Here is a 288,358-nt window from a genome sequence, read left to right as displayed (position 1 = left end):
ATAAGCGCGTATAAAGGATCCAATTTATGTTACAATTTTTGAAAACACTCGCGGTTAAATATGCGGATTTGTCAAAATCCACCGTTTTAGTGGAGGGATTCATACGCGGATGAACTCATTAGATCCGTCGCGTAAAAAACTTAATTCACGTGGGGTTCAAATGAAATTGAATAACACGCAAGAAATAGGGTTTTTAAGAAAATTCACGCATCAAGTTTTGGCCTTTAGACTCCAATTACTAGGAGTTCTATAATCCTATTATGAGTTTTGAATATTATCTTATTGCTCGTCCGGATTATTAAAAAAATCAAAAAACTCCGAAATTCCGGTTTCAAAATGTCAACATCAATTTTAGGTGGATACAGTGGTTATTTCGACAAATCATACACTAGTATCATGTTGCACATGGAGTATTCTTTGAGTGTTTCCTTGGGCATAGGTCTATAAAATGTAAGGTTAAGACAGAAATCGGAAGGGAACATACAAAACTTTTATCCATTAATTTTAATGGTTGACATTATGGGATAGCTCCTAAAACATTTCATTTTAAAGAATTTCGGTCATACTATATGAAATATATTAAAAGTTCGCGAATTCTGAAAGGGTGAAAATCGGATTCATCGATTGTCAATGGGAAACCGTTATCTGGAATCAAATGATTATATGTTATAAATAGGTACATCCATATTTCAAATATATGCATGTATATGATAAATGTATTAATATTATTACCAATAACACTGTGATACAAAAGTTAACAAAACATTTTTGCAGGGGTTCTGATGCATTAATTCGGTTTTGTGGAAGTCCATGGAAGACGAAAATACCTTTGGACTCTTTGGGTCACTTCGTTTTTTGATTTTATAACGGAAAATGTAGTGAAAAACGGGATTTCTTGGATTTTTAAAGTAAATATCTGGTCAATGCACAGCGGATCCACCCATTGGCCAAAAATTAAAAAATGAATGTCAAAATTTTGGTACAACATCTGGCAACTCTGACAGCTACGACATGGACTTTTTAAAAATATATTAGTTCTTGTTTCATTCGAAAGCGATCTTCTTAAGAATAGCTTCAAAATTCGGAACATTTGACTAATATTTTTTGTTGTGAGTATATATATATATAATTGTTCCACAAACATCCCAGAAGGGACAAGGGAGACTTCTCTCATATCAATGAGTGCACCCCGATTCATATTAGCTCAATGATATGGGACCTACAGTTTATCGCCGAGTCCGAACGGCGTGTCCTAAGACACCACTTGTAGAGAAGTTTTACATGGCTGAAATACTCAGGAAATGTCGCCAACATTACTGAGGGGTATTTTGCCAACGTTGAAAATTTTGATGTTTTGACTGGCCGGGGAATCGAACCCACGACCTTCAGCGTGCAAGGCGGGTGTGCATACCATTGCACCACGTTGGCACCCTTTTGTTGTGAGTATAGCAAAATGTTATAGTGTATTTTGAAGCTTAATTTAATAGCTTAATTTTTATTAAAAAACTAGCGGACCCGGCGAACTTCGTCTCGCTATTAAGGAATAAAATTTCATACAAAAACTCAATTTTCGATTTTTCCAATTTTCCGACTTTTCCAGAGAGATTTTCCAAAATTTTCTTCCGTAAAGACCTTCTCCTCGAAAATACGAATAACTGACAAAAAATTTTACAGAAATCGTCCTAGCCGTTCTCATTTTATGAATTACTATACATTTTTTACACCATTTTTATATATATAGATAGTATTTTAGCGTGTTGTGGAATTCTAGTTAGCTGCATATTTTCTTAGTGTATTTTGTAATGCCAATTCGATCATATACTTAAATTTGACCTAAGGTTTTAGTCATTATGCCCACCAGTGCCCAACTCGGGAATAATTTTCCAGAGTAGGTCATGGGTTTAAGATTATTCAGTATTAAAATCAGCTGCCATCTAGTGTCAGACTATAAATGGTGGGTCGCTGACTAAAGGTGTCCTAGAATAGGGTTTCTATGAATATATTAGCGTATAACTCTGTTATCAGACCACGTACATTAACATAATTGGCATCAGTTACAAGATGAAGAAATCTTCTTCCAAATTAGTCTTACGTTGGCGGTACGTGCCTTCCAGGAAAAACGCTATAGGATCTATATTACAAATTTTACCAATTTTTTTTACCAATTGGTTGGATTTTATGTTGTTTTAGATATTGTTTTGTTTCCCCAAGCCTATTTTTGCATCACAAGATAATCGTGTCACTTTGTATTAACATCATAAAACAATTCTTACCGTATACCCCCTTCAGAGGGGAAAGGGGTGAGAATGTCACACTCGTGGTTTCTTAAAACACTCTTCGCAGCAGTCTTGATTTTTACACTCTAAATATTTTTGGCCACTTTCTCCATACAAGTGGATCCACTGTGCAATGGTAAATTTTCCGATCTAAAGCCACACTTATAGAGTCCAATACACAATATGCCTGATACTTATCTTATATGCAATTGGGAGCATACTTATGCCCCTGTAATTGGAGCACACAGTCTTATCTCCCTTCTTGTGGACTGGGCATAGGATGCTCACGTTCCAATCCTCGGGTATGCGTTCTTCCTGTCAGATTGTGCTAATTAGCTGATGCATACACCTTATCAGCGCATCGCCTTCGGTTTTGAACAGCTCGGCTTTTCAGCCAGCGACTCCTGCTGCCTCATTATTGTTAGGCCGTTTTATTGCTGTCTTTACCTCATCTTGGCAACGCGGTATACATTCAATACCATCTTCTGGGATTGGATACAAACAGTTTGGAAAAATGTTCTTTCCGTATTCAGAGCACACTACCTGTATCAGTTTCATATTATCTTGCTGGTCTATACAGAAAGATGTGCCTGTAGCAAAGCCATCAGTTTGATGTTTCACTCTTTGGTTGAACTTTCGGACTTCATTCTGGCTCCTGTACACCTCGATTTTTTCACACTCCTGCCTTTCCATTTCTCTCTTTTTCCTGCAGAAAAAAACGTTTCTCTTCTCTCCCGATACCACTCTCGTGCGCTACGCGTTGCTACTGATTGTAGAGTAGGCCTATATGCCTCATTTTTGTCTTCGGTAGCATGGCTTCGGTTGCGGCTGTTTGCATGGAGTGGGCAATATTTTGCCATTGTGCTGATATGTTATCGGGACAATGAGTGCTTTCATTATGAAATTGGGCTAGTTGAGTGGAATATGCTGTGGCTATCTGTTGTGTTTGCAGCTTACCAATGTTCAACTTCCGCATTGTATCTGTTCCTGCTTTATTTGCAACATTTAGACGGCTACGTACCTATGTTGCAACAAGGTGGTGGTCCGAGTCTATGTTTGCTCCTCGGAACAATCAACGTCCAACACGCTCGATGAATGTCTTCCATCTGTCACAACATGATCAATTTGATTACTTGTTCTTTGATCTGGAGGCAGCCAGATGCCCTTATGAAAATCGAGATGCTTAAATCTGGTACTGCTAACTACCATGTTTTTTGCCGCTTCGAAGTCTATCAGTCTCATTGTGGAGACTGAATTTCCCGACTGTTGGGCCAGAGATATTTTTCTTTCCAATGTGGCATTAAAATCGCCTAGAATAATTTTAGTATCATGAGAAGGACAACGGTCATATTTTTCATCTAAGCACTCGTAAAATATATCTTTGGCCTTTTTCGTCAATTTTTTACTGGGAGTTTTTGTTTTAACCTCCTACCAAGTACAAATTCGCAACCAAGTTCATGCTTTATGTCATGGCAGCTATAATGCAGTGCATCACCTTTAGGTGTTGTTGTGACGCCTTACCCAATCCATCGTATTTCCTGTATGGTAATAATGCCGGTCTTGTATTTTTTAAATACATCTGCCTATGCGTAAACAGCACCTTCTCTATAAAGTTTACGAACATTCCAGGTGCAGATTCGCGGTCCTTAAAACCTTTGCAGGGGTCGTCAACTTTAGAGGGGTTTATTTTTCATAAGGGTAAAAAAATATGCCTCATCGAAATAATGGTTTTAGAACCCAAGTATGTTTGGACGAAATCCGTTTCAGACAATTTGGAGTTGATTTAGCAATGTCCGTCCGTCTGTCTGTCTGCATGGCTGGAGCGCACGATAACTCTCGAATGGATCAACCGATTCGGTCCAAATTTGGTTTTCGTAATATTTTGCCCAAACTTAGTTTAAGTTCGAAATTGGGCTATATCGGTCCACTCCTTCCGGTACCTCCCCCACAAAAGTTCGGAAAATTTGTGTGCACGATAACTCTTGAAGGAAGTGACCGATTTGATCCATACTTTGCACATCGTGAAATTTCTACCAAACTTAGATGAGGTTCCAATACGGACCCAATCGATCCACTCCTTCGGGTACCTCCCACACAAAATTTCGGATAAGTTCAGATTAGAACCAGAACCATTAGCAATAACATGTATTCACTGCCCCCATACGACGGTACAAGTTCCATCAGGGGCAAGTCCATACTTCCTGAGAAAATAGCCTGAAAGATGCAAAAAAAACCCTATGACACCGTGTGTAGTGGTTGGAGCGCAAGATAACTACCGAACGGATTTGCCGATTCGGTCCAAAATTTAGCCCTCGTAATATTTTGTCCAAACATAGTTTAAATTCGAAGATAAGCCATATCGATCCACTCCTTCAGGTACCTCCCCCACAAAAATTCAAAACTCTCGAACTATTCAACCGATTTGGTCCAACATTTGGTCTTCGTCATATTATATCCAAACTTAGTTTCATGGGGTAATACCGGTCCACAACTTCCGGTACTTTTCCAAAATATTTAAAAAAAATGTCACTAAAATGCCAGGACGAGATCATTGAATGGGGCAACCAAACTTTAGACCTCCTTATATTTTGTCAAAATTTAGTTTAACTTCTAAAATGACCCATATCGGCCCTCCATCAGGGTACCTCCCCCATAAAAGTTCAACATTTGTGTCTAAGTGCAGTTAATTCCTAATCCACATTTTTTCGACAAGTTCAAATGTCTAAAAAGGCCACAAAATTCTGAAGAGACCTTAATTACATTCGATCTGTCCCTAGGTGAACGTTTCACTTCACATTGGCTGAGGGTATATATCTGTCGGCAAACCCGACTGACACTTTTTTACTTGTTTTCTTTGTTTTTTCTTCATAGCACGATGTTTTTTGAGTAGTGGGTTACTAGTCCAACAAATGTTTTGAACGATCTTATGGTTGAACGTGCAACACATATTAGCTCACTACCTTTAACGGGTGTTAAAAGCAGCTCCCCAGGTAATACCATGGAGTGGTCAGTGTCCACTTGAGATGAAAGGGGGACCACGATAAGCACTGCACTTTGACCTGTTAAAGCCGGTCAGTGCCGTTTCTTGGTATCTTTCATCCCCTACGTCACACAGTGCGAAATTTGGGAAGTTTAGTGGAACTTTAAGGGATTTTCAAAGAAATGAAATTAATTAAACTTTTATTGAATTCATTAGCTAAGTACTCCACTGCAAATGGTCTATACTCAGTTTGCCGATTTACTCCACGAAACGACTAAAAAATGCACTTAAAGTTGCACTTTTGTTTAATATTTTTTTTTTTTTTTTTTTTGTAAGAAATGTATTTTTGATTCATTAACAAAATGGAGTGGCGCGGACAAATGGTAAGTCAGTATGCCATGATTTATTTTTCTTAATATTTTACTAAATAATTATGATATTGTAAATTTTGAAAAAATGCAAAAAACCCTTATTGTTTTCGTGCAATTTTAGTCGGAAAGAAGTGATTTTTTGAAGTTTTCAAAAATTGTAATTTTTTACTTTCCGTGGTCATTTCAAAAGTGAATTACGTACATTCACGTGTTAAGATATATATAATCTGAAAGATTGGATTCTCCTCTGTTCGCAAAGCTATAAAACTGGTGCGGTATCGCGCGGTCTTTGGAGATATTCAAGATTTTCTAAAAAGACTTCGGGAATTTCATTCAGTTGCATTTTCCAAATGTGGAAGGTAAACGCGACAGGAATGGACTCACTAATTCAAACAGTGATAATATCTGTAAAATTAAGAAACCTCTCGCAATTTTTCATAGTTTTGACATCTAAATGTTGGTGATTTACATATAGTGCAATATTTTTAGATGCTGCGGTACAAATACCAAATACAAATACGTTAAAAATTGTAATGCAGTGCAGACCTGAACTTGATCTGAAAGACATTATTAACAAAATTAATGGTACAGACCTGCTGAATGGACCAATAAACATTATAGATACAAATGAAAACAAAAAATATTGACATTTTACTCCTTAATAGATGTGTAGGGTTTCGGGGCTTCACCCAGAAGTGGACCTATGTTGACAGCTTTTGTGTGAGGAGGTTTTTTATTCGCTAACATCTTAAAATTTACATTTGCATCAAAATCGGCTGCTATTTTTTCTTTAACCTTTAAAATACCCAATATGATGGAACCCGGCATGTGGGGCTATTCCAAAACGCGAACCTATATTGAAAATATTTTTTTTACATAAGTTTTCTATCCGCTGAAAACCCAATATACCAATTTGCATCAAAATCGATTGAAAAATAAATGTAAAACGTTAAAACGGCAGCCACCGTTACATGAGCGCTACAGGAAACCGCGGGTCTATCACACTGTCCACTAATATAAGAAACATTTGTGCAAAATGTTAGGAATCTACACCTTTTCCTTTAAAAGTTATTAGTAAAGTTTCGCTAAAGTGCTCATATTTTGCACTGTGTGTTGGGCCAAAAATATTCTCCTTTTCAATTTTGGCATTTTAATCGCCAAAAATAATTTTAATATCATGGGCAGGACAACGGTCATATGTTTCTTCTAAGTGCTCATAAAATATATCTTTGATCAGTTCGTCCTTGTCTTCAGTGGGAGCATGAGCGCAAATAAAGCTGAAGTTGAAGAATTTTGTTTTTATCCGTATTGTAGCAAGTCTCTCATTCATTAACCTCCGACCAACTACAAATCAGCAACTAATCTCATGCTTTTTGTCATGGCAGCTATAATGCAGTGTATCACCTTTAGATGTTGTTGTGACGCCTTACCCAATCCATCGCATTTCCTGTATGGCAATAATGTCGACCTTGTATTTTTCAAGTGCATCTGCCACTGCGTAAACAGCACCTTCTCTATAAAGTTTGCGAACATTCCAGGTATAGATTCGTGGTCATTAAAACGGGGTTTGTTTTTCTTTTTCTTAGTTTTTTTTTTTGTTTTTGTCATAGTACCATGTTTTTGGAGAAGTGGGTTAGAAGCCCAACCCATGTTTTGAACGATCTTATGGTTGAACGTGCAACACATGTTTACTCACTACTTTTCACGGGTATTAAAGGCAGCTCCCCAGGTAACACCATACCATGGAGTGGTCAGTGTCCACTTGAGATGAAAGAAGGACCACGATAAGCCCTGGACTTTGTCATGTTAAAGCCGGTCAGGGTCGTAGTTTGGTATCTTTCATCCCCCACGTCACTCTCATATTCTTAACACTGTCATTAAATTTCTTTGGAGAACTATGTTGTTTACAAATATTTCCGCGCTAACGGATTAATTTTTCATTATTTTAAAATCTTTTTACACATCAGTTTTTTTTTGCATTATCATCAATCTTATTAAAGGCCAACAGCAGAATCTTAAATCATATCCATCTACTGATGAGTCCATTAAGTAATAAAACCACCATACAAAATGTCCGCAATAAAAAATGCCCTGTCGAAGTTCGCTGAAGTAATCCTTAACATTAAGTCGAAGACACGTTTGTTTGGTTTAATCTTCTTCTTCGCAGTTTACTTTAACTTCTTAAAAATCAATTAATAATGAACGCCCGTGGGTCAAGAAAATATTTTAATACGGAAGAAAATATTAAAAATATGACATTATTCCGCTTTGCACTTAATACTACATGCAGAGAATTCAGTTGTGAAGCGTCTGCAGAATGTTATTTTAAAGGATTGAGTGAGTTATACAAACAAACATGCATATGAATATATTATTTACATACATACGTATGTAAATAATAACATTTTATTCTTAATCTGTACATAATTTAAGTATAACGATGGAATTTATTAATGTCCAGCAATGTCATTGAAAATTTAATTTGAAAAAAATCTTAACTTTTTATCATTGAGCGTTTATTGCTCTTAAAACTGAAGAAACTGCCAGCTAAAGTGGAAGAAATTAATAAAATATATTTCATGTTATATTTTATCGCACATCTACTTCGGGCTATAACGACGTAACTTATCGCAACTTACCTGTAAAAAATATCTATCTAACCTAGGCAATTGACAATCTAATAATTTAAATTGTTTTCGTTTTTTCGTCTTCTTCTTCGGAGGGTAATAAAATTATATTCACATAAATGACAACATCAGCAGTGTTTTGAGTATTGCAAAATTTGCTGGGATGGAAATTGAAGGAGGTGCTAACATTAGATACTCATAGGAGTTTTTTTCTTTATGCTATTTCGACAGCATATAGAGGTTGCCTAAGGACGTTTAAAGTGAATTATGTGAATACAGGCAGGTGTGGGAAGTAATAATGAGGCGGACTACTTTAATGGAAGGGGAGAGACATACATTTTTACAATGGGAAAAATTTCTTTAGTTAGCTATAGACTGGTTGGGTGAAAAATAATTAATAAAGAACCGTTTTTAAGAAACTTTCAATTCTATTTATTTAACTTGTAATTCAAAGTCAAGCGGCCCATCAGTGTAAATTACAAAATGCATAAGAATTGCTTAACCAAATGAGAGGAAAAAGTACTGGAACATTTTTAGAAGTATCATGTTTCCGTTCCACATTGCTGATGAGCCATAAAACAATTTCAATTCTTATACCCTACACCAATATATGGGGAGGGTATTATAAGTTAGTTTTGGCTGAATAGTTTGTAACACATCGGAATTATGACCACAGACCCCCATTATATATACCGAAATAAATGTCACGGCGAGCAAGCTGGCTATGTGTGTCCATCTATCCATCTAAAAGTTCTACGCTTCTGGTCGCAATTTTAATGAAATCGTCACAAAATTTTTGGTGGAAAATCTTCAATGAAAATCTTATGCCTAGGTGTAGTGGTGTAAGATATCACATAGTCGGACCCGTCCCGATTATAGCCTTTGCTTACTTGTTTTTCATAGTAAGGGTGTCGTGGGCGAACAATGATACCAAACAACGGTCCTGATCAGCTTTAACATGACAAATCCCAGGATTTTTCATGGTCCCTTTTTCATCTCAAGTGGACACTGACCTCCCCATATGACAGGAAGAACCTGAGCATCCTGTGTCCCGTCCACAAGAAGGGAGATACGACTGTGTGCTCTAACTACAGGGGCATAAGCCTGCTCCCTATTGCTTATAAGATATTGTGCGAACTACTAAAGCCTATGGTCAACGAAATAATTGGACCATACCAATGCGGCTTTAGACATTGCAAATCCACAATTGACCAGATATTTACCCTGCGACAAATCCTAGAGAAGACCCTAGACATGCAAATAGACAACTATCATCTTTTTGACGATTATAAAACAGCCTTCGACAGCCCAATATGGTCAAAGGTATTCCAAGCCAAGTCTGAATTTGATATCCCCGCAAAGCTCAAAGGACATCTGTTATGTTCAACGGCGTGGCTGTGACAGATCCGAAGAGATACGCAGGCTATTTCTGCCGACAATTTATCCAGCACCCCGATGGTGACCGGGCGAAGGGAAGTGTTTTACGTCGTTTGCAATCTCTTCCAGCCGAAGAAGAACCGCCACAATTTACGATGGATGATGTTGCAAATGTTATCCGAGGCGCAAAGTCATCCAAAGCGCTTGGACCTGACGGAATTTCAATGGTGATGCTGAAACAAATGGATGACCCGGGAGTCGAGAATTTAAGTAAGATCCTCAACTTATCGGAAGTTTCCTATGCCTGGAAGATGGGCAAGGTGGCCCCGCTGCTGAAACCTGACAAAGACGCCAGCAAGGTGAGTCATACAGACCGATCTCACTTCTATCGCCAGTAGTAAAGATACTCGAGGCGTTACTCCACCCCAGTACCAGAACGTGTTACCCAGTTGCGGATCATCAACACGGGTTCCGGAAGCAGCATAGTACCACAACAGCGCTGCACGCGAATTCCTCATATATTGGACGAGGACTCAACCAGGACAAACCATGCCACAGAACAGTGATGGTATCATTGGATCTGACCAAAGCGTTTGATACGGTCAGCCATGCTAGGCTGTTCGAGGATATCGAGAATACTACCATCCGGCCTTGTCTGAAACGCTGGGTCATCAACTATTTGTGTGGTCGCCAGTCATACGTGGAATTCAGAGACATGAAATCCAAACCCCGTAGAGTGAAGCAGGGAGTTCCCCAAGGAGAGGTGATATCTCCGGAACTATTTAACCTCTACCTTTCTGCAATTCCACGCACTCCCGACGGCACTGAGTTAATTACGTACGCGAATGATTGTACACTCATGGCGTCAGGCTCCACCATCGGTAACGTTTGTGACAGGCTAAACGCCTATCTCATTGACCTTGTAGAGTCTTTCCACGCGAGGAATATAAAAAAAAACTCCACCACTAAGTCAACTGCCACACTGTTCACCACATGTACGGCGCAAATGGAGCTCCCACTGAATGTACAGGTCGACCACAAACTACCCCAAAGTCCTAGGGGTCACATTCGATAGCATGTATAAGTCGTCCGAGCATGCCACAGTTATCTGCGATAAGCTGAAAAACAGGAACAATGTCCTCATGTCCCTAGCCGGCAGCACTTGGGGTGCGGATAAAGAAACCTTGTTAACCACATACAACGCGATAGGTCGGTCTGTGGTAAGTTATGCGGCGCCAGCGTGGTTTGCTAACATAAGTGATGCGCAATTGTATAACTTACAAATCTGCCAGAATGCTGCTCTGAGAACAGCTACAGGGTGTCACCTCATGTCTGCAGTGGACCATTTACGTGAGGAGACCAAGATCCTTCCGGTGCGTCGACACAATAGGTTGTTGACTATAGGCAAGACCACCCAAATCACCATCTAGTGGATATACCTGAACCGCCCAGGCGAGTCAGGAGGATTATCGTGATCTGGAAAGGGAGGTCCAGAGATATAAAAGAGAACCTCTAGATCAACGTTTTTATCAGGCAGGTTTGAGTGATATTCACACTGATGCGGTCGCCGAGGTTCTGGCAGCCTATAGTGCGAATATCGTCCTCGATGATCACCCACAACCCGTGGCAGCGGAAGAGCAACAGCTGGCAAGGCAAACGAGGGTCGTGTTGGCACTACTAAGATCTGGTGAAGATATACATGTTCTTGTCGAAGCTGCTACAACAACAACAACTAAAAATTGTTCATGTAGGTCCATGTTTTTTGGTAGAGATCCCATAGAACGGTACCTCCCGAAATTCGGAATTTTGAAGGTTTTAGCTACAATTTTGAACCAAACTGGCTGTAATTTGACAGTTGAGGTTCTTAGTGGTCACACTACTTCTCCACCAAAAATTGTCTATATAAGTCCATGTTTTGTTATAGCTCCCATATAACGGTACCTCCTGATTTTCGGTATTTTGAGGATTCTAGCTACAATGTTGAACTAAACTGGCTGTAATTTGACAGTTAAGGTTCTTAGTGGTCATAACACTTCTCCAAAATTGTCAATATACGTCTATGTTCTGGTATAGACCTCATATGACGTTACCTCCTGATTTTCGGTATTTTGAGGAGTTTAGCTACAATGTTGAACCAAACTGACTGTTATCTGACAGTTAAGGTTCTTAGTGGTCAGAATACTTCTCTACCAAAAATTGTCTATCTAAATCCCTGTTTGGTATAGATATCATAGAAACGGTACCTTCCGATTTTCGGTAGTTGGAGGCTTTTAGCTACAATTTTAAACCAAACTGGCTGTAATTTGGCAGTTAAGGTTCTCAGTGGTCATAACACTTCTTCACCAAAAATTGTCTACATAGGTCTATGTTTTGGTATAGACCCCATATGACGTTACCTCCCAATTTTCGGTATTTTGAGGAGTTTAGCTACAATTTTGAACCAATCTGGCTCTAATTTGAGAGTAATTTAAAATTTAAGCATTTTGGATATCCGTGGTCATAAAATATCTCCACCTAAAATTGTGGACAGGAAAGAAAAATAATTATTTCATTTTAGTTCAGAATATTTTATGCTGAAGGGTATAAAAAGGTTTCGCTTTGGTACGATTCTTTCTTGTTAATTTGGGTTACTAAAACCTAAGGCTTCTGCCGTTTTTCGTTTTTATGGTGAACGTTTCGCGAGACAGCCCATTACAATTAGCAGGAGTTAAAGGTGTCTCAAGAATCCACGGTATAGATCTGAAACACTTACCAATGTAATTCAGAAATCCACCATTATAACATTTTTTATTTCTCACCTAACCCATTGTGCAGTACCCCCACCACCCGCTTATCATTTTGCATTTCGCGGCAATAATCATTTTTATTGCCTATTAAAAGGCGCGTCAAATGACATCTAAACTTGATCTATGACATTTTTCCTGTTATCTTCTCCTTTCTCCATCTCCCATGGCAAATCATTCGCGGTTCATTGGCTGTTTCATCCCAAGCAGAGGCCGTAAAACATTTTATGTTAAAATAATCATAATCGTCATTATGGCCTACAAAACGGAGCATCAAAATATGAAAAAACATCCATTCAGAAATTGTTAACAATTTTTGTTTATTACCTTTTTACAGCCATATGAACAATAGGGCAACAACAATAACAATAGCAATAACAAAAACATAACAAAGTTAAAGCCAAACCAACCACTGATGCAGCCGAGCCGATATCCTTTGCCAAGCCAAGCCACCAGAAAACAATTTCACAGGAAGTTTCTGGTAAAAGGCAATAAAATTGACAAATTACATTGTTTGAGTGAGAGCATATGGGATGCGTGCATGAGCATGTGTAAGCGTTTATGTGTATGTGTGTGTTCGTTTATACTTTTTTGTGCAGGAGGAGTATTAGCCCAACACACAAAGTAAAGTAGTAAAGCAATATTTTTTAAGTATACTTTTAGGAGCAACATGTGTTGTAAGCTTTTCGGCGTATTTCAGTAAATTCGTAAAATATTACCGGAACTTTTTTTTACTTTTGGGGTTTCTGTTACGTTTTTTGTTTCGTTTTCTTCTTCTTTAGATGGTGGTGAATGATACTAAAGACTGATGATAATGGTGGGTGATGGGGTGAGGTGGGGGCTACAGTAAATAAAGAAGTGTTAGAAGTTGGTTTACTTTGGTGTTTTACACAAAGACGCTGTACACACACCGACACACTCCCACACATCGTGTACACTGAAGACCACAACAAAGTGAGAATAAATGGAGTGGGCGTAAAGTGTTGAATAAAAGGGGTAAGCTCTGCTCGGTATATAATTTTTATGTTACTTTACTTTGTTGCCATTGCTTTTAACGTGAATCTTTGTGTGTGGGATAAATTTGTAACCTTCATTTTTTCTGCCTTGTCCTGCCCTGCACAGCTACTCTCAACACAGTGTGTCACATTATAAGGCCTTTGACAAATATGTATTTTATTTAATACTGTTACCGGTTTATTATAATTTTGTTGTTGCTGATTTTATAAGCGCTTACAAATTTATATTGGCTTCCGTAAGCGAATGAAAGCGAATATGGGACAATGGGTTCAGTGTTTAAGCCGCATGAAGTTGTTACATACAAATGGGATCAATGGGCCATTATTATAAATTTCCTTTTGTTGTTGGAAGGATATGAGGAATAAATTTCAGATTTTCTTAAAATTAAAAAAAAACAGGTAAAACAGTATCAGCCAATGGCTGTATAAACCATAGCAGAGTGGTAGCATGAATAGATCAATACTATTACAAATAAATAGCTTTTTCGTAAGTTACAAAATTAGTTGTGGAAGTTTCCAACATATATTTTTAGGTGTTGTAAGGTAGGAATCATAAACAGTAGACCTATATATCACGATATATCACACGATCAGGGAAGTGCCTTAAACTGTATTAAAACACAGAAGTGTTGAAACTAGTCCATTTTGAAACTCTAACTAATTTTGGGTGTCATTCTTTTTGATTGTTATCGTGACAACTAGTCATTTTGGCTTGTTACTGAAGGATCGTCGACGTAGTAAAAACATGGTCCCATACTGTGGAAATATTTTAATCCCCCAATTAAGACTAAATACCAACCTTTGGTTGTGATAATGAGACCTGGGCCTATACCAAACGAGTGTCGTGCTGATACAGAAGAGAAGATAATGTGACATATACGACTACCCTGCATTGAGATAAAATAAGAAAGGAGAAACTTGATTTCCACAGGAAAAGCGGGAGTGTGAAAAAATCGAGATCTACGACGACAGAATGAAATTCAAAAATTAAACCAAAGTTTTAAACATCTAAACGATGTCTAATCTGGTAAATCTGATAGTAATCTGTTTAAATATACAGATAGTGAGCTCAGGCAATGAAAAAAGCATTTTTCTAAATTGTTGGTATCCAATACTGGCGAAGACGACGAATATTGTAATGAAGTTACTTACTTACTTACTTAACTGACCCATTACAGAACATTTGTTCCATAGACCGAACTAAGAAAATACCTCCAATTCTCTCTGTTTAGTGCTTCGCTTTCTGTAATACCGCGTCTTGTCATCTCTTCATCCACTTGTTTGCGCCATCTATTCTTTGGCCTGCCAATTCTGCGTGCACCGCCATGTGGCTTTTTAGCGGGTTCATCATCGCTCATGCTTAGTATATGGCCTAGCCAACGCAATCGCTGCATCTCGATACGTTTAACTATATTGATGTCGTTGTATAGCAGATACAGCTCGTGGTTCATACGACGTCGATATTCACCGTCAACGCTGATTGGTACGTAGATCTTTCGAAGAATTTTTCTCTCAAACACGCCAAGCACTGCCTTATCTGCTTGCGTAAGTACCTAGGCTTCGGAACCATACATCAGCACGGGTAGTATCAGTTTTGTAAAGCGTTATTTTTGTTTGACGAGTTGTGGCTTTGTTTATGAAGTGCTTACTTAAGCCAAAGTAGCAGCTGTTGGCCAATACAATTCTTCTTTTTATTTCACAACTGATGTCGTTTATTGTGTTTACGGCGGTGCCGAGGTATACGAAGTCCGTTTCTACCTCAAAATTATAGGAACCAACTTCAACAGTTGGTCCAATCTCAATGGACGCATTGCGCGTCGACACCATCAGCTTGGTATTCTCGCCGTTTACCGCCACACCCACTTTAGCAGATTCTCCTTCGAACTTCATATAGGTATCGATTACTTCTTTTACTGATCGTCCCATGATGTCTATATCATCAGCATAAGCAAGTAACATGTGGCTATTGGTTTAGAATGTGCCACTTCTTTTGACGTTTGCCTCTCGTATAACCTTTTCTAGCAGGATGTTGAAAAGATCACACGAAGGGCTGTCTCCTTGCCTGAAACCTCTTTTGGTACAAAACTCTTCGGAGAGGTTCTTTCCTATTTTAACTGAAGATTTTGTGTCAGGTAGAGCCATTTTACAAAGCCGAATGAGCTTTGCGGGGATACCAAATTCAGACATGGCTTGGAATATCTTTGAACGTAGCAGGCTGTCGAAGGCTGCTTTATAATCGACAAAAAGGTGATAGGTGTCGATCTGCATCTCTTGTGTCTGCTCCAGGATTTGCCTTATTGTAAATATCTGGTCAATGGTGGACTTGCCAGGTCTAAAGCCACATTGGTATGGTCCAATTATTTCGTTGACCATGGGCTTTAGTCGTTCGCACAATATTCCTGACACTATCATGTAGGCGATAGGGAGAAGACTTATGCCCCTATAGTTGGAGCATAAAGTCTTATCTCCTTTCTTATGGACGGGACACAGGATGCTCAGGTTCCAATCGTCGGGTACGCGTTCTTCCTGCCAGATGGAGCTAACTAGCTGATGCCTTTTCAGCGTGTCGCCTCCGGTTTTAAACAGCTCGGCTGGTAGGCCATCAGCTCCTGCTGCCTTATTATTTTTCAGCCTGTTTATTGCTGCCTTTACCTCATCTTGGCCGGGTGGTATACAATCAATACCATCTTCTGGGATTGGATCTGTGGTATCTTCGTCGACTTCGCTACTACTGGATACCAACAGTTTTAAAAAATGCTCTTTCCATATCCTTAGCGCACTATCTGTATCAGTTACCAAATTACCTACATGAGGATGTGCCAGTTCCAAAGCCATCAGTTTGATGTTTCACTCTTTGGTAGAATTTTCGGACTTCATTCTGTCTCCTGTACATCTCGATTTGTTCACACTCCCGCTTTTCCATCTCTCTCTTTTTCCTGCGGAAAATACGTCCTCACTCCTTTTCTCCCGATACATCTCTTGTGCGTTGCTACTGATTGTAAAGTAGCCCTATATGCCGCATTTTTCTCTTCGGTAGCAGCACGACACTCCTGGTCATACCATGGATTCCTTGGTGGAGGTCTCTGGTATCCAAGTACTGATTTTGCGGCTGTTTACATGGAGTGGGCAATGTTTTGCCATTGTCCTGATATGTTATCGGGACCAGGAGTGCTTTGATTAAGCAGTTGGGCCAGTTGAGTGGAATATGCTGTGGCTATCTGTTGTGATTGCAGCATACCGATGTCCAACTTCCGTGTTGTCTCTGTTCGCACTTTGTTTGCTACGTTTAATCTGGTACGTACATTTGCTGCAACAGGTAGTGGTCCGAATCAATGTTTGCGCATCGGAATGATCGTTCATCCAACACGCTTGATGCATGTCTTCCATATATCACAACGTGATTAATTTGATTATTTGTTCTTTGATCTGGAGACAGCCAGGTGCCCTTATGAATATCGAGATGATTAAATCTGGTACTGCTAACTACCATGTTTTTACCGCTGCAAAGTCTATCAGCCTCATACCATTGTCAGATGTTTCACTGTGGAGACTGAATTTCCCGACTGTTGGGCCAAAGATATCTTCTTTCCAATTTTGGCATTAAAATCGCCTAGAATGATTTTAATGTCATGGGCAGGCAACGGTCATATGTTTCTTCTAAGCGCTCGTAAAATATATCTTTGGTCTGTTCGTCCTTTTCTTCAGTGGGAGCATGAGCGCAAATAAAGCTGATGTTGAAGAATTTAGCTTTTATTCGAATTGCAGCAAGTCTTTCATTCACTGGGGTGAAGCTGGATACCAGATGTTTTAGTCTCCGACTAACTACGAATCCACAACCAAACTCATGCTTTACGTCTTTGCCATGTTAAAACCGGTCAGGACCGTTCCTTGGTATCTTCCATCCCTTACGTCACCTTGTACTTGATAATTTTTACTAAATGTTGCTGAAACACTTCTTTTAGCAACTTTTCCGTTACACAACTGTCAAAATTCGAAACATTTGTAATAATTATTACAAATTATCGAGTACACGGGCAGGCATAATAATAGACAACAAAATATGTTATATTATGTAATATTTTTGTTTTTGACTAACTTCCCATAAACTTTTAACTGCGGAAGTTTGCAGATGAATAACCAACACACTAATTTGAGACTAACTCGTTTTCGAATACCACAATATATTAAAAGTTTACCACGTTTATTACTTTTATACATGATATGATATGCCGGTTTGAACGGATTTTATGGAGTCCTCCAGATCATCTTTGAGGATAATGTTGGGAATATATTGTTACGGAAATAGGGTTTGACTAATCTCCGTGTAGACGTTGTTTTATTCCCCAGTACGATTTGTACCAAATAAAACAGGGTTCGTTTTGGATTACGATTCTACGATGCTTTATTGACGTTATTCACTTCAGTTATTCACGCAAGACTTTATTTCTCTACTTGCACACAGCAAACTCTCCAGTAAGCACAAAGCTTTACTCTGTTCAGGTTACTTCTGTACTTACACTTACGGTTTAAAGATCACGTTCAGATCACAACTCACCCCCAGCTTTTCCTTTCCCGTATTTATATGTGCCCGCTGCTACAATGACTGTTCTAGTCTCCTTGATCTAGGAGCTTCTACAATGTTCAGGCGAACTGCTAACAAATTGGCAAATACACACATGTACGCACATACAAAGAGACCGGTGAGTGTTTCCAACTAGTGATAGGGCTGTTCAAGTAAATAAGGGAGAGGAGAAGGGGTTACAATGCAGAAGCATAATCCATAATTGCAATAATATTTGTTGTTGCAGAAATAAATAAGAGAGAGAACTGAATGCTTACAACAATAATAAGATCAAAGCAACACAGAAAAGTGGTGATCGAAATTCTTATAGAGCAATTGTTGTTGTAAATTTGATTTAAATGAACTAAATGCCTTATGAAAATTTACGTTACAGTTCAAATTCTTAAATTAACAGAAATTCGTCTAAATTAACTTAAATCTACCAGTTACATTCGTAACAATATTTTCGTTATTATCTGTAACACAAAAATACTAACTAATTTCCATATTCCTTCTATGATTATGCATTCTTTCCTTTTCTTTGGAAAGGTCTCTTGCTCCCACTCTTTAGATATCAAAAGGAGAAATTCTGAAAACTGGAAGGTACCGTTCTATGGGGTCTGTACCCAAGAGTTTTCTGGCACCAGGGAAGATAAAATACCAAATTTCTGCAATTTGGTTGGGATAAAATGGGTAAAACCTAAACTAAACAAGTAAGAAAGTATCAGTCAGCTGTGCAGACAGAGATTACCCTCAGCCTCGAATCTAAAGAAGCCAACACAATATTTCTAACGTCTATAGACCAATTTCACAGGAAGTATGGAATTCCCCCTGAACATTGAAGTGCCTTAACTAGAGCCGCATAAACAACATGTTGACAAAAAACGATCCCAGACGAGTCCTTAATCTACACTCTATCCAAACTTTGTATGGGAGGTATCCGAAAGAGTGATCCGATGTAGTTAACATTCGGACATAATTCGAGGCTGAAAGAAATAATACGATGTAAACGGTTTGGTTCAAACCGATTTCACCTAAGAGGATTATCTGAAGTACTAACCAGTTTAGATGGTGCCGGCAGTGTTTTTTTGTTTTTTTTTTAGGTCATTATTTCAGGGAGAATGAATTTGCCCCCGGAAAAATTGCGCCGTCGTAACAGGGTCCGCAAGAAGAACTTTTCGAAAAAAAGATCAAAACGATCCGAGGCGAGCTGTTAAACTGCAGCTTCCCAAATTTTGTGTGGCAGGTACCCAAAGGACGGGACAGATAAAGTCCTGATAAACGACTAGATGATATTAATACGATGTGCAAAGTTTGGACCAATCAGAGACTCCGTGCGAGCATGACTTGCCCCGAAAACAAAAAGTACCGTCGAAAAGGGGGCCGCAAGGACAACATGCTGAAGAAAATTTAACAACGATCCGAGAGGTGCTCTTAAAGTTTACTTTTTCCGAATTTTGTGTGGGAGAAACCCGAAGTAGTGGACCAACTATAGACTATATTCGAACCCGATCTATGCCTAAAAGTAATATTACCATTTGCAAAGTTATGACCAATTCGGTTACTCCCTTCGAGAGTTATCATGCGCACAATTTTAGCGAAAAAATTTTGAACTTTTGTGGGGGAGGTACCCGGAGGAGTAGACCGATATGACCCATCATCGAACTTAAACTAATTTTGGACAAGATATTATGAATGCCAAATGTTGGATGCGATCCCGATTCGTTCCAAAATTTGGCATTCTTATATTTTGTCCAAACTTAGTTTAAGTTCGAAGATGGGTTATATCGGTCCACCTCTTCCCACAAAAGTTCGAAAATGTTCGGAAAAATTGTATGCACGATAACTGTTGAGGGAAGTAGCCGATTTGGTCCATACTTTGCACATCGTATAATTTCTACCAGACTTAAATAAGGCACCAATATGGACTCAATCGGTCCACTTCTTCGGGTACTTCCCACACAAAATTTCGGAAAAGTTCAGTATAGGACCTGCTCTCGAATCGCTTTGACTTTTGTTGCAATAACTTGTATTCACTGTCCTCTATACGACGGTACTAGTTTTATCAGGCGCAAGTTCATACTTCCTGAGAAAATAGCCTGAAAGGTGCAAAAAAACCCCTATGACACTGGTTGGAGCGCAAGATAACCCTTGAATGGATCTGCCGATTCGGTCCAAAATTTGGCCTTCGTAATATTTTGTCCAATCTTAGTTCAAGTTCGAAGATAAGCCATATCGGTCCACTCCTCCACGTACCTCCCACCAAAATTGAAAAATGTTCGGAAAAAATGTGCGCACGGTAACTCTTGAAGGGAGTGACCGATTTGGTTCACACTTTACACATCCTAATATATCTACCAGATATAGATCAGGTTCGAATATGGACTATATTTGTCCACTCCTTCGGGTACCTTCCACACATAGTTTTGGATAAGTTCACTTTAAGACCTGCTCTCGAATCACTTTGATTTTTGTTGAGGCAACTTTCATTCGCGGCCTCAATTACGACGATACAATTTTTTTAGGAGGCAAAATTTCTTGAGAAATCTGCCCAAAAGGTGTAAAAAAACCCTATGGCACCATATGAGTGGCTGGAGAGCACGATAACTCTCGAACTGATCAACCGATTTGGTCTAAAATTTGGCCTTTGTCATATTTTGTCCAATCCTAGTTTCAGTTCGAAGATGGGCAATACCGGTCCACAACTTTCGGTACCTTCCCCCAATATTTAACAAAATTCCAATAAAATGGTATGCACGATATCTCTTGAACGGGGCATCCAATTTGGTCCAAAATTTGGATCTCCTAATATTTTGTCCAAATTTAGTTTAACTTCTAAAATGACTCATATGGGTCCTCTCCTTAGGGTACCTCCCTCACAAAAATTCAACATTTGTGGTCCTGTTAAATACGATATTATGTTATCCGTGGACAAATCTATGTTTCCTGGCATACTCATCCAGAAGTTATACGATGACCCACTGAAATGACTAGTGGTCGCGATATCTATCGAAAATATATGACTCCCAAAATAAGATTCACTTCCATAATGGACCAAGTCGGTCCATTCCTTTAAGTAGTTCCTCCACAACACTTTTGAACTTTAATCCTTTAAGGGCCACAAAATTGTGAAAAGACCCTAAATACATTCGATCTGTCCGTAGATGAAAGTTTCAATTCACATAGGCTGAGGGTATATCTCGGAAAGCTGACCGATACTTTTTTACTTGTTACAACTAGAATTTAAAGTGTTCCTTATCTACCTGCCTACCTGCCGTTCATCCTTAGTCCATTTAAATGTCATTTTACAATTATAAATCGATTAAATTAATACTTTCCAGGTGAGCAGGATGCAATAGTGAAATGAAGTTTAATCGCATCCCTCCTTTTTGTAATTTCTTCGTTACATACACGCATACATACATACGTATGTAAAAATGATTGTAAAAAATGATTAAAGTAACAACCATACAATGACAAGAGAATAAAACCAACAAACATATACACCCACAAAATAACACTCCTGATACCATAAGCTGTCCTCCAGGCTTTCTCAACACTTTCCCCTCGCATCAATTCAACTGGCGGGAGCAGCTTCAACATGAAAAAAGATAGAAGCGTTTGTGGATAAACTCAAACGAGTTTTTAAGTAGAAAAATGGAACGTAAACATGTGTCGGTCGTATCATGAAGATGGTTTTTATTATTTTTTTCCTGCTTCTATACTTTAGGCTTCCTTCCACTGTTCATCTGTGTGCTGAGGACTAAATGGAAATGACAAAATAAAAATTTGATTGAAGTTAACTACATCCATATGTATCATCATGTATGTATGTCTGTATAAATGTAATTGTGTGAACGTTTGAGAGTGATATGCGTTTATGTGGGAGTTGTTAAAGCTAAGAGGGTGGCCTCCGTAAAAGGCAACCATTAAATATGAATCCAATCAAGTAATACCACATAGTAAAGTGTATTATCCCTACACACGAAGGAGGCCATACTAATTGATTATTGTTGTTGTTGTAAAACGCCAATTGAAAAATAATTATCCATGTAGTTGAAACGTTCATACATATATGCATCAGTTGGTTAGCATCATTTGGCTGGAGTAACACATATTCCATGGTTGGTATCTAAGCAATCTGTGTCCCATATACGAAAGAAGAAAATGCGGTGTTTTGCAAGTGCAGGGGAATACATTTTTTCCACATCAATTCCGGTATGCTCAGTTTTAACACAAAAGTTCAAACGTTGTAGTCAATCAGGTGCGTAAAAAGTTCCAAGTGATCGATGCAACTAACGGGTATTAACAGCAAATTTAAAACCGAATAATTGTTGGAAGAATCCAGGATAAAAATTCCATATTTTCAGATTTTTTTGTCCAACACTTTCATACAAAAATTTGTTGGACCTAATGATTTTTTACCCACCCTGCACACTGCCTTGTTTCTGGAATAACCTCCTCCTTCCTTTTTAGGAGACTCAGGTGCCACTCAAGGTTTCAAAATTTTCTGTGGATTGTTATTAAAATAATTGCTTAAAAAGTGGATTTTTTAAAATAATATTTTAAAACATGGAATTTTTAAAATAATTGTTTAAAACATGGATTTTTTAAAATAATTTTTTAAAACATGGATTTTTTAAAACAAATTTTTTAAAACATGGATTTTTTAAAATAATTTTTTAAAACACGGATTTTTTAAAATAATTTTTTAAAACGTGGATTTAAAAAATTAAAACGTAGATTTTTTTAAAATAATTTTTTTAAACGTGGTTTAAAAAAATAAAACGTTGATTTTTTAAAAATATTTTTTAAAACGTGGATTTTTTAAAAATAATTTTTAAAACGTGGATTATTTAAAAATAATTTTTTAAAACGTGATTTTTTTAATTTCTAGTTGGAGTCGAGCTTAATGACCGATGATTTTATGATTTCGTTGTTGGTAGCAGCTCGTCACACATATCGGCTGTTGAGTGGCTTCTCTGTCATCGAAGTTTTCATTTCTCAAATGCAAGTTTGTTTTTACAGTGATGAACTTTTTTCTCATTCAACCTGTATGACTTTCAACGATAAACAATTCGGAAGTTATCAGTTTGGCTCTGAACGCTAACACGCCAAGATAACGCTGTTCATATCTTTTTAAAAACGTGTGTTCAAACCCCAGCCTGGCTCAAGCTGATTTTTATTTATTTGAAAAATTTGCCCATTATGACAAAGATCATTTTAATATTAATTTAAATTCATTTCTGGTTGGATTCGAGCTTAATGACCCATGATTTTTGCATGTAAAAAAGTAAAGCCGATGATTCGAACCTTATGTGACCGGTTTCGCTGTTAGTCGCCGAAGATTCGAACCATTATGTGACCGGTTCCGCTGTCGGTCGAAGCTCATCAGACACATTAAAAGTAAATTTTTAAAACGTGGATTTTTTAAATATAAATTTTTAAACGTGGAAAATAATTTTTAAAACGTGAATTTTTTACAATAATTTTTAAAAACGTGATTTTAAAAAAAAAAATCAAAACGTGAATTGTTTTAAATTATTTTTAAAAACGTGAATTTTTTAAAAATAATTTTTAAAACGTGAATTTTTTTACAATTATTTTTAAAAACGTGACTTTTTAAAAAAAAATTAATACGTGGAATTTTTTTTTAAATCCTTTTTTAAAAACGTGGATTTTTTTTTTTTTTGTAACGTGGATTTTTTAAAAATAATTTTCATATGTTCATATGTGTTCAAAGACGTGTGTTCAAACCCCAGCCTGGCTCAAGCTGATTTTTATTTGTTTGAAAAATTAGCTCATTATGGCAAAGATTATTTTAATATTAATTTTAATTTATTTCTGGTTGGAGTCGAGCTTAATGATCCATGATTTTTTGCAAGTGGTCGCCGAAGATTCTAACCATTATGTGACCGGTTTCGCTGTTGGTCTCAGCTCATCAGAAACATTAAAAATAAATTTTTAAAACGTGAATTTTTTGAAAATAATTTTGTTAACGTGGATTTTTTAAAAATATTTTTGTTGACGTGGATTCTTTAAAAATAATTTTGTTAACGTGGATTCTTTAAAAATAAATTTTTAAACGTGGTTTCCTTAAAAATAATTTTTGAAAACGTGCATTTTTTACAATAATTTTTAAAAACGTGAATTTTTTAAAAATAATTTTTAAAACCTGAATGTTTACAATTATTTTTAAAAACGTGAATTTTTTAAAGATAATTTTTTAAAACGTGAAGTATTTAAAAATATTTTTTAAAGCGTGAATTTTTTTACAATTATTTTTAAAATCGTGATTTTTCAAATAATTTTTTAAAACGTGAATTTTTTAAAAATATTTTTTAAAACATGAATTTTTTTTAAAAATGCTCTTTAAAACGTGGATTTTTTTAAAAATTTTTAAATGCTGCTTTAGAATGTGGAGCCTGTTAGATACCATTTTAGAATGTGGAGTTTTTAAAAATAAAAATTTTGAAACATGGATTTTTCCAAAATAGTTTTTGAAACGTGGATCTTTTCGGAATATTTCTTGAAAATAATGTTTTAAAATGTGGATTTCTTCAAAATGGTAATACAAACTTTTAAAGAAATAAAACTTGGATTTCTTCGATATAACAATATACATTTTTAAAATATTTTTAAAAACGTGAATTTTTTAAAAACAATTTTTTAAAGGTACATGTTTTAAAAATATCTTTCATACAAAATCTTATTGGACCTAATGAATTTTTTTAACCCACCCTGTGCACTGCTTTTTGTTTCTGCAATAACCTCCTCCTTTCTTTTTTGGGAGATCCAGGTGCAACTTAAGCATTCAACATTTTCTGTGGATATTTAAAATAATTGTTTAAAACGTGGATTTTTAAAATAATTTTTTAACGTGGATCTAAAAAAATTAAAACGTGGATTTAAAAAAAAAACTAAAACGTGGATTTAAAAAATTAAAACGTGGATTTAAAAAAAATTTAAACGTGGATTTAAAAAAAATTTAAACGTAGATTTTTTTAAATAATTTTTTGAAACGTGGTTTAAAAAAATGCTATGGTTAGCACGTCCGCCTTGCACTCAGAAGGTCTGCAATTCGAATCCCAGGCCAAGCAACATCAAATTTACATTTCCAGACTATTTCAGCCATGAAAAACTTCTCTACAAGTGGTGTCGTAAGACACGCCGTTCGGACTCGGCGATAAAAAGTAGGTCCCATATCATTGAGCTAGTATGAATCGGCGTGCACTCATTGATATGAGAGAAGTCTCCCTTGTCCCTTCGAGGATGTTGTGGGAACATACATACATACGTTGTTGGTAGCAGCTCATCACACATATCGGCTGTGGAGTGGCTTCCCTGTCATTGAACTTTTCATTTTTCAAATGCAAGTTTGTTTTTCCTGTTCAACCTGTATGACCTTCAATGATAAACAATTCGATTTCCGCTTCGATCCGATTTCGCTGTTGTTTAAAACCTGGATTTCATAAAAATAATTTTTTAACGTGATTTTTTTGAATAAATTTTAAAACTAGGATTTCTTAAAAATAGTATTTAAAATATGCTTTTTTACAGTTATTTTTAAAAACCTGATTTTTTTTAATAGAAAAGAAAAACGAACCCCTCTTAAGTTGACGAACGCCGCAAACGTTTTAAACACCATGATCTGCGAATCTGCACCTAGAATGTTCGCACTCTTTATAGAGAAGGTGCAGTCTTCGCATTGGCAGACGTACTTGAAAAGTACAAGGCCGATATTACTGCCATACAGGAAATACGATGGATTGGGAAACGCGTCACAATAACACCTAAAGGTGACGCACTGTATTAAAGCTGCCATGACGTAAAGCATGTGTTTGGTTTTGGATTCGTAGTTAGTCGGAGACTAAAACATCTGGTATCCAACTTCACCCCAGCGAATGAAAGACTTGCTGCAATTCGAATAAAAGCTAAATTCTTCAACATCAGCTTTATTTGCGCTCATGCTCCCACTAAAGAAAAGGAACGAACAGACCAAATATATATTTTACGAGCGCTTAGAAGAAGCTTATGACCGTTGCTCTGCCCATGACATTAAAATTATTCTAGGCGATTTTAATGCCAAAATTGGAAAGGAGAATATTTTTGGCACAACAGTCGGGAATTTCAGTCCCTACAGTGAAACATCTGACAATGGTATGAGGCTGATAGACTTTGCAGCTGCAAGAAACATGGTAGTTAGCAGTACCAGATTTAAGCATCTCGATATTCATAAGGGCACCTGGCTGTCTCCGGATCAAAGAACAAGAAATCAAATTGATCATGTTGTGATAGATGGAAGACATTCATCGAGCGTGTTGGATGTACGATCGTTCCAAGGCGCAAACATTGATTCGGACCACCACCTTGTTGCAGCAAAGATACGTACCCGTCCAAACGTTGCAAATAAAGCACTGAAGTTGGACATCGATAGGCTGCAAACACAACAGATAGCCACAGCATATTCCACTCAACTAGCCCAATTGCTTAACGCGAGCACTCCTTGTCCCGATAACATAACAACACAATGGCAAAATTTTGCCCACTCCATGCAAACAGCTGCAAAATCCATACTTGGATACCAGAGATCTCCACAAAGGAATTCATGCTATGACCAGGAAGGAGTGTCTTGCTGCTACCGAAGAGAAAAATGCGGCATATAGAGCTACTTTACAATCAGTAGCAACGCGTTGCGCACGATAGAGATATCGGGAGAAAAGAAGAGAAACGTCTTTTCCGCAAAAAAAAGAGAGTAATGGAAAAGCGAGAGTGTGAAAAAATCGAGATGTACAGGAGCCAGAATGAAGTCTACCAAAGAGTAAAACATCAAACAGATGGCTTTGGTACAGGCACATCCTCTTGTAGAGACCAGCAAGGTAATCTGGTAACATATACATATAGGAAGGAATGGAAGGATATGGAAGGAACATTTCTCCAATCTGCTGGTATCCAATAGTAGCGAAGACGATGATACCACAGATCCAATCCCAGAAGATGGTATAGAATGTATACATCCCGGCCAATATGAGGTAAAAACAACAATCAACCGGCTGAAGAATAATAAAGCAGCAGGAGACGATGGCTTACCAGCCGAGCTGTTTAAAACCGGAGGCGACGCGCTGATAAGGTGTATGCATGAGCTAGTTAGCACCATCTGGCAGGAAGAACGCGTACCCGATGATTGGAACCTGAGCATCCTGTGTCCCGTCCACAAGAAAAGAGATAAGACTGTATGCTCCAACTATAGGGGCATAGGTCTTCTCCGTATTGCTTATAAGATAGTGTCAGGAATATTGTGCGGACGACTTAAGCCAATGGTCAACGGAATAATTGGACCATACCAATGTGGCTTTAGACCTGGCAAGTCCACCATTCACCAGATATTTACCCTGCGGCAAATCCTGGAGAAGACCCAAGAGAAGCAGATCGACACATATCACCTTTTTGTCGATTATAAAGCAGCATTCGACAGTCCCCTCCGAACAAAGGTATTCCATGCAATGTCTGAATTTGGTATCCCCGCAAAGCTCATCCGGGTTTGTAAGATGACTTTAACTGATACTAGGTCCTCATTTAAAATTTGAAAGGACCTCTCCGAACAGTGCAATACCAAAAAAGGTTTCAACATTTGCCTGGAAAAGGTAATACGATATGCAAATGTCAAAAGAAATGGCACAATTTACACCAATAGCCACATGTTACTTGCTTATGCTGATGACATAGACATCATGGGACGATCAGTAAATGATGTAAGTGATACCTTTAGGAAGGTCGAAGCAGAATCTGCGAAAGTGGGTCTGGCGAAAAGACCAAATTGATGGTGTCGACGCGCAAAGCGTCCATAGAGCTCGGACCAACTGTGGAAGTTGGTATCTATAATTTTGAGGTAGTTAAAGACTTCGTCTACATCGGCACTGTCATAAACACAACAAACAACATCAGTTGTGAAATAAGAAGAAGAATTGTATTGGCCAACAGATGCTACTATGGTTTAAGTAAGCAATTTAAAAACAAAGCCACATCTCGTCAAACAAAAATAACACTATACAAAACGCTGATACTACCCGTGCTAATGTATGGCTCCGAAGCATGGGTACTTTCGCAAGCAGATAAGGCAGTGCTTGGTGTGTTTGAGAGGAAAATTCTTCGAAAGATCTACGGGCCGATTTGAATACATGCCACATGGCAGTGCACGCAGAATCGGCAGGCCTAAGCTTCGATGGAGCATACAAGTGGATGAAGAAATGAAAAGGCGCGGTATTCCAAAAAGCGAAGCGAAAAACAGAGAGGAATGGAGATCTTTTCTTAGTTCGGTCTATAGAACAAATGTTTTGTTATGGGCCAGCTAAGTAAGTAAGGATTTTTTCAAAATGTTTTTTGAAACGTGGATCTTTTCGAAATATTTTTTTGAAAATAATTTTTTAAAATGCGAATTTCTTCAAAATGGTAATAGAAATTTCAAAAAAAAAAAAAAAATAAAACGTGTATTTCTTCGAAATAACAATAGAAATTTTTAAAATGTTAATTTTGTTACAATTATTTTTAAAAACGTGATTTTTTTAAAAAATGTTTAAAACGTAGATTTTTTTAAAAGCTCTCTTTAAAACGTGGAATTTTTTTACGCGGATTTTTTAAAAATAATTTTTTAAAATTTGGATTTTTTATTACCTTTTTAAAATGTGAATTTTTATATGCTGTTTAAGAATGTGGGGCTATTTAGATACTGTTTTAGAATGTGGAGTTTTTTAAAATAATTTTTTGAAACATGGATTTTTCAAAATATTTTTTGAAACGTGGATATCCATTCGAAATATTTTTTGAAAATAATTTTTAAAAATGTGGATTTCTTCGAAATAACAATAGAATTTTTAAAAATATAATTTTTTTTACAATTATTATTAAAACGTAAATTTTTTAAAATGCTGTTTTAGAATGTGGAGTTTTTTAAATATTTTTTTGAAAAATGGATTTTTCAGAATATTTCTTGAAATGTGGATCTTTTCGGAATATTTTTTGAAAATAATTTTTTAAAATGTGGATTTCTTCAAAATGGTAATAGAAATTTAAAAAAAATAAAATGTGGATTTCTTCAAAATAACAATAAAAAAATTTAAAATATTAAATCGCTGATTTTTTTAATGGTGGTTTTTAAAAATAATTTTTTTCAAACAATTATGTCAAACGTGGATTTTTTTAATATATTTAAAATCCACGATTTAATATGGGGGCTATATCTAACTTTGAACCGATTTTAGTGAAAATTGGTGGAGCTACTCAGGGGCATAAGAAAATATTACATACTAAATTTAAAGGCTATTCGATCAAAATTAACCGAGTTATAGCAAAATCGGGGAACGATATACAGTATAGTCTCGATAATCCGGACACTCGTCAATCCGGACAACGCGGTGATCCGGACACTAGAATTTTTTACATTGTAGACTCTATAATCCGGACATCTCATATTTTTCGTACCTCGATAATCCGGACATCAGTATTTTTTCCTATATTGAGCATTATATTCTTATTTATTTCATTGTCGTTCTCGTTCTTAGCAATAGCAATTGGTGTACAAATAAGAAAAATTATGTTTTTAAAAGTTTTCGGTCCACATCTCGCCTTTTTGGCGAGCCACTGTTGCATCAGTTATACAGTCAAAATGGGACTAACTATCTGAATCTGTTGAATGATTTTTCTACCGTTCAACCATTGATGGATGACTATGATAAGCAACAATATTTTAAATCTATTGTTGGGTAGCCTATTTCCCTTAAAAATCTATGTTGGATGTGCGCTTCCTCTAAAGGAATTAGTTCATTAGCCTTCTGATTAGTGAGAAAGTCCCTTGGGAGCATGTAATGTATTCCAAGGATATTTTACCTAGAAATATTTAAAACATTTAAAGCGTTAGGATTAATAGCTTAGTTTTAAGATTTAGATTTGTTAGATTCTCTAACTCATTTTTTTGACTTACTGACAAAAATCGTTAACGGACGGGGCCGACCATGTGGTACCCTACACCACTACCCCTGTGCATAAGCTTTTCACTGGCAAACATTTCTTTTAGGGAATATAATCCGACTACCACCAAACATAATATGCCTCTTTCTCTCTGGGACCCCCATAAGCAACCAAAATTTCGTGACCATCCGATCAAAATTATGACCTGTAGCGTGATTGTAAAAAATGGAAGTAGTGGATGCATTACCGACTATTGTGGTACCTCCCTTGTTTGACCACCTTCGCCAACCTACTTTACACCAATGTAAATGTTATATTTTCATCTTCCATTGACAGGCTTTGCCGTTGGAATACCCCTACTAGAAGCGGATATATTCACAAAGAATAAAAATTTGAATTTGTCTCCACATGAGTTTTTCCCCATTCCGACCCCTAAATGTTATCCGACTATCACCGAAATCAATAGACTTCTCCCTCTGTGGGGCCTCCAAAATTTCGTGACTATCCGATCAAAATTTCAACCTGTAGCGTGATTACAAAAAAATGGAAAAATTGGATATAGTACTGACTTTTGCGATATCTCGGTTGTTTGCCCACTTACGCCATCATACTTTGCATCAATATAAAGGAGATCTTTCCTTCTTCCATTGACGGGCTTTTCTTTTGGAATACTCCTACCAGAAGCGGAGATATTCGCATAAGAAAAAAACGTTGACTTTTCTCGAAATAAGCTTTTTACTTATTCCGACTCCTGAAAATTATTCGACTATCCCCAAACTAATAATAGGCTTCTTCCTCTGACGGACCCGCATTAACTCCCAACAAATTCGTGACGATCCGATCACGGAAAATTGGATGCATTACCGACTATTGCGATATCTCTGTTGTTTGACCACCTACGACAACCTACTTTACATCGTTGTAAAGGTGATATTTTCTACTTTCCTTGTCAGGTTTTGCTTTTGATATACCTCTTAAAGAAACAGAGATATTGGCTTTGAACAAAAACGTAGGCTTCTTCCTCTGTGGGACCCCCATTAACCCCTAAAATTTCGTGACGATCCGATCAAAATTGCGACCTGTGGCGTGGTTACAAAAAAATCGGAAAATGGGATGCATTATCGACTATCTCTGCTATTTGACCACCTACGACAACCTACTTTACATCGTTGTAGAGGTGATATTTTCTACTTTCCTTGCCAGGTTTTGCTTTTGATATACCTCTTAAAGGAACAGAGATATTGGCTTTGAAAAAAATGTTGACTTTTCTCCAAATAAGTGTTTGCCCATTCCGACCCCTACATATTATCCGACCATCACCAAAATCAATAGGCTTCTTCATCTGTGAGACCCCCATTAACCCTCAAATTTACGTGACGATCCGATCAAAATTGCGACCTGTAGCGTGATTTCCAAAAAAAATAGAAAAATGGGATGTATTACCGAGTATTGCGATATCTCCGTTATTTGGTTACCTACGCCGACCTAGTTTGTATCATTGTAAAGACGGGATCTTCTACTTTCATAGTCAGGCTTTGCTTTTGGAAAATTTTCAACCAAAGCTGTGACATTCGTCAATATAATTAAAATCGCAAAAATGATATTTGGGGTTTAATTTGCGAATATTGTGATATCTTCGTTGTTTGATCACCTACGAGCACCTACTTTACATCATTAGAAAGGTGATATTTTCTACTTTGGTATACCCCATACAGAAGCTGAGATATTCGCTTTGGAAAAAAACGTTGTCTTTTTATCCACCTAAGTTTTTTGCCCTTTCCGACCTCTAAATATTATCCGACCATCACCAAAATCAATAGGCTTCTTCCCCTCCGGGAACATCCAAAATTTCGTGACAATCCGATCAAAATTGCGACCTGTAGCGTGATTACAAGGTTTAGATGGACAGACGGACGGACACACATATCCAGATAGACTCAGCTCGTCGAGACATTCATTTTGGTATATATAAGTATGGGTCTACGACCATTATTTCGATGCGTTACAAACTTTTTGGCCAAAACCAACTTTTAATACCCTCCCCACATAGTGGTGTAGGGTATAATTATGAATGACAAGTTTAAATAAAAGTTGACAGTACTCTTGCAATAAGCAGATCTTAACGATTACTTTTTTGGTCGCCATATTACTGTAAACTATCGTTAATTACCGAAATTTTAAGAATTTTAATTTTACCGATATTTTCAGTAACGCAAAAAATGAGTTAGAGATAGAAAATTCAATAAATTATTAAAAAAGTAAGAGTCCTTTTATTTTCATACAAAATTACCGGCAACTACGAATTGTTGTTGCATTCTTAAAATTATGCATCTAATAGATTTAAATTCTATATAGTCCTATCCGAAGTCTATAACATTAATATAAAACTATACCTTTTTGGTTTCACCGACGAGATTAAGTCAGTGGCTGATGTTCTTAGAAATGGCCAAAATATATTCCAAATAATAAGATAAGTGCATTCGAATTCTGAAGTTATATCTCAAGACGTTAGAGTCTCATGTTACCTGAAAATCAATATCCGTACATGGACTACGAAGTTTATATCCTCGAAAAAATATGAATAAATATAAACCAACAGTAGAGACTTTTTAGACTTCAAAACTACACGGGAAATTTCACATAAATTACGATGGAGGAGTAAAAGATAAAGTAAATTTGATAGCCAGGATAGCTGCTCCCAGTCTAAAAATGGTCGCAACCCGTGATATTTGCTTAACATGAATTCGTTTTTATTTATTATTGCCTTTTTAGGACGAAGGACATTATTTATGAAAGTTTTCGTTTTGATTAGATGTCAGGTTATTATCTAGTAAATGTCCATAATTTTAACTTACAAAATTATATGTTTTTGTAACTACTCGGTAATCCGGACAATTCGATAATCCGGACATCGCCGGAACATGTGGTGTCCGGATTATCGAGACTATACTATATAAATTCTGAACCGATATATCTCAGAAGATTGCAGGGATGGGCAGAATGTTTTTACACATATCGCTTAGAATAAGATGTCCAATTAACGAAAATCAAGAGCCAAGGTGGCAATAGGTGGCAATCAAAAGATATACTCTACGAATTATTAAGAATTTATATTTTTTATCAAATTTAAATTTTTAGTTCTTGGTAACGGTACTTTGCCCATGTAAAACTGATGTCAACTTTTTGTACTAAAATTTTATATTTATAGCCCACCCATCAAATCCCCATCCAAAACTTTTAATATTATCAACAAACTTTTCACAAAATGTAATTTTTAATGTCGTTTAATTTTCATATGATTATCGCTTTAGATTACCTGGGAAATATTTTTCATAATTAAAGACCTATAACTTCATTAGGGATGCACAAAATTCTTTCAGATTCGTTGTATCGGATGTGTTTACTGTAAGAAAAAAATATAAACATATGTAAAAGTTAACATCACATTTTTTGATTTCTGTCCACGCGGCAACACTGTGCGTCGGTATTTTAAAAATAATTTTTTCAAACATGGATTTTGTAAAAAGAATTTTCAAATGTGGATTTTTTAACAATACTTTTTTTCTCCATGTTACGTTCTCCTTTCTTCATACTATTTCGCATCATACAAGTGAAAAACCGTCATCTTGCCAACAAACCTCATATTAAAAATGCATGCTAACCTGCAACCCACCATTTGAAGTTCCGCGCCATAAAGAAAAGCTCTCCAAAAATGCACTCCCGAAACTTAAATCACTGCCTTGAATATTCAAATAGCAAGAAAAGCAATAAAAAAAACTTACTACCTCGCCTGGCATTGCACAAAAAGCTTTAAAAATACTCGGCTAATGATTTAAGACTTTTATGGTGGGATGGAGCAGGAGTAACAAAACAAACGAAAATGGTTACCCACCAAAATACATAGTTTAGCATCATAAAGCCATAGCATATCCAGTCAGTAAGGTTTATGCTTACTTGACTAAAAGCTTCTGAGGCAACAATAAAGCTGTGCGATTTTTTCGGTTGTCTGGACTGCAACGGCTGTTGCATATTTCAACAAAAGATGAATTATAGCATCAACACTCGTTGCTTTACGTTAACGCTACCATGTCAGAGCAAGCAAAAAAAAACTCAACCCCAAAAACCAACAAAATTTTGTGAAGTGGAAAAACGCTGTTGTGGTTTTTAACGCAATAAAAATAAATATTGAATCTGAGGTGGCACATTGACTACTAAAACGAGTAAAAGGCAGAAAGTTCGGCCAGGAACATTCCTGCTTGAGTACCAAAGACCTACACAAGGCACAGAATAGACCCCACAGGAAGTCCTTGAGGCCTTAAGAAATAATTACAATAAAGCTCTATAATATACCTGGGAGACATATCTCATATCGATGAGTGCGTCCTAGCGTGGTTTTAAAAAGTCGATGTCGGAAAGTTTGTGTACAATTGGAAGATATTAACATGTGTCATAGGGGCCTCTAATTTTGAAAATCTCGTTTTTTGGCTATTTGGCGACTCAGGTGACCAATATCTCTATAACGGCTAAAACTATTTCCCCAGAACTTATCCGAAATTTCACGATGTGAAAAGTAAGGACAAAATCAGTTACTCCTTTCAAGAGTTATATTGGGCACAATTTTTCCAAACATTTTTGAACTTTTGTGGCCCATCTTCGAACTTAAACAAAATATTACGAAAGCCAAATTTTTGACGAAATAGGTTAATACGTTCGAGAGTTATAGTGCTCTCCAACCACTACGCATGGTGCCATTGAGTTTTTAACACATTTTGGACTATTTTCTCAGGAAGTATGAACTTGTCCCTGAAAAACTTGTACCGTCGTAATGGGGGCAACGACTACAAGTTGCTACAACAAAAATCAAAGCGATTCGAGAGGAGATCTTAAACTGAACTTATCCGAAATTTTGTGTGGGAGGTACCCGAAGGAGTGAATCGATTAAGTCCATATTGGAACCTTATCTATATCTGGTAGAAATTTCACGATGTGTAAAGTAAGGACAAAATCAGTTACTCCTTTCAAGAGTTATATTGCGCACAATTTTTCCGAACATTTTTGAACTTTTGTGGGGGAGGTATGGCCCGATATGGCCCATCTTCGAACTTAAACTAAGTTTGAACAAAATATTACGATAGCAAAATTTTGGACCAAATCGGTTAATCCGTTCGAGAATTATAGTGCGCTCCAACCACTACGCATGGTGTCATTGGGTTTTAACACATTTTGGGCTATTTTCTGAGGAAATATGAACTTGCCCCTGTAAAATTTTGTACATTCGTAATGGGGGCAACAAATACAAGTTGCTACAACAAAAAGCAAAGCGATTCGAAAGGAGTTCATAAACTGAACTTGTCCGAAATTTTGTGTGGAGGTACCCGAAGGAGTGAACCGATAAAGTCCGTATTGGAACCTCATCTATGTCTGGTAGAAATTTCACGATGTGCAATGTATGGACCAAATCGGCTTCTCCTTTCAAGAGTTATCGTGCGCACAATTTTTCCGAACATTTTTGAACTTTTGTGGGGGAGGTACCCGAGGGAGTGGACCGATATAACCCATCTTCGAACATAAACTAAGTATGCACAAAATATTACGAAATTCAAATTTTGGACCAAATAGGTTAATCCGTTCGAGAGTTATGGTGCACTCCAGCCAGCCAGACAGATAGACAGACGGACGGACATTGCTCAATCGACTCCAAATTGTCTGAAACACATTTCGTCCAAACATACTTGGGGTCTTAAACCATTATTTCGATGAGGCACATTTTGCCCGTATGAAAGTGTATATACCTTCGTTAGCATAAATGCTGAGGGTATAAAAACGGTGAGACTTACTAAAGTGACTAAAGCAAAAGACGAAGACCGTAGAATTCTCTACAAGATTTAGGAACGCGATATCTCACATAAAAATGATATGCACATATAAAGCACCTGTAGTATAACAATGTAGCGTAAATACAATGTCACACAATGCCAACAAGAATATTTAATAAATAAAAGAATATTTCCATAACAAACCACCAACGACGAATTATGCTCACGCTGCACTTTATTCCATATGAACGCCAAGCCATTCATAATGTAAGCGTGCTGTTGTTGTTGTTGTTATTCTCGGGCTAATGCACTGTTTTGGTTTTCGATTGTTGTGACACATATTTCTCCCCTCTTTTCGTTTCTCTCTTAGTTTGTAAGACTTAGCATGTAAGAAGTTTTCTACATGTCAAATAGAGTAAGAGTAAATGTCAACCATATGTTTAAGCGGGAATTCCTCGATCTTGCTGACTATGAAGAAATTGTGTATAAAATCGATGGAATTCCCAATATTCAATGAGTTATTGAACAACCAACAATAAACAAACAACAGGCTCACCCATAGCCGTAAAATATAAATTGTTGTTTTAGTAATTGTGTTTACACACCTATAACATATTTGACCCGAAAGTCAGGATACAAAAACCGGGTTAGACCTGGTTTTACTGGACCGATTACTAATTGTTTTCGCAGACACTTTCGTCGGAGTTGTGTGAGGTTGCCAAAAAACTTCTCATTGAACTTTTTCTTTGCTTACCTTTATACTTCGAGCTGACGATTGATGTTTGGGTATAAAAATTTTCTTGTTGAAGAAGTTATTGAAAAATAACTTCGGTGGAGAATATCCACAAACAAGAAACAAGGGAACTGATGAGATCCAGTGGCGTGGATCGAAACTATAGTATTCCCTGCCTACTAATAAACTAGTTGTTTTAAAATATTAAAACAACAATCTGATTAAGCCAATCTGATTAAGCTCTACGGGACTTGAACTTCATGTTCCCGAATTCCACGTACGACTGGCTTCCACACATATAATTGATAATCCAACGTTTCAAACTAGGCCGGAGGGTTGTCTGTTCGATGTCCTCACACTGGATAGCTATTTCTGACGCTAGAGAGTACTAAAGTCTCAAGAGTCTTTGCTACGATATCGATCTGTGAGATTTAACTTTCCTGCATTACCATGGAGATTCCATCAGGGTCTAGCGGGGACACATGTACCCCAAGTTGTTGTTCAGCTCCCCGACAATGCAAAAATTCTGCAATTGCCACGGTCTCTGCATTAAAGTCAGTAAATCTTAGATTTTATGAGTCGGAGGAATATCATGTTTTAGCGATCCAGGAAACAAACTTGACCTGTTGCTTGCAACAACGTTACAACGTTTTGCGGAAGGATCGTAGTAGAAGCGGAGGAGGAGCATTTACCAATGCAGACCTATCCCGCTTGAGCTTCACTCTAGTGGCCCATAAATGGAATGTATGGGAGTAGCAACAAAGTGTGAGACATTAGAGCGGTCCAACAAACGACACACTTTTTTTTTTGAAACGCCTACGCCCTAAATTTTTTCCATTTTACCCAAAAACCTTATATATAAGGATCTTTGTTTCCATAGTTATACGCAGTGACCACAGGGATACAGAGTTGGCCGAGCAAATTCATAGCTCCACATTTTGCACGGTGAACTAGGAGGATAAGAGGAGAAACCACCGTTGTGACACCCGGTCTGACAAATGAAGTGTCATGGCAACCGCTATCTCCCTTGGCTCAGACCATCCTCCGATCATCGTCTCCGTTAACAGACCCTCCGACATCATAACTTCCTAATATTTCTGAACCATGGAAAAGTTTATTGGCAAGGGTTCAGAAAATTCACCTATCAGAGAATTTTCCGGTACATCATCACAGCTGCAACATCTTGCTACACACCTGCTGGTCGAATAACCGAAATCAGACAAAATTTCCTAGAAGAGGTGACAGGACTAGCAAATTAAAGTTTTTGTTTTGTAGCAGCATAGAAACCTACGTAGAAGTATAGACAGAAACCTTGAAAGTTGGAAATCATCCCAGCAGAGGTGAATCGTTCATGCCAATCTCCCTCTAGTCGCCAGTAGCAATGTTTCTAGAGGCACTTCTCTCTATATAAGATGAAGTTTCACAATTGCTTAAGATCAGCATGGATTCCGGAAAATTCACAGTACCACAGCAGCATTACATAACATAACCACACAAATCCGTCGAAGACCGAACCACAATACGCCGTGCGGCCGAACAGTTATTATGTCTCTTGACCTATACAAGGCATATGATACTTGTAATGTATGCCGACGATTGTACGATCTTGGTTTCGGGTCCTATCGTCGATGATGTACATATGTGATAGGTTAAATATATAGCTGACTTTGTGCAGTTCATCTATCTAAGGAAACCTATTAGGAAAAGAAAAAAGTTGGGAAAGGAAAAACGCCGTTTGCACTTATAGGGATCGATTACTAACATGGCGACCAATCCAAGTTTATATCGTCTAATGACAGAAGGCGCAGTTCTCTGTATGACAGGGACCAAAATAAATGTTAGACTTTTAAGTTCGAAGATGGTCTATATCGGTCACGTTCTTCTTGTAATTCCTCCACAATCTGGCAAGCTCATACTGTGAGAATGGATGAGATACAGCAAAAACAAGTAAAAAAGTATCAGTCGGCTTTGCCGACAGAGATATACCCTCAGCCTGTGTGGATTGAAATACATTATTTCCAAAAAAAAAACATACGTATTTTTGGGTGTTTTCAAAATTATGGGCATATGAACCGGCAAAAATATGGATAGGATTAAAGTTCAAAAATTGCGAAGTCATCGATAGATGTGGCTTTTTACTATACTAGGCTACGAAAAACATAATATCGCTGTAAACAGGGCCACTAGGAAAACCTTCGGTAAAAATGTCCGAAGGATCCTCGAACATACCGTTAACCAGACAAAAATGTTAAACATTTATGTGGGTGGTACACCAAGGATTGGACAGATAGGGCCCAAATTTAAACATAAACTAAGTTCCGACAATATTTAGAGATCCAAAGTTTGGACCAAATCGGTTGCTACGTCTATGAGATATCTCGGGTACCATTCTAGCGAATATTTTCGAACTTTTGTGGAAAAGGTACCAGAAGGAGTTGACCTATAAGCACAACCTTCGAATTTCATCTAATATTCGAAGAAATATTGCGATATCCAAAGTGTGAACGAACGAAGTATTCGGTTCGAGTTCTCCAGCCAGCACATATGGTGCCATAGGGTTTTTTGTATGGACTTGCCCCTGAAAAAACTTTTACTGTCGTAATAGGCAGCGAATGCAAGTCGCCTCAACAAAAATCAAAATGATTTGAGAGCAGGTCTTAAAGTAAACTTATCCGAAATTTTGTATGGGAGGTACCCGAAGGAGTGGACAAATATAGTCCATATTCGAACCTGATCTATATCTGGTAGATATATTAGGATATGTAAAGTATGGACCAAATCGGTCACTCCCTTCAAGAGTTATGGTGCGCACAATTTTTAACTTTTGTGTGGGGGTACCTGACGGTGTCGATCGATACGACTTATCTTCGAACTTAAACTATGTTTACGAAGGCCAAAATATGGACCGAATCGGCAGATCCTTTCGAAATTTATCTTGCACTCTAACCATGACACACGGTGTCATAGGTGTTTTTTGCCACTGTCAGGCTATTTTCTCAGGAAGTATAGACTTGCCCCTGAAGAAGCTTGTACCGTTGAATGGGGCGCAGTGAATACAAATTGTTACAACAAAAATCAAAGCGATTCGAGAACAGATCCTAAACAGAACTTTTCGTAAATTGTGTGGAAGGCACCCGATTGAGTCCATATTGGAACCTCATCTTAGTCTGATTGAAATTTCACTATGTGCAAAGTATTGAACAAAAAATCGGTTACTCCCCTCAAGAATTGTCGTGCGCACAAATTTTCCGAACATTTTCGAAGTTTTGTGGGGGAGGTACCGGAAGGAGTGGGTCGATATAACTCATATTCGAACTTAAACTATGTTTGGACAAAATATTACGAAATTTTGGGCCGAATCGGTTGATCCTTTCGAGAGTTATCGTGCGCTCCAGCCAGACAGACGGACGGGTATGGCCAAATCAACTCCAAATTGTCTGAAACGAATTTCGTCCAAACATACTTGGGGTCTAAAACCATTATTTCGATGAGGCACATTTTGCCCGTATGAAAGTGTTTATACCCTCGTTAACATAAATGCTGAGGGTATAATAAATCTGATGATGGTATGTGAGAAGGCCAAAAACTTCGATGGAAATCGTAAATCTTGGTGAAAGCAAGTAAACTTTAGATTCGTTTCAAAGTCTATTCTATTCTATTCGCCACTGTCAAATAAGTTCCATCGTGGCGACAATAATATTTGAATGTTGAACCAGATATTTTGTCACTAATCCTAAGAAACAAATCCTTACACAGTTATATTCAAACCACTGAGTGTTGTTGTCTGTTCAGGTTATGTGTGTTCGTTCGTATGTGGTTTTGATGCTTCTTCTTTTTGTCGACCATGAGAATTTGTTGTTGTACCAATATTAACATTGCCCTCTGTCCCAAGAGCCAAAGGGTGAAATCTTAAGTTAGGATTCTGGAGCTTTTTGGAGAAACATTGTCGATTTGTTGTTTCGTTTGTGCAAATTTTTAAGAAGCTAAAACGAATGGATGCTTTTATCGAATGCAACACTATGAGGCGTATGATGTACGTACTCAGTATTCATACGCAGGGTATACAAACGATAAGCGTATCAATTTCTGAACGGATTATGAAATGAATAATGAACATGACTAGGTTACCTAATAGTACTTTTACATTCTACTGGATTTAGGACATCCAGTGGATGTAAATTGCTAATTCCAATGAATATACGTCAAATAAATTCTCATAATGTATGTAATCCCGGCAAAAAGCTCTAATGTAAACATAACATAACTTTTTTAGTAATTTCAATAATTTTTATTTAAGTGCGCATTCTTATCGATTGTTTCAATAACAACTAAGTAGAGTTAGTAATAATCGACCAGACCGCTACAAACCTTTATATTCCCCTTCTTTTGATTTTATTTGTTCTGCTCCTTCCTCCATTTTTTGTTCACAATTGGTTTGGGCATATTGTGTAATACAATAAAGAAGATGTTTTTGGCCCCCAAACTCAATGAGTGTCATAATCATGAGCGTGAGTTATGCGGCATACAGCAATTATGCGAAGAAACTCCACCATCAACAGAAGTCCTTCATCACCAATAACAACAACAAAACAAAAATAAAGTGCCTTCCAAAAAAAAACAACTCTCAAGAAGTTCGTTGTCATCAAGAAAAGAGGAAAAAAAGACACAACACTCGAAGGAAGTGTATGATAGCGTCAAACCCTTTTTTCGCAATATTTCAGATGCTTGGAATTAAAATTACCAGTCCTGTTCCACCCCCACCCCTTCTCCACTCCATACACACTGTCGCTACACATCTCTATTGCAAAACCTCTCCGCAGGCAACAATTGTCATTTAAGTGTCCTCCTTATGCTGTTATGTTTATTTTGTTAGCCAGCGATTTCTTGGGGGGCTTCATTTCGTTCGCTGTGTTTTTTGTTTTGTTTTTTTGGGTAAACATGGCATTTTTGGAGGGAGATTTTCTTGTTGTAAATTACCGAAACATACGAAGATGAAGGAGATTATAGAGGGAGAAACAAGAAATCGTTACAAGGCCACAATGCTACCCTTTTTTTGTCTTAGCGTGTTACCCTTTTCTTTTTTTCGTCTTCAAATTGCTTTTGTTCTTTTCATTGTTGAAGTTTTGAAAACCCCGAGAGTGTTTGAGTTAATTTTGGTTGTTATTTTTTTTTTTCTTCCCTAAATTTTGGTTGTTGAAAGATTTTTACAGCAAGATACAATTTTAGATTGAACAACAAAAAAGGTCCGGGCGAACTTACAGTCATGCGACGAACTTAAAACCTTAACATATTTCATATCGCAACGCCTACATGAAAATGTCACTAAATATTTCAGATATTCATGGTGATAACACCCAAGCAGGTACTGCATCGATGCAACAGTAAAATCTTCGTTTCTTCATGAAGATTGATTGGTGCCATGATGAGGTGCCCTGTTATAGTACTCAGAGCGGCATTTTGGCAGGTTTGAATATTCTGCCACTGCGCACCGCTAACATTTACATACCACAATGGTGCCAAATAGCTTACCACAGACCGTCATATTGATTTCTAAGAGGTCAACATGGTTTTTTGTGAGCACACCAAGAGCTACCGACCAGCGACTTGAGAACCTGAACTTACTTCTAATCATGTCGCAAATAGATGTGGCTTGCCCGGATGATTTAAACATTACTGTATCGAAGGACTTCTATAGGTCAAGAGCTATCTTGACTGTTCGGTTGTGCCGCCTGTTCCGGTTCAGTCATCGACTGGTATGTGGATATGGCGTAAAATGCTATTGTACTGTTGCTCCTCATTGTGGGGAGGAGTAGTGCCCCTAGAATCTTTGTTATTGGCAACAGAAGAGAAATTGTCCTCTACGATTTGCCTCTGCTGGCATACTTACTTGGGGTCAGTAGCCGCACCAACCTACCAAGTTCCTAGGCTTGTGGTACATTGTGAGGGGCGAACGACAAATTGAGGACACCTGTCAAATACTCAACTCCGGGTACCTGCAGATGCTTAAGCATTACCATTCAGTGTGGGTCCAACGGTTTGGACCCATCGTATAACGTATATATAACGTCACTCATAGTTAGTTGTGGTGATACCTCCTCGACTGGAAGCTCTCTTCTTATATGGCGTATCACATTCCTCTTCGACCTATCACTCTCGAGTGCGCTATAAACAGTCGGTTAAAATAACACACATCTCTTCGGATCTGCCACTGCCACGCCGTTGATTCTTTTCCGGATTCGACAGTGAATTAATCGTTGCTCGCAATTTACTTAAGTATATACCAATGTTGTATCGATTCAGGTACTCTAGCCAATTAGTCCGATTATACTCTTCTTCAAGAGTTGTTGAAGTTGTCTAACTCTTGGATCTTCAGGGTTCGTAGAACAACGCTCATTACGTTCGTTTCCTAGTCCCGTCTCCTATGCTGCGAAATTTGGTATAATTGCTGGTATTTTACCAGCGGGTAGGTAGGGTGCGGGTTCAGCTGTAATGTCGTCCCAAAAAATTATCTCAGCTACCCGAAAATTTGAGAGAATGAACAGCTCTGTGAAGCGGTGACTGATAAATTGTATGCCAATCAACTTTTCTATTCAGGCTCAGAAAGGTACAAGGGTCTGAGGTTATTATTATGTCGGGGAGTCTTTCAATGGATACCATGATAGGAAAGTGAGCGAATCATATGGGATGCCAATCGTTATCAGATCAAGTGTCACAATGGTGATGACTGGCGAGCTGGGGCAATCTCTCTCGTTCTCATGGGAGCGTCTTCGTTCACCGTGCAAAATGTGGAGCTATCATTTTGCTCGACCAGCGAGCCAAGTACAGAATACCAAAGTTCATGATGAGCATTGACGTCCCCACCAGACGGTTATTGTCCTTCGAAAACGAAACAATGTAAATGCGGTATGTACACATTGAGGGCCTCTGTTTGGCAGTTCCACACTTTACTGCTACTCCTATAATTTCCATGTTTGGCTCAATAAAGTTAAACTCAAGGTGTACTGGTGTATAATGTACATAGGTAAGATCTCATCCTCCTCTTTTTGTACGTTATTTCCGACTTTGTTGCGGAACCGTTGTTGTTGGGAGACTTCGGGTTGTCTCGTCGAAGTTGGAGACACGCTGGGATATGTTCCGGAGCAGCAAGTAGCAATATAACGTCTATCGTCGTAGTAGTCCTGTAGTCAACTATGACCTGAGCAGTCTCGAAAGTACACCCATTCCCTACACCCATTACATCTCACCGATGTTGATATATGGTGGGTGCGTATCTGGCTAACGGAACAGATCAATGGCCTAGGGTTTTTCTCTATCCAGGATATATTGCCGCTCCCTTGGTGGAAAAATACTCGAACACAACGAGATAATTGTGGAGGTGACGGCCACTGGTCAAATATGTATCCTTGCCCATCCGTGGAACTGGTTGATGAGGTCGTATAATAAAACGTATTTTTTTGTTAATAGAAAAGATTAAAAAAAAGTTTATTTTAACACGTCTTGTTGCTTGGAAAGCTGAGCACAGAAGGGAAGAATAGTTTGATAAATGGGATGCACAAAATATGTAGGTAGGATGAGTTGCATAAAAGTGCATTTTAACGAGTTGCCAGATTTTCATATACCAACACTGGTGCTCATCAGTTGTTTTTGTTGCTCACCGTGCATCCATTTCACATTACACATGCACTTCACCTGTGAAAACAATTTCGTTTCTGTGTTTCACGTGAAAAGAGCTTCCATATTTCATGAAAGAACTTTGGAAAGCTTTATTACAACTTTCAAACTTTATCATTAACAATGAAAAAATATCAGTCTGTTGTAGAGATGGTATTTACCGGGTATTTACCCGGTAAATACCCACACGCTGGGTAAATACCGGGTAAATACCGGGTAAATACCCATTTGTGGGTATTTATTTGGGTATTTACTATATTGAATGGCAAATACAACATTTTACACCCTATTCCTGGGTTTAGATTGTAAATTCGTTTCAAAATTGATAGTTTTACAACACTTTAAACTAGTGGGTAAATACTTGGGTAAATACCCGAGTATTTACCCAAGTGTTGGGTAAAAACTCATTAACTGCCGAACCACTTGACGTAGGCTGACAAAATTTGGCTTACATCTTTCTTATGTCAGCAGAACTTCTGGTACTGAACATAGGGTCTCTGGGTCCATGTTTTGATATAGCCCCAATATAGACGTACCTCCCGATTTAAGGTATTTTTCATCTATTAGCCACATTTTACAACCAAATTCGTTGTACTTTGAGTCCTCAAGGAATAGAAAATATCCTTGCAAAAATTTGTCAATATAGGTCCACGTTTTCTAATAGCCCCCATATAAGGGTACCCCGATTTCGAGTATTTACCCACATTTTGGGTAAAAACTCTTTAACTGCCGAACCACTTGACGTAGGCTGACGAAATTTGGCTCACATCTTACTTATATCAAGAGAATATCTAGTATTGGAAATGAGGTCTCTAGGTCCATGTTTTAATATAGCCCCCATATAGCCGTACCTCCCGATTTAAGGTATTTTTTACCTATTAGCCTCATTGTACAATCATATTGGCTGAAATTTGGCATAGTGAGTTCTCAATATGTAGAAAATACCCTTGCAAAAACTTGTCAACATAGGTCCACGTTTTCTAATAGCCCTCATATAAGGGTACCCCGATTTCGAGTATTTACCCAAATTTTGGGTAAAAACTCTTTAACGACCGAACTACTTGACGTAGGCTGACAAAACTTGGCATAAATCTTTCTTATGTCAAAAGAACTTCTGGTACTGAACATGGGGTCTCTGGGTCCATGTTTTGGTATAGCCCCCATATAGCCATACCTCCCGATTTAAGGTTTTTTTCATCTATTAGCCACATTTTACAACCAAATTGGCTGTAATTTGGCACAGTGAGTCCTCAAGGAGTATAATATATCCTTGCACATATTTGTCAACGTAGGTCCACTTTTTCCTGTAGCCCCCATATAAGGGTACCCCGATTTCGAGTATTTACCCAAAAGTGGGTAAAAACTCATTAACTGTCGAACCTATTGACGTTGGCTGACAAAATTTGACTCAAAATTTTCTTATATCAATAGTAATAAAGGTATTGAAAATGGAGTCCCTGGGTCCATGTTTTGATATAGCCCCCATATAGCCGTACCTTCCGATTTAAGGTATTTTAAACTATTAGCCACATTTTACAATCATACTGACTGTAATTTGGTACAGTGAATTCTCAATATGTATAAAATATCCTTGCAAAAATTGTCGACGTAGGTCCACGTTTTCGTGTAGCCCCAATATGGGTTTCTGAAATCGGGAGGCTATATCAAAAAGTGGACCCAGGGACTCCATTTTCAATACCCTTATATGGCGGGTGCAAGAAAGCGTGGACCTACGTTGACAAATATGTGCAAGGATATATTATACTCCTTGAGGAGTCACTGTGCCACATTACAGCCAATTTGGTTGCAAAATGTGGCTAAAAGATGAAAAAAACTTAAATCGGGAGGTACGGCTATATGGGAGCTATACCAAAACATGGACCCAGGGACTCCATTTTCAATACGTTTTATATTATTGGTATAAGAAAGTTTTGAGCCAAATTTTGTCAGCCAGCGTCAAGTGGTTCGGCAGATAAGGAGTTTTTATCCAATATTTGGGTAAATACTCGAAATCGGGGTAGCCATATAAGAAAGCGTGGACCTACGTTGACAAATGTTTGCAAAGATATTTTATACTCTTTGAGGACTCACTGTGCCAAATTATAGCCAATTTGGTTGTAAAATGTGGCTAATAGGTGAAAAATACCTTAAATCGGGAGGTACGGCTATATGGGGGCTATATCAAAACAGGGACCCAGAGGCCCCATGTTCAGTACCAGAAGTTCTTTTGACATAAGAAAGATTTATGCCAAGTTTTGTTAGCCTACGTCAAGTAGTTCGGCAGTTAAAGAGTTTTTACCCAAAATTTGGGTAAATACTCGAAATCGGGGTACCCTTATATGGGGGCTATTAGAAAACGTGAACCTATGTTGACAAGTTTTTGCAAGGGTATTTTCTACATATTGAGAACTCACTGTGCCAAATTTCAGCCAATATGATTGTACAATGAGGCTAATAGGTAAAAAATACTTTAAATCGAGAGGTACGGATATATGGGGGCTATATCAAAACATGGACCCAGAGACCCCATGTTCAGTACCAAAAGTTCTTTTGACATAAGTAATATTTATGCCATGTTTTGTCAGCCTACGTCAAGTGGTTCGGCAGTTAAAGAGTTTTTAACCAACATTTGGGTAAATACTCGAAATAGGGGTATCCTTATATGGGGGCTATTAGAAAACGTGGACCTATGATGAAAAATTTTTGCAAGGATATTTTCTACATATTGAGAACTCATTGTGCCAAATTTCAGCCACTATGATTGTACAATGAGGCAAATAGACAAAAAATACCTTAAATCGGGAGGTACGGTTATATGGGGGCTATATCAAAACATGGACCCAGAGACCCCATTTTCAATGCTAGATATTCTCTTGACATAAGTAAGATTTGATCCAAATTTTGTTAGCCTACGTCAAGTGGTTCGGCAGTTAATGAGTTTTTACCCAAAACTTGGGTAAATACTCGGGTATTTACCCAAGTATTTACCCACTTGTTTAAAGCATTGTAAAAATATCCATTTTTTGAAAACAATTTCAAAACGATCCGTGGGGAGCTCTTAAACTTCACTTTATCCGAATTTGCTGTGGGAGGTACTTGAAGGAGTGGACCGATACAATCCATATTCCTACCTGATACATGATTGGATGAAATAATACGATGTGCAAAGCCTGCAACAATCAGAAATTCCCTGCGGGGATTATCTTGCAGATTTGCCATTTTGGTTGGTGCCGTCAGGGTTTCATGGAGCTTTTAGGCCAATCTCTCAGGAAGGATGGACTTCTGCAAGAAAAAAATTGTACCGCCATAACGGGAGCCGCAAGCAAAACTTACTGAAAAAAAAATGCAAAACCATCAGAGAGGAGCCATTAAACTTCACTTTATCCGAATTTTGTGTGGGAGGTAGCCGAAGGAGTGGACAGATATAGTTCACATTCGAACCAGATCTATATCTGGAAGGAATAATACGATGCGCAAAGTTTTGACCAAATCGATTGCTTCCTTCGAGAGTTATCGTTCAGACCATTTTACAGAAAATTTTTGAACTTTTGTGGGGGAGGTACCAGAAGGAGTGGACCGATAGGGCCCATCTTCGAACTTTAACTAAGTTTGGACAAAATATTACGATACCCAAAATTTGGTTCGAATCGGTTGAACTGTTCGAGAGTTATCGTGCGCACAAGTCAGACAGACATTTTTCGTATGTAAGTGTATATACCCTTCTAACCTAAATGCTGAGGGTATAATAAGGATTCACTCAGCTCTCGCCATCAAAATTACAGTGTGAGGAATACACCCCAACTAGATGTAAAGTGTGTTACAGAACAGCTTTAGGTGTGTTCGATACACGTGAGGTGCAGAGGTGAATGCCAGAACATGCCAGTATATGTTTGTATGTACGTCTTTGTGCTTAACTTGGCTCTGGGTCTAATCCAGTTCTAGGAATGTTGCTGTTTCCGTGGGATGTGAAGTTAATTGAGTAGGTTTGACAGGACAGTTGAAAAGATGCAGTGTGTCATGCAATCCGTTGCCGCATGCTGGTCAGATGTTTTGCTGTATAGAAATGCAGACAGCTGCACCATCCCAAGCGCAGTTGAGCCAAAACTATAGACCCATAGTTCCTTCTAGGGATATGCATAGAATCACTTTCTGAGTCGATTTATGCATGTCCGTCCGTCCGTCCGTTCGCAACGTAGAGGTCGCATTTATTGTTCGATTTGGCTGAAAATTGGGGAAGATCATTTTTTTAGTCTAATGAAGAACGCTATTGCTTTTGGTTCAAATTGGTTCAGATTTGGATACAGCTCCCATATTTATTTTCGGCCGATTTGAAGTATTTGATGCACCAAAAACGCGGTATCTGTCCAATTTTTATGACATTTGGAATGTGTTACGGAATTAGGTCTATAGATAAATGTGCCAAATTATATCAAAATCAGTTCAGATTTGGATATAGCTCCCATATATATTTTCGGCCGATTTGAAGTATTTGATGCACCAAACACGCTGTATCTGTCCAATTTTGATGAAATTTGGAATGTGTTACGGAATTAGGTCTATAGATAAATGTGCCAATATCCCATATAAATTTTCGGCCGATTTTTGGTATTTGGTGCACGAAAGACGTTATACATGTCCGATCTCAATGAAATACGGAATGTGGTCTAGAAATAAGTGTGCCAAATTATATCGAAATCGGTTCGGATTTGGATATAGCTTCCATATATATTTTCGTCCGATTTAAGGTATTTGATGCAGCGAAGACGCTATGTATGTCGAATCTTGATGAAATTTGGAATGTGTGAAGGTGTTTGGTCTAGAAATATATGTGCCAAATTATATCGTAATCTGTTCACATTTGGAGTTGGCTCCCATATATATTTTACCTATTCACAGTGGTGTAGGGTATCATATAGTCGGCCGCGCCCGACTTTGATCCTTTCCTTACTGGTTTTTATCCTAGTGAAATTCCTTTACGGTTCTTTATTCGGGTATGTTTTGAGACACACTTGACCTCTCTCTTCACGCCTCAAGCATTTTGTTCACCCCAATTACTCTATTATTTTTTGCGAAATTCTTGGGGCTAAGATTCGTTATTATTATTATTAATATCCAGGTTCCTAGGTGGAACATAGGGCCACCCGTGCTAAGATTCGTTAGGGTATTTAAAAAGAATCGTACACCCTAGTCTGTCCACTCGAAAAATAAGCATAAATGGGGGAACAAAATGCTTGATGCGTGAAGTGTGTCTCAGAACATACCCGATTATCTTACATCACATCCAATAAAATAATACACTTTTTTGTTGGTGATTCACAGAGGCTTTTCGTTTTATTGAAGTTTGTACAATTTAAATTAAGCTTTTGTTTTACTTGACTTATTTTTTTTTCTTTTGGTCCATCAATATTTTTAAACATTATCACCACATTTAATTTTAATCAATCGTACTGTAAAAATATTTATTTTTTAAACTTAAATTTTAATACAAAAACGTTTTAACTGATACGCTAATTTGTTCTTAATTTTTGATTATTTCTTTAATTATAACAATTTATTTTTTTCTTCATTGTTTAGATCTTTCTAACATCCAATTATAGACTCACTTTGACTGACATGTACGTATAGACTTTTGTGTGTTGGTGTGTGTGTTTTATTAAACAATACATTAAAAAAGTTTAACAAATAAATGTTTAATTATTGTTATTGTTTAATTAAACAAAGAAAACAATCATACAAATTTAACATAAATATTAACAACGTGCTATATTTTTGACAGGGTATTTAGGGCATCAATATTTAAAATTATTCTGAATTCCAAATTATATATGGCTTAAAAAAGAGTGCATTTTGTAGAGAATTTTTACATTTTTCAAATCACTCAAGTAGTGTAATCAACATTACACTGTGTAACAATCATGGAAACAAATATTTCTGGTAACGCTTAATAACCTAAAAACACTATCTCCGTTCACAGGAAGCGACGGATAACTCACATGGGAAGAAATCTCTCATATCGACATCTACCTAACGACATGTTCCAACCTTGAATCAAATTTTGCGATATTTTCCCATGTTATGTTCCCATTGTTATATATAATATAAAATATTATATAAAATAAATTGAACTACTAAATATTTTTTCAATCCTCATTGTAATTTTTGCACTCTCTTTTTTCGTTTATAAAGTTATTTTATATTCACATGTATATTATAAAACAATGCCTTCAATATACCCCATCACACAGTATATTAGCACACATGTTAATATTACAAATTATGCACTATAAAAATTATTGAAATATTTTTTATATATTTTTAGCATAGTTTATAACATAAAGAGGGCAGCAGTGCATAGCTTTGTTAAGAATAAATCTTTGTCCAGAAAAATATATTTGTATAAGAATGTCTGTAGTTTTCCATTTGTTTTTTTTTTTTTAATTTTTTCATTTTTTCTCTATTTATGTGCATATTTTAATAACAAAGCGTCAACATACTGTTTCCAGTTATTTTATTTGTTAACATAAAAACGAAGGATAAAAGAAAAACAATAACTACACCACTCTCTGTTCAAAACAGGATTTTTACTTTTTCAATACAGAAATAAAGGGACATCGAGATTGTAAGTCTCAAAAATATTTTTTTTTTAATTTAACCAATTTATTTTTAATAACCAATACATGAGTAAAGACTGACACGGTGCGCCTTAACCAATTTTAAATGGAAGGAGATTAATAATAATAATGTTCCACAAACATCCCAGGCGGGACAAGGGAGACTTCTCTCATATCAATGAGTGCATCTCCATTCATATTAGCTCAATGATATGGGACCTACTGTTTATCGCCGAGTCCGAACGGCGTGTCTTACGACACCACTTGTAGAGAAGTTTTACATGGCTGAAATACTCAGGAAATGTCGCCAACATTACTGTGCATACCATTGCACCACCGTGGCACTCAATGGAAGGAGCTTACACATGGGAAATATTTGAGGATTCTAAAACTACAATGTTCATAGACGAGAAAAATCAAACAAAATTTGAGCAAAAAAGCCCACTAGACCATATATATGTCTACGGTGAAAATCTAGCCTCCCAAATTTGGATTGAAGTTTTTTTTGCGATACCACATGGAAATGATGCACTCTTGTCTCACTGACATTCTACATCTTTTAATCTAGGTGACCTGTGATGTATTTCACCAAATATTTTTGTAAGTGTTTCGGATATTATAAAAGTTATAATACCACAGAATTTACTAAAGAGTGATGTAGGGAGAGGTATGTGCATATAAAAGAAGAGCTTACAAACAATAAGGCATACGCAAAACAAAAAATAAATGCTAGCTGTATATTGTAAATAATATATAATTATATAAATATATATGTATATAAGTTACAGGCAAAGTAGTGGACTTTTTTATGTGTAAATTGTTCATTTAGTTGGATTAAATTTTAAATTAAGGAATACAAAAAAAAACCAAGGAAAATAACATTTTATTGTTGTTATTTGCAGTCCTATAAATTACACATCAATACAAAATATAGGTATGTTTATAAGTCCCAATTTACATTAGGCGAGTTTACTTGCGGGAATTGTCAGTTTGACGGAAAGAGAGGTGAGGTATATGGCAACTCTTTGCCTCTCAACACCCTCTCTCACCCACAAACTGACAATTGCCGCAAGTAAACTCGTCTAATGTAAATTGGGACTAAGGATTTATTAGGTCTGTTCGATAACTTTGTAAGAAAAAAGAACTTGAAAGTTCTTGCAACTACTTCTCATTTCTCGTTTACTGAATCAGTTTCTTATCGAACAGCATTTTGTAAAAATTTGTACAAGTTTTTACAAACTTTGGGGTTATCGAACAGACCTATTAATAACACGGTGCAGCAAAACTAAGGCAAATCATTTCACAGGCGGATAAAGTTGACACTACTGATGGTACTCACAATGACAGTCTTAAAAAGTAGGGCTAGTTTTTTTTGGGGGGGCTGTTCTGAATGTAAATTCCCCGTAAGATTTCTCCCTTTCTTCTTTAAATTAAAATGGTGGAATGACAAATCTCTTGGGAAATTTACGTTTAGAATAACCCCATTAGTCTGTTTGAGTATATATTGACTTTATTTTATATTGTGATAGATAAAGCGACGTAAATTGAAGGTGGTAAAAATCATTCTGTCCTTAAAAACCGATTTTAGCTTTTTTCATAAGCTTTATGCTTATCATAGTCATGTTCCAAGAACATCTCAGAAGGGACTTGTCATAGAGTACAGCCTGAATCTTGCGGGAAACAAACTTACGCCTACAATGGCTGTTATACCATCCATCTTAAGGAAACCCGAAATCAACGAAAATATGAACAGCAATATGGGGACTATATTAAAATGTGGACTATATATATCTATGTAGCGGGTTTACCCAAAATCCAAGATGTTTCGACCAGTGGCGTTACGGAAGTCAGACAAACATATGCTGCTACAACAACAACGAATAACAACCACAGTAACTAACAATCCCACGACAACGGGTTCTTTGTACGGGATTGACCCGAAACCAAAAGCGTTTCGGACAGCGGCTCCAACCCAGCATCAAACTGATGCTGCTACATCACCAACCACAGCAATTGGTCTGGATGGTCTACCAACAAATGTTCTGCTCCTTTACTTTTTCAATGGTAAAAGTGGTAAAAGAGAAAACTGTCAAAATTGTTCTCTCATGACCAGTTTTACCACAAAAGTAAAGGAACGGAAAAATGGTAGATCTGTAGTAAGATTCTGTAACTAATTTTTGCTGTTATCGATAATTGTCGGTAAAATTAAAATGCTAATCAGCCCAATCATGAACATCATCTCACCGTGAGTTTTCTCACTCTCGCCTCCTCCCTTATTATAAACATCATAAGGGAGAACAAAACTCACGTTCGTGAGAAAAGTAGCTATCATAAATGTCAAAAAAGTGAGAATGTGAGGCAATTTTCTCTCACCATAGAAATCAAGGTGAGTTAAACAAAAAAATGTAACTATGGACATTTTTATACCCTCCACCATAGGATGGGGGTATATTAAGTTTGTCACTAAATTTGTAACTACTCGAAATAATCATTGTAGACCCCACAAAGTATATATATTATTGATCAGCGTGCAATTCTACATCGATATAGCCATGTCCGTCCGTCTGTCCGTCTGTGGAAATCACTCAAGCGTCCGAACGGATTGACGTAGGTTGATGAAATTTTGGGAAAATATGTTAGATTTACGTAGGACTTTTGGTATTGAAAGCGGGCTATGTAGGTCCACGCTTTCGTATAGCCCCCATACAAAATGACGCGTGACGCGTAGTCGTTTTAAGGAATTTTTAAGATATTTGGCCCATTTTACCACCGAATTGGTTGTAATTTGGTACTTTGTGTCTCCAGAGGCCAAAAAATATTCCTACCAAAGTTGGGTTATATGGGTCCACGTTTTGGTATAGCCCCCATATAAGGCCCCATATAAAGTACGCGTCATTTTAATATATTTTAATATATATAAGGCCCCTTTATGAAGTAAGCGTCATTTTAATATATTTTCAATGTACTAGACCCATTTGACCATAGAATCGGTTGTAACTTTGTATTTTTTGTTTCCAGAGGCTAAGAAACATTTCTACCATAAAATGTTTATATAGGTCCACGTGTTGATATAGCCCCCATAATACAATATCTCCCGATTTTCGATATTTTGAACGTTTTAGCCTCATTATCACACCGAGATGGCTGAAATTTGGTATTTAGTCTTCTTTAGGCGTATAAAACTTTCCCCCAGAAATTTGTAGGTATAAGTCCACGCCATCATATAGCCCCATAGAACGGTACCTTCCGATTTTCGGTATTTTGAAGGTTGTGGCCACATTAATCCACCGAAATGGCTGAAATTTGTGGTGGAGGGTATAAAAAGTTCGGCCCGACCGAACTTAACGCGTTTCTTACTTGTTTATAGAAAAAATCGACAAGAAACAATGCAATGATAATCAATTGTATTTATTTGTGTTTTACGTTAAAGGAACAAATAAAAAACAATTAGAAATTCTTTTGGCAACTATACATGTTCACCCGTGTATCAATGAAGCAAGGAAGACCTCAATCGAGTTTGGCGTAATTTGGAGGTGGAGTTGAAGTTGGCCAAAATTTTTCAGATATTTTTACCACCTTCGCCCATTCTTTTTACAAGACTGTGACCCCTAAAAGCTCCAAATCATTTTGGATGGCATCTTCAATAACCCAGTGGAATGGTATCTTAACAACCACCTTGGCATGGCAGGAAGGATTAAATTCATAAAAAGGGCATGTTTATATTATATAGCCTTTTGCAGGGTTAACCTTCTTGAAATTGTATTTAAAATCCATGAAATTGGTTCAAATGTTGAATAGAATCCGAATTTCACGAATTGTACTTAGCATTCATATGATTGGTCCTATTGCTGGAGAAGAGATCGGATGTTTCACGTATTGTATTTATTTACAATTCTTGAAATTCCTTCCAAATGCTGAAAATGGGATCTTTCACAACTTCATTTGAACTAATACAAAAGATCCAGTGAGATATTGGCATCGCATGGAACGACTTCCACAAAATTTTGCTTGGTTTTCTTTGTATTCCTCAGCGTTTGTCGTTTCGCACATCATTCAAAATGCAATATTAAACATTTTCATTTCTTTTTGCCATATAATGACCTTTAAACGGGTTTTGTTCACTTTTTTGCAAATTGCAGAAATTCTTCGGGTGTAAATAAACAATTTTTACATATGTATGTATGTATCTGTCAAAACAAAACAAAAACAGCTGTTACAGATGTTGCCACATATCAAACATTTAATATTTTTATCAATTACCAAGTATTTTTAAAGTGGATTGTTGATAAAAATTATTTTTCGTTTTAGAAATATTAATTTAATTTAAAATAAAGTAATGTTTTATAAAAAAAATTACGAATTTAGTTATTGCAAAATTATTTGTAAATAAAATAACGATATGGCAACGCAAATTATATTTTCAAGGGTTCACAAAATGCGGCACTATTTTCAATTTTCAAACTTGTGAACCCCTCTTCACTTTTTTCGCTCCTCCCTTGTCATTTGTGATAGGTCGAGACGTGAGAAGTGAGTTGCAACTCACTCGTGAGAAGCTCCCTACGTGAGTATTCATGATCGCTATGAATAATTTCGATAATTAACGAAATTTTTCGGTAAGTTAACGATGAATAAAAAGTAGTCGCTAGCCTCCACCGACACAAACAGTGATGCCAACTTTTCTTTATGTTTTTAGTCATAATTTTGCGATTTAATTTTACCGATTTTTGTCGGTAACAGCAAAAATGAGTTACAGAATCCCACTACTGTAGCGCGATTCTCTAACACATTTTTTGAGTTACCGACAAAAATCGGTAAAATTAAAACGCAAAATCATAAATGAGAAGTTCAAATAAAAGTTGACAACACTGTTGCTATCGGTATAACTTTACGGCTGCTTTTTATTCATCGCTTACTTACCGAAAAACATCGGTAATTACCGAAATTATAAGCATTTTAATTTTACCGACAATTGTCGGTAACTCACAAAATTAGTTAGGCGGCCATCAGACCATCTGCTTTTTCCTATGTATGTTGTCACTTTGGGTATACTAATATACAGAACAGCTGATTCATACATGTGAAAAAGCTGATGGTCTGATGGCGGCCTTAGTGAATCGCACTACTGGCGACAATTTCAAAAAGAAACAAAAGACTCAAATTTCTTTTTTTATTTCACTGTTATTAATTTTATTTTGTCAGCGTTCACTTTTTTCTTTTGTTTTTTTTTTTTATTTTTTTCATCATTGCGAAATAATGGTCAAAAAATGTGGAAAAATTAGTTTTACCATTTTTTACCCGAAAAAAATTTGTCAGGTACCTGTGGTGTAAGAAAAAGCCATTTTTGTCTCTCTCTTAAAAATTGCTACCAGTTTTACCACTTTTGAGGTTAAGGAACGCTTAAAAATGGTAAAAATTTTAACCTCAAGTAAGTAAAGGAATACAACTAAAAATTGTAAAATGCATTGGACATAATGGTGCCACTTATTTTGCACATACGGTCAATGTATGCCTCAAATCTTTGAAATCCCAGACATGTGGAAGATCGGGAAGATAGATCTGTGGCATGCCTGTAAGTGCACCGAGAACTCAAGGATTTTTTCACAAAAAGAAACGTACAAATTTCCACCCAAAAGTCCACAGCTACCACAAACATATTGTAGATAAAAGAAGCTTGACATCTACATAGGTGACCAGAACATTCCAATATCCACCCAAAATACTGGGAGTCACATTTGATTTTTCTGCAAATAAGCTGAGATGTTAAACGAAAACGTTGGAAAACAAAACAAAATCCTCAAAGCACTTACAAGACCGGGCATAAGCGATACACAATAGATAAACGTCCAGAGTGTCCAAAAAAACGCACTGAGAATAACTACTCTGCGCCACTCAAAAGCACCACACGAACGCTTAAACAACGATACTAAGATACTGCCAGTGAATGAATATTGCACCCTACCAACGAGGCAGCACGTAATGAAGTACAAATAAACCGATCACCCAAACCATGCGACCTGTAGCAGGACTCGCAGTGAAAGGACTGTGGCCATAAAGCTAGACCTTCAAACACAATTGAACAATACACCGAACACCCCAAGACCCCTGCCCTGATGACATCCAACAGGCAATGAAGCAGGTCCACACAGAGATGGGACATGAATATCCTCATCTCTTCTAATGTCTGACTTCTAAGATACATGCATCTAAATGTGGCACATCACCTTACATCACAAGACATCTCTTCACATGCCCTGCTAATTCAACTAACCTCAATCGTGACTCGCTATGGACACACCCAGACGAATCTCGCCTCCTCGGACTGGATGTGAAAGTTGAATGAGGATGTGAAAATTAAATGTGGGTGTGGAAGTTAAATGTCCTCATGTACATTAGGGTGCCAGATTTTTATATCTATATATGAGACTTCCTGTTTATTCGCCAAATCGGAACGTCGCACAGTGTCCAATTTACCGAAAAATCTTTCCAAAAATCGAAATAGAAATTGTATCAATTTACCCTAAATAGGGTCAAATAGTTATGAAAAAATATATACGTTTCTTGTTTAATAAGTGGTTATAAAAGCAGGTCAAAGTGACCCTATTTGGAATTTATTTGTCTTAATATTTAAGTTGTTTATAAAACTATGATAATATCCAAAATAAACAACGGTTTTAAAAAAAATTTTTGTAATTGTAATGATAGAAAAAATTGCCTCAAACTCGATGACAACATTTGGCACTCGGAGGCAGTGAAAGACTCTTTCTACGAACCACCATAAACGGAATTGCCAATAGAGACTTACTGATCATACTTAGCGTCTTCAACGATAAAATCGGTTGTGAAAAAGACGGCATGGGTATTATGAATGACAATGGCGAACGCTTTGTGGAACTCTGCCAGGCAGCGCAGCTGGTAATAGGTGGCTCTATATTCCCACATAAACGGATACACAAATACACATGGACATCTCCAGATGGCAATACACAATATCAAATTGACCATATATGCATCCGCAGAAAATGGAGAGGTTCCCTCGTAGATGTGCGCACCAAACGTAGTGCCGATATTGATAGCGACCACGAGCTCGTAGTGGCAACGCTCAAAATCAAACTTAAAAGTGTACGTGACAACAATACCCAACATTCACAACGGCGATTCAATACACATATGCTGAAGACGGAAGAAAAGCGCATAGAAGTTGCAAACAGTCTAAGTACACATATACTCCCAAACAACGTGTCATCGTGGGAAGATACGTACAACATGCTTAGAAGTATAGCAAAAACCCATGTTGGATACACCAAGAAGTCAGAACGGAAGGATTGGATATCAGACTACACCTGGAATCTAATCCAGGAACGGAAATGTCTAAAACAACAGGCTTTAGGAGATGTACAAGGCAAGGAACGATAAAAAGCCGTCGCGAAAATGGTAAAACGATCGGCTCGAAATGACAAAAGGAACTTCGCAGAAGCAATGGCCAAAGAAGCGGAAGCAGCAGCAGGATCAAACAATATGAAAGAACTCCACAAAATAATATAGCGCCTTTCAAATAACTCACAAATCCGTACACAAGCAATAAGAGACACGAACGGCAAGCACAATATCAGAAATTGCAACAGCAATTAATAAATTGAAAAGGAACTAGGCGCCAGGAGAAGATGGCATACCACCCGAATTATTACAAGTGGACCCTACCACATCGGCAAAAATTATACACACCCACATAAACGAGGCATGGTCCAATGAAAGGCTACCTTGCGCATGGACGAAAGGCACTGTAATTAAACTGCCAAAGAAAGGTGACATAAAACAATGTTTACAAAATAATTGCAATCATTATAAACGAGAGATTGCAGCCTATTGAACATTACGTGATGAACAGGCCGGGTTCCGCCCACATCGTAGCTGCGTTGATCAGACAAACACCCTGCGTGTAATAATAGAGCAGTCTATAGAATGGCGAACTCCACTTTATCTCGTTTTTATAGATTTTCGAAAAGCATTCGATTCTATTAAACGAAGTGCAATTTGGTCGCTTTGCAAAAAAACGGGTGCCGACGAAATTATAAACATCATAAAGGTAATGTATAACAACGCAACATTACAAGTCAAGCACAGCAACACAATTAGCGAGCCTTTCACAACCAACGCCGGGGTGAAACAAAGTTGTCCCTTATCCCCACTGCTCTTTGCGGTCGTTCTCGACGATATCATGGAGAAGATTTCTTCGAAGAAAAGAGGAATCGTTTGGACACTTCATCGTCATCTAGAGGATCTGGACTTTGCAGACGATATTTGCCTCATGTCGCATAAGTTCAACGATATGCAGGAGAAAGTAAATGAACTTGTTCTTCGAGCAAAAGAGGTTGGCCCCGAAATAAACACAAAAAAGACGCATGCAATGCGCTTGAATTATTCAATGGACAACCAAATAAAAAAAACAACGAGCCACTACAATATGTGAAATGATTCTGCTACTTAGGATGTTTCATGGAAATTGACGGAGGAGTAGAAGAAGACGTCAAGAGTAGGCTAAATAAATCTAGATCTGCGTTTGGTCGTCTTAACAAAACATGGAGGTCACAACATCTTTCCCTACATGGGAGAGAAACCTGGCTGATTTCGAATTCAACTATCAACAGACTACACAAGTATTCATTAACAAATGCTTAAGAAGAATTTGCGCCATCTTTTGGCCAAATAAAACTTCCAATGTAGAACTATGGAATAAAACTAATGAAGAACCCATTAAAAGTCAGATCACAAGAAGAAAGTGGAAGTGGATAGGCCACACACTGCGAAAAAGTCCCGACAGCATTTTTAGAATTGCTTTAGACTGGAACCCCCAAAGCAGTAGACGTCCAGAACAGTTCCCATGGAATTAAAAAGAATGAACAAGTCGTGGGAAGAAGTTAAATGAATTTGTAATAATAGAATAGAATGGAATTTTATTGTAAATGCCCTATGTTCCCAAGTGGAATGAATAAAGGAAAGAAAAGGAAAAAAATGAAAGAAGGCATGTGAAAAGTATTTAAGATGTTCAGTGTCGCCAATGAAATGTGTATTTTTTAATAATTAATGTCCGTAATTGTTGATTTTAAGGTCAATTTTCACAATAAATGATGAAAATAGTTGTGTGTAAGATCGAGTTGGGCTGTGTATCTTATCATTTTATAAAAAGGGAAGAGTTTTTTTACCAATTTTCATCGAAACATATTTGCACTTTTCGTTTTTTTGTGATATTTTTCTTGTAGATATGTACATATTTTCGTTGATTCAGAATGCCAGAATATTGTATACGGTGACTTCCTGGCGTTTAGGTAAAATTCAGAGTTTTGATGAATTCTAGGACATATAGTTAAATTTTATGACGAACAAATTGAATATTTTGATATGCTACGATCAAATTTTATAGGAGATTTTAACGATTTGTTGGAAAAGGGTCCAATAAGACCCATTTATGAATAATATACCTCGCATTTTAGTTAGTAAAGTTGCCAAAGACACCATATACCTAAAGCGCAAGGATTCCAAGTAATCTTAACTCAAATATTTCCAAAACTGTAGAAATTGTATAAGCTTTTTTAGTTTCTTCACATGAAGTACGACCTTAACCCTAAAATGTGTTTTTAATTTTGCATATTTCTGGAATTTAGGTAGGATATAGAGTTTTGGTGTATTCTAAGGACTATGGTAAAAATTCAAGAGTTATCGTGAGCTCCAGCTTCCCAGACAGACGGACGGACATTGCTCAATCGACTCCAAATTGTCTAAAACACATTTCGTCCAAACATACTTGGGGTCTAAAACCATTATTTCGATGAGGCACATTTTGCCCGTATTAAAGTGTGTATACCCTCGTTAGCATAAATGCTGAGGGTATAAAAATAATAATTGTTCCACAAACATCCCAGAAGACTTCTCTCATGTCAATGAGTGCACCCCCATGTATATTGGCTCTATGATATGGGACCAAATTTTTATTGCCGAATTTATTTATGACTCAGCAAATATCGCCAACATTATTACAATGAGGGGTATAGTGCCACCGTTGAAAATGGGATGTTGTTTGACCTGGGAATCGAACCTGTTGTTGTTTTTGTTGTTGTAGCAGCATCTAATGCTGGGTTGGCAGCCGCAGGCTGAAACACGTTTGGTTTCGGGTCAATCCGGTACGTAAGAACCTGCTGCCGTGGGATTGGGGAATCGAATCTCGAACCCTTTAGGGTGCAAGGCGGGTGTGCATACTATTGCACAACGGTGACAGAAAAATGAGTGCGTTCTCATTTTTGGACAAGTCATTGTGGCCATACATATTTTCTTTATCACTGCTTTGTCTTGCATGATTACAACGCAGTGGTACCTTTATGGAGTCAACCTATTACCTTATCTCAGGATTTCTGGATCTTAAAATACCCTGTATCGGGCAATACTGATACATGAGACTATATCAAGATCAATTCTAGATGGGCAACGTGATTTTCGTCACATCCCCCCAGATAAAAACATCAACAGTGGATTATGAATTTGCGGTTGGCGCAGTTAAACGCATGGAATTTCTATGCTTGCTTTCTGTTTTCTACTCGTACACACCTCTTATGCAAATTGTTCTTCAGCCCATGTCATGACGACGACAAACAACATCTTCCTAAAGGAAACCCCGTTTGAACTAAAATCAATCACAAAATAATTTAAAAAATAAATGGATATAACTTTCAAAATATTTTATATATCGTCACCTGAAATACCCAAAGACGTAACCCTCAAAGGGTTACGTTGAGGGTTCCGTCTTTGGCATTTCAGGTGACGATTGGCCTGTTCCCGTACTTTATAAATTGGAAAAAGCCGTAAAAGTTGTAAAAGTCGTAAACGATTTTCATATAAATTCATAAGTGGTAAAAATTGTAAAAAAGTTTTTAGTTCTGGAACAGAGCTGATATGTATGTAATTCTAGAAAAATAATTACAAAATGTAACACATCTATAAAAAGAACATACCCTCAAAGACTAAAGCATGCCTTACTTCTTAAAAATGTCAACATTATAAAGAGTTTGCTTAGAAAACAAATTTCATTTGAATTTGTAAAAAATTTCAACTGCATTTTGAATATACCCATCAAGGTCTAGCGATCAACTAGATCACTTTCCAACTATATTTCCAATGTAGCGCTGCACCGTGTGTAATAAATATCCAAAGTGACTTAAAAACTAAACAAGTGGACAAATATATTTTAATTGTAGAGAATTAAGTGTTTCATTGTTTATTTTTGTTGTTGTTGTAAAGTTTCAATATGACTCGAATAAAGATACTTGGTTTCTGTACTTAGATTTAGTGTTTTTGGTACCTTAGTGTACCACCTATAAACTAAAATATATGTATATTTATATGTATCTTAGATAAAGATCTTTAATAAAGTTTCTGTTTGGTTTTATTGTGTGTGTTTTAGAACTTTTAGCTTATTGTTGTTTATGTATTTAAGTTGTTATTTTGTTTGTTTGAATTAAGCAGAGCTTTTGTAAAGTATTTCAAGTTTTATAGTTATTCAATTAAAGTAAAGTTTGTAACAATTTTTGGTTTTTTTGTTTCCTTTGTTTTGTGTGTTTTTAGACCAAAATGGAGCGTGTAAACATGGTTTTTAATGCATAGAAAGAGAGATAAAGAGCTAATTGTAGAACTATTGAATAAAAAGTTTTGTTTGTGTATGTGTGTTGTATATGTATGTATTTGTGTTCGCAGGAATTGTTCGTTTATATTTAACTCAATACTCTATGGGATTAGGATCTCTAGGTTTACGCGAATATTTCAAACCTAAATTATCGCTAATTTCATCTATGACATCTAGGGCATAGTCCAATTGTTCTTTGGTATGTGCCGCCGACAGACAGAAGCGAATACGTCCCTCCATAATGGGAGTGGCAGGAAAACCAACGCCAACAACAGCTATATTGCGGGTAGTTAAGGTACGTACAACAGCTCTGTAAAGGGAAAAAAATTTTATTAGTGGAGTAGTAATGACTAATTTGACATAAAGAAATTTGTATCTTTACATATGTTCTTCATCATGGTCCCAATTCCAAAATAAGCTTGAGTACATAAAGAAAATATATCAAATAATGTGCCCCATGTTTGGACACTTAAAGATGTAGTGTGTTTGTTAATCAGCCCTCAGGGGAGGAAGAAAGAACGGGCGTTTACTTGTTTTGGGTTAATGATGTTACGCAATCACTGTGATATATTGTTGAGAGTACTTTTTTCTAATAAGGATGTATTAAAGGAAGCAAAATGGGATAGAAATAAAAAATAACATAACTAGGGTTTGTTTTTAGTTTCCCTACATAGCACTGTGGCGCCAAAGTCAGGGTTTTGAGGCAAAAAATCACAGGGGCAAGCTAGACCTTCAAAATTGCGTGCAGATTTTTATAATCGGCCTAGAAACGAATCTGCCAAATTTGGTTGATATCGGTTCATATATAGATATAGCTCTCATATATATGTTCGCCCGATTCCAAGTAATTGATGGACCAAACACGCAAATTCTGTCCAATTGTGATGAAAATTGGGCAATGCTAAGAATTGGATATAGCTTCCATATATATATTCGCCCGATTTTCGTTATTTGTTGTACCAATCACGCTATGTCTGTCCAATTTTTATGAAATTTAGAAAGCATGACGTAATTTGCACTAGAAAAAAGTTTGCCAAATTATACTGAAATCGGTTCAGATTTGGTTATAGCTCCCATATATATATTCGACCGAATTGTGGTATTCTGTGCACCAAATACGCAAATTCTCTCTAATTTTGATGAAAATTGGGAAATGTCGCGAAATTCGGACAATAAATAAGTTTGCCAAGTTATATCTAAATCGGTTCAGATTTGAATATATCTCCCATATAAGTTTTTCATCCGATTTGATGTTTATTGTACGCTAAATTCGTAAAATAAGTCCGATCCGGATTAAATTCGGCACTTCTGACCGAAATAAGCCAAGAGTAGAGTCGGTCAATTTTTGTTATATTCATTTCAGAATTAACTATAGCCCCCTTATATATTTTCATCCTATTTAATGTTAAGTTGATAAGATAGGGTATCACATAGTCGACCACGTCCGACTTTGGTCTTTTCCTGCGCACAGAAGTTTTTTATTTGGTTAAGTCGTACACAAATGTTATTATTTTGTTGTTTAACTCCCGTGATGTATTTGACTTTGACACCTCTACTAAATTTCGCAGAAATCCAGTCTATAACATGTTTAGGTTTTCGCTGGTTTTCCAACCAAAAATTAACAAGTAAGACGGCGTTAAGTTCGGCCGGGCCGAACTTGTTATACCCTCCACCACAAGTTGTATTGAAGTAAAATGGAATAATTAGTTTCCTTTCGTGTATGAAGAAGGCGTAATACTACATTTCAGCAATTTCTGTTAAAAAAATTGAGGCACCGTTCTATGGGGGCTATTTCAAAACTTCGATCTAAACGGACAAATTTCTGACGTATATTTTTTAGACTCAAAGAAGACTAAATACAAATTTCCTATATTTCGGTAAGAGAATGTGGCTAAAACTTAAAAAATACCGAAAATCAAGAAATACGCTTCTTTGGGGATATATGAAGACGTGGACCTATACTGATAATACTCTTCTGGAATATTTTATAACTCTTGGAAGACTAAATAACGAATTTCAGCCATGTCGGTGGGATATTGAACTCACAATCGTCAGTATTATGAAAATCGGGAGGTAACGTTCTAAGGGGGCTATATCGAAACGTGGACCTATACCGACGAATTTTAGTCGGAAATGGGGCAATATGAAAGCGTGGGCCTGTACGGAAAATCGGGATGTACCTTTCCATGGGGGCTATTTGAAGGCGTGGACCTATACCGACATATTTAAAGGGGAAGTTTGAGTATCCCCAACGAAGTCTAAATACCAAATTTCAGCCACTTGGATGGAATATTGAGGCCACAACGTTCAAAATACCGAAAATCGGGAGGTACCGTTCTATGGGGGCTATATGAAGGTGTGGACCGATACCGACAAAGTTCTGGGGGAAAGTTTTTTATACCCCTAAGGAAGACTACGTACCAAATTTCAGTCATTTTGGTAGGATAATGAAGCTAAAATCTGCAAAATACCGAAAATCGGGAGGTACCGTTCTATGGGGGCTATATGAAGGCGTGGACCGATACCGACAAAATTGTGGGGGGAAAGTTTTATACCCCTAAGGAAGACTACGTACCAAATTTCAGCCATTTTGGTAGGATAATGAAGCTAAAACCTTAAAAATGCCGAAAACCGGGAGGTACCGTTCTATTGGGGCTATATCAAAACGTGGACCGATATATCCCATTTTCAATACCAACCATCCTGCAAGTAATAAAAACTTCTGTACCAAATATTGACTCTCTATCTTTAAAATTTCGATCTGTATCTTGATTTCAACAGACAGACGGACGGACGGACAGACGGCCATGGTTAAATCGACTTAGAATTTTATGCTGATCAATAATATATATAATTTATAGGGTCTCCGACGAATATTTCGATGTGTTACAAACGGAATGACAATTTTAATTATACCCTAATTATAATAAAAACTTCAGAGTACCTGAAAACGGGCATTATCTTTATATGGGAGCTATACCAAAACGTGGACGTGGAATTTTTGATAAAATGTTTTTTGACCTACAGAGACCCTAAATGCCAAATTGCATCTAATCTGGTCTGAAAATGTTGCGAAAAACACCAAAATACCTCAAATCGGGAGGAACCGTTATATGAGGGCTATATCAAAACTTTGACCTATATACATACATTTTTGTAGATACACATATGGCCAAAATAATAAGTACATCATAGTTTATATTTGATTTTGAGCTCCACAATCAGTTTTTTCTCAAAAAAGACGTGAACTGCTTTACATTTCGAAACTTCTATTCGTAATCAATGATGCAACAAGCATAAAAACGCAAAAAAATTGTAATATTTTGTTTCTGTGCCACTTTTTTCAAAAAGTTCAAAATTTGGTTGGCCAAAAAAATAAGTACATTTTGAATTTTTTATTATTTACCGATAATCGAGTAAATTTTAAAAAAGGTTGGTTTATAATTTAACTGTTCTAATAATATTAGACAAAAATAAAATAAAAATTCAGCCTTATTACGGTTGGCGTAGTCGTATCCAGAATTGCAAGTTGACGTGTCGAAACGACTGATTGGTATTATGAATATATTCGTTCTTAAAAGTTAAAATATCACATTTCAAAGAATTCTTTTGGTTAAAAAATTAATAGAATTATTAGTAGATCATGTTTAAGCTTTTAATCCAGAAGAAAAACCAACCCTACAGTTTTTACAATCAAAATAATTGTTCGGCGTAGACGTTTTTGTAGTCATTGGCGTAGTCGTTGTCGTAGGGCTAATTTATGGTATCACGAAACATTTACGACAACGAAAATTTTTTCCTCATACAAAATTAAAAAAAAATATATTTTTTTAATTGTAAAATAATTCGTTCGAAATCATCTTTTGGACAAGAACTAAGAAATTTGCATTGCTTGAATCTTTATACGAGGACTCCAACAGATTTTCAATAGGAAGTTTGTCATCTGATAAAAACACGAAAGTTGTCATACGAAAATGAATTAAAGAAGTAAAATTTTTCTTTATTTTAGTTATTTTCCAATATATTTCATTAATCATTGCCAAAAAATTCTTTTGAAACTGATTTGTTTTTATTTTTATATGCAGTCGTTAACAAAATCGGTCACGACTCTTTCCTCGCATTTCAACGCCACACGTGATACCGATTTGTCGTATCAAAAAAATAAATTTTATTTATAGCTTAAGAAATCCGTCCAGGTAATGATGAATGTGTTTCTTTCGATATTTTATGGATCTATGATACTGTAAAATAAAAAAAATGTTCGTAGTATATAATTTTTCATCATATAAAAAATGCAAACTACGACTACGCCTACGACATTTGAATGCATACGACTACGCCAACCGTAATAAGGGGGATTAATTGATGGATGGGACGAAATGAGCACTATTACACTGGAGAGAGGAGATTGGCGTCAAAATTAAGAAATGAGGGAAACAATTTTCGATAATACGCAAATCCCTGGAAAAGCCGGTGTGTTTTTTCTAAAACACATTAAAACCAAAATGAAACTGAAGAAACACAGTGTAGGCCTAAAAAGGCAACAATAAACAATCGATAGACCCATTGTTGCTCTCGCTTTAGAGACCTATTAAACTCATGTTGGGTAATTACTGTTGGCATAGGTAATGTTATATTCACCCGAATAGCTCGGAGAATACTAGGGGTTACCAAATTACCAGAATAATTAACAAAAGGCGTTCAAATGTTTCGGGAAAAAATTTTGTTGACGATGTCTTCCTTTGCTAACAATCATATGGGTTGGTCCGGAAAAACGCACATGGACAAAATTGGCGAAATTTCCTCTGGAGCAATGAAATAAAAATGAATAAAATAAATTTATTCGGTAACAATTACGGCAAGATGAATTTCAATCTCAAGGGAGAGGAATTTCATACAATAGTTACAAAAATCCAAATAAACACGGAGGTAGCCACCTAATGGTGTGAGGCTGATTATTTTTCCTGGTATGGTCTTTATCCAATATATCACATTACATATGCTGGGACCCATTTCCAATACACAAACATATCGGTCAACACATTGTTGCTACAAACAGAAGAAATTAGCTTTTTATACGGATTTTTCAACAGAACTACGGTCCAAAACATGCATCCCCATATGTCAAGGATGGGTTCCAGGACAATATAATAAAGTTACTTAACTCGCCTATGCCGTAATCGGACATGAATGCAATAGTAAACCTTTGCGGACACTTAATATAGCACATTCAATCATCAAATTTGGAATTTTATTCAAAAAATGTGGTATTAAATAACTTTTGAAAATTACAGCAAACTTCTAAGCAATATGCCAAAAAGAATACAAAAATTAGGTCAAAATAAAGGTGGAAGCAACAAATATTAATAATATAAACATCCTAAATTACAATCTATCCTAAAACAATTGAATATACTAATATTAATTAATGATTTCCAAAATGTACTTATTATTTTGTCCATCAATTTTTATGACTTTTTTCTTAATATCGGATTTAGAAGTGTGTTTATCTTGAAGATCTACGCAAAATTTATTTTTTAAGTGTCATTTATGTTGCAAAACTTAAGTTTAAACTGAACTTTGTCTTACAGTGAATACATTTTCTGAATTGAACGAAAAATATGAATATTTATGTTTGTACTTATTATTTTGGCCATATGTGTATGTTTCTTGGCCTCCAGGAACCCTAAATGCCAAATTATAGCTAATTCGGTCTGCAAATGTGGCAAAAAACGTGAAAATACCTGAAATCGGGTGGTACCGTTATATGGGGGCTATACCAAAACTTGTACCTATATACATAATTTTTTGTAGATATGTTGTTTGGCCTCCAGGAACCATAAATGCCAAATTATAGCTAATTCGGTCTGCAAATGTGGCGAAAAACGTCAAAATACCTCCTAGCCCATCTTCGAACTTGACCTGCCTATGGAAAAAAGACCCTCGGGTGCAAAATTTCAGCACTCTATCTCAATTATTGCGGACGCTAGAGTGATTACAACAGACGGACGGACGGTCAGACGGACATAGCTAGATCGTATTAAAATTTTATCCTGATCAAGAATATATATACTTTATAGGGTCGCAAATGATTAGTTCGATGTGTTACAAACGGAATGACAAACTTAATATACCCTCCATACTATTGTGGAGGGTATAAAAATATCCAAAATTTTAAGTTTTACGAAATCTGGAAATTGATTTCTTTTTAATTCGCAAGTAAACGCAAAATTTCTTTTTAAAACTGTTAGCTGATATCGTCACCTTTCACCAAATATATATTTACGGGAATACGCCGCGATATCGAAAGTTCTACTCCAAAGAACTCATGGGCGATACCACAGACTACGTCAAAAAACATCACTTACTGACACAACAAATTATTGACTACATCTGATATTACATTTACATTTTTAATAATAATCTTAATTTACACACCATTACCCATAAATTGCATTTTTAAAAAAATATATGTATATATGTAATATCAACAGATTAGGTTTTGGCTCCAAAATACCTAAATTGTTTAATTAAGACTGAATGAACGGCCGTGGGCCGTTGCCAGATTGTAATTTTTTGGTTTTGGAGTTTTGAAAGTGTTGAGAATATAATTCCGTTATTATACTTGAAAAAATGACTTTTTGCCTCAAAAACCTGTCATTGGCCCGCCCCATCGTGCATAGCATAGTTCCATCTTGACAAAAGTATTTATTATACTTTCATTGGCCTGCATTTTTTGCAGGGATTGTACTACCATCACTTTCTGGATTATACCAAGTGGCACATTAGTCCACACTATACCTACCCAATTTTGGAGAAAAGATACACCAACATAGGCACAACAGGTGAATCTTCATGCCCATATGTGATGACACCCATTTGTGCCAAACGTCTGCGGAAATAGCGGGTATTACGGGCCAATTGATTGATTTTCCGCCGACCAAGATCCGTGCCATCGCGGCCCATAATGATGCTCATTGAGGTGTAAATTTGTTGAGCCACAGGTGGGGACATTGTGGCAGCATAACAATGGGCATGACTGTTTGTGCGTAAGAAATCGATCAATTTCTGAAAAAATATAAACAAACATTTCAAAGTTTGTCTTAATAATAAATACCAAATAGGTACTTACCTTTGTTCCAGCAATATAACCACCAGCACTACCAAAACTCTTCGTAAATGTACCCATCAATATATCAACATCCTTGGGATCACAATTAAAATAGTCGACAACTCCACCACCATTTGGTCCCATGGCACCAATACTATGTGCCTCATCCACATACAAATAGGCCTTGTATTTCTTTTTCAAGGCAATAATTTCTGGTAGGCGACAAATACTACCCTCCATACTGTAGACACCCTCACAAATAATAAGAATCTTCTTCCATGGTTTACCACCATTCTTGGGATTGCCATAGACTACGCTCTGCCTTAAGACACGTTCCAAATCTTTCATGTTGTTGTGTTTGAACACTCTGGTGGTGGCACCGGACAAACGTAAACCCAAAATAATTGAAGCATGATTCTTCTCATCACTCAATACCAAACAACCAGGTGACAATAGTGAAGGCAAATTCAGGGCATTCGTGGCAAAACCCATACCGAACACAATGGCATCTTCCACACCCAAATATTGAGCAGTCAGCTTCTCCAAATCAATATGTAATTGTGTGGTACCCAGCTCTACACGTGGACTACACAAAGCCAAACCCAATTCATGGCATGTTTTCTCCGAATTATCAGCACATGGGCCAGTGGCTTCAGCAAAGCCCAAATAGTTATAAGAACCCAAATTTAAACACCTTGTTTCCGTGCCAGTCCATTCGAAAGACCAACCATAATCGGGTGTAACACGATCTTTTAATGTCAGCTCCGCACCCGGCACACTGCAAATGGGACGATTCCAACAATCTCTTATTCTCCGATACACATAACGTGAATAGAAACTTTCAAAGGCATCGTAAAGGCTAACATAGCCATCGCGATTTTTCTCTTTGGCTACTTTTGGTACGAATAGCAGCTGATTCAAATAGCCCAATATCATGAGCAAATAAAATCCTAAATATGTAAGGCAGGCGGTGCGAAGTGGAACTTCCTCAAATGAGGTTTTTTGGTAATGTTCTTCGGCTGGTGGCAGGATACCATCAGCAGCTGATGGTTTTGACTTGACGCCATATTCTGTTGTGGAATTTTTTGATGCATTATAGAATCCATTTGTGGTTTTCTGAAAGGGAAAAAAGAGAATGATTAGTTTTTTTTTCGTCAGGATAAATTTAAAGGTCTTTAAAATAAATTCTAAAGGTCTTTAAAATAATATCATAAGTGTTTGGGCGAACATACACAAAAGGGGACCCAACAGGTTGTGGATATTTTCTATACCGACATTCAAACTATTATTATTGTAGCACCCCTGCGATTGCGATAACACCCAAACAAATAGTGCATCGACAATATCTTGATGTACTGATGCACACATAAAATCTTCGTCTTCTCGTAAAGATGGTCCAATGGTGTCATGAGGAGGCACACATTTGCAGTCCTGAGGACGGCATTCTAGCATGTTTGAATACTCTTCCGCTACGTAGTGCTAACATTTGCATACCACACTGGAACCGCGTAGCTTACCATAGAACGGTCTATTGCTTTGTCAATAGGTCAACAAGGTTTCTTTGTCAGCACCCAAATGCTACCGCCATGTGACTTGACTTTTTTATTACTTCTGATCTTGTCACCAATAGCTATGGCTTGCGCGGACGACTTAAACATGCTAATATGTTGGAGTAGTTAGTGGTCGGAATCAGGACGCCATCCAGTTATATGTTCAGCCGTCCAGATGGTGAGCAGTGTGACAGTGGATTTCGAGGCGCATATTTTCATATTCCTCAGATGGAAGAAATACATTAACCCCCAGTTTTTGTAACTTATTTTTGTTCGTTCGACTATATTCGTAATAATTTAGACATTCATAGCTCAGCCCCCAGATGACATACACATCTAATTTTTCGTATACCCGTTCCATATATCGTTAAGGATTCCTTATTAAAAAATCAGCGCTTTATATTTGCGCTAAAGCGAGTAAATCGATCTACAAAATTTGACAATTCGTGTGAGAAAAATAAAAGTTTTTACAAAAACTGGGGGTAAGACAGCTATGTAGTTATTTAACCTATCACATATCAGGATGTTGAATTTCAGATAGGTAGAGAATAACCAAATTCTACGAGTCTTCGACTTCTTATTTCTGAATTCCAAAAACTACTGGTGTCCACACATATAGTTGATTATCCAACGTTTAAATCACGGCTGGAGGGAAGTCTTCTCTATGCTTGTTGGCATTATCGAAGGAATAAAGACAACGATAAATTGAGAACACTTGCCATCCAGTTTATTTAGCATTACCATTAAGATTCCGATGATTTCGTAAACTGTGCTAGAACCTCCCCGGCTGAGAGGGATCCTCTTCGCCCTGTGACTTTAGGGGTGCTCTATAAATTGCCGGCTAAAATAACACACACACCTCTTCGGATCTTTCACTACCACGCCATTGAAACTAAGAGCCGTTATATGATCCTTTTTCCTCGGGTTTTAGAGTGATTTAACTTTTGTCCACAATTCTCTTAATACTGAACCATGTTGAATTGCTTCAAGTTGTCTAAGCACCTTTTTCAGCTTATTCTCGCCTACTAGCCAGTTGTCTTCAAGAGTATGTTCTCTAACTCTTGGGTCTTCAGGATTCGTACGACGAAGTTTATCACGCTCATTTGCCAATTTCGTCGCCTCTGCCGGAAATTTAGTCTGATTTCGGGTATTCGAACAAGCAGTTATGTAGCGAAAGGCTGCAGCTGTGATGGTGTCCAGGAAAATTCTCTGAGCTACGCGGGGATATGAGGAAATGGGCAGCTACCCGGGGATCTGAGCGACTGGGAAACTTTCTAAAGCAGTGATTGGCAAATTCCCTAAACCCTTGCCAATAGCCTTTCCATGGTTTATAAAGTCGGGAGGTCTGATAACGAAGACAATGATAGGTAGTTGGTCTGAGCCGATTTGGCGCGTTGACAAGACACGTCATTCATCAGACCGGATTCCTATTTTTCTAGTAGGGGCGTCTTCGTTCCCCGTGCAAAATTTGATCATTGCCTATGACGGAATGCCAAAGCTCAAGATCGTATCGGAAGTGCACATATTTCATATATCTATTCATTACATATCTGTAAGGGGTACCCGAAATACGGGACCGATATACTCATATTCCAACCTGACACATGACTGGATAAAATAATTCGATGTGTAAAGTTTTTCAGAAACTCCCTGTTAAAGTTATCTTTCGGCTTTGCGAATTTAGTTGGTGCCGTCAGAGTTTCTTGGAGTTTTTTCAGGAAGTGGGACTGGCGCCCGAAATAAATTGCACCGCTGAAAAATTTTCAATATAGTCCATATTAGAACCCAATATATATCTGAAAGAAATAATACGATGTGCAAATCAATTGCTCCCTTCGAGAGTTATCGTTCACACCATTTTACAGACAAATTTTGAATCTTTGTGGGGTAGAAATCCGAAGGGTTGGACCGATATGGCCCATCTTTAAACTTAAACTAAGTTTGGACAAAATATTACGGATGAAGAATTTTGGAACGAATCCGTTGATCCGTAGGGGGGTTATAGTGCGCACCAACCAGAAACAAACATATGAACATACTTAGGGTCTAAAACCATTATTTCGATGAGGCACATTTTTGGCCGTATCAAAGTGTGTATTAGGGTTATGACTTCTTACAACCTCGTATCACTGTATTATATTTTGATGTGTTTTTTACCTAAGATTACATAAAATCTTAATTATAAAGTAATTCGATAAAAAAAGTTTTTATTTTTCAAAACTTTTGACGATTTTTTTGAAGTCAATGTAATTGTGCGAAACCTCTTTCAATATTTAAATGGAATAAAAGTTATTTTAGTCATTAATAGGAAAAAGTCATTCTTTCGTGCATCAGGAAATATTTTTTGAAATTTTTTTTTTTTCCTTTCATAGATTTTTTTCAAAAAAATGTCAAGGTGTTTTTTTTTGCGAAACCTTTTTAAGACTATGCAACACTGTAAATGCAAACAATATCTAGTATGTAGAGTTGTGTAGTTCCGGAACGAACTTGATCCAAGGAACTATTCCGGACAATGAACTATTGGAAATATATCCAGCTCTTGCGTGTATGTAGTTCCTTTAGTCCATATAGTTCCTTTCGTTTTTCTGGCTCCTTCAATTTAACGCCTACGCACATTGGAAAAAAATACCGATCTAGCGCGCCAAAAGTCAAAAAAATTACATACGCCAATTTAAAATTGATTGTTGCAGTATTAATCTAAGGTGTCCACAGAATGCAACGGCATTTAAAATAATTTGTTTTGCATCAGTCTAAGCGGAATAACGGTCCGTTTTTGGTTGACATTTTTTTAACTAGTTTTCATAATATAGTTTAGTAGTAAATTTGTGATCGTCGCATGCACTCTTCCTACAAAGTAATTTTAAAGCTTTATTGAATTTAACATTTCGTGAAGCAGGTGAATTAAAAAATATTGAATATAAGATGTTATTTATTGCAACTTGGATTTTACACTTAAAACATGTGACATCCGATTTTTTTTCCAAATTGAGCACTTTGTTAAAGCTATTACTAAGGAGTGTCGCGGGATGGCGCGTAGATTTTTTATTTTATTTTTAGTACACATTGTTCTTAACTAATTTGTAAAATTTTAGGTGCAACAAACTGCAACATTTTATTTTATTACTATTTTTATTAATATAATTTTTTATGTAAAAATGCTGAAATTAGAGCGGTACCTTTCTATGGGGGCCATATCAATGCGTGTACCTGTGCCGAAAATTCTCCGTCGGAATATTTTATACCACCAACGAAGACTAAATGTCAACTTTCAGCTATATCGGTTGGATAATATGGCTAAAACCTCCAAAATTACCGAAATCGGTGGTATCGGTCTATGGTGGCTATATGAAAACATGGTCCTATACCCAAAATGTTTATAGGAGTGTATGCATAACCCCCACGGAGACTAAATACCAAATCCTAGCCGTTTCGGTTAGATAATGTGGTAGAAATCTTTAAAATACGGAAAATCGATAGGTACCATTCTACGGTAAAAATACAATTTTACCAAATATATTAATAAATGAAGTAAAATTGTCAATTTATAGCTGTTCATATCGAATTTATGGACAAACATACAATAAAACATAGACTTTTACTTTTGGCGCGCTAAATCGGTACTTTTTTCCACTGTGCTACGTCGATCTTACGTTGTTGATGTTTGTCCGCTACAATTTATTTATTATACCCTCCACCATATGGAGGGTATAATTAAATTTGTCATTCCGTTTGTAACACATCGAAATATTCGTCGGACACCCTATAAAGTATATGTATTATTGATCAGCATAAAATTTTAAATCGACCTAACAATGTGCGTCTGTCCGTCCGTCCGTCTGTTGAAATCAAGATACAGCTCGCAATTTTTAAGATAGAGCGTCAAAATTTGTTACAGAAGTTTTTATTACTTCCAGGATGATTGGTCCTCGGGGGAGCCTGTAACCCCTAGAGGACGCGTCCCCAAGTGGCGGATAGGGGAATGCTTCCCAGATATGGGTGGTAAGAGGGAAATCAAATACCTCTCGCGGACCAACAGGTAGCGGTGTCTGTTTCCACAGTGGGCGGCTGCAAACAGCGTCTGTACTCTAAGAAGAGCGGCTGAAACGAGGACGGAAAACTTACAACCCATCAGAAGATAAGGGGAAATCACTGATGTATTATCCCTTGAAAACCATATTACAATGAATGCAGAAACAAACATATGGCCCTCAATCTCCGGTAACTCGAGGGTGCTAAGAATCCCCGGAGGTAAAACTAAAAAGACGCTTAACATTGGTACTTGGAATGTTAGAAGCCTTTATGAGTCCGGCAAATTAAGCAACACAATATCCGAAATGGAAAGACTGAATATAGATATCCTAGGTGTTTGCGAAACCTGGTGGCCGAATGTTTCGGAATTCGTATCCCATGGTGCCAAAATCTTCTTCTCTGGAAATTCGAACAAGAATCATAGGAATGGTGTTGGGATTATCATTAGAGGGAACATTTCCAAAAGCGAGGTAGGATTTTTTCCAAAGTCAGATAGGACCATGATGATCAAAATAAAAGCAAGGCCGCTCAACATCAATATAATTCAAGTATATGCTCCCACATCAGACAGAAGCAATGAAGAAGTAGAAATGTTTTATGAGGAAATAGAAAGTCTTGTTAAACTTACAAAACCCCATGATATAAATATCATCCAAGGTGATTTTAATGCAAAAGTAGGGAGAGGTGAAGTAACTGGTGTTACAGGACGATATGGATTGGGCGAAAAAAATGAAAGAGGTGAACGACTCATTCAATTCTGTCAAGAATTCAACATGAAGATAGCAAATACACTTTTCACTCTACCGCCAAGAAAGCTCTACACTTGGAAATCTCCACAAGACAGAATTGGCAACATCATTAGAAACCAAATTGACTTCATTCTTATCAACAGGCGACACTGCTCATCAATAAGGAAGGCCACAACATATCCGAGTGCTGATGTACCATCTGATCATAACCTTTTAATGGCAAAGATACGCATAAAACTAAAAACTCATACTAAAAAGGCACAAAGTAAAAAACTTGACTTAGGAAAACTTCAAAACCAAACACTAAAATCGGATGTATGTACAAGAATAAATACAGAGCTGAATAATGTCGACAGCGAAGATATAGAAAATATATGGAATAATGTAAAGAATACTATAAACTCAATAGCCAGAAACACCCTAGGCAATTTTATAAAACCAAAGACCAAAAATTGGATGACTCAAGAAATCCTGCAGCTAATGGATGAAAGAAGAGCATTTAAAAATAAAGATTACGAAAACTACTGGGAACTAAATAGAGAAATTCAAAGGGAGATACGTAACGCAAAAAATAATCACCTAAATACTCAATGTCAGGAAATTGAAAGACTTATGAGCCTACATGACGATTTCAACCTGCATAAGAAATTGAAAGAAGCATCTGGACAATATAGGAATACAAATCCATCTATCCTTTTCAATAACAACAATGAACCGGTCTTTGAAATTGCAGAAAAGAAACATATCTGGAAAGAATATATCCAAACACTATTTAAGGATGATAACAGATCAAGCTACGTTAACAATGCACCAGATTATATGACAGGAAACAGCATCACAAATAATGAAGTAGAATCAGCAATAAAATCCCTTCGAGATGGAAAAGCTACAGGGCCTGATGAAATTCCAGTTGAATTATTAAAAATGCTAAATAACAGCAACATTGAGCTACTGACAAAACTGTTTAACTACATCTACGATACTGGTATATACCCACAGGATTGGCTAAAATCCACCTTTATAACAATACCAAAAAAACCCCATGCCAAAAAATGCAATGACTATCGTCTCATTAGTTTAATGAGTCACGCTCTTAAAATTTTTCTTAAAATTATCCAGAAGAGAATATATGAGACATGTGAAAAGGAAATGGGAGAAACTCAATTTGGTTTTAAGGAAGGAAAGGGAACCCGTGAGGCTTTATTCTGCATACAAATACTCGTTCAAAAATGTAGAAGTGTCCACAAAGACGTATTTTTATGCTTTATAGATTACGAAAAAGCATTCGACACTGTGCAGCATGATAAGCTCATGGAAATTCTCACAGCAATTGGAATCGATGAGAAAGAGATAAGGTGTATTAAAAGCTTGTACTGGCACCAGACTGCCCAAGTCAACATAAATGGAGATTTAACTGAAGATGTAGCAATATCTAAAGGAGTTCGACAAGGATGCATTTTATCCCCACTACTCTTCAATATTTACTCCCAAAAAATTTTTCACGAAGCAGTAGATGGCATCCAAGAAGGTATATTGATAAACAACAATTACATAAATAATATCAGATATGCTGATGACACTACATTAATATCCGACAGCATATCAGGCCTACAAAATCTTGTTGATAGACTAACATCAAGTAGTGAGTTGTATGGGCTAAAAATAAACACCCTCAAAACAAAATTTATGATAATAAGTAAGAACAACGCTCACAACGAGTTGATTTTAAAAATACAAAATTTCCATATTGAGAGGGTACAAAGTTTCAAATATCTGGGAGTTTTGCTAAACGATCAATGGGACTACTCAAAAGAAATCAAATGTCGCATAGAAATGGCAAGAAATGCATTTCATAAATATAAAAAAGTTCTAATAAGCCATGATATAAATGTTGCAACAAAATCTCGTTTAATAAAAGCGTATATATGGCCAGTCTTGTTATATTCAGTCGAAGTGTGGACGTTAAAAGCGGCAGATATCAAACGACTCGAAGCATTTGAGATGTGGGTGTTCCGTCGAGCACTAAAAATACCATGGGTCCTGCATGTATCAAATACTGAAGTATTGCGAAGAATGAATACAACAAGAGAATTATTAAACAACATAAAGAAACGGAAAACGGCATATCTAGGGCACATTATGCGAAACCGTAAATACATCATTCTCCAGGAAATACTGCAAGCAAACGTAGAAGGAAGACGTACCAGAGGAAGAAAAGAGATGTCATGGATTCAAAATATCCAACAATGGACAGAATTCCAGAACGCCGAAAATCTAATAAGCATAGCGAGAAATAGAGATATATTTTCCTATTTTGTTAATAATTTATAAAAAACATAAATACAGTGTGCCACAAATGTCTTCGTACCCCTACAAGATTTTCCTTAATCGATGTAAGAACACGATGATAAAAGAAAGATGTAAATATTAACAATGTTGGGCTGTTTGCTGCAGCAGATCTTTATTAAAGTTTCGAAAGAAGAGTGTATTTTGATGAACCATAACGGATTTATTACGCCAAAACCGAAAAAGGTTGATATTTCGACACCACAAAAGTCTTCGTACCCCTTACAGAATTTATCAAAATGGACACTAAAATTTGATACAAGTGAAGTCATTGCTTTCTGTTTCGACGTGTTTCTTCCAGACTCAATATTTCGAGGGGTTTTCATTGCGTCTTCAGCGTAGAGTAACCTTATATTGGCGTATTTATAGCTTGATAGAGAAATTTAAATCTTATAGTGAATATAGAAACTTTTCGCAGCTAAACTCCTTAAAATTTGACGGAGTTTACACTATTATCCTTTGTCTAGCGTTTTGAAACAATATACCTCTGATTTAACCTGATATTATAGGTAATACACCTTAATTATGCCCTTTATATATGACGTTATGTCTTAAGGCATCCCAATTTTTCTGAACGGGAATATACATTTATCTCAATAATGTAAATTCATCATAGATTTCAGGTGAATGCATCTATTTATTCCAATTAATAAACACCACTAACTGCGTTATGGCTCAAAATCACAACATAATTAAAATATGCCTATCGACTAAATTTCTTATTTTAAGGTAATCAGCTTTTGTTGTTATTTTCACACCTTCGATCCAACAAATAAATCCCAAATTCAGTACTTAACTTTAAGGAAGTATATGAAATCCCTACTAAATGTGAAAGTCGCATTTTTTCATTCACGTGCAAGGTCTAGGCGTTATTTTCTTTTTACATAATTTACAAAAGGAGGGTTAGTATTTGTTCAATATTTTCGAACTGCATTTATGGCCGCCTTTTGTACAGTTACATCAATCATAATATTGCAGTGTGATTTCTAGAGGTCTTACCTTATATTCGACACAAAAATAAACAGATCTTTAGTTGTCATATGCAAGTTATGATCATATCTTTAGCAACCTTAAGTCAAAATACATAAAATTTTGGCCTTCTTTCAAGTGAAACTTCATTTTTGAAAGCGGCAAATCGGAGATTTCTTTGAATATACTTATTTGCGATTAGCGGAATTAACTCACTGAACGAAATATTTATCTTTGAAGATTAACTTGATCATTAAAGTACGACAAAAATGTCCCATTTGTTTTGCAATTTTTTTCACAAATCTTACTACATATTCCGCGCAACAGACCAGAAAAGTATCCGAACATCTCCTTCTTATTGACTTTTAACAGAAACCGTGGAAATTTGAGGCAATTTGAATAAAATCAAAGAAGTTCCGAAAAGTACGAAGACTTTTGTGGGATCAATAAGCGCAAATTTTTTAGTATTTCGTGAATAACATTTGAATTAGTTAACAAAATTCGCCAGTTCTTTCAAGTAACATGGAAGAAATGTATAAGAAGGACAAATACAGTTAAATATTTTGCAAAACTTTTTCCCAAGCTACTGATTATCACTAATAAATATTTTATTACCAGGGGTACGAAGAAATTTGTGGGACACTGTATGTAATTTTTTTTGACAATTGTAATATGATCGCTAACATTCGAAAATCGAATAAGCAATAAAGAAGAAGAAGAAGGATGATTGGTATTGAAAATGGGATATATCGGTCCACGTTTTGATATAGGTACCTCCCGATTTTCGGTATTTTTGAGGTTTTAGCTTCATTATCCCACCAAAATGGCTAAAATTTGACATTTAGTCATCGTTGGTTGTGTAAAACATTTCACCTAAAATTTGTTGGTATAGGTCCACGCCTTCACATAGGCCCCATAGAACGGTACCTACCGATTTTCGGTATTTTGAAGGATGTGGCCACAATAATCCACCGAAATGGCTGAAATTTGGTACTTAGTCTTGGTTGGGGGTATAGAACTTTCCCCCAGAAATTCCATATAGCCCCCATAGATCGGCACCTACCGATTTTCGGTATTTTAAAGGTTGTGGACACAATAATCCACCAAAATGGCTAAAATTTGGTGCTTAGACGTCTTTGGTGGTATAAAACTTTCCCCCAGAAATTTGTCGGTATAGGTCCACGGCAACTGGAAAAATTCAAATTACAAATGAAATAATTCGAAATACAAATGAAAAAATTCAAATTACGAATGAAATAGTTCGAATTTCAAATGGAATTCTCAAATTACAAATGAAATAATTCGAAATTCAGTTAAAATTCTCAAATTACAAATGAAATGTTTCGAATTACAACCGAAATTATTCGAATTACATGTGAAAATGGTGTAGTCGGAATGAAGGGAACAATGAAAGAGAAAGATTCGTTGAACTAATCGTTCTCGGAACTATTTCGAACTATGGAACTATATTAAAGAACTAGTTTCTTTTGGGAAATAGAAAGATCGACCCGCTCCGGGAACTAGATTGCCCAACTCTACTAGGATGCATTTTTTGAAAGTACATATTTAGACTACAAAAACCCTGGCCTTTGGTCTTGCTGTTTTTGGCAATATTGTAGACCTAAACTACACCATTTTCACATGTAATTCGAAGAATTTCAGTTGTAATTTGATTATTTCATTTGAAATTCGAAGCATTTCTCTTGTAATTTGAGAATTCCAATTGAAATTCGAATTATTTCATTTGTAATTTGAATTTTTTCATTTGTAATTCGAATTATTTAATTTGTAATTCGAGTTTTTCTATTTGTAATTTGAATTTTTCTATTTGTAAATCGAAATTTTTCATTTGGAATTTCAAATGAAAAAAATTCAAATTACAAATGGAACAATTCGAATTACAAATGAAATAATTCGATTAACAAATGAAAAAATTCAAATTACAAATGTAATAATTCGAATTTCAAATGGAATTCTAAAATTACAAATAAAATAATTCGAATTTAAAATGAAATTCTCAAATTACAAATGAAATAATTCGAATTACAACTGAAATTATTCGAATTACATGTGAAAATGGTGTAGTAGCTGGAGACCTTAAATCCATGCTGGATCTAACAAAACAAAACCCAACTAGGGTTTTCTGTCGTTTGGGTCTGTACTTTCATAAAACCCTCAGCTCAAATTGTTTGTACAAGATTACCTTAAAAATGTTGCACAGTGTAATAAATTGGAATGAATGTTATTTTAGGCATTAAAAGTTCATTCATTCTCACTATAGGAAATAATTAAAAAAAAATCAAAAATTCATAATCCTAGTGTATATACCCTCTTTAGCCTAAAGGCTGAGGGTGTAAAAATGAGAATTTTCTTCCCAATGGCAATGTGAGAAAAATACTCCCCTTATCATTAGTTTGGCGCAGTTCTATCCACATTCGTGTTACAAATAATAAATAATTAATAAATATGTATATATAAAAATTTTAAATAAAAAGTTTAATAATTACGATTTTATAATTATACATATTTATTTAGCTGATTCTTTTTTTTTTTTGTTTTTTTTTGGTGTTACACATACTCTAATTTTTCAATTTTCTGAGTAAAACATCATCCCACGAGGAATCGACATCTTTCTTCAATCATCGATTGCCACGCGATTCTATTCTCATCGGTATTAAATTTAGAAAATTGTTTCTGCTGACTTGTTTTAGCATTATAATTATAATTTTCCAAAATTTAAACAATTTTGGACTTTGAACAACCGACGCTTTTACTTGATTAGACGTTGTCTTTCGTTTAGAAATATTTAAAATGACAAACGCGGAGGTGTATCTTAATTAATGTGAACAATTCTATAAATAGAAATAATGTTAGTATTAGCATACGACATTCCCGCAGTAAATAATGCTGCTACAAATTCTCAACATACATTTATCATTTGTACATTAAATGCATGGTTTTGGAGCAAAGGTTAAATATTTCCTATGATTATTTTTTCAATATTGTCATATTGTTTTACACAAAGAGACCGAGAAATACAACTACTGGTTTATCAAATAATGTCATACTTTTTACACAAAGGAGAAGCAATATCAACCTTTCGGAAATTTAACTACTGGTCTATTGAGTTTCATTGATTTCTATTAAGAAACCATTTCGCCAGCATATTGACATTGCTGTGAACTATGTAGTCATACATCAATTAATTCGATCACTCATTTGTTGCTTGGCAGCTCCTCACATTCATCGAGGCGTTTAAATACAATTTCTGCTCAGCTAAATGGTTTGTTCCACATGTGTGATGTTCGTGCTATTGGTATGTTGAGATTTTTGTTTGCCGTTGTTGTATTTTTTTGAAGTATCATCTACAATTGCTGTAAAATAAAACAACTAGTGTGCCATTAACATAGACTTGCTAATGAATTTAAAAGATGGTCGATAACATTTGTTTACGTTTGCGGATTCGATATTTTGTTTGTTTGTTCAATGTTCTTTTGTTTTTTTGGTAGCTAGAATTGGGAATTGGGTTTCTAAAATATTTTGTTTTATAGAAATATTGAACAAATGGATAGTTTTCATAATTCTAGAAGATATTGCGAACTAACATTGAGAACAAGGCAAATTGAATTTCATATTCAATCTTATTCAATATGCCTAGGTAGAGAACAAAAATGAAGTCTGGTGATTAAATAATGTCAGAGCAAACCCTTGTACCAAAGTAACAATTTTTGAAACATGTTGAGTTAATAAAATGACAACCAAATCATAACAATCACCGTCACGGCAATTGCGCCTTCATCATCATTATTATCCTAATCTCTAGAACAACAAATTCATAAAATGATTCCAACAAATGTCGCTCGTTTCTAATGTTTATAACACTGTCTACCGGCATTTCGTCTAACGCCAATGATGATGTACAAATTTTAATCGTATCTAAATTAAATATTTCAGTCTAGAGTTGTGGCGTGTTTCAGGTTTTTCGTTACGTATATATAAGAACATACGTATGTGCAAACATATGAGTATATGACTGATATATGGCCGAACACACAGTCATCCGATGAGTGCCAGTCAGTCCCTCAGCGTATGTATAATAATGATAACAACGATAATATTTTTGTTATAAACGCCCCATATGGATTTGTTGTTATTTTTGTTAGATATCAAAAAAATGTATTTTGAACATTCATACTACCACCAACCACGTTTTGGGGTGATGAAGTACTCACAAAATATGTAGAGAAAAATTGATTCATTATTTACCTGTGCGTTCATGTAATCGCTTAAATGCATTGTTTTCGTAATGTTTTTTATTGTTGTTTTGTTATATCGATAGCAAATGATAAGAACAACAACTAAATCCTTAATGCAATAATATGGGGTTTTTCTAATTAGAAAATGTGTCCGAAACAGGTTGATAAGTCATGCAATGTAGTGTCGCAGTCAAGTGATCCACTATTTATAAACTTCTAAGAAAAATTACAACAAATTCAAATAATTTCAAACAAATGTATTCTGGAAATTCAAATTAGTCTGTTAAGGGGCTGAAAGTTGAATGTTTTGTAACCATTTCGGGGGACAACGGACAAAATTTTAAATTTTTAAGGGAAACTTTTATACCCCTCATAATAAAATATTCTGAAGTAAAACGGAATAATTATTTTCTTTCCTGTCCACAATTTTAGGAGGAGATATTCCGGGACTACTTATACCTAAATAAGGTAAAAAAATCATAAAAAAAGTATTCAACCGGTCGGGAACCTTATATGGGGGTAAATCAAAGTAAAGACCTATGTTTTTGGTGGAGAAGTTTTGTGACCACTGGGAAACTCAAATGTCGAATTGCAGATACTTAGATCAAAAATTGTAGCTAAAATCCAAAAAACCGTTATATGGGGGCTATATCAAAACTTGGCCCTATATACATACGTTTTTGTTGATATGTTTCTTGGCCTCCAGGAACCCTAAATGCCAAATTATAGCTAACTCGGTCTGCAAATGTGGCAAAAAACGTGAAAATACCACAAATCGGGTGGTACCGTTATATGGGGGCATTACCAAAACTTGGACCTATATACATAATTTTTTGTAGATATGTTGTTTGACCTCCAGGAACCATAAATGCCAAATTATAGCTAATTCGGTCTGCAAATGTGGCGAAAAACGTAAAAATACCTCAAATCGGGAGGTACCGTTATATGGGGGCTATATCAAAACTTGGACCTATATACACAATTTTTTGTTGATATATTGTATGCCCGCCAGGAACCCTAAATGCCAAATTATAGCTAATTCGGTCTGCAAATGTGGCGAAGAAAGTGAAAATACCTCAAATCGGGAGGTACCGTTATATGGGGGCTATACCAAAACATGGATCTCTACACACATAATTTTTTGTAGATATGTTTCTTGGCCTCCAGGAACCCTAAGTGATAAATTATAGCTAATTCGGTCTGCAAATGTGGCGAAGAACGTCAAAATACCTCAAATCCGAAGGAACCGTTATATGGGGGCTATACCAAAGAGTGGACCGATATAGCCCTCTTCGAACTTGACCTGCCTATGGAAAAAAGACCCTCGGGATGCTAGAGTGATTACAACAGACGGACAGACGGACATGGCTAGATCGTCTTAGAATTTTATCCTGATGAAGAATATATATACTTTATAGGGTCGCAAATGATTAGTTCGATGTGTTGCAAACGGAATGACAAACATAATATCTTGCAGTGATACCTAATTGAGTATGTACCGGGAGGGTTTTGGTGCTTAGACCATTATCTCAGGAAGTATTGACTTACTCCGGAAAAAGACTGTACTGTTGTAAATGAGGCCGCTAGAACAATCTACTGAAAAAAAGAATCAAGCCGATGTGAGAGGAGATCTTAAGCTTCACTTTTTTCAAATTTTGTGTGGGAGGTACCCTAAGGAGTGGACCGATATAGCCCATATTCCAACCTGATACATGACTGGATAAAGTAATATGATGTGTATAGTCTGCACCAATCAGAAACTCCTGCAAGAATTATCTTGCGGATTTGCCATTTTGGTTGGTGCCGTCAGGGTTTCTTGGAACATTAAGTCCAATATCTCAGGAAGTATGCACTTACGCAAGAAAAAAATTTACCGTCATAAAGGGAGCCGCAAGGACAGCCTGCTGAAAAAAATTCAAGACGATCCGAGAGGAGCTCTTAAACTTCAGTTTATCCGAGTTTTGTGTGGAAGGCACCCGAAGAAGTGGACCGATATAGTCCTTATTCCAACCTGAAACATCTTCTTCTTTATTTGCCTATTCGTTTTACGAATTTATGGCGATCAGTGCAATTACATAAAATATATTACATTATATTAAGTGATTATATGTATTTATAGGTTGTTTATTATTTCAGCAAAAGATTGTCGGTTTCTGCACCTGCTGAGTAGAGTTGAGGCATCATTTATGCCGGTCCATTCCTGAATATTGTTAATCCAAGACTTCTCTTTTCTTCCCCTGGACTGTCTGCCTTCTATTCTGCATCGGATGATGTTTTGGAGTAGTTTGTACTTGCTGTTTCGCATGATGTGTCCAAGATATGCTGTTTTTCGTTTCTTTATTGTACGTATAAGCTCTTTTTCTTGGTGTATTCTTCGCAGTACTTCATTGTTCGTTACAAACTTGGTCCATGGTATTTTGAGAATTCGCCTGTAAGTCCACATCTCGAAAGCTTCAAGTTTTTTCATGTCAACTGCCTTCAGGGTCCACATTTCGACTCCATATAGCAAAACAGACCATACATATGTTTTCAGATATCTTAGTTTTGACTTTATAGTAATATCATGACTTAAAAAAATTTTCTTGTATTTTACAAAAGCTTCTCTCGCCATTTCGATTCTGCTTCTTATTTCATTTGAAATGTTCCACTTGTCATTTATTGTGACGCCGAGGTATTTAAAGCTATGTACTCTTTCCACGTCCATATCTTTAATTTTTAATTGTGTTTGATTACTCATATTTTCTTTGGAAATAACCATGTACTTAGTCTTTTTAATATTTATCTTTAGACCATATCTTTCACTGTGCGTTGTTAGTCTAGTAAGTAGGTATTGCAGCCCTGCAATGCTATCGGCTAGTATGGTTGTGTCGTCGGCATATCTAATATTGTTGAGAAAAGTACCATTAACCAGGATTCCTTTTTTGACATCATTGATAGATTCTTGGAATATTCTTTCGGAGTATACATTGAACAATAAGGGGGATAATATACATCCTTGTCTGACACCTTTTGATATTACTATGTCTTCCGTGCATTCTCCGTTTACGTCGACATGTGCAGTCTGATGCCAATACAAGCTTTTTATACATCGAATTTCATTCTGCCCGATACCAATGGACGTAAGAATCTCTATTAACTTGTCGTGCTGTACTGTATCGAAAGCCTTTTCGTAATCAATAAAGCATATATATACATCTTTTTGAACAGCTTTGCATTTTTCAACTAGGATTTGTAGGGAAGAAAGAGCTTCGCGGGTTCCCATGCCTTCCTTAAAACCAAATTGGGAAGCACCCATAACTTTTTCACACTTCTCATATATTCGCCCATGAATTATTTTTAGGAAAATCTTCAATGCATGGCTCATTAGACTGATAAGTCTGTAGTCACTGCAGTGTTTCGGCTGTGTTTTCTTTGGTATAGTTATAAACTTTGATCTCAGCCAGTCATTTGGGTATTCCCCGGTCTCATATATGTAATTAAATAGCTTGTTCAGGATATTAATGTTATCTCCGTCTATTAACTTCAATATTTCCGATGGAATCTCATCAGGACCACATGCTTTTTTAAGTTTTAAGGATTTTACTGCTGACTCAATTTCTTGTTTGGTTATAGATGTTCCTTCTGGCGGTTCATTCGTCATCATCACATATGTTGATCGGTTCTGGTCGGCAAAAAGGAGCTTTATGTACTCCTTCCATATTATCATCTTTTCTGATATATCAAAAATAGGTTCATTTTCCTTATTGTATAGAATTTTAGGTATTGATTTGCGGTATACACCTGCCATTTCTTTGATCTTTTTGTGAAGATTGAAATCGTCATTTAATTGTTGCAATCTTTCAATCTCCTGGCATTGCCTGTTTATGAGATTATTTTTCGCAATTCTGATTGCGGATTGTATTTCTCTATTTAATTCGTAATATAATTCGTAGTTTCGATTTTTATGTCTTCGACGTTCCTCCATCAGATCTAGTATCTCCTTTGTCATCCATTCATTCTTTTGTGGTTTTGTTGTGATTCCTAGATTATTGTCCGCTATGGATTTTAGCGTATTTTTAACAGAATTCCACATCTGTTCACTATCTGCAGCTTCAATTTTTCTAAATTCTTGATCAATGATCTCCCTCATTCTTGTCCTTACCCTTGGTTCCTCCAGTTTTCCAGTATTGAGTTTTCCACGTGTTTTTCTCTTTGCGTTTCTCTTCAATTTTGCTCTTATTTTTGTCATTAACAGGATATGATCCGATGGAACATCTGCCCCTGGATATGTGGATGTCTTCATTACACATGAAGAAAAGCGTTTATTGATCAAAATATAATCTATCTGGTTCCGTATTATATTTGTTGGTTTGTCCTGAGGGGATTTCCAGGTATACAATCTTCTTTTTGGCAAGCAGAACATTGTGTTTGTAATTTTCAGCCCATATTCTTGACAGAATTGAATAAGTCTGTCACCTCTATCATTTCTCTCGCCTAGTCCAAATTTGCCTGTTATGCCTGGTACAATATCTTGTCCAACTTTGGCATTAAAGTCTCCTTGGATGATAGTTATATCATGGGGTTTTGTCATATTTATTAGGTATTTTACATCTTCGTAAAAATCTTCCACTTCTTCTTTGCTCTTGTCTGCAGTGGGCGCATATACTTGTATAATATTTAGTTTTAAGGGTTTTGTTTCTAACTTTATAAGCATTGCTCTGTCAGATTTTGGTACAAATCCTGTTACGCATTGTGCTATGTGGTTTTTTAAAATGACACCTACTCCGTTTCTATGAGTTCTATTCAGGTTTCCTGAGTAAAATATTTTGACATTTTGAGATGCAAATTCTCCATTATCAGGCCACCATGTTTCGCAAACTCCAAGTATATCAATATTCAGTTTATTCATCTCATTAATGGTGTTAGCTAATTTTCCAGATTCATATAGGCTTCGTACGTTCCAGGTACCAATATTCAGGTTATTTTTTGTTTTACCTCCGGGGATTCTTAGCACCCTCGTTTGGCCGGAGACTGAGGGCCGTTCATTATTTATATTCATAAACATGACTGGATGAAATAATATGATGTGCAAAGTCTGCACCAATCAGAAACTCCCTGCGAGAATTACTTGTGGATTTGCTATTTTGGTTGATGCCGTCAGGGTTTCTTGAAACTTTTAAGCCAATATTTCAGGAAGTATGGACTTGCGCAAGAAAAAAATTGTATCGTCGTTAACGGAGCCGCAAGGACAACTTACTGAAACAAATTTCAAAACTATCCGAGAGGAGCTCTTTAACTTCACTTTAAACAAATTTTGCGTGTAAGGTACCAGAAAGAGTGGACCAATATACTCCATATTGGAACCCGATCTATATCTAGAAGGAATAATACGATGTGCAAAGTTTGGACGAAATCGATTGCTCCCTTCGAGAGTTATCGTTCACACCATTTTACACACAAATGTTGATCTTTTGTGGGGAAGGTACCCGAAGGAGTAGACCGATACAACCCATCTTCGAACTTAAACTTAGTTTGGACAAAATATTACGATACTTAAATTGGGGTCTAAAACCGTTATTTCGATAAGGCTCATTTTTGATCGTATCAAAGTGTATATACCCGTTCTAGCCTAAAGGGCAATAGAAGCTGAACGTAGAAATTAATTGAAACAGTTTTTGTGGTGACTTCCTCTAAATATAATAGCTTGTGCACATACTTCCATTTACATTACAATCCAAATGTATTGAAGGGCAGTAGTACTTTATAGAATTTTCGTGAATATACACCCTTGGCCCTTGGGTGGCAAGGCTCAACGTTAACCGGTCGCCATAACATATCACATACATATAAGATTTTTGGATCAAATGGAAAAAATATTAATAGGTATACATTTAAATAAGACCAAAAATTCGCCTTTTTGAAATAATGTTTTTACACCACAAATATTTTTGACGAAATTTATTTCAATCAATTCAGAGTCCGTCTTTCTGGCTGGTGGGCACAATAACTACCGAAAGGATCAACCGATTTGATCCAAACTATGCCACTTGTAATATTTTGTGTAAACTTAGATCAATATGCTCCCTAAAATGGGAAAGTAAGGGAAGGTAGTAAAAGATTTAATACATCAGGTTCCAATATGGACTACATAGGAATCATTCCACACAAAATTTCAACATTTTTCGAAACAAATACAAACACATGTTCAGCCCCCAGTGAGTCGTCGTCAGATTACGAAACTCCTTCGTCGTCAGATTACGAAACTCCCCCGCAGTCCTGCCAACAGCAGCCGCACGCCCAGCATTTAACACCAGCCGTTGTTGTTCCAATCCCGGAAAATGCATCCTTTTGGCAATTTAATTGCAAGGGACTCCGTGGTAAGATCGATGAAATAGTGGAATTTATGAATCGGAGGAAGATCAAGATCGCGGCGGTGCCGGAAAACATGCTGAACGACTACAGCTCAGTACGTTGTGATGGTTACAACGTAATAAGGAAGGATCGCACCGGATGTGGAGGTGGGGGATTAGCTTTCCTTTTGCACCAGTCTTTTCAATACAGACCAGCCTATAACGACCCGTACATGGAATGTATGGGGATAGCAGTCAGGTGTGGAACTGCCGAGATAGAGTTGCTGAACGTATACATACCGCCGAAAAATAGCTGTATCTCAGTTTACGAGCCTGGCATTAGCCCGCTTTTGGAAGGTCTTAATCGTCTTGTCCTGGGGGACTTTAATGCGCATCATGAAATGTGGCATTCGGCACTCGGAAACGACCAGAGGGGTATAGCGCTGGCTGAGCAGGTTGATAGCTCTACGTTTTCATCGATCAATGAGAACGCCCCTACCAGAATTAGAGGAGCGTGTCACATTTCGCCAGACATAACCATCGTGCCACCTGGTCTGACAAATGACGTCACCTGCCAACCCGTCATTTCCCTTGGATCAGACCATCTCCCCATAATTGTGTCCATCAGCAGACCTCTGAACGCCGAACATTCGTCAATCATGGGAAAGCTGATTGGCCGAGTTTCAGAAAGTTCACCAATCACCGCTTCAGACAATTACCCAGTTCGGGTAGCGGAAAGGACGTTCCGGGACATCATCAATGCTGCAGCCGCTCGCCATATACCTGCTGGTCGAATACCCGAAGTAAGACCAAATTTCCCAGCAGAGGCGACGGGATAAGCAAATGTGCGTGATGAGCTTCGTCGAACCAACCCCGACGACCCCAGAGTCAGGGAGCTGACACTGGAAGTTAACAGGCTGGTCGGCGAACATAAGAGGAACAAGTGGTTAAATAATCTGAAGAGTTGCAACATTGCAGCCGGTATAAGTAAATTGTGGGCAACGGTTAAGCCACTCTCGAACCCCGGAAGGAGGGATGACAGGACCTCAATCACGTTTGGCGACGTTACGTTGACTGACCCGAAGAGGTGTGTAAGTTACTTCAATCGACAGTTTGTCGAGCACCCTGAGAGTGAGAGGGCGAAGAGAAGAGTGTTATGTCGCATTAGATCTCTTTCTGCCGAGGATGAACCACCACAGTTTACAATGGATGATATTGCGAATGCCATCAGGAATGCTAAATCATACAAAGCGTTGAGCCCTGACGGAATTTCCATGTTAATGTTGAAACAGCTGGATGAGCCGGGAGTGGAGTATCTCACTAAAGTTCCCACCTGTCGCTAGCCACCCTTATTGTTCCCGAAGGCTGGAAAATGGGCAGGGTGGTCCCGCTACTGAAGCCAGGCAAGGATGCCAGCAAAGGTGAATCGTACAGGCCGATTACGCTTATGGTTGGTACGACGATCAACATGTGAGATAGGTCTTTATTGAACGGAATGGTGTAATAAAAATGCTTATTCCCCGCCTATACGGCGCTTTTTCAATAATCATCACAACGATGCAAGCGGCGGTTATTGTTAAGCTTAATTTTAGTTAAGAGTGGATTGCAATTGAATTGCACGAAGGGGGTTTTCGAAATCTGATCATAACGGTGACTCAATATAATTATTCAACATTGTTCCTATCGTTACAAGTCCGCACATGGAAGAGTGCGGAGCAACACCTTAAATGTACTCACTCGATATCTCCTCGAAGTTTCGGTCGATGTGACAACCTAAACACATCCAAAATAGTCACAACAAACATATGTATGTTGAGTAGGCAGCCGTTAGCCGAAACAAGATATTGCGCGGCTTCGAGTCAATTCGTTGTCGAAGAACCAGCCGCCGTGATATTGCACCTCAAACCTAAGCATCTTTTATGTATCAAGCATCGAGGTCGTCGTTCTACGTTTTTGATTTTAATATATTTATCAATTTTATGATAGTAGTCCAATTACTTCTTCTTTAACATAATAAATAACTTTTTGGCGATAATTTTTGTTGCCATTCCCTGAATGACAGGTGGTTATAAAGTTCCAATACAATTAATATTCAAATTGAATGACAATGCTAATATTTGGTTTGTCTTTTTACGTACTGAACTTTACTGAACATTTTTTCTTCAGTAAAGTTTTGACAATTGTATAATTGAAATGTTGCTAAACATTACTGAAGAAACAATGTTCAGTAAAGTTCAGTACGTAAAAAGACAAACCAATTATTCACAAGCAAAAAATACTTTACCGTTTCATTTATTGCATAAATAAAACAAATTATTATATAATTTTGCAAATACTTGTTATCTAGAAACCGGATTCCTCCTGCAAATGCAAAAAAGTATAAACCAAAAGCGATTCGAAATTGCTTATTTATGAATTTATAATACCTTTTTTGCAATCCCAATATTGCGATAAATTGTAGGAATTTTTGGTTGATTCGTTATTTATAGTAAAATTATTTACCAGAGTTCTTTTCCTATAAAAAAAAACCCATTACAATTTCTTCGTGTATTTTTTTCTCAATAGCAAATTATAATGTTTATAAATATCATATGTACATGCGGATAGTGACTATGGACTAGGGCAGCATTTTGCCTGATAAGTTTGTTGTTCCCAAATTCCAGTCTTACGAAAACTTTGTGAATACATAGAATTATGAATTATGGAAATGATCATTCCAATCAAACATTTTACCTCTTACTGTTATTTTTGAGCGGTGAGTGAAAAATTAAACAGTAATTCTACAGCTCAAGGGTATAATTAGTTTTTTTGGTATATCACACTATCGCTTAGATTAGATAAGCATTTTGAAGCACTATCTAGATTTTCTAATATGACAAATATGAATGGATTTCGTAAAAAAACTGAATAAATGGAGCATTACAAACCTGGAAACATTTGATCTTTTAAAGTAAAGTACATGGGTACTTCTCATATTGTCAATATTTTGTTTCGGCTATTTAGACAATATGCTTGTGTGTGTATGTGAGTCATAAAATAATTATTTTATGATGATTCATTACAGTATTACTTTGATCTACATTATGTATTTGCGCCATTAGGGACGAGACAGAGAGGTCAGATTGAAAAGTTTAGTAAAGGCTGATGACTATCAGTTGGGGCTGAAAACAAAGACGAAACTTTGTTGGCTCATTAACGTTAATATTGCTAATTATCTCTTTGAACTTATTTGATCAGCCGTTTTCACAAATTTCTCTTTGTTGTTTATCGGACAGATTTACAGTTATAGAACGGTATTAAAAGATGCAAACTAAAAATCGATTTAATGAAATTCTTAATTGTAATATTGAAAATTGGAAAAGTGAACCGATATATTCCATATTCAAATTTGGTTTAGTGTGAGAAAATATTACAAAAGCGGAAATGTTGGACTTTTGTGAAGGAGGTACCGAATATATTGTCCAATATAAACCTTCTTCAAACTCGGTATACTATGGCTGTTTCGTCTGATGGCATGCCCTTCCAAATTCAATCTTGGTTAAGTGTGAGAAAACATTTCATAAGCGGAAATTTTGGACTTTTCTGAAGGAGGTACCGAATATATTGTGCAATAAAGACCTTCTTCAAACTCGGTATACTATGGCTGTCTCGTTTGATGGCATTCCCTCAGTTCTCATTAATGGAGCAGTAGAAATCACAACTCAAATGCCCGAAGTGTTTTGAGGCCCAGGAAGCTAGCTTAACATGGGGCGTTGCTCACGGCTTAAACACGGATATGTAGTCAAATTAACTTAGAAGCAGCTGATGTAGTAATCGCTGACAGGAGTGTGTGGGCTCAGGACAGTCCACATCGTGATTCTCTATCCATCTTCACTGATATATCGAAGATAGAAGCCAGCCAGCCAGACCGATGTGGACCTTCTTCGAACTTAAAATAAGTTTGGACAAAATATTACGATACCCAAAATTTGTTTCGAATCGGTTCATCCGTACCTGGAGCGTAGCCTAAAGTTAGACAATAAAAAATATAAATTAATAAGCAAGTTTGGACAAACTATCAAGAGAATCGAAGCGATTAATCCATTCGAGAGTTATCGTGCGCACCAGCAAGACATACAACACGAAGAAAGCTAATTTGTCTCCAAATTGTCTGAAACGGATTACATCCAAACATATTTGCGGTCTAAACCATTATTTCAATTATTTGATCGTATCGAATATTCCATTGTTAGTCTCGAAAGTAAAAATGTCCATATCTCAGGGGGTATGGACTTCACCCCATAAAACTATATATCGTTGTGGTCATGGCAATATGGAATACCTATGATACAAATTTCACAGCAATGCAAGGTGTCCTCTTAAGCAACATTAAGGGGTTAAGGTAAGGCATTTCCGAAAAACAGGACAGGACATATATCTTGAGAAGTATGGACCTCCCTTGGAAAAAATATAGGAACAAGTCTCGTTTAGGGGCACCTCTCCGATCGGGTTGAAATTTTTACCATAGGTAGTCCTTGGGACCCTTCCCGAGATTTAAAATTATAAGTTTTCTTTAGGTAGCCGGCCTTCGGCCGGGATTTAAGACTTTCTCCTATGGACAGGAGTCGTAAACTCAATCAAAAGTACTCACCACGAGATTTAAAATGATACCCATATTGCCCAAGTAAAAATAGTAAAATGTCAAGACCCATATCTCGGGAAGTATGTACTTCCCCCGGAAAAGTTATATATCGTTGTGATCAGGGTCCCAAGGACTACCTATGGTAAAAATTTCAGCCCGATCCGAGAGGTGTCCATAAATAAAGTAATGGTGTTAAAGTAGGACTTTCCTGAAATGTCAATACCCATATCTCGGGAAGTATGGACTTCCCCGGGAAAGATATATATAGTTGTGATCAGGGTCCCAAGGACTACCTATGGTGAAAATTTCAGCCCGATCCGAGAGGTGCCCCTAAAGGAGACTTAAGCCGATAAAATTTTTCCCATACTGCCACCTTTAAAATTTCTTGTAATTTACATTTCATCATCGTTTATGGCGATCATATTAAAAATGTACCTCCCCTTATGCGATAAGATAATGAATGGCATTTTTATTATTGATTAGTATTGATTAGTGTTACAAACATCTATACAAAGTTTTACAAGAACTTTGCCAGGACAGGTGCATTTGGATTAAACAGAAACAAAAGAAATTTTACTTTAGTTCTTTCGTATTCACAGTAATTAATGTCCAAACTACATGAAAAAGTCGATGTCAGTATGTAAATAGAACAACACTAACCGACCGTGTTAATATTTTCCCCCGTGTTTTTACTATAAACAGCAGAGAAAGTCGTCATCACAAGTAATTTCTTGTTTGTCAATTACATATTTTTATTCTCTTGACTCTGCGCCCTAATTTGTAACAAGAATTAACCAAACGGGGTATGGGGCATAAAATGGAGAAATAGTAAATATTAATACTACTCCAACTTATTAAATTAAACTTTAACAAAAATTACCGACCGGAAAGTTTAGTTCCGCCAAATGCAATTCAATATTCAATTCATGTTTGCTTCCTAACCACTTCACTAGCCAAAAGACACACACATCGCACACACAAACATACCATCATCATAAACAAATTTCAATTGGATTTTTGGCAACACACGAAATGAAGCACGCCCTAAAGCAGTCAGCGCAGCGTGGCAGAGGCAGGAAAAAACGCGTAACCGCAAAAAAAAACTCCAGCATACAGTTGCCAGACTATAATTATTTTTTCTTCTATTTTCACTTTCTTATTTGCCATGCATCTGGACATTGTCACACATCGTAAACAAAAATTTGCACTCTAATTGTGGAATCAATCCATAAAATTAGTCACAAGTATTTGATAATAAATCGATTTCGGCACAACACACATCTGATCTGGCAATAAAAAAACACAATCACACCACTACCATCAAAATGCACCGCAAACAGCAGCAGAGCGCAGAGCCTCTGCAGCAGCAGTTATTAATTTAATGATTTTTTTGTTTTTCTAAATTAAGATCATGGAACGTTTATGGTCATTGATTAATAGATGTCTTGAATTTAATTTTTTAACATTCTTTTTTTTCTTGTACACATTCATTCATTCATCCACTTGGCTCAGTATTAAGTTTCTTAATGCACATTGCCTTTTTCTTTTATCGTCGCCGTTTTTTTTTTTTTTCTTTACCTTGAAACCATTATTAGCCTTGAGAAGACCATTTTTTCGCGTACGAATTTCTTTGTAGGCCGGAGTATTGAATTTCTTGAGAAGCAATTCTTCCTGCTCCTGTTCATATTTTCTTTGCATCTGTTCTGTCTCTGTTGACATTGTGTTGTCGTTTTCATTAAAATCACCACCATCTGGATTTCCCATTTCGACTTCTGTTAATTCTTTTATGTTTTTCCTGCTATTATTTTTCACACTTCACTCACTACTATTATGTCGGTTGTTTGGTTGTGCGCCGCCTAGACGGCCAAATAGTTCTGGTGCACACACAGTATAAAGTCGGTCGGCGCCAAGGTAAATTTAATGTGCAATGTGGTCGGCGGTAAAAAAAATTCGCTGCGATGCCTCTGAATTCTACGTACATCAGGGATCCATTGATTGAATTGAAGAGAATAATAGCAAGTTTACATTTACAAAATCCACTCGATTTCAAATCCAATGGATTTCAGATGAGTTCTCATTTGACGTATACGCAAAGGAATTGACAGTTGAAATCGCGTGGATTTCGTAAATATAAACTAAGCATAAGACTACGTTTACATTGATGCTCACCACCCATGGTACAATAAAGTAGAGGTAGGCCAGTAGTGGGATTCTGTAACTTATTTTTGGTGTTACCGACAAAAATCGGTAACATTAAATCGCAACATTATGACTAAAAACATAAAGAAAAATTGGCATCACTGTTTGTGTCGGTAGAGGCTAGCGACTACTTTTTATTCATCGTTAACTTACCGAAAAATTTCGTTAATTATCGAATTTATAAGCATTTTAATTTTACCGACAATTATTGATAACAGCAAAAATGAGTTACAGAATCCCACTACAGGTATGAAAATCGCTGAAAAATGCAACCCTGCAGCTATGGCTTAAAACGTCAAATGGTGCAATAATAAAGGTAGATGTATCTGCATAGATAGTCCGTTTTACAAAAACATATGGAATGTAAAACTTCAAAGTTTATGTGTTAAAATTACCAAATAGAGTAAATAATAATAGCTGCGTTCCTTTTCTTACCTGAGGTTACCATTTTTAACCTGCAAAGCGTTCCTTAACCCCGAAAAGTGGCAAAACTGGAAGCAATTTTTAAGAGAGTGAGAGTGGAGAGAGAGCGAAAATGGCTTTCTCTTCTACCACAGGCTACCAGCAAAATTTCTGCAGGTAAAAATGGCAGAACTGATTTTTCGACTTTTGTTTGACGATTATTTCACAATGAAAAAGAAAATGGACAAAAAACAGAAGAAAAAGTCGAACGCTGACAAAACTAAATTAAAAACTGTGAAATAAAAGACGAAAATTGACTTTTTTATGTTTCTTTTTTACATTGCTACCAGATCTACAATTTTTCCGTTCCTTTAAGCTGAAAACAGATACAACGTTTGATTAAAGTTTTGCGTTGGGCGTCGAGAAAAAAACAACAACAACAGGGCGACGACGATACCAAAGTCCAGCGTTTATCTGTTTGCCGGCATATATTTCAAATGAATTCGAATTTTCGGCATCATGCCCAACAGTGTAAAAACGGCCAAAACGACACAAAACTTTACCCAAACGTTGTATCTGTTTACAGCTTTAAGCTAAAAACACATACAACGTTTGAGTAAAGTTTTGTGTCGTTTTGGCCGTTTTTCAAGTACCTTTCTTCTAAAACGTTCGTCCATATTAATACCCTCACATATTTGGTAAAAACACTGGTATTGAGCAAAATAGACTACGGGCTGTATTTGTTTGGTGATAGCCCAAAATCAACCCTCAAACTCATTAAAGCTGTTTACCACGATTGCATCAGAGCAAGTATATACGCTTATAGAACTACACCAGTAAACATTTTACTCATCGAATCCGGATTACCATCACTTGAACAAAGAATTGTTGACTCCAAGAATTACTTATTGCCGAAAATTCTATCTTCAAAATCATCCATCATTGGAGTAGATGCTTCAAAAATTTTAAAAGCAAAAAGGAAACCGAAGAAACCGTCAGCCATATACAGATCAATAATGGATAACATAATCAATTTTAAAGACAGGCAGCCCAGTCATAAAATCAAACAACCTTCGTGGATGTTTACAGACGAAGTATGCAACATATCCCTAAGCACACTAGGAAAAGACAAAACTCCAAATGAATTGTATGTTCAAAATTTTAATCTTTTTTCAACGCAACACAACGATTGGCGATTTTTATATACAGATGCTTCAAAAAGTGATTCAGGAACCTCTTTTGCAGTTGTTGATGCCAACGGAAAAACAATTACCACCAGAACGATGAGAAACTTCACATCTATTTTTACAGCTGAAGCTGCAGGTATTATCGAAGCCATACATATTGCAAAAACATCAAAACAAAAAACTATAATTTTCACGGACAGCTTATCTGTCCTCAAAGCTGTTTTAAACATCGCATGTAGTGCCTGGACATCGATTAACAAAATTCGTGACCTCTTAACAGACCAGAGCAACATAACACTTTTTTGGATACCTGTAGTGGGATTCTGTAACTTTTTTTTCTACCGAACCGATATTGATAATTAACGAAAATTTTCGGTTGAATTACCGAAAGTGCTATTCTGTAACTCGATGTTATCGATACAAAAATTTTAGCGACGAATATCGGTAGAATGGCGGAATTTAAAAGAAGATGCACGTTATTTCAAAATCAAAAGCGTATAAGAAGTATATAAATTATTCTAATTTTTAAACGTTTCTTGTTTTAGGAGAAATAGGAAAAATCACACCGTAAACGAAATAATGCTCATTCAAATAATTCAAATTTCTAAAGAAATTATTTAAATCACTTGGTATGTTCCTTTACTTTTGAAAGTGGTAAAACCGGCAAAAGTAGCAAAAGTTGCAATCTGCTTCAATATGAATTGTATGGTGTCTGAAGTAAAGGGACGCTTTTCGAGTAAAAAGTTGTAAAACTTGAAGATTCTTGCACGTAAAGGAACAGAGCTACTATTGTATATAAAATAAGTATGTTTCAAATTACATGTAGAAAAATTCATCTTTAGGACATGTTTATATTATATATATATATATATATATATATATATATATATATATATATATATATATATATATATATATATATATATATATATATATTTATATTTATATATAACTACGTTTACATACAGATAACTATATCTATTTTATTTTTTATTTATTCCGGTGGATTTTAATTGTCAAATCCATTGGATATACGTATAAATTCTCATAACCCGGCAAGTTCTAATATAAACATGGTGTAATATTGGTTGAATTGTTTGAAACAGAAGATTTAAAATATATGTATTTTGAACAGGAATATTTAAATTGTTCAATATGTTATATCAGAATTACGCATTATCAGGAAATATGACGACCATGGTGATATTCTTCTTTCTTTTAATGTTGATGCTAACCCTGCGTTTACAAATGCCAGTATTGGCAAGACAATAGCAAAAATGCAAACCTTTTTCACAAATACATTTACAAATTTTTAAATATGAATAGAGAAAAGTGTGAATGTATCGGTGAAAATGGTTTGTAACTTTGCTATTGTCTTGCCAATACTGTCTGTGTGTAAACGCCTAGTAATCGAAACCACCAATACATTTTTATATGGGTAGCAACTTTTACGGAATATATCCTTCAAAATATTTTGTCTGTACTGAAAATAGTTATTATTTTCTGAGAGATTTTTCCCGCAATTCTGGAGGTTTCCAAATGACCCCCAATTTCATCCATTACTTTTTTTAAAATGTATCCATTTCCAATTTGTTATAAGCTTCCTATTATTTAGATTAAAAGGATCCTCCATATGTCGCAGAATTTTCTTTTTTATGCGTAAAGAAATGTATCTCAGCTTACCTTTTTATTTGCCATGAAATATATTCCAAAATCATTTCTTAAAAATTTGATTTTCATTGATTTTTTGTTTAAAATATGAAAATTCTTTTATGTCGGTAGACTTAACGACTCCTTTTTTTTCGTCGGTAGCTGACCGATGATTTTCGATAATTACCGACATAAAAATCGGTAGAATTTGTATACAGAATAGCACTTACCGACAAATATCGCTAACTATCGACATTTGTCGTTAATTCCATCGGTAGAGAGTTACAGAATCCCACTACTGGACATGTGGGAATTTCAGTAGTGGGATTCTGTAACTTTTTTTTCTACCGAACCGATATTGATAATTAACGAAAATTTTCGGTTGAATTACCGAAAGTGCTATTCTGTATTTCAATGTTATCGATACAAAAATTTTACCGACGAATATCGGTAAAATGACGGAATTTTAAAGAAGATGCAGATAATTTCAAAATGGAATGAAAAAAAAATTACACTTTAAACGACATAATGCTTATTCAAAATTAACATAATTCAAATTTCTAATGAAATTATTTAAATAACAATTGTATATAAAATGATTATTTTTCAAATTACATGTAGAAAAATTCAAACTAAAAATTAAAAATCGTAGTTAAAACTATAAATGTACGTTTACATATAACTATATTTATTTTATTTTTTTATTTATTCCAGTGGTTTTTATTGCCAAATCCATTGGGTATACGTACATACAGTTAGTCAACTTAATTATTGCAAAACCAAAATTATTAGAAAATTTTAAATAAAACTCCATTTTATTGGTATAAATAAATACCATTATTTATATTTCTGTTAACAGTATAATTTTTACACATGTTTTTTAATAAAATAAAAAAGTAGCTAAATTTCACTTAAAAAGTTCTTAAAATTAACAAAAAGGAGAACAACTCATTATTTGTACTGTCAACTAAAGAATTGCAAAATTCAGAACTTTTCAGTCTTTCGCGGTATTTTTCGAAAAGTTGGTTCTAATATTTCGTATGCCCACCTTGGGCATCAATAACAGCTTCTAAACGTCTCTGAATTTAATAAATAAGTTTCGGAATGTCATATTCCAGTGATATCTTTTGCCTCCCTTCTTTATTTTTTCTTTATTATTTTCTCAGACATTTTTCACGCAATTCTGGAGGTTACCAAATCCCCCAATTTTATCCATTATTTTATAAAATGTATCCATTTCCAATTCATAAAGTGTCATAAGCTTCCTATTAATTAGACTGAAAGGATCCATCATATGTCGCAGAATTTTCCTTTTTATGCGTAAAGAAAAATATATCTCAGCTTAATTTTTTATTTGGCATAATATATATTCCAAAATCGTTTCTTAAAATTGTGATTTTTATTGATTTTTTTGTTTAAAATATGAAAATTCTTTTATGTCGGTACACTTAACGACTCCTTTTTTTCGTCGGTAACTGACCGATGATTTTCGATAATTACCGACATAAAAATCGGTAGAATTTGTATACAGAATAGCACTTACCGACAAATATCGCTAACTATCGACATTTGTCGTTAATTCCATCGGTAGAGAGTTACAGAATCCCACTACAGGAAACGTATATGCCGACAACGCTGCAAAATCTGCATGTACAGCACCTTTAGAATGTGATAAACTAATTGAAAAATTGGATTTGAAAACTCACATTAAAACAGAATTAGCTTTACAAGCGAATCAAAATAACATGGATTTTAGGCACTTCCATTACAACAACATAAATCCTTTATGTATTAAACCCACATATCCCACCAACGTGGATAAAAGAAAAATACGCATGTTTTCCCGGCTACGTATGGGTCATACCATCTCCACACATCAACATATTCTAAACAAAGAAGTCGACAACAAATGTCCGAAGTGCGGAAATCCTGGTACTGTAGAACATTTTCTGCAGTCGTGCAATGATCTCTCAAATTTGCACCAAGTGTATCTTAACAACAATGGAATAGAAATCCTTTAGTCACCAACTACTACTAATATTAATCATATGTACAATTTTATAACAAACTCTCATATAATTATATAAGATAAATTGTTAATAATCTGTAAATTCTTTGTATTATAAGTATTAGCTGATGGCCATAGTAGCCAATGCTATCTCTTATTAACATTGTATTTACTACATGTTAATATAATAAATAAATAAATTGGCCGTTTTTACACTGTTGGGCATGATGCCGAAAAAATCAAATTCATTTTAAATATATGCCGGCAAACACATCAACGCCGGACTTTGATGTCGGCGTCGCCCTGTTGTTGTTGTTTTTTTGTCAACGCCCAACGCAAAACTTTACTCAGACGTTGTATGTGCTTTCAGCTTTACTTTTCTGGTAAAAATGTTCATGAGAGAGCAATGTTGACACTTTTCTCTTTTACCACCCTTACCATTAAAAAGTAAAGGATCAAAGCTAATAAGTACTTTAGTTAGGCTCCAGAATACTGTTGCTAGAAAAGTGTTCCAAAAATAACAAAAGTTGTACCCATGGCACAATGATACAGGTACAGCGGCAAAAACAGCTGGTTATCACACTAGTTGTCAAAATTCATTATTGTGAATAAAAACACATACAAAATGTAAACAAGCAAATCACAATAACACATTATTGTGGCCAAATTTGACGTTTGATATGATTTGATGTAACGCCTTCTTATTCCACCATGGTTGTATCCAAACTTATGGCAGTAAAATTGTCATTCTCTTATTTTCTACTTGACAAGTTTTGCCGATATAACATCGTGATTGATGGATACCGATACATTTCAGCTAGAATTTTTAGAATAGCTTTGTTCCCGTACTTTTTAATAGTAAAACTCGTAAAAGAGAAAAAATTTGTTTTCAAACGAAAGTTTTTTTTCGAAAAGTTCGGTAACGCAAAAATAGAAAAAACGTCAAAAAAAGCTAAAACAAATCTCAAAGTCAACGTACCAGCCAATCAGACGCCGGCAACCATGTTACTATTTTTTACACGCTCAAATTTGTCGAGAAAAAAATTTTAAAGAGAGCGTCATTCAGCGCTATTTTCGGTTAAAGAGAAATCAACTTTTTCCACCTTTTTTGTGTACGAAAATGCGGTTTCGGGTAAAATGTGTAAAAGTCGTAAAAATTGTAAAAACTTTTTAGTTCTGGAACAAAGCTAATATTAGTAATTTTTCCATTCCCGTACTTTTGGAAAAAATTTCAATTAATATCAATAGGTCTGTACGATAACTCAAAAGTTTATACAAATTTGTACAAACTTTTACAAAATGCTTTTCGATAACAAACTTGTTCAGTAAAAGAGAAATGAGAAGCACTTGCAAGTAGTTGCACGCACTTGCAAATACTTTTTACCTGTTAATGCCTGGTTTACATATACGAAATCCACTCGATTTCAACTGTCAATACCTTTGCGTATACGTCAAATGAAAACTCATATAAAATCCATTGGATTTCATTTGACGTTTAACCAATGGAATTGACAGTTGAAATCGAGTGGATTTCGTAAATGTAAACTTACTATAAGTTATCGAACAGGCCTAATATTTGTTCTATCGCAAGTATTTACTACCATGAAAAATTAAACATTTAATTTTGCCATGCAACTAAAAATCGTTTGCCCTTGTTTTTAATTTTAAGATATAGGCCCGTTCTTACATCTTGTCTTTAGGCCATGTATATATTATGACCTTTTGCAGGGTTAACCTTCTTTAGTCCCGGGCCAAACTAATAGTACGTTTATATACACTGCCGCTCACCTCCATTTTTTTCCGAACTTTACAAGATATGAAGTTTTTAACTTTTATTATATTTTGCGTCATGTGTTTGGAGTAAACTTAGTCATTCATTTGCATTGAAATCCAATTTATATAAGAATTATACAAGAAATACTAAATTAAGTCAAAAATTGGAGTAAAAAATTTGGCTCATTTGAATAGAACCCCCCTTTAAAACTAGGGAATACAGAAAGATTGTGTTAGAATAGTGATGCATATTCACTCTATATTGAAAACGAAGTACTTTCTGTACTATTCAGTAAAAGATATCCATCCTGATTAAGGATACATCCGTATATCCTGCTTTGGCAAGGACACTTTAAATAATCAGGTGTAAGGCCTAACAAACCTTGCTTATTTCTGTCAACAAGTTTATTTTTGGAAGCGTACTGTCTCCTAGAGTCGTATATTTTACGCATAAGTCATTCCCATACAGTTTAGAGAATATTTACCACTGTAGAATATGGTGGCCCCTCCAGGATATCCGCATTTCTATTCAAATCTTTAAGTTTCGATGACTGGAAGTGTACAAAAGTTTATAAAATCGTAATGAAATTCCCACTCGGGATATCTGAAAATGTTTCTCAATACTTAAAATGCCTGTTTTAGAACTCCTTTGTAAATTGTCGTGCGCATTTAGGGTAAATGAAATAAACGCCCAAGTCCTTCATAATTATTAAGGATTCTCCTCATTAAGTAAACAATTGTATAACAATATAACTATTATTTTCGCGTCTACTGAATGGAAGACCATCTTCTAAATTGTTTCTGTAGCGATGAATGAGTTTTTATTGTGCTGGAACTCATTACTAATTATCAAGGACTTGGGCGTCAATTTAGTTCACCCTAAATGCGCACGACAACTTATAAAGGAGTTCTAAAACAGACATTTCCAGTATTGAGAAACATTTTCGGATATCCCGAGGGCAATTTCATTACGATTTTATAAACTTTTGTACACTTCGAGTCATCGAAACTTAAAGATTTGAATAGAAATGCGGATATCCTGGAGGGGCCACCATATTCTACAGTGGTAAATATTCTCTAAACTGTATGGGAATGACTTATGCGTAAAATATACGACTCTAGGAGACAGTACGCTTCCAAAAATAAACTTGTTGACAGAAATAAGCAAGGTTTGTTAGGCATTAAACCTGATTATTTAAAGAATCCTTGCAAATGCAGGATATACGGATATATCCTTAATCAGGATGGATATCCTTTTACTGAATAGTACTGAAAGTACTTCGTTTTCAATATAGAGTGAATATGCATCGCTATTCTAACACAATCTTTCTGCATTCCCAAGTTTTAAAGGGGGGTTCTATTCAAATGAGCCAAATTTTCTACTCCAATTTTTTACTTAATTTAGTATTTCTTGTATAATTCTTATATAAATTGGATTTTAATGCAAATGAATGACTAATTTTACTCCAAACACATGACGCAAAATATAGTAAAAGTTAAAAACTTCATATCTTGTATAATTCGAAAAAAATGGAGGTTGAATAAAATTTTGCTGGGGGGTTCTATTCAAGTGAGCGGAAGTGTATGTCCGGATTTAACAAACCCACTGGGTTTCAAATGTCATTTCCATTGCATATACGCAAAAACCTATAATATAAACAGCCAGTAAGAGTAATTTCACTGAAATTGTGACATGAAAGTAAAAGAATATGTAAAATAAAACGGTCTGTTTGTTTCTTACGAATATTGCAACAAAGCAAAATTGCAGAACACAAAAAACCGTGTACACTAGTTTCTTGAAATTATGAATTTTTCCCAAAAAAGTGCAAAGTTTCATGTCAAAATTTCATTGAAATTACTCTAGTGTGGCCCGGTAATTATGAGGATTTATTTGAAATTTAAGCAATGGAATTGACATTTGAAACCCTGTGGTTATATATGTATAAATGTATTATTAAAATCCATTTTTATTATACCTTACTTTAAGAAAAGTAGGGAATCATGGTAGAATAATAAAAGGTAACCTCACTTAAAAAAATCGAAGATACATCTCTGGACTTATAGACATGCTCAATTACAGACTAATTGAACGTATCCAACCCTGCACGACAGGAAAAAACAAAAACAAATTTTGTTTATTTACATTTACACAATGAAACATTTGGTAAGTTAAAAATACAGATGTTCTGCGATAACATTGAAATTCTTTCTTTTATTTCTTATTACAGTGGTAAAGATGGCGAATCTTAGTGGCGAAATGCCAAGATTCCGAGGAAATATCCATGTCAATAGTGATCTCTTAAAATTTGGGACAACAAAGGAAGACTCACAGTGGATTATTTATTTCCTCAGCCTCTGGGCGCCTACGAGGGTTTATATACTTGATACGACAAAAAATGTGCCTCATCGAAATATGGTTTTGGAAGCAAGGTATGTGTGGACGAATTCCTTTGCTAAAAATTTGGAGTCGATTTAACACAGTCCGTTTGTCTTACTGGCTAGGACGCACGATAGTCCAATCCTCCATCCCCCCACTGAAGTTCAAACTTTTTCACTAAAATGATGCCCACAATAACTCTTGAATGAAGTAACCGAATTAATTCCAACTTTGCATATCTTTCGGACGTGGATCAGGTTCGAATATGTACTCTTTAGTGAAAGTAAATTTCTCGGATAGAAATATTTGAATTAGGCTGCCCTTGTTGCTAATCCATTGTTAAAAAAACACTGTCGGAACATCTGAAAACTTGATGAGAACACAATCCCACGACAGAGAATTCTTTGTACTGGTGTTTAAACCGAAACCTAAAGCGTTCCGTGCAGCAACCCAGCATCAAACCAGGACTACAACATTTTAATTTTATTTCTAGTAGAGGATAACACTTCATAAGATATGTGCTCGAAATGTTAAAATATTAAGTCGAATGATTCAAAAACCCCGGCTAAGTGTTATTCTTGCCATATGTATGTATAAGAAGTATATATATATTTCCTGTGTGTGTCTGTTAATGGAATAATTAAGCCTACTGTTTCTGACACCTGGGTACCACAGTTTTTGTAGGAACGCATATATGTACATACATATGTTCGTTTGTGTATTTATTTCTGTATCCAGACTGAAAAATGTAGCTGGGCAGCTAAAGAAATGCAGCGTGTCGTTTGGTCCCAACCCACATTCCGGGCAATTTTTGGGTATTGTGGTATCAATTCGGGTCCAATACGAATTGAGGCGGCTGCATTAATTTATAAAAATAAATGTTCATGATCGAAAGACTTAAGAAGCAAACTCAGTATGTTTTATTTTATTCAGTTCTGCATACAAATCTGTTTTGATTATTACTAACAAGTGAAGTAATTATTAATAAAAAGTGGTGTAATTCGCAAATTGGATTATTGAGTTTAAATATTAACAACAAATTAATGTATGAAAATACAAAATTGTACATAGTATATACATAGATGCTATATGACATATGTATATATGGATATATGTATATAGATGTATCATCTTTAAAGTTATTTATGTTATAGTTTAATTTTTCTCAACTTAGAATTACTCACTAATCTGTGTTTGGCCTTTTTATTTGATATTGTCTCATTTAATTTTCTAATCCTAAAATGCATTCTACATTTAAAAAAAATTGTTTGATTTTTTCTGGCAAATTGATATTATGGCTCAATTGTAAAAGACGGTGTTGTAGGTTGTTACTATGATCTATTTTGGTGCCATTTATAATCATGAAGATGTGCTCAAGCCTTCGTATTGAATTTAAAAAGTTTTGAGTGGGCTTTTTGAGCGAACCCTTTGAAAGTTGATCTACCCAGGAATTGTCTTTTGATTTTTCCTCGTATTCTGGTATATTCATTTTCTTTATAATATACCCCACCATATTTTCAAGAGCGTCACCATGAAGCTGTCCAATGTCATAAACTAATTCCTTTCCAAAATCTTCAAATTCAGATGCTTCCTCCTCCGTTTCTACCAGTTCCAATGGATCTGTAATGTTCTCTTTGTTCTTTACATTTGATATAGAAGAAGAAGAAGAACGAGAAGCAGAAGATTGAATCCATTCTGTTGAATCATTCGCCACATTTTTTGTTTCTTTTAAAATTTCAGTGTTGTGCGCTGAAAAAATATAAATATAATATAGAGTCAGCAAATGGAATAAGGTGATAAACATTTTTACTTGCCTAAGATATATTTTCTAAGCCTATATGTGAATTGTTTTGGGGATGGGTGATCTGCTAGACCACCTTTACTGCGTATCGCACCAAAAAAGTTTTCTAAAACATCTTGATTTAGACGATATGTATATACATATATATTGCATGTTGAAATTTGTTTTTAAGTATGAAAACAGCATTTCGAGGGCATTGCTTGACATGATGATGCCTTTTTGAAATTGTTCCATAGTATTTCTGTGTGGCAGTATAGCTTTACTCATTATGTTTTTCATTTTATTTAAAATTTCAATTTGGTACTCAAGATTAAGCCCATATGGTTCCTGAAAATATATATTAGAATGCACATTATAATACATAAGGGAAATAATGAGATACCTTTTCCTTGTAATTAAATGTATTGGAACTCGAGTTCATAACATCGAACCAATTATTAACGAGTTCAAAAAATTCTGCCGTCTCGTTTGGTTTATAAATTTCATTCTTATCTCAAATATATCAAAACACTTACTCAGGCTTATTTTGATTGGTATGGAGTAAAATGGGTTCATAGGATTCATATTCCACAATTGCTGTCGCTGCACAAGCTTCTCTGTTGGATACATCGAATATTAGTTATCCCCTAAATGATTCATTACTTACTCCCTATGTATTGCACTATTCGGCTCTATTACAACAAATGGTATGGCTCTTTGAAGCAAGCATCGCCGTTTTGAAAATTGAATTATATCTGAAGGCAAAAAGTGGTCTTCACAAATAAATTCCTTCCCATTGAACTTAATTCCACACGCTTGGGACCACTCTTCACGTGCTTCTTTGCATTTTGGAACATTAAAAAAAGATCCATTTCCCCCTGCGTCACTTTTATGGCAAACACAACACGTTCTCATTTTATTTAAGTTTTTTCTTTTATTTTTTAATTTTAAAAATATTAAATTTGAAACGTAACTGACACTGTCTATGTATGTATGTGTTCACCATGATAACCCAATAGACAATGTTTGTCAAATCCGTTTTGACAATGAAATGTTGTCAAAGATTCAATTTAGAAAAAAATTGTAATCATATGATTGCATAAGGTTACCTTTTTTAATTGTACCATGGTAGGGAATAAAGTTAGCAGTTAGATTTTTTCCCAGCAAAAAAATTTGGAAGCTGTGCAATTGGAGTTATGATTTCACAATATCTTTCGATGTAGTCCAACAGAGTTATGAAAAATGCACTCCGTTCGATACATTTTATAAGCAGTTGCTGTAGAGATCCCTACAGAAAAAAACAGTTGGTTGATCCCTATACATTTCTTCAACAAAGATGTCAATATTTGGTCTGTTCCTTTACTTTTAAAAATGGTAACAGTGGCAGAAAATGGCAAAAGTGGTAAACTGCTATCATATAAATTGTATGCTATTAAAAGTAAGGGAACACTTTACAGGTTAAAAATGGTAAGAAATGGTAACCTCAGGCACGTAAAGGAACAGAGCAATTACAAGATAGGAAAAGTCAATTGTTGAAAATTAACTGTAGAGGGAGATAACCTCTGTTGCTACGATATCATAGCAACATTCTGTTAAACGAAAACTGTTATTCATTGGAATATTGACAAGAAAAACATTAAAACTCAAGTTTGACGGCATTCACTTTTGATTTTTTTATTAAATAAACAATAAAAAAAATAAAGAAATAAATTTCAGCCACAAAACACAACGTTAATAGGTGTGTTCGTTTACTCAAAATTTGTACAAATTGTTACTGGATGTTGTTCGTTTACTTTCCAGTACAATGCAAAAGACTGTAGTCGTTTACAAGAAGTTACTGGACTTGTACAAAATTGTACAAATTGTTGAGTAAACGAACACACCTAATGTTTTCTGTCGCGAGAAATGGGAATCAAAAACGATTGGCATTGCTGTTATCAATTCCAGTAAGTTGTGTAGCCATCTGTAACCAAAATGTGGAACTATTAGCATATGTTTTTGGAAAATGCATTTGTTCGGGTCTTTATTGCTATACGTCTTTGTCTTCAAAAGATAAACAAGAGTGTATACATTTCGAAGAATTTGTTATAAAATAAAGAAATAACAACTTAAGTTGCGAACATTTTGCGGTAATTCACGAGACGGAAATTTTTAATGGAGTGGAGTTGGAGTCCATGTCGAAAGCTGAACTAGTGATGGGAAGGCAACATAAAACAACTTTAGGATGATGAAAGAAAATCAGATGCGCTTGGATTAAATCGAGAACGGAGCTCAAATGTGATTGAATTTAATGGAAACTTTTTTTAATTTGTGTTTATATATTAAAGTTCTTTGTGTTCTTGTTTTACACAAATAATTAATGCATTTTATTTATTTTGGGATATTTCGCAATGGCTTGCATTTTAATTGTATATTTGGACTGATTAAAAATGAAATCCGAAGAGAGCCTTTAAATTCAATCCAAAACACTACATCAAAAGCTGTGATTTGGTTCGAAAATGGAGTGCATCCTAGCTGTGGAAGCAAAATGGAGTGCATCCTAGCTGCGCGCTCTCTTGTAAAATTCTTAAGTGAATTCATAGGAAAAGATGTAATGTTCGCAACTTAAATTGTTATTTCTTTATTTTATAACAAATTCTTCGGAATGTATACACTCTTGTTTATCTTTTGAAGAAATGTGTAGGGATCAACCAACTGATTTTTTCTGTAGGGATCTCTACAGCAACTGTTTATAAAATGTATCAAACGGAGTGCATTTTTCATAACTCTGTTGGACTACATCGAAAGATGTTGTGAAATCATAACTTCAATTGCACAACTTCCAAAAATGTTTGCTGGGCATCCACGGATGCAAACGTTTTGCTGAGTAAATTCATAGGACTCCAACGCAAATGTACTCTATGCTCGTACTGATTAGTTTGCATCCGTGGATGCAAACTTTTTGGTGGGATATATGTCAATAAATCCTGATAATGCACTTTATAATCGTATAATTGCATGGTCTAAACCAAGCCAAGATTCATAGGACTCCAACGCAAATGTACTCTATGCTCGTACTCATGGTATGAAAATCACTGAGAAATGCCCTGCAGCCATGGCTTAAAACGTCAAATGGCATGGTACAATAATAATGGTAGATGTACCTGCATAGCTATCCCGTATTACAAAAACATATGGAACTTAGAGCTTCACTTTTTATATGTTAAAAGTGCCATATAGTGTAAAAACATTTCTTTAGCTAGGCTCCAGAATATTCTTGTTGATAAAGTGTTCCAAAAATAGCAAAAGTTCTTCCCAAACTTATGACAGTGAAAAAATATCATTCACTTATTTTCTACTTGACAAGTTTGGCTAATCTGACATCATGATTGCTGGCATCCGATTTGCAGATAAATGTCAGCAGAATTTTTACAAAAATGTTAATTTTTACATTCCCGTACTTTTGGAACAAATTTAAATTAATATCAATATTTGATAAAACTTTCATTCGTAAGTTTTGCTAAAAAAAAATAAACAATTTTATTTTGCCACGCGAATACACATTTTTTGTCCTTGTTTTCAATTTTAAGATATAGTGTTACAGCAGAAGTTTTTTGTTGGAACAATTCAGCGATACATCTACCTTTATGATTGCATAATGACAAAAACAGTACAAAATGTCAACCCTGCTTTTGACAGATTAGGCCATATAAAGAAAAAAATTGTAATCAGCTGTGAGCTGTGGCCTACCTTTACTTTATTCTACCATGCTCGTACTGATTAGTTTGCATCCGTGGATGCAAACTTTTTGGTGGGATATATGTCAAATAAATCCTGATAATGCACTTTATAATCGTATAATTGCATGGTCTAAACCAAGCTTTATATGTAAACTTTCATTTGAATCTAACGACGTGAAAGCGCCATCTAACGTTACATGTAGACATTACTGCTTAGATGACATTTTGTGGAACGAACTTTATTATGATTGGAATTTAATAGTAATCAGCTGATATTACCGGGAAAAATTAAAGTTTTTAATTAAGACATTGGTTAATTGGAAAGAAAAACGTTTAATTCTAATAGGAAAAAAATAGAAAATCCAATAATAATTGTGAAATAGGATATTTGTTATTATTATTTTGCGCACTCATTCATAAACATTCATTTTATGACATTTAATTTTCGTTGCTCTCTACTTTGAGAGGAAGCTTTTCTCGAAGAGAGCAAGAGATGGTTGATACACACACACAAAACAACAGACAGACTGAATGACTGAAGAATTGAATCATTTGCAAAATAGAAGTGCACCAAACATCATTCAATACGACGAAACGCGAGGACCGATTACTGTTAATTAAACTGGAAAGGAGCAAAGTAAATTTATTATTCAAATAAAAAATATAGAACAAAGTGAACTATTCAATTGCGACTTATTATTAATAAATAGAAAATCTAACAAAAGAAAAATTAAATTATTTGAGTAGAAAAAACTACGGTGAAAAAAAGTCCTGAGAGAGAACAAATAAACTGAGAAAAGAGAGTAGAAGGCAACTTAATTGTCAAATGAAATTTGAGTGAACAGTGTGATAAAAAAGAAAACATACGTCACTTTGAACTTTGAAAGCCTTTTATTGACACAGGCAATCAACCAACCACATACACAAAGTCCTTCCCGTAAATCCTTGATTCCCACAGAAATAAAAACTGAAAAAAATGGATTTTAATTTTGGTGATTTGAAAAAAGAAACCAACTCTGCAGTTGAAAACATTTTTGACCGTGCTGATGATGCCAAGAAACACGCTCAGGATATGTTGGGTGACTTTGATGATGTTCTAGGCGGTGGTGGTATTGAAAAATCTGACAATGTCAAATCGGACGGTTTGGCAGATCCTTTGGATCCTCAAGCCTTTGTACAACGTATGTCAGCTGGAGCCAAGGAGGCCCAAGAAGAATTGGATGCCAAATTTTCAAAGAACACCAATGATTTGGACGATTTCTTAGGCCAAACCACCAACAGTGTAAAACAAGGTGTGGCTTCATTGACCAATGACTTTATGAATGCTGAACGTGGGTTTAAGGACACAGCTGGTGATGCTGCCAAGGAAATCGAAAAGAAGGCAGCCCAGGCTGTTGATGATATATTCGGACACTTTGGAGGTGGTGATAACAACTTGAACAAGCCTACGGCCCCCACTGAGAGTGTAGCCACAAATGCAAATAACCAATTTAGTGAGTTTGATGATGCCGATGATGATGAGGATGAACCGGCTGCCATGACAACCTTTGGCAAAACAGCTGCAACAGGCATTGCCGCTAGCAACAAGGATTCCGATAATGATTCACCTTCCATTTCATACAATCCATCACCAGCCAAAAAGTTGCCATCCGATGCTCTCAAGGAGCAAGACAATGAGAAGTTCATTTCAAGTGAAGACCTCTTGGGTGATTTCAAAGATGAACGCACCGCTACTCCAGATTCTCAGGCTTCAGCCACCAATTATTCAGCACCTTTAGCTAAATTGCAAGAACCAAAAACCACAGATTTGGATGCAGATGATTTTGATGATGATTTTGTACAAGCTGAAATTCCAAAACACAATACAGAAGAGGCGACTAACATTCCATCGGCACCAGTTGTAGAATCGACACCAGTATCAGTAGCAACACCTAAACCAGTTCCTGTACCAGTGGAACCGGTAAAAGAACAGCCAACCCCTGTACCAGAAATCAAAAAGGAGGTGCCAGCACCTGCAGCTCCAGCTGTTGCTACTCCATCGACGACTGCTCCTACTCCAGTAGTTACGAAACAATCCTCGCCAGTGGCACCTAAGCCAACCACAGCAACAGTATCGAAGACAACACAAGAACAACCTAGTATTGTATCAGTTGAGGATATTTTCTATAAATATGGTTTGGGTAAGTTGAAGAAAATTGTTAATTTTGTTGTTTGTTTGAGGGATGAGGAGAAGAAATCATGTTCGATGAAAAAGAAGAGTGTCCTAGAAATATTTTGTTTGATTTTCTTTCAAAAATATGAGGAATTATTTTGTTTGCCACCACCATAAAATTAGTTTTGAAAGCCATAAAATTAGTTCCGTTTCCAAAAAAAAAAAAAAATCGCAAGGGTATTACAAGGACAAATTTTATGTTGACAAAAGTAATTTCACAATAAGAAGCATGTAGTTGGACTTCCAAGCTTTATACCCTATATTTTGTTTATGGGCACCACCCGCATTGCTAGGAAAATTTTTTCAATTTATTAAAAATACCTAGTCAGAATTCGTTCGAAAATTTGAGACTTTCTCAAAACTAGGTCACCTACTTGTCTAAATTTCAAAACGATTCAGAAAAGTCTGAAAGGCTGAAATGCGGTTAAAACCCAACAGAACTCATAAACGATGCGTATTGTGAATATGCCTCTGTCTTATTTGTGGACGGGCTTGAAATTTTAGATACCATTAAATTCCAAACTTCGTTGTTAGAGTGAAGATCATTTTCAAATGAATTGGTTCGTCTGAATAATCGAAGATAGTTTAAGCAAAGGGAAGGAGACTCTCAATGATTCCACACACCCATCAAATGATGGGACCGGTTTCGCCGTTGGTCAGGTTTAAAATTTTTTTGGGGTTTCGGCCATCAAAATGTTTTAAACATCGAAAACGTCATGTTCCTGCAAAAAGTGTATTAAAAATAGAAAACGTCGTAAACTTTTAAAAGATGACTATGTTCAAAAAATGGCTTCTCAAGTTCTAGCCAATGTTAAAAGTGTCATAAAGACATTTAAATAATGACTCGACTCATAGAGAGTCGGTCTTCTTGGTATAGAGCGTCTATGCAAAAATGCAAAAATACAAACATACAGAAATAGAAAAATACGAAAAAGGAACAAATTTCCATTCTTTACCAACAGTTTGATTTTTTTTAACAGCCTGTTTCACTATGTCGAACGAAAATGAAAACGGAAGAAAAACTACTAAACTCGTGTATGATTTTCAAATTTTGTAGCTGTTTCGAAAAAAAAAACAAAGTCAATATTACCATGAAAATCAAAGTTTAGGAGTTTTTCGTTCGCATTCATTTTCTTTCGACATAGTGAAACATGCCCTAAATCGTAAGTTTCTTTTAATAGCCGACCTTCGGCCGGGATTTTGCGACTTTCTCCTATGGACAGGTGCAAATCTCGGGAACGGGAACACAATTTGTTTTTAATTTATAATTTTTCTCTAAGTAGCCGGCCATTAAACAAAGGAATTTTCGGAACTTCAGAGGCGCATATCTCGGGAAGTATACATTTACCCAAAAAGTGTTATACGTCGTTGGAATCAGGACGAAAATCACTATCTGCATACTGTCGGTAAAGGAAAGATATGCCAAAATACAGAAAAACAAAATACAAAAAATATAAACATACAAAATATAAAAAAAGTAAAAAAGTATCAGTCGGCTTTGCCGACAGAGATATACCCTCAGCCTGTGAATATTGAAACAATTTTTTCCCAAAATAGTATGTATTTAGGGGGTTTTGAACATTTTGGGCGTTTGAAGACCAAAGACCAAAAGTTTTGCGGAGGAGATACTAAAAGGAATGGATCGACATTGACCGTTATGGAAGTGGATCTCCAGAACTTTTACCATCGTAATTGAGGCAGCGAATGCAAGTTGCTTCAACAAAAATCAAAGTGATTCGATGTTAGGTCTTAAAGTGAACTTATCCTAAATTTTGTGTGGGAGGTACCGGATGGAGTGGACAAATATAGTCCATATTTGAACCTGATCTATATCTGGTAGATATATTAGGATGTGTAAAGTATAGACCAATTCGGCCACACCCTTCAAATGTTACCGTACGAAAAATTTTTCCGAAAATTTTTGAACTTTGGTGGGGGAGGTACCTGAAGGAGTGGACCGATATGGCTTATCTTGAAACTTAAACTATTTTCTCAGGAAGTATGGACTTGCCCCTAATGAAACTTGTACCGTCGTATGGAGCGCAGTGAATACAAGTTGTTAAAACAAAAATCAAAGCGATTCGAGATATGGCCCTAAACTGAACTTTTCCGAAATTTTGTGTGGGAGGTACCCGAAGGAGTTGACCGATATAGCCCATCTTCGAACTTAAACTAAGTTTGGGTAAAATAACGAGTGATTTGTTAAGAGCTTGATAACTTTTTTTTTTAAAAAATACGCATAAAATTTGCAAAATCTCATCGGTTCTTTATTTGAAACGTTAGATTGGTCCATGACATTTACTTTTTGAAGATAATTTCATTTAAATGTTGACCGCGGCTGCGTCTTAGGTGGTCCATTCGGAAAGTCCAATTTTGGGCAACTTTTTCGAGCATTTCGGCCGGAATAGCCCGAATTTCTTCGGAAATGTTGTCTTCCAAAGCTGGAATAGTTGCTGGCTTATTTCTGTAGACTTTAGACTTGATGTAGCCCCACAAAAAATAGTCTAAAGGCGTCAAATCGCATGATCTTGGTGGCCAACTTACCGGTCCATTTCTTGAGATGAATTGTTCTTCGAAGTTTTCCCTCAAAATGGCCATAGAATCGCGAGCTGTGTGGCATGTAGCGCCATCTTGTTGAAACCACATGTCAACCAAGTTCAGTTCTTCCATTTTTGGCAACAAAAAGTTTGTTAGCATCGAACGATAGCGATCGCCATTCACCGTAACGTTGCGTCCAACAGCATCTTTGAAAAAATACGGTCCAATGATTCCACCAGCGTACAAACCACACCAAACAGTGCATTTTTCGGGATGCATGGGCAGTTCTTGAACGGCTTCTGGTTGCTCTTCACTCCAAATGCGGCAATTTTGCTTATTTACGTAGCCATTCAACCAGAAATGAGCCTCATCGCTGAACAAAATTTGTCGATAAAAAAGCGGATTTTCTGCCAACTTTTCTAGGGCCCATTCACTGAAAATTCGACTTTGTGGCAGATCGTTCGGCTTCAGTTCTTGCACGAGCTGTATTTTATACGGTTTTACACCAAGATCTTTGCGTAAAATCTTCCATGTGGTCGAATAACACAAACCCAATTGCTGCGAACGGCGACGAATCGACATTTCACGGTCTTCAGCAACACTCTCAGAAACAGACGCAATATTCTCTTCTGTACGCATTCGTGTGGTTGGTTTAATGTCCAATAAAGTAAACTGAGTGCGAAACTTGGTCACAATCGCATTAATTGTTTGCTCACTTGGTTGATTATGTAGACCATAAATCGGACGTAAAGCGCGAAACACATTTCGAACCGAACACTGATTTTGGTAATAAAATTCAATGATTTGCAAGCGTTGCTCGTTAGTAAGTCTATTCATGATGAAATGTCAAAGCATACTGAGCATCTTTCTCTTTGACACCATGTCTGAAATCCCACGTGATCTGTCAAATACTAATGCATGAAAATCCTAACCTCAAAAAAATCACCCGTTATTAGGAAAGCCAAGTTTGAACCGAATCGGTTTATCCGTTCGAGAGTTATCGTGCGCTCCAGCCAGCCAGACAGACGGACGGACATTGCTCAATCGACTCCAAATTGTGTGAAACACATTTCGTCCAAACATACTTGGGGTCTAAAACCATTATTTCGATGAGGCATATTTTGCCCGTATGAAAGTGTATGTACCCTCGTTAGCATAAATGCTGAGGGTATAAAAATCAAAAAATACAAAAACGCTAAAATATAAGCACACAAACAGCTGGCGGATAAATTTGAAATTTTAACCACAGCTAGATCTTTCCGTCCTGATTAGAAAGATCACTGGGGGGAAGTCCATACTTCCCGAGATATGGGCCTCTGAAGTTTTAAAAAAATTACAATTAAGTAAATCCGATTTTTTTCCGCCAGCAGCTGGGGGACTATTCAAATTGTTCCTTATTTTATCGAGTTGACTCCCCTACGTGTTAAAAATACATTTCCTCATATGGTTGAGCTTAAGCTTCCTTCTCTGTCATCTACGACAGACCCTTACTGACTACAAAAATTATATTGCTCCTAAATACATTGTCATTCAGTCTATCCAAGTCCTTAGAGACATGTCTTCTTGATGCCTTCGTCTTCCTAAGCGTCCATCATCTTAGAGACAATTTTGGGTACAATTATGGTGCAATTTTCGGGAGAGTCACAGTGGTGCAGAGGTAAGCACGTCCGCCTTGCACTCAGAAGGTCTGCGGTTCAATTCCTGACCAGATCATCAAAATTTTCCGCAGTAGCAAATCCCCTCAGTGTAATGCTGGCTTACATTTCCTAAGTATTTCAGTCATGTGGTGTCGTAAGACACGTCGTTCGCCATATCATTGAGCCAATATGAATCGGCGTGCACTCATGGATATGAGAGAGGGAAGTCCCCCTTGTCCTTTTAGGGGATGTTGTCGGAACATATGAATGTATGTATGTAACGCAGCCTCCGGAAGTTTTAAATGTAAGCTTCTTGTGTTCACGAGGATGTGGGTAGAAATTCCAGCCCAGCTCATAATTGTGAAAGTTTGTGTCAAATTGTATTCTATTCCGTTGTAAATTGAACGGTCTTAGTGTTATTTTCTGGTTTCCGATTATTACACATGACTGTCATTTACTGAATAACTTTTGTAACTCCACGAAATATTCACGTCTGTTTTACAATAGCCGTCGTCAGTTCGCCAGTGCAAATTTCCGAACCGATTGAAGCGCAAGTGGATAAAACTTTGCTCAAGTGTATTTTAAGTCTGTTAAATTTGGCATTAAAGTTCAATGCAATTGCACCGTCGCAAAGTTCCGTTAGCACCCTTGATTTTACCTTACGGGTTTGGAAGTTTATGATTGAACCGTTGCACAGTGGTCCAAATCACTGATCTAGCGGCACGAAATTAATAACTTGGAAACGAATGGAGATATCTTCCTGAAATTTTGCACAAACGTAGTATGTGTCCGTGGGTAATAATGGACTAAATATGAACAACATCAGCTAATATTTTGGTATAGCCCCCATATAACGGTACCTCCTGATATTCGGTATTTTGAGGATTTAAGCCACCCTTTCCTTCCAAATTAGTTGTAATTTGGTACTTAGGGTTCCTAGTAATCACTAAACCTTTCCACCAAAAATTGTGGACGTAGGTCCACGTTTGGGTATAGGCCCCTTTTAAGGTACCTCCCGATTTCCAGTAGTTTGGAGGTTTAAAGCTACATTTCCGGCCAAATTAGGTGTTATTTGGTATTTGAGGTTCCCAGTGGACACAAACATTCTCCACCAAAAATTGTGAACATAGGCCTACGTTTTGATATTGTCCCCATATAACGGTACCTCCCAATATTCGGTATTGTTAGGATTTTCTCAACATTTTCAGACCAAATAAGCTGAATTTTGGCATAGGAGTTTCTCGTTGGTTATACATCTACTCCAGCAAAAATTGTGACCATAGGTCCCCATATAACTGCACCGACAGATTTTCGCTATTTTGAGGATTTAGACTATTGTTCAAGACCATTTATCAGCAAGATTTGCAACTATTTGCAGCTAAATTGGGGTCATTCGGAATCTAGGAAGTCCAAATGAATTTGTAAAACCAAAATTGGACCTTAGAGGACCTTTGTAGTTACGCTCCATTCAACAAAAGTATATTGCCCTAAAAACATAAAAAAATAATAATTTTTGAAAATTTATTTCTATAAAACCATGTAACTTCAGGCCCCAAAACATTTTTTATACCCTACATCACACAGTGGTAAGGGGTATTATGTCTTTGTGCATTTGTATGTAACATACAAAAGGAAACGAAATAGACCCATAGTTCCTTTTGGGGATATATATATATATATATAATCACTTTCTGAATCGATTTATGCATGTCCGTCCGTCTGTCCATGTATTTTTGTTCGATTCAGCTGAAAATTGGGGACTATAATTTTTTCAGCCATAGGAAGAACGCTATTGATTTTGGTGAAAATCGGTTCAGATTTGGATATAGCTTCCATATATATTTTCAACCGATTTCACGTATTTGCTGCACCAAACACGCTATATACGTCTGATTTTGATGAAATTTTTAGTGTGTGACTCAATTCGGTCTAGAAATAAGTGTGCCAAATTCTATCGAAATCGGTTCAGATTTGGATATAGCTCCCATATATATTTTCGGCCGATTTCACGTATTAGCTGCACCAAACACGCTATATACGTCGGATTTTTATGAAATTTGGAATGTTTGACTAAATTTGGTCTAAAAATAAGTGTACCAAATTATATCGAAATCGGTTCAGATTTGGATATAGCTCCCATATATATTTTCGACCGATTTGACGTATTTGCTGCACCAAACACGCTATATACGTCGGATTTTGATGAAATTTGGAATGTTTGACTAAATTTGGTCTAAAAATAAGTGTACCAAATTATATCGAAATCGGTTCAGATTTGGATATAGCTCCCATATATATTTTCGGCCGATTTCACGTATTTTCTGTACCAAACACGCTATATATGTCCGATTTCAATGAAATTTGGAATGTGTGACTGAATTTGGTCTAGAAATAAATGTGTCAAATTATATCGAAATCGGTTCAGATTTGGATATAGCTTCCATATATATTTCCAGCCGATTTCGCGTATTTTTGCAATGTGTGACTGAATTCGGTCTGGAAATAAATGTGCGAAATTATATCGAATATATTTATTTTATTTTACATATTCACAGTGGCGTAGGGTATCATATAGTCGGCCCCGCCCGACTTTGATCCTTTCCTTACTGGTTTTAAATTTAACTTACACCCTCCTCTATCAATAAAAAATAAACTTTGTTTAGTTTTATTACGAATTTGTTTAACAATTAAACAAATATGAAATCAGGTTTTTAGCAACAATTTTGTTTAAATCTGATGCATCAACATTTCTTGCACTTGACAGTGAATAACTGAGTGAATATTTACAATAACAAAAAAAGTAAAAACAAATTTTTAGTCAGCAGAGTGTCTGTAATCGATACAATGGAAAACATTTCGCAATTTTATACTTTGATTTTTTGACTTTCGCGACGCTACATCAATGGTTTGGACCAGTGTGCGCCGCATAGACTCCTTCAAAGTTCCGTTAGCAGCCTTGATTTTACCTCACGGGTTTGGAAGTTATTTATGACGGAACCGTTGTAGTCATTGATTACCTCGAAAGTAGAGTTTTCAACGTTCATTTTTGGAAGTTGATTCCAGTAAAACTTTCGTACAAAAGCATTTAAATATTGGGAAAATGTACTTGGGATGACGAGGTAAACACAAATCAGTTCAAATCATAAATAATTTAAACTTTTCTATAAAATAATTATCCATACATGATTTCTCATTCTCTCTCTCTCTCTCCTGCAACCCTATAAATAATTTAGTTTTATTTATTATAATATTTAAAGAAAAAATCTTTACAGCTTTGTTGTTATCGTTATTATTTACTTTTTATTTTTCATTTTGTGATAAATATGTTTATTTTTGTTCATTTTGCATCTCGTTTTGTATGCGTTGAGATTTGTTTAGTTGAAAAAAAAAAAAAAAATGGAAATAATATATTTTTAATTAGCATTGTGGTTTTACGTCTTAAAAAAAAACTCATCTCCCTTCCATACGACCGATCACTATACATCTATCAGTCTGCCAATTAGCAATAGTAATCTATTTGCTAAACATTTGTGTGTGTGTACTTAGAGAATTGTGGAAAAATAAAACTAAATATTGCATCTTGAGAATTTTCATACAAAACAAAATGTTTGTTTGCAAGAATTTTTCTATTAGTTACCAGGTTCATATTTTAGCCTGGTTTGTGCTATACATTTTGGTATTATGGGCTTAATGTTTAAACTTCTTTTCGCTGTATTTTGTTTTATTTTATTTGTTGCGTGTTTACCATTAGTATTTTTTTATTCCTTCTCTTCTTGGTCGTCTTATACATTTTTTTATATAAGTAAAGTGAAATGGTTTTTATTTTGTTATTATCATTGTTGTGAATCATATTTTCCATATGAGTGTGGTAGTTGCGTTGTTGCCGGTCGGTCGGGTGGTCGGAGGTGCCTGCCTGCCGACATTATGACTTTGGTTGGTATGTTTGTGAATAATGATGTCATTCATACAATCAGCCGGCAAGCAGCAGCAATTCGACAACTAAACCAAACCAAAAAAGCAAAATTTTGTCTTATGCCAATACTTTTTACAAAATGTCATGTCTTGTTTTAGCCTATTGTTGTTTTATTTTTGGAATAGGGGAGGGTGTTGGTTGGGTCACTTGCCTCTTTTGTGTCAATAAAGCGGGGGGATGCATTTGGCATACAAATCCACCACCACCTCCCAACTAGTCAGTTCTTTTTTGGGTGTTATAAAGCTTTAATTAAAGACCCGCAGACTTGGTTTTAGACACGATTTGTTTATTGTCTACATAAAATGCCGGTTACTTTATAACTTGATTTTGTGAAATTCTCATTTGTCATAGCTGCTATTGTTGTTGGTTCGCTGGTTGCTAGCTTGCATTGCTGTTTCATTCAGCCATCCAGCCAGCCAACTAGTCCCATCATAATAATTACCATGAGTCATGGTGTTTATTGTATTCTATCATCGTCATGCCTACAACAGCTACAACACCTAACTAGACTGTGATTTAGTTTTATTTCTTCTATTTTTAGTTAACTTATTTCATTATTGATCTTGAAATGCCATTTACGGTAACACAACTTAAAAGGGTTTTCCATCATAAGTATATTTAAGCGATAATGGATGCTTTCAAACGTAAAGAAGGAAGACAACAGAAAAAAACGGAAAATATTTTGACCTCCATTGACCTTTTGTTATGAATATAAAAACTATTTCTCTTAACTTCCTCTGTGGTGTCAAACTAATTGTTTGTAACTTCATGTCATTGACATTGTCTCTCGTCTGTCCCATGGCAACCAAATTATAAATATACTCCGCATGGGTATTTTTGGTTTTTTTATAGATTTAGAAATAATCATTTTTAGTGTGGTTTTTATCACTTATGGAAAGAATACCCTTTTTTCTACGCAATGGAATTTTTTGTTTATGTCCCCTTCCGTTTTTATCACCCAGAATAAAATACACGTGTAACAAATTTTTATTTCATGACATATCCGTGATGACAATGTGTGTGGTAGTGGCAGGGTAGTGAGGTAATAAAAAAGTAATTGTGAAAGTTTATGTCTAATTCTTATCTGTTATAAATCGACCACACTTGGAATATAACACACGGCTATAAAGGGTGGAGTTAGGAGGATGTCAGTTTGATACAGAATGTTGGGCAGGATGTTTTTTTTACAGGTCTATCTATATAAAGATCAGTATTCAATTCCTTGTACTATTTTAGATTTTGCAACACATTTTGGCATAAAAGTGACTTGGTACCTTATGTTTGAAAATGGGCTGTAGGGAGGGTTCACGTTTCTAACACCTCGAAGTAATAATTTTAGGCTCTACAAAATCAGCATGAGATTCTACGTCGATTTAGCAATATTCGTCGTTGTGGGAAAATATCACTTTTATTGGACAATAAATAAACATATTTTAGGATAACTCAAACTGGATTTTTGGGGAATTCTCTAATTCATTTATAGTGTTACGGACAAAAATCAGTAACATTTAAATGCTTACAATTTGGGTAATTAACGACATTTTTATACCTTCAGCATTTATGCTAACGAGGGTATATACACTTCCCTACGGGCAAAATGTGCCTCATCAAAATAATGGTTTTAGACCCCAAGTATGTTTGGACGAAATGTGTTTCAGACTATTTGGAGTCGACTGAGCAATGTCCGTCCGTCTGTCTGTCTGTCTGGCTGACTGGAGCGCACGATAACTCTCGAACGGATCAATCGATTCGATCAAAATTTTGGCTTTCGTAATATTTTGTCAAAACTTAGTTTAAGTTCGAAGATGGGTTATATCGGTCCACTCCTTCCGGTACCCCCCCACAGAATTTCGAAAATGTTCGGAAAATTTGTACGTATGATAACTCTTGAAGGGAGTAAGCGATTTGGTCCATTTGCAAGTCGTGAAATGTCTACCAGACTTATATAAGTTAGGACCTGCTCTCGAATCGCTTTAATTTTTGTTTTAGCAACTTGTTTTCACTGCCCCCTATACGACGGTACAAGTTTCATCAAGGGCAAGTCCACACTTCCTGAGAAAATAGCCCCAAAGTTGAAAAAAAAAACCCTATGACACTGTGTGAGGTGGTTGGAGCGCAAGATAACTCTCCAATGGATCTGCCGATTCGGTCCAAAATTTGGACTTAGTAATATTTTGTCCAAACATAGTTTAAGTTCGATGATAAGCCATATCGGTCCACTCCTTCAGGTACCTCCCACACAAAAGTTCAAAAATGGTCGGAAAAAATGTTCGTACGGTAACTCTTGAAAGGAATGGCCGAATTGGTCCATACTTTACATATCCTAATATATCTACCAGATATAGATCAGGCTCAAATATGTTCTATATTTGTCCACTCCATCCGGTACATTCGGATAAGTTCACTTTAAGACCTGCAATCGAATGACATTGATTTTCGTTGAAGCAACTTGCATTAGCTGCCTCAATTACGATGGTAAAATTTTTTTCAGGAGTCCATACTTCTTGAACAAACAGCCCGAAGGGTGTGAAAACCCCCTATGGCACCATATGTAGTTGCTGGAGATCCACTTTCATAACGGTCAATGTCGATCCATTCCTTTTAGTATCTCCTCCGCAAAACTTTTGATCTTTAAACCTAATCAACATTTTTGTCGGTTCAAACGCCCAAAATTTTTAAAAACCCCTAAATACTCACGTTTTTTTGGGAAATTTTTTTTTTCAATATACACATGCTGAGGGTATATCTCTGTAGGCAAAGCCGACTGATACTTTTTTACTTGTTCTCCTTGGATTATCCTAAAACACCTCCTCCTAAAAAAATTTTTAAACAAATCATATCTTTTAAAAATTAGGCCGTCCAACAAATTTTGCCCTTTATGAATTCAGTTTAGGCGCCCACATTTATTTAAAGTCCACGTCCTTTAAAATCTTATTTAGGCCCTCCAAAATTTTTTGGAAAGTCTACGTCGTTCAAAAATTCATTTAGGCACTCCAAAAATTTTTTGAAATGTCCTTGTCTTTAAAAATTCATTCAGGCCCCCAAAAACATCTTAAAAAAAATCTACGTCTTTGAAAAATTCAGTTTAGGCCATCCAACAAATTTGTAAAAAATCCACGTCAAGAAATTTAAAAAAAAATCCACGTCATTTATATGTTAGTTTAGGTCCTCCAAAAAATTGTAAAAAATACACGTCTACTTAAAAATTAAATTTAGGCACTCTAAAAAAATTTTAAAAAAATCCACGTCTTTTAAAAATTCAGTTTTGTCTCCCTAAAAACGTTAAAAAAACCCTCGTCTATTAAATATCCGGTTTAGGTTCTCCAAAAAAATTAAAAAAAATCCACGTCCTTTAAAATCTTATTTAGGCCCTCCAAAATTTTTTAGAAAGTCTAAGTCCTTTAAAAATTTATTTAGGCACTCCAAACATTTTTTGAAATGTCCTTGTCCTTAAAAAGTCATTCAGGCCCCCAAAAAATCTTTAAAAAAATCCACGTCTTTGAAAAATGCAGTTTAGGCCATCTACCAAAGTTGTAAAAAATCCACGTCAAGAAAATTTAAAAAAATCCACGTCTTTCATATGTAAGTTTAGGCCCTCCAAAAAAGTGTAAAAAATACACGTCTTCAACAATTATTTAAAAAATCCACGTATGCTAAAAATTCCGTTTAGATCCCTTAAAAAAATTACCTCGTCTATTAAAAATCCGGTTTAGGTTCTCCAAAAAAATTTAAAAAATCCACGTCCTTTAAAATCTTATTTAGGCCCTCCAAAATTTTTTAGAAAGTCTAAGTCCTTTAAAAATTTATTTAGGCACTCCAAACATTTTTTGAAATGTCCTTGTCCTTAAAAAGTCACTCAGGCCCCCAAAAAATCTTTAAAAAAAATCCACGTCTTTCATATGTAAGTTTAGGCCCTCCAAAAAATTGTAAAAAATACACGTCTTCAACAATTATTTAAAAAGTCCACGTCTGCTAAAAATTCCGTTTAGGTCCCTTAAAAAAATTACTTTATAAATCCACGTCTCTTAAAAATTCAGTTTAAGATCCTTCAAAAATTATTTTAATAATCTACGTCATTCAAAAAATTTAGTGTAGGCCGTCCAAAATAATTTTAAGAAAATCCATGCATTCTAAAAATTCATTTTAGGACCTTCTAAAAATTGTTTTAACAAATCCACGTCATTTAAAAGTTCAGTTAAGGTCCTCCATTTTTTTTAATCCACGGCCATCAAATTTCTGTTTAGGCCCTCCGAATTTTTTTTTCAAAAATTCCACTCTTTTAAAAATCAGTTTAGGACCTCCTAAACAGCTTTTAAAAAATCCACGTCTTCTAAAAATTCGTTTTAGGGCCTCTTAAATTTCTTTTAAAAAATCCACGTCTTCTAAAAACTCAATTTAGGATATCCCAAATTTCTTTTAAGAAATACACGTCGTTCTTGTTGTGTATTGTTGACCTGTGATCATGAAATTTTTATATGATGATATTTGTCGGCTTGAGGTCAGTAAAAAGCAGTGTTTATTTTTAGTGCATAGTTTTGTTCTTTATTCCGATATTTCGATTGGTTTCCTTCACTGTGTGTGCTAAACGCCTTCTAAAATTCCTGTCTTCTGAATACTCGGTTTAAAATTTACGTCTTTTTTTAATTACGTCTCCAAATATTATTATTTTTTAATTTACGGCTCCAAAAAACTTTTTTAAAAAATGTAATTCTTTTAAAGAGTTTTTTTAAATAAATGTCTTCTAAAATTTGTTACAAAAAATGTACGTTTTTTAATTTTTTTTCTGAAAAATTTGCGACTTTTAACAGTTTCATTTTCTAAAAAACAACTTACGTCTTCTATTTTTTTTTAATTTAAGTCTTCTAAAATTAAAAAAAGTTTACGCCTTCTAAAATTAAACAAAATACGTCAAAAACTTTTTACAAAAAATTTACGTGTTCTAATTTTTTAAAACATTTTTGTTTTCTAAATTTTTGTCAATTATTTTTTTAATAAACGTCCACGTCCTCTAATTTTTTAATAAATCCACGGCTTACAATTTTTTTAATAAATCCACATCTTCCATTTTTTAATTAACCCACGTCCTCTAATTTTAATAAACCCACGTACTCTAATTTTTTTACTAAATCCACGCCCTCTAATTTTTTTTAATAAATTCACGTCCCCTAATTTCTTAAATAAATTCACGTCTTCTAATTTTTTAAATAAATCCATGTCCTCTAATTTCCACTTCTCCAATTGCAGTGCGGTTTAAGGGCAAGTCTCAGATCGTTTCAAAATTTTTGGTAGCCTGAGTTAATGCTCCAAAAGCTCTAAATAAACCCCTGATGGGAGTCAAAATAAAAAATGGGGCATCAGTAATATTATATACGAAAGGAGTATCCGATTTGGCCGTAACTTTATACAAATTCTACGATTTCTTCCAAACGTAGATCATTTTTCGAGAAGGTTTAAATAGGGTATCTTCGGGTACCTCCCTTACAGAAGTTCACAATTTTCGCATAAAAGCAGTCTAAGAGCTGTTTGAGGATCATTTTGAATTTTTTATCGAAGGTTTTCTTGCGGTCCTGTTTACCACCACAAAATGTGTTTTGGAGACAAGTTCATGCTTCCAGACATAATGATGATCCAAAAGCTCTAAAAATAAAATAACTACAAGAAAAGTTTCTATATCATGGCAGCAGGTTCATACGTCCAAAAAAGGTCATACAATTCTAAGAAATCCCTAAAACAGGTATGGACAGATTATTTTTTGTTGCATACTTTAGGGTGTTGTTGTTGTGTGCGAGCATGGTTCTTCAATGAGTTTAAATGTGTGAGGGCATGTGCCCTCCTTTGAACCAAATGCATAATTATTAAGGAAAAGGATTTCGGCTGTGTATCCGGTAATCAGTATTCGATCTGTCCGCAGATGAAAGTCTCTAATTCTGAGGGTATATCTCTGTCGGCAAAGACGACTGATACCTTTTCACTTGTTGTTTCTTCTAAGTTTAAAAATAAGCACCAACTAACGCTTTCAAGAGGGTTTCTTTTGAAAATCATCAATCATAAGGTATTCTATATTTTCAAAAATTTACACATACCACCGCAATGCTTGATGGTAAGTGTGGCGCTTTAAAGATTCTCCGAGTCTATACAATATTATAAAATCTTTTTTTGTGCTTTGATACTCATTGGAAATCTTATAAGGAATTAATTCAATTGTTGGCATTTTTCTTTGCACAAATTCCACGACATAGACCCCGACACCCAATAGCTTTCTATGTGTACATTAGCTGTAGCTGATGTAGCCCTTTACCTTGCAACACAAAAATAAGAAATGTACCTTCCTTTTTGTCTGAGAATTTGTGTTATAAATACATATCACATTGCGTGTAGGGTATTGCCATTGTTTGCTCTTAACGCCCCAGATATGATTGCCTTAAGAGTTTTTATTGTTTTTTCCATTTTTGTTTTTTTTTTCTTTCTCCTTTTATTGTCATTGACATAAATTTCTTCATGTCTTCATTCATTTTCCATGCGGTGGTATGTCATTCCACATTGCTGCAGCCAGCCTAACAGTAGCAGCAGCTACAACAGCATTTCACTGTCGCCACAAAGAAAGATAGGAAAAATGGGCAATTTTTTGTTTCTTCTTCATTTATTGACAGAGACGGACGGCGTGTTATCGTCATCGTCGCACAATGGAACGGATTGCACTGTATATTTTTGAATTGAAATGTTGTTTATGGGCACTCCTTCCTCTAATCTTAATCCCAGCAATATAAAACTTTTCGGGAGAAAGTCCATACTTCTCCATATATCGGGTCTTGACTTTTCGGAATTGTCTTACTATAACACCAGTAAGTTGCTTAAGGGAACCCATTGGATCGGCTTGAAATTTTCGTCATAGGGAAGTCCGTCATCCTGATCTCGACGATAGTATATATTTTGTCCGTAAGAAATCCATACTTCACGAGTTGTGGGCTTTGACATTTTCGGAAATGTTTTATTTATCACGATTACGTTGTTTAGGTACACCACTCGGATCGGTTTCAGTATCAGGATCATGGTAGTTTGCCGGGGGAAGTCCATAGGAAAGAAACTGTGCTTCTATATACCCTTTCTGAAACAAAGGGTGCTTCTATAGACCCTTTCTAAAAGAAAGACCCTTTTTGAAGGAAATGAGGCTCCTATAGAACCTTTCTGAAGGAAAGGGTGCTTCTATAGACCCTTTCTAAAAGAAAGGGTGCTTCTATAGACCCTTTCTGAAACAAAGCGTGCTTCTTTAGACCCTTTCTGAAACAAAGCGTGCTTCTATAGACCCTTTCTGAAACAAAGGGTGCGTATATAGACCCTTTCTGAAACAAAGGGTGCGTATATAGACCCTTTCTGAAACAAAGGGTGCTTCTATAGACCCTTTCTGAAACAAAGGGTGCATATATAGACCCTTTCTGAAACAAAGGGTGCATATATAGACCCTTTCTGAAACAAAGGGTGGTTCTATAGACCCTTTCTGAAACAAAGTGTGCTTCTATCGACCCTTTCTGAAACAAAGGGAGCTTCTATAGACCCTTTCTGAAACAAAGGGTGGTTCTATAGATCCTTTCTGAACAAAGGGTGGTTCTATAGACCCTTTCTGAAACAAATGGTGGTTCTATAGACCCTTTCTGAAACAAAGGGTGGTTCTATAGACCCTTTCTGAAACAAAGGGTGCTTCTATAGACCCTTTCTGAAACAAATGGTGGTTCTATAGACCCTTTCTGAAACAAAGGGAGCTTCTATAGACCCTTTCTGAAACAAAGGGTGGTTCTATAGACCCTTTCTGAAACAAAGTGTGCTTCTATCGACCCTTTCTGAAACAAAGGGAGCTTCTATAGACCCTTTCTGAAACAAAGGGTGGTTCTATAGACCCTTTCTGAACAAAGGGTGCTTCTATAGACCCTTTCTGAAACAAATGGTGGTTCTATAGACCCTTTCTGAAACAAAGGGTGGTTCTATAGACCCTTTCTGAAACAAAGGGTGGTTCTATAGACCCTGTCTGAAACAAAGGGTGGTTCTATAGACCAGAAATAGTGCTTCTATAGACCCTTTCTGAAACAAAAAGTGCTTCTATAGACCTTTCTGAAACAAAGGGTGGTTCTATAGACCCTTTCTGAAACAAAGGGTGGTTCTATAGACCAGAAAAAGTGCTTCTATAGACCCTTTCCGAAACAAAAAGTGCTTCTATAGACCTTTCTGAAACAAAGGGTGGTTCTATAGACCAGAAAAAGTGCTTCTATAGGCCCTTTCTGAAACAAAAAGTGCTTCTATAGACCTTTCTGAAACAAAAAGTGCTTCTATAGACCCTTTTTGAAAGAAAGGGTGCTTCTACAGAACCTTTCTGAAAGGAAGGGTATTTCTATAGACCCTTTTTGGAACAAAGTGTGCTTCTATAGACAATTTTTTGAAACAAAGGGTGCTTCTATAGACCCTTCCTGAAACAAAGGGTGCATCTATAGACCCTTTCTGAAACAAAGAGTGCTTCTATAGACCCTTTCTGAAAAAAGGCGCTTCTATAGACCCTTTCTGAAACAAAGGGTGCTTCAATAGACCCTTTCTGAACCAAAGGGTGTTTCTATAGACCCTTTCTGAAAAAAGGGTGCTTCTCTAGACCCTTCCTGAAACAAAGGGCGCATCTATACAACCTTTCTAAAACAAAGGGTGCTTCTATAGACCCTTTCTGAAACAAAGGTGGCTTCTACAGACTCTTTCTGAAACAAAGGGTGCTTCTACAGACCCCTTCTGAAACAAAGGGTGCTTCTATAGACCCTTTCTGAAGGAAAGGGTGCTTCTATAGACCCTTTCTGAAGGAAAGGGTGCTTCTATAGACCCTTTCTGAAGGAAAGGGTGCTTCTATAGACCCTTTCTGAAGGAAAGGGTGCTTCTATAGACCCTTTCTGAAGGAAAGGGTGCTTCTATAGACCCTTTCTGAAGGAAAGGGTGCTTCTATAGACCCTTTCTGAAGGAAAGGGTGCTTCTATAGACCCTTTCTGAAGGAAAGGGTGCTTCTATAGACCCTTTCTGAAGGAAAGGGTGCTTCTATAGACCCTTTCTGAAGGAAAGGGTGCTTCTATAGACCCTTTCTGAAGGAAAGGGTGCTTCTATAGACCCTTTCTGAAGGAAAGGGTGCTTCTATAGACCCTTTCTGAAGGAAAGGGTGCTTCTATAGACCCTTTCTGAAGGAAAGGGTGCTTCTATAGACCCTTTCTGAAGGAAAGGGTGCTTCTATAGACCCCTTCTGAAGAAAAGGGTGCTTCTATAGACCATTTCTGAAGAAAAGGGTGCTTCTATAGACCCTTTCTGAAGAAAAGGGTGCTTCTATAGACCCTTTCTGAAGAAAAGGGTGCTTCTATAGACCCTTTCTGAAGAAAAGGGTGCTTCTATAGACCATTTCTGAAGAAAAGGGTGCTTCTATAGACCTTTCTGAAGAAAAGGGTGCTTCTATAGACCCTTTCTGAAGAAAAGGGTGCTTCTATAGACCCTTTCTGAAGAAAAGGGTGCTTCTTTAGACCCTGTGTAAAAGAAAGGGTGCTTCTTTAGACCCTTTTTAAAATAAAGGGTGCTTCTTTAGACCCTTTCTAAAATAAAGGGTGCTTCTTTAGACCCTTTCTAAAATAAAGGGTGCTTCTTTAGACCCTTTCTAAAATAAAGGGTGCTTCTTTAGACCCTTTCTAAAATAAAGGGTGCTTCTTTAGACCCTTTCTAAAATAAAGGGTGCTTCTTTAGACCCTTTCTAAAATAAAGGGTGCTTCTTTAGACCCTTTCTAAAATAAAGGGTGCTTCTTTAGACCCTTTCTAAAATAAAGGGTGCTTCTTTAGACCCTTTCTAAAATAAAGGGTGCTTCTTTAGACCCTTTCTAAAATAAAGGGTGCTTCTTTAGACCCTTTCTAAAATAAAGGGTGCTTCTTTAGACCCTTTCTAAAATAAAGGGTGCTTCTTTAGACCCTTTCTGAAGGAAAGGGTGCTTCTTTAGACCCTTTCTGAAGGAAAGGGTGCTTCTTTAGACCCTTTCTGAAAGAAAGGATGCTTCTATAGACCCTTTCTGAAAGAAAAGGTGCTTCTATTGACCCTTTCTGAAAGAAAAGGTGCTTCTATTGACCCTTTCTGAAAGAAAGGATGCTTCTAATTACGCTTTCTGAAAGAAAGGGTGAATCTATTGATTCTTTCTGAAAGAAAGGGTGAATCTATTGATTCTTTCTGAAAGAAAAGGTGCTTCTATTGACCCTTTCTACATGAATAGATGCTTCTAGTCAATTGACCCTTCTTTTCTTAGGGGATAGTTTTTCTTTAATTTTTGAATAAATCCGAAAATATAAAGACTTTATTATTAGTGAAAATATACCACTGTGCACTATAGTTAGTCCTCTTTCTTCTGAAATCACTCAAAGAAGTGTACATAAATGTACATATCTGCATGCATAGGTAAGCACAAATCACTAGAAAATAGTGGACGATGGACTGAAGAAAATCCAAAAAAGTGATACATTACGTCTGACCCCTCCATCTCTCTTTTCCTGTGTATAGCATTATATAGGGTAGCAATGGACTTGCATTGTTAACAATGAAAGAAATAGATTTGTAACTGAATGGTGTTGTGTGATAGGGATGCCGATAGTGGAATAGTTGAAGAATTTGGATTTTTAGAAAAATTTGTTTAATGCCAATTAATTTCAAGATTTAAATGTAATTTCTAATAGAAATCTTATAAATTACCCCCAGAAGGATGGTCCTCTGAAATTTAAAATGACTCGAACCTTTAGATAATACGAATAACCTACCCATGACACGGAGGACGACCCACAATTGTTTGTTATTTCGTCAGTCTGTTTATTGGAGGATTTTGGTGTAAAACGTTCAAACTTAAATTTTACTGATTAGCTTTGTTGTTGTAGCAGCATAGGTCTGTCTGATGGCTTGGTAACCACTGGCCGAAATACTTTTGGTTTCGGGTCAATCCGTACAAAGAACCTATATATAAAATTTGAGAACCTATAATAAAATTTTGTCTCTCTAAAAATGCATTATTTCATTTAAAACTGTCCAAATCGCCATCCCTATTTTGTGTGATTGTTTTAAAACCAACAACACAATTGTTTTATTGATTGTCTTTGGTTTTGTTTTAAGAAAATCTTGCTGTTCATTTTAAAGACTTGATGGAGATGGGGTCTGTCATTGACATTTCCACATCATCTTCATTATCCTCTTTGTCTGTTTGTACATATGTCTCCTGCCTTCTTTCTTTATTTTTTTCTTTTTTTTTTTTGCAAAAAATGAATGCCAAACAAAAAAGGAAAATAAAATAAAATTGCTGCATACGTACTATTCTGTACTTTAGTGACATTTATCACAGATTCCGATTTGTTTTTTCAAAAATAACTGTAATCTATTCCTTTTGTTTGTTTCTTTTTTTGGCAAAGGCCTAAAATAACTTGAAGTTTGCAAACTATTCAATTGAACACGTCGACAATTTTTGCTCCCCGAACTTCGAATGAAATAAAAATTTCGTCGTTTATTTGCGAGCGTTTTAATTTCGCGCACACTTATTGAAAAACTAACTTATTGGCTATGGAATCGTAATTTAATAACAGCGCGTTGTTAATTAAACCTTGTTTCGTGTTCGTGCGCGCCATGTGATTTTCCAGAATAAAACTAATTATTATAATTTTTACAAGTGATCACATCTGACATAATTTTGAATGAAAAAAAAAAAAACAATGCGGTGTATACTGAAATTATAATTTCTATGCTCTATTTGTAGGTGATATTTACTGACGATATCAGTTTTTTTCGTATGGTGCAGTTTTTTTTCGCTGCGGTGCAAAGCAGAATAAAAAATTGAAGTATGTTCTTGGTTAATTGGGGACCTTGTTGCTATCACTGTTCGTTTATGGTTTCGAACAAGTTCAGTTTAAGAGGTCCCCTACTCCCCTACTACCGGTTATTTTTGATAGGTTCAGGCACATGTAACCCTTGAGACCCTTCTTACATCGTTGTACATTTTTTGTTTCGGATGTTCATTCATAAAGTCCTCGAAGTCCAACAGCGGCTATGCGATAAAATTTCCCTTTAAAATAATTAGTTTTGGGGGTGGGCGGTTTTTAGCCGGGAATTTCAGATTTTCACGTATGATCAGAATTAAATACTGGATAGGAGATAAAATCTGATAGGCGATATAAGGGAACAAATTACTTTTAGAGGCACCTATCGGATCGGTTTGAAGTTTTTATTATAGGTACTCCTTTTCCGGGAGAAGTCCATAATTTCCGAGATATGACTTGACTTTTTTCGGACATGTCTTACTTAATCACCATTACGTTAATATGCAGATAAATTAATTACAGGCAAAAAGATCCGAAAAAGACACGTCCCATAATCATTTAAAGCTCTTGCATTACCTTAGCAGTGCCGCATGTTCTATTTAAAAATCTAAGATGGAGATGCAAACTAATGGGCTGAAAACAGACTTTGCCTTTTGTTCGTCAGTCTCTTTCACATCTTCACAGAGCTTGCATTACTCAATGTTATTATTCAGCAGTGGCCAGTAAAGACCCCCTATTCTGACTTGCTATGTGAGAGTAGCGAAGCAGTTGTTCTACATCCTGAGAAAACCGGCCAAATTGACTATGATACTTTGCATCCCTAGCTGTATGTTGCTACTATCACCCTTCTCCCGAGAAAACAATCTACCTCAGATGTTGTTTCAATTACCACTATCAAATTTCTCCAATTTGTCCGTCGGGGACGGCTCTGTCAATGACAGCTACACGAAGACTGTCTGGTCGGTGTAACTTTCTTTCTACCGGTTTTCGCAGCTTTGGAGATCGATCACCTTGTGGCTTAGACCAGCTTTTTCGGCTGTCTTGGCGACGGTGTTTCACGTCAGTGGAGAGTTTGACGGAAGGATGTGATTCCTTTGTTGATCTAGCCCTTCTTAGGGAGGGTGTAGGATTGTCTTCTATTCCACATTCTGGTCGGTAGATACCACGTGCCCTGAACGTGGCCTTCAATGTGCATTTTTAAAAAAATGTTTTTGACACGTTATCAGGACCCCGGGCGTGAGTTTTTAAAACATATTTTTGAGACATTATTAGGACACCGGGCGTGGACTTTTTAAAGAACATTTTTTAGGAAGTAGGGCCTGAACTTTTATTATTATACCCTCAGCATTTATGCTAACGAGGGTATATACACTTTCATACGGGCAAAATGTGCCTCATCGAAATAATGGTTTTAGACCCCAAGTATGTTTGGACGAAATGTGTTTTAGACAATTTGGAGTTGATTTAGCAATGTCCGTCCTTCTGTCTGTCTGTCTGGCTGGTGCGCACGATAACTCTCGAACGGAGCAACCGTTTCGGTCCAAAATTTGGCTTTCGTAATATTTTGCACAAACTTAGTTTAAATTCGAAGATGGGTTATATCCTGTCCACTCCTTCCGGTAGCTCCCCCACAAAAGTTCAAAAATGTTCGGAAAAATTATGCGCGCGATAACTCTTGAATGGATTGACCGATATAATCCGTATTTTGCACTTCCTAATATATCTACCAGATATAGATCAGGTTCGAATATGGATTATATTTGTCTAGTCTGTCTGGTACCTCTCACACAAAATTTCGGATAAGTTCTCTTTAAGACCTGCTCTCAAATCACTTTGATTTTTGTTGGAGCGTTTTGCATTCGCTACCTGCATTACAACGGTAAAAGTTTTTTCAGGGACAAGTCTATATTTTTTGGGAAAACAGCCAAAAAGGTGTTAAAAACCGCTATGTCACCATATGTGGCGGTCGGAGAGCACGATAACTCTCGAACTGTTCAAGCGATTTGGTCCAACATTTGGTCTTCGTCATATTATATCCAAACTTAATTTCATGAGCAATACCGGTCCACAACTTCCGGTACTTCTCCCCAATATTAAAAAAATTTTCACTAAAATGCTAGGACGATATCACTTGAATGGGGTAACTAATTTGGTCCAAACTTTGGATCTCCTAACATTTTGTCAAAATTTAGTTTAACTTCTAAAATGGCCCATATCGGTCCTCCCTAAGGGTACCTCCCCCACAAAAGTCCCAAAAGGGCCACAAAATTCTGAAGGGACCTTAAATACATTCGATCTGTCCGTAGATGAACGTTTCACTTCACATTGGCTGAGGGTATATATCTGTCGGCAAAGCCGACTGACACTTTTTTACTTGTTTGAAGAATTTTAAAGAATATTTTTGAACGTGGATTTTTTTAAAGAATATTTTTGAGGCACTTGGATTGTTTAAAGAATACTTTTGAGGCACGTGGATTTTTTAAAGAATATTTTTGAACGTGGATTTTTAAGGAATATTTTTGAGGCCCGTGGATTTTTTAAAGAATATTTTTGAGGCACGTGGATTTTTTAAAGAATATTTTTGAGGCACGTGGATTTTTTAAAGAATATTTTTGAGGCACGTGGATTTTTTAAAGAATATTGTTGAGGCACGTGGATTTTTTAAGGAATATTTTTGAGGCACGTGGATTTTTTAAAGAATATTTTCGAGGCACGTGGATTTTTATGGAATATTTTTGAGGCACGTCGATTTTTTAAAGAATATTTTTGAGGCACGTCGATTTTTTAAAGAATATTTTTGAGGCACGTCGATTTTTTAAAGAATATTTTTGAGGCACGTGGATTTTTTAAAGAATATTTTTGAGGCACGTGGATTTTTTAAAGAATATTTTTGAGGCACGTGGATTTTTTAAAGAATATTTTTGAGGCACGTGGATTTTTTAAAGAATATTTTTGAGGCACGTGGATTTTTTAAAGAATATTTTTTAGGCACGTGGATTTTTTAAAGAATATTTTTGAGGCACGTGGATTTTTTAAAGAATATTTTTGAGGCACGTGGATTTTTTAAAGAATATTGTTGAGGCACGTGGATTTTTTAAGGAATATTTTTGAGGCACGTGGATTTTTTAAAGAATATTTTCGAGGCACGTGGATTTTTTAAAGAATATTTCTGAGGCACGTGGATTTTTTAAAGAATATTTTTGAGGCACGTGGATTTTTTAAAGAATATTTTTGAGGCACGTGGATTTTTTAAAGAATATTTGTGAGGCGCGTGGATTTTTTAAAGAATATTTTTGAGGCACGTGGATTTTTTAAAGAATATTTTTGAGGCACGTGGATTTTTTAAAGAATATTTTTGAGGCACGTGGATTTTTTAAAGAATATTTTTGTAGCACGTGGATTTTTTAAAGAATATTTTTGAGGCACGTGGATTTTTTAAAGAATATTTTTGAGGCACGTGGATTTTTTAAAGAATATTTTTGAGGCACGTGGATTATTTAAAGAATATTTTTGAGAACGTGGATTTTTTAACGAATATTTTTGAGGCACTTGGATTTTTTAAAGAATATTTTTAAGGCACGTGGATTTTTTAAAGAATATTTTTAAGGCACGTGGATTTTTTAAAGAATATTTTTGAGGCACGTGGATTTTTTAAAGAATATTTTTGAGGCACTTGGATTTTTTAAAGAATATTTTTAAGGCACGTGGATTTTTTAAAGAATATTTTTGAGGCACGTGGATTTTTTAAAGAATATTTTTGAGGCACTTGGATTTTTTAAAGAATATTTTTAAGGCACGTGGATTTTTTAAAGAATATTTTTGAGGCACGTGGATTTTTTAAAGAATATTTTTGAGGCACGTGGATTTTTTAAAGAATATTTTTGAGGCACGTTGATTTTTTATTTAAAGAATATTTTTGGGGCACCTGGATATTTCAAAGATTTTTTTTAGGCACGTGGATTTTTTAAAGAATATTTTTGAGGCACGTGGATTTTTTAAAGAATATTTTTGAGGCACGTGGATTTTTTAAAGAATATTTTTGAGGCACGTGGATTTTTTAAAGAATATTTTTGAGACACGTGGATTTTTTAAGGAATATTTTTGAGGCCCGTGGATTTTTTAAAGAATATTTTTGAGGCACGTGAATTTTTTAAAGAATATTTTTGAGGCCCGTGGATTTTTTAAAGAATATTTTTGAGGCACGTGAATTTTTTAAAGAATATTTTTGAGGCACGTGGATTTTTTAAAGAATATTTTTGAGTCACGTGGATTTTTTAAAGAATATTTTTGAGGCACGTGGATTTTTTAAGGAATATTTTTGAGGCACGTGGAGTTTTTAAAGAATATTTTTGAGGCACGTGGATTTTTTAAGGAATATTTGTGAGGCACGTGGATTTTTTAAAGAATATTTTTGAGGCACGTGGATTTTTTAAAGAATATTTTTGAGGCACGTGGATTTTTTAAAGAATATTTTTGAGTCACGTGGATTTTTTAAAGAATAGTTTTGAGGCACGTGGATTTTTTAAAGAATATTTTTGAGGCACGTGGACTTTTTAAAGAATATTTTTGAGGCACGTGGATTTTTTAAAGAATAGTTTTGAGGCACGTGGATTTTTTAAAGAATATTTTTGAGGTACCTGGATGTTTCAAATAATTTTTTTAGGCACGTGGATTTTTTAAAGAATATTTTTGAGGCACGTGGATTTTTTAAAGAATATTTTTGGGGCACGTGGATTTTTTAAAGAATATTTTTGAGACACGTGGATTTTTTAAAGAATATTTTTGAGGCACGTGGATTTTTTAAAGAATATTTTTAAGGCACGTGGATTTTTTAAAGAATATTTTTGAGGCACGTGGATTTTTTAAAGAATATTTTTGAGGCACGTGGATTTTTTAAAGAATATTTTTGAGGCACGTGGATTTTTTAAAGAATATTTTTGAGGCACGTGGATTTTTTAAAGAATATTTTTGAGGCACGTGGATTTTTTAAAGAATATTTTTGAGGCACGTGGATTTTTTAAAGAATATTTTTGAGGCACGTGGATTTTTTAAAGAACATATATTTTTTTAAATACCTGGATTTTTTTAAAGAATATTTTTGAGGCAGGTGGATTTTTTAAAGAATATTTTTGAGGCACGTGGATTTTTCAAAGAATATTTTTGAGGCACCTGGATTTAAAAAAAATGTTTGAGGCACCTGGATTTTTATAAAGAATATTGTAGAGTCATTTTTTGGAATATTTTTGAGAGATTAGTAGGGCCTTGGACGGATGGATTTTTCAAAGAATATTTTTGAGGCACCTGGATTTTTTTAAAAAATATTTTTGAGGCACGTGGATTTTTTAAAGAATATTTTTGAGGCACGTGGATTTTTTAAAGAATATTTTTGAGGCACGTGGATTTTTTAAAGAATATTTTTGAGGCACGTGGATTTTTTAAAGAATATTTTTGAGGCAAGTGGATTTTTTAAAGAATATTTTTGAGGCACGTGGATTTTTTAAAGAATATTTTTGAGGCACGTGGATTTTTTAAAGAATATTTTTGAGGCACGTGGATTTTTTAAAGAATATTTTTGAGGCACGTGGATTTTTTAAAGAATATTTTTGAGGCACGTGGATTTTTAAAGAATATTTTTGAGGCACGTGGATTTTTTAAAGAATATTTTTGAGGCACGTGGATTTTTTAAATAATATTTTTGAGGCATGTGGATTTTTTAAAGAATATTTTTGAGGCACGTGGATTTTTTAACGAATATTTTTGAGGCACGTGGATTTTTTAACGAATATTTTTGAGGCACGTGGATTTTTTAAAGAATATTTTTGAGGCACGTGGATTTTTTAAAGAATATTTTTGAGGCACGTGGATTTTTTAAAGAATATTTTTGAGGCACGTGGATTTTTTAAAGAATATTTTTGAGGCACGTGGATTTTTTAAAGAATATTTTTGAGGCACGTGGATTTTTTAAAGAATATTTTTGAGGCACGTGGATTATTTAAAGAATATTTTTGAGGCACGTGGATTTTTTAAAGAATATTTTTGAGGCACGTGGATTTTTTAAAGAATATTTTTGAGGCACGTGGATTTTTTAAAGAATATTTTTGAGGCACGTGGATTTTTTAAAGAATATTTTTGAGGTCCGTTGATTTTTTTAAATAATATTTTTGAGGCACGTGGATTTTTTAAAGAATATTTTTGAGGCACGTGGATTTTTTAAAGAATATTTTTGAGGCACGTGGATTTTTTAAACAATATTTTTGAGGCACGTGGATTTTTTAAACAATATTTTTGAGGCACGTGGATTTTTTAAACAATATTTTTGAGGCACGTGGATTTTTTAAACAATATTTTTGAGGCACGTGGATTTTTTAAAGAATATTTTTGAGTCACGTGGATTTTTTAAAAAATATTTTTGAGGCACGTGGATTTTTTAAGGAATATTTTTGAGGCACGTGGATTTTTTAAGGAATATTTGTGAGGCACGTGGATTTTTTAAAGAATATTTTTGAGGCACGTGGATTTTTTAAAGAATATTTTTGAGGCACGTGGATTTTTTAAAGAATATTTTTGAGTCACGTGGATTTTTTAAAGAATATTTTTGAGGCACGTGGATTTTTTAAAGAATATTTTCGAGGCACGTGGATTTTTTAAAGAATATTTTCGAGGCACGTGGATTTTTTAAAGAATATTTTGTAACGTGTTTTTTTTAAGAAATATTTTTGAACGTGGATTTTTTAAAGAATATTTTTGAGGCACGTGGATTTTTTAAAGAATATTTTTGAGGCACGTGGATTTTTTAAAGAATATTTTTGAGGCACGTGGATTTTTTAAAGAATATTTTTGAGGCACGTGGATTTTTTAAAGAATATTTTTGAGGCACGTGGATTTTTTAAAGAATATTTTTGAGGCACGTGGATTTTTTAAAGAATATTTTTGAGGCACGTGGATTTTTTAAAGAATATTTTTGAGGCACGTGGATTTTTTAAAGAATATTTTTGAGGCACGTGGATTTTTTAAAGAATATTTTTGAGGCACGTGGATTTTTTAAAGAATATTTTTGAGGCACCTGGATTTTTTAAAGAATATTTTTGAGGCACGTGGATTTTTTAAAGAATATTTTTGAGGCACGTGGATTTTTTAAAGAATATTTTTGAGGCACGTGGATTTTTTAAAGAATATTTTTGACGCACGTGGATTTTTTAAAGAATATTTTTGAGGCACGTGGATTTTTTAAAAAATATTTTTGAGGCACGTGGATTTTTTAAAGAATATTTTTGAGGCACGTGGATTTTTTAAAGAATATTTTTGAGGCACGTGGATTTTTTAAAGAATATTTTTGAGGCACGTGGATTTTTTAAAAAATATTTTTGAGGCACGTGGATTTTTTAAAGAATATTTTTGAGGCACGTGGATTTTTTAAAGAATATTTTTGAGGCACGTGGATTTTTTAAAGAATATTTTTGAGGCACGTGGATTTTTTAAAGAATATTTTTGAGGCAAGTGGATTTTTTAAAGAATATTTTTGAGGCACGTGGATTTTTTAAAGAATATTTTTGAGGCACGTGGATTTTTTAAAGAATATTTTTGAGGCACGTGGATTTTTTAAAGAATATTTTTGAGGCACGTGGATTTTTTAAAGAATATTTTTGAGGCACGTGGATTTTTAAAGAATATTTTTGAGGCACGTGGATTTTTTAAAGAATATTTTTGAGGCACGTGGATTTTTTAAATAATATTTTTGAGGCATGTGGATTTTTTAAAGAATATTTTTGAGGCACGTGGATTTTTTAACGAATATTTTTGAGGCACGTGGATTTTTTAACGAATATTTTTGAGGCACGTGGATTTTTTAAAGAATATTTTTGAGGCACGTGGATTTTTTAAAGAATATTTTTGAGGCACGTGGATTTTTTAAAGAATATTTTTGAGGCACGTGGATTTTTTAAAGAATATTTTTGAGGCACGTGGATTTTTTAAAGAATATTTTTGAGGCACGTGGATTTTTTAAAGAATATTTTTGAGGCACGTGGATTATTTAAAGAATATTTTTGAGGCACGTGGATTTTTTAAAGAATATTTTTGAGGCACGTGGATTTTTTAAAGAATATTTTTGAGGCACGTGGATTTTTTAAAGAATATTTTTGAGGCACGTGGATTTTTTAAAGAATATTTTTGAGGTCCGTTGATTTTTTTAAATAATATTTTTGAGGCACGTGGATTTTTTAAAGAATATTTTTGAGGCACGTGGATTTTTTAAAGAATATTTTTGAGGCACGTGGATTTTTTAAACAATATTTTTGAGGCACGTGGATTTTTTAAACAATATTTTTGAGGCACGTGGATTTTTTAAACAATATTTTTGAGGCACGTGGATTTTTTAAACAATATTTTTGAGGCACGTGGATTTTTTAAAGAATATTTTTGAGTCACGTGGATTTTTTAAAAAATATTTTTGAGGCACGTGGATTTTTTAAGGAATATTTTTGAGGCAGGTGGATTTTTTAAGGAATATTTGTGAGGCACGTGGATTTTTTAAAGAATATTTTTGAGGCACGTGGATTTTTTAAAGAATATTTTTGAGGCACGTGGATTTTTTAAAGAATATTTTTGAGTCATGTGGATTTTTTAAAGAATATTTTTGAGGCACGTGGATTTTTTAAAGAATATTTTCGAGGCACGTGGATTTTTTAAAGAATATTTTCGAGGCACGTGGATTTTTTAAAGAATATTTTGTAACGTGTTTTTTTTAAGAAATATTTTTGAACGTGGATTTTTTAAAGAATATTTTTGAGGCACGTGGATTTTTTAAAGAATATTTTTGAGGCACGTGGATTTTTTAAAGAATATTTTTGAGGCACGTGGATTTTTTAAAGAATATTTTTGAGGCACGTGGATTTTTTAAAGAATATTTTTGAGGCACGTGGATTTTTTAAAGAATATTTTTGAGGCACGTGGATTTTTTAAAGAATATTTTTGAGGCACGTGGATTTTTTAAAGAATATTTTTGAGGCACGTGGATTTTTTAAAGAATATTTTTGAGGCACGTGGATTTTTTAAAGAATATTTTTGAGGCACGTGGATTTTTTAAAGAATATTTTTGAGGCACCTGGATTTTTTAAAGAATATTTTTGAGGCACGTGGATTTTTTAAAGAATATTTTTGAGGCACGTGGATTTTTTAAAGAATATTTTTGAGGCACGTGGATTTTTTAAAGAATATTTTTGAGGCACGTGGATTTTTTAAAGAATATTTTTGAGGCACGTGGATTTTTTAAAAAATATTTTTGAGGCACGTGGATTTTTTAAAGAATATTTTTGAGGCACGTGGATTTTTTAAAGAATATTTTTGAGGCACGTGGATTTTTTAAAGAATATTTTTGAGGCACGTGGATTTTTTAAAAAATATTTTTGAGGCACGTGGATTTTTTAAAGAATATTTTTGAGGCACGTGGATTTTTTAAAGAATATTTTTGAGGCACGTGGATTTTTTAAAGAATATTTTTGAGGCACGTGGATTTTTTAAAGAATATTTTTGAGGCACGTGGATTTTTTAAAGAATATTTTTGAGGCACGTGGATTTTTTAAAGAATATTTTTGAGGCACGTGGATTTTTTAAAGAATATTTTTGAGGCACGTGGATTTTTTAAAGAATATTTTTGAGGCACGTGGATTTTTTAAAGAATATTTTTGAGGCACGTGGATTTTTTAAAGAATATTTTTGAGGCACGTGGATTTTTTAAAGAATATTTTTGAGGCACGTGGATTTTTTTAAAGATTATTTTTGAGGCACGTTGATTTTTTAAAGAATATTTTTGAAGCACGTGGATTTTTTAAAGAATATTTTTGAGGCACGTGGATTTTTTAAAGAATATTTTTGAGGTACGTGGATTTTTTAAAGAATATTTTTGAGGCACGTGGATTTTTTAAGGAATCTTTTGGAGGCACGTGGAGTTTTTAAAGAATATTTTTGAGGCACGTGGATTTTTTAAAGAATATTTTTGAGGCACGTGGATTTTTTAAAGAATATTTTTGAGGCACCTGGATTTTTTAAAGAATATTGTTGAGGCACCTGGATTTTTCAAAGAATTTTTTAAGGCACGTGGATTTTTTAAAGAGTATTTTTGAACGTGGATTTTTTAAAGAATATTTTTGAGGCACGTGGATTTTTTAAAGAATATTTTTGAGGCACCTGGATTTTTTAAAGAATATTGTTGAGGCACCTGGATTTTTTAAAGAATATTTTTGAGGCAAGTGGATTTTTTAAAGAATATTTTTGAGGCACGTGGATTTTTTAAAGAATATTTTTGAGGCACGTGGATTTTTTAAAGAATATTTTTGAGGCACCTGGATTTTTCAAAGAATATTTTTGAGGCACCTGGATTTTTCAAAGAATTTTTTAGGCACGTGGATTTTTAAAGAATATTTTTGAGGCACGTGGATTTTTTAAAGAACATATATTTTTTTTAAATACCTGGATTTTTTTAAAGAATATTTTTGAGGCACATGGATTTTTTAAAGAATATTTTTGAGGCACCTGGATTTAAAAAAAATTGTTTGAGGCACCTGGATTTAAAAAAATTGTTTGAGGCACCTGAATTTTTATAAAGAATATTGTAGTCTTTTTTTTTTGGAATATTTTTGAGAGATTAGTTGGGCCTTGAACGGATGGATTTTTCAAAGAATATTTTTGAGGCACCTGGATTTTTTTAAAAAATATTTTTGAGGCACCTGGATTTTTTAAAGAATATTTTTGAAGCGTTTTTAGGGCCCTGAACGTGGATTTTTTAAATAATATTTTCGAGGCATTAGTATGTTGGAGACAATCCTGCTAACTTTCCTGAGATTAGCTTATTCTAAATTCCGCCAAACTCTTTCAGCTCTCCTACCAGGATATGTTAATAAAATCATTGACTTCCTATAGAAATATGTATATTCCTATTTGACAATGTCTTACGATATAATATGCCTTCGATAGGCTTATTTTAGTAGTCTCTGATGACTAGTTGTGTTCCGAATACTAAGTTCTCCTTCTGTCAAATAAATATGGCCACATCATTTCAGCATACTAAATCATGTGGTACAATAATATTTTACAACAAAAACAACAGATATACCCTCATTGTGCTGAAAATATATAACAATTCCCTTATTTTGATTACTGCAAAATGACTAGCACTCCCTCCTCCCCACCCATTCTTCAATTCAAATGCTCTCCATATGTTTACCCTCTTGTATGTGAACGAAAATCAAGTAGTCATGTGGATTTGTCATTAAATACTTCCACTATTGCATCACAATCCAGATGATGATTTGTTTATACATTCTATTAGCTTTCCATACACCAGAACTTTGCTGGATAATGAACGATGGATGGATGATGGTGGTGACCATAATGATGCATTGCTAGAATCTGCAGCAACAGTGTCTATGGGAATTAAGCTCTTTTTTATTGTTTGATAAATTGTGGAGCTTTCCTGCAATGCGCAGGTTCCATGAGAGGCAGGCAACCCCTAAATACAACGAAAAGAGTATACTGATGGTGGGCTCCACATTTTATAGTAAAATCAATGGATGGTTGGTTGGTTGGGCGAATAGATTCCAAAATTGTTTGTGATGCTTTTCCGTTTGAATGGAATTTTTTCCACTTTGCGAATCAACGTTGAAAATGAAATGTCAAAATGAGGCAAAGCAAGGAATATGGGGTTCTTTCTCTCCCTGCAATTGAGGGTTGGTTGGTTGGTTGTTGCTTTGCACCGCCACCAACATGTCTCCAAAATGGTAAAGCGGCCGCACTCTTTTAATGCAGATCCCAGCTTTGCGCATTGTTCTATATCCAAGTGGGTATGGTTGGATGGTTATGTCGCGACCGGGCTAAGGGATCAACACTATAGTCTTCCTTGTCTAGCAATCGTTAAATTGAATCGCAATTACGAAAGGACATGTGTAGATACAATTCGTACAATTTTGTTCTCGTTGCTGTCGATTGCAAATACAATTGAATCCGAGCCCCATGCTGATGACTTCAGTTACACTTCGAGGTATTAACGTGTGATACACAATCAGCACAATCGTTCGTTCGTGTTTTACGGTCTTTTTAGAAAACAAATAATTTTTTTTTTGGTGAGGACACAATATTGCGTTGTGTAATTGCAATTGTTTTAAATTGTAGAAAAGAAAATAAAGAACACAAAAAGTGAAAAAGAATTTGATACAAGTGCAAGTGAAATAAATTATTTATATTTTATTAAGATTTTTATCATTCAACAAAAAAATTAATATCAAGTATATACCTACAAATATATACTGTATGTCTACCACTGGAAGTTAGACATCATCGACAACAATCTACGACGACAAATAAGTCCCTCAAATTGAAACAACAACCAAGAGTTTATATTGACATCTCAAATTTTCTTTAAAAGAGAATTGGGACCTATTTAAATAATTTTTATTAAAGAAAATACTAATTAAAACAACACAACAACAACAACATAAAATATGGTGGATACCGTCGAAGAATCAGCACAAAATGGTGTTTACAAAAAACGTCCCTTCATGTGTTCCTTATTAGATCCCAGTAAGTTTTCAGTTGAATATTAAATCAATTATTATCCTATCTCTCTCTCCCCCTCCACCTCCCTCATCTCGTGATTACCTTACTCAAGCTAATACATATTTTTCCTTCTCACTTTATCCCGTAGAAAGAAATATACTTCCTTCCTGTAATTTGAGCCACTTCTTTCATTCTTGTTTCCCTTTCCCTTACCCCATTTGGGTGTTAGCCTGTAAAACATTTAAAATTTGTTGTAATTTGTGTGCGTGCCTGTGGTAAATGGTCCTTCGACATGTTTAAATTTATTGTAACTTTTTTCTCATTCTTATTCATTTATTGCTCCAATTTCTTTATTTCTTTGCTTCTTTTCTGTTTTATCGCTTCTTGTTGTTTTTGTGGTTGGTTTCGTTCGTTCGTTTGTCGTTTCAATGCGCTTTCTAAATTTTCCTCCTTTTCTTTTTTGAAAAATAATCAATATCTAATACTAATTTCAGACGCTTGGTTTAAGCCGGAGCGCTTACATCCACGAGGTAAGTGTATTAAATGTGTTCATTGGTGTTGTTGTTTTTCTGTTTTTTTTTCACATCGTCGCCGTCGTGGTCTATGTCTAATGTGTACACGCCTATATGTCTATAAAATACGAACAGAAAACATGCATAAAATATTTACGGCTAAAGCCGAAGATGACTAAACTTTACCTTCTTTGCTGCTACTTGAAGAATCGCAAATTAAGGTTTTGTCGAGTGGTGGTGCCCTCAATAGTCATTATCTCAAACCTTCCTTCCTCCCTACCGCCTCACTTTGTAAATTGTTTTTCCTTCTTTTTTCTGTCCTGCAATATCCTCTTTTGGTTCAATGGCCACTTTTGGCCTTCCCCACTCTCTCTCTCTCTTACTCTCATCACATATGCTTTTTTAAAAACTTTGGATAATAATAACACTGTGATACAAATGGAGACAAAATTTTTTTGCAGCATTTCTGAGGCACAAATTCGGGTTTGTGGGAGTCCATAGAAGACGAAAATACCTTTGGTTTCTTTGGGTCACTTCGGGTTTTGATTTTATAACGGTAAATGTAGTGAAAAATGGGCTTTCTTGGATTTTCAACTTTAAACGAACATTACTTCTTTTTTCCACAACCGATTTGCACACACTGTATTTCATTATAAAGGGGAGAGTAATGCCTTTCGAACAAGCCATAGGTTTTTAAAATCGGTTAACAAATGGCTAAATAATAGTGGTTTAAGTGTGACAAAAACGCATTAGAAAACAGTAAAATGTTTTTCCTTGTGCTCTAGGCTGCGTAAACGACACCTAACTGTACAATTATTTACTGTTAACAAGTAGGAAATTTAGTTGGCTTTCCAAAATGGGAAAAACCAGCGAAATCGGTTGAAAAATGAATGCGTTACGGCATCTTTTGTATTTCAACTTTTTGGTTTTTTTCATATTTTCCTTTATAAAAGATGGGTATCTTAGCATCTATGATTCTAGTTGTGATTATCCTGCTTAACAATTACGCACAAGGTATCAATGTTTTATAAAGGAAAATATGAAAAAAACCAAAAAATTGAAACCCCAAAAATACCATAACGCATTCATTTTTCAACGGATTTTGTTGGTTTTTCCCATTTTGGAAAGCCAACTAAATTTCCTACTTGCTAACAGTAAATAATTGTACAGTTAAGTGTCATTTACGCAGCCTAGAGCACAAGGAAAAACATTTTACTGTTTTTTAATGCGTTTTTGTCACACTTAAACCACTATTACTTAGCCATTTGTTAACCGATTTAAAAAATCTATGGCTTGTTCGAAAGGCATTACTCTCCCCTTTATAACGAAAAACAGTGTGTGCAAATCGGTTGTGGAAAAAAGAAGTAATGTCCGTTTAAAGTTGAAAATCCAAGAAAGCCCATTTTTCACTACATTTACCGTTATAAAATGAAAACCCGAAGTGACTCAAAGAAACCAAAGGCATTTTCGTCTTCTGTGGACTCCCACAAAACCGAATTTATGCATTAGAACCCCTGCAAATTTTCACTGTAGCACAGTGTAATTTAATTTAAATCAAAAAGGATGCCTCGGAGCGTAGATTTTATACGATTTCTTTTCAGAATTGTAAGTTATTTGATTGCTATTTAGATAGCACGTTATGTTGAAAATATCTATATTTTATCCACGTTGTGTGAATAATATGGATAGTTTGTCCACGTTATGTGGATAATATATCCATTTTATTTGGATAATATGGACCAGTTATCCATGTATTTGGATAATATGGACATTTTATCCACTTTATGTGGATAATATGGACATTTTATCCACTTTATGTGGATAATATGGATATTTTATCCACGTTATATGGATAATATGGGAATTTTATCCAATTTGTGTGGATAATATGGATAATTTATCCACTCTATGTGGATAATATGAATAGTTTATCCACTCTATGTGGATAAATTATCCACGTTATGTGTATAATATGCAAAATTTATCCACGTAATGTGGATAATATGGATAATTTATCCATTTTATTTGTTTAATATGGACAATTTATCCAAGTATTTGGATAAAACAAAAAAAACATTATTCCACAACATCCCATACGGGACAAGGGAGACTTCTCTCATATCAATGAGTGCACCCCGATTCATATTTAGCTCAATGATATGGGACCTACTGTTTATCGCCGAGTCCGAACGGCGTGTCTTAAGACACCACTTATGGAGAAGTTTTTCAAGGCTGAAATACTCAGAAAATGTCGCCAACATTACTGAGGGGTATTTTGCCACCGTTGAAAAATGTTTGATTTTGCCTGGCCGGGGAATCGAACCCCCGACCTTCTGCGTGCAAGGCGGGCGTGCATACCATTGCACCACGGTGGTACCCAGTATTTGGATAATATGGATAATTTATCCACTTTATGTGGATAATATGTATATTTTATCCACGTTATATGGATAATAGGTAATTTATCCACGTTATGTGGTTAATATGGATATTTTATCCACGTTATATGGATAATATGGGCATTTTATCCAATTTATGTGGATAATATGGAAAATTTATCCACTCTATGTTGATAATATGAATAGTTTATCCACTCTATGTGGATAATATAAATAGTTTATCCACTCTATGTGGATAAGATGGGTAATTTATCAACTCTGTGTGGATAATATGAATAGTTTATCCACACTATGTGGATAATATGGATATTTTATCCACGTTATTTGGATAATATGGATAATTTATCCATTTTATTTAGATAATATGGACAATTTATCCATGTATTTAGATAATATGGATAGTTTATCCACGTTGTGTGGTTAATATGGAAAATTTATGTGTGTAATATGGATATTTTATCCACGTTATGTGGATAATATGGATAATCAACATAGCATGTGGATAATTTATCCATCTATGTGGATAATAGGATAGTTTATCCACGTTGTGTGGATAATATGTTAAATTTATCCACGTTATGTGGATGGTATGGATAATTTATCCACGTTATGTGGATAATATGGATAATTTATCCACCTTATGTGGATAATATGGATATTTTATCCACGTTATGTGGATAATATGAATAATTTATCCACTCTATGTGGATAATATGAATAGTTTATCCACTCTATGTAGATAATATGGATAGCTTATCCACGTTGTGTGGATAATATGGAAAATGTATGTACGTTATGTGGATAATATGGATATTTTATCCACGTTATGTGGATGATATGGATAATTTATCCACGTTATTTGGATAATGTGGACAATATGGATAATTTATCCACGTTATTTGGATAATGTGGATAGTTCATCCGCTCTATGTGGATAACATGTATAACTTATCCACTCTATATGGATAATATGTATAATTTATAATTAATTTACGTGGATAATACGGATAGGCTATACATGCTATGTGGATAATATGAATAATTTATCCAACTATGTGGATAATAGGATATAGTTTATCTACGTTGTGTGGATAATATGTTAAATTTATCCACGTTATGTGGATGATATGGATAATTTATCCACGTTATGTGGATAACATGGATAATTTATCCGTTTTATTTGTATAATATGGACAATTTATCCAAGTATTTGGATAATATGGGCATTTTATCCACGTTATGTGGATAATATGGATAATTTATCCACTCTATGTGGATAATATGAATAGATTATCCACTCTATGTGGATAATATGGATTTATCCACGTTATGTGGATAATATTGGTAATTTATCAACTCTGTTTGGATAATATGGATAGTTTATCCAATCTATGTAGATAATATGGATAGCTTATCCGCGTTGTGCGGATAATATGGAAAAAATATCTATGTTATTTGGATAATATGGATGTTTTATCCACGTTATGTAGATAATATGGATAATTTATCCATTTTATTTGGATAATATGGACAATTTATCCATGTATTTGGATAATATGGATAATTTATCCACTTTACGTGGATAATTTAGCCACGTTATGTGGATAATATGGATAATTTGTGCTCTTTATTATCCACTTTAGTGATTATGTGGATAATATGGATAATTTATCCATTTTAATTGGATAATATTGATACTTTATCCACTTTATGTAGATAATATGGATAGCTTATCCACGTTGTGCGGATAATATGGAATAAATGTCTGTGTTATTTGGATAATATGGATGTTTTATCCACGTTATGTAGATAATATGGATATTTTATCCATTTTATTTGGATAATATGAACAATTTATCCATGTATTTGGATAATATGGATAATTTATCCACTTTACGTGGATAATTTAGCCACGTTATGTGGATAATATGGATAATTTGTCCTCTTTATTATTCACTTTATTGATAATTTATCCACGTTATGTGGATAATATAGTTTATCCACGTTATGTGGATTATATGGATAGTTTATCCACATTATGTGGATAATATGGATAGTTTATCCACGTTATGTGGATAATATGGATAGTTTATCCACGTTATGTGGATAATGTGAATAATTAAACCACGATATGAGGATAATATGAATAGTTTATCCACTTTATGTGGATAATATGGATGTTATCCACGTTATGTGAGTAATATGGATAATTAATCCTCGTTGTGTGGATGATATGGATAAATTATTCAATTTATATGAATAATATGGATAATTTATATACACTATGTGGATAGTATGTATATTTTATCCATGTAATGTGAATAATATGTATAGTTTATCCCCGTGGATAATAATAATCCATATTACCCATATAAATTGGATAATATATCCATATTAACCACATAACGTGGATAACATTCATATTATCCACATAAAGTGGATAAACTATCCATGTTATCCACAAAACGTAGATTAATTATCCACATTATCCTCATAACGTGGATAAACTACACATATTATCCACATAACGTGTATAAATTATTCATGTTATCCACATAAGGTGGATAAATTATCCATATTATCCAAATACATGGATAAATTGTCCATATTATCCACATAACGTGGATAAATTATCCATATTATCCACATAACGTGGATAAATTATCCATCTTATCCACATAACGTGGATAAATTATCCATATTATCCACATAACTTGGATATATTATCCATATTATCCACATAACGTGGATAAATTATCCATATTATCCACATAACGTGGATAAATTATCCATATTATCCACATAACGTGGATAAATTATCCATATTATCCACATAACGTGGATAAATTATCCATATTATCCACATAACGTGGATAAATTATCCATCTTATCTACATAACGTGGATAAATTATCCATATTATTTACACAACGTGCATTAATTATCCATATTATCCACATAACTTCGATAAACTATCAGCATAACGTGGATAAACTAATGATATAGATAATTTATCCACGTTTTGTGGATAATATGGATAATTTATCCACGTTATGTGGATAATATGGATAATTTATCCACGTTATGTGGATAATATGGATAATTTATCCACGTTATGTGGATAATATGGATAATTTATCCACGTTATGTAGATAAGATGGATAATTTATCCACGTTATGTGGATAATATGGATAATTTATCCACGTTATGTGGATAATATGGATAATTTATCCACGTTATGTGGATAATATGGATAATGTGAATATTTTATCCATTTTGTGTTTACCTTAAATTATCCACGTAATGTGGATAATGTTAATATTTTATTCACGTGAATAATATGGATAATTTTATCCAATTATCCACACTATGTGGGTAATGTGTTATCTATGCTACGTGGATAATATAGATATTTTATCCTCGTTGTGCTGATGGTGATAATATGAATATTTTATCCATGTTATGTGCATAATATGGAAAATTTATCCCCGTTATGTGAATAATGTGAAAAATTTTTCGTTGATATAAAATATCAATAATATGGATATTTTATCCATGTTATGTGTATAATATGGAAAATTTATCCATTTTATTTGGATAATATGGACAAGTTTTCGTCGAATATAAAATTAAATAACATTGAATAATGCATGCTATTTAACTTTATATTCGGTGTAAACGTCATTAATGCAATCAGTATCGTATAGTAAAACGAGGACTATTAGATTGTAACTTGCAATTATTATCCTTCATTTTGTATTTCTTAATGACTTTTCACACACAGTCAAAGAAAATACTACGTACCCCCCTTGTATGCCACTTAGGCCACTTGTAACAATATGTAGGCGTACCCCCCTGGGCATGTAAACTATGATTTGTATCATTTTTTACATATGCATGTATTTCTTTTCGCAGAAATTGTTTCTAAGGATGTGTGTGGTGCATTCGATGCATTTATGCAGTCATCCAACGACATACATACATACATACATATCAAAAAAGAAAAATCAATAGTTTTTCTTTTTTCTACCTCCTCGTTAGTTAACAAATCTACTAAACCATATGCCCACCCACTAGACCCCAGACCTGATTTACATGGAGAACAAAAAAAAAGAAGAAAGAGGAAAAACATGCCAATTTAGAGAGCTTTTAAATTTTCCACAAAGAAAAACTAATTAAATTTTAAAACGTAATTAAGGTTTTTTTCGGCTTCACATTGCATGGTTTGCAACAAATTTTTCTCTGCTCTCCTCGCGTCTCCCTTTCGTTTCTTTTATCTTGTCTCTTTTTTTCTGTTACTGCTGGAGTCATGTGGAATTTGAACTTGTAAGACGAAAATAAATTGCAGGTTTCTTTAACATTCTCACATTTCAATAATTTTATTACTGACTGACGACGACTGTTGGTGTTTTTTGTTTTTGCTCTTTTTTCCTCTTTTACTTCTTGGTTGTTTGGCTTTTTGCGGTGTACATTTTCGCTTGGCTAACAATGTGAACAACCTTTTTTCTCTCCAGCTTGTTTGGTGGTATTATTTTCCAAATGACGTCATTTTTTCGGTCTTTTTAACATTATGCGGACTTTTTTCTTCTTCTGGGGTGTTATCCATAATTTATGTTTGGCTATTTGTTTTTTGGGGTTAATTTTATTGTTGTTTTTATTGCCCTTTTTTGGTGTTCCTTCTTTTTGGCTAACTTCCAATATGACGTGTTCCTGTAAACAATTTTCCCAGACATGAATAAAATTATTTGTTGTTGCTGCTATTGTTTGCCAACACCCTAAATTGAATGTCTTGTCCAGGTGAGAGGTTAATCACACGCCTTGTGGGTCTGCAAAGTTACCGAAAATGTAAATTGATTACAAAGCTTAAAGCATTAATTAGAGGTTATAACTTGAATTTCCTAATTTGGTTTACCAATAAGAGTTGGGTTAGGAACAATGGTACTCTAGAAATTTTTAAGGGGAATTGAGGGCATACAAATGTGAATGAAAATGCATTTTAAAGAGGAAAAGTTCGATGACAGCGAAGCCATTCCACATCCGATATGTCTGATAAGCCTCTACCAAAGGCGAAACATGTCACATAGTAGTGGTTGTGTGGGTTTAAGTCTTTGTCTTTTCTTTTCCCCTTGCAAAAACCATCGTTAAAATTAATATTAAAAATGATCTTCGCCCTAATAGGCAACATTTTCAAATAAATTGACTTTCTTTGCCTACGTCCATAGGTATTTTTGTTGCCTCATAATCAAGAGCTAAGCTGAATTACTTAAATCCTTTGTAATAGTGGGCAATTTGGATACATTCCTCTAAAGATTGTCTCCCTAAGTAGCTTATTTAAATCGCTCTCCAACACTCCAGTTCACTTTGATATTCATTCATATTTTCTTTAATGTTTTTCAAAGTTTCTCACCACATTTGCTTTGAAGGTCATGCTACAAAAAGTACGCCCTATAGCTACATACTCAGCCAGTTGTACATACCTCCGCCTCCCCTTAACTTGCCCATGAATGTTAACAACAATTAGCCAAAAGCAAAGAATTTGTTAATGAGTTATGGCCGCTCTATAATTACTAATGCGGAAAATTACAAAAAGAAACTTGAAAACCGATTTGAAACAAAAAAGACTTTGTACAGTTAGCAAAACTTATGTGAAGACACCTACATTGAGTTTATCAAAAAGAATAAAAGAACGAAGTAAAAGACATGCAACCTCCACACTCAGCGAAATAAACCGGCCGGTACTTTTTCTTCAAATGAATTGCAGAGCACAAAGAGATGAAATAAATGAATATTTATAAGAAAAAAAATTGTTATGAATAATGTGGAAATTTTTGATTGATTTATATTCAGTCTAAATATGGTCGGCCACATGCTACAACATACTAAACTTGAAACCATTATGAGTCATGATTTGAAGACTTGATATGGATAGCTGTAAAGTACCTCATGCTCAAGCTGTTGCTAAGTGAAATTACTTATTTCATGGGTGGTATATTCACGGTATTTCGTAAACCTGGATCATTTATCCATGTTGTTCCACGTTATTTGGGTAAAGTGGATAATTTGAAAAAAAGAAAGAAAAACAAAATATTCCTTTTTATTTAATTGTTGTCTTATTAGGACGAAGGTCATTTATTTGTGAGAGTTTTATTTAATTGAATTAATTGAGCTATCACGACCTAAGGAGTTTGTATTGAAAAAGTGATATCTAGCGAAGTCCACACAAATCCAACCAATATGCTACGATCGTTTCGCTGGTGATTTAATTCAGCTCATCAGGCATACTTAGATGTGGTGCTAGACAAAGGCTGAGTTTGAAAACTTGTATATCGTCACCTGAAATGCCCAAAGACGTAACCATCAAAGGGTTACGTTAAGGGTTACATCTTTGGGCATTTCAGGTGACGATATAACTAAACTTATTGTAAATTTGCAGTTGTGAAGTATTTTTGAAGCCTTTTTTAACTGTAATGCCTTCCACTTCGGAAGTTTGATAGTGGCTTAGAATGCTAAGATCTCGACAACATTGTCTGTTTGTTGGAGAGGATCCAGGTTCACTTTTCAATACAAACTTCTTAGGTCATGATAGCTCAATTAATTCAATTAAATAAAACTATCAAAAATATTCCTTTAATTAGGATAACATGGACAACTTTTCTGATAGTGGATATATTATCCACGTTATGTGGATAATAGGGATAGTTTACACACGTTATGTAGATAATATGGATAATTTGTCCTCGTTAGGTGAACAATATGAATAATTTATCCAAATTATTTGGTTATTTTATCCACATATATAATTTACCCACGTTATGTGAATAATATGGATAATTTATCCGCGTTATGTTGATAATATGCATAATTTATCTACGCTTATGGATAATGTGGATAATTTATCCACGTTATGTGCATAATATGGATCATTTATCCACATTATGTGGATAATTTTTACACGTTATTTGGATAATTTGCCCACGTTATGTGGATAATATGGGTAATTTAACCACGCGATGTGGATAAAAAAAGATAATTTATTCACACTGTGGATAGTTGGATAGTTTATCCACGCAATGTGGATAATACAGATAATTTGTCCACGTGGATAATATGAATTATTTATCCACTCTATGTTCATAATATGGATAAGTTATTCAAGTTATTTGAATAATATGGATAGTTTATCCTCGTTATGTGGATAGTATGCATATTTTATCCACTTTATGAGGATAATGTTTGTCCACGTTATGTGGATAATATTGATAATTTATCCACGCTATGTGGATAATATAGATAATTTATACACATTATGAAGATTATATGGAAAATTAATTCACGTTATGTGGATAATATGGATAATTTGTCCATGTTATGTGGATAATATCGATAGTTTATCCTCGTTATGTGGATTATATGAGTAATTTATCCACATTATGAGGATAATATATCTATGTGGATAATATGGATAATTTGTCTACGTTATGTGGACAATATGGATAATTTATCCACATTATGAGGATAATATGGATAACTTATGCACGTATGTGGATAATACGGATAATTTGTCCACGTTATTTGGATAATGTGGATAATTTATCCTCGCTATGTGGATAATATGAGGAGTTTATCCTTGTTATGTGGATAATATGGATAATGTATCCACGTATGTGGATAATACGTATAATTTGTCCACTTTATGTGGATAATATTGATCATTTATCCTCGTTATGTGGATAATATGAGGAGTTTATACTTGTTATGTGGATAATATTGATAATGCATCCAGGTATGTGGATATTACGGATAATTTGTCCACGTTATGTGGATAATATCGATACTTTATCCTCTTTACGTCGATAACATGAGTGGTTTATCCTCGTTATTTGGATAATACGGATAATTTGTCCACGTTATGTGGATAGATTATTCAAGTAATGTGGATAATATGGATAATTTATCAACGTGGATGATAATTTATCCACGTGATGGATAATTTGTCTACGTTTGTGGATGATATGGATAATTTATCAACTTTATGATTATAATATCGATAGTTGATCCACGTTAAGTGTAGATTATGGATAGCTTATCCACATTATGTGGATAATATGATCTTAGGTGGATAATATGGATATTTTATCCGCATTATGTAGATAATATGGATAATTTATCCACATTACGTGTTTAATATGGAAGATTTATCACATTTTTGATATTACAGATTATTTAAGCAGGTTATGTGGATCTATCCGTTAGTTAGTTTGTTCCTCTGGCTTGCAGGTGCGCATGATAACACTTGAACGGATCAACCGATTTGTTCCAAATTTTGGTTCTTGTAATATTTTGTCAAAACTTAGATCAAGTTCAAAGATGGGTCATATCGTTCTACTCTTTTGGGTACCTTCCACACAGAAGTTGATAATATTTTTCTCAGACTTAGATCAGGTTCTAATATGGATAAATCGGTGTACTCCTTCAGGTAACTCGCACATAAAAATTTTCGACAAAGAGCAGCTTAGGACTAACTGTCGGATCGTTTTAAAATTTGCTTAGGGCAGAGTTTGCTAGGTGCCCCTATTACGATGAACATATGAATTGAATATCCGATTTGGCTGGAACTTTTCCGAACGTAACATTTCTTCCAAATGTACAACAAGTTCCAAGAATATGTCAATATTGGGCAACAGCTTCGGGTAGCTCTCTCAGAGCACTTAAAAAAAAATTGCTGTTTAATGCCAGTTGGAGGAACGGCTTCAAATTTTTCGCTGAATGTATGCCTAGCGCACCTGAGAACAACGATAAAATATTGTTTGTGGGCAAGTCCATACTTCCTCACATAATTACCTAAAAGCTCAAAAAAAGGACCGAAAGGCAAAAAAATTATACGGTGACCAACTAAAATTGGTGGTGGGCACTATAACTTAAGAAATGAGCATCCAATTTGGCCGGAAATTTGTACAAAGTAAAATTTCTTCCAAAGGTACATTAAGTTCAAGAAGGTCTATATCGGACAACACCACTTATATTTCTATCGAAGATAGTCCTTGTGATTCTGAAGATAATGGTTTAAAAGCTCTAAAAAATTCTATGGTGATATTTCTATCAAACGTACATCAATTTCCGAGAAGGTCTTGGATGGTTAACATCTTCTGGTACTTTCCTAACCAAAGTTCAACAATCATGTTTTTTGTGAAGGAATGTCATGGTCGATGGTAGCAGAATTCCGAACACAAACAATCACAAAATGCTGGGGTCACATTCGACAGTATATTCATTTCGTCCGGGCATGCCACAGCTATCTGCGACAATCAGAGATGTAGGAACAAGGTCATCAAGTCCCTAGCCATTAGCACTTCGGGTGCAGATAAATAAACTTTGTTGAGCACTTATAACGCGATCGGTCGGTCTGTGGTGAGCTATGCGGCGCTAGTTTGGTTCACAAATATAAACGATATGCTATGGAAAAATATTTAAACCTGTCAGACCGCCGGCCTGAGAACTGATGCAGGGGGTCTACTTCTTTCTGGAAGACACAAAGATTCTTCCAGTAACACAGCAACAGCAACACAATGACATGCTCTCGTTGCAGTACTTCCTGGAGGGTAACCGTGAGAGCCATCATAATCAACATATGGTGGATAGGACACCCCCCTTTCAGACATGTCAGAAAGCACCTTCATGACCTAGAAAAAGAGGTACAACATTACAAGAGAGAACCTCTTGGTCAACAAGCCTATCAAGCAGGTTTAAATAGCATTCACACGAATACAGTCGCAGATGCCATGAACAACTATGGTGTGAATGTTAGTTTAAGTTCGAAGATGGGTTATATCGGTCCACTCCTTCCGGTACCTCCCCCACAAAAGTTCGGAAATGTTCGGAAAATTTGTGCGCACGATAACTCTTCAAGGAAGTAATCGATTTGGTCGATATTTTGCACATCGTAAAATTTCTACCGGAATTAGATGAGGTTCCAATATGGACTCAATCGGTCCACTCCTTCGGGTACCTCCCACAAAAAATTTAGGAAGAGTTCAGTTTCGGACCTGCTCTCGAATTGCTTTGATTTTTACTGTAGCAACTTGTATTCACTGCTCTTCATACGACGGTTTAAGTTTCATCAGGGGCAAGTCCATACTTCCTGAGATAAAAGCCTGAAAGGTACAAAAATCCCCTATGACACCGTGTGTAGTGGTTGGAGCGCAAGATAACTCTAGAACGGATCTGCCGATTCGGTCCAAAATGTGGCCCTCGTAATATTTTGTGCAAACTTACTTTAAGTTCGAAGATAAGCCATATCGGTCCCCTCCTTCAGGTACCGTCCCCACAAAAGTTGAAAAATGTTCGGAAAAATTGTGCGCACGATAACTCTTGAAGGGAAGGACCATCCTAATATATCTACCAGATATAGATCAGGCTTGAATATGGACTATATTTGCCCATTCCTTCGGGTACCTCCCACACAAAAATTTGGATAAGTTCACTTTAAGACCTGCTCTTAACTAACTTTGATTTCTGTTGAAGCAATTTGCAATCTCTGTCTCAATTACAACGGTAAAAGTTTTCTCAGAGGCAAGTCCATACTTCTTGGGAAACAGCCCCAAAGTTGTAAAACACCCCTATGGCACCATATGTAGTAGCTGGAGAGCACAATAACTCTCCAACTGATAAACCGATTTGGTCCAAAATTTGGCCTTCGTCATATTTTGTCCAAACTTAGTTGAACTTCTAAAATGGCCCATATCGGTCCTCTCCTTAGGATACCTCCCCCACAAATGTTCAACATTTGCGTCAAAGTGCAGTGCAAATTTATACCGATGATGTTTTTTGTAGTCCTGTTTACAGCCATGTATGTTTTCCGTGGACAAGTCCATGCTTCCTGGCATACCGGTCCAACAGGTGTACGATATCCCACTGAAATGACTAGTTGGCGCGATATATATCGAAAAGTTATGACTCTCAAAATAAGATCCACTTCCGTAATGCACATTCCCTTCTCCGCAAAACTTTGTTTGTTTAATCCTAATCCACATTTTTGTCGGCAAGTTCAAATGTCCAAAAAGTGCCACAAAATTCTTAAAGACCCTAAATACATTCGATCTGTCCGTAGATAAAGTTCCAATTCACAGAGGCTGAGGGTATATCACTGTCGACAAAGCCGACTGATACTTTTTTACTAGTTATTATTATTATTATTATTTTTTTTTAAGGCACCCCAACTCTTCTTCAGATATAGGCCCCGAAATGTCCCATTATTTAAGTTCAGTTCTTCATACTCCTCTCGCACTAAATGTTGTAATATTCTTGGTGATCTTTGTTCCAAGGCTATACATTTATTCTTCTTTCCTCGATAATGACCCGAATATTCCACAACCCCTTCCTAAAAATCTTTAAAAAAAATCCAGGCTTATCTCCTCTTTGAGCCCTCATAAAAATCTTTAAAAAATCCAGGCATATTGTCCTCTTGAGCCCTCCAAAAATCTTTAAAAAATTCACGTTTTTTGTCTTCTTTGAGTCCTCCTAAAAAGATTCCAAAAACTCCAGGCTAGCTTCCTCTTTGAGCCCTCCTTAAAATCATAAAAAATCCAGGGTTATTGTCCTCTTTGAGCCCTTCTAAAAATCTTTAAAAACTCCACGTATTTTGTCTTCTTTGAGCCCTCCTAAAATTCTTTAAAAATTACAGGCTTATTGTCCTCATTGTGCCCCCTTGTAAAATCTTTAAAAATCCAGGACCTCCTAAAATCTTTTAAAAAATCCAGGCTTGTTCTCTTTGAGCCCTCCTAAAAATCTTATTAAGTATGATTTTATTAATTGTTGGGTTTTGGCATATATTTTAGAAGGTAGCTTTATAAATAAGAGTTTGGTGAGGAGCGACTGCTGAACTATGCGAAAGTAGCCTACAGTGATTTCATTATCTATTAGAGTTGTACAATCTAGTTCATTTGGAAGATCTAGTTCAATAGCTCAGCTCTTTTAACTGAACTAGGTCAGTAATCTAGTTCATAGTTCACTATCCAGTTCATTCATTCGGATCAGAATCGTTCACGGACTCTTAATCCCTTACTTGATGAAAACACACACATACACAAAATAGGAACAAACATTAGAATAGTACAAAAATATTACATTTAGATATTTTTATTCCACTCAAAGAAAGTTTGCATTAAGTTTAGAAAAAAAGTCCTTTTGAAAAAAATGTAATTAAAAATTCATGGCTGGCAAAAAACATATGTTGTATGTGTGTAGATATTATCACTTTTTTATTTTTTCCTTTTTCTATCCAAAACAAGGCACATTGAATAGGTAATGGATTCGATATATTGGAATATGTTATGACAAAAATGTTCTTTATGTAAAAATTACTTTTATTACAATGGGGGTTGACACTTCACATTGGTCAAAAACATAAACAAAAATCATTACATTACGAAGGCAACCCTTAGCACAGTTGACGGCGTCACTTTATTCATATGTAAATGATTGTGATTGTGAATCGTTCGTTCGTTGATCTTTCGGTCGGCGCTCAGTGAACTATTGAACTATAATGAACTGTATCGACTGATCTAGTTCATACGCTCTTTTCAATGAATCGTTCAATTGAACTAGTTCGTTCATGAACTATACAACTCTATTATCTACCTGATATGATCATTTGAAGCTCTTTTAGGGTCTAAAGTTCCACAATATATAAAAAAAAATTGAAAAAAAAAATTGAAGTCTCTAACAACCTGGTGGGGTACTGTATTTCTTTAGTTCTTCGCGGGTTTTCTTTCTCTTTTCTCCAAAACCGGTGATTATTCACAAATGTGTTTTTTCACTTCGTTATCATATTTTTACTAATTATTTTTGTTGTGTGGTTATGCCAACTAATGTGGTGGTTCACTTCCACCCTACCGTTTCCTCCAACAATCACCACCATGCATAACTTGCATGTTGCTGCTTCTTAATTTACTTATTTTGGCAAACAAACGTCAAGTAGTAGGTGCAAAAAAACAAGCAACAACAACAAAATACCTCAATAGATACCCGATAACTACCCTGGAATGTTGGCAAACTCAACAGAATAATTAAATTCCTCTGGACTTAGTTTTATGCCCGAAAATCACTCGGGCAAAACATTAACCTTAGACTTAATTTCCTTTTAATTTTTGTAATTTATTATTATTTTCAATTCTAAAACAGACAATGTTCTCATCGTTTTCACACATTTTTGTTCGATTTGCAATGCGATTGTTCGATGTCCATAGCTTCGTCATCCAGATTAGCTAGCGAGCAGCTTGTTTGTTGGCAACTTGTTTGAATTGCAAAGCTTTTTTGCCGGCATTCTTCCCCATTACTGCGTCTCTGTGTGTTGTTGTTGGGTGCTGGCGGCCTTGAAATTGTCTTTGCTGCTAATATAAAAAAATTCTACACTTAGCTTTCACTTAAAAATTTGCCTTCCAGTGATTTTGAAAGCAAAAAAAAAAAAAAAAAAAACAATAAAAATATTTGCCATTTGTTGACAATAAAAATTCGCAGTGGGTGAAAAATTGCTTGAGGAGAGAATTTCAATTTCATTTGTTAGAACGTACAGTTGGACCTCGTAGATGCGGAATAACTATACATATTAAGATTAGACAAGGGTGAAACTTTAGTAAAGCAATGCGTTTAAAGTGGAAAATATTTCACTCGGTTCTAATACATTACGAAATTCTGTATTACTTTGTAGTTTTAAGGGAGAAGGGGTTATGGAGTATTAATGTAGTGCTGCTACATTCAATTTACAGTAGTGAATGGAAGTTATGTAACAGTTTACTGAATCTAGACACCTTCAAGATAGAGGCTGAACTTTCAAATACAATGACCTCTGATTTTCATCTCTAGATTATGAGAGGAGGAGTGATGATGATTAATGTGGATATCTGTCCTGACCGCAGAGGCCCACGATGTTCTTAGCACGAGTAGAATACTGGCGCCCAACCTGTAGTGAGATACCAACCCAACAAATCGCCTTTGTTTTCTATGGCCGGTAGATAATGCAACCTACTTCAAGCGGAAGCTCTTCCGCGATTTTGAGCAAACACAACACAAACGAGGGGGCCAACACCAGCCTAAGACCGGGTCCAGGACCTAGGATCCGCTTGTAAAAGTAGTACTAGAAACAATGCTGGCATTGGCCTCGTGACCAGCAATCTACTATCAGTTGGACCCAAAACGATGCCGGGACATGTGAGACGGATCATGAAGACAGAGTAGGAAACCGGTTCCACTTTGCAACATTCATTGCCTTAGAATTTTCAATCCAAATTACAGGGCCCACCTGATCCGTCATTTCGAAGTATGCCTTATAAAATTTGCGGAAGTTTGCACACCGATAGCCATGATCGGTACAATATTTCGGATACTTCCCCTACAAAAAATCCGGGTTTTAAAAAATAAGCGTCAAAAATGTCCTTCATGCTTGTAAACACTGGAGTTTTATAAGACTGAAAAGTATCAATCGCCCCCACATACAAGCCTGTCAACCTTTATGTCAGTTATTTACTATCTTGAGTGAGGTACAGTCTCCGTTTTTGTAGGCTGTATGCCAAAAAACTTACATCCACCCGGTGTGGTAAATTTCTGAAAGTATGTGTTGACTCTAGAGCGTTTAGTTAGACGCGGCGTTATTCTTCTTAATCTGGTTCCGCGTCTCTCTCCAGTTGTAAAAATGTAGCTCCTTCGATGAGTTGTAACCACAAAGCTATTAGAGTTAGTTGAATTTAGACGGTTGCACCATCTCGAGCGTAGTTGAGCCAAAACTACTCTGGTTTGTCGTAGCAGCTGACACTCCTCAGGATGTTCTCCGAGGACCACATTCACACGACTATTGTTTTTGGCTTCTGTGGCTTGCATATGTGTGGATCATATTTAAACTGGCTTGATAGGCTTTTGATCTAGGGGTTATCTCTTGTAACGTTGGGCCACTCTTTCTAGATCATGAAGATCCCTCCTGACGTGCCTGGGTGCGGGGGGCCCAACCCACCATATGGCGATTAGGATGACCCTCACGGTAATACCCGAGCAATTACTGCAACGAGAGCATTCTGTGCTGGAAGAATATTTGTCTCCTCATGTAGATGGACCACTGAATACATGTGGAGGTACCTTGTTGCAGTTCTCAGGGCGGCACTCTGACAGTTTGGAATATTTTTCCATCGCATTGCACTTATATTCCACTGGTCGTCCATCACGTTTTATGTGGTCAATAAGGTTTCATTATCTGCACCCCAACTCCTGCCGGCTAGGAACTTGAGGACCTTGTTCCTACATCTCAGCTTGTCGCATGCCACAGCAGCTGCGCGGACGACTTGAATATGCTGTCGAATGTGACCCCCAGAATCTTGGTGTAGTTGGTGGTCGGAATTCTGCTACCATCGACCATGACATTCAACTCAGTACTCGCGTCTGTTGTCCATGTGGAGAACAGAGTGGTAAGATCAGTGAAATAGGAGTTCAGCCTGATGATATCAGCAAAATACAATCATCAGCATACGTTACGATCTCAATGCCGTCGCGGACCACACTGGACCCTCATAGCTCACCACAGACCGACCTATCGCGTTATATGTGGTCAACAAGGTTTCTTTAACGAGGACCTTGTCGACGATAGCTGTGGCATGCGCGCACACGACTTGAATATGCTATCGAATGTGATCCCCAGAATGTTTGGGTAGTTGGTGGTCGGAATTCTGCTACCATCGACTATGACATTCAACTCAGTGCTCATCTCTGCAGTCCATGTGGTGAACAAAGTGGCCGTAGATTTAGTGGCGAATATTTGCATATTGCTCGCGTGCAAAATGGCGGTAAGGTCATTCAAATAGGAGTTGAGCGTTCAGACTTTCACAAATGACAGCCGGGAAGGTACCGGACGCCATGATCGTACAATCATCCGGTGGAATACAGGAGAGGTAGAGGTTAAAAAGTTCCGGAGATATCTCCACTCCTAGGGGAACTTCCTGTTTTACTAAACGGGGCTTCTTGGCTTCTTTTTAATCTTTACAAATTTCACGTTTTTTGTCCGTTTTGAGCCCTCTTAAAAATCTTTAAGAAATCCACACCTATTGTCCTTTTCGAGTCCCCCTACATACATATGTTCCCACAACATCCCTGGAGAGACAAGGGAGACTTCTCTCATATCAATGAGTGCACGCCGATTCATATTTGACTCAATGATATGGGACCTACTTTTTATTGCCGAGTCCGAACGGCGTGTCTTACGACACCACTTGTAGAAAAGTTTTCCATGGCTTAAATACTCAGGAAATGTCGCCAGCATTACTGAGGGGGAATTTTGCCACCGTTGAAAATTTGATGTCGCTTGGCCTGGGATTTGAACCGCAAACCTTCTGAGTGCAAGGCGGACGTGCTAACCATTGCACCACGGTGGCCCCCGAGTCCCCCTAAAAATCTTAAAAACACGCTTATTGTCCTCCTTATAATAATTGTTCCACAAACATCCCATACGGGACAATGGAGAGTGCACCGCTATTCATATTAGCTCAATGATATGGGACCTACCGTGGCTAATTTTCGCTTTGAGCCCTCCACGCTCATTGTCCTCGTTGAGCCCCCTAAAATCTTTTTAAAATCCATGCTTATTGTCCTTTTTGAGCACTCCTAAAAATCTTTAAAAAAAATCCACGGTTTTTGTCCTCTTTGAACCCTCCTAAAAATCTTTAAAAACTCCACTTTTTTGTCCTCTTTGAGCCCTCCTAAAATTCTTTAAAAATTCCAGGCTTTTTGTGCTCTCTGAGCCCTCACACAAATCTTTAAAAATCTTACAAAATCCACGCTTTTTGTACTCTTCGAGTCCTCACAAAAATCTTTAACAAATTCACGCATATTGTCCTCTTTGAGCCCTCCCAAAATCTTTAAAAAATCCACGCTTTTGGTCCTCTTTGAGCCCTCCTAAAATCTTTAAAAAATCCACGCTTTTGGTCCTCTCTGAGCCCTCACAAAAACCTTTAAAAAATCCACGCTTTTGTTCCTCTCTGAGCCCTCCTAAAATCTTTAAAAAATCCACGCTTTTGGTCCTCTCTGAGCCCTCACAAAAATTTTAAAAAATCCACGCTTTTGGTCCTCTCTGAGCCCTCCTAAAATCTTTAAAAAATCCACGCTTTTGGTCCTCTCTGAGCCCTCACAAAAATTTTAAAAAATCCACGCTTTTGGTCCTCTCTGAGCCCTCACAAAAATCTTTAAAAAAATCCACGTTTTTGTCCTTTTTGAGCCCTCCTAAAAATCTTTAAAAAATCCAAGCTTATAGTCCTCTTGGAGCCCTCCTAAAAATCTTTAAAAAATCCACGCTTATTGTCCTCTTGGAGCCCTCCTAAAAATCTTTAAAAAAATCCACGCTTATTGTCCTCTTGGAGCCCTCCTAAAAATCTTTAAAAAAATCCACGCTTATTGTCCTCTTGGAGCCCTCCTAAAAATCTTTAAAAAATCCACGATTATTGTCCTCTTGGAGCCCTCCTAAAAGTCTTTACAAAATCCACGCTTATTGTCCTCTTGGAGCCCTCCTAAAAATCTTTAAAAAATCCACGCTTATTGTCCCCTTGGAGCCTTCCTAAAAATCTTTAAAAAATCCACGCTTATTGTCCCCTTGGAGCCCTCCTAAAAATCTTTAAAAAATCCACGCTTATTGTCCTCTTGGAGCCCTCCTAAAAATCTTTAAAAATTCCACGCTTATTGTCCTCTTGGAGCCCTCCTAAAAATCTTTAAAAAATCCACGCTTATTGTCCTCTTGGAGCCCTCCTAAAAATCTTTAAAAAATCCACGCTTATTGTCCTCTTGGAGCCCTCCTAAAAATCTTTAAAAAATCCTCGCATATTGTCCACTTTGAGCCCTCCTAAAAATCTTTAAAAAATCCACGCTTATTGTCCTCTTTGAGCCTCCTAAAAAACTTTAAAAAAATCACGGTTTTTGTCCTCTTGGAGCCCTCCTAAAAATCTTTAAAAAATCCTCGCATATTGTCCACTTTGAGCCCTCCTAAAAATCTTTTAAAAATCCACGGTTTTTGTCCTCTTCGAGTCCTCCTAAAAATCTTTAAAAACTCCACGTCTTTTGTCCTCTTCGAGTCCTCCTAAAAAATCTTTACAAAAAAATCCACGGTCTTTGTCCTCTTTGAGCCCTCCTAAAAATCTTTAAAAAGTCCACTTTTTTGTCCTCTTTGAGCCCTCCTAAAATTCTTTAAAAATTCCAGGCTTATTGTCCTCTTTGAGCCCTCGTAAAATCTTTAAAAATCCAGGCCGTCCTAAAAATCTTTTAAAAAATCCACGCTTTTTGTCCTCTTCGAGTCTTCACAAAAATCTTTAAAAAAATACGCGGTATTTGTACTCTTTGAGCCCTCCTAAAAATCTTTAAAAACTCAACGTTTTTTGTTCCTCTCTGAGCCCTCCTAAAATCTTTAAAAAATCCACGCTTTTGGTCCTCTCTGAGCCCTCACAAAAATTTTAAAAAATCCACGCTTTTGGTCCTCTCTGAGCCCTCACAAAAATCTTTAAAAAAATCCACGTTTTTGTCCTTTTTGAGCCCTCCTAAAAATCTTTAAAAAATCCAAGCTTATAGTCCTCTTGGAGCCCTCCTAAAAATCTTTAAAAAATCCACGCTTATTGTCCTCTTGGAGCCCTCCTAAAAATCTTTAAAAAAATCCACGCTTATTGTCCTCTTGGAGCCCTCCTAAAAATCTTTAAAAAAATCCACGCATATTGTCCTCTTGGAGCCCTCCTAAAAATCTTTAAAAAATCCACGATTATTGTCCTCTTGGAGCCCTCCTAAAAGTCTTTACAAAATCCACGCTTATTGTCCTCTTGGAGCCCTCCTAAAAATCTTTAAAAAATCCACGCTTATTGTCCCCTTGGAGCCTTCCTAAAAATCTTTAAAAAATCCACGCCTATTGTCCCCTTGGAGCCTTCCTAAAAATCTTTAAAAAATCCACGCTTATTGTCCCCTTGGAGCCCTCCTAAAAATCTTTAAAAAATCCACGCTTATTGTCCTCTTGGAGCCCTCCTAAAAATCTTTAAAAAATCCACGCTTATTGTCCTCTTGGAGCCCTCCTAAAAATCTTTAAAAAATCCACGCTTATTGTCCTCTTGGAGCCCTCCTAAAAATCTTTAAAAAATCCACGCTTATTGTCCTCTTGGAGCCCTCCTAAAAATCTTTAAAAAATCCACGCTTATTGTCCTCTTGAGCTCTCCTAAAAATCTTTAAAAAATCCACGCTTATTGTCCTCTTGAGCTCTACTAAAAATCTTTAAAAAATCCACGCTTATTGTCCTCTTGGAGCCCCCCTAAAAATCTTTAAAAAATCCACGCTTATTGTCCTCTTGGAGCCCTCCTAAAAATCTTTAAAAAATCCACGCTTATTGTCCTCTTGGAGCCCTCCTAAAAATCTTTAAAAAACCCACGCCTATTGTCCTCTTGGAGCCCTCCTAAAAATCTTTAAAAAATCCACGCTTATTGTCCTCTTGGAGCCTTCCTAAAAATCTTTAAAAAATCCACGCATATTGTCCACTTTGAGCCCTCCTAAAAATCTTTAAAAAACCCACCCTTATTGTCCTCTTTGAGCCTCCTAAAAAACTTTAAAAAAATCACGTTTTTTGTCCTCTTGGAGCCCTCCTAAAAATCTTTAAAAAATCCTCGCATATTGTCCACTTTGAGCCCTCCTAAAAATCTTTAAAAAATCCACGCTTATTGTCCTCTTTGAGCCTCCTAAAAAACTTTAAAAAAATCACGGTTTTTGTCCTCTTGGAGCCCTCCTAAAAATCTTTAAAAAATCCTCGCATATTGTCCACTTTGAGCCCTCCTAAAAATCTTTTAAAAATCCACGGTTTTTGTCCTCTTCGAGTCCTCCTAAAAATCTTTAAAAACTCCACGTCTTTTGTCCTCTTCGAGTCCTCCTAAAAAATCTTTACAAAAAAATCCACGGTCTTTGCCCTCTTTGAGCCCTCCTAAAAATCTTTAAAAAGTCCACTTTTTTGTCCTCTTTGAGCCCTCCTAAAATTCTTTAAAAATTCCAGGCTTATTGTCCTCTTTGAGCCCTCGTAAAATCTTTAAAAATCCAGGCCGTCCTAAAAATCTTTTAAAAAATCCACGCTTTTTGTCCTCTTCGAGTCTTCACAAAAATCTTTAAAAAAATACGCGGTATTTGTACTCTTTGAGCCCTCCTAAAAATCTTTAAAAACTCAACGTTTTTTGTTCTCTTTGAGCCCTCCCAAAGAATCCAAAAACTCGGGGCTAGCTGTCCTCTTTGAGTCCTCCTAAAAATCTTTAAAAAAATCCACGCTTTTTGTCCTTTCTGAGCCCTCACAAAAATCTTTTAAAAAATACGCGGTATTTGTCCTCTTTGAGCCCTCCTAAAAATCTTTAAAAACTCAACGTTTTTTGTTCTCTTTGAGCCCTCCCAAAGAATCCAAAAACTCGAGGCTAGCTGTCCTCTTTGAGTCCTCCTAAAAATCTTTAAAAAATCCACGCTTTTTGTCATCTTTGAGTCCTCGTAAAAATCTTTAAAAAATACAAGCTTTTTGTCCTATTCGAGTCCTCCTAAAAATCTTTAAAAAATCCACGCTATTTGTCCTCTTCGAGTCCTCCTAAAAATCTTTAAAAAATCCACGCTTTTTGTCCTCTTCGAGTCCTCCTAAAAATCTTTAAAAAATCCACGCTTTTTGTCCTCTTCGAGTCTTCACAAAAATCTTTAAAAAAATACGCGGTATTTGTCCTCTTTGAGCCCTCCTAAAAATCTTTAAAAACTCAACGTTTTTTGTTCTCTTTGAGCCCTCCCAAAGAATCCAAAAACTCGAGGCTAGCTGTCCTCTTTGAGTCCTCCTAAAAATCTTTAAAAAATCCACGCTTTTTGTCCTCTTTGAGTCCTCGTAAAAATCTTTAAAAAATCCACGCTTTTTGTCCTCTTTGAGTCCTCGTAAAAATCTTTAAAAAATACAAGCTTTTTGTCCTATTCTGTCCTCCTAAATATCTTTAAAAAATCCACGCTATTTGTCCTCTTCGAGTCCTCCTAAAAATCTTTAAAAAATCCACGCTATTTGTCCTCTTCGAGTCCTCCTAAAAATCTTTAAAAAATACACGCTTTTTGTCCTCTTCGAGTCCTCCTAAAAATCTTTAAAAAATCCACGATTTTTGTCCTCTTCGAGTCCTCCTAAAAACCTTTAAAAAAATCCACGCTATTTGTCCTCTTCGAGTCCTCCTAAAAATCTTTAAGAAATCCAGGCATATTGTTCTCTTTGAGCCCTCCTAAATATCTTTAAAAAATCCAGGCATATTGTCCTCGTTGGTTGAGCCGTCCTAAAAATCTTTAAAAAATTCAAGCTTATTGTCCTCATTGAGCCCTCCTAAAATCTTTAAAAAATCCACGCTTTTTGTCCTCTTTGAGCCCTCCTAAAATTCTTTAAAAATTGCAAGCTTATTGTCCTCTTTGAGCCTTACTAAAAATCTTTAAAAAATCCAGGCTTACTATCTTCTTTGAGCTCTCCTAAAAATCTTTAAAAAAATTAGGCTTATTGTCCTCTTTGAGCCATCCTAAAAATCTTTAAAAAGTCCACGTTTTGTCCTCTTTGAGCCCTCTTAAAAATCTATAAAAAATTCCACATTTGGATCCCCGCTGGATCCTCAAGACTCAGTGAATATCTGTCAAATAAATTACTCATTATTTTATCAAAAATCTAGTTTTGTTGGCCAGTGTAAATTGGATTAATTTGTCTCTTTACCTAATATCTTTCTTAATTTTTTCCAATAAATGTAAAGAAATAATTCACCAATTTCTGTAGCATATTTTTAGGAGTGTTATAATTAATTCAATCAAATTGCCAAAATTTCCGTTTCTTTTCTTTTTGTTGAGTATTCGTTTTTTTCTACAGCAAACGGGCACACACTCTTATGAGAGAGCATACGTTTTTGGGACTATTCAATTTGGCCGTTATTTTCAAAAACAAATTTCCTCCACATGCGAACGGGCAGTGTTGTATTAATTTTCGGTCGGTGTGGTGTGGTGGTCGAGCATTAATGTAAATGGACTTTAATTTTTTGTTGGCTAGACATTTATTATTGTATATGTTTTCCTTTTCAATTTATTTCTACGACCTCCTCTTTCTGCCACATACTTAATGGCGGGTGTGTATGTGTGCGTGTGGGGTTTTACCGCGGTTTAATTTTGTTGCGTTTTGTGAGTGTTTTCTTTGCCTTCTTCTTGTTGTTCTTTTGCTTGTCGAGGGTTTCTAATTTTAGTCATTCAGCCAAGCAATTTGCTTCTGTACCAAAAATAAATGCCAACAAGAAAAATTTCCTTGTCTATTTGTTTGAATGTCTGTCCATGCCATGCCAAACCATCCATCTACCCTACCCGTCCATCCGAACGGCGGCTGCATGGTTTAACTAAAAGCCAATAAACCTCTAGATTTATACAAGTTTATTGACTCTTCTCAATAAATTGCATTGCAATTTACAATCAGCAAACATTTGGGCGAAACCAATAGCCGCCAGTTGCTATTGTTGAGACTTAATCAAAAATTCAATTTAAATGTGGTCATGAAAATTCCACTAAATATTTTTAGAAGAATACTTTCATTTAATTTTCCATTGGCGCGGCAAACCTGGTGGAAATTGTTAAGTGCCGCAACTTGATTCTAAAGTTCTCACACAAAATCAATGTTTGATTGTTACTTGAGTTTGATAGTATTTTAATTTAATCATGATTTGCGGTTTTTAGCTTTTAAGTTAAAATTGACTGTTTCTTTGTTGTTGTTGTTTTTGTCATTTTACAAAATTACACTGATGATTAATAGTTGCCATTATTCTGCAGTATTTCGCATTCGCATTTTTTTGCTGTTTTGTTTTCTATTGAGAGGTTTCATTCAATTTGATTCTCAACACAATTATTTTCTTGTTTGTGTTTGCTTTTTTTTGTTTCGTTCATTTGTTGTAGACGAGCGAGCGACGAGTTAGTTTTCTTGCCTCTCCAATGGACCTTATTAGCCGGGGTTTTTTTAATTTAATTTTATTTGATTATATGTCATCATCGTCATCATCATCGACAACATCGTAGAAATGTATGCGGTATGTTGAACGAGGGTGGTGTGATGAGGTCACTTCTTGTTGAGTGAAAATTGGGATTTTTTTAAAGATTAACAACAGTAGGTAACAATTGCCTAGAATTTCACAATATTGTCCTCGTCCGAATAATTTGTGCCAGAGTTGTTAATCGAATTCCATTGACGTACAGAAGATTTACACCAGGCACCGAACGTAGACGTACTGACTTGAGCCATAAAAATGTGCTTTATTATTTCGATAATGGTTTTAGACCCCATATATGTATGTGATGATCAAATTCGTTTCATACAATTTAGAGGCGATTTAGAAATATTTTGGTGCGCACGATAACTCTCGAACTAAGTAACCGAATAGGTCCAATCGTTTTACAGCCTTTTTTACGTTGTCAAACTTCCTATTATTTATTTTTCAAGTAGTTGTTTTAAAACGCCATCTATACTTCAAAATTAGTGTTGAAAATTTTCTATGAAAAATGATGAGCACACTTTTTGGCGAAATAATTAAATATTAGATGTGTTCCTTTGCTTACCTGAGGTTACCATTTTTACCATTTATTACCATTTTTGACCTGCAAAGCGTTCCTTAACCCCAAAAAGTGGTAAAACTGGAAGCAATTTTTAAGAGAGTGAGAGAGGAGAAAGAGCAAAAATTTCTTTCTCTTCTACCAAAGACTACCAGTCAAATTTTTTCAGGTAAATAATGGTAGAACTGATATTTCGACATTTGTTTGATGATTATTTGACAATGAAGAAAAAAATGAACAAAAAACAGAAGAAAAAAGCTAACAATACAAAATTAAAAACTGTAAAATAAAAGAAGAAAATTTAACTTTTAATTTTCTTTTTGACATTACTGCCAGATCCTACCATTTTTCGTTCCTTTATTTTTCTGGTAAAACTGTTCATGAGAGAGGAATTTTGAGCAATTTTGACAGTTTTCTATTTTACCACTTTTACCATTAAAAAAGTAAAGGAACAAAGCTATTACTTAGTCGGCCTTCTACAGATCATTTGAGGCGCTGAGCTCCAAAACGGCCTAATACACATGTTCAAAAAAATCAAACTGTCTATAAAGATGTAATCGGAGCCTTTTTAAATAAATACTATAAACCTCCATATTGCTTTGTTTTAGCAGGTAGTATAACCAAGTGTTATAAAATGCAATAGGGAGTTTTTTTAAGTAGGTTCCCGTTAAATCTTATGGTCAGGTAGTATAACCGAGTGTTATAAAATGCAATAGGGAGGTTTTTAGTAAGTATTTCAAAAGGTTCACGTTAAATCTTTGGGTCAAATTGATTTTTGGAACATGTCGGTTAGGCCGTTTTGGCGCTGAGCTCAATTGTCCTATAAGCAGAACTAAGAAACGATTTTCATCCCACTCTATTTGTTGCTATATTTCTCCAATTTGGAATACCGCGTTTTTCGATCTTATCTTCTACTTGTTTACTCCATCGAAGCCTTGCCCTTACAGCTCTGCGTGTACTGCCACTGCGCTCCAACCACTACACACGGTTTCATAGGGTACTTTCTCAGGAAGTATGGACTTTCCCCTGATGTAACTTGTACCGTCGTATGGTGGGCAGTGAATACAAGTTGTTACAACAAAAGCGATCCGAGGGCAGGTCCTAAACAGAACTTTTCCGAAATTTTGTGTAGGAGGTACCCGAAGAAGTGGGCCGATTGATTCCATATTGGAACCTCATCTGAGTCTGGTAGAAATTTTACGATCTGCAAAGTATGGACCAAATCGGTTACTCCCTTCAAGAGTTATCGTGCTCACAAATTTTCCGAACATTTTCGAACTTTTGTGGGGGAGTTTCCCGATATAACCCATCTTCGAACTTAAACTATGTTTCGTTAGCATAAATGCTGAGGGTATAAAAAGGTCTTCCATATGTAGGAGACCTGTAGCACGTCTACAGTAGACACAAGCCTCATGAAACGGATAAGAATATAACCACCCTTAGGGTGTTACTTAAATGAAGCTCTTATGTCTATACAAGGCCCTTAATAGGTATTCTGTCTATAAAAGACCAGCTGAAGCACTTCGTTTTATAGAAGACTTTTAGAATGTCTTCTGTCTCTAGTAAGCTTTGGAAGGTCGTCGAAGGCTTTAGACTATAGAAGGTCTTTTGTCAATTGAAACATTTTAGAAGATCTACATTCTAGAATGTCTATGTCTAGAAGGTCTTCTGTCTCTTAAACCGTTTTAGAATGTTTCCTGTTTTTAGAAGTCATGGCTACAGAAGACCCTTTGATATTTTCTGTCTATGGAAGACCCTTGTAAGGTCATCTTTCTATAGAATTCCTTTATAAAGTCTCTGTCTATCTTTAGCAGATCTGTAGAAGTCTTTTAGAAGGTCATCTGCGTTTAGAAGAGCCTCAGAACTTCTGTGTGTGGAAGATGCTTAGAAGGTTATTTATTTGAGGGCTGACAATGTCTTCGGTCAGTAACAGTCCCTTAAACGGTCGCCTCTTTAGAAGGTGTTTTATTTATAATAGAGCATTTAGAAGGTTTCATGTCCATAGAAGAAGACCTTCAACTTCTATATATAGTATACCTCTGGAAGGTCTTTTGTCTACGTAAGACCTATAATAGTTCTTCTGTTTAGTAAAGAGCTGTGGTAGGTGTTCTTCCATAGAAGACCATTGGCAAGTGTTCTTTCCATGGAAAACATTTATTAGGTCTTCGTCTATAGAAGACCCTTAGCAGCTTTTCTGCCTACAGAAAACCTATAGCAAATTTCTGGTGTATAGAAATCCTGTAGCAGACCTTTGGTAGGCCTTCTGTCAAAAGAAAACCTTTAGAAAGTCTTCTGTAAACGGAGACCTCTAGAAAGTCCATTACGAGGTATTTTCTCTATAGAAGACATTTAGAAGATATTCTGTCCATAGAAGTCCTGTCACAAGTCTTCTGTTCACAAGTTAAAGTCTTTCCCAAGTCTTTTGTCTATAGAAAACCTATAGAAGATGGTTGAGTTCTGTTTATAGAAGACCTTTAAAAGGTATTTTGTTTATAGAATACCTTTAGGGGGTCATCTGTCTATAGAAGACCTTTTGAACGTCTTTTGTCTATAGAATACCTCTCTTCCTCTTTGTATAAAAGACCCTTGGATGGTCTTTGTCGGCAAAGTCACTTAGAAGGTCTTATCGATAGACTCTCCGAAAGTCAATGGTGGTTTTGCCAGGTCTAAAGCCGCATTGGTATGACCCATTTATTTCCTTGACCATAGACATTAGTCGTTCGCACAATATTCCTGACATTATCTTATAAGCAATAGGGAGCAGACGTACATATGCTCCTATAATTTGAGAACACAGTCTTATCTCCTTTCTTTTGGACGGGACACAGGATGCTTAGGTTCCAATTGTCGTATACGCGGTGCTAACTAGCTGATGCATACCCCTTATCAGCGTGTCACCTCCGGCTGTGAACTAGAGTTGGGCAATCTAGTTCCTGTAACGGATCGATCTTTCTAGTTCCTTTTCCCAAAAGGAACTAGTTCCTTAATATAGTTCCATAGTTCCAAATAGTTCCGGGAGCGATAAAGTTCAATGAATCTTTCTTTTTACCGTTCTTTCTATTTCCTTCGTTACAACTAGTTCCCAGACCGATATAGTTCAATAAATCTTTCTCTTTCGTCGTTCTTTTTATTTCCTTTGTTCCAAATAGTTCCGAGAGTGAAGTAGTTTAACGAATCTTTTTTTGTTTGAAGCGATGTAACGAGGATGTGATTTACATTTATTTAACTATGTGGCCTCGTCTGAATGATTAAGGAAACGAACGTGAAAGATCGAAGTGAATCTGGAATTAAATGAAGAAAATTAATTATACAAGTGAAATGAATTATATGCACGGCTGGAACTGTATGAACTAAAGGAACTATATAAATGCAAGAGGCGGATATAGTTCCAATAGTTCATAGTCCGGAATAGTTCCTTGGAACTACTTCGTTCCGGAACTACACAATTCTACTTTGAGCAGCTCGGCTGCTGATCCATCGGCTCCTGCTGCCTTATTACTCTTTAGTCGGTTAAACCGAGCGGTATTCAACCATCTTTTGGGATTGGTATCTTCGTCGTCTTCGCTAGCATGGGATACCAACAGTTTGGGAAAAATGTTATTTCCGCACCCTGATATCAAATTACGCCAGTGCACTGTCCCAATTTGAACTTCTATATCTCAAAAATGGTAAAACCTAGGTAAACATCCTAAAGGTCAATCTTGTACAGAATTTTCACAGGTACAACATTTTCTCTCCATTTCAGTAGGAATTGTCGTTTTTAAGCAAAACCCCTGAAAGTCTAAAAAACCCTAAAATGTGACCTTTGCCCAAGATTAAAAAAAACTCTCCGGCGATTATTTTTTTTTTATTTTTTTCATCTATGAAAATACAAGTTTCAAGTAGCCCAGGCCCGACGTCTGTCTGCCCGGAGCGCGCGATAACTCTCGAACAAGTCAAGCAAACTTAGTTTAAGTTCGAAGTAGGGCCATATTGGATCAGTTTTTCTGGTATCTCCCCCACGGTAAGTGACACACACGATAACTCTCTAAGGAATCAACCTATTTGGTCAACACTTTGCACATAGTAATATTTCTTTCAGACGTATGTAGATTAGATTCGAATATGGGCTATTTTTTGCAGAACTGTTCGAGGATAGTTTTGAAGTTTTTTTTTATGGAATTTACTTTTTCGTGAGCAAGTTCATGCTTCCTGAAACAAAGGTCCAGAAGCTCTAAAAAATCCTACGATGACCAATGTCTGGTGGGCACAATAACGATCTAAAGGAGTGACTGACATTTGTCCAACATTGGCAAAACGTAATATATTTTTAAATCGACTATATTGGAAAACTCCTTTCGGTAACTCCTCACAAAAGTTAAAAATTTTCGCGTATATGCAGTGTAAGGTTAGTTTGAGGATCGTTTTGAAATTTATATCGAAGGTAGACCTTGTAATTCTGGTTACAACGATATAATATTTTTTTGGTCAGATCCATGCTGCCATACATTGTGGTTTAATAGCACTAAAAAGTTCTACGGTGACCAACTAAAATTGGCAGCTTGGCATTGGAATTGCTCCCAACATTAGATTCAAGATAGACGAAATGAGGAGGAGCTACCTCCGCAAAAGTTCAAGACGTTTGAGCTTTAATCCAGTTTAACACCACTTCTCGGAACTTTAATAACTGGTAGTCGTTGTGATCAAGACTACACCTTATATTCCGATATATAACTTTCTCTAACAGTCTGATTCTGTTTTCTTAAGTCTCTCTGTGAGTCTAAATTTAATGACAATTGGGCCAGAATGAAACAACTTTTGCATTAAAGTTGCCAAGAATAATTTAACCTTATTAGTCCGGTCAAAATAGACATGCGTATAAGGGGGAAATAGCAAAAATTCCCACAAAGCTGAATTTTGGTGGAGAGCTAGGGTTGGCCATTAGAAGCAACGTCCTAAAAGTGCCCATCGATCCCATGTGTGCAAAACAAGTTATTCGGGGTCAAAGGTCATTTTTGGAGGCATTATTCAGTTTTTTTAATTTTTCTCAAAAACGGTAAGACATAGCAAAAGCCGGCTAAAGTAAATGTTGTAGATTTAATAATTGTCTACAAGAGTGGTCTTTATGGTCCTACAAAAGACTTACCATTTTCGAGATATCGCGATATCAAGGTCAAATAAAAAATTAGCCGCGTAAGTACATTGTGAGGCGAACCGGTTAAAGTAACGACACTATGTCTTAGATACTTTCGTAAGCTTTCAAACGATATCCACTTTGCAGTAATTGGTTCAGTAGAACCCGGTCTAACCCGGTTTTTAAATTTGGCCTTTCTGGTCGAATAACCGGCGAACCGGATTCGCAACCGTTGAAAATTATACATTTCCGTAATCAGCGCAACACACCCTACCTTCGGACAAAACGTGAAAAAAATCGGAGAGTTTTCGTTGGGGTCGTTCCCGTTGGGCTGTCGATTATACATGTGGGTTAAATGGGCTATTTTTGCGTAAAATGACTCTAACATTGAATAACTCTACTAAACACGCTCCGATTATGTTGGAATTATTTTTAAAAGATAGATATAATTTCGCTCTTCAAGAAAATATATATATTTTTGGGGGACAGACCCGATTACTTCGCTTATTTTAGCCGGTTTGTCTGAATATTTGCATATTTCCCTTATAAGTGCATAAAAATCATGTGTTTTTTAGAACAGCTATATCTCAAGAATGGTTCCTTCTAGGAAAAAAATTATAAAGGTCAAACTTGTAGGTAATTTTTCTGTCTACAATATTTGCTTTAGTCACTTTTTGATTAGATCAACCGTTATCAAAAAATAAATCCGAAAACATAAAAATCCTTAAAATTTGACCTTTGACCCCGAATAATTTTTTTTGCACACATGGGATCGATGGGGACTTTTAGGACGTTGCTTCTAATGGCAAACCCTAGCTCTCCACCAAAATTCAGCTCTGTGGGAATTTTTGCTATTTCAATGTCTATTTTGACCGGACTATATGGTCGGACTACACCTTAGCGAGGCATATGCTTGTTCAACATGTCAGTAATCACTTTCATAAGACGGCCATAGTAGAGCTAATTGGGATGATTGCTAAAAAAAACTCTCCCCCAAAAACGCCATCTATACATCATTATTACAGGAGTTGTTAGAGAAAGATACATTGATTAGTATACTTTTAGGCGGGATAGAGAAGTTCATTTGAATTTTCAATGTTTTACATTTTCTTCAGGGGGGTATAGCCTTTTTCCTGCAACCTCCCACAAAACAAGCTTCTTCAAGATTTATACTCTCAATGTATGTGTTAATTAAAAATTTACCAAAATTTCCATACAATGCTCTTATTATATCGACGGCTGACTGAAACAATGATCATTTGATGATGATGAAATAAAACCAACAACAGCAACAAAAACAAAAGAGAAGCAACAACTTAACAACAAAACTTAAGAGTAAAAAAATTGAAATTGAATTGAATGTTCTAAAAAATCAATTACGCTGCTGCAGTTGTTGGAAGAGAGTAGGCGGTCATAGGTGTACTTTAAAACGGAAACTTTACGGCGTGCTTTTAATTTTTTAAAAGAAAACGTGTCATTTCTTTCGTGAAAACAACAACAAACATAATTTATGAAATAATAAAAAAACACTGCGTTGGTACTTAAGAAAAATTAAATTTAAAACAAATTTACAAATTGTCGTCTATCCAATTTTGTGTTATTTGGGGTTTCAGCCAAAAAAGAAAAACGAAAATTCTTTTCCCCCTCTGTGATACATGAATGAATGTGCGACGACAAGACAACGAACGGTGGGATGGCGGCCATGCTGTTGGTGGTGGTCGCCCCAACCAAACAGACACTGGGTGAAATGGTTGGTCCGTTGGTCCGACGATCGTTAAGTTGATTGGACTCTTAGAACCTCTTGTCGTAAATGTTTTTTTGTGCAATACGGATATGTCTTCTTTCATACTATTTTCTGGCTGGCAGACTGATTTTTTTTTTTGAAAATTTATTTTTATTGTTGTTTTTAAGTTTTTTCCTCACTATGTCGCCTTCTTGAGCGGAGCAGGCTCCTTCTTAACAACGAAAGCGAGAAGAAAAAACCCCAAAGCAAAAATAGTTTTCTTTTTTTCGGCATCAGCGTCAGTACACGTACTTTTTTTCTGTTGAATGTGTCTCGGATGCTGTCTTTTCCGATCACCATTGTGTATTTTTGTAGTTTATAGGCAATTCGTCCCTTCAGTTTGTCGTATACCGTAAACGACGCACACGGTTTTCGAGAACTCTTTCTTTGCTTTTTTTTAGAAAAAAAAAAGAAAAATAATAAACGAAACGAATTTCGATTTTGTGTAAATTTTTTGTGTTCCACCAAAAGGTGGGGGTCAAAATACATTAAAAAACAAAAAATCAACATTATTGACAATTTTATCGACAAAAATTCCAAAATATATCTCTCTGCAAAATTTCAGCAAAGTGTTTTCAGACCCGCTTGATTTTAATCAAATTTGAGTAATGGGTTTCTGCAGCAAATATGCACTCTCCGAAAATTTTTAAAATTATATAATAAATATTTGCTCTTCATTTGTGATAATAAAAACCAATTTGGAATATTTTCAAATTTTTATTTTTACCTACAAACCAAGGCGGCCGGCAGACTTTGGCTGGGTCAAATTTTATTTGCCTTTTACTTGTTTACATAAACCACAGACTGAGAAGAAAAATAAATCCATTATTATCTTTTTGCGGATAATGATGAGAATAATAGCAACAACAATTACCTCTTTTACCCTCAGCAAATGTAAACAGTGTTCTATCCTGATAACAAACCTTTTTTTGTGGGCAAAGTGTGAATTTATTGTTTTGCCTGCCTGTCTAGCTGCCTGCTTGCCAACATTCTCTCTCCGCAAACCCCTCAAATTTGATTAGTAATCAACATTTAAATAACAGTTACTTTAAAACGCTTAAAGACTGCAGTTGCATTCGGTTCGGTTCATTACGGAATTTAAAATATTTTTTATTAGTTTTTTTAAAAAATAAAGAAAATTTTCCACATTTTTTCTTTAATAAGTGTCAAATTTATTCATTAGAAAAATCAAACAAAAACAGTTACCATAAAAAATATTATTAAAAATAAAACATAAAAATGGCTGCCTTTGAACAAATCAACGAAATTTTGGCAATCTTGTCGGAACTCAAAGATATGCCATTAAATCGTGAATCGTGTAAGTACTTTTTTCTGTTTCTTTGAATTTCTTCTCTTGTGTTTTTTTGTGGTTTCTTTGTCTTTTAGTGAAATTTTCTTTTTCTTTGCCTTCTCAAATAATATGTAATTATGTCGGTGTTTTTATACAATATACTTGCTAGGGGGCAATATAAGAATAAATGTATATAGGTATATTTGTTTTGGCAGACATGTGTGTACTCATGGACTCGGAGGCACATTTTATATTACCAATCACTTGTCACAAATTTTAAGAATATTTTCTAAACAATTAATCTTTAGAATGAAATGTGGAAAATGACAATAAAAGAAAAAAGTATGGCTGTAAACTTATAACAGAAAATTCGAGCCAATTCTTTTGGTCTTTTCTACATTTCCTTACATTCCAAAATTCTTCTACACCCACGGTGCTCTTGAATCAAATTTAAATGAAAGGTGCTTACACCTGGGAAGTTTTTGCGGATTCTGAAACTACAATGTTCATAGATCAGAAAAATCAAAAAACAAAAAAAATCGCCGGAGCGCTTTTTATTTTTAAATAAATCGCGATTCAAGTTGACATTTTAGGGGTTGTTTAGGTTTTCACTATTTTGCTTAGAAACCGTAATTCCTATCAAAATGAGACTGAAGAAAATATTGTAGCTATGAAAATTCTCTACAAGATTCACCTTTACGGTATTTTCGTAGGTTTTACCATTTTTGAGACATTGAAGTTCAAATTGGGACAATTCAAATTCAATTTCTTATTGTAATTCGAATTATTTCATTTGTAATTCGAATTATTTCATTTGAAATTTGAATTATTCCATTTGTAATTCGAATTATTTTATTTGAAATTAATTACTTGCATTTTTTTTAAATTGTCTTTGTTGTAGCTGCTATCTCGGGCTGTATTTTCTCTGATCATATTACTTAATAAAATCTTTTTCATGGTCGACTATTTTGAAAATTCACATTTTTTTCACGAAAAATTTGCACTTTTACAAGGACAAAACTGCCTGAAAGAGCATTCCAATGCTTTTGCGATGTACTATAGTTCTTAACTATTGTCTTGGCTACAATGTTTGTTTAGTATTGGATTGAAAATCTTAATGGTTTGGCTCTTATACGCCAAAATATCTAAAAAAAAGTTGTAAAAAATTATGAATTTTCGGCCTGAGAAGTTCTTTCGAAATCTTCAAATTTTCATCTGGAAAAGGGACGATGGCATTACAGTTTGATGATCAACAGTATTTTGATTGTGAATCAAGAATGATTTAGCCGCTTTAAGATTCGTGTGAATTTATTTCATCTCTGGTAAAAAAGGAAATATTATGGGCATGGAAAAGTTTTTTTGGGTATGAAAATGAAGATCTACTCATAAAAAAAAACTATAAACAATATGTTGAAGGTTCAATTTTTCCATTTCGCATGACCTCATTTGGCACTGAACTGTTTGGAGAGATTGTTTCCTAATTTTAGGTAAGGACTCTGTGACAGTTATTATCATTCTGCAATGTTTTTGTCAAATTACTCATCCTAATCATGCTTGTATACATAGATATAGACATAGGTTTGATTAGGGTCTATTGGTCCAGTTCTTAAGGTACCTTCCACACAAAATTTTCTCGAAAGTTTAAGGTTTGTCTCGGATCGTTTTCTTTTGTTGAAGCATGTTTTAAGAAACGCTCTCAGTATTAACTCAAGTATTCAGTATCCAGAGTATCCAGTTTGGCCGATACTTTGACATCGTAAAAAGGAGGTCTATATCTGACAACCTTCCTTTGTGTACTTTCCTCATAAAATGTCTAAACGTTCTCTTAAGAGCAGTTTAAGGGCTGTTCGGGGATCGTTTTTGGAAGTTTTACCGAAAGTATTCCTTGTGATTCTGTTTTCAAGGATAATAATGCATGATGTTTATCGAAAAGTGTAATTTATATTGGCCCAACCATGAAACTTGAATCAAGTTCGAAGATAAACTATATAGAAAAACTACTTCCGGTATCTCCTTCACAAAAGTTAAAAATGTTCGCTTAAGTATTTAAATGCTTTTCGAGGATTATTTTGAAATTTTCATGGAAGATAGACTTCTAATAACAACGATACGTTTTTTCGTGGGCTAGTTTATGCTCCCTGTCAAACCTTGACCAAAAGATCTAAAATATGCTACCAAAATGGATGATTGACACATTTACTATCGAAAGGAATGACTCTCTAAATTATATCCACTTCTAAGAAATGGGGGCTCGCCTCTTTGATCATGTTCATCAATTTTATTAGCAGGTAGTCTATTACTATTATATTGTGTTAGCGGAAACGAATACTGCCTGATATATGGGCCCCGAAGTGCACTAAACCCAGCAAAATGTTCGATGCCAAAGATGCCATTCAATTATGGGTGCAAGTGATCTGGCATTTCATCTTTTTAGCATCTTCATCGATGAATTTTATATGAGCGTGGACCCCAAAAGATGCTATTCATTTTTTGGATCCAAAGCATGTCATTTACACCAATGCTTTGACATGTCATTTTCACCAATGCTTTGGCATGTCATTTTCTCCAACCCTTTGCAATGACATTATCATTACGAAGAGAGTTTTCGGATCAGTGGAATGGGTTCAAATGCTGATGAAAAGATCGGATCTTTCATGACTTCCTTTGCATTGGTTCAAATGCTAATGAAAAGATGGGATCTTTCACGACTTCGTTTGAACCAATGCAAAAGATGCCATGAAATCACCTCATCCCATGGACACCTTTCTTTAAATTTTGCTGGGAAGTTCTTCTTCAAAGACTACTACAAACTGGAATACGGACTCACTTCTAATATTTCCCAGGAAAAATTCGGATCCCTTAGTCATTATGTAGCCCACTACAAAGTTATGTAAACAAAAATAACTAATTATATTACTCCTTACTAAGTTATGAGTACGGTGGTACAAAGCGTGTGTCAAATCTAGCAGAGAGCGAAATAAAATACAAATGTGAAATGTGTTGAAATTGAAAACAAATTCCTCCTCGACTGTTCTAAAAATAGAAAATTATTTTTTAAACTTCCAGAATAACTAGTTATTCTAGTGGCCATAGAATAACATAATGGGTACTATAAAATCCCAGTAAGGATTTCTATCGCTGCTACCCCAAAGAAAATGGGGAGTATTGGCATTACATTCTAGGATGATCAGGCACACATACTCTTTTAGGGGTCGATTTTGCATTACCACTAAACTTGAGTTGCATTGTCAATTGTTAGCACAACTGAGATGAAATTTAGTATCATTGGTGTCAAACCCAACTGGGTTGTCGATAACCGTGTTATCGATCAGTGTTTTTTCAAACTTGTGAACTCTAAAATCCAAAAGGCACAATTCGCAAAAAAAAAAAACTATTTTCAAATGATAAGTTCAGTAGAATTATTTTTTGATGATGAAGAAAATGTACAGGACATGGCATCTATTAAAAGAAATTTGAGAGACAAGTCGAATCCATTGGAATTGCCATATGCACTGTAAGTTGAAGTTCATGTTGGAATGATCTGTATAAACAGTAAATTATTTTAGATTTAAGGCGTATTTTCGATTGAAAAGGATGCCGTAGTTTACATTGTGGAAACGTTAAAAGATGTCTTCAAAGTAAGTTACAGATTAACAGCAATACCACCACTTTTGAAAGTGTGCGCTGAGTTGAGATTTTTTGCGGAGGGAAGTTTCCAAAAGTCCCATGACAATGATTACAACAATTGCATGGTTCAATCTACATTGTCGAACGTATTAAAGGAAGTTGTCCACATGATAGAGGACAAATTGTACCAAAATTGGATCGTTTCGAAATTGTCGGAAAAGGAAGAAAGACAAAAAATCATTTTTATTCAAAAACGAAATTCTCTGGTGTTGGCGGCTGTATTGATGGAACCCATGTGCACATTGGAAATTTATCAATTAATATTTCAAACTGTTGTTTTATTGTTATTTTCACCATATTTTTGATAGACAAAATAAATTAATCATGCAAATCATCAACAATTGTTAAGAAAATGTTTTTTTCCTTTCAATTTTAATTCTTGTTTCTTTGAAAATATACACTGCAACTGAAAATAACTGGTTGCTGAAAAATAGCCTGTTCGTCAACTTAGATTCGCAACTTCAATTGAAGGTTGCCATACATAAAGAAATTTGACAACTGATAACTCCACTCAACGATAATTGCTATCGATAATCGACCCCTTAATAACCTCGCCACATCTTTGGCTTTCATATAACATGGAAATGGATGACTATAATGGCTTTGTGCAGGCGGTTTTCCACCCTTAAAGCTGTGATAACTCCTCCGCTAAAATTGGAAAAAATTGTATATTAACACTATGCAACACTGAAAATGCAAACAACTTCTAGTATGGATTTTTTGAAAGTACATATTTAGACTACAAAAACCCTAGTTGGGTTTTGTCCTGTCAGATCCAGTTCGGATTTTATGGCCTCATCTAAACCGGGCTAAATCTACACTTTTTTTGCATTTATCAGGCCTTTATCTCAGAAACGAATACGAATTTTACTGTCGTTAGCAATATTGTAGCTCTAAACTAGTAGAACTTATCTTTTGAAGAAACCACATAAGAAAAACTCCATCTAGGGCATCAAAATCTATAAAATATAGAAAATTTTACATAATTGCTGAAATTCTGGTCAGTATCGGCTAAACTATTGGGATTTGAACCAAGTAACATTTTGCAAACATCTTCCAAATAAAGTTCTCAACAATTCTTTAGAACATTCTGAAACTCTAAAATGATTACTTCATGTTGTTTCAGCGGTATTTTGCATCATATCTTTTACAGCACGTATTTCAAACACAGTTCACACCAACAGTTTATTCTCGCAATTTGGATTTCACTACATTATTGACATTTTTATTAAATCGTCGTTGAAAAATGTGCTGAAAACAGCGGGATGGAGGCATTTTACAACAATGACATGTTCTGAAGAGTTGTGTATAACATTTCAGGGAATATTTTTCCAAAAGAAAATATTCAGAAAAAATTAACGGTTTTGGAGATACGGTGGGAAATGTATAAAAATTGTGATATTTTTGCATATATTTTGAAATTTGAGGCAATAAATGTAGTTTTTCGAGTTCATTTATTTCTTTCTTGTCCTTATCTACAAATTTGCTTCAGAGGTCAGAAGAAGATTCGCATTGGTTTCAGAGATATAGCCCCGAATTTCTTTAAAAACTCAATATTTAACCATGTTTAGATGGGGCCATAAAATCCGAGCTGGATCTGACACAAAAAAACCCAACTAGGTTTTCTTGTCGTTTGGGTCTGTACTTTCAAAAAATCCTCAGTTCGAATTGTTTGCACAAGATCACCTTAAAAATGTTGCAAAGTGTAATCTAATGGGTCTATTCCGTATTGCGACAAAAGTCGAGTCGCGTTGTCAGTCGTCTCTGCGACAAAATTTAAAATTTATATTACATAAAGCGATCGAAAATAATCGCCGATAGCGAGTTATCGACCTGTGTCTGTGGGTAACAATGGACCGAATATGAGCAATATCGGCGAATGTTTTGGTATAGCCCCTATATAACGGTACCTTCGATTTAAGTTATTTTGAATATAATGACCACATTTTCCAACCGACTTGGCTGCAATTTTGTGTTCTGTGTTCTCACTGTGTGTAAAATCTTTTTCCAAAAAATTGCCAATATTGATCTAATGTTTCGATGTAGCCCTCTTTGATGGTACCCCCGATTCGTTGAATTTTTACTTCGTATCCCATATGAGAGAAGTCTCCCTTGTCCCTTACGGGATGTTTGTGGAACAATTATTATTATTATCCCATATTTATTAAACGATTTAGTGTCTCCGGGGGCAGAACTCATCCTTGCAAAAAATTATCAAGATAGGTCCATATTTGGATATATGTAGCTCCCATACAAATGCACAGCTAAATTTGTACTAATTTCAAGCTAACTCCCATCTTTTAAAAGTGCAGTTATCAGAAGATTTGCAAATATTTGCAGCCATTATGTGGTTATTCGGTATCCAGAGATTCCAATTTAATTAACAAAAAAATAATCGGACCCAAGTTCGGCAAAGTTTACAAGATGCACTCTATGGAACAAGCGCGTACTACCCATAAAAACACTATAGAAATGTATTTTTTTATAATTTAAATCAAACCCTCCGCTATCAATTAACAATAAATGTTGTTTAGTTTTATTACGAATTTATTAAACATATACCAGCATTTTTTTTAATCCGGTGCAGCAAAATTTCTTGTATTTGATAGTGAATAATTGAGGTAATAAAAACAAAATGTTAGTCAGCAGAGTGTCTGTAATCGATACCATAGAAAATATTTTATAGTTTGATTTTTTTACTTTTGCGCCGCTAGATCAGTGGTTTCGACCAGTGTGCGGTGGAAACAATCTGTTCAATAATGTTCTGACTCGAAAAGCTAGTTATATCTTCTTCGGCCTATTGACAGTCCTCCTGGTTCGCGACGGTCCTGACTTTCGATCGCGAAAGAGTGCTGATTTAAAGCATTTAGTCTTTTCCTGATATTTGCCAATCGTTTATTGAGGAGTTTGAATGTGAAAATAAACTGTTTTGGTCTCTGACTAACCACAGATTCAGACTTCATATTCTCTGTTCAAAATCTGAGCACTCCTGGTATACGTTTATACTTCATTAGGTAAACTCGGTGTCCAAAATTTAGATCTGTAATTTTGAGTGATTTCCATATGTATTTATAATGCAAGTTACTGATTTCGCCATTTCATATATTAGTATTCGGGTTTTACCGGTTTACTGCAGGCTTTCCTTAAAATCCTTAGGACAAATATTTGTGATCAATTCGGAATTGGTCTCAAAGTAGGATTTTTTTTATATACGTAAGTAAACCTGAATAGGAAAAACTTTTTAGTTTTTATATGTTCATTCGTTCGTTTCATTTTCAAATACATGAATTTTTGATGTTCACAAATGCTGAATTCACACCGTCGTCCTCATCCTTCACCCTTTCCCTCCCTCAAAATTTCTTTTAAAAATTTTCTATTTATTATGCAATAATTTGACAGGTGTATGTTGTTCTTGTATTCACATAGACATGACATGTGAAAATGTATGTCAAAATTGTTACAGTGTTTGCTAAAATATAAAGAAAGAAAGAAGAAAGACAAAAAGAGGGAAATTTGATAAATAAATTTAAATCAAATTGATGTCGTCGTCGTTCATTTGAATGTCTCTGATTTGATTGTGTCAGGTTGATATATTAATTTCTTAATAATTATTCGCTAAGTGATGATTAATCCCCTCCACCGCCCAAAAAAAAAAAAAAAAACAACAAAATTAATGTATGCAAACACGCACAACATTTGGAATGTCTCAAAAAAAAAAAAAAGAATAGCTGGAATGATGAAAGGTGATATCATTCATTCGCAAACACTTTTTAGTAGACAAATGAACAAATTCCTGATGAATTGCATACTTACTGCTAAGCTACTGCCATGAAGATTGATAGGATAATTTTCTATTTTGATTGAAAACATTTAGGTGAGGGTAGTGTCTGATGTGCACCAAGTGTTTATTAGAAATTAATTATGTTTTCTTTAATGACATTATTTTGATAATAGTAACAGACATTGACATTTTGAGGGAAAATTGATTTATGACGGGATTAGAAAAAAATAATTAACATAATCTTTGTTCTAATAACTTTTCCCTGTTCATTTAAAATAACTAGAGATATTGAAAGTGCACAATTCTTCACCTTTTAACATTTAGGATTGGTCCGATAAGAAGTCATGCAATGTTGTGTGTACGTCCGTTAATAACCCCTACTGTATTCTTTTCTTTTTGCACTACGTAACATTTTTGAAACCTGTGCCATGACTCAATTTAGCATAACCTTATTTGGCTATGACCATAACGAAGAGAATATGGGTTAGCTTTTAAGTCGCATACTAAAAGCTTTTTTTACAGACATCCATACATTCGACGCAATTTTTGCAAACAATCAACCCCAAAATCATAGGCACAAATCTATGACATGAGATCATCATCATCTATGGAATGAGAAGAGAGAAAGAAAAAAATGGGGGACCTAACCGACCTGCTGTGTGAGCACATACTACCTACCCACTGTACACATTATTGACAGATATATGACAGTGAGAGACAAGTTTAAGGCTATTTATTGCGTTCTATTCCGTTGTTGATGGTGGTATCTAACGAATGCAATTTTCCTCAACTACGTTGTTCAGTTTTGTTGTTGTTTTTATACCCTACACCACTATGTGGGGAGGGTATTATAAGTTGGGTTTGGTCAAAAAGTTTGTAACGCATCGAAATAATGGTCGTAGACCTATACTTATATATATCAAAATGAATGTCTCGATGAGCTGAGTCGATCTGGCTATGTGTGTCCGTCCGTCAGTCCGTCCGTCCGTCCGTCTGTCCGTCTGTCCGTCTGTCCATCTAAACCTTGTAATCACGCTACAGGTCGCAATTTTGATCGGATCGTCACGAAATTTTGGGTGTTGATGGAGGTCCCAGAGGGGAAGAAGCCTATTGATTTTGGTGATGGTCGGATAATATTTAAGGGTCGGAATGGGCAAAAAACGTATGTGGATAAAAAGACAACGTTTTTTTCCAAAGCGAGTATCTCAGCTTCTATACTGGGTATACCAAAAACAAAACCTGACAATGAAAGTAGAAAATATCACCTTTCTAACGATGTAAAGTAGGTTCCTGTAGGTGATCAAACAACGAAGATATCACAATAGTCGCAAATAAACCCCAAATGTTCATGTTTGCGATTTTAGTTATAATGACAACTATCACAGCTTTGGCTGGGGAATTTCCAAAAGCAAAGCCTGACTATGAAAGTAGAAGATTCCACCTTTACAATGATGCAAACTAGGTTGGCGTAGGTGACCAAATAGCGGAGATATCGCAATATTCGATAATACATCCCATTTTTCCATTTTTTTGGAAATCACGCTACTTGGCGCAATTTTGATCGGATCGTCACGAAATTTCGAGGGTTAATGAGGGTCTCACAGAGGAAGAGGCCTATTGATTTTGATGATGATCGGATAATATTTAGGAGTCGGAATGAGCAAAAACTTTATTTGGAGAAAAAGTCAATATATATAAAATATCACCTTTACAACAATGTAACGTAGGTTGTCGTAGGTGGTCTAACAACGAAGATACCGCAATAGTCGCTAATAAAACCCAACTTATCATTTTTGCGATTTTAATAATAATGACGGATATCACACCTTTGGTTGGGGACCTTCTAAAAGCAAAGCCTGACTAAGAAAGTAGATGATCCCATCTTTGAAATTATGCAAAGTAGGTTTGCGTAGGTAGTCAAATAATAGAGATATCGCAATAGTCGTTAATGCATCCCTTTTTTCCACTTTTTCTGCAATCACACTATAGGTCGGAATTTTGATCGGATCATCACGAAATTTTCTCACAGAGATAGAAGCCTATTGATGTTGGTGATGTCGACAGTCGTCAAATATAAAATTAAATATTAATTATTTTGGTTCAGTTCGCCTTAACTCATTTGCTTTAAGGGCCAGATAGGTGAAAGCTTTCGTATCTCCATAAAAGAAATGTTTTCGAGTGAAAAGATTATTCACAGAGGTAGTGGTGTAGGGTATCACATAGTCGGCCCCTAACCGACTATAGCCTTTTCTCACTTGTTTTTTCTTTATTATGGTTCCTTCCACATTAGTGCGTTTGTATTGTCCATTTGTGTTGTGACTGACGACGGACGTCTATTCATTCTATCGGATGTACAATTTACATGATGAGAGCCAATGAACTCAATTCTTCTTCTTGTTCTTCGACATTTACTTATCTACGCACAAATATTTACTGTAATTGCCATTGTAAATACCGCAAAGTACAATGAGATTTACTTATTTTTTTAAATGGTCTCTTCAACAATGTCAGATAAGAACAAAAAACGAAGAAGCTGCATCTGTTGTGTTGCACTTTTTAGACATTCATTTCATGAATATTTCGGATTTTTGTATCACGTTGATCGTGTTCATTCGAAGGAACAATAAGGTACATTCATACCTTGTTGTGTAAAGTAAGTAGGGATGCCGTCTATAGAAAAAAAATTATGGGGGAAATTGGGAAAAAGTTTTTGCACAACAATTGACATGGTCTCTTAAGAAAAAAATTGTCGAGATTAAGCTGAAATTATTTTACAACAATAAAAAAATGGTGGAATTTCAGAAATCCAATTTAAAATAATTAAACATTGTTTATATTCAGGGCAATCATGAATATTTCCCTCGGAATTTTCCACACGGAAAATAATTTTAAAAAGTGAAATTCTTTGAAAATCGATTTATTTAGATTTATCGAAAGTCACACCCGTGGGCGTAGTGTTCAGCCTTATAGGGGTAGGATGGGGTTGGGATGGACCTTTTTTTCGCTCGGAAGATTCGTAAGTCACGACAAGCTGAACTTCTTAAATACAGCAATTCGTTAGCGACAATTCGGAAGAGACAAAATAGCGGAATTAGTTTTAGCAAATAGGTTAAAGGCAGTCTTAATTGCACATTTCCAGACATAGGAGTCTGGATGCAACGGCGTCTAGATCGGTTGAACAGCCTTAATGACATCAAGCTGGCCTTCAATTCCGGAAGTTTGAGAGCGTCAGGCTCCACAAGAACTATTCGAGGAGTTCTATAACGATATGCTCCTATTACATCACCAGCAGCGAGTGTCTATGGAAGGGAGCTTGCTGGTGGACATGCTGAAGAATAATTTGAAACCGTCAATGGCGTCCCAAGTCTTTCCAATGCGTATCATTGCATTTTCGGAAAGAGTGCCGAAAAGCTGAACAGTTGCTAGCAAATCAGAGACGGGCCACACAGGCGCACAAGCTGGCATATTATCCTAGAAATCAAGAAATTGAGTATGACGTTCCAGAAGAACTCGAAGTGGATACCATTTCTAGGCATGCTAACTGCGTATGTTGGAATCGTTAAAGAGAAGAGTCATGGTTTCGTTGAGTGCCCTTCGACAACACGGAATTTCTTCTGTTATGGTTGCGGATTGGAAAAAGTGACCAAACCCAGCTGCTCGAAGTGCCTGGAAAACAAGCAGACCGGAACGATGAAGGGGATGGCTCGTCCTCCTCAATCGCATCTCCAGAAGTGAGGCATACGGAGCAGGAGGGTGCAGGCAAGAAATTGGCATTTTGTTGGCATTTCTGAATATTTTTAGTCTGTTCCTTTACTTTAAAAAATGGTAATCGTGGTGAACAGCTCTCGTATAAATTGTATGCTTTTAAAAGTAAGGGAACACTTTGCGGGTAAAAAGTGGTAAAAACTGGTAACCTCAGGCACGTAAATAAAAACGACTTTTATTTGAAAGTGTTTAAATTTTGTCCCAACCCACCTAATCTCGTCTTAACTTCATCACAATGATTATTTCATATCCTAATCCTAGTCTTGCGCTCATTCCAAGGTCTTCAACTTACTCAATATCTGTATATTTTTCCCCTAATTTCCGTCATAAAAATCTTTATCTGACATTCTTACAAACATTTTAGATTCCACAGTTTTAGTCACATACAAACCATTATATAACATCCTATACCTATATTTAATCGCATTAAATGCTCTACTTAATGAAAACACTGTGATCAAATGTACCTTTGGCGGCTTAAGCTCAGCTCTACTACAACAATAAGAAAAAACATTACATTACATTTTCAGTCAAGTTTAGAAGAATTTTCCTCTATTGTTGACTTGAATTAAACCATAACAATGCAAAAACACAACGACAACAAAAATCTCACCATCTCAAATTCCCAACTCAAATTTCCCTCTTTCGCTAAAAATAAAACAATACAACAAATAAAATCCGCTTTGACAAAACGGAGGTATTTGTCATATTTGCAGGTTTAAGGCATATCGTGTTTATGTGGAGTATAAAGTAACATTTCGGCTCATTAGAATAGAAACATACGTCATCATCATATAATCCCGCACCCCCCACTCGTAACTATCAAGTGTGTGGTGGGGTTCTCCCCCAACAAAACAAACTTTCTTCTCTCTGTTTTGATTCAGTCACTGACAAATGCATGCATTTCATGACTCAAACATTTAAACCGCCCCGCCGCACCCACAGCTACAATCAAACTACTGCTGGCGTATCTGTCAAATACACAATGTTTTGTAGAGTTCTGGGCGCCTTGTTTTTGTGGAGACAATAACAATCGTAACAACACAAGTTTTTACTCTGAGTTGGTTTTTATTATAGTCGCTCTGCTGAACACGAATATAAGATAACGATGATGTACCGTCATACTTCGTATCAATTTGACACGTTATTTGACTAGATGACTGCCTATATACGAAGACTTCAGACGTCCACGCGCCAATTAATCGTATGCCTTTGTGCTTACCTTATGATTTTTTTTGCAAACTTTGTCTTTGCAATTGCTGCTCTCTTGTCAACAATTTCGTGATGTTTTTGAGGGGGGCCTTTACAAACAATCAGGGTTGTCGTCTTTATTTTCTTTCAGAGAATTTAAACATCATTTCACTGGCAGTATTTGTTCATTTAAGTATGATCGGTTTCTTGTTCATTAATGGAACTTTAACATTGTGACAACCTGTGAAAACCTCCTCTACACATTGTCAATATTCTTGCAATGCATGCCCGTCACAAAATTATGTATGCAATTGAATCTTTATTTTAAAAAGTTAAAAAATTATAAGTAGGCCTTGAGACAATCAGAAAAAATACCAGGAGTAGCGTCTTATTTTTAATAAGAAACGGCAATTTCGTTGGTGACCATTAGAATTTTTAGATATTTCGCTGAAACCAGAGTCACACCAAAAAAGTGTGGTTATAAATGCGGTACAATTATATAGCACCACAAAGATTGCAAACGATAAAAATTTTCAAAACAATGCAACAAGAGAAGAGAAATAGTGGTCCAGTTCCAACGACGACCAAAAGGACTACCTAAAATAGTAAGAGTACACTGTGCAACATTTTTAAGGTGATCTTGTGCAAACAATTCGAACTGAGGATTTTTTGAAAGTACAGACCCAAACGACAAGAAACCCTACTTGGGTTTTGTTGTGTCAGATCCAGCTGGGATTTTATGGCCCCATCTAAACATGGTTAAATATTGAGTTTTTAAAGAAATTCGGGGCTATATCTCCGAAACCAATGCGAAACTTCTTCTGACCTCTGAAGCAAATTTGTAGATAAGGACAAGAATAAAATATTTGGAGAAATAATGAACTCGAAAAACTACATTTATTGCCTCAAATTTCAAAATATATGCAAACTTTCCACAATTTTTATACATTTCGCACCGTATCTGCAAAACCGTTAATTTTTTCTGAATATTTTCTTTTGAAAAAATATTGCCTGGAATGTAATACACAACTCTTCAGAACATGTCATTGTTGTAAAATGCCTCTATGCCGTTGTTTTCAGTAAATTTTTCAACAACGATTTAATAAAAATGCCAATAATCCGAAATGCGATAATAAACTGTTGGTGTGAACTGTGTTTGAAATAAGTGTTGTAAAAGATATGAGGCAAAATAACGCTGAAACAACATGAAGTAAGCATTTAGAGTTTCAGAATGTTCTAAAGAATTGTTGAACTTTATTTGGAAGATTTTTGCAAAAGGTTACTTGGTTCAACTCCCAATAGTTTAGCCGATACTGACCAGAAAGTTCTACTAGTTTAGGGGTACAATATTGCTAAAGACAGCAAGGCCAAATTCCTACTCGTTTCTGAGATAAAGACCGGATAAATGCAAAAAAGTGTAGATTTAGCCCGGTTTAGATGAGGCTATAAAACCCGAACTGGATCTGACAGGACAAAACCCTAGGGTTTTTTGTAGTCTAAATAAGTACTTTAAAAAAAATGCATACTAGAAGTTGTTTGCATTTTCAGTGTTGCATAGTGTTATCTGAGGCCGCTGGCCTTAAACTGAACTATTGTGCTACAGCGAAGACACGAACAAAAGCAAATGTAACCTATAGGTTACTGTTTATAGTTTAAAATAATACATGCACAATGTTTAGCCTTTACTTGTAATGGTGCCTGATACTGATGTTAGGAAGCATGAACTTGTCCACGAAAAATATATCGCTGTAAACACAAACAGGACCTCATGGAGTACCTTCGAGAAAAAAATCAAAATTATCATCGAACAGCTCTTTAACTGCACTTAGCGAACATTTGTGAGGGAGGTATCTGTGTTGTCCGATATAGATCTTCTTGGAACCTGATATACGCTTGGAAGAAATTTGACGATGTGTAAAGTTTAGGCCAAATCAGGGCCCTATTCCACGAAACAACTTATCGCTTTTCATTTTGCACTTATCAAAAAGTAGTTATTTTGAAAAGTGATAACCCTTTTTTGTTCCACAAAATTACTTTTCAATTTCCGTTGCACTTAGCAAATTTGTCTATCACTGTTCTTTTAGCACAGTTGTTGTGCTCTCTTGCTCAATTTTTCCGCCATATTGGTAAGTCTCTCAGTTCTCTTGCAAAGTGTGAATGATATTTGTTCCACAGAACGTTTTATCATCTTTGCATTATTTTTTACTTGGCAATAATAAATAAGACATGTAAAATTGAGACGAGCGAAAAAATGAAAAGAAACTGATATTATTAAAAGTAAATAAAATTAAATTAAATAAATTAAATTAAACTGAAATAAAATGAAACAAAATAAAATAAAATTAAATTAAATTAAATAAATAAAATAAAATTAAATAAAATAAAATAAAATAAAATAAAATAAAATTAAATAAATAAAATAAAATAAAATAAAATAAAATAAAATAAAATAAAATAAAATAAAATAAAATAAAATAAAATAAAATAAAATAAAATAAAACAAAATAAAATAAAATAAAATAAAATAAAGCAAAGTAAAATAAAATAAAATAAAATAAAAAAAAGTAAAATAAAATAAAATAAAATAAAATAAAATAAAATAAAATAAAATAAAATAAAATAAAGTAAAATAAAATAAAATAGAATAAAATAAAATAAAATAATAATAAAAAAAATTTGGAAAAAATTAAAATAAAATAAAATAAAATAAAATTAAATAAATAAAATAAAATAAAACTAATAAATAAAATAAAATAAAATAGAAAAAATAAAGTAAAATAAAATAAAATAAAATAAAATAAAATAGAAAAAATAAAGTAAAATAAAATAAAATAATTTTAATAAAGGTTAAATAATAATTAAATGAAATAAATTAAAATAAGATCATAATAAATCAAATGAAGTAAAATAAAAAAAAAAAAATAAATAAATTAAAAAATAAATAAAAATAAAACAATATAAAATGAAGTGAAATAAAATAAAATTAAGTGAAATAAAGTAAAGTAAATTGAAATAAAATAAAGTTAAAAAATAAATAAAATAAAGTAAAATAAAATAAAAAAAATTAAGTGAAATAAAATAATCTAAAATAAAATGAAGGCAAATACAAATAAAATAAAATAAAATACAATAAATTTAAGCGAAATAAAACAGGTATAAAGCGTTATGTTCGGCATAGAGTAACCTTAAAATAGCTGAAATCGGGCGGTACTGCTATATGGGGGCTATAAAAAAGTAGACCTATATCCATAATTTTTTGTAGAGAGATGCTATATGGGGGCAATAACAAAGCTCAACTTCCAACTTGATTTAAGACACGTGTGAACAGCATTTCATCCCCATATCGCAACTCGTTCGTGATAACAACTTAGAATTTTACGCTGATCAAAAATATATGTATATACCTTATAGGGTCGCAAATGATTATTTCGATGAGTTACAAATGACAAACCTAATATACCCTCCATATTATGGTGGAGGGTATAGTAATAAATAAAATAGTCTCTCAAATAGAGTTTAGTCTAAATGTAAAATCGAGAAACATCGATTTGTGAGTTGTTCGCAGGGTGGATGTTCGGAATGGGGTTGTTCGTAGGGTGGAATTTCGGATAGTGAGAGTTCGAAGTAGGATGGTTGCTTCAGAGGGTAGAAGTTCGGAAAAATCTTTACAATTTCTTGCCATAACCGTGTTTTCACTACTTCCGAACAAAATCTCGCTTTAACAATGTACATTGGCAAAGAGAACGTTTACCTCGCAAATTTAAGGCAAACTTATCAAAATTTGATCTGCAAAATCAAAATGCAGAGTCTTCTGTGAAACGAAAGAGCAAATTTTTTTGCAAAATCTTAGCAAAATACGCTTTGCCGTTACAACTTTTCACTTAGCAGAAATAACGTTTGTGGAACAGAAATCAAAAAAAGAGCTACATTATTTTGAAAAGTAAGCAAACTCACTTTATAATTAGCAAATTATCACTTATCAAAAAATAATGGTTCTGTGGAACACTTAACTTTGAGCATTGTCAAAAATATTGATAAGTGCAAAATGAAAAGTTGATAAGTTGTTTCGTGGAATAGGGCCCAGATGTTCAATTCGCATATAATTGTCTTCATCAGTAATTTTTTTGGTGAAACCCAGTCTTATTTACAGCTTTATGTCCATTATGTCAGGAAGTATTGACCAGCATGATGCTGGTCATGTGGTTGTAATAGCCTGGTCGTGTGGCTATAATAGGCAGGAATGATCCTGGTTCAATAACCCTTTTGCTTGGGATTTGAGCATTCTTAAGGATTCATTTGATTTAAAAAAATTATATTGGCTGACTTCCGTATCGTCAATTGCTTTACAAATGACTGAAAATCTGCGAAGTATTATGTTTCTTAACGCCGTTGTACTTAACAACTGCGAAGTTACGTGTTTCAAAACGTCAAAAATACCTATTTTTAACGCAGGTAAAAGGCAAACATGTATTATTTTTATTTCTGATACATTAAGTTGCATTTTCGAGGAACAATGTATGAGTGAGTGTCCAACTGAAAAATTTTGATGAAGTTTAAACAACACTAAGCAACTGACGATACAGAAGTCAGCCATTATCTTCTGTACACTCATGTTAATGTTTTTGATAAATACATTAATTGCTATAGATTTTTTCCTTTATTATTCCACTTGGGAACATAGGGCTTCTACAAGATTGTTCCAACTTATTCTATCGTTACATAATATTTTGATATCATCTAAAGTTTTGTTTGCTTTCTTCAGCTCATTGAGTATGGTTCTGCGTCATGTAATTTTTGGGCGTCTGCTTGTGGGTTCCATTCCAATGCCATCCTGGAAATACTATTGTGCGGTTTTCGCAATGTATGCCCTTATCCATTTCCATTTTCTCCTTACAATCTGCCGGGCGATTGGTTCTTCATTTTCCATCTGGTTAGTGCAGGGTTTGAGATTTTGTTGGGCCAAAATATTTTGCTTATTATCCGGAGGCATTTGTTCACGAATATCTGGAGTTTTTGTGTTATGGTGTTTGTTACGGGCCAAGTTTCGCTTCCCTAAAGCAATGTGGACTTCACACATGCATTAAACACACGCAGTTTTGTTTTATACGATATCTGGCTTAATCGCCAGGTTTTGTTGAGTCTTCCGAATGCCGATCTAGCTTTCATCAGACTATTGTCAACATCCTCTTCTACGCCATTTTCTGTTTTTTTTTTATTTTAAATGCGTTATCGCTGGTGGTGTTTATTCGCATTGCCTCTTTTTTATCAATGTTTATTTCCAGTCCAGCTTTGCTTGCAAGCACAGTCAGGCCTTCCAATTTGCTTTGCATATCGCTGAATTTATGGGACAAGAGACATATATCGTCCGCGAAGTCTAGGTCTTCAAGTCGTTTGTTGAAACCCCATACAATACCAAGTTTCTTTTCGCATATTTTAATCATAATTTCATCGAGAACTACTGCAACTAAGAGAGGTGAGGTTGTTTGACCCCTGCATTGGTATAAAAGTATTCTTTTTTTTTGCCTCTAGAACGCAAATGTCTGCAAAAAAAATCTATAGATATCGCATTGTTAATTTTGATGTTCTAATAATTCTTTCAAGAGGTTTTTTAGGGTTTTACTCAGCTCCTTGCCTTTTTAGCTCCTTAGTTTGATAGCTCCAGCTTTGATATTATCAATGATATTGATATTATCAATGCCCTGTACAATGGTTTGGTATGTGATTCAACAATTTTTGTATCTTCTGGTCAACTCGATAGTGGCATTAGCTGAAGTGCATTAGCTGAGGTTGTTTGAAGTTCCCCAATGCATTCTCGATATCACTAAAATCTGAGGATGCAGTCGGCCGTTCTTCGTCTGTTTTCACACATTGAAACCCACAGGCGTGTCCAACTCCTTCTACTACATTGTACAATCCACAAAGCCTGGCGATTACTTCATCTTTGTCGGAAATGCACATTTGGTTGTAAGGGGCTCTCCGGTAGCACGTACCTCCTTCTTATTTGCAGTCAATTTTAGTTTAATAGTCGACTTTTGTCAGTGGTTTGAAATTTTGATAAGATCTCAGTTAATTTTGATGTTGTTGGAAGCTCCTCCACTGCATTCTCGATATCACTAAAATCTGAGGATGCAGTCGGACGTTCTTCTTCTGTTTTCACACATTGAAACCCACAGTGTGTCCAACTCCTACTCCATTGTACAATCCACATAGCCTGGCGATTGCTTCATCTTTGTCGGATATACACATTTGGTTGTAAGGGCCTCCTCCGGTAGCACGTACCTCCTTCTTATTTGCAGTCAATTTTCGTTTAATAGTCGACTTTTTGTCAATCCAAGCCTATAAAACATTATGTTGAGAATGTTGCAATACATCTATTGTATAAAATATACCTTTTTCATGCTTCAGTTTCTTAAATAGGTGCTCCAATGCTATTTAGATTGTCAGCGAGAGTTTGCCACAGGTTTTCAATTTCTGTTGTCCCTATAAAAGTAAAAGTTTAGTTTCTTGTTTATTAAACGCCCTCAAAAAGTATACTTACATTTTGCACTTCTTTCTTCGAAAAATCTGAATTGTTTTGAAAGCGTCGAAAAATTGACAGTTTTCAATTCGAGTAAAATAAACGATAATCGAATTCCAACAATGGTATTTTTATCGAATTTTGCATAGAACAAAATGAGGGAAAAGAAACCGATTTTGTTTTGTTATATCGATAAAAGTTCATGCATCACACCTTCTACAGCCCTTTTCGAGATTGAAATCGATTTTCATCACATACCTAATTGCTTTTTAATTCCTTATAGATTTTAAAGTTCCTTCTGTGAAAAAATCCCAAAAATGGCAACCCTGACCATTGTTCTGTAATGTTAATTCAAATGCTTTTTACTTTTACTCTTCACTGTTTAAATTAAATCACTCTCCCACAAGCAAATTAAACTGTTCTCTAACCTCCCCCCCACCCTATCTCCCTGAGTTTGTTGATGTGTTAAAAAAGAAATTGTCCCCCATTCCCCCATGAAATAAGCCCTAAAAACCTGTTTCTCAAGCAAAACACCAACAGACTTAAGTAAACCCCTGTAAAGCCTTACTTGTTTTGTTGTTTGGTATTGCTGCTACTATCTTCAATTCCATGTTGTTTGTTGCTGTTGTTTCTGTTTATATAGAGGCTACGTTGCAACTTTAAAAAAATTTAATACACATAGCCGACGCTCAGAGTTCCAGCTCTTAAGAAGCCTACCAAATACGACAATAAGAACAACAACAGAGCTCTGACAATTGAATGTTGTGTGCTGGCAGGGCATAGCCTGTCTGTCTGTTGGCTGACTGGCTCTCCACTGCTGCTGTTGCGAGCCACATTATCTATTTGATTTTCAGTTTGCTTGCTGTACATTCTCCACCAAAACATGCTCCAACGCCGACAACCGTCCACAATGTGAAGGCTTTGCTGCTGCGCTGCTGCTTTTAAGTTACGTTTTTTAGAAGTACGATTTCTTCTTTAGTCATTGAGTAAACGTCATTGCCTGAAAAACGTTGGCGGTCTGCAGTATCGCTACGAATTTCCTTAACTGAAGCAAAAAAAAATATAACCAACATTTAATTAGTGTTGGACACGCATTTGATCGGGTTTGGTGTGTCATTTTTATAACTCAACATTTTTTTGTTCCTTTGGCGCCAATTCTTCGTGTAAACGACGCGTGTGCTATTACAATTCCTCCTCATTCCCTTCTCTTTAAAAACAAACAAAAGTTAATATAAAATTCTAATTATGGCCGGTGGTAGAAAGTATGCACGCAATAATTCCTCAAATCAACAGCAATTGCCCGAAAGAGGACCAGGTAATAATTAATCGACACTGAATCGTGAATAGTAGTGAAATAAACAAATGTATCCCTAAAACAAAACAACAAAAACCTGTCTTCCTTGGTCATATTGTTGTTGCCATAAGACACCACGTAAACATAAAATTATCGTTCAACATGGCATAGCAGCAGCAGCATATCTACCATACAGTTGACTCTGCATAAGTGTGACGTGTACATTGGTTGTCATTTTTAATGATATCATTTTGGAAAAGTGAAAAATTAAAAAAAAAAACAGATCGAAGCTAATTTATAGAAGATCTTCTGAAGCTATACTTAGCTCGAAGACCATCTATAGACAGAAGAACTTCTGCAGCACATCTGTAAACAGATGGCCTTCAAAAGCTCTCTATGTATAGTAGACCTTCTAAAGCTTTTCTATTAATTGAAGACATTCTAAAGTATTTTATAAATAGAAGGGCTTCCGAAGCTCTTTTAGAAATATACGATCTTCTAAAGCTCTTCTATAAATAGACGACCTTCTGAAGCCCCTCTGAAAATATAAATCCTCCTATAAATAGAGGACTTTCTAAAGCTCTTCTACATATAGAATACCTTCCAAAGCTCTTCTACATATAGAATACCTTTTAAAGCTCTTTTGTAAATAGAAGACCTTCTCTAAAGCTCTTCTCAAAAAAAAAGGGTGCTTCTAAAGACTCTTTCTCAAAGAAAGGGTGCTTCTAAAGACTCTCAAAGAAAGGGTGCTTCTAAAGACTCTCAAAGAAAGGGTGCTTCTTAAGACTCTTTCTCAAAGAAAGTGTGCTTCTAAAGACTTTTTCTCAAAGAAAGGGTGCTTCTAAAGACTCTTTCTCAAAGAAAGGGTGCTTTTAAAGACTCTTTCTCAAAGAAAGGGTGCTTTTAAAGACTCTTTCTCAAAGAAAGGGTGCTTTTAAAGACTCTTTCTCAAAGAAAGGGTGCTTTTAAAGACTCTTTCTCAAAGAAAGGGTGCTTCTAAAATTCTAAAAACTCTTTCTCAAAGAAAGGGTGCTTTTAAAGACTCTTTCTCAAAGACTCTTTCTCAAAGAAAGGGTGCTTCTAAAGACTCTTTCTCAAAGAAAGGGTGCTTCTAAAGACTCTTTCTCAAAGAAAGGGTGCTTCTAAAGACTCTTTCTCAAAGAAAGGGTGCTTCTAAAAACTCTTTCTCAAAGAAAGGGTGCTTTTAAAGACTCTTTCTCAAAGACTCTTTCTCAAAGAAAGGGTGCTTCTAAAGACTCTTTCTCAAAGAAAGGGTGCTTCTAAAGACTCTTTCTCAAAGAAAGGCTGCTTCTAAAGACTCTTTCTCAATGAAAGGGGCTTCTAAAGACTCTTTCTCAAAGAAAGGGTGCTTCTAAAGACTCTTTCTCAAAGAAAGGGTGCTTCTAAAGACTCTTTCTCAAAGAAAGGGTGCTTCTAAAGACTCTTTCTCAAAGAAAGGGTGCTTCTAAAGACTCTTTCTCAAAGAAAGGGTGCTTCTAAAGACTCTTTCTCAAAGAAAGGGTGCTTCTAAAGACTCTTTCTCAAAGAAAGGGTGCTTCTAAAGACTCTTTCTCAAAGAAAGGGTGCTTCTAAAGACTCTTTCTCAAAGAAAGGGTGCTTCTAAAGACTCTTTCTCAAAGAAAGGGTGCTTCTAAAGACTCTTTCTCAAAGAAAGGGTGCTTCTAAAGACTCTTTCTCAAAGAAAGGGTGCTTCTAAAGACTCTTTCTCAAAGAAAGGGTGCTTCTAAAGACTCTTTCTCAAAGAAAGGGTGCTTCTAAAGACTCTTTCTCAAAGAAAGGGTGCTTCTAAAGACTCTTTCTCAAAGAAAGGGTGCTTCTAAAGACTCTTTCTCAAAGAAAGGGTGCTTCTAAAGACTTTCTCAAAGAAAGGGTGCTTCTAAAGACTCTTTCTCAAAGAAAGGGTGCTTCTAAAGACTCTTTCTCAAAGAAAGGGTGCTTCTAAAGACTCTTTCTCAAAGAAAGGGTGCTTCTAAAGACTCTTTCTCAAAGAAAGGGTGCTTCTAAAGACTCTTTCTCAAAGAAAGGGTGCTTCTAAAGACTCTTTCTCAAAGAAATATACGATCTTCTAAAGCTCTTCTATAAATAGACGACCTTCTGAAGCCCCTCTGAAAATATAAATCCTCCTATAAATAGAGGACTTTCTAAAGCTCTTCTACATATAGAATACCTTCCAAAGCTCTTCTACATATAGAATACCTTTTAAAGCTCTTTTGTAAATAGAAGACCTTCTCTAAAGCTCTTCTCAAAAAAAAGGGTGCTTCTAAAGACTCTTTCTCAAAGAAAGGGTGCTTCTAAAGACTCTCAAAGAAAGGGTGCTTCTAAAGACTCTCAAAGAAAGGGTGCTTCTTAAGACTCTTTCTCAAAGAAAGTGTGCTTCTAAAGACTTTTTCTCAAAGAAAGGGTGCTTTTAAAGACTCTTTCTCAAAGAAAGGGTGCTTCTAAAGACTCTTTCTCAAAGAAAGGGTGCTTTTAAAGACTCTTTCTCAAAGAAAGGGTGCTTTTAAAGACTCTTTCTCAAAGAAAGGGTGCTTCTAAAATTCTAAAAACTCTTTCTCAAAGAAAGGGTGCTTTTAAAGACTCTTTCTCAAAGACTCTTTCTCAAAGAAAGGGTGCTTCTAAAGACTCTTTCTCAAAGAAAGGGTGCTTCTAAAGACTCTTTCTCAAAGAAAGGGTGCTTCTAAAGACTCTTTCTCAAAGAAAGGGTGCTTCTAAAAACTCTTTCTCAAAGAAAGGGTGCTTTTAAAGACTCTTTCTCAAAGACTCTTTCTCAAAGAAAGGGTGCTTCTAAAGACTCTTTCTCAAAGAAAGGGTGCTTCTAAAGACTCTTTCTCAAAGAAAGGCTGCTTCTAAAGACTCTTTCTCAATGAAAGGGGCTTCTAAAGACTCTTTCTCAAAGAAAGGGTGCTTCTAAAGACTCTTTCTCAAAGAAAGGGTGCTTCTAAAGACTCTTTCTCAAAGAAAGGGTGCTTCTAAAGACTCTTTCTCAAAGAAAGGGTGCTTCTAAAGACTCTTTCTCAAAGAAAGGGTGCTTCTAAAGACTCTTTCTCAAAGAAAGGGTGCTTCTAAAGACTCTTTCTCAAAGAAAGGGTGCTTCTAAAGACTCTTTCTCAAAGAAAGGGTGCTTCTAAAGACTCTTTCTCAAAGAAAGGGTGCTTCTAAAGACTCTTTCTCAAAGAAAGGGTGCTTCTAAAGACTCTTTCTCAAAGAAAGGGTGCTTCTAAAGACTCTTTCTCAAAGAAAGGGTGCTTCTAAAGACTCTTTCTCAAAGAAAGGGTGCTTCTAAAGACTCTTTCTCAAAGAAAGGGTGCTTCTAAAGACTCTTTCTCAAAGAAAGGGTGCTTCTAAAGACTTTCTCAAAGAAAGGGTGCTTCTAAAGACTCTTTCTCAAAGAAAGGGTGCTTCTAAAGACTCTTTCTCAAAGAAAGGGTGCTTCTAAAGACTCTTTCTCAAAGAAAGGGTGCTTCTAAAGACTCTTTCTCAAAGAAAGGGTGCTTCTAAAGACTCTTTCTCAAAGAAAGGGTGCTTCTAAAGACTCTTTCTCAAAGAAATGGTGCTTCTAAAGACTCTTTCTCAAAGAAAGGGTGCTTCTAAAGACTCTTTCTCAAAGAAAGGGTGCTTCTAAAGACTCTTTCTCAAAGAAAGGGTGCTTCTAAAGACTCTTTCTCAAAGAAAGGGTGCTTCTAAAGACTCTTTCTCAAAGAAAGGGTGCTTCTAAAGACTCTTTCTCAAAGAAAGGGTGCTTCTAAAGACTCTTTCTCAAAGAAAGGGTGCTTCTAAAGACTCTTTCTCAAAGAAAGGGTGCTTCTAAAGACTCTTTCTCAAAGAAAGGGTGCTTCTAAAGACTCTTTCTCAAAGAAAGGGTGCTTCTAAAGACTCTTTCTCAAAGAAAGGGTGCTTCTAAAGACTCTTTCTCAAAGAAAGGGTGCTTCTAAAGACTCTTTCTCAAAGAAAGGGTGCTTCTAAAGACTCTTTCTCAAAGAAAGGGTGCTTCTAAAGACTCTTTCTCAAAGAAAGGGTGCTTCTAAAGACTCTTTCTCAAAGAAAGGGTGCTTCTAAAGACTCTTTCTCAAAGAAAGGGTGCTTCTAAAGACTCTTTCTCAAAGAAAGGGTGCTTCTAAAGACTCTTTCTCAAAGAAAGGGTGCTTCTAAAGACTCTTTCTCAAAGAAAGGGTGCTTCTAAAGACTCTTTCTCAAAGAAAGGGTGCTTCTAAAGACTCTTTCTCAAAGAAAGGGTGCTTCTAAAGACTCTTTCTCAAAGAAAGGGTGCTTCTAAAGACTCTTTCTCAAAGAAAGGGTGCTTCTAAAGACTCTTTCTCAAAGAAAGGGTGCTTCTAAAGCAGGGACGAGCTTCTTTGCTTAGATCGTATAGTGAGGGCGCCCACTGAGTTGTTTTTGCATTTGCTTCTCTCTTTCACGTACAGTGTAAATGAATGAAAACAAACAAAAACATAATGTGGTTGTTGCTTTTTTCACTCATACGTTCATACATGTCTTCGCTTTGGTTGTATTTCTGTGGTCGTCGCTGTTCTAAAGACTCTTTCTCAAAGAAAGGGTGCTTCTAAAGACTCTTTCTCAAAGAAAGGGTGCTTCTAAAGACTTTTTCTCAAAGAAAGGGTGCTTCTAAAGACTCTTTCTCAAAGAAAGGGTGCTTCTAAAGACTCTTTCTCAAAGAAAGGGTGCTTCTAAAGACTCTTTCTCAAAGAAAGGGTGCTTCTAAAGACTCTTTCTCAAAGAAAGGGTGCTTCTAAAGACTCTTTCTCAAAGAAAGGGTGCTTCTAAAGACTCTTTCTCAAAGAAAGGGTGCTTCTAAAGACTCTTTCTCAAAGAAAGGGTGCTTCTAAAGACTCTTTCTCAAAGAAAGGGTGCTTCTAAAGACTCTTTCTCAAAGAAAGGGTGCTTCTAAAGACTCTTTCTCAAAGAAAGGGTGCTTCTAAAGACTCTTTCTCAAAGAAAGGGTGCTTCTAAAGACTCTTTCTCAAAGAAAGGGTGCTTCTAAAGACTCTTTGTCAAAGAAAGGGTGCTTCTAAAGACTCTTTCTCAAAGAAAGGGTGCTTCTAAAGACTCTTTCTCAAAGAAATGGTGCTTCTAAAGACTCTTTCTCAAAGAAAGGGTGCTTCTAAAGACTCTTTCTCAAAGAAAAGGTGCTTCTAAAGACTCTTTCTCAAAGAAAGGGTGCTTCTAAAGACTCTTTCTCAAAGAAAAGGTGCTTCTAAAGACTCTTTCTCAAAGAAAGGGTGCTTCTAAAGACTCTTTCTCAAAGAAAGGGTTTCTTCTAAAGACCTTCTAAAGCTCTTATTTATATAAAAGTCCTTCTTAAGATCTTCTTTATATAGAACTTTTTCTTTTTGAAGTGTACTGAAGACCTTTTAACTTCCTAATATCCCTTGTCTCATATATTCTATAGCTTATTTTGAACATTTTATTTTTTATTTTTAGTTGTTAGACATCTTATCTTTGTATAGCGTGCTTACGTCAAAATGTGTCTTCACTTAACAAAAACTTTATGACCAAATTGAATTTCTTATCAGTTGAAGACATTCTCCAAAGTGGTGTTTCCTTTCATAAATGTCAGTAATAAAAATCAAAATCGATTATAAAGCAAAGTTTCCCCACTTTAGACAGCTCAGCGAGCGAATGCTCTTTGTCAACGTGGCTGCTGCTGGCCACTTCAATTGTTCGTTCATTATAACCAAAAGGTGGATGGTGGTGGCGATGGTAGGTGATGTTGATCTCAATATGTGTACACCAACAATATTATAATACAAATAGTATACAAAAATCGTCGTAATAACCACAATAATAATAACAACAGCAATAACAAATGCCTTTCAAAATACATAGCGACCAACATTCGTCGTGTTGATAAGTGTAACGAAGGTGTGAGGAACGAGCAGGGGTACGGAAACGTTGACGTATGCAATTTTGTTGTACGCCACATGTGTATTATAAAAGCTTACCTTAGCATTGCGCGCTGTGGCTGGTCGATCAACGAACCGATCGCTACCTCCCTCCTTATCGCCTAAAAAAATACTGTACAAAGTAGTTGTGATGGGCCTTTTGGTGTTAACGCATTTTTTGATTTTGCAAAACAAAAGAAACAAACAAATTGAAAATGCCACGCTTTCATTCAGCCATGTGAGCAGCAGGCAGCAGCTAACAACAGAATTGTCAAATTGTCTTTAGTGGGAATTCTTCAAAATCATAGCTACTACATCCACACGTGAAACCAGTACCACCCTAACATATTTCTACTTGATCGCAAATTATGTCTTTGCTGTTGTTTTTGCTGCAAAAAAGAAAGAAAACGCTTAATTGTTGCTGCCTGGGCTTTGCTGGTTGGATGGATGGCTGGCTGGCTGGCTAATAATTCAAGGTTATCGCATCTCTCAAATGAAACAATAACACAAAGAATAATAATAATTATGTTGACAACAAACCTGCTCCTTTTCATCACCAAAATTTGTTTTCATTCGTCGTTTCATTGTTGTTTTCTTTTCTTTGCATCATTCTTCATTCTGTGTACCATTTTTTAGTTGATATTCTTTTTTGTGTTATCTTGGCATTGTTGTTGTTTTTGTTAGATCACCCAGCTAGTGATAGTGAAAAAAAGAAAAAAGTTATTTTTAATTTGTCATAATAAATAAATTATATAATAAAAATATGAATTTTGATGATTTAGGTAAAGCAATGAGGTGGAGGTGGTCCCCGTGTGACCAACTAAAATAGAAGGTGGGCACGATAACAATCGAAAGAAATGACTGACATTTGCACATCGTAATATTTCTCTCAATCTTAAATCAAGTTCTAAGGTGTACTATATCGGACAGGCACCTTCCGGCACCACCCACACAAAAGTTCAACATATTCACTTAAGTGTGGTTTAAGATTTGTTTGAGGATCTTTTTTCAATTTTCACCGAAGGTGGTCCATGTGATTCTGATTAAAACGATATAAGCGCAAGACCATGCTTCCTAACTTAATGACAACAAACTGTAAAAATCCTCCGACTACCAACTAAAATGCCAGGTGGGCGTTATAGCTATAGAAAGGAACTGATCTAGTTCCAAGATGGAGCATGTCGGTCTATTCTCTCTGAAGTACCTCCTCCGTAAACTTGGAGAAATTTTAGTAGCGTTGTGATCATGACAACAAGATTTTTTTCTAGTGAAAGGCAATAAATGTGACACTTTCTGAGATATGGGCCCGAAATGTCACAATATTTAAGATATGTCATCTTCACATAGTCTGTAGTACTCAATGTTGTTGACCTCCCACTTGTCATAGATCGTATGCAGTAGCAATGAATGACCAGTGTAATGACCCTCAACAACAATTTTGATCTCTGACTTCCGAAGTGAAAGAAAGAACGCAGTTCTAGGCTCCGAGATTACCGGCCAAATTGAATTCAATACCTTACACCCGTCATGACAGGTTTTTACGGTTTTCTCAAAGTAGCACATATTGAGTTTGTCGAGAAAAAAGCTGTGGCTTGACACAAGCCACCTCCACCTGTAGGTCAGAAGACTGAGAGCCCACCTCACTAGTTCAACATTCTCATTTCCCTAAAAATTGCAGTGCCCGTACCTAAAAAAATTTAACAACCAATGCCACAAGTTTTTAAGATAGACCTAAAATTTTGAACTGTCATCTTGGTCTCGGTCCACACTTAAGTGATTTCATTGAAAAAATGTCATGAAATTATGCGTCTCTAGATCGAGTTTCATATTAGAGTAATATCATGAAACTGCCGTTGTGGAAGCTCGGTCTAAGAACGCCTAATTTCATGAAATTTGTTCAATGAAATCGGTCTAGTGTAGACTGGGAGTTAATGGAGTAGCGCATAGCTATTCGCATACACTGTGACTACTCTACATGCAGAGTCATTCTCTAATGTTCAGTTCTTCACATTACACACTAGTCCCGCACCTTCTTTCATCTTCGATCCATTGGTGAATGTACAATATGGCCTAGTATACAGCTTATACAAATTCGTACAAATTTTTACTGAATGCTGTTCTATAACAAAATTATCCAGCAAAATAGAGCGAGTTTGGATAGATTTTTGGAGAGTTTTGTGACTGAGAACTTGCACATTTTTGCTGGGAAAAATTGTCCCGCAAAAATTTGCAAGTCTGATCAGCTGACTTTTAATCAGCTGTTTAATGTAAACAACTTGAAATGTTAACATTTTTGACCAAGAAAATTTCACAATTGCACATTTTTTTAGATTCTAAACGGTTGTGTATAGGATTATTGTTTTAAATAAGTAAAATGTAATTTTAAAATTTGTGTTTTGTTCCAATTGGTTTAAAATATCAAAAACAATTTTCATACATTTTCGGAATCAGCTGACTATCTTGCAAGTTCTTACAAAATGTTGTTCGATAACTTTCTTTCACAATAATACAGGTACAGCGGAAAAAACAGCTGATCTTCATACCAGTTGTCAAAATGCATTATTGTGAATAAAATTACATGCAAAAGGTAAACAAGCAATTCACAGTAATGCGTTATTTTGACGTTTGATGTGGTAAATGGCCCGATTATTGTTATCGATGTGACACCTTCTTATTCCGCCATGCTTTCTGCAATTTTTCTTGCTTGAGAGAGTAAAATTCACTGAGAGAGGTTGCTGGAACTGACTGAACAATTATGACTGTAGTTAGCGGGATTTTTTTACTAGGCGTTTACACAGGACAATTTGCCTTCAAATACAACTCTGATTTACTAACACATACATACCTTTGTCGCTTGCCTTCCAGCTGTCCATCGTTTTTTTTTTTCACAGACAGTAGGGTTAACAAATTGTTGACATTTATTGTAAAAAGAAGTGAGATAATAATTGAAATATGTTGAAAACAAAATAAGATGAACAAAAACAAAATATGTGAAGGGAAAACAAAAAGAAATCGAAGATTTTCAATCATAATTTTACAATTGGTTTTGCAGTTGTCGGGACACATACAAGAACAAGTCTCGTTTAGGGGCACCTCTCCGATCGGACTGAAATTTTTACCATAGGTAGTCCTTGGGACCCTGATCACGGCTATATATATCTTTACCGGGGGAAGTCCATACTTCCCGGAAAAGTCCTACTTTAACAGCATTACTTTATTTATGGGCACCTCTCGGATCGGGCTGAAATTTTCACCATAGGTAGTCCTTGGGACCTTGATCACAACTATATATATCTTTCCAGGGGGAAGTCCATACTTCCCGATATTTAAGTAGCTGGCCTTCGACCGGGATTTAAAATTTTCTCCTATGGACAGGAGCAAAAGTGGGCCACGCGAACATGAGTTTTTCCAAAATTATAAGTTTTCTTTAAGTAGCCGACCTTCGGCCGGGATTTAAGACTTTCTCCTATGGACGGGAGCAAAAGTGGGCTACGCGAAAAAAAGTTTCTCCAAAATGATAACAGGAGCATTATGGACATGAGCAAAAGTCGTAAACGCAATCAAAAGTACTTACCACGAGCTTCCCTATTGCGATTTTGACAATCAATACATGGAGTCAACTGTCCTCTCAGGTATAAACGCAGGATTAGCTCCATTACAATTTCTGAAATCCCAAGTTGATACATATGAAAAAGAATACGAACAGAGAAAGGAATAAATGTAGTCGAGTTTATTGAAACAAATTATTGCTTACCGTTAAGAGTTCATTTCAGGAAGTGATCAGAACTGTGCTCATCCTTTTCCTATCGGGGATTATTATTTCAGATTGTGTTAAAGTCCAGTTGTTGCGAAATGTAGTTGGTTTCACAAACACAATTAAGCCTTTCTACTTCCTCATCGTTCCTTTTCAATTTTAGCCGATGATCGAGCACCACAGGAAGGTACTTTGCTTCCAAAGAGAGATTTTGTTATACTCCATTCAGTATTGGCGGCACCAAGTCAACAATATTTCTATTTCTGGGTAATAGTTAGTGCCAGCTCGGTTTTGGCTAAATTTACACCAAGGCCATTGTGATGCGCACAGTGAGAGTTTTACTAGAGCACCTTGCATTAGGTCAGACAGCTTAGACAGAGAAATTTCCAACTGATTTAATTGACTATATCATCTGCATAGGAAACTACCCTAGTTCCTAATCTGTCAAACTCTTTAAGTATCCCGTTCACTACCAGAAGCCACAGCAAAGGTGATGGAAAAGACTACCTGCGGAAGAAAAAAATTAAATTTTCACTTGACGTGGAACTCGAATGAACGAAACATAAGAACAAATCGACAGCGGAATTCCTGATTTCCAGAATTCTATAAATTTGAGACATCCATATTACTGCAGTAAGGTGAATCATACCACCATCTATCACGTCGTGAATTTCTTCCTCAATTTACTATCTTCAAAATTACATATTCAGTCAGCATAAGCAATTAAGGGGTTATCCCTAGTTGTGCTGTCCAAAAAAACTCAATTTTCATAATTTTTTTCTGAGAAAACTCAATATTTTTAGGTAAATCTTTTATTCCTATCAAAGAGCACATCTTAAACTACATTTGGAATTTTCGTCGTTGAAAAATATTGCACAGTTTTGTGGCAAATGGCTACCTGCGAAGCCCATTGTTTGTAAAAGCGTTTTGCGGTGCCAACGCTTGTTCGAAAACGAATAGGCCGATCTTCATATAGTTTCGTGCGCATTTTAAGAACCTAATAATCTTGTCTTTAAGCGAGACAGAATTTTCAAAAATCTATTTTAACAAAAATAGCGAAATGTAAAAGTCAAAATTTCGATTTTAACGAAAAAATGGACCGATTCTTGCCCAAAAATCGGCCAAAAAAATTTAAAAAAATCTGACTCGCGTAAAGACAAGTTTTTTGTGTATTTGTTTTTGTATTTAATAAGCTCACCAAAATATACGAAGATCGGTCTATCCGTTTTCGAGCTATCGTTGGCACCGACTTCAAAAATGGCATTTCGAGAAAAACGCGTTTTAAGTTTTTATTTCGGTTTACATGAATAAAAAATGTATTTTTGGTATAAATTACAAGGAGTCATTTATTCCTGGTCCATACAGGAGCTCTTCCGCCGACGATGCAGCTTGTAAAATGGAAATTTGATGTTGCCTTTGCAGCATTCTTCCTTCACGAGTGCACTCGGCCACATGTCTCTCGGCCAGTGCAATTCGTGCTTGGTCGATTTTTTTGGCATATTCGTGTGCGTTTTGTCCAGAGCTCACTCCGATCGAGCTCAAATAAAATAACAATGATTTTGTATCTTCGTTAAAAAGATCAATCGTAATGTAAGCTGCTAAATTTACAACGAGTGCTCCACTTGAAATGGTTTTGGGGCAAATTTTCCAAATAAGTTGATTGAAGCGTTCGTTGCTATTTTGATTAAAGCCGCCGGCTCATCTTTCGAGTTAAGACTCTTTACTTAGATCGTTGTTTATAGGTCTAATAGCATCCAAAACATTTGATGGAAGTGGTCTGTAATCGTGTATGAAAGCCTCTTTTCTTGCCAGAGCCCGTTGATAGGAACACCACGAGTCTTCACCGGTTGGCCATCTCTCGTGACGTGGATTTGTATCGCTGAACTGTAATGATCAAATGTCGCCCATATTGCCTCATACATATCATGAATTGAAATCGAATGACGTCGAATTGCAAGTCCATAGTAGACAGTAAGCTTGTCAATCAAATTTCCTCTCAACATTCCTTTGCCTCCAAGCTTTTTGTTACTTTTTACTAAACTTCGCTTTTGGACGTGTCAGATACATTCCTTCTTTTTGACTTCTACCTCGCCATATGGATTAGAATTAAATAGGCCACTGTACATCTTCGAGTCTCATTCATAGGTTTCAAGTGAATTCATTTCAGGACATTCACAAAAGGTAGCCATTGTGAGGTACAATAAAATTATGCAAAAAGAAGTGGTATAATAAACCAATAAAGTACGCCTAAACACACAAACCACTACGGGTTCTCCACTTTGAAAGGTCATATCTCAGCCAATTTTGCTCCGATCGACTTGAAATGCGGCACACTCTATACTACCTGTACTTCAAAACAAGCCAATAAAATGTTTTCGATTTTTTGAAATTGACAAGTAGGGATAACCCCTTAAGAGGCATTATAGATTTATAGGGCAGTCGTATATAAAAACTTACTTACTCTAAAAATGAAATCATGCTACTCAAATTGATTTTACTTTAAAAACCAGATTCGTCAGCTTCATAATTTGAAATGGAAATTTCATTCATAATCAAATGTTAATTTCATTCAAATCTATGAATATGCATATCTCATTTCTATTATCATATACACCGCTACTTGAGATAAAAATAAAAGTAGACTGTGTCAATATTTCATTAAATGCACCATTTTCGTATTGAATACATAAATGGAGCTTTATGTTTGTTTTTTTCTTTTGTGAAAAGTCTTTGATAGAAGGCTTTGTGAATACGCCCAAGAAGTTAGTTCACATTTCATAAAAAAACGCTAGACAAATATCGTTGTCAAATGTTTTTTTAACAGAACTTGTTCGACGTTATGACGTCAATATTATAAAGTTTCACAATTACTAAAAAAACTATACACAAATTAGTTCGCATAGCAACACCATTTTAGCCAAAAAACAAAAAAAAAACAAAAACAACGAAAAATGTTAAATGCATAACACATAGTCATCATCATCGCTATCCTAATATCATGACTGAGTATTCAGTCAGTCTTTAATTTTAGAAAGTTTCAATTTTTTGTATGAAGTTAGAGGCGGCACGCAGCACTTTTGCTTTTGTTCCAATTGTAAAGTGCTTATTATTGTTTTGAGTCATGACTCTGAATAGGCGGCGGGCGTCAAGCATACATAATCAACCTGAGATTCATTCAAAAAACCTGATGGGTATATTGAAATTGAATACACCTTTAGGTATGCTGATGGGATTTAGTGTTACAGTTTTCCAAAAAAAAATAACTGTGTCAAGTGGGGTTTCAATGGCTCAAATAAATAATGTTGTTGTTGTTATAATTTTAAGATATGCGAAAGAGTTTTGAGATGACACAGACAAAAGAATCACTAGACATTCTGGATTGTGAAATCTGTGGCGGAATTCTGCAACCCTTTTTTTGGTTACCAACAAAACTATGAGTGAAAATTAAAATAAAAATTGACATCATTATGCCCTCCACCATATGGAGGGTATAATTAAATTTGTCATTCCGTTTGTAACACATCGAAATATTCGTCGGAGACCCTATAAAGTATATATATTATTGATCAGCATAAAATTCTATGTCGATTTGACCATGTCCGTCCGTCCGTCAGTCCGTCAGTCTGTTGAAATCAAGATACAGCTCGCAATTTTAAAGATAGAGAGTCAAAATTTGGTACAGAAGTTTTTATTACTTGCAGGATGGTTGGTATTGAAAATGGGATATATCGGTCCACGTTTTGATATAGCCCCCATAGAACGGTACCTCCCGATTTTCGGTATTTTTAAGGTTTTAGCTTCATTGATCCTACCAAAATGGCTGAAATTTGGTACGTAGTCTTCTTTAGGGATATAAAACTTACCCCGAGAATTTTGTCGGTATTGGTCCACACCTTCATATAGCCCCCATAGAACGGTACCTCCCGATTTTCGGTATTTTTAAGGTTTTAGCTTCATTATCCTACCAAAATGGCTGAAATTTGGTACGTAGTATTTTTTAGGGGTATTAAACTTTCCCCCAGAATTTTGTCGGTATCGGTCCACACCTTCATATAGCCCCCATAGAACGGTACCTCCCGATTTTCGGTATTTTGAAAGTTTAAGCTTCATTATCATACCAAAATGGCTGAAATTTGGTACGTAGTCTTCTTTAGGGGTACAAAAATTTTCCCCAGAATTTTATCGGTATCGGTCCACACCTTCATATAGCCCCCATAGAACGGTACCTCCCGATTTTTGGTATTTTGAAGGTTTTAGCTTCATTATCACACCGAAATGGCTGAAATTTGGTACTTAGTCTACGTTGGTGGTATAAAACTTCCCCCAGAACTTTGTCGGTATCGGTCCATGCCTTCATATAGCCCCCATAGAACGGTACCTCCCGATTTTCGGTATTTTGAACGTTGTGGCCTCAATATTCCACCGAAATGGCTGAAATTTGGTATTTAGACTTTATGGGGTACTCAAACTTCCCCTTAAATTTGTCGCTATAGGTCCACGCCTTCATATAGCCCCCATGGAAAGGTACCTCCTGATTTTTCCTATTTTGAAGGTTGTGTCTTCAATATTCCACCAAAATGGCTGAAATTTGGTATTTAGTCTTCAATGTGATATAAAACTGTTCGCCAGAAATATGTCTGTACAGGTCCATCGCCCCATTTCTGACTAAAATTCGTCGGTATAGGTCCACGTTTCGATATAGCCCCATAGAACGGTACCTCCCGATTTTCGTAATATTGATGATTGTGACGCCAATATCCAACCGAAATGGCTGAAATTCGTTATTTCGTCTTCCAAGAGTTATAAAATATTCCAGAAGAGTATTATCAGTACAGGTCCACGTCTTCCTATATCCCCATAGAAGCGTACTTCTTGATTTTCGGTATTTTTTAATTCTCTTACCGAAATATAGGAAATTTGGTATTTAGTCTTCTTTGAGCCTAAAAACTTTCCGTCAGAAATTTGTCGGTTTAGATCGACGTTTTGAAATAGCCCCCATAGAATGGTGCCTCACATTGTTTTACCAAAATTGCTAAAATTTAGTATTAAGTCTTCTTCATACACGAAAGGAAACTAATTATTCCATTTTACTTCAATACAACTTGTGGTGGAGGGTATAACAAGTTCGGCCCGGACTTAACGCCTTTCTTACTTGTTTTTGATATCGATTGGGTTAACGCCTACATTCATTTGGTTGCTAACTAGTTACAGAATAGCGCTACTGTGTAGGCACATAGTATGTTTGGTACCTATTGAAAAATGATATTGTTTTGGTTGTACTCTGGCGCCTCTCTTAAGAACCAGTCACACATATAAAACCCCAGCGGCTTTAAAATCCAACTCCAACTTTTTTGTAAATAAATCAGAATATGTCTTCAATACTTCCAACTTCTCATTTGAAACTGTGCCTTTGGTGGCTACAAAAGGACATTTGTCCCATAAGCTCAACATTGAATATATTTCCAAACCACCAATATATTTTTAGATGGGGTCATTGGCAGCACCCCTACTGCATAAGTGATTCTCATGATCTCCTTTAAAAAAATCTTATGACACTTTCAAATTTATTATCCATTCTTGTAAAACAATTCGTATCTTATTTAAAACAATATCTATTAATTAAAAAAAATCAGGAAATACCCTGCTATTTTGCACAGTAATGGGCATAAATGCCAACATTGAGAGGCGTGAAAATAAATTTTTCACATTCCCTAACAAAACAAAAACAAAAATATCCGCCACTCTCAATAAAAACAATACCACACACTGTCTCTCCGCCAACAATTTTTTTCTTTTTTCATGGGTGAAAGAAAATTCTCCATTAATTTCCAACGCCACACAAAAATAAAAATTTTCCCCCAAAACCAAAGAAAGAAAACACCAAAGTTAAGGAGGCTACAGTAACCGCCGCGAACGACAACGAGAAAATACGTCAGTCACTCAAATTCGGCTAACTTGTACGCAACTAAAAGTAATATCTTGGGTTTGGTTTCTTATTAATTACGGCGGTTCTTCTTCTTTTAGATTTTGGAATTTCCCTTGGAAAATTCTGCATTTCGAAACGAAACACATCTCAGTGCAACGAAAAAGAATTGAAAAAGTAATAATAATAAAAATAATTCCAAATATGTAATAGAAAACAAATGTCCAACAACAGCACAAATAGTTTTGTGTTGAAATCTCATTATTTTCATGAGAATTTTTATAAGAAAATTTGAAAAAGAATTCTTATCGTAGAGATTGCATAATTTTTTTGTGAAGGAAAGAACATTTTTGAGTGTAATTTTTGTTTCAAACAACTGTGTCGGGCGGCGGCATGTGTGCAAAATATTATTATTGTTTTAGCCATTCCATTTTGCTGTTGTTGTTGCTATTTGAAATTTCGCTCATATTCTTTAATATATGTGAAAAGTGTTTTTCTTCATTATACATTTCTTTCTACACCATTTCCTCGTTAAAAAAAAAACTTAAATAATCCCCCTCTTAATATTCTTTTTACTTCTTTATTTTAGTGGAGTCGCTCATCTATTGGCGTGATGTGAAAAAATCGGGTATTGTCTTTGGTGCTGGCCTTGTCACCCTTTTGGCTATCTCATGTTTCTCCGTCATCAGTGTATTTGCCTATTTGTCACTTCTGCTTTTGGCCGGCACAATTGCATTCAGAATCTACAAATCAGTAATGCAAGCCATACAAAAGACCTCAGATGGACATCCCTTCAAGTGAGTATTACCAAGAGATATGTCGTGATTCTCTAAGACGATTCAAATTCAAAATCGTTCTAATTTGTTTGATTGAAAAAACAAAAACACTTTAAATATTTTGCAAAAAAATTAAAAGTTTGGTAGTAGTTCGAACGAATTTGTATTCCAATCGTCTTGGTGGAAAAGGCCATTAATCTTTATATCATTTATTTATGAGTACTAATTTGTTTTTATTTTTCGTCTTCTCTATGAAAGCAGAGAATACTTGGAATTTGATTTGACCTTGTCGCAGGAGAAAATTCAAAATGTTGCCGGTGTTGCTGTTGCCCACATAAATGGTTTCACCGCTGAATTGAGAAGATTATTCTTGGTTGAAGATTTGGTTGATTCCATTAAATTCGGTGTTATTTTGTGGGTCATGACCTATATTGGAGCTTGGTTCAATGGCATGACATTGGTTATTTTGGGTAAGTAAAATAATGATTATAAACATATTTTAAAAAGGGGTTGCAAAAAACAACTTGTAGAAGACAATTAGCGGCTTAATGCTCACTCAAGACCAAAAACCTTTCCCAGGAACAAGGACAAGGAAGACTTTTCTCATATCAATGAGTACATCCGGATTTATATTAGCTGAATGATATTCGATCTAATTTTTATAGCCAAGTCCGAACGGCGTGTCTTAAGACACAACTTGTAGAGAAGTTTTACATGGCTGAAATACTCAGAAAATGTCGCCAACATAACGCTGAGGAGTTTTTTGTCACCGTTAAAAATTTGATGTTGTCTGACCTGAAAATATTTATTAGTAAGATTAAATTTGAGGGGTCTACAGTAAAATTTGATCCTTGTAGTAGTCAGGGGACAGGAAGCACACCAAAATCTTATCATCCAAATGGGATTTATCCGCGTAGCTACCCTTAAAATATGTATTACATCATGTGCAGGAAATATTCGATAGCCAAGGCAATGTTGGAATAATCTCTTGGGTAGTTTCGAGCTTTTGCAAAAGTGTTAACCTAGTTTATGGAAAAAATACCAACCCAGACATTAGGGACAATTTACCTAAAAAGTTTCCAGATTTTCTTGGGGACACATAAGTCTTATATTAGGGTTGTTGTTGTAGCAACGCATATATGTTCGTTCGTGTATTATTTCAGTTATCAAGTTCCTCTGTATCCAGACTCAAGAATTCTGCAACCGGGACTGGTTGCGTCCATAAAGAATGAGGAGACAGGTGAGTGGGGTTAGCTGGGCAGTTGAATAAATGCAGAGTATCGTGTGGTCCCAATCCACATGCTGGGCATATGTTGGGTGTCGTGGCGTCAATTCTGGCCCAATACGAATTGAGGCGGCTGCATCGTCCGGATCTTAACTGAGCTAAAACCACTCGTGTTTGCCTTGGCAGCTGTCGTTCTTCTGCTGGGGGGTGGTTTCCAAGTACGGCATTCACACTGTATCTTCGTACTGCTTGCGCAACCATGTTGGTGTGAATGCGATTCAAGCCTGCCTGATAGGCTCGTTGATCTAGCGGTTCTCTTTTATACCTTTGGACCTCTCTCTCTCTAGATCATGAAGGTCTCTCCTGACGTGCCTGGGTGGGGGGCGCCAGTCCATTAAATCGTGACAGGGATGCTCACTGCGGTAACACCCAAGCAGGTACTGCATCGACAACATCTTATTGTGCTGACGCACCGGTAAAATCTTCGCCTCCTCATGAAGATGGTCCACTGGTGTCATGAGGAGGCACCCTGTTGCAGTCCTTAGGGCGGCATTCTGGCAGGTTTGAATCTTCTTCCACTGCGATGCGCTAACCTTTGCGGACCACGCTGGCGCCGCATAGCTTACCACATACCGGCCTATTGCATTGTAGGTGGTCAACAAGGTTTCTTTATCAGCACCCCAAGTGCTGCCGGCCAGCGACTTGAGAACCTTGTTCCTACTTCTGATCTTATTACAGATAGCTGTGGCATGCGCGGACGACTTGAACATGCTATCGAACGTTACACCCAGTATTTTAGGGTAGTTAGTGGTCGGAATCAGTGCACCATCGACCAATATGTTCAGCGGGAGCCTCATCTCAGCCGTCCATGTGGTGAACAGCGTGGCTGTGGATTTAGCGGCGGATATTTTCGTATTCCTCAGATGGAAGAACTGCACTAGGTCAGCTATGTAGACATTTAACCTATCACATATGTCATCGACGATAGGACCCGACGCCAAGATCGTACAATCATCCGCATACATCACGATCTATGCCATCTGGAGAGTGTGGAATTTCAGAAAGGTAGAGGTTAAACAGTTCCGGAGATATCACCCCTCCTTGGGGAACTCCCTGTTTCACTCTACGGGTTTTGGACTTCTTGTTTCTGAATTCTACAAACGACTGGCGTCCACACATATAGTTGATTACCCAACGTTTCAAACATGGCTGGAGATTAGTTTTCTCTATATCCTCGAACAGCTTGGCATGGTTGACGGTATCGAAGGCCTTCGATAGGTCAAGAGCCACCATGACTGTTCGGTCGCACGGCCTTTTCTGGTTCACTGATATGTGTGGATATGGCATCTAATGCTGTTGTAGTACTATGCATTTTCCGAAATCCATGTTGATGTTGGGCAACTGGAAAACACCTTCTCATCGTGGGGAGGAGTAGCGCCTCTAGGATCTTTGCTACTGGCGACAGGAGTGAAATCGGCCTGTACGATTCACCTCTGCTGGCATCCTTGCCAGGCTTCAGTAGCGGGACCACCCTGCCAACTTTCCAGGCATCCGGTACAACATGGGTGGCTAACGATAGGTTGAGAACACTTGTTAAATACTCAACTCCTGGTTCATCCAGCTGCGATTATGTGTTTGTGTTCGTGTATATTAGGGTTAGATTGATCCTCTTCTAACAACCAAAATAGGTATAAAACGCACGAATAACCCTCCTAACTTGATGGGAAAACAACTCTGGGCACAATTTTGCCATAAAAACAATACATAATTGCTTTCCATGCCGTGGAAACTTTTCGACAGACTTTTCAGATTCCGTGGCAGATTATTTATAAACAGGTGTTCTTCAGATTAAATTTGGAAGACAATTGCTATACACTATAGGTACGGTGACCAATATTATTGAATGAAAATAGAGTACATATACAAATGTGTAAAACGATATAGAACAGAAAACCTTTGGAGGTCTTCAAAAGAACACAGAGGACTTTTGGAGGTCTTTTAAACGCAGCTGAAGACTTTTGGAGGTCTTCTAAAGCCAACAGAAGACCTTTGGAGGTATTTTAAAACCTACTGACGACCTTTGGATGTCTTCTAAAGACAACAGAAGATCTTTAGAGGTATTTTAAAGGCAACTGAAGACCTTTGGAGGTCTTCTGAAGGCAACTGACGGCCTTCTAAAGCCAACAGAATACCTTTGGATGTCATCTAAAGACAACAGAAAACCTCTGGAAGTATTCTAAAGACCTGAGAAAACCTATGGAGGTCTTCTAAAGACAACAGAAAACCTATGGAGTTCTTCTAAAGACATCAGAAAAACTCTGGTGGTATGTTAATGACAATAGAAGACCTTTGGAGATATTCTAAAGACAACAGAAGACCTTTGGAAGTCTTCTAAAGACATCAGAAAAACCTCTACAGGTCTTATATGGACAACAGAAGACCTTTGGAGGTCTTCTGAAGCCAACAGAAGACGTTTGGAGGTCTTCTAAAACCTACTGAAGACCTTTGGATGTCTTCTAAAGACAACAGAAGATCTTTAGAGGTATTTTAAAGGCAACTGAAGACCTTTGGAGGTCTTCTGAAGGCAACTGACGGCCTTCTAAAGCCAACAGAATACCTTTGGATGTCATTTAAAGACAACAGAAAACCTCTGGAGGCATTCTAAAGACATGAGAAAACCTATGGATGTATTCTAAAGACATGAGAAAACCTCTGGAGATCTTCTAAAGACATCAGAAATACTCTGGGGGTATTTTAATGACAATAGAAGACCTTTGGAGATCTTCTAAAGACAACAGAAGACCTTTGGAAGTCTTCTAAAGACATCAGAAAAACCTCTACAGGTCTTATATGGACAACAGAAGACCTTTGGAGGTCTTCCAACGACACAAGAACACCTGTTCATGTCTGGGATTTCTTCATTTCATTGGATTAACTAGGTATTCACATGTATTTGTAAAACAAATCAAAAATAGAAGACATAGAGTACGCCCAATGAAAATGGAGGCCAAACACCGTAATTAAAAAATAGAGCAAGAATAATAGGGTACGGTTGGTCGCCGTAACTATAGGTAGCAGAATTATTATTATTATTATTATTATTATTATTATTATTATTATTATTATTACTATTATTATTATTATTATTATTATTATTATTATTATTATTATTATTATTATTATTATTTTTTTTTAATTTCGAAAAAACTGACCTAAATGTGATTTTTGTCGTCTGGGCGAAAACATTTCAAGACTCTTTAGTTCTGGGTTAGTTCAGAAATAGCGTTTGCAAGTTTGCTCTGCCGAAAACTGTTTTGCTCCCCTATCCAGGTTAGGTGGCCGATGAGCACCTGTCTATTGCGTTAATCCTGAAAAGTCTGAGAAAAAGAAAGGGAAAGGAGAATCGGGAAGGGAGTAGAGGGGAAGATAAAAACTGATATTCACCGACATGGAAAGATAAAAAAGAGATTATTAGTTCGAACTAAGCGGAGGATAAATTAACGGAGCGGTATTATGGATTATGAGGAAAATGCAATCCCAGTGGCATCAATCAGCCTATGTCTTTTATTCACCAGACTAGAAAACCGGAAGAGAAGGTGCTCGATTGTTTCAGTTTCCTCGTCTCACAAAGTCTACAGTACTCCATGTTTTTATTTTTCTCACTAGCTATACGACCCCTTCAGGAATCCTGATCTCAGACTTGCTATGTGAGAGTCGGAATGCAGTTCTAGTTATTGAGATTATCAGCCAGATAGACTACGATGCCTTACATACAGGTCTGTTCTGCCAAAACCGTACGGTTTTCTCAAAGTAGAACTTATTGAGTTTACCGAAGGAGATATTGACAAAGTCTTCCAATTGTTAGTCAAAAGAACAAGAACCACGTCTTGCTAGTTCATCAACTGTTTCATTTCTGCCTCAACATTGCAGTGCCCTGGTACCCCAAAAAAGGCTATAAGTTACGACCGTAACTGGGTTTGTATTTTATCCACTCCCTGCATTTCGCTTTGAAATCGTAATAAGATCTTGGCAATACACGTATATTGCTTTGATCACCTCTTGCCTCCTTCATCTCTCTGGTATTCTTGTTATATACCTCTGAAGCACCATCCCAAATAAGCAACTGACGTTTCGGAAGTCAGACATTCTGAAATATCAATCGCTAACTAACCGCCTCTTCATGTGGTTTTCTGAACTCTTCCATTCATCTTTTTTATGGACTATTTGAAAGTAAATGTGCAATTTAACCCATTTTTCAAGGGCGTCGCTGATATCTTGGAGGTTTCCGCGACTTCTTTGTATTCACGGACCACACGAGTTCTTTTTATTCCCAACAGACATTGATTTTGAATCTTCAAACATATTCTCGGTCATTAACGGTGAGCTTAAACCCTCATAATTACAAAGCGTATGGGTCTCTGCCCTGCTGCTTTTCCCATTTTCAAGGTTTGCTGAAACTTTGCCAGGGCTTTAAAGAATTACTCCTCAGAATTCTCAGATGTATTGACAGCTTTTTTTAGCGACTCCAAAACCTTACCTTACTCCCGCTTAGTAATGGTTCTGATGTCGTCCATACATAACCTTCTACACCATAGACCTTTTGCTATGACTTTGAGTTTGGAGAAAACAATTTCTTTTTTTATATTCCTCCTAACTTGTTTCACTCTCAGACGATGTGAAATATATGTAGATGTCTTTAGAGAAGTATACAATATCAATGTTGACACCGTCATACAATTGTTAGTACCCCCAGGTCAATGGTTTAATTCCTTAGCGTACTGTTGCCTATATTTTTGAATATATATTTTTTTTTGTAAATCTTCTCTATAAATGCTCTCGTACTATGTTCGCCAACCCGTTTATAATCGGCGAAAGAAGGAACCAATAAATTTGATCAGACTAGAAATGGCTAGGAATTTGGAATATGAGGGAATTCTGCTTTCGAGAAAGCTTGAGGAACATATTTTAACTTTAACATTTATTAAACAATTAAAATTGTAGCCAATTCTCATCAATTTATTAAATGTTCTCTTTTATTCCTTTTTTAGCCTTTGTCTCCTTGTTCACATTGCCCAAGGTCTATGAAAACAATAAACAATCCATTGATACCTATTTGGATTTGGCCAGAAGCAAAGTAGCTGAGGTCACCGAAAAGTAAGTCCCACCCTCGTTTATTTTTTTTTTTTAATTTCAAAATTAATTCATAACTTGTTTTTCTTTTCAGGATCAAAGCAGCCATTCCCATTGGCAATAAGAAGCCAGTTGCTGCCGAAACAGATAAGGACAAGTAAATCTTAACAGAGAAAACAAAAAAACAACAAAAAATAGAAACGCAACCATTATTTAAATGATATACATTTGTATTAACATCGTTAGAAGTAAACAAAACAAAACAAAGAACGCAAATTTTTACCCAAATTGCAATTACTTTTTTTCTTTTTTGTGTTTATAAGAAAAGATAAAATCCAAAATTAATTTATATAAACACAATAAAACAAATGGAAAACTCAACTCATATTTAATGGAAGAAAACTGAAAAGAAAAGAACAAGAAATAACCATAGAAGACAGCAGAGAACAACAAATTTCAAATCAACAATTTTTAAAACTTAAAACGTAACAATAACAACAACAAACAAACAAAATGAAGAACAGCTAAAAATTGAAAATTGTTAGCAATTTTTGTTTCCAAAAGAAAAAGAAAAACGAACGAAGTTATTTATTTCTGAATTCTTGTTTTTATATATTTTTTATAAATTTTATTTTTGTTTGTTTTTTTTTTTTTATTATTTTCAAATTGTAATCAATCTCGTAGCCTAAAACCTAAACTTTGTTTTTTTCTGTAATAGCAATGATAATTGTAATTGATTGATTCAACAAACATTATGTACTAAACTTAATTATAATGTTTTATTATTTAAAACTTATTTACATTTTTTTACTTTGAAAATTATCATAATTGACCAAGTTTAAGCAAGGAGCATTGTATTCGTGTGGTCCTGTGGTGTGGTCGTCCTTTTCTCCCACCCCCCAATGCCTATTTATCTATCCTTGCGTTAAGCTGTGTTATTTCCTGGCTTAGTTTTGAAAAACTATAGCCAGCTGGATCGAATGAAAACCTAAAAACTATTGTGTGGGACCACCACCACAACAATGCAATTTCGAGCTGTTATTATTTTTTAGTTTATATACGGAGATTTATTTAAAACAAACCACAAAAACCATTAAGAGAAAACACAATCTTTCCCAAAACTTGTTGATTTTTTCCAAAAAAAAAAAAAGAATAAAACAAAAAAAGAAAAACTTTAGCTTAACTTTTAGTTAAAGAAGACTTAAATTTATAATGACATCATTATCCAGCTATTTAGCTACATTTACTTGAAGAAAAATAATATTAAAAAAAAACAGAGAGAACTTAAAAAACAAAACTATATTAAAAATAAATAAAAAAAATTAAAATACCAAAACCATAAACGTGGATTATTATGTATGTGAATGATTTTTTTTTAAAGTTAATAAGTATTTAAAATTGAATGGCCCAAAGTCAAAAGTATGAAAAGACAAATGTTCAAAAAATGGAGTTGTAATTGTTTACTTTTGGGAAGTTTCTCATGTCCACATACTCCCTCTATTGCAGATGACAAGTGAGAAGCCAAAATAGGAATGACTAGTTTGCATTTTGCAAAGCTTATAAACTTCAATAGGTTCACATCTAATTTTTTCAGTGGGGGTTTCACCCATTATCATCGTTAATATTTACTTAGTCTTTCAGCCATGTATAACTTACTTCTCTACAAGTGGTGCGTAGTATGTTCCGAACGCCGTGTGGACTGGGCTATAAAAATATTAATAGAGCAGAAATGAAGGATGAAGAAATAATTTGTCGAACCTAAGAAAATCTAAACTGACCCGCCCCATAGACAGACATATCGATGACTTACTTCCTCAACACCGTATCTTAAAAAAAAAAAAACAAAAATGATCAGGAAAGATGGTTGGGTAAAAGTTTAAATGCAATCATCAGAAAGTTGGTGTATCAAAAATGAAGTAGAGCATCGTTATAGGGCTACTGAGGTTGTGAAGTCAATCCCTAAGAAACAGAGTCTTCATCTGGTTTTCAGAACTTTTTTCGTTCGTCTTTTTAATGGACTAGTTGATCGCAGATGTGAAATTTTGCCACTTTCTAAACGGTGGCGCAGATATCTTGGAGGCTTTTGCGACTTCTTTGAATTTATAAACCACACGAGTCCCCTTTATATATCCAACAGTCACTGGTTTTGAATGTTTAAACAGAGTTACTGTGTGTCACTTTGTCTCATAATTACAAAAAAAAAAAAAAAAAAAAAACAGTGCCTTCATGTGGGTTTCAGAACTTTTCCGTTTGTCTTTATGTGAAATTTAGCATCTTTCTCAAGGGCTGCGCGCAATTATCTTGGCATTCATGAAACACACGAGTCCTTTATATACCCAACAAACACACTGGTTTGAATGTTTCAACACATTCCCAGTCATTGTGGTTGGTCACTATATCTGAGTTTAAGCCCTCATAATTAAGAATGTTTTTGTCTCAGCCCTCCCATGCGTTGTTTTGCTTTTGCAGATTTGCCGGAACCTTCTTAGGGGTTTAAAGAATTTGTCCATAGAAATCTCAGATACTACCCAATATGTCTAGACAAAAGGAGTTCATATTATTAGCGTGAGCCAGTGGTTTTGAAGTCGCCAACACATTGACTAATTTAATAAGTCTTTCTCAGACTAGACGTGGAAGTATGACATTATAAAAATACAATATCAAGGTTGCCATCGTCGTACAGAACTAATGAAGGTCAGTGGAAGGATAGTGAAGAAATTAGTCGAACATAAAATCTAAAATGACTCGGCCCATAACCATTTAAAGCTCTTATACTATTTTAACAGGGCCCTCAGGTTCTATGGATCAGAAATAAGAGAGAGATATGTATATGGGGTTATTCTGAACGAAAATTCCCCGTGAGTTTTTTCACTTTCTCCCTTAAGTTGAAATGAGGGAAAAACAAAACACACGGGGACTTTTCGTTCCACCCCATAATAACATAGGCCCCAAACTGCCGGCGTCTTTTTATACCCTCAGCATTTATGCTAACGAGGGTATATACACTTTCATACGGGCAAAATGTGCCTCATCAAAGTAATGGTTTTAGACCCCAAGTATGTTTGGACGAAATGTGTTTCAGACAATTTGGAGTCGATTGAGCAATGTCCGTCCGTCTGTCTGTCTGGCTGGCTGGAGCGCACGATAACTCTCGAACGGATGCACCGATTTGGTTCAAATTTTGGCTTTCGTAATATTTTGCCAAACTTCCTTTAAGTTCGAAGATGGGCTATACCGGTCTACTCCTTTCGGTAGCTCCCCCACAAAAGTTCGAAAATGTTCGGAAAATTTGTGCGCACGATAACTCTTGAAGGAAGTAACCGATTTGGTCCATACTTTGCCCATGGTAAAGTGTGAACCAAGCTTAGATAAGGTTTCAATATGGACTCAATCGGTCCACTCCTTCGGGTATCACCCACACAAGATTTCGGAAAAGTTCAGTTTAGGGCCATCTCTCGAATCGCTTTGATTTTTGTTTTAGCAACTTGTATTCACTGCCCCCCATACGACGGTACAAGTTTTCTTAGGGGCAAGTCCATACTTCTCGAGAAAATAGCCTGAAAGTTGCAAAAACCCCCTACGACACCGTGTGAGGTGGTTGGAGCAAAAGTTCAAAAATGTTCGGAAAATTTGTTCGTACGGTAACTCTTGAAGGGAGTGGCCGAATTGGTTCCTAATATATCTACTAGATATAGATCAGGTTCAAATATGGACTATATTTGCCTATTCCTTCTGGTACCTCTCACACAAAATTTCGGATAAGTTCACTTTAAGACCTGCTGCCGAATCACTTTGATTTTTGTTGGTGCGATTTGCATTCATTGCCTCCATTACGACGGTAAAAATTTTTTCAGGGGCAAGTCCATATTTCTTGGGAAAACAGCCCGAAAGGTGTACAAAACCCCTATGTCACCATATGTGGCGGTCGGAGAACACGATAACTCTCGAACTGTTCAACCGATTTGGTCCAACATTTGGTCTTCGTAATATTATATCCAAACTTAATATCATGGGCAATACCGGTCCACAACTTTCGGTACTTCTCCCCAATATTTAAAAAATTTCACTAAAATGGTAGGACGATATCACTTGAATGGGGCAACCAATTTGGTCCAAACTTTGGATCTCCTAATATTTTATCAAACTTTAGTTTAACTTCTAAAATGGCCCATATCAGTCCCCCTAAGGGTACCTGCCCTAAAAAGTTCAACATTTGTATCTTAGTGCAGTTAATTCCTAATCCACATTTTTTCGGCAAGTTCACATGTCCAAAAAGGGCCACAAAATTCTGAAGAGACCTTAAATACATTTGATCTGTTCGGAGGTAAAAGTTTCGCTTCAGTCGGCTTTGCCGACTGACACTTTTGTACTTGTTTCATTAGACTAGGACACCGGCAAAGAAGATGCCCGATCGTTTCAGTCTCTTCTCATCTTCAGAGTTTATGCAATACTCAATATTGTTGTCCTTCCACTTGCACGTCATAGTTCTTGTACGGATTGACCCGAAATCATAGTCTTTCGGCCAGCGGCTGCCAGCCCAGCTTCAAACCTATGCTTCTACGCAGGTTAAAATGATACTTCAACAGTAACGTGCTAAGATTACAGCCCAGATTGACTGCGATACATTACAAGTCATAAATATAAATCCTTACGGTTTCCTCAAATTCGAACTTGTTGAGTTTGTCAAGGAAGAAGCAGATCAGTGAATTGACCCAATACTCCACATGTAGATCAGAAGACAGAACCACTGTGGTACAACGGTAATCATGCCCGCCTTGCAAACTGGATGTCGAATGTGAATGTGTCCAAAAACCCCTCCGCGTAATGTTAACTTACAATTCCACAGTATTTCTGTACCAAATAAAAGTTATCTGCAAAACGGCGATAAAAAAGTGATAAATCTAGAATCGGACTGCAATCATTTAAAAAAAGAAGTCTTGTACCTTCAGGGGTATGTAAGGAGTATTGTGTATATATGGTATAGGAAGTGATGCCCATAATCATAAAAAGAACGAAATGGCAATGGATTGGTCATTGGTAGGTCCGCCAAACCCTAGACTGGAATCCCCAGAGGCACAAAAGGGCAAAGAAGCCTAATGAGAGAAGTAGAGAGCATTTAAAAAGGAGAAGTTTTGTACCTTCAGGGTGTACGTAAGGAGTATTGTGTACATTTGTTATAGGAAGTGATACCCATAATCATAAAAATAACTAAATGGCAATGGATTGGTCATTGGTAGGTCCGCCAAGCCCAAGACTGGAAACCACAGAGACACAGAAGGGCAAAGAAGCCTAATGAGAGAAGCAGAGAGCAGCGGTACTAGTTGGTATAAAATACCAGCACACGATAGAATAGCTTGGATAGGCCTTATGCTCCGCAAGGAGTGAATTGGAAATAGAGAAAGAAAAGGAACCAGTAGACTGACACAGTGAGGGACCAAAACATATGAAGAAACCTTCGGCGTCGTGTGTTCGTTGCACATTTCACCGTGGCTTGTGAATGCGTTCTTTCACTGACTATGGCTGGCCACAAGAACTTCGGAATTTAGTCGAGTAGGTTTGGCTAGCTGTGCCGTATACTGTACAAAGATGTTTTGCACACATTCATCGCTTCCCAATATAAATTAGGTCAACGTTTCGGTACCATCCGAAAGATTGCCTACATAGGTACACCCCATGTATCTACACAGAACGATTAAAGGTATTTTTATGATTTTTTTATTTTTTGCAAGCCAATTGACTTCGATCTTTCTGACACCGTGTAAACAGAAAATCTTCGATTATTGCAATATTTCCAATTTTTTTCTCTTGGTGAATTGTACAAAACCCCATTTCCTAATTCATGAGTTAGGATCAGATAACCAAACAAATGTTTTGGTTTCTCGACCAATTTTTAATAAACTTCAGATGAATATACAACTTGAAATATACTCAAATGGCTTGGGGCGAAATATATTCCTAAACATTTTTTTATAAACCATGAGAACAAGTTAAGCTTCTGAAAACCTAAAGGGAATATCTACCATTATTTTCTGTTTCTTAACTTACTGACTAATGATCATTCAATTTTAAACTTATTTTAGGCTTGTTGTCGACGCATCAAAATTCAGCCCGTTTCAGTAGTAATACTGAAGAAAGCAAAATTGATTGGTCGCCACCACGCTTTAAGCGAAACTGTCCAAATTTTAACAGGTAGTATGAATTAAATATAAAAATAAAAACATGCACTCATATTCATTTATTCTGCGAGCGCTCTCATCAACAGCATACAGCTTGTAAACATTATTGCATAATTCATGTTTGGATGTTAATAATAGATAATGTCAATATAAATCTCTAAACAAGGTCTTAAATTGTCAAACTCCATTTTTAATTCAAAGAGTCCACATCCTGATACTTTAAACGAAATGTTTAAACAAAGACACCTTTTAATGGGAAAAACTCAACCTATGAAAAAAATTAATGTTTTCCCGTGGATATTCACCTTGATAAAGATTTTTATTGATATTATATTTCTAACTAAAAAATTACTCTTCTTTGTAATGTTCCGTTCCAAAAAGCTTGTATAAAAAATATACAACAAATAATACATTTATTAATTAATAATAAAAATAGCATAGCATCATTGCTTTTCGTTTTTATTAAATGTTTTTTCGGGAAGAATTTGTTAATAATAAAATGCCTTATAAATATGTATTAACTTTTATTTATGTTGAAGAAAAAGAAAGAAGCAAACTAACTAATGTTTATTAAATGGTAAAAATTAAAATATGAAAAATACTTTTCATCTTTTTAAAGTTTTGTTAAAAAATGTTTTACTTAGATTGCCCTCTATCATACATACACAAATATGCCTTATTAGATTTGTTTCCATTTTTTGTTTTCGCCCAAAAGTATGCTTTATATAATGTATCATTGTAATATCATAAACATCATTTTCATCGGTCAAAGCATTCTTTCTGCATATTCTGCATGCTAAATTTTAGTTTAGTTCTACGTTTTCATTTTCTTATTAGAATTTACAAAATAAATCAAATAAATTATTTGTACGAAATAAAGTAATAGCTGCAACAAAAATTAAGAAGGAGTCCATAACATCATCAAGTTGGTTTCCAACATTCACAAAATAAAATACGAATAACTGAAATCGATTTAAATCCAAAATAAAAATTCAAATCTTAATTAATTTAACAGCCTAAAATTTTTTTGAGAATGGAAGACATGTGAGTATTTTTATACCCTCAGCCTTTAGGCTAGAAAGGTTATATACACTTTCATACGGGCAAAATGTGCCTCATCGAAATAATGGTTTTAGACCCCAAGTATGTCTGGACGAAATGTGTTTCAGACAATTTGAAGTTGATTTAGCAATGTCCGTCCGTCTGTCTGTCTGGCTGACGGTTGAACCGATTCGGTTAAAATTTAGGCTTTCGTAATATTTTGTGCAAACTTAGTTTAAGTTCGAAGATGAGCTATACCAGTCCACTCCTTCCGGTACCTCCCCCACAAAAGTTCCAAAATGTTCGGAAAATTTGTGGGCACGATAACTCTTGAAGGAAGTGACCGATTTAATCCATACTTTGCACATTCTAATATATCTACCAGATACAGATCAGGTTTGAATATGGACTATATTAGTTCACTTCTTTGGGTACCTCTCACACAAAATTTCGGATAAGTTCACTTTAAGACCTGTTCTCGAATCACTTTGATTTTTGTTGAAGCGATTTGCATTCCCTACGTCCATTACGACGGTAAAAGTTTTTTCAGGGGCAAGTCCATATTTCTTGGGAAAACAGCTCGAAAGGTGTAAAAAACCCCTATGTCACCATATGTGGCGGTAGGAGAGGAGCACGATAACTCTCGAAATGTTCAACCGATTTGGTCCAACATTTAGTCTTCGTCATATTATATCCAAACTTAGTTTCATGGGCAATACCGGTCCACAACTTTCTGTACTTCTCCCCAATATTTAAAAAAATGTGACTAAAATGCTAGGACGATATCACCTGAATGGGGCAACCAATTTGGTCCAAACTTTTAAAATGGCCCATATCGGTCCTCCTTAAGGGTACTTCCCTCACAAAGGTTCAACAATTGTGTTTTAGTGCAGTTAATTTCTAATCCACATTTTTTGTCGGGAAGTCCAAATGTCCAAAAAGGGCCACAAAATTCTGAAGAGACCTTAAATACATTCGATCCGTCCGTAGGTGAAAGTTTCACTTCACATTGACTGAGATATATCTGTCGGCAAAGCCGACTGACACTTTTTTACTTTGTTTATATCAATAAATGTATCCAGGTTGCGCGATACAAAGCATTTGTTTTATAATCCGAACCGACAATAGATTTTCAAACGAGTCGTTACTTTGAGATATGTTCAATTTGTTTTTGTTCAATTAGGATCATGGCCTTTTAAATTCTTTGTGAACAGTCTGATATGTATGTATATTAGGTCTGGGCAATTTGTATGGAAGGAAAACACCTTAATGGCCACGTCGCGTTTTTGATTCCTGGGATTGTACTGAGGAAAAAAGTCTGCCAGAGTATGTGTCTACTGTGAAAATCGAGCCTCCCGATTTTTACTTGAAGTTGTTTATCCTCGTTTTTGGATATTTTAGCATATTACAGGCAAAAAATAGCTTATTTGAAAGATATGCCCCCGTGGTTCAATGGTATGCACACCCGCCTTGTACGCAGAAGGTCGTGGGTTCGATTCGCCGGCCAGGCAACATCAAACATTTCCTGAGTATTTCAGCCATGTAAAACTTCTCTATAAAGTGGTGTCGTAAGACACGCCGTTCGGACTCGGCGATAAACAGTAGGTCCCATATTATTGAGCTAATATGATTCGGGGTGCACTCATTGATATGAGAGAAGTCTCCCCTGTCCCGTCTGGGATGTTTGTGGAACAATTATTAAATTCACACCTTTAAAAGGAAAAAGTACTAATAGAAATCAGTTGTGAAAAAAGATGTTATGCCCGTTTAAAATTTCACTACTTTTACCGTTACAAAACAATAAACCGAAGTGACCCAAACGAACCAAAGTATTTTCGTTGTCCACGGACCCCAACACGATAGAATTGTTGCATCAGAAAGGTTGAATATTTTCCTGGTCATTTATAGATATTTTCCGAAAATGTGCACGGTCTCAATACTGCCTGAAGGAGCGTTGCAATGGTTTTGCGATGTGCTAGAGAGTTCTTGATGTTGGATGTATGATGATGATGTTGGATCGAAAATCTCAATAGTTTAGCTGTTATATGCAAAAAATATCGAAAATATGTGCATAAAAAACTTCAAGTCAAAATCGGGAGGTTCGATTTTCAGCGTAGACATATGGTGCCAGGAATCAAAAACACGACGCACCCACTAAAGGTTTCAAGTCGCCCCGCCTATATGTTATGAATAGACAATAAAAAAGAAAACAGCTCTTGATTTGTTTCTTCTATTCTACAGCTAGTATACATCCTAAAGGGATCTTCTATTCTCGGAAGACATTCTACATAGATCCTAAAGGGGTCCTCTATAAATATAAAACATCTTAAAGGGTTCTTCTAGAGATAGAATACACCCTAAAATTGGTCTTCATTATGTAGAAGATATCATAAAGCGGTATTCTATAGATAGAATACATTCCTATAGGACCCTGTTTACATGTAATATGACCTGGTACTCCATTGATCCATATCGTAACCCTCCTAATACGGATATTCGATGTCTAATATTGTTGATGCTTGTTAAAGCTGAAAACAGATACAACGTTTGATTAAAGTTTTGCGTTGGGCGTCGAGAAAAAAACAACAACAACAGGGCGACGACGATACCAAAGTCCAGCGTTTATCTGTTTGTCGGCATATATTTCAAATGAATTTGAATTTTTCGGCATCATGTCCAACAGTGTAAAAACGGCCAAAACGACACAAAACTTTAATCAAACGTTGTATCTGTTTTCAGCTTAACAGTTAATCCCTGTTAAGAATAAAATTCATAAACTGTCATAATTTTTAAGTATTTACCGAAAATGTGTGGTATTTTGGAACCTCCATTACATTTCGAAAACATTTATTTGACAACTTGCAGTACATGTAGTTATTGCTTTTCGTTTTTTGTTGAACTACTTGGATTATTTTTATATTTATGCATCCTATCTTGTCTTAAATAAGTCGTTCAACTAATAATTTTTGTAAAAGAAACCGACCGATAGATACAGTTAGTCAACTTAATTATTGCAAAACCAAAATTATTACAAAATTTGAAATAAAACATCATTTTATTGATATAAATAAATATAATTTTTGATATTTTTGTTGACAGTATAATTCATACAGATGTTTATTAATATAATAAAATAAAAAACAGCTAAATTTCACTAAACATTTTCTTAAAATTAACAAAAATGAAAACAACTCATTATTTGCACTGTCAACTAAAGAATTGCAAAATCCACAACTTTTCAGTCTTTTACGGTATTTTTCGAAAAGTTGGTTCTAATATTTCGTATGGCCACCTTTGGCATCAAAACAGCTTGTAAACGTATCTGAATTTAATAAATAAGTTTCGTAATGACATATTCCAATAACATTTTTTTGCCATTCTTCTTTATTGCATTTAATTTAGTCCCCCAGGTTAGTGGGCGGCCTATTCCCGACTTTTTCCTTCGGGTGTACGCATGAATTGTCGATGGGGCTAATATTTAGACATTGGAACGGGGTGTAAATGATTTTGGTACAGTTGTATAACAACCAAGTCCTACATAAATTAGATTTATGCTTAGGGGCGTTGTCTTGGTAGTACTTATATTGCAATTTGTTTGAATTTTAAGGGCCAACGGGCCTAAATTTCTTGACGCTTTTGGTGAAATCTTTTCTTAAAACATCTAAATAAACCTCCTATGTCATTGTTTCTTCCAGGTATGGTTTCAGAAGCAATCGTAGCACAACTTCCCTTCTTGTTGGGTTGACCGATAATATACGGATGACGGTCGGTGCTGGGGGATGTTGTGTTCTATTATCTCTCGACCTTGAGAAGGCGTTTGACCGAATTGATCATGCAAAGTTAATAAATAAATTACATCGTTTTTTCAAGTTTTCTACCTCAGCTTGTAAACTTGTTTTTTCTTATTTGTTCGGAAGGAAGCAGTATGTATGTTGTAAAAGTTGTGTTTCTGGTACTCTACCAGTGAGTAGTGGTGTGCCTCAGGGGTCTGTTCTAGGTCCCCTGTTGTTTGTGATGTATGTTAATGATTTGCTGAGTTGTGTTAGTAGTAGGAGTTGTATGTCGTTTGCGTTTGCTGATGATGTGCAGCTTTTGTTCAAGGGAGAGTATGTGTTTATGGATGTTTTGCAGTCGTCGATTGATTTTAATGTTAGTATTTTGGTTAATTGGTTGTCTCGCAATGGACTCTCAATTAATACACAAAAAACTAAAGTGATGTTCTTCGGGAACGTGCAGGATGATTCAATAAATGTTTCCATTTATAGTACGTCTATAAATGTTGTAAGCTCCATGAAGTGTCTTGGTTTGTTTCTTGATAGTGCTTTAGTGTTCGACGTGCATGTTAATTCTTTAGTGTCCAAGGTAAACTTCATTTTAAGGAAGTTATATTGTTTGGATTTAGTTCTGCCTAAGAACATAAGAATTCAATTGGCTCATGCACTCATAATGCCTCATTTTGTGTATTGTATTGAGGTTTTAGGGGGTAGTCGTGGTTTTGTCTTACGAAAGTTAAAACTTCTGTTCAATAAAGTTATGCGCTATGTTTATCATGTTAGATGTCGTGATCATATTTCTCTGTATGTTAAAGAGTTCCTTGGTTGCACATTTGATAATTTTGTGAGTATTAGATCAATGTTATTCTTCTATAAGGTACATAAAATGCAGACACCTTCTACTGTATTAGACCTTTTTACATTCTCCAGATCGGAGAGGAACAAACAAATACAAGTGCCGTGTTTGACTCCATTGTTGGAGAAGTCTTTTCTTGTAAGAGTATCTCGTGTATTTAACACTTTGCCACCAGAGCTTAAGGTATTTAATTCCTCTTTAAATTGTTACAAACGAAAGTTATATGAGCATTTTAATAGCAGTGTAATATAAAATTCATGGTTTGTTATGTTAATTTGTTATCGAACTATAATTGCATGGCTGGTTTAGAACTTTTGCTTTAACATTGTATTCATTTGTTAGATTTATTGTTTTAAGAATCAGATCATTGTTAAATTTAAGTTTTTGAGAGTAGTAAATGTATAGTGGTTTTTGGAACCGATCATGGCCCTATGGGCTAGGTTTTTACATGAGCATAAATAAATAAAAAAAAAAAAAAAAAAAAAAAATTAGTTATGCTTGGTATACAACCCCATACCATTACTGACAGTTTTCCTAACTTTACGGTATGTATTAAATTTTTGTTTTCCATGGCTTTCAAGGGTTTTCCCAATACTTTTTGAGGCCCATTGTGATAGTACAACATAATATTAGTCTCATCAGAAAATATAACGACATCCTAATACTAAAGCTGCCGTGAAAAGTTGTTTATAACAAGTCTGAATAGTTTCTATGTATTGTGGTTGGAAGGCAAAGGTTTTTACCTAATTACTCGTGATGAGTGCTTGTTATTATGCAGCACTCTTCTAACTTTTCCATGTGACACACTTACTCCAAAATCATTTTTAATTGGAAAAAACTATTTTCTGGTGCTGCTTTGGGCTATTTCGTTAATTCTACAGTCAATTCGTGAGGTTACTATTTTGGACCTGCCCTGTATCGCCCTCAGTTTGAACCTGGCTTCTTTCTCGGTGCGGTATATGATGTTGTATACACTTCTTAGCTTACGAGAGGTGATTTTAGGGATTTCTCTTTCGGATTTACCACTATAATAATTGGAATAGACCAACCGAAACCGTCTACCTGACTTTCTCTTTTTCTGAATATACCGCATATGTTACACACACAAAAATTAATTTATAATCAAAAATTATGGATCTACATGTCCACATACCATAAAAGTCTTAAAATCCTTAAATGCAGAAGATCGCGGGGGAAACCCCACGATTTTATTGCACATTAATTCATTTTGCAATTATTAAGTTGACACCACAAAACCCAGGTACCTATCCTTTTTGCCCGTTGTTTTTGTTATTTCCAACCGATTTCTGGATTTATTGGTTTGATGTTGTCATTAACAGGTAAATCAACAGATATTTACAAAAATCCCAACATGATTGAAAGAATTTCTTGTAGAAAATCCTATTTAAACATCAACATTTTTAAAAATCCATCGTTTGCAATAATATAGTTGACTAACTGTAGATAATAGACATCTAAATGTAAACAAATGATTTCTTACCTACCCAGAGTCAAATTCCAATTGGAACATTACTGTTGCGCTCCATTGATGTCGAATGTATCAAGTTGAGTACTGTAGAGTTTGAGATAATCACATTTCCAATTTTGATACTGTGGAGACCAATGATCAAAACTTTTACTTTTATTTGCTTAGGTTTTTCTATCATTCCATAAAAAGAAAAAATAAACAACTGCATATTTATTTATTAGGCTTAACTGGAGTTTAGCCGCTCAGCTCCGATTTTGATGAAATTTTTTTTACAAGTAGATTACACTTCCCTGATCACGAATGTACACATAATTTTTTGGGAAGTATATACTTCCCGAGATATGGGCATTTGAAGTTCCAAAAATTCCCTTGTAAAAAGCCACTTAATGAGAGAAAATTTTTAAATTAGAAAAAAATTGTGTTCACTTGCTCTAGATTTGCTCCTGTCCATAGGAGAAAGTCTTAAATCGCCGGCCGAAGGCCGGCCAATTAAAAAAAAACTGTAAATTAAAAAAAAAAAATTGGGATGAGCGGCTAAACTCCAGTTGCTCCATTTATTATGGGAATTAGTGCTGTTTTACATTTAAGCGACTTGTCTTACGATTTTTTGTCTCCTCTTTGTGGTGGTTATTCTTGTTAGGCAGAGTTGCAAAACATAGTAAGAGAAATTGAAACAAAATTTAGTTTTGCAATGAATTTTGTGCATAAAAAATCATTTAAAGCATAAAATGATTATTTGTTATAAGCATTTTAAAATTTGTATAACATATTTTTATAAAATACCTTCTTTTTACATTAAGTATTTTTAACAAAATTTACACTTGGTACCATGTTACAAAAAAATGCAACCCTGTGTGTGAAATTTACGAAGATGAGCAAAGAGGAGACAAAAAATCGTAAGACAAGTCGCTTAAATGTAAAACAGCACTTAATTAATAAATAAGGCAAACTTTTAAAAACAACTCGAGTTGTGTAGTACCGGAACGAACTAGTTCATTGGAACTATTCCGAGACTGGAACGATCGGAACGATATCCGACCCGTTCGTTCATATAGTTCCTTTCGTTCATCTCGTTCCTTTTGACCATCTCGTTCTATTCGCTCATCTCACACACAAACACACGCATCGTCAATAACAAACAAAATAGAAACAGAATAGAAAAGAACGTATGAATTTCTTTTCTATTTTGTTTGTTATTGATGATGCGTGTGTTTGTGTGTATGTGAAGGGTTTTGCGTTTAACTACGACATGTGTAGGAAAATATAATAGATTTTCAACATAAAAAGTGTGTGTTCCCGTAAAAAAATGCAAAGATTGTAAAATGGCAAAGGAGTAAGAAAACTTAAAGAGCTGGGAGCAGATCATAAATTGCGTCACATATTAATATTATTCCTTTAATAATGAGGTGAAAACTTATCTCTATCAATTACAAAAATTTACAAATATTTGTTACTAGTCTTTAATAAAGCGCGCATAAATTCTATAAAATAAAAATATAAAAATGTGTTTTTATTTGTTTAACATTAAAAGAACGGCGGAGTTTTACACAAAATGATATTTGAACGAACGATTCATCTAAAGGAGCGATTTAAATAAAAAGAACATTTGAGTTAAATGCCAAACGAACGAAGGAACTATATGGAACGAAGGAACGATATTAAGGAACTAGTTCCTTTTGATAAAAGGAACGAGAAAGATCGAACCGTTCAGTGAACTAGATTGCCCAACTCTAAAAACAACTGCATAAAAACGTTCGTGCACGAAGCGATTATCACGGAGCCATAAAAACAACAATTGATTACTGGTTATTTCTGTATACATGGCTTCTCTAATAGAGACGTACAATATCTGACAGCTGTATAAATTTTAAACCGCATTTACATCAACCGCGAGGTTTTAATATTACTGCCATGGTACAATAATTCATAGGTAGGCCAGGTATGTGAATCGCCAAAAAAATACAACCCTGTCCTCTATGGCTTAAAACGTCAAAATTGTTTTGATGAATGATAACGGATGAGTATACAAAGAAGAAGAAGAACGAAATGTTGAAATGAAAACAAAACAGAGTTGAATTTTTTGATCAATAATAAATATCAACTCTGCATGTCAACACAGTTTTGACAGATTAAGCCATAACAAAAAAAAAAAATTGTAATCAGCTGTTAGCTGTGGCCTACCTAAGAATTATTGTACCATGATTACTGAATTTAATTTGGCATTTCCATTAAATATCTGTCAAATATAGCTCTGTTCCAGAACTAAAAAGTTTTTACAATTTTTACCACTTTTACACATTTTGCGTTCCCACACACAAAATTTATATAAAAATCTTTTACGACTTTTACCACTTTATAAAGTACGGGAACAGGCCATATATGACCCATGATGCATTTAATAAGTCCCGGTCCACACAAGCGTGAATTTCATTAAAAAATTAAATTAGTCGTTCTTAGATCGAATTCCATAGGGGTAGTTTACACTATAGGTAAATGTCATATGACATGAAATTTTGCATCGTTATATATGGCCTGTTCCCGTACTTTATAAAGTGGTAAAAGTCGTAAAAGTTGTAAAAGTCGTAAACAATTTTCATATAAATTTTGTGTACGGGAACGCAAAATGTGTAAAAGTGGTAAAAATTGTAAAAACTTTTTAGTTCTGGAACAGAGCTATATTCGCTAATATCTGGCCACGAAGGCTTCTGTATTACGAATAATGAAATAAAATAAAAAAAATAAAAAAATAATATGTGTAATATTGAAGATTTTCCTTACCCCATTTACTCTGTGCATCCACATCAGCAAAAATGTAAAAAAAAAAAAAACTACAGCTTCGTTCCCGTACTTTTTAATGGTAAAACTCGTAAAAGAGAGAACCGCCCAAATTTGTCGTGTAAAAAGTTTTTAAAGAGAGCTCCATTTTTGATTAAAGAGAAGTGAACATTTTACAACTTTTTTGTGTACGGGAATGCTTTTTCGAGTAACATGTGTAAAAATTGTAAAAAATTTTAGTTCTGGAACACAGCTTACGTCTCCACATTGCCTCCGTGGGAAAGTCCCATTTTACATTAGGCGAGTTTACTTGCGGTAATTGTCAGTTTGTAGGTGAGAGAGGGGGCTGAGAGGCAAAGGGTTACCATATGCCTCACCTCTCTCTCCATCAAACTGACAATTGCCGCAAGTAAACTCGCCTAATGTAAATTGGGACAAAATATGGAATGTTTTTATTTCGTGTCATACGACATTGATAGATAGTGTAAACTATATCAATTTAATGATTTTACTCTACCTTCTCCCGCTCCACACTGGAGTAATTTCAATGACATTTTGAGGCATATGATCTTTTTCATTACTTTTGAAAAAAGTAAAACCGGCAAAGGTAGTAAAAGGTGTAAACTGCTCCCACATGAATTGTATTGTGTCTGAAGTAAAGCAACGCTGTTCGAGTAAAAAGTGGTAAAACTTGAAGATTCTTGCACGTAAAGGAACAGAGCTATAATTTCATGAAATTTTTCAGAAATTCACGCTAGTGTGGACCGGGACTAATGTGAACCGAAACTACAACAAAAACACCCATTATTATAAGTCTTCTTTTGTTATAGTTTGGATTTTTCGTACAGATTTATAGAGTTCTGGCTAACGTAAAGTTAAAAGTGATCATTAAGTTTCAAGGAGGGCCTGCTTGGCTTTACCTTCTAATGTGAAACTTACATGGTTTAATAAGAAAGGTTAGCTAAAGCTTTCTGTCAATTTAAATTTTTTCTTTCGACCGTTCCTAAAACGTCAAAACAATATACACAATCTGTGTATGTTTGTGTGCTGTTTGAATAATATGCCAAACAATTTAAAAAACAATAGAATTCAATGATTTTTAATTTTTTTTTTTTTTGAACATTTGAATGGAAGAAATTCGTCAGCTTTGCATTGAAACAAAAATTTTATCATATCCACAACTCGATATGTGGAGAAACCTTGACACTTCATTCATTTTTCACTTTTTTATAAAATGCCCAAAAATGGTATTGCTTTTGTGTTTACTAATTTTGACGTTTTAGGAATTCAGGAAAAGCAAGGGTTCTGTAGATTATTTTCATTTAAATCTACCTCTTTACTTATACCATGGAAAATTATACTTTTAATGCCTACTGTGAATTGCTTGTTTACCTTTTGCATGTAATTTTATTCACAATAATGCATTTTGACAACTAATGTGATAATCAGCTGTTTTTGCCGTTGTACCTGTATTTTTGTGCCATGGTTGCTGGACAGTTTGACATTTATCGATATTTCCGAAAAATCGACAGTCAAAACCATGGTGGAATAATATGGTGTTACATTGATAACAATAATCGGACAAGTTGCCAGACCAGACGTGAAAATTGGTGAACAAATGTTGACGTTTTGTGTAGTAAATGGCGCGATTATGTTTATCGATGTAACACCTTCTTATTCCGCCATGATCAAAACTGATCGTGTGTACCCCGCTTATGCTTACTTTACACGATATTTCTTTTACATATGGGTTGTCACTTTTTATATACAATATGTATACGCAAAGTGAGAACACATATGTAAAAAAACATGTCGTGTGAAGTAATCATTAAACCATACAAAACTACATCATGATTATACCCCGGTTACGCGTAACCATAGTCCCGGTCCACACTAGAGCGATTTCATTGAAAAAAATTCATGAAATTAGATATTCTTAGATCGAGTTCCCCATTACTCCCGGGCCACACTACAGTAATTTCACTGAAATTTTGATATGAAATTATGCGTCTCTAGATCGACGTCCATAGTAGAGTAAAATCATAAAATTGCGGTAGTGGGTAATTCGATTTAAGAACACCTAATTTCATGAAATTTTTTAATGAAATTCACGCTAGTGTGGACCGGGGCTTACATAAATTTCATGATTTTACTCTACTATGAAACTAGATCTATAGACGCATAATTTCATGCATTTTTTTCAATGAAATCACTCTAGTGTGGACCGGGACATAGCGCGAACGCCAAATAAATCCTCATGAAGTGGGTTAATGCTTGGTTTACATTTACGAAATCCACTCGATTTCAACTGTCAAATACATCGGTTAAACGTCAAATGAGGTCTCATCTGGATTTCATTTGACGGCTTATCTTTCCTTTACCGACCACCTCAGAAAATTATGAAAAAATTAAATTAAATTATTATTATATCAAAAAATTATTTTTATCCCGATTCCAACCATGTATTGCTTTTGTGGCAAAAACTTATACTTCCCGAGATATGGGCCTCCAAAGTTCCACAAAGGTCCTAGTATAAAATGTTGGCAAACCACCGCAGAAAATTATTAAGAAATTACCACAGATAGTACGTTTTACATTGAATCCAGCAATGCGCTGCCTTTGTTACGGAAATGTATACTTCCCGAGATATGAGCCTCCAAAGTTCCATAAAGGCCCTAGTCTGAAATGTTGGTAAACCACCGCAGAAAATTATGAAAAAATTACCACAGATAGTAATTTTTACACCGAATCCAACTATGTATTGCCTTTGTTGCGGAAATGTATACTTCCCGAGATATGGGTACTCAAAGTTCCACAAAGGCCCTAGTCTAAAATCTTAGCAAACCACGGCAGAAAATTATAAAAAAATTACCCCAGATAGAGTTTTTTATCTAGATTCCAACGATATATTGTTTTTGTTACGCTAATGTATGCTTCCCGAGATATGGGCCTCCAAAGTTCCACAAAGGCCCTAACCTATTATTTTGGCAAAACAACGCGAAAAATTATGAAAAAATTATCACAGATAGTGCTTCTTATTTTGATTCCATCGATGTATTTTTTTGTTGCGGAAATGTATACTTCCCGAGATATGGTTCTCCAAAGTTCCACAAAGGCCCTAGTCTAAAATCTTGGCAAACTACGGCAGAAAATTATGAAAAAATTACCACCGATAATGCTTTTTATCTTGATTCCAACGATGTATTGTTTTTGTTACTGTTGGCTATTTAAAGAACAATGTGTAATTTAAAAGAAAATGTTGTTCCCGTTCCCGAGATTTGCACCTGTCCATAGGAAAATATATTTAATTGAAAAAAATTTGTTTCCGTTCTCAAAATTTGCACCTATCCATAGGAGAAAGTCTTAAATCCCCGGCCGAAGGTCGGCTATTTAAAGAAAAATATGTCATTTAGAAGAAAATGTTGTTCCCGTTCCCGAGATTTGCACCTGCCCTTGCCGAAGGCCGGCTGTTTAAAGAAAAATATGTAATTTAAAAGAAAATGTTCCCGTTCCCGAGATTTGCACCTGTCCATAGGAGAAAGTCTTAGTCAGTTCTTTCACTGAGAGCTTGCAAATTCTTGCTGGACAAATTTCATCTAGCAAGGACTTGCACTCTTCTTCTTCCTGAAAACAATCAATCATCTGTTTTAAAATTTTCGTTGATTTATGTTTGTGAAAATTAAAAACATTTTTATTGTGGAAATAGCAAGCCTAATTGTATTGCTTTTTTGGAGAACAATGTTGCAAAGTTGGAAAATCCTTTTTTGGGACATTTTCTTTTTTATTTTTAATAAAATACAACATTTTTGCTTCCTTTGGTTCCTTCATTGGCGGACAAATTGTTCTGTTTTGGCAAGTCAGCTGATTGCTTGCTGGTTTCTGGGAAGTTGTCTGTTTAGTCCCGGGCCACACTACAGTAATTTCACTGAAATTTTGATATGAAATTATGCGTCTCTAGATCGACGTCCATAGTAGAGTAAAATCATGAAATTGCTGTAATGGGGAATTCGGCCTAAGAACACCTAATTTCATGAAATTTTTTAATGAAATTTACTCTAGTGTGGACCTAGACTTACTTTTTACAATTTTCTAGCGAAAGAGAATAAAAACTCCTTACTCTCTGAGAAAGTTCCTGCTGGTCAATTTTTGCTGGGAAAGTAACCAGACAGACCAAATTTTGCAATGACTTCCCTGTAGGAAGTGTAGGGTCATGTGTTGACATGTCGCCACTTTGTCTACTAATATGGTGACAAAGTCAACACTTTGTCACCAGGTTGTCAACTATTGATACCTTTACCTTAATAAGAAGAAGCATTGTGTATATTGACAGATGATAGCCCAACGAAGCATCCTTTTTTAATTTTCTTAATTGTTTGGCGTAAAATAATGTTTGCGGTTGGTGAAAAAAGTGTTTTTGTAAAAATCAATAAAATATCGTGAAAACTTAAAGCATATAATTTCAATAACAAGTATGAGCAAAAGAAAATATAAAAGACATGTGAATAATAAACAATTCTATAGCAAAGTACGAATTCTGAGGCAACTAACAACACTTGTGGTGAAATTTGGACAATTAGACATTATGTGGAACCTTTAGAGAAGATTGTGGAGCCTGGAGCCGTCTCGCTGGAAATGCTGAATGCAACTAAACATAATAATGAATTACAATGTTGAAGAATTATTTGGCAAAAATCGATTGTGAGATTTTTCCAATGTTATACAGCAGTAATAGGCAAGCAAATTTAAGGACATATTTTTTATTTATGTTTATTTAAACATGTTCATTATTTTCAATTCCTAGATGTTATATCAACATTCAGCGAATCGCCTGATAAAACGTTAAGTGCAACAGAAGAAGAACTACTTTAAGCGGACAAGTCATTGGTGCGACTTGGCCAAGAAAATAAAACGAAAACGTTTTTTATTATTTATATGTTAAAATGTTTGAGCAGCCTTGAAAACATTGCTTATGTGGAATCTTTGGCATAGCCATTTAAAAAGATAAAGATACTGTAATACCATGGTAGAATGATAAAAGGTAATATCATGCTAACAGCTGATAAAATTTTTTTCATATTTTGAATTTGAAGTACATTCATTGCCAAACAGATTCTGACAAATATTTGTTGTACATACATACACACATATATAGAAATGTAAATACGTCAGTAATCTTTTAAATCGAATTGAAAATTTGAAATCAAAGTCAAAAGAAAATAAGACCTTAGCAATATCTTAAACGTTGTTCTGCATTTTGGATTACACTAATATGAAGAACAATCGGGGACGATTCGCGCTTTGTGTCCTAAGAAGGTGCTCAACATTTGCAGGATATGGAATTGGGTTTAAAAATTCATGTTAAGAATAGCTGTTACTGCCCATCATCAATTCGCTATCCGGGAGGAATAGGAAACACGCAACTTCAATTAAATCGTGGCGCGACTTTAAGCTAATTGTGGACGTTGAATATTTGCTAATTGTTTTTAGGCATCTTGGAACCTAAAACACCAAAATGTGTATTCTATTCACTAAAATCTCACATTTTTCAACATTATATGTAGATTCTGCACATATAAACAGCTCGAGCTTTTTTATAAAGATGTATATTATTATAAATAAATAGGGTGCCACCGTGGTGCAATGGTATGCACACCCGCCTTGCACGCAGAAGGTCGGTGGTTCGATTCCCCGGCCAGGCAACACCAAACATTTTTCAACGGTGGCAAAATACCCCTCAGTAATGTTGGCGACATTTCCTGAGTATTTCAGCCTTGAAAAACTTCTCTACAAGTGGTGTCTTAGGACACGCCGTTCGGACTCGGCGATAAACAGTAGGTCCCATATCATTGAGCTAATATGAATCGGGGTGCACTCATTGATATGAGAGAAGTCTCCCTTGTCCCGTATGGGATGTTGTGGAACAATGTTTTTTTTTTATATTATTATAAATTAAACTTTATTTTGTTTGAATAAAATATTGTTGGAAAAGTCGTTGATTTAGATTTTGCTTTTAATCTAGTAAGGTCTTGTGCACGTGTATTTCTACCAGTCTCAAATACAGGTTTTAATCCACAAAACTGGACCTCCTATTTTCACAATGTTCTACAATTTAGACCTGTGAACAAAGAACAATATTTTAAATGATTTCATCTTCGAAGCATGCATCTACATACACAAGCAGGAACACATCGTAAAGGAGTTTTCAAATATAAAATCAGATTTGCGGCAAGACAATTGAATCTGAAAGTCGCAAGCATGCCAAAGCTTCCTCCAAATGGTGTAGAAATACATATATTTTTCTTTTGTTTTGAAATACATATTTGGATTAATAATTTTTATTGCTGGTATTTTCAAAGAATAAATTCAAACAATTATATTTGTTTTTGTTATTAAATGTCATATATTTTTTGTTTGTTTTGTATTTGACACGGTAACGTACAGGTGTACAGAGTTGCATTTACATACATTTTTGAGTTGATACTACCTTTTATCATTTTACCATGCTGTAATACGCAATTTGTACATTTTTAGCATTTTCAATATTATTTGTTTTATTCTTTAATGAAATACCTATAGTATTTAAACAAATGTGTAGCTCCATCTTCTTACTAAACGTACTATATAGCTGTTTTATCTATGAAAAGCTTCAAATAAGCTAAAAAATTTAGTATTGAAAATCTGGTACTATTGACTCACTACCTCCAATGTCTATACTGACTCACTACCTCCATTGTCTATACTGACTTACTACCTCCAATGTCTATACTGACTCACTACCTCCAATGTCAACACATGGTTCCTCAGGAACTACTGACTTACTATTGACATACTAGTTCCATTGTCAGTACTGACTTTCGAATGACACGTTCATACAAAATGTCTATAGGAAATTACATTGGTTGTCTACAGTTTGTCAGTAGTACTGTTGACAATGTCAGTAGTAAGTCAGTATAGATTCACTATTGACATTTCCTACAGGGTTGCTTTTAAATAAAAAAGTCCCGGGCCACACTACAGTAATTTCACTGAAATTTTGATATGAAATTATGCGTCTCTAGATCAACGTCTATAGTAGAGTAAAATCATAAAATTGCTGTAGTGGGGAATTCGATTTAAGAACACCTAATTTCATGAAATTTTTTTAATGAAATTCCCGCTAGTGTGGACCGGGACAAATGAAGCACACATTTGAAATAACGGTAAATTTTAGCATGTACACCATTTTCAAAATTCACAAAAAGGAATCGACAATTGTTTATATATAAGGTGTATTTGTTTAAATTTTGTTAGACTAATGCTATGTTTACATTTACGAAATCCACTCGATTTCAACTGTCAAATCCATAGGTTAAACGTCAAATGAAATCCAATGGATTTCATATGAGATTTCATTTGACGTTTGAGCTATGGAATTGACAGATGAAATCGAGTGGATTTCGTAAATGTAAACTTAGCATAAGTAATTGGCGATTACTTTTTGTGTTTTGTTAATATGAAACAGGTGTTATTTTAGCTTTCATTTTGCATCATATTTTCTTGAATTTTGAAAATGGTATACATGCTGAAATTTACCGTTATTTCAAATGTGGGCTTTATTTTTTATTTAAAAGCAATCATTGAAAAACGGTAAAACAAATCGCGGAGATTGGTAAATTGTTTTATGGCTGTGAAAAAGGGTCATTACCCTTGAATATTGTCCAAAAACTTAAAGAGTGGGGATTGATCCCCATGGAGGGTCGATTGAATTGTAAGAAGGGACGTATTATGAAATTATGTCCCGTTCCTGAGTGTGATGGATGGGCATGGAGGTAGGTAATATATTTATAAGGTTTTAGGTTTTATTAATGTTTGTTCTTTTTAGGTGTCGCGTAACATACCTGAAGAAATGGCAGATGCAATCTAAAGAGTTCCTTCCGGAAAGGAACTTTCTTTGACAATTCGCATTTGTCCATATATCAGATACTTGTCTTCGTTTTTATGTGGACGAAACGAAGTGGAAGTTTAGGAGAAATAATGGAGGAAATATCGATCGGGTACCGGGCCGCGGTCGACTGGAATTATTTTTGCCGTGAAGTTTGCGTGTACAGCGTATTTCAAACTTAAATTCAGATTGGCGGCCCCTGTATTATAGTTGAGATAGACGTATCGAAGGTGGGGAAAAGGAAGTATCACCGTGGTCACGCAGTTGAGGGGCAGTGGGTTTTTGGAGGGGTGGAACGTAGATCCAATAGATGCTTCATTGTTCCCGTGGAAACCCGGACTCGAGAGACTCTACTGCCCCTTATACAAAAATACATTAAACCGGGAACCATCATAATATCCGATAGTTGGAGGGTAAGTTTAGAATTATGTGTATGTATAGTTACATAATATGTAACTATATATATACATACTTCTAATAATAATGTATATACTCGTATATAATAATATATTAATATTTTTTTATAGGCATATGGCAGCATAGAGAATGAAGGTTATACTCACTATAGCGTTAATCATTCCGTCAGTTTTGTTGATCCACTAACTACTGGCCATCACACCAATACAATAGAGGGGTTATGGCGCCACTTAAAAAGATCAATTCCTGAATATAACCGTCGGAAACATTTTTTCAACGGTTATATTTAGAAGTTCATCTTTTTAAGATGGTGCCGAGCTAATGAGAAGAATCCATTATTGGAATTTCTTAAGTTCGCGGGTGATCTGAGGGGAGTGAAGAAGAGAGTGAAGGGAGAGGAGTTGATAGATATTTGATATATATATATATATATATATATATATATATATATATATAGTGTTGATGTTGTGCTTTATAGTATGTACACCTGCCTTCGTAACTGTGATAATTACCCTCAGTGTAATGCGTCTACATTTTGTGAGTGATAAAAAGTAGGTTCCATGTTAGTGATGTATTATGTATATTACATATAATTTTGTTTAAGTATATTGATAACAATACAATAATATATTTAACATATGTTACAATAAATTGTTTGGATATGTGTACTATTGTTATTGTTTTTAAGTTGGATGAATAAAAAATTTTGATATGTTGAAAAATTATATAATTAATGTTTCATTTTTAGAAAAGTTGATTAAATTGGGATTGTACTTTTTGTGAAAAATTGTTCATATTATTTTGCGATGGTTTGCCAGTATTATAAATGAGGAACTTTGGAGGCCCATATCTTGGGAAGTATACATTACTGCAACAAAAAAATACATCGTTGGAATCAATATAAAAAGCAATATCTGTGATAATTTTTTCATAATTTTTCGCGGTGTTTTGCCAAAATAATAGGTTATGGCCTTTGTGGAACTTTGGAGGCGCATATCTCGGAAAGTATACATTACCGTAACAAAAACAATACCTTGTTGGAATCTGGATAAAAAGCACTATCTGTGGTAATTTTTTATAATTTTTGCCGTGGTTTGCCAAGATTTTAGACTAGGGCCTTTGTGTAACTTTGGAGACACATATCTCGGGAAGTATACATTTTCGCAACAAAAGCAATACATAGTTGGATTTGGTGTAAAAAGTCCTATCTGTGTTAATTTTTTCATAATTTTCTGCCGTAGTTTGTCAAGATTTTAGACTAGGGACATTATGGCCCTTTGGAGACCCATATCTCGGGAAGTATACATTTACACAACAAAACCAATACATCGTTGGATTCGGTATAAAAAGTACTATCTGTGGTAATTTTTTAATAATTTTCTACGGTGGTTTGCCAACATTTTAGACTAGGGCCTTTATGGAACTTTGGAGGCCTATATCGCGTGAAGTATACATTTCTGTAACAAAAGCAGCTCATTGTTGGAATCTTGATAAAAATCACTATCTGTGGTATTTTTTCATAATTTTCTGCCGTGGTTTGTCAACATTTTAGACTAGGGCCTCTATGGAACTTTGGAGACCCATATCTCGGAAAGTATATATTTCTGTAACAAAAGCAGCGCACTGTTGGAATCTTGATAAAAAGCACTATGTGTGTTCGTTTACTCAACATTTTGTACAAATTTGTACAAGTTCAGTAACTTCTTGTAATCGGGTAAGGTCTTTTGCATTGTACTGTAGAGTAAACGAACAACATCCAGTAACAGATAGTACTTTTGAGTAAACGAACACACATACTATCTGTGGTAATTTTTTCATAATTTTCTGCCGTGGTTTGCAAACATTTTAGACTAGTACTATGTTTACATTTACGAAATCCACTCGATTTCGTCTGTCCATTTCTTTTGTGTATATGTCAAATGAAAACTCATCTGAAATCGATTGGATTTCATTTGACGTTTGAGCAATAAAATTGACAGTTGAAATCAAGTGGATTTCGTAAATGTAAACATAGTGTAGACCTTTATGGAACTTTGGAGGCCCATATCTCGGGAAGTATACATTTTCGCAACAGAAGCAATACATCGTTGGATTCGGGATAAAAAGCACTATCTGTGGTATTTTTTTCATAATTTTCGGTGGTGGGTCGGTAAAGGAAAGGAGTTCCAGTACGTTTATATATAACCAGTTCTAACAAACCCACTGGGTTTTAAATGTCAATTCCATTACATATACGTCAAACAAATCCTGATAATGAAAGTTATAGCTCATTTAGACTAGCCATAAATCCTCGACTGGATTTAATAAATCCAGTACAAATCTCATTGCATTTAGATATACATTTTGGAGGATTTAAATGGCAGTCAGCTGATTTTTGTTCATAGCACAATTACCAAGGTAGATGCATCAGCCCATCTGATCGAATTTGAAACGTAAAAAAAAAATTTTTTGTAAATTGAATTCGTCTCAAAAAACATACGTCAAATTAAAAATTTATTGTTTAATACTGAAAATGGTCACACATTATGCTACTAATGCTTAAGGGCTGTTTACACCATATATCAATGTCATATGAGCTGTCATTTCTTTCACGCATTCGACATTCTCTATGTTTGTCAAAATTGACGTCATCCATACAACTTTCAATTTGTGCGTTCATACCTACAAGTGTTATTTTCGTATGACATAACCTATAAATATAAAAACAGCTGTTTTTGTCATTGTTTACATTTATTGTTGAGTTGCAAATTTGCGCAAATTTTAATTTTGGTTGAAGGAAAATGAATATCTAGCATGTTTGTTGTGGTAGAATAGGTTTTTGGGGTTATAGAGGCATTTATGTTTTCGCCACAAAGCAATCATTTCCAAGACTGCTTCTTTCGACCAATCGATCTGAAAATGACATTATAAACACCCTTTGTTTACTTTTATAAATATTTAAATATACATAACTTTCCATTTTCTTTTTTTAAAGATGTTGTTTTTCATTTTCTTTTTTGAGAATGCCAGAAAACAGCTGATAAATTTATGTTTACATACAAGAATGCCGTATCAAATAGAGCGCTCCCTAAATGAAAAATTTACATATGAGTTGCCAAATCATTTTGATAGATGAAAATTTTCATAGTGGTCACACTATGTGTACAACATTCGCACACTATGTGTACAACATCTCATACGACATTGATAGATGGTGTAAACAACCCTTTAGTAAAGAGCAAATAAAGAATTATTTTATCACAGTTTGCCCATCTAAAATAAATAAACGAATTATTTTATCGTTTAGCCATCGTAAATATTAGTCTTGGTTGATTAAAATCAACTTTGTACATCAAAACAAATTTAATTTTTCCACCTTGTTTACAAATTTTTACATTTTAAATTATTTTAGAGTAGCAATTCACCGATGCATCTACCTTGTTTCTTGTGCCAGCTTGCAACTTTTTGTATTTTCTAGCAACATGTTGCAAAAAACAGAGTTGTATACGAGGATTTATGCCAGATTTAAAACAAATCCACTCAATACGAGGATTTATTTTTGTATGGGAAATCTGGTAGATTTTTGCTGGATTTAGCAAATAAAACCTGATAATGTGCTAAATCCGGCTAATGATGTCATATCTAAATGGCATATTAACCCCGCAAAAAGCTATAGTATAAAGAGCATATAACCCGGCAAAAACTCGAATGTAACCGTATTATTATTTATTTTGCGTTTACAAATGACAGGACAGTTGACTTCATGTATTGATTGTCAAAATCCCACAACTTGCCTGTGTGACGAAGGCGTCCCGACAACTGCAAAAACAGTTGTAACATTTTGAATGAAAATCGTCGATTTCTTTTTGTTTTCCGTTCACATATTTTCTTTTTGCTCATGTTCTTTTGTTTTCAACACATTTCAATTATTGTCTCACTTATTTTTACAAAAATGTCAAAAATTTGTCTTCCCTACTGTCTGTGAAAAAATGATGGGCAGCTGGGAGACAAACGACAAATTTATGTATGTGTTAGTAAATCAGATTTGTATTTGAAGACAAACTGTCTGGTGTAAACGCCTAGTTATTCACAAAAACTAAAATCGAAAAAGAGAATACAGAAGAACAGTGTGATAAAGTTTATATTGGGACAATCAAAGTAAGCCTAAACACAAGAATAGCAGAACACAACGCGGATATACAAAAAGGTAATGGGGTTTCTACACGGTATGTTTTTTACATATTCATGCATAGCAACTGTCCCTTTTTTCGCCCATATGTAATTCCTTCTGCACGGCAAAATTTTATTTTTCATTCGTTTTCTGTTGTTTTCTTTATTTATATCGCGTACAAACAAAACAGCTGTTTACCTTTGGTTGTACAGACGAGAATAGAGCGCGTTCTATTCGAAAAATATACATATGCATGGACATAACACTTTGATGCATAGAAATGGTTCACACCATGTGTACAAAATTCAGATTTGTATAAAGTGACAGTTGGTATGCACAAATATGTAAAATACATGCCGTGTAGAACACACTTAAACAATCAACAGCTTTAACACACATAGCTAAAAGTCAATATTTTTGACAAGGAGAGAATGGAGAGATACAAGTTGGAGAGCATAAGAATCCAACAAAAGATGAAATGTGCAATAAACAGAAAAGAAGACAAAGACAACACAAATGCAATTTATACCATAGCTATCTTTTAGTTGTTTTTTCGTCTATGATACAATAGCATTAATAAAGCTCTGTGATTTATTTACATTAATTTTAATTATTTTTGCATTTATATTGATTAGTTTAATAGTAGTGTTTTTTTATTGAAACTTTATTTATTTATTTATTCATTCATTGCGATTAAAGCTTTTAAGCCAATAAACATCGCAATGCGCAAAACTACTACAAAATCATATTCTGCATAACAAAAAAATTTAAAACTATTATTAAGTAATTAAAAAATTAAGTAATTAACAAATTTTAAGCAAAAACAAAATATAGTATAGGCTCCCCAGCATGGCACAATTACACAGGTAGTGGCATCGTAAAATTTCGAATATGTTATGTCAAAACTTTCTTTATGTTGTTGGGGAAATTACAACAAAAATATTTTTTTTATAAAGGGATTTGACTTTTCATATTCGATCAGCTGGTGTGATACCACTACCTGGTAGTTCTGCCATGCTCCCCAGCCACCATGGTACAAATACACAGGTAGCCGCATCGGCAATTGTTGGTAACATAAGATGTCAAAATTTGACATCAATTCAAAGCAATTGACACATTATGTTACCATCAGCTGGCTTGATAATGCTACCTGTATTATTGTACCATGCCAGCCACAAATAAATAAATACATATGTAAATGCGGTTTAAAATTTATACAGCTGTCAGATATTGTACGGCTCTATTAAAGAAGCCATGTATACAGATATAACCAGTATCAATTGTTGTTTTTAAATGGCTCCGTGATAATCGCTTCGTGCACGAACGTTTTTATGCAGTTGTTTTTAAAAGTTCGCCCTATTCATTAATTTCCATAATAATTAAATATGCAGTTGTTCGTTTTTTCTTTTTATGAAATGATAGAAAAACCTAAGCAAATAAAAGTAAAAGTTTTGATCATTGGTCTTCACCATGGTGTAAGAAAGAAGGTGATACAATAATAAGTGTGTCTGCGTACTCGATAATTTGTAATAATTGTTACAAAATATTACTCAATGCTGTTTTTTTACACAAATGTTCAGTAAAAGAAAATGAATTGAGAAACCTGTTTTGAAATTTTTATTACTGAGAACTTATAATTTTTACTAAAGCAATTTTGTTCAGTAACATTTTGTAGCTTTAGGCAGTTGTCAAAAGTTTAAAATATTCAAATATCATAATCGTAAATATTAATCAAATTGAAAATTTTTACTGAATGTTGTCTTTTTACTTTTTTAATTTTTTCCTTTGAAAGAGTATAAAATGCTTTACTCTCTAACCCTGCGTTTACACATGACAGGACAGTTGAGTACATGTATTGATTGTCAAAAACCCAAAACTTGCCTGTGTGACGTAGACGTCTAGACAACTGCAAAAACATTTGTAAATTATGAATGGAAATCATCGATTTGTTTTCGTTTTCCATTCACATATTTTGTTTTTGTACATATTCTTTTGTTTTCAGCACATTAGAATTATCGTCTTACTTCTTTTTCACAAAAATGTCAAAAATTTGTTAACCCTGCTGTCTGTGAAAAACTGATGGACAGCTGGAAGACAGCCGACAAATGTATGTATGTGTTAGTAAATCAGAGTTGTATTTGAAGGCAAACTGTTTGGTGTAAACGCCTAGTAAAAAGAAGTTACTGAGTAATATTTACTGAGAAAGTACAAGGACAAACCTATTATCAACCTATGTCTTCATTTGCTGTCAAAACATATGTATTTTTAATCAAAAATAAATAACAAATATTTCGCTTCTATAAAAAATATATGTGTACATGTATTTTAACGCTTTCTTCTAACTTTTGTGGATATTTCGCGCAAAAAAATTTGACAGCAAATGAAGACTACAACCTAACGTCAACTATTGGATCACCTTGTTAAATTCGCCTTGGTCTTCACAGTATCAAAATTGGAAATGTGATTATCTCAAACTCTACAATACTCAACTGGATACATCAGACATCAATGGAGCGCAACAGTAATCTTCCAATTGGAATTTGATTCTGGGTAGGTAAGAAATCATTTGTTTACATTTAGATGTGTATTATCTATATATCTACTACTTCTTTAGGAAGACTATTTTGGGATGTCTCTATAAAAAACCGCGAAGGCATACATATTTTCTATCTAATGAAGACTCATTTAGGATGAAGATCTTTGAAGACCATTTTTGGACGTCTTACATCTATTGAAGTTCCCTTTGGGATGTCTCCTATATACTAAAGATCTCCTTATGATGTCTACTGTAAACCTCTTTAGGATGTCTCATATCTACTGTAAACCCCTTTAGGATGTCTTCTATCTATTTAAATCCTTTAGGATGTCTCCTATCTAGAAAAGGCCACTTTAGGATGTAATGAACTAGAGAACGCTCTTTCAGAATTTCCCCTAACTATACACGTCTCCTTTAGGATGTCTTCTATAAGTATATTAAATACGCTATGAAAGTCCCATTAGAATGTATTCTATCTATGGAATACCGCTTTATGATATCTTCTATTTCTTGGGATGTTTTCTATGTGTATGTAGAATGTATTCTATCTATAGAACACCTCTTTAGAATGTCCATTTATATGAAGAACCTCTTTAGGATACATTCTATAGACACAAGACATCTTTAGGATGTCTTCTACCAATGGAAGATCCCCGCAAGATATCTACTACATAATATGTATTTATTATATCTTCTATCTATAGAAAATCCCTTTAGGATGTCATCAATCTTTATTTAGAGAAGAGTCATTTTGTAGAAGACCCTATTTGGATGTCTTCTATCTATAAAATACCACTTCAGGATGTCTCCTATCTATAGAAGATCGCTTGGAGATGACTTATATATAGAAGAACCCCTTACAATGTTTTCTTTTAATTTTTTTAGATTTAAAACTCTTTGTTGTCCAATTATATATAACATGTATGCTGTTTCTTATTAGAATTTATTTTTTATTTTCTAATTATTTTTTTTACACTTTAAATAGCAATTTAAAAAAGGGGATGATTTGTTCAGTAATGCTCGCCAACAACGGCCTACACAACAGCTGACCGGAAAAGTAAAAACCTGCTGACTGTGTACTCTGAACCGGCAAAACAACAGATGACAAACACCAAAGGGAATGGGGGAGGAAGAGAGCGTTTGAGTCCCAAACAAAACATATACGCATGTTTGACCTTCGCAAGGTGACCGATGCAAAATGAGCGATTATTATTAGAGAGTTAGAGACTATTAGAATAGAAGTCTATGATGAGATTGCCTCCATGCATTGTTTATGCATTTCGATTAAACGATTAAAGTTCTAAAGTTCTCTTTTTCCCTAGTAACTTGAAGGCATGCAATGCTATTCTATTGGATGAAAAGAGCAGATGTTGTTTGGTGGTCAAACAATTGGAAGAACCACCACTCTCTTACTGCAGGAGCAGAGAATTGATTGCCTCATTCCTCCTTAATGCTTTTGTTGTGTTTCAACCAAATTTTAGTGGTCGTACTCCAGAATTATCGTGGCAAAAAACCAGTCAGTCGGTTGTTGTTCGTTGTTGTGTTCAGACTCGGTTTGTCGTCTCTCGCATTTGAGTCGTTGGGGTTCAGCTAATAAATAAAAAATAAAAGAACATCTTTACTAGGAAAGTGAAAATAAGAATTTTGGAATTCTTTGCTCGCTATTTTGTGTGAAAGAACAGACAAGAACAAATAGTGAAAAGAACAACATGTCTAAGCCACAATCAGATGCTGATAGACGCAAGCAAATATCCGTACGCGGAATTGCCGAGGTCGGAAATGTCACCGAAGTGAAAAAGAACTTCAATCGCCACTTGCATTACACCTTGGTCAAGGATCGTAATGTAGCCACTTTGAGGGATTACTACTTTGCCTTGGCCAACACCGTTAAGGATAACATGGTTGGTCGTTGGATTCGTACACAACAGCACTACTATGAAAAAGATCCCAAGGTAAGTTCCATAAAGGAAGACCACAGACCACATAGGTCATTATGTCATTTTGAAACAGGATACATTTTACTTATTTTTTTAAGGCATATGTAAATTTCTTTTGAAAACTTGGTGCGGGTTTCGGGGTGTGTACCTAAAACTTAATGCGCATGATTTCCTTGAATCCACATACTTATTTAACCCCTGTTGTTATTTAGTGTTAGATTTTCCATGGTGTAGGACAAATATTCTTCTACAAAGTTTCAACTTATCTCGTAATCGAATTCAATTACGACACAGATAGTTCTTCTTTTCCACCTTGCCTTTGTAATTTAGTTCATCTTTCATCCATTTCATCTTATTTGGCAGCTGCTCTCTTTTTTTCTTTGATTCCTTCTAGATTTTCTTTTGTTAATACGAATCTGAAATTCAAAACAAAACAGATTATAAAAACATTCAAATTTTAATTGCATTTAATTGTCTAATATTTTCTGATTCTCTTTTTAACAATTCTATTTGTCCTTCAAAACGTGATGCAAATGCATTTTGAGAAAAGTGAAGAAAGAGAATGACAATTTCAACAAGATCAACTAAATGGGATCAATGCCAAACGAAAACAACAATAAAAAACGCCGCCAACACCAGTAAACAATGTTTTGTTGTTGTATTAGAATACATACTAGAATTTAAATATTAACGATAACATAAACATGCAAATAATGAGTTTATGTTTAGTGTTGGAATAAATGTATAGATTCAAACCGAGTTTAGAAAAGTTGGGCTTAAGCATAGTTTAGAAGTCAATCATTTCAATTTGTTACTTCAGAAGATCAGTATAGGTGAAAAGTATAAAGTTTGATCGATTGACGTCTACCCTTCAATCTTCACGATCATTGTAGAGTTCTTAAACATGACTTGCTCCAAACATTTTATTGACTTTAATAGGAGCACAATATTCAAACTTTTGATGTTTAGAATGTAAAAATGGGTCAAACTATTCTACTTAATTTAACTTTATTAAGCTGTCTTAAACTATCATATCATCCAAAATTAGCATTTCGAAAATTAAACACAGATCTTGTTACCTATGTTATGTTTATTGCAAATGAAATTTTTACAAATTCCTTGTTTTGGACTCAACGATAAACATGATTACCTCTTTTGAGGGCGAAATTCGGGTTTTTAAGCAATACATGGACTTAAACTTGTTATGCTCTTCGATCAACGCTGGAATCGTAATATAGAGTATAATAACCCAGCAAAATAAAATTGAACTGCTTGATGATGAAGTATTAGGGTAACAATTTCCAGTCCACGGAAAGACACGACATTCTGTTGTTTATATTTTGCGATTTACATTCATATCATCGAATATAAATTCGATGAAAACATGATCAGAAATTGTTAGTTTCAGAATTCCCTTTAAATAATCAAGAACATCTTAAGACTTTCTTCTTTGCTCACGTCTATAGATACTTGTACAAGACGTGATTAAAATTCCAAAAAACTGCATCTTCCTTCGCTGCACCATAAATTTAAAGAATAATAATGACTTCTGTGACGTAAAAAGATGTAGATCGGAACAACTTGCACTTATGTTTTATTACTTTGAACTTCGAACGGATGTCTTTAAAAATTTTATTCAACTTTGGAGTTTATCTGTCCGTTAGAAGCATACTTTATTCGAATCATTAATCAAAAAGAAATTTTGAATTTTATGGTCCACCATTTCAGAAAAATTTAATATTTTTTAAAAAACCGATCGATAAAGGACTAGATCTTCATGTTTTAAATAAGTTTACAAAAATATATGTTCGAGCTAGAGTTGGCATCGCAAAACGCTTTTACCCCAAAAGGTCTTTTGGAGATGCTTGTTTGGTAGTTTTCTTTGAAAAAAAAAAATCATGAAAAACTTGCTTGTGGATTGTCCTTTATTTATAAGAAGAATAAAGCAGACAGTGATGTTTTAAAAGATCAACAATAATACATTTGTCCTGGCATTAAAAAGTGTTCCTTATTTTAAAAAGAAAGACCAATTCAATTTTCCATGAAATAAAGCTTAGCTCATTTCAATGTAGGTAATAACCTCCCTACATTTTATAAAAAATCGTATGCAAAATTTTCCTGGTGATACAACGAAAAATGCCGAGGTTGATTTTTAGCAAATCAATTAATTGGGAAATTATTTTAATTTATTTTTTTAAAGATAATACTGTAAGGAACAAAATATCGCCCAAATGACCGATGCTATCTCGGCGGCAAACCTCCACCGATGGTCCAAAGTCATAGTTGAGGTTCTGTGTCGTTATGCACCGAATTTTAACATCCATTAACTCTTGAATTGTTGCTGGCTTATCGAGGTACATTTTTCTTTTAAACAAATCCCAAAAGAAAGAAGTCGAACGGAGTCAGAACATTGAATTTCTCCATTTCAAAAACAGTTCAGGCTTCAGATCCCAGTTTTCTTTATTAATTGATTTTATGTCTCCTTTCGAGTTTGGGGCCCTAACAATTGATATTCAAATTATTTAATTTATTATTTCAATTTTTTCTATTTGAATTGTACCATTTTGATTTGGAATAGTTCATTTGGTAGCCACCGTAGTACAGCAGCAGATATACCGTCTTTAACACAGCCGATTACGAGCGACCAACCAACGCCCCTAGTACCTAGGGACAATTGGTACTCGTGGTCCCAGAATTAAGTCTCTGGTACGACCTCGTAACCATGAAGACTACTGCCAGTGACAGAACTGCTGGTGGCAGCGACAAATACCCTCAGTAAAATGTTAGCCCTATTATCTGAATATTTCGGTTATAGAAAGGAGTTGGGTGCTATCAGAGTGCAATAGTTGTTGTTGTTGTAGCAGCGTGAAACCTACGTAGAAGCATAGGTTTAATACTGGGTTGGCAGCCGCTGGCCGAAACACAATGGGTTCGGGTTAATCCGGTACGTAAGAACCCGCTTCCGTGGAATTGATTGCAATAGTAGACAAGGCTACTGAATACCCGAGTTCAATTCCCAGACAATACAACATCACATTCTCAAATTCTCAAACGTTGGCAACATTTCCTCAGTATTTCAGGCATGTACAAGTTTTCTACAAGTGGTGTCTTCAGAAATAGATTTTCCTGGTCAAAAACAAATTTTTTGTAGTCACCGATTGTTAATTATACCCTCAGCATTTATGCTAACGAGGACACGTTCATACGGGAAAATGTGCCTGATCGAAATAATGGTTTTAGACCCCAAGTATGTTTGGACGAAATGTGTTTCAGACAATTTGGAGTCGATTTAGCAATGTCCGTCCGTCTGTCTGTCTGGCTGGCTGTTGTGCATGATAACTCTCGAACGGATGAACCGATTTGGTCCAAAATTTGGCTATAGCAATATTTTGTCCAAACTTAGATTAAGTTCGAAGATGGGTTATATCGGTCCACTCCTTCCGGTACCTCCCCCACAAAAGTTCGAAAATGTTGGGAAAGTTTGTACGTACGATAACTCTTGAAGGGAGTAACCGACTTAAATGAATTTCCAATATGGACTCCAATGGAGTCCAATTCCATAATGGTCAATGTCGATCCATTCCTTTAAGTATCTCCTTTTGATCTTTAATCCAAATCAACATTTTTGTCGATTCATACATGCAAAATTTTTAAAACCCCCTAAACGCATACGTTTTTTGGGCAAAATTTTTTTCAATATACACAGGCTGAGGGTATCTCTATCAGCAAAGCTGACTGATACTATTTACTTGTTTTTTTTTTTATATGGGATGATTATTATGAAAAATATTACATGGTTTTTTTTTGTAAATTGTTACTCACGAAACCGTTTCTTGTAAAAGTTTTTACGGTGCCAACGATAAATTGAAAATTAATTGGCTGATCTTGTGGACGTTTTAAGAACCTAATAATCCAGCTTTAAGCGAAACAGATTTAAAAAAAAAATCCTTTTAACGAAATTATGGACCGTCGTGGCCAAAATTTCGATTTTAAAGAAAAATTACCTTATTTCCAAAATTCGGAAAAAATTTAAAAAATCTGTCTCGTTTAAAGATTTTTTGTATTTAATAAGCTCACAAAAATACATGAAGATAGGTCCACGGGTTCTTCACTTTTAACGGTCATATCTCAGCCGATTTTGCTGTGACCGACTTCAAATTTTTTTTGCATACTCTATACATGTACTTCAACATAAATTATTTTTTTTTTTCGATTTTTTGAAAATGATAAGTAACGGGGATGCATTACAAATAGTGAAATAACTAAGAGTGTGAAACTATTTTAATCAAGAATTACAATAAAAATCATTTAAAAGACCACTTTCAAAAATTAATAGTGCCCTTAACATTGATTTAGGAAACAATGTCTTGCATGAAGGTGTCCACAAGACGTCCAAATACAAAGATATAGAGGAAGGAATATTAAAATCAAAACATATTCTCTACATACATATAATATACATATATTTATATTTAATTATAATTTAATTTTTTATTGACTTTCTTTTGAGATATCAGATATTATCATCAGGAATTTAAAGTCGCATAGAATTATGGAGAAAATCTTGTTTTAAGGATTCATTATGGATTGATTGAATATATAATAAAAATAATCATTTAAACGTACTTTCAAATACCCTTTATAATCTATATATATAAAAGAGCAGTGAGGTGAGGTATTCACTGACTGACTGACTGACTGACTGATTCATCAGCGCCCAGACGAAACCGCTGAAGCTAGAAAGTTGAAACTTTGGGTGTAGGTTGCTGTTGGTGTGTAGGGGTGAGATAAGGCTGGGTTTTTGGAAATTCGTCCTAGAAGTGTACGAAAAGTACTAAAAGGTACTAAATATGGTACCCTTTGTATTAGGCAAACGGTAAGAGCTAGAACTCTGAAATTTGGAATGAGGGTCACTGATGGAGAGTTAGAAAGATGTACCAAAGGGTTTTTGGAAATTCGAACTATAAGTGTACGAAAAGTACTAAAATTTAGTACCAATTGTATATTTTGAACGGATATAGCCAGAATCATGGAATTTGGTATGGAAATCAAGGTTGGGAAGTGTTGTTGATGTAATTAAATGGTTTTGGAAAATCGTACTAATGTGTACGAAAATTACTAAATGGTACAAAATTAAGTACAACTTGGATTTGGGTGAACGGATAGAGCTGGAATCCTGAAATTTGGAATGAGGGCCACTGATGAAGAGTAACAATGAAAGGTTTTTGGAAATTCGAACTATAAGGGTACGAAAAGTACTAAATGGTACTAAATTTAGTACAATTAGAATTTGGGTGAACGGATTGAGTTGGAATCCTGAAATTTGGAATGAGGGTCACTAATGGAAAGTAACAAAGAAAAGTTTTTGGAAATTCGAACTATAAGTGCACGAAAAATAATAAATGGTACTAATTTAGTACAAATTGGATTTGGGTGAACATATAGAGCTGGAATACCGAAATGAGGGTTACTGATGAAAAGTAACATTGAAACGTTTTTGGAAATTCTAACAATAAGTGCACGAAAAGTACTAAATGGTACTAAATTTAGTACAATTTGGATTTGAGTGAAAGGATAGAGCTGGAATCCTGAAATTTTGAATAAGGGCCACTGATGAAGAGTAACAATGAAAGGTTTTTGGAAATTCGAACTATAAGGGTACGAAAAGTGCGAAATGGTACTAAATTTAGTACAATTTGAATTTGGGTGAACGGATTGAGTTGGAATCCTGAAATTTGGAATGAGGGTCACTAATGGAAAGTAGCAAAGAAAAGTTTTCGGAAATTCGAACTATAAGTGCACGAAAAATAATAAATGGTAATAAATTTAGTACAATTTGGATTTGGGTGAACGGATAGAGCTGGAATCCTGAAATTTTGAATAAGGGCCACTGATGAAGAGTAACAATGAAAGGTTTTTGGAAATTCGAACTATAAGGGTACGAAAAGTGCGAAATGGTACTAAATTTAGTACAATTTGAAATTGGGTGAACGGATTGAGTTGGAATCCTGAAATTTGGAATGAGGGTCACAAATGGAATATAACAAAGAAAAGTTTTTGGAAATTCTAACTATAAGCACACGAAACGTACTAAATTTAGTACACTTTGAATTTGGGTGAACGGATAGAGCTGGAATGCTGAAATTTAGAATTAAGATTACTGTTGGAATCTAGAATTGAGATATGGAGGTAGCTTTTGAAAATCGTACTAATGTGCACGAAGGAGTACTAAATGGTACTAAATTCGATACAATTTGTATTTGCGTGAACAGATTACTGTTGGAGTGTAGGATTGAGGTAGTTTTGGAAATGCGTACTTATGGAAAAGTGCTAAATGGAACTACATTGGCTATAATTTGGAGTTAGGTGAACTGATAGAGCAGATTTATGAAAGTAGTTATAGGAAAGTCGTGTACGAAAAGTGCTAAATGGTACAAAATTTGGTACATTTTGGTATTTGCTATATGATACAGAATTTTGTTCAATTTGTGATTTTGTAAAGGGGTAGAACTGGAATTTTGGAATTCGGTATTAGATTAGTAATTGGTGTTTAGAGAGGAGGAAGAAAGGAGGTTTTGAAAATGCTTACTTATTTATACAAAAAGTACTAAATAGTACTATAATTGGTTTCAGAGGAAGAGATAATGCTGGAAAAGTGAATTGCGGTTGGAATTTATGTTGAATATTAGGAAGTAATTTTTGAAACGTTTACCTACATATATGCACGAAAAGTTTGGTAACATGTTGGCACCAAAACCATTTTGGTATTGTGTAAACGGTTAAAGTGAGAAATAGGGGAACGAAAAGTAGTAAATGTTACTAAATTTGGCGTTGGGTGTAGGAACAAAGCTTGGATTATATAATTTGGACAAAAAACTACGAAATGGAAAAATATTTGTTAAGAAGATCATTCTGATATTTGAGATAAAGTTCGGAGTTTGAAAAATTGTACTGAATATTGTTCTATTGATTTTATGTTAACGCGAAGGCGTTTCTAAATAATGTACTGGAATTACGTAGTCAAACGTGAAGTATCTTTTCAAAAAAATTGTTTGTTTTTTTATGTTAATTTGAAAACGTAGTCCAATGCGATAATTTTGTAAACTAGAAGGTTTTTGCCCCCTGATAATAAAAAGGCCTAAATTGAAATGCATCAACAAAATGTACCGTTATATACGGTTAACATACCCGTGCACATTAAGTACAATTTTTTGTAAAATAGTTTTTTTTTCTAACCTTTCATGCCACAAATTCCGAATTTCGGTCGGAAAATGTGCATAAAATCTTCAAAATACTCTAAGTCTTCAAAATATCTCTTTTAATAAAAGTGGATTGAAGTAGAAATTTTTTAAATGAAACTTTTGTATCCCCTGAGTATTCAAGGTCCAAATTTAAAGAAAATTTGGCAATATAGATTTGTTCTATTTTTAAAATACATTAAGTCGAGGGGTATCGTAATATGGTGATATACGAATTTTTGTGGCCATTTTGAATGCCGAAAATTAGGTTCGTAGAATTTTCGGGTTCTTGGCGAAACCGCTGAAGCTAGAACTTTTAATTGTTGTGAAGGGGTGAGATAAAGTTTAGTGTTTGGAAATTCGTACTGGGAGGGAATGCTGTTTTAGTGAAAGGGTAAAACCAGAAGTCAAGTGTGAAATTAGCAATATGAGTCGCTGTTGGTGTAAGTCTGTGATATGAGGTCGTAGTTTTGGTAATTGGAAATAAAAAATATGGTAGGTGCGATACGGCAGATATTTTTTTTTTGGGAAATTCTAACTGCAGTGTACAGTATTAAAAGGAATTAAATCGATTAAATGTTGAAATTAAAAATAGGTTTTAGTACAACAGAATCGCCAGTGTTCACCTCTTCCATATTAAATATTGTTCAACTATATTTTATTCCCTTTCCGCATACGAAGTAGCGGGCATTTGCTAGTATTGTATAAATTAAGAAAGTTAGTTAAATTTAAATATTATACATATAGGTAAATAAAAATAGATTACACATAGATTTTTATCTTTAGATACAAACAAAATTTGAAAGATCTATATAATAAATATTAGGTAAGGTTAGGTATATACGAGAATGTATATGTAGAAAAAATCATGTAGTATATTCAACTAAGTCTAAAAATAAATTATTAATATAGGTTTATAATAATGGCCTGTTTCACTAAGACAATTCGAATAAAAAATCGTTCGAACTACTACCAAACTTCAGTTTTTTAATATTTGAATTTCTTTTTATTTTGTAAACAAACAAACTTTTCCTACAACGACAGGAGTTTGGCAGTAATTCGAACGAATATGAATCTGAATCGCCTTAGAGAAACAGGCCATAAGACCAAGTATTAGACAAGTATAGATTTATTTTAAGTAGAAAAAAATCATGTTACATATTTTGTACTTTATTATGACTTCAATACTAAGTTCGAAAGGTACTTATTGAGAAAAAGGTCAGAGTATTCGATTTTATTTTATTTATTTACGTAGTAATGCAAAAGCTGAAGGCAGTCAAATAATTTTTGTAATATATTCATAAAATTTTTAATAAGTACATCTTTTGATTTCAATTAAATTAACTATTATTTTTTAGAAATTCATCAAATTCAATTAAATTTGTATAGAAAAAAAATCGTCGTATGTACATGTATTTGCCCTTCTGGCCTCCTCTTTCTCTTACTTTCCTTCAGGGCACGTGTTTTCATTATTTATGCCACATACACTTTATGGCTTTGTGTTGTATGTTCAATAGCATTTTGGGAATTGAGGAAAAAGTTTCCCAAAAAAAAAACAACTAACCTGAATACAAAATGTAAACAACAATGACTTTTGATGGCAACTTCAATCATATTTGCCCTTCCATGAAGGTCAAATACACATAATAAGCAAATACATTTTGTGGCACACAATTGTCTGTCAATTATCTATATTAACGAGTTTTTTTCTCTGGGAGGTACCAAAAAATAGACAATAATAATAAATAAAAGTAATGTGCATAAGTAATATACATGCTAATAATTTATATGATATAGAAAAAAATAAGAACAATATTATACATATTTGTTCTTAATTTATTAGTATGCAGTTTTAAAATGTTTTTGGCAATATTTCAATATATGTATTATGTACTCTCATGTATTAAAAGAAAACCATAGAATTTCTTAGACTAAGACATAAAAAAGAGTACATTTTTTAATATGAATTTATTTTGGACACAATGCTGCTACACTTTGACTAACTGAGGACAAATTCATTAGACCGCGTTTTGACTTTTTTTAAATTAATTTGTTGCTGTGTGCGTCTTCTTCTTCTTGAAAGTTTATTTTCTATCATTTAATTTTTTAACAGTCACTACTACCCCACACGTTGACATCTTTGGGTGGTGGTATCTATTCATTCGTTCGAATATTTTCTGCCACCATTTGTAATAATAAAATAAAAATTCTTTACTCATTCACAAAAGAATATGATATTTTTTCAAGGTCAATGAAAGGTTATTGCTGCTATAATAGTAGCACAACATAAAGAAACGTGCTGCTATTGGATATAAATGAAATGGAATGAGATTTATAGTTGGGTGGGTGGTAGTCTTCTTTTAAAGATTTTTTATGTACATCATTTGTCCAGAATTAGTTTGTTCGGGTGGGAATTGATGCTTTTATCTATTTAATTGAATTGTTAAAGGAAACCGAAGATTCAACTTCATTCTCCGACCAGCGTGGGAACGAGAATAAGCTATGCCGACTTTTTTAATGTCTCAAAGAAATCCTATTTACTAAGCTTACCTTGAGCTTTAAACATCTCGTTTAAAATTTATTTAACATTTAATTTTTTTACAGTTTTTCAAATTCTTTGTTTTAATTTAAAAAAATAAAAAATAATTTTAAAAATATAAAATTATGTTACAGCGTTTTATTTAAAAATGCACTTAAAACTATAAAATAATGTTTAATGGTGGATTCTCTCAATAATATTGTCACAATTTTTAATTCAAATGCAAGCGTTTTATTTGAGAGATTCCATCATTAAAAATTATTTTCTAATTTTAAGTGCATTTTTAAATAAAACGCTGTAACTTAATTTTATATTTTTTAAAATTATTTTTTTATTTTTTAAAATTAAAACAAAGCATTTGAAAAACTGTAAAAAAATTAAATATTAAAAAAATTTAAACGAGATGTTTAATAAATTTATAAATAAAACACTGTAACTTAATTTTATATTTTTTAAAATTATTTTTTTATTTTTTAAAATTAAAACAAAGCATTTGAAAAACTGTAAAAAAATTAAATATTAAAAAAATTTAAACGAGATGTTTAATAAATTTATAAATAAAACACTGTAACTTAATTTTATATTTTTTAAAATTATTTTTTTATTTTTTAAAACTAAAACAAATCACTCGAAAAACTGTAAAAAAATTAAAAATTAAAAGAATCTTAAACGAGATGTTTAAATTTCAAGGTAAGGTTAGTAAATATGATTTCTTTGAGACGTTTTATTTTCTAATTTTTTTATTTTTAAATTTTCAGCAATTAAATTTTTTGACCTCATAACAAAATTATAGCCAATTTAGGCCGAAAATGTAGATAAAAACCTTAAAATGTCTGAAATCGTGTGTTACCGTTATATAGGGGCTATACCAAAACCCTGACCTATATCCAACATTTTTGGTCAGGAAGTTTCTGTACCATTGTGAACCCCAAGTGCCAAGCTATAGCCAATTCGGCATAAAAATGAAGATAGAATCATTAAAATACTTTAAATCGGGTGGTACCGTTATATAGGGGCTCTAAGAAAAAATTGACCCATCTTTCATATCATGTATTGTCATCCAAGAATGAAAAGTGTGCAAAGTTTTAGTTCGATTGGTCAATTCCAACTGTGTGGAAAATGAGTTACTACACCTTTTTCACATGTAATTCGAAACATTCCACTTGTAATTCGTAACATTTCTATTTGTAATTCGTTACATTTTATTTGTAATTCGAGAATTCCATTTGTAATTCGAATTATTCCATTTGTAATTCGAATTATTCCATCTGTAATTTGAATTATTCCATTTGTAGTTCGAATTATTCCATTTGTAATTCGAATTATTCCATTTGAAATTCGAATTTTTCTATTTGTAATTCGAATTATTTTATTTGTAATTCGAATTATTCTATTTGTAATTTGAATAATTTTATTTGTAATTCGAATTGCAAATACTCCGATCCTCGCCAGGATGCTGTTACAGAAACAGTTTCTTGTCATGATTCTGTATTTTCTTTATTGACTATTTTCTCCAATAGTCAAAGGGACGAGTACGATTAATTTTTGTTCACATCGTAGAATTTCTTCCATGTACCTCCCTTGTAAAAGTTCAAAATGTTCGCTTAAATGCAGTTTAAGGGCTGTTGTAGGATTCTGTTGAAATTTCAACAGAAAGTACCCCTTGTTGTCTCGTTTATACAGCAATATAATTTTTTCGTGGGAAAGTCTATACTACCTGACATAATGGACGAATGGTTGACACGATAATTATCGAACGGAATGTCTCTCAAAATTAGATCTAGTTCCAATATGGACTTTGTCGGTCTATTCCTTCCGGCTCCTCCTCCTCCGCAAATTTTAATTACCTTTGGGCTTTATCTATTTGAAGGACACTTCTCGGATCATGTTGAAATGTTAATTGTGATCGTCGTGAATACTACATTGAATTTTTTTTGTTAGGTGAAGCCAATACTTCCTCAGTTATGGCCCCGAAATGCCACAATATTTAGAGCTAGTTCTGAATACAACTCTCGCATAAATGTTGTTGGTCTGTGTTACAACGCTATAATTTTATTATCCAAATTTCTCTCTATAATGTTCCAAATGTTCCAAAAACCCCGACCAAATGATGTTACAAGATAAGAGAAGCATTACGTTGATTTCTTCTTTATACCCTCAGACTTTAGGCTAAGAAGGGTATATACACTTTCATACGGGCAAAATGTGCCTCATCGAAATAATGGTTTTAGACCCCAAGTATGTTTGGACGAAATGTGTTTCAGACAATTTGGAGTTGATTTAGCAATGTCCGTCCGTCTGTCTGTCTGTCTGGTGCGCACGATAACTCTCGAACGGATGAACCGATTCGGTTCGAATTTGGGCTTTCGTAATACTTTGTCTAAACTTAGTTTAAGTTCGAAGATGAGCTATATCGGCCCACTCCTTCCGGTACCTCACCCACAAAAGTTCCAAAATGTTCGGAAAATTTGTGGGCATGATAACTCTTAAAAGGAGGAACCGATTTGGTCCATACTTTGCACATCGTGAAATTTCGACCAGACTTAGATAAGGTTTCAATGTAGGACTCAATCGGTTCACTCCTTCGGGTACCTCCCACACAAAATTTCGGAAAAGTTCAGTTTAGGGCCATCGCTCGAATCGCTTTGTTTTTTGTTGCAAAAACTTGTATCGACTTCCCCCCATACGACGGTACAAGTTTCATCAGGGGCAAGTCCATATTTCCTGAGAAAATGTCCGGAAAGGTGCAAAAAGCCCCTATGACACCTTGTGTAGTGGTTGAAGCGTAAGATAACTCTCGAACGGATCTGTCGATTCGGTCCAAAATTTCGTAATATTTTATCAAAACATAGTTTAAATTCGAAGATGGGCTATATCGGTCCACTCCTTCAGGTAACTCCCCCACAAAACTTCAAAAATGTTCGGAACATTTTTGCGCACGATAACTCTTGAAGGGAGTGACCGATGTAATCCATACTTTGCACATCCTAATATATCTACCAGATATAGATCAAGCTCGAATATGGGATATATTTGTCTACTCCTTCTGGTACCTCTCACACAAAATTTCGGATAAGTTCACTTTAAGACCCGATATGGAATCACTTTGATTTTAGTTGAAGCAACTTGCCTTCGCTGCCTCAATTACAATGGTAAAAGTTTTTTCAGGGGCAAGTCCATACTTCTGGAGCAAACAGCCCGAAGGACGTAAAATTACCCTATGGCGCCATATGAAGTGGCTGGAGATCCATTCTTTTTAGTATCTCTTTCGCAAAACTTTTGATCTTTAATCCTAATCAACATTTTTGTCGGTTCAAACGCCCAAAATTTTTAAAACCCCCTAAAAACGTACTTTTTTTTGGGAAAAATTTGTTTCAATATACACAGGCTGAGGGTATATCTCTGTCGGCAAAGCCGACTGTTACTTTTTTACTTGTTTTATTATTCAAATTTCGCTCTATACTGTTCCAAGCGATGTTACAAGATAAAAGAAGCCTTATGTTGATTTCTTCTTTTTTGTTCGTTTTCGCTATTTTCGTTTGTCCCTCGCTGATTTCCCCAACAAAATGAAAATAAGACTGAACGATGGGAGCCGCGTTACGGAGGCAAGTTTGCCTTGCACTCAAAAGCGGTTCAATCCTTAAACAGCGCTACTAATAAACTAAGATATTCGGTAGTCGGATATCCAAAACCGAAGTTCGAAGTTCACATCATATTTTTTGCAGTGATTAAATCCTTTAGGTGGTGTTAGACGTATGAAACCCCTCCTTTTTCTGAGAAAGAGACGGAAGCCGTCATACGTTTTTTTTTTAGTTATTTGTAATTCATAATCCAATTTCAGGCGAAACGATTTATCGCCAAGTATTTTTTCAACGAATATGTAGTTGAAAAAGAAAATCAAATGTTTTCCAAAAATTCTCAGAAATGTTTCCAACAGAACAGAGTGTTGGATGGCATCCTTTGTGGTATTTCCCCCAGCATATTTAAATACATACTGTCCAATGGTGGCATTTTAATCATGAGAAACTTCTCGAGTAATATTTGAAACGACAATTCTAGAACTTTTTGTTTTTTGAAGAATTGTCAATTTCTTTGCAAAAAATCATTTGTATGAATGTTCCTTTATATTCACTATTAAGTCCAATATAACACCTGTGAAAAACATGCATATGTATTTATTCACCTCAGAATCATTGAGACAACCTTGCAGTTTTGTGTAAATACGTTTATTTACATTTGGCATCCCCTTTTAAAATGAGGTGTCGATAATAATTCGTTAAAAACCACATCATTGTAATAAAATATCGATAGACACCAATATGAAACGATAATCATCTGAAAAAAATATTTCCTAGATTTTTTTGCAATCAACATTTTTGTTGTTGCATATGTGCCCTTTTCACTTAGATGTAACTAGTTCGAGGCGGCAAATAATGATTTCATATGGACCAAAACAAGTAAATAAAAAAATAAAATACATATTCAGGTCGATCTTAGAACACTTATCAGTATCGATTAGGAAGGAATGTACATATGTATGTGCTTGTAAAAACAATTTTTTTCCATAAATACTTAGTTTATTATTAACCTATTGTTATTTTAATTCGTATTGAATTGAATCAAATATCTACCTTCTTGTTATGGAAGGTCAACAATGAGTCAGTCAAGTTGGCCACTTTCTTTAAATGCCATAGATACTCGATTAATTTGACCTTGTTATCGGTTATTTTCATTTGATATCAAAATCAAATAAATACTTATTGCAATATTTTTTGCTATATTGACATTCCTATTTTTATTATTCAATTGTTAATGTATAGACGCCATGCTTTTAACATGTGTTCCGCTAAAACAAAATCCTTCACTCACAGATTTGTTATGTTATCATCAAAATGTTGTCCTCATTAATATATTAAGTAGAAACAGCAACAACAAAAACAAATCATTTACACATTTTATTATAATCAATAGATAAAAATAAAGTGCAGTCAATTAATTTAATTGCAAATGGTGAGGTTTTTATGAATCCTTTCAAATTAACCCATTTTTGTTATGTATGTTATGGCCAACAAAATCTTCACAATTTTTTAGGATTAACACAATTTGTTTATCATAGAAAGTGGATAAATATTTTCTCCGAAGCACTTAAATAAAAAGTAAAAGTTCAAAAAAAAAAAACGTTGACTTCTTTCTCTTGAATGATGATTTTAGTTCTAAAGAAATTGTCTAATGAGAACACCCTATTAGAATCTAACAAGTGATTTGTATAAAGACGATAAAGAAGTATCTCTAATGGTCCTCAAGTTGTTTGCCTATAACTTGTTTTTTTTTTTTTTGTCAATTAAAAATGTCCAGGTTTTCTCAAAAATACTTTGAAATTGAAAGTCATGCATTGTGAAGTTGTTGTTCTGTTTGCCTGCCCTAGATGACACCACCATCGTAAAAATAACTTCAGTTAAAAACAACCTGTAACACAGTGTGGTGCACACTAATGCAGGCGTTAAGTGTGCCAGCAATGTCAGCCTTAAAATATAAAAATAAAGACAAACAACATGTTGCACTTGATTTATTTTTTCGCTTTTTGTCTCAGTCGCATATTTTTTCGCAATATGCGCTTTTTACACATTTCTATTTCTAAAGTTGCACACTGACATACATATATACATGCAGAGATCTATGCAAGCGACAAGTATACAAGTATATAGCAATAATACCCATTAAAAGTGAGGGAATGGTATGGTATCTCAGAGATAAGAGTAGTAAAGAGTGCGTTATACTTGACATTCATGTTTGCAAATTGCAATTACTCTCATTGTTCAAACTCATTATTTCTTTTCATTCAAGAGCATTCATGCTAAGAGAACTGCTAAACCATCCGATGTTTGACAAATTTGTTTGTTTTCACTCTTAATGGTCTGTCTTGGTTAGACTCTAACCACTTGATATTCAAAAAAAAAAGTAATGATAGCGAAAGTGCAAATAAAAATTATATTTTAAATCATTTTTTCCTTCTGTTTATAAACAGTTGGTAAAGAGATTTAATAACGGTATGAAATGTGGCCTTAAACTGGATTAAAGCGCAAAGGCGTTGATCTAGGAACTGGATGTATTTTTGTTAAGAGTCATTAGTTTTTTGAGCTTTTGGGTAATTGTATCAGGAAGAAATAGAAATTGAATACTTTCCCAGTTAACGAAATCTGACAAGGTATGACAGGTATGTGATTTTGTTCTAATTACAAAAACATAATTTTTATACCCTCAGCATTTATGTTAACGACGAGGGTATATACACTTTCATATGGGCAAAATGTGCCTCATCGAAATAGTGGTTTTAGACCCCAAGTATGTTTGGACGAAATGTGTTTCAGATAGTTTGGAGTCGATTGAGCAATGTCCGTCCGTCTGTCTGGCTGGCTGGAGCGCACGATAACTCTCGAACGGATCAACCGATTCAATCCAAATTTTGGCTTTCGTAATATTTTACCCAAACTTAGTTTAAGTTCGAAGATGGGTTATATCGGTCCACTGCTTCCGGTACCTCCCCCACAAAAGTTCGAAAATGTTCGGAAAATTTGTACGTACGATAACTCTTGAAGGGAGAAACCGATTTGGTCCATACTAATGAGGTTCCAATATGGACTCAATCGGTACCTTCGGCTACCTTCCACACAAAATTTGGGATAAGTTTAGTTTAGGACCTTCTCTCGTATCACTTTGATTTTTGTTTCAGCATCTTGTATTCTCTGCCCCCCATGCGACGGTACAAGTTTCATCAGGGGCAAGTCCACACTTCCTGAGAAAATAGCCTGAAAGTTGCAAAAAATCCCTATGACACCGTGTGAGGTGGTTGGAGCGCAAGATAACTCTCAAGCGGATCTGCCGATTCGGTCCAAAATTTGGCCTTAGTAATATTTTGTGCAAACGTAGTTTAAGTTCGAAGATGAGCCATATCGGTCCACTCCATCAGGTCCCTCCCCCACAAAAGTTCAAAAATGTTCGGAAAAATTGCCGAATTGTTCCATACTTTACACATTATAATATATGTACCAGATATCATCATGTTCAAATATGGACTATATTTGTCCACTCCATCCGGTACCTCCCACACAAAATTTCGGATAAGTTCACTTTAAGACCTGCAATCGAATCACTTTGATTTTTGTTGAAGCAACTTGCATTCGCTGCCTCAATTACGATGGTAAAATTTTTTTCAGGGGCAAGCCCATACTTCTTGAGCAAACGAAGGGTGTAAAAACCCCCTATGGCACCATATGTAGTGGCTGGAGATCCACTTCCATAATGCTCAATGTCGATCCATTCCTTTAAGTATCTCCTCCGCAAAACTTTTGATCTTTAATCCTAATCAACATTTTTCTCGGTTCATACATCCAAAATTTTTAAAACTCCCTAAATAATACGTTTTTTGGAAAAAATTGTTTCAATATACACAGGCTGAGGGTATATCTCTGTCGGCAAAGCTGACTGAAACTTTTTTACTTGTTATTGGGGGATGTTCATACTTCCCGAGATATGGGCCTTTGAAGTTCCAAAAATTCCCATGTTTATAACTTCGCAATTTTTAAACGGATAATGATAATATGAATACCATTGTAAAGCTTAGGGAAGCATTTTCCTTTAAATTATAATTATACCCTCCACCATATGGAGGGTATAATTAAATTTGTCATTCCGTTTGTAACACATCGAAATATTCGTCGGAGACCCTATAAAGTATATATATTATTGATCAGCATAAAATTCTATGTCGATTTAACCAAGTCCGTCCATCTGTCTGTCTGTTTAAATCAAGATACAGCTCGCAATTTTAAAGATAGAGAGTCAATATTTGGTACAGACGTTTTTATTACTTGCAGGATGGTTGGTATTGAAAATGGGATATATCGGTCCACGTTTTGATATAGCCTCCATAGAACGGTACCTCCCGATTTTCGGTATTTTTAAGGTTTAAGCTTCATTACCCTATCAAAATGGTTGAAATTTGGTATTTAGTTATCGTTGGGTGTATAGAACTTTCCACCTGAAATTTGTTGGTATAAGTTCACACCCTCATATAGCCCCCATAGAAAGGTACCTCCCGATATTCGGTATTTTGAAGGTTTTAGCTTCATTATCCCATCAAAATGGTTGAAATTTCGTATTTAGTCTTCGTTGAGGATATAAAACGTTCCACCTAAAATTTGGTGCTATAGGTCCACGCCTTAATATAGCCCCCATAGAACGCTACCTCCCGATTTTCGGTATTTTTAAGGATTTAGCTTCATTATCCTACCAAAATGGTTGAAATTTGGTATTTAGTTATCGTTGGGTGTATAGAACTTTCCACCTGAAATTTGTTGGTATAGGTTCACGCCTTCATATAGCCCCCATAGAACGGTACCTCCCGATATTCGGTATTTTGAAGGTTTTCGCTTCATTATCCCATCAAAATGGTTGAAATTTGGTATTTAGTTATAGTTGGGTGTATAGAACTTTCCACATGAAATTTGTTGGTATAGGTTCACGCCTTCATATAGCCCCCTTAGAACGGTACCTCCCGATATTCGGTATTTTGAAGGTTTTAGCTTCATTATCCCACCAAAATGGCTGAAATTTGGTATTTAGTCTTCGTTGAGGATATAAAACGTTCCAACTAAAATTTGTTGGTATAGGTCCACGCCTTAATAGTCTCCATAGAACGGTACCTCCCGACATTCGGTATTTTGGAGGTTTTAGCTTCATTATCTCACCAAAATGGCTGAAATTTGGTATTTAGTTATCGTTGGGTGTACAGAACTTTCCACCTGAAATTTGTTGGTATAGGTTCACGCCTTCATATAGCCCCCATAGAACGGTACCTCCCGATATTTGGTATTTTGGAGGATTTAGCTTCATTATCCCATCAAAATGGTTGAAATTTGGTATTTAGTCTTCGTTCAGGATATAAAACGTTCCATCTAAAATTTGTTGGTATAGGTCCACGCCTTAATATAGTCTCCATAGAACGTAACCTCCCGATATTCGGTATTTTGACGGTTTTAGCTTCATTATCCCACCAAAGTGGCTGAAATTTGGTATTTAGTTATCGTTGGGTGTATAGAATTTTCCACCTGAAAATTGTTGGTATAGGTTCACGCCTTCATATAGCCCCCATAGAACGGTACCTCCCGATATTTGGTATTTTAAAGGTTTTAGCTTCTGTATCCCACCAAAATGGTTGAAATTTGGCAATTCGTCTTTGTTGAGGATATAAAAAATCGTTCCACCTGAAATTTGTTGGTATAGGTCCACGTCTTAATATAGTCTCCATAGAACGGTACCTCCCGATATTCGGTATTTTTAAGGTTTTAGCATCTGTATCCCACCAAAATGGTTGAAATTTGGTAATTAGGCGGAGCTAAATACTTCCGTAGATAAAAGGAAACTAATTATTCCATTCTCTTTCAATTTAATTTTGGTGGAGGGTATAAAAAGTTTGGTCCGGCCGAACTTAACGTTTTCTTACTTGTTTTTTTTTTTTCATGTAACCGGCATTCGACCGAGATTTAAGACTTTCCCCTATGGACAAGTGCAAATCGCACGGAATCAAAATTCTCTTTAAAATTGTAAATTGTTTTCCAAGTAGCCGACCTTCAAACAAGAAAATTATCGGAACTTCAGAGGCCCATATCTCGGGAAGTTTGGAGTCCACCCAATGAACTTTATATTTTTGTAATCAGGACAAAGGGATCTACCTGTAGTAAAAATTGCAGATTTTCTAACAGGTGAGAGAGTGTTCAACTTATGACTCAAGAAGCATCGACATGGGGGTTACTAAAAGGAGTTGTCGTTTGATAGGAAATTTTACAATGTGCAAAGATTGGCTGAATGTCAGTCACTCCTTCCGACAGTTATGTTGCTAACAATCAGGCATTTCAGTTGGTCACCGTAGGACCTTTTTTTAGAACTTTTGGACCATTATGTAAACAGGGCCACAAGGAGAACCTTCTGATGAAGTTTAAAAACCATCTTCGAACAGCCCTTTAATTGCACATAAACGAAAATGTTGAACTTTTACCAGGAAGTCCCATGAGGGTGTTGTCCAAACGTGTGATGTATGTGTGGAAGAAATTTTATGATGTAAAAAGTTTCGACCAAATCTTTCAATTGTACCGGTTGGGTTTTTGAGAGCTTTTTGATCATAATCTAAGGAAGAAGAGGTTTTTATTTGTTGAGAACAGTTTAGGAAGGTCAGTGTTTTCATCCCCGACGAAGAACATCACATTTCCAATTTAACAGTCCATTCACAAAATCGACAATTCATTATTAACATTTTGTGTGTTTTCCTTTTATCTTTTGCAGCGCGTCTACTACCTTTCCTTGGAATACTACATGGGTCGTTCCCTAACAAACACCATGATCAATTTGGGTGTTCAAAGCGAATGCGAAGAGGCCATGTACCAATTGGGTTTGGACATTGAAAACCTCGAAGAAATGGAAGAAGATGCCGGTTTGGGTAATGGTGGTTTGGGTCGTTTGGCTGCCTGTTTCCTTGATTCCATGGCCACATTGGGTTTGGCCGCCTATGGTTATGGTATTCGTTATGAATATGGTATTTTCGCTCAAAAGATTAAGAACGGCGAACAAGTTGAAGAACCCGATGATTGGTTGCGTTATGGCAATCCATGGGAAAAGGCCAGACCCGAATTTATGTTGCCAGTTCATTTCTATGGTCGTGTTATTGATACACCCGAAGGCAAGAAATGGGTAGATACCCAAGTTGTATATGCCATGCCCTACGATAATCCCATTCCTGGTTATGGCAACAACTATGTCAACACATTGAGATTGTGGTCGGCCAAGTCGCCCATTGATTTCAATTTGAAATTCTGTAAGTATGATAAACGACTACACTGGGAAGTTATTTTCATTTGTTTGTTTGCTTTCAGTTAACGATGGTGACTATATCCAAGCTGTGTTGGATCGTAACTTGGCTGAAAATATTTCCCGTGTCTTGTATCCCAACGACAACTTCTTCGAGGGTAAGGAATTGCGTTTGAAGCAAGAATACTTCATGGTTGCTGCCACTTTGCAAGATATCATCAGACGTTATAAGGCCTCTAAGTTCGGCAGTCGCGAAGCTGTACGCACCAACTTCGACCATTTCCCCGATAAGGTCGCCATTCAATTGAATGACACCCATCCCTCATTGGCCATTCCCGAACTTATGCGTATCTTGATTGACGAAGAGCATTTGGATTGGGAAAAGGCCTGGGATATCACTGTACGTACCTGTGCCTACACCAATCACACCGTCCTTCCCGAAGCCTTGGAACGCTGGCCCGTTTCCATGCTTGAATCCATTTTGCCCCGTCACTTGCAAATCATCTACCACATCAACTTCTTACATTTGGAGAACATTCAGAAACGCTACCCCGGTGATTTGGAACGCATGCGTCGCATGTCATTGGTTGAGGAAGATGGTGAGAAACGTATTAACATGGCCCATTTGTCCATTGTCGGTTCCCACGCTGTTAACGGTGTAGCTGCTATTCACTCACAAATTTTGAAGGATGACTTGTTCAAATTGTTCTACCAAATGGACCCCCATAAGTTCCAGAACAAGACCAACGGTATTACACCCCGTCGTTGGTTGTTGATGTGCAATCCAGGCTTGTCTGATTTGATCAGCGAAAAGATTGGCAATGAATGGCCCGTCCATTTGGATCAATTGGTTGCCCTGAAGAAGTGGGCCAAGGATCCCAACTTCCAACGCGAAGTTGCCCGCGTTAAGCAAGAAAACAAATTGAAATTGGCCCAAATCTTGGAGCGTGACTATGGCGTCAAAGTAAACCCTGCCTCCATGTTTGACATTCAAGTCAAGCGTATCCATGAATACAAACGTCAATTGTTGAACTGCTTGCACATTATCACCTTGTACAACCGCATTAAGAAGGATCCCACCGCCCAGTTTGCTCCTCGTACCATTATGGTTGGCGGCAAGGCTGCTCCTGGTTACTATGTTGCCAAGCAAATCATCAAATTGATTTGTGCCGTTGGCAATGTTGTCAACAACGATCCCATTGTTGGTGATAAGCTCAAGGTTATCTTCTTGGAGAACTATCGCGTTACCTTGGCCGAGAAGATTATGCCAGCCGCCGATTTGTCTGAACAAATCTCCACCGCTGGTACTGAGGCCTCTGGTACCGGTAACATGAAATTCATGTTGAACGGTGCCCTTACCATTGGTACCTTGGACGGTGCTAACGTTGAGATGGCCGAGGAAATGGGTAATGAAAACATTTTCATTTTCGGTATGACCGTTGATGAAGTTGAGGCCCTCAAGAAGAAGGGTTACAATGCCTATGATTACTACAACGCCAATCCCGAGATCAAACAGTGTGTCGATCAAATTGCCGGTGGCTTCTTCAGTCCTGGTAATCCCAATGAATTCAAGAATATTGCTGATATTCTGTTGAAATACGATCACTATTATCTTTTGGCTGATTATGATTCCTACATCAAGGCCCAGGATAAGGTCTCTCAAACATATCAGGTAAATTAGATGACGGTTATAAGAAGTTTTTGAAGTTTATGCTAACTGTTACTCTGTTTTTCTATTTTCCAGAATCAAGCCAAATGGTTGGAAATGTCCATCCACAATATTGCTTCCAGTGGCAAATTCTCCTCGGATCGTACCATTGCTGAATACGCTCGTGAAATCTGGGGTGTTGAACCCACCTGGCAAAAACTGGCCGCTCCAGAAGATGCCAACTAAAGTGTATATTTTCGATTTGTGGAAAAGTACACATTTTTTAATTATTATAAATAATAAATTATTATTTTTAAGTAACATTTTTCTTTTATAAACAAATTATACAGAAATCTCGCCATGATTATACAAATGCACAACAACAACATCATCGTCGTCGCTGTAACTGTACAACAAACAAACAGCATTGGTAGGGGTATACTTCCCCAAGCATACATTGCCTACACTGAGAAGAAAAGAACAAACAAAGTTTCTAATATTTAAATATTATATAATCGTTACTAACACATAAGAAAATATAAGCTATCTAAATATTTTATTCAAATAGTGTTGTAATTAAAAACAAAAACAAGAGAAATGAAATGCTGTTGAACATTTATTATATAGAAGAAGATACAAAAGAAAAAGAACTTTGTGAAAAATAAAAATCGCCTCAGGAAATTTAAAATTAGTAAAATTTAAACAAACTCTTAGTTATTTGATGGAATTTACAGTTACCCAAAAAAAATGCAAAAACCACACAAAAAAGACCTTTTTAAAATAAATAAGGAAATTATGAAAAAACACACGAAAAAATTGATGTTTTTAATGCAAAGCTTAGTAGTAATGGTTTGAAGACATAGCGGAAATGCCGGGTTGATGACTGTGGTTAGGAGAATGCGAAAATGGATTACATCTTTAACTTTAATAATTGTTCTACAAACATCCCATAAGGGACAAGGGATACTTCTCTCATATCAAGGAGTACACCCCGATTCATATTAGCTCAATGATATGGGACCTACTGCTTATTGAGAACGGAGTGTCTAATGGGCCGATTCCGTACAGCGAGGCGAGTCATGTCGCGTCGTCTATCGTCTCTGTGACAAAATTTAAAAAATGCACTACGTACAGCGATAGAAAATAATCGTCGATAACAAGTTATTTTTATTTTTTATTTTTGTTTTATTTTTATTCGTTGGTAAAAATGAACGGCGACAGCTAATTTGTTGTCGCCGGAAAGTGAACATTACGGCGACAAAATTTGACGTCGTCGTTCGACTTTTGCCATACGTAATGGAAAAATTGCAACTGGCAACGCGACACGACTCGCCTCGCTGTACGGAATCGGCCCATAAGACACCACTTTTGTAGAGAAGTTTTACATGGCTGAAATACTCAGGAAATGTCGCCAACATTACTGAGGGGTATTTTGCCACCGTTGACAAGTGTTTTGATGTTGCGTGGCCGGGGAATCGAACCCAAGACCTTATGTGTGTGGCCGGGGAATCGAACCCAAGGCGGGTGTGCATACCATTGCACCACGGTGGCACTTTACTGATCAGATAACAGGATTTATTTTGTTATGGCGAAATGCAATAAAACGTAAAGACTGACTTCGGAAACGTCATAAAACAGCATTATTTTAGTTATTGATCGTGCTTTGTAAAGTATTTTAAAATGCACAACATTGCAAAATCTACCTAATACTTATTTTGTGAGTTTTGTTTGCTTTTCAAATGCGCAACAGTGACGTTTTGTAGTGGTGCTTGTGATGGCATTTCCGTTTCCCATTTTATTGTGCTCAACTGATGCCAATACATTCACAGATATGCGGATAATGCAGTGTTGCAAACTAAATTCACCCTTAAAGTATGCTCAATAAAAAGATGGCTTTACCCCATAGATAATTGAGTCTAAATTAGCATAGAAATAGATCTGTTCTTTTCTGCGACAGACATTTTAAAAATTCATGAATTTGTATTTGTGGCAGTCATACTTATTTTTGCATTAAGCCGAAGTTAGAAAAGGGAGTAGTTGAGCTAGCAGCCTCCTCATTTTTGTTCGACATTAGATTGGTGCACATTGGCTTTATTCGGTTGAAGGAACATATTAAAGATTGTAACATTTCCTTTAAAGTTAATGAATGTTCTAGTTGATCCGAGTGAAAACATATCAACATTTTTCTTTGTTAATTATTTGCTCTTAATAAAACCGTGTGTAAGTAATTAAGGCGAAAATATTCGTTGATGGTCAATTAAATGAATGAATCCATTTCTTTCGAATTTAAGTGTTGGATCTTCTGTTGGAACACCGAAATGATTTCCTTATTATTTATTGCCCTTATCTAAATGGTGTCTAAATTGTTGATCGTCTGACAAAAACCAAGGAATCATTTATACAACATACCTACGTATGCATGTCATCTTTGTTTAAAAGATTTCTTCACAATTTCATATGTCTTGGAGTTCCAGTTAATGGGTAAGACCTTTTTGTGCTTTTCTGGTTCTCTTAAGGAAGCAAACTCTTATTAGGGTGGTGTTCTTCTTCTTTTTCTTCCATAGGTTCCATAAAACACTCTACAACCAGTGTTACATTCTAACCACCTATCGGTGGACAGAGAGAATCAAGCAGTCATTAGTTTTGTTGTTCGGTGTCTAGTGAGCAGTTGCCGAATGTTCTCCCTCATATAAATAATTGATAGAAACCACGTTCATATTTCGGAAAAAGAAAAAAAATTCTAAGTGAATACCAGATATATTTAGGCAAAAAAAATCGTTCTCCAGAATTCATTTAAGAACCTTCATTTAAAGAATTTAAAACTTTTCATTTGAGACTAAATTTGGCTTTACTACATTTTTTATATATGGAATGTGCAAGTGTGTGTATAAGTATACAACGATTTCAATATTAAGCTACAACAGTAATTAGCTATGTTTGTTGCAACCATATCATCCATAACAAAACCGCCAGTAAAGATAATATATATGCAAACCCCTTATTACTTGTTGCAAGTGAAACAATTGGAAACCTGCAGTACAGCCTAATTCAACATAACCTCATATCATCGTCATCAACAAATCATCATATACAGGCGTCTAGAATCGAAAGGCCTTTCGTCGCTGGATAATCTGTAATGTAAGTTGTTTTTTTTATTAAACCTATATTATTATTTGTCTCCTATTATTTCTTGGAATTTTGGAGAAACTAAAGTCACACCTCGCTCTTATTTGTGGAGCGGCACTAGAGCTGCTCTCATTTGTTTTTATCAGTACCGTTACTCTCAGGGTGAGACAAGTCTGTCCAGAATTCCAAGTATTTTTAAATTATTTGGTTTTTTATATATTTTGTTTACTGCGGAAACCATCTAAATTTTCTATTTCCTGGAAGTTGCCACAATTTGGAGTTTGAATGTTGGCAGTACGTATTTTGTGGCATTACCAATCTGGTGATGTTTCTTTGTTACAGTTTTAAAGTCATTGCTAAACCTGCCCACATTCAATCCAAAACTGGTATACTGATTTTTTACATTTATGTTTTGTTACTGAGAGTGTAGCTATGGGGCTCTCTCAATATAACTGATCTCTATTATTTTGATCTGTGTCTTGGTCATTGGTTTTTCTCGTCTGTCCGTTTTCGTATATTCTTACAAAATTTAATAATGCGGTCAACGACCTCAAATGCATGACCAGCTGTTATAGTTTGAAAATCACCAATGAATCGCTTGTTACATTTATACACACATACGCTTTCTTTTGGTTATAAATTTAAATCTTTGTGCTGAACTAAAAAAAAAAAATCATCATTTTGTATTAACTTTAGTTAAAGTAAAACAAAAATAATAGTTATAAGTACATTCACTGAATTGTCTTAGGATGTAACTAACTTTATTTAAGATTTTTCTGGTTTAAGATGTTGAATAATTTCTTTATTAAAATGTTGGTAAAATTTACTATGTCTTGAATTGAAAACAATTGTTTGACTTAATCGGCATCTGAGGTGAAGGTAAGGGGTGGTGATCGTATGGGTTACCAGTGATTTATCGGTGGATACTGGGTAACATGGATGGGAGGGCTTCAAAGGGTCATGCAATAACACCAGCATACCCCTTCGGCTTAAATAAAGGGAAATAAAGTCCTTGCATCAATCTAGTCTCTAAGTCTGTCTTCTTCTCTACTAAGCATGCTTTAAACAAAACCTTTCAAATTGATTTAATGTAGATAATCTTCGATAGACGGTGGCAAGATCCCACCCCACCGACGAGCAATAAGGCTTCGGGAGTAAGCATGCCATCGCCATTTGTCTATGCCAGAAGTGAGTTGAGGGTCTCGTTGTGAACCCTACGAAAATAGCCAATGGTTATATGCTACATAAATAAAATTTTGGCGCCCAACGTGGGGCCCGAGTGATTTTTGACTGAATTTGGTTCTACTTGATAGAGCAAAACACCCTAATATTTCATATATTTTGTTATATCACTCAGCTCCTATTTTTTTTTCTTCTCAACTTCTTTTTTATTTTTTCCATTTTCTTCCTTTCTGATGGGATAAAACAATGTTGTGGAATTTACTATTCATTATATGCCCGAGTGCTAGTGAATGTAACCTGGTCTTGTTATCCTGTTATATCTACTGGAAATTTGTTTTCAGGGTGTCTGATGAGAGGAAATCAGTTTTTACTTGGACCTATGGTCTGAAGCTGACCTTCTGATGAATTTTGTTAACATTTTTCTTTTCGGTTTACAATTTGGAATATGTAAAGATTATTGACGATTTTTACATCCATTGTAATTATACTCTCTATAATTCTCCTCTTTCTCTTTTTTAAGGACATTTATTTTACTCGTTTATTAAGCCATTCGAAAACCCCTTTTTACTTTGGATGCTGGAATAAGTCAAACACAAACATTAATATTTACTTTTTTTGTAATAGAAACTACATCGTTGTTTCCGGTAGGAAATTTCTTAGGAGTCGTACTTCATATTGTATTTTGAAGGAACTGGTAATTGTTGCATTAATATATAGGGATTGCCGATATTTTTTCTAATGGCAGTTGTTAGGAGTGATGAAGATATTCCTGGCTCGGTAGCAGCGGAGGAAAATGGTCCATTGTGTGGCATTTGCAAATCAGCTATCACTAATAAGTCCTTGTTGGCAGAGGCTATATGCAGGCATTTGTTTCATAGGGTATGTATTTCAGCATATTTGCGAACTAATACAACTTGTCCTGTTTGCAATACAAAAATTACCAAAGATTCTGCAGCGTCAACTTCGCAATCTGCTAAAAACAAACCTACATCCCCTATAATGACGAGGTCGGGATCAAAGGCAAAGGCTTTTGATTCTAATAGATCTACAGATTCTGCTTCTGCTAATTTAAGTCAGCAATCGACGCTTCCAGCTACCTCAAATTTAACACCAGCGGCATCAAATATCACTTTAGGGAATATTGAGGATATAGTTTCAAGAACTGTCGCCAGTCACCAGTCACAGCTTCTTTCAAGTTTAAACAGCCAGATTTCACAACTAGTTGAGAGAAGTGTTGAGAATAGTATTGCTAGGTTAAATTTAAATTCTGTCCCGAATCCAAATACCTCGTCACCGAATTCTAACAGGCCTCCGATAATGCAGACATTGCCTGACGTTGAGCAAAGGACTTTGGAACAGCTATTGGGGTTACCTCCTTCTAATAGGAACGCTAATACTAGTCACAATAACTCTTCTTCTGCAAACCGGTCAAACATGAATACTCATTCCACTATCAGCGATCTCCTCTTTAGACCTGACAAGGTGAGTCAGATTATGTTCAACTGGAAGTTGAAATTTAGTGGCGGTCCGAATTGTCTTCCAGTTGATGGGTTTATATATAGAGTGGAAGCCTTAACCAATCAAACATTAGGTGGAAACTTCGAAATTTTGTGCGGCAATGCCTCAGCGCTGTTCGAAGGAAAGGCAAATGATTGGTTTTGGCGTTTTCATAAAACTGTCGACAAGGTTACTTGGCCACAGCTATGCGACGCTTTGAGGCGCCAGTACAAAGATTCCAGAACTGATGTGGATTATAGGGAAATGATAAGAGATCGACGTCAGAAACCTCACGAATCATTTGACTCATTCTATGAATCGGTGATAGATCTCGTCGATAGATTGGATCAGCCGTTGAATGAGAAGACTCTAGTTGAAATTTTGAGGAGAAACTTGTTGCCCGAAATTCAACATGAAATCTTAAACATGACGATTAGCTCTATTGGTCAGCTTCGAGAGATATGTCGCCGTAGGGAATTTTTTATGCAGGACGTTCATAGGAAGCATGGGTGGTCAAACAATAAGTTTGGTCATTTGCAGAAACGTCTGTCAGAGATAGGAATGGAATCTGAAGAACCTCCTGAGTTGTTAACACCTGATGACGAGGTGGTAGAAATCTCTCTCACTTGTTGGAACTGTCGTTCTATCGGGCACAGGTACCAAGATTGCATTGCTGAACGGTCAGTATTTTGTTATGGTTGTGGAGAACCACAGACGTACAAACCCAACTGTCGAAAATGTAACCGGTTTTCAAAAAACTTCCCAGCGACAGCACCCAAGGGTGCAATGAACCCCAGCACCAGTCAGCAGAAACCGGAAATGAAGTAGATAACCCAATTAGTACTATTCCCCATGATGATGTTGACAAACATAATGAACCTGGACATGACTTTAACTTACCCGGAAATGAAATAAAAACTACAACCAACTCTACCTCATATGATAACGACAACCCTATAGGCCACGGATGCGAGTATAGCTCAAACGGAAATCAAAATGCCTATTTTGATCCCGAAATTGTAATTGGAAATGATGTCGAAAAATTATTAATTCATTCACAAGCTGTTATTAAGAATGGTCCTTGTCCCCTTGTACCTTTTCACGAACGTTTACGAAATTACTATGAAGTTCGGAATAGGATTTTCGGCGATGATTTCAAACCTAGTAGATCTAGTCGAAGAATTAGAGATTTTTGGCGAAATGTCAAATTGATGAAAAAAGGTTTCTCAGTTTCAGTCCTTGAGCGGAAAGGTGACGTACGACCATATGCAGAGGTTGAACTGTTAGGCAAACGTATGATAGGATTGCTTGATACTGGAGCGTCAGTTACCTGCTTGGGATCTCAATCAGCCTTGGATTTTTTATCTTCCAATCAGCCATATAAGTCCATTAATACATCAGTCAAAACTGCTGATGGAAAATCACAAACAGTTGTAGGTGTTTTGCAATCTGATGTTGCGTTTCGTGGAGAAAAGCAAAACCTTAAAATCTTCATTGTCCCCAGCCTTTCACAAAACTTAATATTAGGTGTTGATTTTTGGAGACTTTTTAATTTACTTCCTAGTTCCCTTACAGTAGGGTTAGACCACATTTATCCTTTTAGCGAAGTCAATGAAGTTCCAGGAGATAAACTTCTTACTTCCCAACAACAAATTGAGATACAGCGTGTCATTGGATTATTCCCCTCGTTTGCTAAGGAAGGCCTAGGCCGGACCAATGTTTTATGTCATAGCATCGATACAGGTGATGCTAAGCCCGTGAAACAGAGGCACTTCCCTGTTTCGCCGGCTATAGAAAAATTGATCTATGAGGAGTTAGATAGAATGATCGCGATGGGGGTAATCGAAGAGTCTACCAGTGCGTGGTCTTCTCCGGTGGTTTTACACCGAAAGCCTGGTAAGAATAGGTTGTGCCTCGACAGTAGGAAGCTCAACTCTTTGACGGTGGGGGATGCCTACCCGCTCCCTCACATCGATGGGATATTGAGTCGCCTTCCTAAAGCCGAGTACATAAGCAGTTTAGACCTCAAGGATGCCTTTTGGCAAATACCACTTGAAGAGTCATCGAAGGGTAAAACAGCCTTTACGGTACCTGGGAGACCACTGTATCACTTCAGGGTCATGCCATTTGGGCTCTGCAATGCCCCGCAGACCATGTGCAGGCTCATGGACCGAGTGATACCAGCAGCTCTCAGGACCGAAGTGTTTGTTTACCTGGATGACCTTCTTGTGGTATCCGCAACCTTTGAGCGTCATACTGAGGTTCTAGCCGAGGTAGCTCGATGTTTGAGGCAGGCGGGATTAACCATCAACGTCGAAAAGAGCAAATTTTGTGTACAGGAGGTACGTTATCTCGGTCATGTTGTAGGCAATGGTGTCATACAGACAGATCCGGATAAAGTTTCCGCCATTGTAGATTTTCCAACCCCAAGATCTGTTAAACAAATTCGCCGTTTTTTGGGAATGTCGGGTTGGTACAGAAAGTTTATCAGGAACTACGCTGCACTTTCCGCCCCTTTATCTGACTTAGTCAAAGCTAATCGCAGGTTCTCTTGGAATGAAGAGGCCCAAAAAGCCTTCGAAGATTTGAAGTCCATCTTGTGCTCAGCTCCTGTTTTGCATAGTCCAGATTTTTCACAGCCATTCTATATTCACTGTGATGCTAGCAAAACAGGGATAGGAGCCGTATTGGTGCAAAAAAATGCGGAGGGTGATGAGTATCCTATAGCATTTATGTCTAGGAAACTCAACCAAGCCCAACGCAATTACAGTGTCACCGAACAAGAATGTTTGGCAGCAATGCTAAGCATTAAAAAATTTCGAGCTTATGTCGAGGGGCATGAGTTCACGGTGATAACGGATCACGCTTCGTTAAAATGGCTCATGTCCCAAACCGACTTAAGTACAAGGCTGGCCAGATGGGCTTTAAAACTTCAAGGTTTCCGCTTTAAGATTGAACATCGCAAGGGTACGCAGAACGTGGTTCCTGATACGCTATCTCGTGCTGATTCCGACAACCTAACGGATTTGGAATGTCTCTGTGAAATAGAGAATGGTCGAGGAGTATTTCTAGACCTTAATTCGCCTCATTTCCAGTCTGAAGGTTATAAGTCATTGGTAACAAAAGTACTAAATAATATGGACAATACCCCCGATCTGAAGGTGGTGGATGGTTTTGTATATCGGAGAATGGAACACGCCACGGGTGACCAGACCACCGACGATATGGCGTGGAAACTTTGGGTTCCATCTGAATTAGTTTCAGATTTGTTAAGAAAA

General features: G+C 35.5%; 5 protein-coding genes and 4 long non-coding RNA genes across 46 annotated transcripts; 6 read left to right on the top strand and 3 right to left on the bottom strand.

The window, feature by feature from the left end:
- Positions 1 to 57,638: 57,638 nt before the first annotated feature.
- On the top strand, positions 57,639 to 58,199 carry LOC141392571 (uncharacterized). Its single transcript, XM_073965504.1, has one exon. The coding sequence runs from the start codon at positions 57,639 to 57,641 to the stop codon at positions 58,197 to 58,199; it is 561 nt and encodes a 186-aa protein (XP_073821605.1).
- A 1,855-nt stretch (positions 58,200 to 60,054) lies between these two features.
- On the bottom strand, positions 60,055 to 96,407 carry lace (serine palmitoyltransferase long chain base subunit). Its single transcript, XM_073971595.1, has 4 exons — positions 95,993 to 96,407; positions 69,587 to 70,681; positions 69,260 to 69,522; positions 60,055 to 62,764 (listed from the first exon to the last, which is right to left on the bottom strand). The coding sequence occupies exons 1-4, from the start codon at positions 96,176 to 96,178 to the stop codon at positions 62,548 to 62,550; spliced, it is 1,761 nt and encodes a 586-aa protein (XP_073827696.1). The 5' UTR covers positions 96,179 to 96,407; the 3' UTR covers positions 60,055 to 62,547.
- Positions 96,408 to 105,709: 9,302 nt separating this feature from the next.
- LOC141395523 (uncharacterized) lies at positions 105,710 to 107,018 on the top strand. Its single transcript, XR_012410657.1, has 2 exons — positions 105,710 to 105,797; positions 105,862 to 107,018. It is a non-coding gene; the product is annotated as an uncharacterized lncRNA (long non-coding RNA).
- A 4,737-nt stretch (positions 107,019 to 111,755) lies between these two features.
- Positions 111,756 to 225,255, top strand: Rtnl1 (reticulon). 33 transcript variants are annotated; one of them, XM_073971585.1, is made up of 7 exons: positions 179,271 to 179,421; positions 180,731 to 180,746; positions 180,851 to 180,985; positions 217,378 to 217,585; positions 217,826 to 218,034; positions 223,838 to 223,943; positions 224,014 to 225,255. In XM_073971585.1, exons 3-7 carry the CDS (start codon positions 180,907 to 180,909, stop codon positions 224,078 to 224,080), a joined length of 669 nt encoding a protein of 222 aa, XP_073827686.1. In that variant the 5' UTR covers positions 179,271 to 179,421; positions 180,731 to 180,746; positions 180,851 to 180,906; the 3' UTR covers positions 224,081 to 225,255. The 33 variants fall into 33 exon arrangements, with proteins under 33 accessions (XP_073827660.1, XP_073827658.1, XP_073827657.1 ...); XM_073971577.1 differs by having other exon boundaries at positions 180,832 to 180,985; XM_073971584.1 differs by having other exon boundaries at positions 180,711 to 180,746.
- LOC141395520 (uncharacterized) lies at positions 114,390 to 119,394 on the bottom strand. Its single transcript, XM_073971593.1, has one exon. It carries the CDS (start codon positions 117,094 to 117,096, stop codon positions 116,020 to 116,022), a length of 1,077 nt encoding a protein of 358 aa, XP_073827694.1. The 5' UTR covers positions 117,097 to 119,394; the 3' UTR covers positions 114,390 to 116,019.
- On the top strand, positions 133,428 to 133,731 carry LOC141395522 (uncharacterized). The gene is made up of 2 exons (XR_012410656.1): positions 133,428 to 133,562; positions 133,650 to 133,731. It is a non-coding gene; the product is annotated as an uncharacterized lncRNA (long non-coding RNA).
- LOC141395521 (uncharacterized) lies at positions 198,021 to 237,538 on the bottom strand. 2 transcript variants are annotated; one of them, XR_012410654.1, is made up of 9 exons: positions 237,271 to 237,538; positions 210,866 to 211,372; positions 210,686 to 210,775; positions 207,652 to 207,804; positions 207,172 to 207,500; positions 199,921 to 199,946; positions 199,772 to 199,862; positions 199,015 to 199,718; positions 198,021 to 198,935 (listed from the first exon to the last, which is right to left on the bottom strand). It is a non-coding gene; the product is annotated as an uncharacterized lncRNA (long non-coding RNA). The 2 variants fall into 2 exon arrangements; XR_012410655.1 differs by lacking the exons at positions 207,172 to 207,500; positions 207,652 to 207,804; positions 210,686 to 210,775; positions 210,866 to 211,372; positions 237,271 to 237,538 and adding an exon at positions 200,468 to 200,584 and having other exon boundaries at positions 199,921 to 200,237.
- Positions 237,539 to 244,412: 6,874 nt separating this feature from the next.
- Positions 244,413 to 246,617, top strand: LOC141393419 (uncharacterized). The gene is made up of 3 exons (XR_012410090.1): positions 244,413 to 244,498; positions 244,551 to 244,761; positions 244,831 to 246,617. It is a non-coding gene; the product is annotated as an uncharacterized lncRNA (long non-coding RNA).
- An 8,150-nt stretch (positions 246,618 to 254,767) lies between these two features.
- Glyp (glycogen phosphorylase) lies at positions 254,768 to 279,864 on the top strand. 5 transcript variants are annotated; one of them, XM_073971551.1, is made up of 6 exons: positions 254,769 to 255,067; positions 256,039 to 256,237; positions 256,376 to 257,005; positions 277,106 to 277,634; positions 277,693 to 279,299; positions 279,372 to 279,864. In XM_073971551.1, exons 3-6 carry the CDS (start codon positions 256,763 to 256,765, stop codon positions 279,519 to 279,521), a joined length of 2,529 nt encoding a protein of 842 aa, XP_073827652.1. In that variant the 5' UTR covers positions 254,769 to 255,067; positions 256,039 to 256,237; positions 256,376 to 256,762; the 3' UTR covers positions 279,522 to 279,864. The 5 variants fall into 5 exon arrangements, with proteins under 5 accessions (XP_073827653.1, XP_073827652.1, XP_073827651.1 ...); XM_073971552.1 differs by lacking the exon at positions 256,039 to 256,237 and having other exon boundaries at positions 254,768 to 255,067; XM_073971550.1 differs by having other exon boundaries at positions 254,811 to 255,067; positions 256,039 to 257,005.
- The last annotated feature ends 8,494 nt before the right edge of the window (positions 279,865 to 288,358 follow it).

Source organism: Musca autumnalis, unplaced genomic scaffold (genome assembly GCF_047663935.1).
Source record: "Musca autumnalis isolate F117 unplaced genomic scaffold, ASM4766393v1 scaffold_2, whole genome shotgun sequence".
Classification (NCBI taxonomy): Eukaryota; Metazoa; Arthropoda; class Insecta; order Diptera; family Muscidae; genus Musca; species Musca autumnalis.
Note: the sequence above shows the minus strand (reverse complement) of the source record. Positions and strands in the feature narration are given on the sequence as shown.

Bases quoted from the DNA above. Each gene is read 5' to 3' on its own strand.
- LOC141392571 (XM_073965504.1), top strand. From the start codon at position 57,639: ATGGGTATTATGAATGACAATGGCGAACGCTTTGTGGAACTCTGCCAG.
- lace (XM_073971595.1), bottom strand. From the start codon at position 96,178: ATGGGAAATCCAGATGGTGGTGATTTTAATGAAAACGACAACACAATG. The intron at 70,682-95,992 runs GTAAAGAAAAAA...TTTCCCTTTCAG, and splicing joins AGGCTAATAATGGTTTCAAG to AAAACCACAAATGGATTCTA. The intron at 69,523-69,586 runs GTAAGTACCTAT...ATATTTTTTCAG, and splicing joins GTTATATTGCTGGAACAAAG to AAATTGATCGATTTCTTACG.
- Rtnl1 (XM_073971556.1), top strand. From the start codon at position 112,486: ATGGATTTTAATTTTGGTGATTTGAAAAAAGAAACCAACTCTGCAGTT. The intron at 218,035-223,837 runs GTAAGTAAAATA...TTCCTTTTTTAG, and splicing joins CATGACATTGGTTATTTTGG to CCTTTGTCTCCTTGTTCACA. The intron at 223,944-224,013 runs GTAAGTCCCACC...TTTTCTTTTCAG, and splicing joins GTAGCTGAGGTCACCGAAAA to GATCAAAGCAGCCATTCCCA.
- LOC141395520 (XM_073971593.1), bottom strand. From the start codon at position 117,096: ATGAATAGACTTACTAACGAGCAACGCTTGCAAATCATTGAATTTTAT.
- Glyp (XM_073971552.1), top strand. From the start codon at position 256,763: ATGTCTAAGCCACAATCAGATGCTGATAGACGCAAGCAAATATCCGTA. The intron at 277,635-277,692 runs GTAAGTATGATA...GTTTGCTTTCAG, and splicing joins TGATTTCAATTTGAAATTCT to TTAACGATGGTGACTATATC. The intron at 279,300-279,371 runs GTAAATTAGATG...TCTATTTTCCAG, and splicing joins AGGTCTCTCAAACATATCAG to AATCAAGCCAAATGGTTGGA.